Source organism: Capra hircus, chromosome 11 (genome assembly GCF_001704415.2).
Source record: "Capra hircus breed San Clemente chromosome 11, ASM170441v1, whole genome shotgun sequence".
NCBI classification, from domain to species: domain Eukaryota; kingdom Metazoa; phylum Chordata; class Mammalia; order Artiodactyla; family Bovidae; genus Capra; species Capra hircus.
Genome location: NC_030818.1, coordinates 28928200 through 29215874, shown reverse-complemented (window position 1 = coordinate 29215874; position 287675 = coordinate 28928200). Strand labels below are relative to the sequence as shown.

At 47.8% G+C, this 287675-nt stretch overlaps 4 protein-coding genes and 1 non-coding gene across 8 annotated transcripts; 4 read left to right on the top strand and 1 right to left on the bottom strand.

The window, feature by feature from the left end:
- Positions 46191-59768, top strand: CALM2 (calmodulin 2). 2 transcript variants are annotated; one of them, XM_005686574.3, is made up of 6 exons: positions 46191-46374; positions 51966-51996; positions 57743-57886; positions 58002-58108; positions 58508-58643; positions 59115-59768. In XM_005686574.3, exons 1-6 carry the CDS (start codon positions 46372-46374, stop codon positions 59141-59143), a joined length of 450 nt encoding a protein of 149 aa, XP_005686631.1. In that variant the 5' UTR covers positions 46191-46371; the 3' UTR covers positions 59144-59768. The 2 variants fall into 2 exon arrangements, with proteins under 2 accessions (XP_005686631.1, XP_017910688.1); XM_018055199.1 differs by having other exon boundaries at positions 46300-46415.
- On the top strand, positions 63459-98391 carry C11H2orf61 (chromosome 11 C2orf61 homolog). The gene is given in 8 exon segments (XM_005709632.2): positions 63459-63491; positions 66158-66217; positions 67311-67568; positions 79023-79087; positions 79297-79351; positions 94666-94770; positions 98270-98369; positions 98372-98391. Coding segments are annotated over 8 exon segments (696 nt in total).
- On the top strand, positions 106506-106578 carry TRNAE-UUC. Its single transcript has one exon. It is a non-coding gene; the product is annotated as a tRNA-Glu (tRNA).
- On the bottom strand, positions 112256-228934 carry TTC7A (tetratricopeptide repeat domain 7A). 2 transcript variants are annotated; one of them, XM_005686573.3, is made up of 20 exons: positions 228404-228934; positions 219668-219831; positions 214137-214305; positions 199684-199814; positions 197404-197519; positions 183459-183537; positions 182485-182642; positions 181814-181877; positions 171777-171914; positions 170155-170238; positions 165915-166019; positions 157752-157869; positions 156038-156095; positions 154818-154890; positions 152012-152172; positions 137998-138114; positions 134568-134665; positions 132419-132553; positions 125378-125580; positions 112256-114500 (listed from the first exon to the last, which is right to left on the bottom strand). In XM_005686573.3, the coding sequence occupies exons 1-20, from the start codon at positions 228585-228587 to the stop codon at positions 114279-114281; spliced, it is 2577 nt and encodes an 858-aa protein (XP_005686630.2). In that variant the 5' UTR covers positions 228588-228934; the 3' UTR covers positions 112256-114278. The 2 variants fall into 2 exon arrangements, with proteins under 2 accessions (XP_005686630.2, XP_017910687.1); XM_018055198.1 differs by lacking the exon at positions 228404-228934 and adding an exon at positions 212597-212654 and having other exon boundaries at positions 114279-114500; positions 219668-219782.
- MCFD2 (multiple coagulation factor deficiency 2) lies at positions 262805-272324 on the top strand. Of its 2 annotated transcripts, XM_005686572.3 has the most exons (4): positions 262805-262969; positions 268232-268392; positions 269353-269512; positions 270833-272324. In XM_005686572.3, the coding sequence occupies exons 1-4, from the start codon at positions 262820-262822 to the stop codon at positions 270959-270961; spliced, it is 600 nt and encodes a 199-aa protein (XP_005686629.2). In that variant the 5' UTR covers positions 262805-262819; the 3' UTR covers positions 270962-272324. The 2 variants fall into 2 exon arrangements, with proteins under 2 accessions (XP_005686629.2, XP_005686628.1); XM_005686571.3 differs by lacking the exon at positions 268232-268392 and having other exon boundaries at positions 262856-262969.

Here is a 287675-nt window from a genome sequence, read left to right as displayed (position 1 = left end):
CTGGACCCTGCTGGGCTGTGAGAGTTGATTTGGACCCGGAATTTGTGTTGCTATATCACCTTCCCAGAAGTAGGTGTTCAAGATATTATGTGCTAATCTCCTAGCAACCCTTGCTGTCTTTGGAGCTGGGAAAAGGTAGATGGAAACAGATGGGTGTGGTGGTAACATTGATAAAAGCTAATTTTTTGAGCATTTAACATGTGCTAAGTCCCATACTGAGTACATAGTAAATATTATCTAATGTAATCATCAGAAACTCGATAACACAGGCATGTGTGTGCTTAGTTGCTCAGTCGTGTCTGACTCTCTGTGACCCCATGGACTGTAGCCCATCAGGCTCCTCTGTCCATGGGGATTCTCCAGGCATGGAGGAAACCCAGGGGATTCTCCCTGGGTTGATTCCCAAGCCAGGGATCAAACTCAGGTCTCCTACATTGCAGGCAGATTCTTTACGATCTGAGCCACCAGGGAAGCTAACTTATTACTATTATCATCCCCATGTTTCAGGTGACCAAACTGAATCACAGAGAGGGTAAGTACCTTTGCCAAGGTCATTCAACAAACAAATGGCCAAGCCAGGATTTAAGCTCAGACCCTGTGCCATGCTTTTGAACACCACACCATAGCCCTCTTGCCTGCTGAAAAAAGTATCTTCCTCACAACTCTGCAGAGCACACAGAATCAGCCTTTTGCACCTGTGATTCTGGCTGCCCTGCCTGAACCCTGGAGACTTCCCCAGGGGCACCCCCCGTTCTGGCATCCTCTTCTCTCCAGACTCTGCTGCTCCCCACAGAGCCTCCGTCCTCCCCCAGAAACTTGCAGCTTCGAGGCGAAGGTGCCCTAATCTCCCCCTCCAGTCCTCCTGGAGCTCCTATTAGCAGTACCTTCTCATAAGCCATTCAAGGAGACCTTGCGGGTTCCAAAATACAGCATTTAAATAGTTTACTGCCTCATAAACAGAACTCTGCAAGGACGCTGCAGGCCTGTGTTGGTTGAAACACTCAGCTCCTGTGTTTTCAGGTTTGGCTTTACCTTTCTTGGCTGTGGTTACTTTCTTATTCCGGGCAGGCTGACTTTTGTCAGGGCAAGGTTGATGCGGGGGCTGGCAGAGTGCCCCTCCTGTATTCCCATGTGTGATGAGGCACCAGGAGGATGTTCTTCTCTCCTTCGTTCTGAGTGAGCAGGGTTTATCCAAGGGGCTAAAAGACTGGAGAGGGGGCAGGAGAAAGGACTAGGAGACCTACAGAATACAAAAGTCACATCCTGAGGGTCCTCCAGTAGAGTGTTTCCCGGGAGATCAGAAGTGGCTAACCACGTGCATTAACCTCAGGTCCTCACATCCTCTGGTGTCCCCACCACAAATGAGAAAGTGGAGCCTGGGGAGTGACTGTCTGTAGTTATTATACAGCTAACAAGCGGATCCACTGAAGATGGTTCAAACAGATTTCACTTCACAAGGCGAGGGCGAGGTTAAGACTGATAAGGCACCTAGACAGGAGCAACCACAAGATGTTCTGAACACCTACAAGCCTAAAAGATCAAGGAGTGGAAAGAGTGGGACCAGAGATGGGTGAGAACTGGACCCATGGAGGTTGACCTAGGATCACAGAGGGACCCAGCCACTGCCAGGACCAGGATTCAAAGCAAGGAAGGAACAGGGAAGAAATATCCTGACTCTCATTTCTCCTGGTCTCCCGTCCACCCGGAGGCTCCCATTGGCCAAACCCATCCAGAACCCAGATGATGCAGCCTAAAGGGGTCAGTCATCCAGGCACAGAGCAGGATGGAGGAGGAGGGGACATGTGTGTGCGTGTGTGCAAATGGAGTGCAACCAGCAGAGCAGTGCAGCTGGATTTTGAGCCCTGAGCTCTTAAGAGCCCTTGTCTTTTGTTGCAGTTCTTTCAAGATGCCCCTCCACCATGCGGTAGCAGATGGATGCCCTGGCCTGATTCACTTCTGTATTAATTAGAATGATTCTTCTCCCGCTTTTCCCTTCCTCCTTCCCCCTGTAGGAACCTCTCCCAGAGAATGAAATTGCCTGGGCCCAGGCTTCTGGCCAGCTGGATCCCACCACAGCCCTGACTGCTGATTTCATGGGTTTTTTTTGTTTACTTGTTTTTTTGGATTTATGCTTACACGGCTTGGTGATGGATCCTGGAGAATTGCCTCCAATTTCTAACCGGCCGTCTTCCCTTCTCACCCTCCACCTGCACCAGTTCAGTATTTTCGCTGAAGTCTTGCATTTCTCTGGATTTTACTGCCTTTACTATGAGTGGTCAGCCGATGGCATTACCATTGCCCTGTTGCTGTTCTTCTGGGCAGGGACTAAAGCTAAGTGAGTGCTTTCAGCGCCCAGACCAGAGAGAAGCTGAAGCAGTGCTGACTGTCTTGGGTGGTACCCCAGGATCTAGTGCAAGACATGAGGGCTGTCAAACACAAGGGGTGGTTGCCTGGAAAGCACTGGAACACTGATATGTAAGAATGCCACTGTCAGGGCAAGAGGGACGGAGAAAAGTTTGTCTTCTACTGTGTCTAATGTGATACCAACAAGGTGTCTCTCTTTTCCTTGCAGTTTCGAGACCTGCTAAACCTGGCTGGTCAGATGTTTGTCCCAAAACACCATTCCTTGAGGCAGTGGGACTTCTGGATATCCCTGTCAGACCTGAATTCTTGACTTCTCAGACTCCCTTCCACACACCCACCTGGATGCTGATCTCCACTGTCTGTCTGTTTTGCATTTCAATCATCAGCTTTAAAAAGGATGATTATGACAGTGACGATCTCAACATTTCCCACACTTGAGCTGCTGTTCCAAGTACTTTATAAATTTCATAGCACTGTTATTATCCCCATTCCCAGGTGAGGATAGCAGGCTTTAGCAAGATCACATGATTTGGTCAAGATCATAACTCAGTTGGTAAAGAATCCGCCTGCAGTGCAGGAGACCCTGGTTTGATTTCTGGTCAGAAAGATATGCTGGAGAAAGAATAGGCTACCTACTCCAGTATTCTTGGGCTTACCTTGTAGCTCAGCAGGTAAAGAATCCCCCTGCAATGTGGGAGACCTGGGTTCAATCTCTGGGTTGGGAAGATCCCCTGAAGAAGGGAAAGGCTACCCACTCCAGTATCCTGGCTAGAGAATTCCATGGACTGTACAGTCCATGAGGTCACAAAGAGTTGGACACGACTGAGTGACTTTCACTTCATTTCACTTCATACACTAATAAGTCTTACATAGATCCTGAATCCAAGCCTAGAGAAGCCTCCAGGGCCCACGTCTAACCATGACCCTGTATTGCCTATTGATGACAGAGGTGGGTTTTTCTTTCTTTCATCTACTTTATAAAGTGTTTATTAAATTATAATTGATATACAATTAACTATACATATTTAACAATGCAAACTGATGAGTCCTGACATATGTATACAGCCATGAAACCATTGCTATAATCAAGGTAATGAATATGTCTATCACTTCCCAAAGCATTCTATGCTCCGTTGTAATCCATCCTTCACTCCCCCCCCACCTCGTTCCTAGGCAACCAATTGTCTGCTTTCCATATCTATAGATTAATTTGCATTTTCTAGAATTTTATATATGGAAACAGACAGCATGTTGTTTTTTTTCTTTTTTTTTTTGGTCTGACTTCTTTCAGCATAATTATCTTGAGGTTCATCCATGTTATTGCACATGTCAGTTCCTTCTTATTGCTGAATAGTGTTCCCCTCTACATGTATACTATATTTGTTCATACTATATGAACTATGTTTGTTCATATATACTATATTTGTTCGTACATTTGAATTGCTTCCAATTTTTGATGATTAGAAATAAAACTGCTAAGAAAACTCAGGTACAAGTCCTTTGTGGACATATGCTTTTATTTCCCCAGGGTAAATACCTAGAGGTTGAATGGCTAGATCTCACAGTAGATACATATTTAATATGATAACACACGGCCAAACTATTTTCCAAAGTGCTTCTGCTGCTTTACGTCCCTTCCAGCAGTGCATGAGGAGTTCTAGTTGCTCCGCTTTCTTGTCAACATTTGGTATAGTTTGTTTTTTAAATTTTAGCCATTCTAGTAGGTATATAGTTTCTCACTGTGGTTTTAATTTACATTTTCCTGATGACTAGTTATGTTAGACATCTTTTCAGGTCTTATTTGCCATCTGTTATCTATTTTAGTGATACGTCCTTTCAGATGTTTTGCTCATTTTAAAAACAATTGGATTGTTTGTCGTCTTATTGAGTTATAAATGTTCTTTATATATTCTAGAACATGTCCTTTGTCAGATAAGGTTTTGCTACTTTTCATATGCAACCTTTTCATTTTTATAACAGTCTCATTTAAAGAATGAAAGTTTTATTTTTTATTTTTCACTGAAGTATAGTTGATTAACTGGAGAGGGAATGGCAATCCAATCCAGTATTCTTGCCTGGAGAATTCCAAGGGCAGAGAAGCCTGGTGGGCTACGAGTTCGTGGGGTCACAAAGAGTTAGACACGGCTGAGTGACTAACGCATACATAGTTGATTAACAATGTTGTTAATTTCTGGTGTATAGCAAAGTGATTCAGTTATATATATACATATACCCATTCTTTTTCATATTATTTTCCATTATAGTTTATTCTGAGATATTGAATATAGTTCCCTGTGTTAAACAGTAGGATCTTGTTGTTCAACTATTTTATATGTAGTAGCTTGTATCTGCTAATCCCAAACTCCTAATTTATCCCTCTCCCACCCCATTTCCCCTTGGTAATAGTAAATTTGTTTTCTATGTCTGTGAGTCTGTTTCTGCTTTGTAAATAAGTTCATTTGCATTCTTTTTTATATTCCACATGTAAATGATATTATATGATGTTTGTCTTTCTCTGTCTGGCTTACTTCACTTAGTGTGATAACTCTAGATCCATCCATGTTGCTGCAAATAGCATTATTTAATTATTTTTTATGACTGATATTCCATTGTACATATATGCCATATCTTCCTTATCCATTCATCTGGGGATGTACATTTAGGATGCTTCTACGTCTTGGCTATTGTTAATGGTACTGCAATGAGCATTGGGGTGCATATATCTTTTTGAGTTATGATTTTCTCTGGATGTATGTCCAGGAGTGGGATTACTGAATCATACAATAGTTCTATTTTTAGTTTCTTAAGGAACCGCAATAGTGACTGTACCAATTTACATTCCCATCAGCATGTAGGAGGGTTCCCTTTCAAAAAACAAAAGTTTTGAATTTTCTTTCACACTTTGTGGGGTTTTCCTCTGGCAGTCATCTGAAGAGAAGCTATTTCTTTTGTTAATTTGATTATTGTGGTAAAATATATACATAACACAAAAGTTCCCACTTTAATTTTAAGCATACAGTTCAGCGGCATTAAGTAAATAACACTGTTATAGTTTGTGTTTTTTTCAATCCTTTTAAAGAATTTTTGGCAAGTTCAAGGTCACTAAGACTTCCTCCTGTGTTTTCTCTGAAAGATTTCGCAGCTTTAGTCCTTACAGATCAATCTGAGGTTAAATTGTATGTATGAAAATGGTCAAGGTTCATTTTTGTATAGGGTTAAACACTTTTTCCTGCACCATTTGTTGAAAAAGCAATCCTTTTTTCATTGGATTACATTGACACTTTTGTCAAAAATCAATCGGTTGTTTCTGACTGTTTTCCTGGTTTGTTCTTCACTCTAATTCTGGACAAGGTGCCTTCTGATTTTCACATACTATCTTCCTGTATGGACTCCCTCACTTGTCACTCCACACTGATCTGGATCTGACCTTCCCTCCTCACTGCTTGGTAGATTTCTAGTGGTATTTTCCAGATATGACCTCATTCTTGCCTATCCCCTAAACTGCAGTCAGCCTTGCTGCAGCCTCTGTTGTCTGGGCTTAGTGCCCAGCACCTGGGTCCTGCTGTTGTTGCCCACAGTCCTGGCACCATCAGAGTCCTGGAGGGTGAGGGCTGCAGATGGGCCCAGCTCAGGGCCCAGAGAGTGGTAGCACAGCAGGCTTTCCCAGCCAGTTATCCGGAAACCCTGATATGGGAGCCTAGAGATCCAACCCTCGTAGCAATAACACAACTACCAGGTCTTCTCAAGACTTCCCTGGTCATTGCATGCATGCTTGCTAAGGCACTTCAATTGTGTCCAACTCTCCACAACCCCATGAACTGTAGGCCACCAGACTTCTCTGTCCATGGGATTCTCCAGGCAAGAGTACTGAAGTGGGTTGCAATGCCCTCTTCCAGGGCATCTTCCAGACCCAGGCATTGAACCAGTATCTCTTACATCTCCTGCAATGGTAGGCAGCTTCTTTGCCACTAGTGCCACCTGGGAAGCCCCCACTGGTCATTGAGGGCCCATTAAAACCAAAAACAAGATATTACAAAAAAAAAATATTGATGGATAAAACTGAACAAGGGGAATGCAGAGCCTTTCTCCCACAAGGAAAGAAAACCTTATTAAACCTATCTATTCAAGGATAGCGCTATGGAGCCCTTCTGACCTTATGTGATTTAGAGGCAGAAGGACCACAGTGGTGATTTTTGTCTAATCAGCCGTCATGCCTGATGAACAAAACTGGGGAAAACCTTGGGGATGAATTCCCCACATCGTTTAGGCTTCTTTACTAACCTGGAAGACAGGGAGAGTGGCTCAAGTTTGTGGAGAGACATTACTCTGTATCCCTCAAGAGGTGGACCCAGGGGATGATGATCTCAGCAGTGACTGTGCAGCTTGCCTCCCAGACTGTTCATGGAAGAGTCTGCAAGAGGGACTTCTGGAAGGATTTTGCTTTGAATTCAGTTAAAAGGAGACACTGCACAGAACATCCAAATCAAAGGTAAGGCTTTATCATGTGGCAAAAACATTTTCCACAAGGAATAAAGAATCCCTGTCATCAGCATATGTTCAGGGGAGCATTTGAGGGAGGCTGTATCTTAGCACAAATATCCCTCCATTTCTAACAGGCTGGAAAGGCAGACACCATGAATGAACATGTCTTGCGTGGGCGCTGGGCTCTGAGTCGTTTCTCCAGCCATTAGCCACGCTTAGGCTCTCGCCTTTGTGAGCCAACAGCTCTAGTCTGGGAAGTAGTCAGATGTGAAGAAAGAGCTTTATTTCAGTGTTGTCCTACCTGGTTCATTCAGGGATGACCCCATTGACACCAAGTCCCAACCCAGGGGTGGGGACCATTTCTGGCAGGAAATCACATGGTCCACTTCCCTGGAGATGCACACAGCCTGCTTTGCTTGTGGACAGAGTGTAACTGGATGTGATTGAGGTCATAGAATGAAGGAAGGAAGTAGGGATGAATTAGCACCACCATGTACTCATTTGCCGCCTGGCCGTGGGTCTTGTCCTGGAAAAACTAGACCAGTGCTCTTTTCCAGCTTGCTTGTGAGCAGAGGTAGATCAAAGAGGCTTATGCTGGAGGTTGACTCTGACATTCTGGGATGTTAGGGACTTTCATCTCTTCTCAGGCTATCACTTCCCCAACAATAAGTGCTGTGAGTACCAGCCGGGAGAGGTAATCTTCACTGCTCTGGGAAGTGGTAAGGGTGAGAAAACTGATAGAAAAGTTTTTCATGGTAAGTAAAATCTAATTAAAAATGAAGCATTTTATAAACAATATGATCATTAGGGGGTTAATATCCAAAGCTGTTTATGTATGAGCATAAACAGCTTATACAACTCAACATCAAAAAAAAAAAATCCCGCAAACAATCTAATTTTAAAAATGGGTAGAAGACCTGAACAGACTTTTCCCCAAAGAAAATATACAGATGGCCAGCAGACTCATGAAAAAATGCTCAGCATCAGTAATCACCAGAAAAATGGAAATCAAAAGCACAATGATATATCACCTCGCACCCATCAGAGTAACTATCATCAAAAAGACCACAAATAACAAATGCTGGAGAAGACGTGGATTAAAGGGAACTGGTACACTGTTGGTGGGAATGTCAGTTGGTATGGCCACGGTGGAAAACAGTTCATCAAAAAACTAAACATAGAACTATTGTATGATCCAGAAATTCCATTCCTGGATATATATCCAAAGAAAATGAAAACATGAATTCAAAAGATATATGCATCCCAGTGTCAAAAAGATATATGTTTCCCAGTGTTTATTTACAAGTGCCAAGATATGAAAGCAATCTAAGTGTCCACCAATAGATGAATGGAGAAGGAGGATGTGGTACACACACACACACACACACACACACACACACACACAATGGACCACTACTCAACCATTAAAAAGAATGAAAATTTGCCATTGGCAACAACATGGATAGACTTGGAGGAAAGTATGCTTAGTCAGGCAGAGAAAGACAAATACTGTATAATATCACATGTGGAATCTAAAAAATAAAACTAGTAACAAAAAGACAAAAAAGAAACATATTCACAGGTACAGAGAACAAACTAGTGGTTATCAGTGCAGAGAGGGAAGAGACGAGGAGCAAGACAAGGGAAGGAGACTAAGAAGTACAAACTGTATAAAATAAATAAGCTAAAGAATATATTGCACAGCACAATGCATATAGCTAACAGTTTATAGTGACTATAAACGGATTATAATCTTGAAAAATGCTGAATCACTATGTTGTACACCTGAAACCTATATAATTATTGTAAATCAACTATACTGCAATAAAATAAACAAAAGTATGAAAAAAGAAGCATTTTAAGACACACTTCCCTGTGTGCCCAAGTTTCTGACCAGACTCACTGGTAGGCAGATTAAACTGAGGCTTTTGTGTTTGAAATCCAAATGATGTTATAAGAAAAACACATCTTTGGAGTCAGATACGTCTGGATTTAAATCCTCGCCCCACATCTATCATCTGAGTGGGTTTGGGAGGTCATTTACCTTTACTGTAATCTGTTAAGTGAAATAATATACAACTCATTGGGTTGTCACTGAAGATAAACTTTGCAGGCCCTGCTTAAATCACCCATCAGCAGTAGAATTAAGGAGTTTCAAAGGGAGCTTTCATAAGCCGATTGGGAACTTTCTGACTTAAAAAAAAATCTGGTTGCGTGGACATGAAAGAGGATGACAAAAGAGCTCTCAAGAATTCTGTGTTTTCATTTTTGTTTTTGAGAAGCACCTTGAATAAGGGAGAAGGCAGTCTCTGAGTCTAGGGGTCCACTGTGGTAGCTGCTGGGGCAAGAGCAAAACCCATCTCAGAGAAGTTTCTGGCCATTTCACTCCAGACTCACATCCTTCAACACTGGGGACCTCAGTGTATAAATATTAATACTGCATGTTACTGTATTATATGCTGTCATATTTAATAGAGTCAGTAATTCTTCTTTTCTTTCATAATCACTGTTTTGATTACACAAGCAAAATATTGTTGGCCATGTAATAAAGTAGTACATTGAAGCCTTGTGGGTTTGATTTGATTCAAATACTGACATCATGCATAGAGACCATTTTAAACTATGTGGGCAAGGCTGGCAAGTACTGGTCAAGGACAGCTACTTACCTGGGGTCAGAGTGGACCACAAGCTGGACAAACTAAAGATGTATGTTGTCCCTTAGGGACCCTGAAAATTGCCAGAATTCTTTGGTAGTAGGGACCTGAAGGTCTTCCAATGGGTTTGCAGCTGGGGCAGCTGTCTCTCAGGTGCCTGCCATGGGATAGATAAAAATATTCTGGTTGTCTGTTTTCATAACTTATAAAGTGGTTCCAGGAAGCAACCATCTTCAAGGGCAATTAGAACGCTTGTAGGTTTCTCCAGTGCTAGGCAGTGTTGAAGCAAAGTGAAACATTTCCAAGAAAGGGTTCTGGGGAATTTGTGTAAGGCAATCTCCCTACCAGCCCTGCTCCCCTAAGAACCCTGATCCCACAAAGTCCACACTTTGGGGCTTTTATGGTTTAGAAAGATATATTTACACGTTTATGCACTTTTATTTCTGTTTCTCTTTGATTTTAAAAGTACTGTTTTTTGGTGTATATATTTCAGTAGCCTTTGAGTTTTGCTTCTAGAAACAAATATAAAAAGTGATTGTTTACCCATCTATTAAATGGCCAAAATTCAAAACAGTAGCAACATGAAATGCTGGTGAGGCTATGAGACAACAGGAACTCTCACTCATTGCTGCTGATGGTGCAAAATGTTACAACCACTTTGGAAGACAGCTTGACAATTTCTTATGAAAGTAAACATACTGTTACCATATGATCTAGCAATCGCATGCCTTGGTATTTACTCAAAGGATTTGAAAGCTTATGTTTATGCGAAAGCCTGTACTTGATGTTTACATCAACTTTATTCATAATTGCCCAAATTTGGAAGCAACCAAGATGTCCTCCAGCAGGTGAATAGATAAGCTAGTACATCATACAATGGAATATTGTTGTTGTTTAGTCACTAAGTTGTGTCCAACAGTTTGTCACTCCACAGACGGTAGCCTGCCAGGCTCCTCTGTCCATGAGATTTCCCAGGCAAGAATACTGGAGTGGGTTGCCATTTCCCCCTCCAAGGGATCTTCCCTACCCAAGATCCATCCCATGTCTCCTGCTTGGCAGGAGGATTCTTTACCTCTGAGCCACCTGGGAAGCCCACAATGAAATATTTTTCAGTACTAAAGAGAAACAGGCTTGCAGGCCATGAAGAGATATAGAGGAGCCTTAAATGCATGTTACTAAGTGAAAGAAGCCCATCTGAAAAAGCTATATACTGTATGATTCCAGCTATATGGCATTCTACAAAAGGCACAGCTATGGAGAAAATAAAAAAGATCAATAGTTGCCAGGGTTTAAGGAGGGAGGGATGATTAGGTGGAGCACAGAAAAATTTTAGGGCAATGAAGCTATTTCTGTATGATACCATAATAGGAGAGACATGCCATTGCGTAATACAGTTGTCTCAACCCATAGAATGTACAACACCAAAATGATCTCAAATGTTAGCTATCCACTTTGGGTGATGATGATGTATCAATATATAATCTCCAGTTGTGACAGCTGTTCCATTCTGGTGGTGGATGTTGATGATGGGGGAGGCTGTGCATGTGTGGCGGTATATGGGATATTTCCCTCTGTACAACAATAGATGTATCCTCTCAATCTTTCTATGAGACTAAAACTGCTGTGAAAAATAGTCTACTTTTTTTTTTTTTTAAGTGATTCTGGTTCTCATAGCTGCAGTCAGGAGGAAAAAAACCCATCCACCCAAAGTTCTACGGTTAATCTGACAAACGTCCAGACTGAAAGTGGCGGTGAAGAGAAAGGAGGTCGAAGCACTAGGCTGCCCAGTTCACACCTATTTTGTGCCATACACTCTGCCAGGTGTTGATAGAGCAAAGAACAGACAAAAGTCCTTCCCCTCATGGAGCTTACTTTCTAGCTTTCTTACTTCTTCATGTGGGAGATGGCATGGGCAGGGGCCCTCAAGTGAGAGTGGTGTGCCTTGGGTACTGGAGCAACAGCGAGGATGTCTGTGTAGCGGGGGCAGAGGAGTCAGAATGGGCAGGAGCAGGGAAGGTGGGGGAGGGATGGGGCCAGACCATGTGAAGGTCGTGGTTAATGCTTTCATTTTACTCTGAGTGTCAGTGAGGGAGCCGTTGGGAGGACATGAGCGAGGAGTGATGTGGTCCAGCCTACCCTATCACAGCATCCCCCTGGCTGCTGCTTGGAGAGCAGACTCTAGGGGTGCAAGTGGAAGGGGTGCCCCCCAAAAAGAGGCTGCTGCCATAGTCTGGGCCAAAGACCTTGATGGCTGGACTAGAGTGGTGGCAACGATGGTGGTTAGAGGCATTGTTCCAGTTACAAACGTGCTTCGAAGACAGTGCTGGGAGGATTTGCTGACAGATGGACTCTGTGACACTGCCTGGTCCTAACTTGGTCTAAACTCTGTTTTCATTTAATGGCAGATACTGGACCTGCAGGGTCTTGGGACAGCAAGCATCAAATCCCACACACACAAAGTTACAAATGGAGATTTTTCTGGAAGAATATGCAGACCACAAGGAAAAACTTTAGAACTGGGTTCTGAAAGAATGAGTCTGGGATCTTAGAACCAGGATAACCTTCAGGCAAGGCCCTGTTCATGATATGAATAGCTCTAGCAGTCTTGATTCAAGTTTCAGATTTCAGTGGAAGAGCAAGTAGGACTACACTGGGCCACGTGGTTAATGCTAGATAGAGCCACCAGATGGAGGGGTGGGTGGGGACAGGGTAGGGAAAGGTACTTCACAAGAGTCAAATTAGGTGTTGAGATCAAAAGAAAGAAGGGGAAATGGGTACTGGGAAAAAAAAAAAAACCCACAGATACTATACTCAATTCCAGCATAGAGTTTAAGAGGTGAAGGAAACAGAGGCTCTGGTTTTGACTGACCAGGGAGTGGGCAGGGAAGGAAGTCAGCTGGCAATATGTAATTGAATTGTTCTCCAGGCCACTCGTATCAGAGCCTCCCACTTTTCAACCTGTCCACTCCTACCTCCCAGTACGCTGGGTTTACAATCTCCATAAAACCTACAGTCTCCTTCCCTTGCCATGTTCTGTCATTAAATCAGAACCCTACCTCCGACTTCCTCATCTCCTGTGTTTAGCCCAAGCTTCAGGAGCCATGTCATCATGCTCCTTTGCCTGAACCCTCCCTCTCCTCTGCGGGTGCTGCTGCCCCTGTCTGGCTGTGCCCTAGCCTGCTCAGGCCAGCTCTTCTCTGTGACATCTGGGCTCCTGGGCTCCAGAGCTGTGCTGGAGCAAATCCGCACACAACCTAATTTGAGGAAAGAGTATGGCCGGGTCTGGCCTCTGCTGCTCACTGGCTGTGCTACTTGAGGCCAGGACTTTACCTCTCTGACTCCAGGCTCTTGTGGACTACAGTGAATGCTGTAAACCTAGTCTTCATCAAAGACAACCTTGATGATTTTTCCCCTCTCCCTTCCCCCAGACCTTTCACATTACTTCACGGCCTTTTCTTGTGGAAGTGTGCAACGTGCATTAGGCTTCTTGAAATTTCCAGACCAGCTGAGGAGGGAGAGTGTGGACATGGTGTTAAAGGGGGCTTGAAGCAGGGACTGAATCGAACAGGCAAGGTCTGTTTCAGGGCACCACAGCAGCATTTCGTAGGGAGAATTGAAAATATTTTCATAGTCTCTCCTATTGTTCATTTTCCACCTCTGATGAGATGAAAGGAACTGGATCTCAGGTTTGATCCACCCAGTGCCCTCTAGGCTTCAGGATACTGTTGAATTCCCTACTGGGGGTGCCTTGCAGGCTCTAAATGTTAACACAGCAAATTGCCCTGGATTTCTCCCCCATCCACACTGAGCACTGCATTTGAAGTCCCTCCACCCTCCTCCTCAGCACTTAAGCCCACTTACGTTTCGTATCATCCTACTTAGCCCTTGATTACATATTGCCTTGAATTGTTCTCCAGGCCACTCGTATCAGAGCCTCCCACCTTTCAGCCTGCCCACTCCTACCTCCCAGTACGCTGGGTTTACAATCTCCATAAAACCTACAGTCTCTTTCCCTTGCCATGTTCTGTCATTAAATCAGAACCCTACCCCCGACTTCCTCATCTCCTGTGTTTAGCCCAAGCTTCAGGAGCCATGTCATCATGCTCCTTTGCCTGAACCCTCCCTCTCCTCTGTGGGTGCTGCTGCCCCTGTCGGGCTGTCCCCTAGCCTGCTCAGGCCAGCTCTTCTCTGTGACATCTGGGCTCCTGGGCTCCAGAGCTGTGCTGGAGAAAATCCGCAGCCCACGCAGATTGGCGCTACTACAGAGTCATCTGTAGTCACCATGGGGCCACCAAGCAGCCTGGAAACCCATTTAAAGTCCCTGCCAGCAAACTTGTACTTTCCCCATAGTGGTTCTTCTTAGCATTTCCCACTCCTTGAGCTTTGTTGAAAAAATAGAGGCCAATAGGTAGGAATTCCCTCATCCTTATGTCTGCCCCCTCCCCCGTCCTGCTTCGCCCTCCCTGCCTCCCTGCATCTGAGAGGCTATGGGATGGCTAAAGGGAACTCCTTCTGAGAGCTCCTCAGCCTTGGCCCCTCCTTGGTATCATGGGTTCTCTCTCTCCTCTAGCTTCCTTTTCTCTCGCTCATCTTGTCTTTCTCCTGAGCACATAAATATGTTCCCTCTCCATTAATGTTAGACCTCCTTCCCAAGCCAAACCTCATGGGATGCTCGGTGAGGCCGTACCCACCATGACCAAAAAAGTGTGCAGGGGACTCATTGTCAGGTCCATGGCCATTTTCAGTCTGATTCCGGACTGTGCTGAAGTTGAGACACTTTTGACTCCTTTCTCTTCTCTCCCTCGATTGTCACCTCTGTGAACACGTGGTTCTCCTGCCTCCCCCAACGCCACCCCCCTCCCGTGCCCACCTTCTTACACTCTGCTTCTCCCTGGTGCTCTCCTGCCACGGGCTTACCCTCTCCTCCGCTGGCCACTTTCTGTCTTGTCGTGCACCTTCGTGCATTTCTGTCCTCAGTGTGGGATGCCCATTCTCCTTCCTTGCAATCTCACCAGGACAGTTCCTGTTCATCTCTTGGGGATCAACTCAGGTGTGGCCTCATCTGTAAGTCAGTCTTGCATGATCATACCGCATCTAGATTCTCAAAATACTGCGAGGATGTCTTAGTCTTCGCACTTATCACACTTTATTGAAATTATCTATCTCTTTGTATCTGCTCCGGTAACCTGTCAGCCCCTTGATGTTGGGGACTGGGCTTCTTAGCTCCCATAGGCCTGGCACAGCTTGCTCAATTCATTCATGTTTACTGAATAAGCAATGCATTAATGTATTAGTTATTAGTCTCAGCTAGACTACTCCAGGGTAGTAGATGTGATTGGTCTTCTCAGAGCATTCAGTTCAGTTCAGTCGTTCAGTCGTGTCCGACTCTTTGCGACCCCATGAATCGCAGCACACCCGGCCTCCCTGTCCATCACCAACTCCCAGAGTTCATTCAGACTCACATCCATCGAGTCAGTGATGCCATCCAGCCATCTCATCCTCTGTTGTCCCCTTCTCCTCCTGCCTTCAATCCCTCCCAGCATCAGAGTCTTTTCCAATGAGTCAACTCTTCGCAGGAGGTGGCCAAAGTACTAGAGTTTCAGCTTCAGCATCATTCCTTCCAAAGAAATCCCAGGGCTGATCTCCTTCAGAATGGACTGGTTGGATCTCCTTGCAGTCCAAGGGACTCTCAAGAGTCTTCTCCAACACCACAGTTCAAAGCATCAATTCTTTGGCGCTCAGCCTTCTTCACAGTCCAACTCTCACATCCATACATGACCACAGGAAAAACCATAGCCTTGACTAGACGGACCTTAGTCGGCAAAGTAATGTCTCTGCTTTTGAATATGCTCTCTAGGTTGGTCATAACTTTTCTTCCAAGGAGTAAGCGTCTTTTAATTTCATGGCTTCAATCACCATCTGCAGTGATTTTGGAGCCCCCAAAAATAAAGTCTGACACTGTTTCCACTGTTTCCCCGTCTATTTCCCATGAAGTGATGGAACCAGATGCCATGATCTTCATTTTCTGAATGTTGAGCTTTAAGCCAACTTTTTCACTCTCCACTTTCACTTTCATCAAGAGGCTTTTTAGTTCCTCTTCACTTTCTGCCATAAGGGTGGTGTCATCTGCATATCTGAGGTTATTGATATTTCTCCCAGCAATCTTGATTCCAGCTTGTGTTTCTTCCAGTCCAGTGTTTCTCATGATGTACTCTGCATAGAAGTTAAATAAGCAGGGTGACAATATACAGCCTTGATGTACTCCTTTTGCTATTTGGAACCAGTCTGTGGTTCCATGTCCAGTTCTAACTGTTGCTTCCTGGCTTGCATACAGATTTCTCAAGAGGCAGGTCAGGTGGTCTGGTATTCCCATCTCTCAGAGCATAGTCAGGTGATTATATATATACGAAGTAAAATGAAGTGAAGTCGCTCAGTCATGTCCGACTCTTTGCGACCCCAGGGACTGGAGCCTACTAGGCTCCTCCATCCATGGGATTTTCCAGGCAAGAGTACTGGAGTGGGTTGCCATTTCCTTCTCCAGAGGATCTTCCTGACCCAGGGATCGAACCCAGGTCTCCCACACTGTAGGTAGACGCTTTACCGTCTGAGCCACCAGGGAAGTTATATATATATATATATATATACGTGTGTGTGTGTGTATTTATATAAAAATATTTTAATTGTGTTAAAACACATATAAAATAAAGAATTAAAGTGTACAACTCAATGACATTTAGTGCCTTCACAATGCTGTGCAGCCTTTTCCTCTTCCTAGCTTCAGAACATTTTTATCACCTTCAAAAGGAGACCCTATACCCAATGAAGAATGAAGCAGTCATTCTTTATTCCTGTCTCCCCCAGCTTCTGGGCACCACTAATTTGCTTTGTCTCTGTGGATTTGCCTGGTATGAATATTTCATATAGTAGAAATCATACAATACGTGGTCTTTTATATCTGGTTTATTTCACTTAGCATAAGGGCTTGTACGTTCATTCCTGGTGTAACATGTACTACTTCATTTCTTTTTTTTATGGGCAAATAGTATTCCATTGTATGACTAAACAGCTATACTACATTGTCTAGCTGCTCATCAACTAATGGACATGTGGGTTGTTTTCACCTTTTAGCTCTTGCGAATTGTGCTGCTATGAAAATTTGTGAATGACTTTTTGTTTGAACACTTTGTTTTGAATTCTTTGGGGTATATACCTAGAAGTTGAATTGTTGAGTCATATAATAATTCTATGTCTATGGCTGTGGTTGTTGTTATTTAGTCACTCAGTCGTGTCTGATTCTTGCAACCCCATGGACTGTAGCCTGCCAGGATCCTCTGTCCATGGGATTTTCCAGGCAAGAATACAAGAGTGGGTTGCCATTTCCTTCTCTATGTTCAATCTAGTGAGGAACTATCAAACTGTTTTCCTTAGCAATTGCATCATTTTACATTTATATTCGTATAGCATTTACATTATATGAGGATTCCAATTTCTCTACATTCTTGCTAACATTTTATATTTTCCTTTTTTTTTTAGCATAGCCATCCTAGTGTGGATGAGTGTTAGATATATTTCAAAGTACATGCTCAGCTTAAATGATTCCTATCTACAAATGCCTTATTATCAGCTGTAGAGAGTGACTCCCAACAGCTGTTTATGTCTAATGGGACCTTGACTCCTGGTCACAGTTGATTGGGTCAGGAATTCCTGAGCCAATCTGGCCCAAAAGAGTTCCTTCCATGGGAGCTTTGTTTGAGAAAGAGGGATGGAGGGGAGAGAGACTGGGTTCATATGGCTGAGATATGAACTTTAGGAGCTGTGGGGGCCTGTCTTTGATCCTACATGTGGACAGAGTAGCACAGCCTAGGGAAAAATAATGGACACAAATACTCAGAGAGAAACAGAAATAAAAGCTGGGGAGAACACATGTCCTCTGAGTTTCTAACAGTTACAAGTTCCCAGTTCTGAGTTTTCCTTGGGCCTGAGGCATTTTCGCCCCTAGGGTCTGTAAATCACCTTCCATCCTAACACGGGTGAGCCAACTCTGGCGAATTTCTATTTCTTGCACATAATAGAATCCAGGGCAGCAACAATTCATGGCTACTCTCACCACCTACTTGACTGAAGAGGGGCTTGCATACTGTAGGCCAGAAGAAAATATCTATAAGACCCCTTCCATTTTTTTTCCTCCTAAAAATCTGTTCTTGTGTCCTCACTGACATTGCCTTTGCCCACCAACCCAATGTACACTTGGAGGCAAATCGAATATATTAACTTCATCTAATATTCATGAAACACCCTCAAGGGCAGGGTGTCCAGCACTTTGCTACCACTTTGATGTGTCTCTTGGCATCTGTTCTAGATTTTTTCCCCCCAGTAGCAGAACTCTTTCATTCAGCTCCCCACGTGTCATGTTTTCCTGATCTGGTGATCACAGTAACCTTTACCAGTCTCACAGAGCTGTTCAAGGGCAGCAAGGTAACATGGCGTGGCAAAAAGGACACTCAACAGGGAGTTTTGTGGAACCAAATTCTGGTCCTATTCCTGTACTCACTTCTCTCTGCAATGCTGACTAAATCATGAGATGCTCTTGATCTGTTTTCCCATCTGTGGAAGTGGGAGAGAAAAATAATACTTTCTCTGCCTACTTCACAGAGACACCAGCTAAAATTAGGTCATGGATGTGAACATTCTATGAGGCAAAAATATAGAAATTGCTGTATCTAAAATGACAGTGAACTCTCTTGATTTCTATCCCACTCTCAGACATCAAGTTCAAGGTCCTCACTTAATATTACTTGGATTTAACTCAAGTTTTTTTTTTTTTTTCTTTTAAGATATATTATGACTGTATTAAAAACCTAGAGAGCCCCTGAGAGCTGGGGTCCTCTGCAGACTCCTCTGTGGCTTGGGGTGTCTTAGAGGGTATGCTGGGATAGGACTGATGCCTTGGAAAATTCACCACAATTCCAGCTCTGTAAGGAGACAGGACAACTCGATGTAAGGTGGAAGCCTGGGTGAACATGCAGGAAAGGGCTGGGCTCTTCTGGACACGGTGAGCGGTCCTCCCCCACACCATGACTGCGCGACATGAAGGCAACCCTGGGGCTCTACCTTGCAGTTTTTGGCTGGCATGTTAGACAGATGGTGTTGGTAGGTGGGGACTGAGGAAAGTCATTTGGAAAGGGTTATGCCTTTTCTTCTGCTAGGACTTCAGTGTTGGTTTTTTGTTAATGCCTCATGAGTTAGGCTGCCTTGGAGGTTTGTTATTGCTATGGTTACCCTGAGCATACCACAGACCTCAAGGCACAGAGAGATGTCTTATGTTTAGGGAGAGGCTGGTTTTCCAAAAGGTTTTAATTCATGTGTCTTTGAATTTGTTTTAGTTCTTGGCCCCATGCTGTGCTTCAGTTTAATAAGAGTCTCTCTTCCAGCTCTCCTGGCAGCATCCCCCTGCTGCTTATAACTGATGCTCAGTGGCCCAGTGGTGGGGAGCAAGGGAGCATTTCTGAGGATCTGGTTAATAGTCAGGCTTGGGAAGGCCCTGTGTTGCTGGTGTCACGGTGTGGCATGTTCAGTGCTCCAGCCTTGCCTGTCGCTGTAGTTACTCTTGTACATGTTTCTGCCTCTCCCCTGGGGATAGAAGTGTGTGTGTGTGTGTGTGTGTGTGTGTGTGTGTGTGTGTGTGTACTCCCCTTCCCCGGTACCTCAAGAGTGGTGCTCTCTATTAACCTTCCTTCCCAGATTAAGACTCTGCTTCCCCAACCACAGCAACTGCATTGCTTCTCCTGCGTTGCTCCACGAGGGAAGCTTCCTCAGAATCCACCGCCATCTTCCTTCCCTGTGAGCAATGGCAGAAGGCTAGGTAACAAAGCCTGCAGGCTGAACCTCTCCCTTCAGACACTGTCCTGAGTGGCTGAACACTTCCCAGATTTCCACATGTAACATTCACCAATTCTTCAACTACTCTCAACATATCCTGGGTTGACATAAGGGAAATGCTGTGGTCCTCACAACTGGCTGAGTGCAGGAGCTGAGACTTGCATTCTGAAAAACTTTCCAACTTTCCAAGTTGGTTGAAGATCAGCAGCCACTTCTATGTGTTAAGCATACGTTTTTCACTTTTTCTTGAAGAAGAAGAATATGTTGAGGAATGCTATTATATGCAAATAGGAGCCAAGATCATCCACACTAAAAACACATCTTTATCTTAGTCTGTTTTACCAGGTAACAGTTTCTGCCTCTGGGTATAATTTTTGGCTGAGATTCATTGCCTCATGGATCATGTGTTATGGGAAAGGCAGTGAAATTAAGGCTGTAATCTCCATGCCTTTCTTTGAGTTGATTTACTGCTTTGACCTCTACATATGGTAGAAAATGTGTTTCTCAGAAGCTCAAAGATCATATGGTTTTTACAACTTGAACCTCAGAAAGAGAATTTATCAATTCAAAAATCTCGCCCTGTTTCTTCTGAAGGGATCATTAGACTTAGGTTGATTCTGTGACATATTATTTGTAGTGTGGGAATAGGGAGAGTGTCTGTGATGTGTGTTCTCCTTACCTGAGACCACATCCACCAGTCCAGAGTTTGTGCTTTTAACCCCAAGATGCCACTGACAGAATTAAAATGGAGCAAACAGGTTCATTTCCCGTTTTTAAGAGCTGGATGATGTTGAACTTGGAAAGATTATATCTAGGCAAGACAGTGTCCGTGTTGGATCCACACAGCTCCCTTTCTTGGTCCACAGTGTTGTCGTAATCAGGAAAATTCCTGCTCATCTTTAGAGGTGAAACACTCTAGGCATTTTCCTGCTGCAGTGACAGCAGCTTCATCCGATGTGCACCTCCTCTCATTTCCCAGCTGCGTAGGAGTCACTCAGCCCGTTTCGAGGCTTTTTTTTTTTTTTTCAGAGGAAGTTCTTCCATATGTAGCTGTACGTTCAGTGTGTTCGTGGGAGGAGGTGCGTTCAGGACTCTCTTCCATCGCCATCTTGGGCCCATTTCTCTGTTTTGAATATGGCTCTGTCTCTTCATCCATTCCTCTTGGACGCTAACACACATTTTTTAAAATTACAAATAAAGGAAGTGAGAGACATGCCTCCTGTTCTGTTTTAAGGCAGGCTAATTTCTTGTCATTTCTTAAGGACTGTATTTATTTCCCTTTAACCCAACAGGCCATTTCCTAACAAATCTCCACAGTGTATGCATATGTCCATCAGACTGGTTTGCAAGCTTGTCTGCACCTTAGACTCAAGGGGAGCTTCGGAAAATACTAATGCCTGTGTCCCACCCCCTAGAGATCATGATGTCACTGAGCTGTGGTATGGTTTGGGCTTTGGAAATTTATAAAGATCCCTAAATGATTCTAACGTGTAGCTAGGTTTGGGAATCAATGTTTTTAAGGTGTTTTTTTAAAAATCTAATCAACTTGGGGTTCATCCCAGCTTGGCTCATCAGAAGCATTTCCCTCATAAATCACTGTAGGAAACAACAGGAGATTAATCCTAAATCCATCCTTCTTCCTACTGTGATTGCCTTGGTCTTCATCAGGTTAATTGAAACCCCTTCTGATAAGTGCAGGGAAACCATTAATGGAGGCTTCACTTATCTGCATGTACATTTCCTGTTCTGCTGTGTCCTCCCTCCAGTAATTTAGTTATGATTTGCATATCTTTTTTTTTTTTCAATTCAAATGGTTTCTCACTGTACCTGAGTGGCTGACTGGGTCTGTCTGCCTGCTGTCTTCACTTCTGGGTGGACAAAATTTCCCTTTCCACGAATGTCATCTCCGTCTCTGGATCTAGCCAGCCAGCTTGGCAAGCTTGTTTCAAGGGTTGCTTGGGCAACACCTCAGACTGAGACATTTCACAATTTGGAGCCAGACTTGGATGAAGCAATTCTGCACTTCTGCGTTTATCTATTCCTGTCTGACTGGGGGCAGATTGAACCTACTGTTGATTCTGTAACATAAGTAAATCCCATTAGGAACCCTCTGGTAGTTATAGCCAATACCATATCAGCTTTCATTAGGAGCTAATGCAGATACAAACCTGAACACAAATTCTTTGGGGTCTTTTGGGCCACCCCCTGACCCCTGGGAGTTTATGAACATCATCTCACTGTGGATCTGAATTCTAAAGTGCAAACTAAGACTGCTGTTTCATCAGAGCATCATTCCCACTTAGCATGAGTCGCTGTGTTTCATCTACCTTAGCCCTTTGGGTTTATAACACCATCTGATTTCCAGGGAGTAGGGGTGATAGAAGATTAAATGCTTTCAGTCAAACAGGCATTACTGAGTCCTGGGTTATTTTAGGCCATGTGGTGTCATAGCCGGTGACAGTCCTTACCCTCTCCCTTCTTCTATGGTTCACTGCTTCTCTAATTGGCTAGAGCCAGGGCATCAATCCCAAGCAAGGATGAGAGTCGAAACTCACCCAGGTAATCAACAGAGGGCCAAAATCATTATTTCCCTTTTAGGTTTAAGACCGTCTTAATTTTTTTAGTTGTTTAAATTATTTTGTTCTCTGTCTCTTTGAAGTAAGCTATTGTTACATTAAACTATCATTTTAGATATTTTAAAGAAATTTATTATTACTTTCATTGATTAAACTGTAAAGGCATTTTTCCCCCACTTTACCTTTGCTTCAGGGACCCAAGAGAAGTCCAGAAAAGTATGTGATGCCCAAGGCCACGTAACTTCTCTAGATTAGGGCAAAAATGGGACATTTCACTTACGTATTGTTCATGCAGTATCGCTATTAATAATAACAGAATCTATTGAGCATTTACTATGCGCCAGATACTTTACTAAGCTCTTTCCATAATTTATTTCAATTACTTCTTGTCCCACCCTATGAAGTAGATATTATTTATTATCCTCATTTTACATATGGGGATGTAGAAACTTAGGGAATTTAAAGCTCATACAATTATTCATAGTAAATGGTGGGATCAGAACTTGAACTTATCCTGATTGCTACAGTGTTCATGTTCCTAATCTCTAGAGTCTTCTGAGATGATCTACTTTTATGGAAATTTTATCCTTAAATCCCAGTAATATATATTTCTACGACTTTAAAAACTAAGGCCAGAATGATTGTTGGGGTTGTGAATATGAGGGATCAATAGTTTAATGAACATAATAGTCACTGGAAAAATCATTATCAATGGGTTGATTGGCAAACAGCATTTTGTTCACTCAGATTCTGGACTGGGTTCTAGATGTTAGGAGATGATGGAAGGAGGGCAATTTGGCCTCCTGGGGGTTCTTTAGCCATATCTGTGTTCTGTCACTGCTCATTCCAGCCCTGCTCTAAGGCCTCCTCATTGCACCGACCTCATATAAAAGTGATGGAACTGGCTGACGAGGCTAAGGACTGCTGAGGCTTTTGAAGGAAAAGACAGCAATTTCAGAAAATGAATCCTGTGGTTTAGAAAGAAATCAGCTGAATTTATGATCTGAGCTCATTTTGTTCTGTTCTATTTTTTTTAATAAAGAAGAGAAAAAAAATGTTCTCATCACAAAGAAAACATTTTTGTTAGGTCTGGAGAATTACAGTCTATGTATGAAGGCTTTAATCCTCTGAGATACCTAGATTTTGGAAGTCAAAAGGGACCATTACAGATAACTTTTTCTTCTGAGTCCTAAATTTTACAGAAAGGGAACTGAGGCCTGGAGAGAGTTTGGGACCATGTATTAATAACTAATTAGTGGAAGCTAACAACCAGTTTTCCTGCCTTTTCTATCTCAATCCTTTTTATTTCTGCTCTTTAGATGACAGGATATTCATAGGCCACTGGGAGAGAAAAGAAAACAAGATAGCTTCTGCTTCTTCAAGAAAGGTCAATGAGAGCTCTGAAACTTCTAGAAGTAGAGTCAAATTATTTAATCTAATTTCAGGAATAGTCTTGATTTTATTAGCTGAGGGAACTGAATAAGGAGGTAAAGACCCCACAAAGCAAGATTTATTGCTGCTTTCCATGAAAGCACAGGGAAAATAAATATTGGCTTAATGGGAATTTGGGCCTATAATTTAATTCTCTGTCTCAGCTTAGAGAAACAACCCACAGACAAAAGGTCCATAGATCCTACTTGTGATCTCCTGAGCCAGTGAGGAAAGGGATCACCCCATTTCTCTAGGGACCCCTACAATGAGAGGTTACCTCTATAGTATGGATACCTAGAAAGGAAGAAATCTACTGGACTCTTATTGGCATGGAAAGCATGTTAAAAGGGACAGTGCGAGACTTCCCTGGTGGCTCAGTGGTAAAGAATCTGACTGGCAAGGCAGGAGACATGGGTTTGATCCCTGATCTGGGAAGATCCCAGGGCTGAGGAGCGACCAAGCCTGTGCACCACAGCCACTGAGGCCTTGCGCCTGGAGCCCATGCTCTGCAACAGAGGAAGCCACCGCAGTGAGAAACCTCAGCACAACTAGAGAGCGACCCCTGCGCTCTGGAACTAGAGAAAGGCCCTCGCAGCAACAAAGACCCAGCACAGCCAAAAATAAATAAATAAATAAAATTAAACAAAAAAAAAATTTTAAGTGCCAATGCTTCATCACCAGACCTGTGAAGTAAAGGGAAAGGTTTTCTTAGAAAATCTCTAGCAAGGATGCAGCCAGCGGTACTAATGTTAGTTCCCAGGGGAAGGGTTTGGAGGCACAGTGAAGAAAAGGAAAGAGGACTGGGGCTGTGTCAATTCAATAAGCACTTACTGGATGCTAACTGTGTGTTGGGTTGGTCAAAAAGTTTGAGTTTTCCCATAAGATCATATGGAAAAAACCCAAATGAATTTTTTGGCCAACTCAATAGTAGGCACCAAGAGATAAATAAAACCTTCTCTGTCCCTGGAAATACTTGCAGATGAGTAGGAACTAGCAACCACAGAGGAACTTGTTCCCCGGATTTCAGACACCAATATGCAAAACTGTCCTGCATCCTAGCAGCTCATTTCCATTTTGAGACCTTGTTCTGTTACAGTTCTTGGGCAGCTTAGTTCACTCCTGTGGGCTACGAAACTCCCCAACCAATTAGCAGCTCACAGATGTCAACCCAGCAGCTGGGTGCTGGGTGAGGCACACACAGCCAGCCAAAATCTCAGGATGCTTGAAAGGAAAAAAGAGAAATTCAGAATCAGCTGATGCACCCAGTTTCCTTCCCCAGACGCCATCCGTGGAAACTGGCAGCAGGCCCTGTCCCAGCCCAGCTCAGAAACTCAGTTCTTGACGGCAGCCTCACTCTATCAAGACTTCAGTTATTGAGGGGAGGGACTGTTTGCTTGTGTTTACAAAAAAAAAAAGCATTATCTATCATGGGACCCAGTCCAGGCCAGTGCCAGTTGGATCAATCAACCTTTTAAAAATCTTTTTAGGATAAAGATTCAGCTACAGTCATGAATTAAAAATGTGAGGGAGAGAAAAATAGTACACAGCTTATAGTGGTTAACACTGAGTTTAAAACCAAAGTGTGACACTATATTAATCTTGTTGAGGCCTAATAGACATTGACTAACATTTGTTTTCACCGTTTCGTTTATGATTGGTAATCATTAAAGATTATTGAGTTTTGCGGAAGGTGAAAAGGAGAATGGGTTCAGTGGGGAAAGGGAACATAGGTCATGGCTAAATCAATCTTTTTTAAATTAAAAAGCCCTCAGAATTTCCCACCAAAGCCTTGTATCTGATTGCTAAATATTAAGCGAGTGCCTTATTGGCCAGTTTTACTCATTCCTACAGATGTATTTCCAAGTCATGAATCATATATACATACAAGATAGTAGATGAGGTAAGTGGTGGTATCCATAGCTGTTAGGGTAAGTCTGTGCATCCCTAAGTGAATCACCCATTGTTCCTTTGTACTTTTATAGGTAGAGTCATGGCAAAGATTTCAGGAAACTGCAGGCAGGCCTCATGGGCGTGCCTCCAGCGCTGTTACCCAGAGCTTCCCACTCAGAAGTGCCCTACACTTGAGTTTTAATGCTCACCATTCACCATCTTGAAATTGTTGGTAATTTTATCTTTGATTTCGTTTCTGGAAGTGAAGTCTATCGGACAATGGAGCACGAGTCCAGGGACTGCAGCCTTTACTTTCCTGCAGTCCTGTCTTCTAGACTTCCTGCCTCCCTGACAGATCTTGACTGTCTCTTCATGCCACTGTCACCTTCTGTTCCTGGCAGGGACCTGGACACAGGTGTGGGGAGGGTCCAAGCTGGGTGTATGCTCATGGCATCTCATGGCAGGGTGAGGCAGCAGGAGTCTCTGCTCTGGGCTCACAATGCCGCAGAGGGCGGTCTCAGATCTGGGTACCAAGTGCAGCCAGCATGGAGGCTGCAATCTCCCAGGGAAGCACTTGTTGACCATGGGTTGGGGCAGCAGGCCTACGAGAAGGGGGAAGTTGATTTCCTCACTCCTGGCCAGGGCCCTACATTTTCATTTTTGCAATGGACCCTGTTGGCAAGGGGTCAGCTTCAAAGACTGTGGAAGTGGGGAGAACTTCTTGATACATAGAGTTTTTAACATGGTATCTAGCTTGATATAAGAGCTTCCCTGGTGGCTCAGTGGTAAAGAATCCAACTGCCAAGCAGGAGACTGGGGTTTGATCTCTGGGTTGGGAAGATCCCTTGGAGAAGGAAATAGCAACCCACTCTAGTATTCTTTCCTGGGAAATCCCATGGCCAGAGGAGCCTGGCGGGCTATAGTCCATGGGGCCACAAAGAGTCAGACACGACTTAGTGACTAAACAACAACAACAAGCTTGATATAAAACTTGTTAGTAAATACATTAGAAGAAGAAAAAAAAAGTTCCTGCTCTCAAGGGATTTACAATCTAGTTGGAAATAGATGAAATTGACAAAGATGAAATAAGAAGACTTCATCAAGGATGCGGAATTAGAGGACCACTGTCCTGAAAGTATGATTTAGGTATAGAGGAGAGGGAGGAACTGCTCCACATTGTAGGGAAACCAGTGCACCCTAAGAACGTAAGCTGATTCGATGACTGTTGTATATTTCTGGCTCAAGGCCATTCACTCACAGCATTCCAAGGGCAGGACTGTCCTGGTAAGAAGGGAAGATGTGGCAGCAGGCATGGCTGATGTGAATCACTCAGTGAGAGGCCTGACAGAACAGAAGGATTGTGATTAAGGTGGGAGGCTCACTACATGGAACTGAATTGTATCAGGTAAAGGAGGGAAAATGGGTTAAGAGCCTCCCAGTTGTGTACACTGAGGTGTATATAGCAGGCTGCTACTATTCAACACAGTAGGCCACTCCAAGTTCTTCCTAGACCAGCTAAGAGAGAATAAAGGGAAATGACCTTGTGCTTAAGATGAAATGAATCGAATTTCACAGGGAGCTCAACGATGAGGGGAAAAAGCAAATATTCTCTAGTGAAGGTTGACTTAATTAGCTATTTTAATAATTCATGAGCCTTTTAAATGTTTGCCAGAAGATTCAGAGCTCAGATTCTGCTTCTGGTGTTTAGCTCTGGGTTTTCTCCATCACAGATTGTGCTGCCTCATGAATCAACAGGAGCCTGGGAGTGTGAGGCCTGGTTGGCCAGACCCTGCACAGTCCTTAGCCCTTTGGGGCTTAAAGCCTCTTTGGGAATCTGATGAAAGGTCTACACCCTTGCCCTAGGAAAATGTTTGTATATACAAATTTGGGGCTTTACAGATCCCCCTGAGGTCTACCTTGAACTCCAGGTTAAGAATCCTTGATTTAGAAGATCTCTAGGGACTGGAACATTCTCTTTTCACTTACCCACAAGCTGTTGTGTCAGTGTGTTACCTGGACATGCTGTGACTCCTGGGCTTGTGGGCAAGCAGCCTCCTGTGGCTGTTTTTTGCAAAGTGAGAGATGGGAACTGCGGTATCTGTTTATCAGGCTGAAGTAACAGCACTAATGCAGAAAAGAACTGAACGAATCAAAAGCTGTGAGTCAGCTCCCTCCCCGCCACCTGCTAGCAGGAAGCCTTCTGGAGCTGAGGGGGTGAGCTCCAGAGTCACCGCCTGGAGCTCCCAAATCCCAGTTCATGCATTTTCTGGCTGTGACTTGGGGGAACCACTTAACCTTTCTTAGCCTCAGTTTCCTCATTTGTAAAATGGGATTTTACAGATTCACCTTGCTACCTCATGTTCTGAGTAAACCACCTCCATCATGTACAGGGCCTGGGCCACCAGCGCTCAGGAAAGGGAGCTCGTACCCCTCATGCCACCCACAATGAAGAACGGTGCTGTGAATTTGGGAACATCTACTTGATTTAATGCTGGGGGAGGGGACAGACTGAGCAGTGGCCGGGAGCTCTCTCTCTGAACCCTTGCCTATAGGGTGCCTCTCCCCTCCTCCACCCTCCAGAGGACTCCCCTCAGGGAACGTAGAAGGGGTGCAGCTCAGGAGCCAGTGGTCTGAAGTCGCTCCTCCCCTCATCCTGTCCGCCTCTGCTTGGGTGCGTGGAGGCTGCAGGAAACGTTGGACGGACATACTGGGCTTTTTCTGGCTGCCGGCCTGACTGCTGCAGAAGAGAGAGAGAGAAGAGGGGGAGAGAGCGATGGCTTCTTTTTCCTCTGTTCTGAGCAGGCAGCTGCGTGGGATTCAGGAGGACACAGTGACGCTGGGGCTGTTCTTGGGGGACCTGCAGAGCTGGGCAGGCCGTAGCTGCTGCTCCCAAGGACCTTGCAACTTTCACGTGGAAATAAGACAAGCCCCAGGAAGGGGGATGACAAAGGGCTGCATTGCTGGATGCAGAACGTCCTGTCCAATAGAGTCCGGGAAGGGTGGGGACAGTGAGGGCAGGATGCTGGAAAACAGGTTTCTGCGGTGCCAGGCGGTCGACGGGCACTGACTAGCTCTCACAGTCCCCCTCCAGCATAGACCCTGTTACCCTTCACGGTGCTACGAGGAAACGAGGAAGCTCAGGGTCGGTGACTCAATCAAGGGCCATCGCTGTTCCGTGGAGCCAGAGCATTCAAACCACGTTTTCCTGCCTCTGAAACGCTTTGCCCCCATTTCTTCGCAGGGTTAGCTAGGTGAAGCGGGAGGCGTCTGTAGCCCTAACCCGAGGCCGGCCAGGCCCTTGCCAGGTGCCTAGAGCGCTGCGCAAGCCCGGAGTCCGGCTGGGTAAATATTTGCCCTGGGATCGGAAACGGGAGAATGCCCCTTTCTTGGCTCTCGGCAGCGCTGGGCAGTTCACGCGCGCTGTTTACCTTTCCTACCACATTCCCCTACGAGGAATCCTCCTGCCTAGCTTCCCTCCGCCGCAGACCAGGCGGAGTGCACTGGAGGGCGGTGCCTGGGTCCTAGAGAGCAGGTCTCAGACCTGCCTGGGACCGCCCTACGTCTCATTTGTCTTCTTTCAAATCGCAACCTCTACCTGAAAATCCTAGTTAAGAAAAAAATACCTCACCGCATTTAACAAGGCCGACTTAGGAGGAATGAATGTTTTGAGGCCTTTGCAACCCCAGCGCGGAGGAAGACTGCATGTATTTGAGCTCCTACGGGGGAGGCAGGTTGCATTTATAAGCCTGCATCTCACAGACTGACAGTGGATCAGTGAGAAGCAGGTCTACAGCCAGCAGCCTCAGGCACGCTCCAGCCGGGTTGGGCTTCTGCTGAACAGAAACCCTGTCATCATTCTAGGGAATTTTCTGAGCCGTCTCCTGATCTGATTTGTAGCTGGTGATGTGAGTGCGTTACCCAATGCTGGGTGCCAAGCAGAAAGCAAAATGAGACCCTCTCCATTCATTTTCAGCCATTGATTTGATGACGTTGATGGACGATGATTTTTAAATGGAAAGGGCTTTGTCATCACGATTTTTCAATAAAATTCTAGCACAGCTCTTTATTTCCTGACTAAGGCCCTAGGGATCTTTTCAACCATGTTGGGTATGACATATTCCCCAGGGTCAGCTTTTTATTTCATTGCCATTTTAAGGGTATCAGAGCATGTGGCTAGAATTTACATATAAATAATAGATTTCTGGATGGTAAAAGCTTGTATTATTACTTACACTTAGTAATGTCCCTCTGGATGGTAAAAAACCCAGCATAATATTGATTTTTCTTGCTGTCACTTGAATATGAATTGACTTTGTGTAAGGACCAGGAGCTCACTGGATTGAATTTAGGAAATTGGTAAGACAAATTTGACCTCAGTGGGTTTGAATGATTACAATGTAATAAACATATAAAGGCTAGGGAGCTAATTTATCACTGCTTTCAGTTTTATTTATTTGAGATTGCTTCATCGTTGGTATAAATAAGCTTTATTAAAGATTATGGATTCAATTTTCAAATGACCTATAAATGGCTTTCTATTGAGAGATTACTTGATTTGTTGGTTTCCTGAATAAAACATGTTTTTGCCCAGTGGGTTATATAGCCCATATATTAATATTAGAAGGTTATTCTCTTGAACTTGGCATCTCTGATGTGCAACGTTTGATTTGTTCTCTGATCTATTTGTCTTCACTCTCTTTAATACCCTGAGATGGAATGCATAACCTCTTAGGACCTGCACTTCAATGAATCATAAGAAAATGTCTGTCTGTGTGGCAGTTCATCAGCTGAATGATAATTCTGGTTCCCTTTAAAAATGTTAAAGTGTCTGTGCTTCAAAATAGACTGACTGCAGTGAAAGGCATGAAAACTGCTGTGGGTCACTGATGGGGAACCATAATTGACCTCAGCTTTGGTCACATGGTAACAGAGATCACTGCATACCACAGAATTACCAACACACTGCCCACAAAGTCGGGAAATTTCTGCATTTGCAGTTCAGAAAGCTCCATAGAGCAGACCCTTGTAGAGAAGAGGCAGCCTGTCAGGAGAGCTGGAGCTTCTAGGAAGATGGCAAAAGGGCCCTCTAGAAGCCCGCCATGTTGTAAAAACCAGTTCAATTTCAGTCCTTTCACAAAGGGGTTGTAACTTTACAGCCCTATTGGCTAATGAAAACACTGATGGGAAAATTAATTAGTATATATATGAAGCATCTCTGAATGCTGAGACTGGGGAGGACCTTGGGAGGCCATTTATTTTCATTTTCTGGAGGCCAGTTGGCATATTTCAATGTTTTCAAGCTATTGTCTAAAGTGTTGAGAAAGCGAAATGCCTAAAGAAGGAAGATTCTACTTCTCTCCAGGAAACTCCGTTTGTTGCTGTCATTGTTATCTTCCTGCATCATAAAACTCCAGATTGAAGGATATAAAGTTCCAGTGGAAAGGAAGTCATCACCCAATGTCAGTTTTGGAAGAAATGATTCCACTTGTTGATGACAGTCAACATGATGTCAACATGACAGTCAACATAACATGATCATTCCATGATCAACAGCTTTAAAGTGGTCTCCAGTGAGGAGACTTGGGCGGCTCAGGTCAAACTAAATTGGGCCACAGACCAAACTGGTTTTAAATGTATTGACTTTAAGATTTTAAATTGACTGAATAACTCCAAAGTCTAACAAAGGAATACAAATAGTTAAACTATTCTCTCATAAAGGTGTTGAGATCCAGGAGTGAGTCAGTGCACACTAGTGCAATGAAGACAAATCAAATTCCCATCTTAAGGGAGCCTGCCCCTAAATGGAGAGGTTGGTGAGAAGCCTGGAGAGCTGCCTGGCTTACTGAGTCCTCACTTCAAACCCCAAACTTCCTCTCCTCTTTTGAAACCCTCCAAATACCAAGTTTGTCATTTTCCACTTCCCACTGAAAGATAATTCTCTTTCCCCAAGATACTTCAGATAATCCTAAAGCCTAGCCCCTTCTGACCACAGCAGCAATAAGGCACTATGCACACCCCAGTTCAGCTTTACCTCTGATTGGTCTGAGTGTTCCCACTGTCTCCTTGTCTTTCTATCTTCTAGGCGCCCATCATTGTACCTATCATATAGTAGATACTCAACTTTTCTTGTTGCTGGTAGTTTGTTGACACAATTTTAGTGGGATCTGAAAGTTCTGTATGAACAGAGAACTTAAATTAGACTCTCAGCAGTAAACCTGCTTTTTCAATGCCAACATCTATTTTCTGTCTGACAAAAAAGATTATTTCCATTGTCCATCTAGAGCCCACTGTATTCTAGAAACTGTAGGTTGAAACCCTGCCTTTGAAAAGCTTTTAGTTTATTGACATAAAAAAAGAACTACTTTGAATTCCTATGTCATATATATTGCCTTGAAATGTGTTCTAGTTGTTTTACATTTATAGATTCTGTATCTCCTGTTAGAATAGGGTCTTCCCTTTCTTTTTATTTCATATAGTGCCCAGAACAGTGCTTAGCACTAGTAGGTGCTAGTAAGAACCCAGATAATGAATGGATGGATGACTAAGTACGTATTCACAGACAAAAAAGTGAAGTGGATAGGTTTGAAGGTCAGATAGAGTTGAGTTATAAATCTAATTCTGAACTCTACCAGCTTGTGTGACTGGGAAAATTATGTAAATCCTTTAAGCTTCAGCTATTCCATCTATAAACTTGGATGGTTGTAGAACTGACCCTACAAGTTTGCTGTGAGGATTAAATGGGATACTAACTGTAAAATGCTTAGCACAGAACCTAGAATATAGTGTTTGAAAATTTTAGCTACTGTTTTAATCAGAAGTGATAAAAACAGGGAAAGAAAAGTAAGGAGGGTGGGAGACAGGGATTACTGGAGTTATCATGGCTGGATTAGAGGGTTAGCAGAATTTTAAAGAGGATGGAGGTGGGAGCCAGTGGTGTATGGTGTAGAAAGGAGTCGGGGACACTGGCTTCTAGACCTGGCTCTCCATTCAGCTGGATGCAAGACCTTGGGCAAATCATCTCATCTTTAGGGCCTTAATTTCTTTGGTAGAAGGTTACATTAAATGACCTCTGGAATCTCTTCCCACCCAAACAATGTATACTTTTAGGGAAAAGATTTCTATGATGTCTCTCTCTCTCTCTCCTTACTAAACAAACAAACAAACAAACAAACAAAAAAACCAGACCAAACCCTTCAAATAAGAGATTACATGACTATTTGCAATCTGAGGTCCAGAGAGGTTATGAAACTTACCCCAAGATTACAGAGCTGATTGGTGGTGACTTGGATACAAATCCCTACCTCCTGAGTCCCTGGGTAGTGGTGGGCCCTCTATATGATGTCAGATGACTCAAAGGCAGAAGAGGGCATAGTTCAGGAGGCACTTTCTGGGGCAAGGAAAGCATAATGCAGGGCCTGCTGTGAGATAATGCCACTAGATATAGAAAGGCATAGATGAAGGAGAACTTTGATCCACAGCTAAGAGCTTTAATAAGATGTAGATAGCTAAGAATCAAGGTACCTAATAATATTTCCACTTTATTTACTGTTAAAAATATAGGCAGTCTGGAGAGAAGATATTCAAATGTAGAAACAAACATGAACACAAAAGAAAAATTAGCAAAGGAGTTTTCTGTACAAATAGCCAAAATGATAGTCTTGTGGGTTCAGATGAATATGGGAATGACTTTGGGGGACCTAGAACAGTAGCTACCTCCCTTTCTTTCCTGGTCTTAAGGTAACCCAGCTGTGGATGTGACTGGTGATATAAGCAAGGTCCCATGCTGTAAAGAGCAATACTGCATAGGAACCTGGAATGTCAGGTCCATGAATCAAGGCAAATTGGAAGTGGTCAAACAGGAGATGGCAAGAGTGAACGTCGACATTCTAGGAATCAGCAAACTAAAATGGACTGGAATGGGTGAATTTAACTCAGATGACCATTATATCTACTACTGTGGGCAGGAATCCCTCAGAAGAAATGGAGTAGCCATCATGGTCAACAGAAGAGTCCGAAATGCAGTACTTGGATGCAATCTCAAAAGCGACAGAATGATCTCTGTTCATTTTCAAGGCAAACCATTCAATATCACAGTAATCCAAGTCTATGCCCCAACCAGTAACACTGAAGAAGCTGAAGTTGAATGGTTCTATGAAGATCTACAAGACCTTTTAGAACTAACACCCAAAAAAGATGTCCTTTTCATTATAGGGGACTGGAATGCAAAAGTAGGGAGTCAAGAAACACCTGGAGTAACAGGCAAATTTGGCCTTGGAATGCGGAATGAAGCAGGGCAAAGACTAATAGAGTTTTGCCAAGAAAATGCACTGGTCATAGCAAACATCCTCTTCCAACAACACAAGAGAAGACTCTACACATGGACATCACCAGATGGTCAACACGGAAATCAGATTGATTATATTCCCTGCAGCCAAAGATGGAGAAGCTCTATACAGTCAGCAAAAACAAGACCAGGAGCTGACTGTGGCTCAGATCATGAACTCCTTATTACCAAATTCAGACTGAAATTGAAGAAAATAGGGGAAACCGCTAGACCATTCAGGTATGACCTCAATCAAATCCCTTATGATTATACAGTGGAAGTGAGAAATAGATTTAAGGGCCTAGATCTGATAGATAGACTGCCTGATAAACTGTGGACTAAGGTTCGTGACATTGTACAGGAGACAGGGATCAAGACCATCCCCATGGAAAAGAAAGGCAAAAAAGCAAAATGGCTGTCTGGGGAAGCCTTACAAATAGCTGTGAAAAGAAGAGAAGTGAAAAGCAAAGGAGAAAAGGAAAAATATAAGCATCTGAATGCAGAGTTCCAAAGAATAGCAAGGAGAGATAAGAAAGCCTTCTTCAGTGATCAATGCAAAGAAATAGAGGAAAACAATAGAATGGGAAAGACTAGAGATCTCTTCAAGAAAATTAGAGATACCAAGGGAACATTTCATGCAAAGACGGGCTTGATAAAGGACAGAAATGGTATGGACCTAACAGAAGCAGAAGATATTAAGAAGAGATGGCAAGAATACACAGAAGAACTGTACCAAAAAGATCTTCACGACCTGGATAATCACGATGGTGTGATCACTCATCTAGAGCCAGACATCCTGGAATGTGAAGTCAAGTGCACCTTAGACAGCATCACTATGAACAAAGCTAGCGGAGGTGATGGAATTCCAGTGGAGCTGTTTCAAATTCTGAAACATGATGCTGTGAAAGTGCTGCACTCAATATGCCAGCAAATTTGGAAAACTCAGCAGTGGCCATATGACTGGAAAAGGTCAGTTTTCATTCCAATCCCTAAGAAAGGCAATGCCAAAGAATGCTCAAACTACCGCACAATTGCACTCATCTCACATGCTAGTAAAGTAATGCTCAAAATTCTCCAAGCCAGACTTCAGCAATACGTGAACCGTGAACTCCCTGATGTTCAAGCTGGTTTTAGAAAAGGCAGAGGAACCAGAGATCAAATTGCCAACATCCGCTGGATCATGGAAAAAGCAAGAGAGTTCCAGAAAAACATCTATTTCTGCTTTTTTGACTATGCCAAAGCCTTTGACTGTGTGGATCACAATCAACTGTGGAAAATTCTGAAAGAGATGGGAATACCAGACCACCTGACCTGTCTCTTGAGAAATCTGTATGCAGGCCAGGAAGCAACAGTTAGAACTGGACATGGAACAATAAACTGGCTCCAAATAGGAAAAGGAGTACGTCAAGGCTGTATATTGTCACCCTGCTTATTTAACTTCTATGCAGAGTACATCATGAGAAACACTGGACTGGAAGAAACACAAGCTGGAATCAAGATTGCCGGGAGAAATATCAATAACCTCAGATATGCAGATGACACCACCCTTATGGCAGAAAGTGAAGAGGAACTAAAAAGCCTCTTGATGAAAGTGAAAGTGGAGAGTGAAAAAGTTGGCTTAAAGTTCAACATTCAGAAAATGAAGATCATGGCATCTGGTCACATCACTCCATGGAAAATAGATGGGGAAACAGTGGAAACAGTGTCAGACTTTATTTTTTGGGGCTCCAAAATCACTGCAGATGGTGATTGAAGCCATGAAATTAAAAGACGCTTACTCCTTGGAAGAAAAGTTATGACCAACCTAGAGAGCATATTCAAAAGCAGAGACATTACTTTGCCAACTAAGGTCCATCTAGTCAAGGCTATGGTTTTTCCAGTGGTCATGTGTGGATGTGAGAGTTGGACTGTGAAGAAGGCTGAGTGCCGAAGAACTGATGCTTTTGAACTGTGGTGTTGGAGAAGACTCTTGAAAGTCCCTTGGACTGCAAGGAGATCCAACCAGTCCATTCTAAAGGAGATCAACCCTGGGATTTCTTTGGAAGGAATGATGCTAAAGCTGAAACTCTAGTACTTTGGCCACCTCATGCAAAGAGTTGACTCATTGGAAAAGACTTTGATGCTGGGGGGGATTGGGGGCAGGAGAAGGGGACGACAGAGGATGAGATGGCTGGATGGCATCACAAACTCGATGGACATGAGTTTGAGTGAACTCCGGGAGTTGGTGATGGACAGGGAGGCCTGGCATGCTGCAGTTCATGGGGTTGCAAAGTGTTGGACACGACTGAGTGACTGAACTGAACTGATCCCAAGCACTGAACTCTGAGATTATAGATATGCTCCTGCCAGTCTCCAGTTCTCTCTGGTTCCTAGAAAGCAAACAGGTGTGAGGATGAGAGCAGGGGCTGAAGGAAGCTGTGGCCTCTCTGCCAAGGGCAATTACTGCTGCCTCATGCCTGTGGAGGGTCTGTGCTTCTCTCTTGCCCAGGCCCTTCTTGTAGCTTTCACCTTCAGCTTCCCAGTGGGCTTTGTGAGGTTATCCATTTTCCAGTTTGACTCAGTGCTCACTTTTTACACCTGCCAATATGACACCTTGGGAAATGACTGAAGGAGACATTAAGAGCTGTATAGAGATAGCACTGAGAGCAAGGATAAAAGCCGCACTGAGAAGAAAAACATCTGAGGACCTAGGGAGAGCCATGGAAATGTTTATTTGTTGGCTGCGTGCAATAAATACAGAATGATGAGTTTTTAAAAGTTTGGAATGAAAAACCAAAAAGAAAAGGGTGCATTTCGTATCTCTGAGGATCCTTGAGTTAAACAGCTGATTCCAGTTCTGAGCAGAGTAAGTATAAGGTAAGCCTGGAACATTTTGTGCCAGAAAGTAAGAAACTACTCAAAAACTGATGGAGATGTGTCAAAAGTACACTAGAGCTGGCATGAACAGTGCATACTGGCCAAATTTGGAACAACTTGAGCATGAAAAACTAAAATGAATGTAATTGATAGTACATTCAATTTTTTTAAAAAACATACCAGTTAATAGGAATACTCAGAAAATGAAAGAAGAGGAGAGGAATGGACTTCTTTACAAAAAGAATGCCAGCTAATATATATCAAAGGGATCATAGAATTAAAAAACATTTTTTTTGCGACCTGCAATGTATTTATATTATTAAGCAAGGATCATCAGTGGATGATAAAATCACTAGGTGAAAAGTTATTAGGAAACAGGATATTCACACAGTGACAGAGTATTGTCCCACCGATTACTTATTAATTAAAAGTGGAAAATATACCCTTACAGTGATGAGGTCTGATAAATGCCATCTTAACTACATGATCAAATTTGTCATCACTAAGAGTGGAACAATGGCTGTTACGTGCTCTTGAGATGATGCAGTGTGAAAGACACAATATTACCTGTGGAGTATTTTTGCCAAGAGTCTTCATCGTGAATCTGTGAAGCCTTAAGACCTAAATTCTACTGTGTAGGAAACAGAGGGATAGAGGAACAAGTTAAATGACACTAGAAGGAAACAATCAGACAAATCTAGCGTATGGACATTGTGAAAGAACACTGTACAGGATTCTTCAAGATATCAACATCCTGAGCAAACAATGAAGGTGGGGAAACCGATCCAGATCAAAACAATTAAAAGAGTCTAAGGAGGCACAACCTTGCAAAGTGTAATCCTTGTCAGATCTAGTTAGGAAAAATGAAACAGCCATAAAACACATTTTGGGGACAATTACGGAAATTTAAGTATAGATTGGATCAAAGATAAAATTAAGGAATTAAAAGAAATGTGGTAATGGTGTTGTGCCTTTTAGGAAAATATCTTTATTCTTAGGAGAAATATGCTGAAATGTAGGGCTGAAGTGTAATGTCTGCCACTTACTGTCAAATGGTTCATTCGAAAAATTCCACATTTGTGTGTGTGTGCACATGCACGTGTGTGCTTAGAGAGACAGAGACTGAGCAAGAGAGTGCACATACAGCGCATGTCAGCCACTGTTGGACCTAAGTGGATGGCACACGGATGGTTTACTGTACTCTTCCTTCAACTTTCCTGTCCAAAGTTTTAAAGATAAATTGAGAACTGAATTTCTGAGGAAATTGGCAGTCAGAGAAAAGGCTTATATCTGGAACATCCTAATCAATGCTGTTGTTGTAATAGGGGCACCTCTCCGCCCCCCAGCCCCGACATGAATGGCAGGGGCTCTGCCTGCTTCACTTTGAAGCCAGTGAACATGAGAATATGGCAGTAACAGAAAGGAGATGTTTTCGCTAAGTGACACCCCTTTTCTCAGGCAGAGGGAAGTCACTTGAGGAAAACATCTCACTACGTTTAGTTTAATACATTAAAAATGAAGATTTACTCTAAGTTCTCTGAACAGAACCTAGAAATATTGGCTAGATAATCGGATAGGGAATGGAAAACAATGAGAAAGAGAGGACCCCCAATAATGATAACTTCCCAGTCTTGAGAATGGGAATCCTGATTTTTACCTGAGAAAGCTAGTATGAAGAAAATGAAGTTAAAATTTGAGGTACCATTGCAGAGAATTCACACCTCCATGGAGGCCCCCACACTACCAACACAATGTGAACCAAAACATCAATTACTTCTTTTCTGTGAAACCATTCAAAGTTGAAAGCACAATTTTTTTAGCTTAATTATGTGATGATTAATTGCTTTAATTCTTAAATTCATCAAACTAATATAGTCTGAATCATAAGTTCTCAAAATAAGATGAGAAAAAATTACAATCTAAAAATTGTATAAACAATTATTGTATAATGACATCCAAAAAATTCCAAGGAAGATGAAAATTATATTTGACTAAGTACATATCTAGCATTTTCAAATTGATTTAAATAAAACTTACATAAGAAAATGAGAATTATCCTCTGGCTACTCTTTCTGATAAAAAAGATTTTGGTATTCATAAGACATCTCATGCTTTGTAAAAATCTTCTGAGTGCTATTAAAGTCACGTGGAAAAGGCATGTACAAAACAATAATATCTTTGTCTGTTCATCCACTTATTCAGTCAACAAATTTACTGAACATCAGCTATGTCCTAGCACCATGCAAGATAGTGAGGGTACAAAGACAGTTATAGTCCCTGAAGGAAGTCAGTCTCACTGGGGCAGCTAATCTATAAGGATATTTTGAGAGAGAGTGATTCTTTCTCTTTGGACAAAGGAGAGAGGGCTTGTGGGGTTAGGAAGACATTACAGGGAATATGATGCTCGGGGCAAATATGAATGGATGTAGCATTGAATGCTACAGTGAATGAATGCTACAAGCAATGAATGAATATGCAGCAGGTAGTAGGAACACAAAGAAGGATGTTCCAGGCAGAGGAAGCAGCAGGAGCGGACATAGGTATCCGCAAGTAGTGTGGCTTGGATGATGGGATGGAGGGAAGCACTCTGCAATGAGACCAGAATACAGGAAAGCAGATCCAGGTGAAATAATGCTGGGTTCAGTGTTTGATGTGATGTTTCAGGGCCTGAAGGCCTGTAAGAGGAGTTGTCAGTAGACACATTTAGGATTGCAAGAGAGGACCCTGTCTTAGGGCCCCATTCTGGCCCTCCTCCAGGTGCACACCTCCACACAGGGCCACAGGGACCTCCCTACCCACAGCCCACACTCTCTCCTACTCAAGACTCCTCTAGGTTTCCAGGGATCACAGAATTCCTTGCTCAGATAGCACAGATCCTACTTCTAGGCTCTGAGGAATGGTTGAGAAGCAGCTATTTGTGGGGCTGATGATGGACTTGGTCACAAGGACCAGAGTGAGCGCACATGTTGATGCCAGCCCCCTTATAGTATGTGACGGACTGAGGGTGAGAGGAGAACTGTGCGCCGTGGGTTGGAGGATGGCTTCCTCACGCTTCATGGTCTGGTGTGGAAATCTGAACTTCTACAATTGACCACAGCCTTCCAGGTTATTATGAAAGTTTATCCATCAAGGTAGGAGGATAGAAGATATTTTATTTGTTCATTAGATTGATTTATGACGTTAACACATTTAACATATTGCTATGTAAGCCTCCATTTGTACTCTCTACTGAGCCTACAAATGTTAAGGTGATCCTGAGCAGCTGAAAATACTAATCAGGAATTGAGGAGAGATTTTACCTCTGGCCATCTGTATTTGGGGGTGATCAGCACAGAGCCACTGCTGTGCAAGTGGGAGAGGGTGTTACAGTGGGTATCCAAAGTCACAAGAAAAGAGAGCCATGGTTTAAACTTGGAGACATGCCATCTTTTAAGCAATAGGTGAAGGAATCAGCCAAGGAGCCTGCAGAGACACTGCCGGAGAGGTAGGAGAAATACTAGCAGAGCTAAGTTCCAAAAGCCAAGCAAGAAGAGGGTTTCAAGAGGAATAGAATGGTCAATAAAATGGACAGTGTATATAAAATGATCAGCACAGGTCGCAGCCGGAGGTGAGCAACCAGTCACCAGTGGCTGCAAGCGTCATGAGGATGGTAGAAGTGATGACGGTGATGACGACGGCTCTGTTCTTTACTGCTTCTTCTCTCTGCTTCAAACACCTTTCCCTCTTTCTCCACCTGAACCCAAATTCCTGTGGATTACATTCTCTAGGAAGTCTTCCTCTTGCCCATTGGGCTGTCTTCCTATGTGCCCCTGGGGTCATTCTTATCATAACTCATTCTTCTCACTGCACATTTATAACACATAATAGACTGCTGGTATTTATTAAATGAGTGATCATGGTTTCTAGGGTGACCAACCACCCTAATTTAACTGTAACTGCCTGGTTTCAGCAATATAAGTCCTGTGTCCCAGGAAAACCCTCAATTCTAGGCAAACCTATATGGTTAGTCACCCTAAATTGATATCTTTTTTTTTTAATGAATAAATGAGTGAGTGGCAGAATGTCAATATCAAAGTTAATGATGCTCAGCTTTTTCCACGTGTATATGAGCATAAGCCTATTCAGTTAAGTCTGGAGGATTCACTGTTTTCCCTATACTCTTCACTCATCAAACTGACGATGCTGTGGACGAGACATTCTCATGACCTGGTTGTATTCTGGTCCCAGCTCTGTTTTGCCCTGTAGTCCTGGAAGGCGATAGCTTCCTTTTCTCAACCAGGGCTCCTTATCTGAACCACAGAAGAAGAAAATCATCTAAGTACTACTTTGTCATCTCTCTCCAGGTTGGTGCATAGGAGAGAAGTTGATGCACATTGTCAGTGCCTTAGGGCATTTAGGGCTTAATTCACCTGTTGAGAATCACACAGGACCTGCAGTCCAGAATGCCACTGGGGGACTTCCCTGGTGGTACAGTGGATAAGAATCCACCTGCCAATGCAGGGGGGCGTGGGTTTGATCCCTGATCCAGGAAGATTTCACATGCTGCAGAGCAACTAAGCCTGAACACCACAATGAAGAGTAGCCCCTTCTCTGCAACTAGAGAAAGCCTGCACAAAGCAACGAAGACCCTGCATAGTCAAAAAAGAATGCCACTGAGATTGTCCTCTGCCTTTGTTCATAGCAGAGCTGGCTGGAAGAGAGAAGCTACAGAAAAGAAGTGTCAAAGGATGAGGCTTGTGTTATCTCTATTCTGCAAATTGGGGAACTGAGGCCTGGAGAGGAAGTGAATTATTATTTTCCCAGGATAGACAAAGGTAGAAAGCCATAAGATCTCACCAGTCAGGAGAGGAAAGTAGACAACCAACCTCCCAGGCCTTGATGCAATGGTTAGTCACCAACTTTGCTTCTCAGCTGGCAGTTGCCAAAGTCAAGCTGCACTGTATGTCATCTTGTGGAAAACAAATGCTCTATAAATAAATTGATTTGGAACAGTCTCAAATACACAAAACCCACAATGTGTTTAAATGTATGTCTTGACTTTTTTTTTTTTTTCCTCATTTTCTTTCTCTTATTAGAGAGGTCAGCAAGGAAGATTTTGCAAGAGAGGCCTTAATAAAATTCAACGTAAGAAACCAGGAAGATCTTTTCTGTATTGTCTTTAAACAGACATATTTCATTACCAAATATTTATTTAAAAGCTCTTTGATTCAATACATCTGTCTGTAAGCATGCATCTGTATATTATACTCAAGCTGGTTATACATAATACATCAATCCCTTTAAAAACTCATTTTCTGGAAGAACTGATTATTCATTTTGTCATTTAATTTCTGATCATTAAAAATGTCATGTGTAAAAGCACTGCATACTGGTGGGGTATTGTATAAAGAGAGAATATTCTTAATGATTAGCCTGAAGGAAAAAACTGTTGATGGCTCTTCCATCTGAGGAAGAATCAGAGACAAATATCTGAAGAAAACTTAGACTTGGGTGATATCAGAATGAAGGGTAATGGGAGATTGGCCTTAGGGCTCTGATTTCAGCTCAATTCTGATGCAGTTACCCACTTTTAAGTAACATTCTCAGTGATACAGTGTGTTTCATTTGTGAGTGAAAGTAGTTCAGCTGTGTCCGACTTTTTGTAACCCCATGGACTATAGCATGCCAGGCTCCTCTGTCTATGGAATTCTCCAGGCAAGAATACTGGAATGGGTTGCCATTTCCTTCTCCAGGGGATCTTCCCAACCCAGGGATGGAACCTGGGTCTCCTGCACTGCAGACAGATTCTTTACTGTCTGAGCCACCAGGGAAGCCCTTGTTTCATTGGTGGGGTAAGTTAATTAAGCCCTCCCCCTGTGGCATCAATGAGTCACCATATTAGCAAGGACAATAGAAGCACACTGGGGGGTCCAGAGTTTTTATTGAGTAGTCATTCATCTGACAGGAAGGTCACAGGGTTGCCAATACTAACTGAAAGAGCTCTTACTTTGTCTCTGATTTACCAGACTGAAAGAAAGAGAATCCACCTCTGGTCTATTGAAAGAAATACTTTAGATGGCTTGAGAAAATGTCTAAGTTTGAAAATGCTCGTCTCTCAGTGTCTGACCATTGTGACCCCATGGACTGTAGCCTGTCAGGGTCCTCTGTCCATGGAATTCTCTAGACAAGAATACTCGAGTGTGTAGCCATTCCCTTCTCCAGGGGATCTTCCTGACCCAGGGATCAAACCTGGGTCTCCTGCATTGCGGGCAGATTCTTTACCATCTGAGCCACCAGGGAAGCCTAAATTGTTTGCTGCTAAGTCGCTTCAGTCATGTCCGACTCTGTGCGACCCCATAGATGGCAGCCCACAAGGCTCCCCTGTCCCTGGGATTCTCCAGGCAAGAACACTGGAGTGGGTTGCCATTTCCTTCTCCAATGCATGAAAGTGAAAAGTGAAAGTGAAATTGCTCAGTCGTGTCCAACTCTTAGCGACCCCATGGACTGCAGCCTATCAGGCTTCTCCACCCATGGAATTTCTCCAGTCTAAGTTGTTTAAAGCAGGTTAAATTCCACTGAGGCTTTCCAAGTTGGTTCAGATAAGCTGTTAAGAAAGTATTTTGGTCTTGCTGGGCATTCTGGAGGTATTCTGGAGGGAACCTTCTTCTCAATAAGCAGAAAATACCTTGGTTTGCTGAAAATGCTATTCATTAGGTTTTACAAGGTTGTGCTTTTTAACCAGAAAATTATGAAGTCTTATTGTGGCCTAAGAGGATTTTTTTCTGGTTCTACCAACATTTTTGAGGAACTGCAGTTTGAGCATGAATCCCTAGTTCTTCCTAACTTCCCAGCACTATCTCCTGAAGTGGGCTCATCCTCGTAATGCCTAACCATTGACACTCCTCCACTGTGCCATGTAATTGCCTGCGTTTGTTCTTTCTTTCATCTAAACTTGCTGCTCTATTCCTCCCTGCCTTTTCGCTTTTTCCTGGCCCATTATCATGTCAGACTCAATGAAGGAGTCATGTTCTCTGGAAACCCTCTTTGGAAACTCTGTGGTGGGCCAAATCCTCTAAGCCCCCTCTAAGGTAACAATTACATTATTTTCAAATGAGTTTATACGATATGTAAATTATTGCTATTCACTTGTTAAATATTCCAGGTTATACACACCCTTGCTAATTTTGGGTGGGACCAAGAAGGTAATTGTTTTTAAATTGGGTATGGGGAATATATGAAACAAGAATGACAGGATGCTGTAAACCTGAGTGATTGGTACTTTTTTGTTATACTTTTCTCTCCATTTGTATATCCCTGGAGAAGTGAATGGCTGCCCACTCCAGTATTCTTGCCTGGAAAACTGACAGAGGAGCCTGGTAGGCTACAGTCCACTTGTATATAGTTTATATCTAAAGTTTTCCAAATTAAAGGTTCAAAAATTAAAAAAAAATTTTCATGTGTGACAAAACACACGTAAAATTTACCATCATAACCATTTTAAAGTGTAGAGTTCAGTGGTACTAAATACGTAATGTTGTGCTACCATCACCGTCCATCCCCACAACTATTTTCATTTTGTAGAAAGGAAACTCTTATCTATACCCATTAAACAATAACTCCTCATTCCCCCTTTCCCTGACAACCATCATTCTACTTTCTGTTTCTGTGATTTTTGAGTATTCCAAATACCTCAAATAAATGGAATCATACAATATATGACTTTTTGTGACTTACCTCACTTAGCATAATGTCCTTGAAGTTCATCCATGTTGTGGCATATTGCAGCATTTTTAAGGCCAAATAATATGCCGTTTATGTACAACAGATGTATACCACATTTTGCTTATCCATTCATCCGCTGATGAACACTTGGATCCCTTTTACATTTTAGCTGTCTTGAATAGTGCCATGAACATGGGTGTAACAATATCTCTAAGATCCTGCTTTCAGTTCTTTTGAGTATATACCAAGAAGCACAATTGCTGGATCATATGGTAATTCTATTTTTAATTTTTTAAGGAACTGCCATGTTATTTTCCAAAGCGGCTGTACTGTTTTACATTCCCACCAACAGTGGTTGCCAATTTCAGAGCTAATTTCTATGTGGCTTCAAAAATGTTCATTTAAACCTGAGAGATTAAAGACTCAAAAGGGCAAATTCATTAGGAAACTCAGTATGATCACATATACACAATACGATGGTTTTATTATGGTAACCACTGTGTGCCTATTCTGTACCAGGTACTTCAACGCTTTACCTAGATGGTAATCTTTGCTGCTGCTGCTACTGCTGCTAAGTCGCTTCAGTCGTGTCCGACTCTGTGCGACCCCATAGACGGCAGCCCACCAGGCTCCTCCGTCCCTGGGATTCTCCAGGTAAGAACACTGGAGTGAGTTGCCATTTCCTTCTCCAATGCATGAAAGTGAAAAGTGAAAGTGAAGTCGTTCAGTCGTGTCCAACTCTTAGCGACCCCGTAGACTGTGGCCCACCAGGCTCCTCGTCCATGGGATTTTCCAGGCAAGTGCTCGAGTGGGTTGCCATTCTCCGAGATGATAATCTTTATATGATTCTAATTCTTATAACGTTTCAAGATAGGTATTGTAACCTCCATTTTACAAATGAGGCTAAAGATTAAACCTCTCATCCAAGGTTGTACATCTGACCCAACCAGTACTCATACCCAGGTCTCACTCCAAGCCAGAACCCTATTATTCCACAGTATCAAGGGGCTATTGGAATTTTGTATACTGCGTTTTTTAACCCGCCCCCCCCCCCCCCCGGTAAATTACCCCCATGATGAAGGCAAAGCGAAGTTGCTCAGTCGTGTCTGACTGTGACCCCATGGACTGTAGCCCACCAGGCTCCTCCGTCCATGACTGGAGGGGGTTGCCATTTCCTTCTCCAGGAGATCTTCCCGACCTAGGGATTGAACCCGGGTTTCCCGCATTGTAGGCAGCTGCTTTACTGTCAGCCAGCAAAGGGGAAGTATAAACGGAAGTTCCTTTAGGATTAGTCAGGTGAGCAGCTGCATTCCCCCTTACCAAGATTTTCATGGGCTTTGTGGGCTCAGCTGGTAAAGAATCTGCCTGCAATGCCGGAGACGTGGGTTCGATCCCTGGGCAGGGAAGATCCCCTGGAGAAGGAAAAGGATAGCCACTCCAGTCTTCTGGCCTGGAGAATTCCATGGGGTCACAAACAGTCGGACACGACTGAGTGATTTTCACTTTTCGCTTTGTGGGGGAGTTACATGGTAAACGTGTGGCCTCCATAAGGCGAATAAACGAGGCTGAGATGAAGAGCGCGGGGTACGGGTTTCACTGGGTCTTTCAGCTTCATTCTTAATCGCTATTTTCGTAGACCCCCTACAGCGGGGCGGGAAAGCTTTCGTGCAAATGTAGCGAGGAAGGATGGGTGGAGGAGGAAAGCTTTCCAGCCAACCGCAGTTGCCAGGACAGCGCGGCCCGAGCCGCAACGGCAGAAGCTGCACCGCGTCCCGGCAGCGGCTGCGAGCCCCAGTGACGCATTGCAGGTACGAACCAGCCAATCAGAGGAGGCTTCAACGATCATCGCGCTGCGCGTCGTTACTACGATGCTCTTCCGCGCCGCAAAGTAGCGCCCCTCAGGCGCCACTCCACCGGCTCTTCAACGGCTCGCTAGGGAGTGAAACACACTTACGTCATCCGTTCGTCCCCTTCCCTTTATCTTTTGCATCGTCTATCACATAATTGTGGATAAAAGGGTCTCGAGAGGAGTTGGAGGGGAGGGGGTTGGCCGGGACTCGTTTATGATGTTCCGTTATCTGAAGTGTGGCGGAGGGATCTGGCGGAGGGAGGTGTTTATGAGGCGCTGGGGGCGGAGGGGGAGAATTAGTCCGAGTGGAGCGAGCGAGCTGAGTAGTTGTGTGATTGTGTCCCGGAGACCGGTAACGCTTGCAGCATGGTGAGTGCGTCGCTAAGCTGCGGGCGCTCGGCCTGTAGGGGGTAAGAGGCTGAAGCGAATCGACGAAAGGGAACTAGCCTTTCTCACACTCTCTAGGATTGGTCTTCGCCAGGGGGATGGCGCGCCAGAGGCTGGGGGCGTCCACGGCGGTTATGTCGCAGGTGCTCCCCCACCCCCACTCTCCTCAGGGAGGTGTCCCGTGGTGTACCGGGGGCCAGGCGCACCGCCCCCGGGACCTTGGAGGTCCTCAGAGGCTGGATGAGGATGGAGCCGGGGCGGGGGCAGCCGGGGTAGGCGAGGGTGGACGGGCGGGAGGAGCGGGAGCGCAGAAGCCTTGGGTCGGGCATCTCAAAAGGTCAGCCAGGGGCCGTATTCGAAAGCTCAACGGACGGTTGGTGCGGGCGCCAGGAAGCGCCTTTGTCCGCGCGCGGCCGCCATGCGCCGAGGGGGCGGGCGGGAGCGCGCGAGGCCCGGGGCGAGCGCCGGTGCCGCCGTTAGCCCGCAGCCCCCGCGTGCTGGGCCGGGAGGGAGCTGGGGGCGCGCGAGCGGGCGGGCGGACTAGCTGAGTGGGCCGAGTCCGCGGGGAGCGGCCGGGGGCGGGGCGGGCTCGGGACCGCGGCCGTAGCTCGCCAGACCCGGCTCGAGCCCCAGCTGCTGCGCTGGCACCTGCAGGACTGCGGAGGTCTGGGCGTCCCGCGGCGCTGCGGGGTCGTCCGGTCGGGCAACGTTTGGGGAGGTCAGCCTCGTCCGATTCCCATCCCCCACCCCACCCCCACCCCCGGCGGCTAGGAGGAAGCTCGGTGAATCCTGATCTTTCTGCTACATATGGGCCTTGAGGCCTAATTCCACTTCCCAGGCTAAATCTAAAAAAAATTTAAGTGGTTTTGTCGTTGAAGGAAATGACTATATCTGAAGTTAAGCGCAGCCTCGCACTGCGCATCTCATTAGAGAAAGCCAGACTCCAGCTGGCGTTTGAAAGGCGTTTTTCTATTCACTCACCGAAAGCCAGCTCCGAGGTGACTCCCGTTCTGTTGCCAAAGTCTATCTTACCCTCTAGTAACAATCGGAAGGATGCCTTTGACAGGGGCCGCAGTCCTCATTTGAGTGCTCACGTGCACGTTGAAATGTTTAAGATCCGTTAACACTGTATTGCCCCGCACCAACACCCTTGAAAATAGCTATTTCCGTAGCGAAAATGCCAGGTCATCTTTTAGGTGCAGTTTAATTCATTTGTACATTAATGATTGTCAAAGACTATGGTGATAAAAGAGTATATTGGGGGACGGGATTTTTTTAAAGCATTTTCCTGTCACTTGAGACCGGAACTCTTGCTCTTTCCTGTTAAAAAAAAAGTCTAATGAGAGCGGTAATTTGCAATACTTATTTTGTGGTTCCTTCTGCCAAGTGGTTACAGGCGATGGGTGTGTCCAGGAGGCAAGGTGACATCTTAAACAGGAGTTGGGAATCCTTGCCAACTGAAACCTCCACCCTGTATGGGTGTGGGGAGAGGAGTTCACATTTGTTTGATGTACTCGTTCCATTTTGATATTTTAATTATTTTATCCTAAATTTGAATATGCTGGTTGAATTTACTCTTTTAGGTGAAAATATAAGCATGTAATTAAGGTTCTGAATTGTGGGGTGAATTTTTTTATATTATGTAAATGAAAAGTTTGTTTCTAATCACTGATAATTAAATCAAGATCTCAGATTTTCTTGATGAGGCACAGTTTGTATCTACCCTTTCATGGTCCTTTGCCAAAAGTAAGCTTTTGTAGTTACTGATCACGTCATTACTGTTTTGAGTGTTTTTGACCGTCATTGTTAACTAAATTGGGAAGCATCCTTGCTAAGTCACTTCAGTTGTGTCAGACTCTTTGCGAACCTATGGACTGTAGCCCGCCAGGCTCCTCTGTCTGTGGGATTCTCTGCGCAAAAATGCTGAAATGGGTTGCCCTTTCCTACTCCAGGGGATCTTCCCCACCCAAGGATGGAACCCTCCTGTCTTACGCCTCCTGCATTGGCAGGCAGGTTCTTTACCGGTGGCATAGGTAATTTTATAATTACAAGACCTGAAGGTTTAAAATTAAGATTCCATAAAGTCAAAGAATGAACATTTATTTGATACGGAATAAGTTTGCTCACATGGCTCTTGGGTTTACATATAGTTGATATATAGTCATTGAAAGGGAAATTGATTAGTTTAAGAAGATTTGAGGCAGGGGTGATGAGATTAGTAAAAGATGTGAAGACGTGGAACTTTTGGTCACTTGAATCCAAGTAAATACCCATCGAACAGCAAGAAGATCTGTTTCTGTTAGACTAAAGAAATTAATTATGCCTCTTAAAGTATTGGAAGTTCTAAGCTCAGATAGACTGATCAAATTAGGCCTTCAGTAAAGGTCCTAATTTTTAAGTAATTTATTCTAGTTTCCCTTTTGGGCCAAGATACTGTTCTATCAGAATTAAAGATATCTTTTAAACTCTATTGAAATAACTTAGAGACTGCTTTTGATATAGGTAAAACAAATGCCCTGACTTCTGAAAGTAGAAAAATTTTTGCTTCGCATGGAAGCATTTGTTGTATCTAAGTAATACTTGGAGTAAACAGGAATGAATGCAAAATGGAAGTTTGTTCCATTTCAAGCCTATGGGCTCATACATTTATTGAGATAAGAATTTTGGATTGTTTTTATACCACCTTTGACTAGATAAGCTCCGTGGTTATCCATACCTAATTCTGAATGCCATTTGGGAAATGTTAAATAGGCACATAATTCCCTTAAGGTCACCCATGTAGTCTAGATTAGTGGACTCTGGTTTTTCTCGGTGTTTACAAATCACTTTTGGTTCTTCAAAATGCAGTCTAGTCCAGTAAGTCTCAGCTGAAACCTGAGCAATATACTAATGTTTGGGAGCTTTCTCTAGAGTTGACAGTAGCAGTTGAAAGCAATATTTGTAGAAATAAAGGAGTAAGAAGTAATCATCTCTCTAGTGAATTACTCTTCACTGAGATAAACACATTTTAATGAGCTTGAGTTTTCCCAAAAGTATAATTCTTCTAGTTCTTCTACTAAGAAAATGACACTCTGCATAGACAAAAATAAGAACCAAATTTATTTGCATGTCATTGGAAAAAGCTTACAAATTACAGTGCTAGGGAGCTTTGAGTTTTTACTTTTAGTAGTTTTTAGTCTGAAAGTTACTGATGAAGGTTATTTTAAAGCCTTGGACTCTGGGTTAGTAGTAAATACAAAGGAAAGTTTTTTTTCTTCCTAAAACCACCTCAGCTTTCATATGTGAGTCTTCCCAAAATCTCCCTCACAATTTGTTGGAAAAACCCCACTGTCTCAGTTTCTGCAGATAGCAGTCAATCAGCTTTCATGTATGTTACTGTGTTTTCCACACGGGTTAACATTTTTAGTCCTAAACTGATTTCTTCTGCCCTATTTGTTCCTGGGCTTGTGGCTTCTGTTTGTGGAAATAGATTTTCTCATCTTAGAAAAAAGTTAAAAAGAAATAATGGAGAGTTTGCTGTAAAGGGCTTGATAATGCCCCACCTGTCTACCTTCATTGTGAAAGCTGAACTAGTCAGGTTGGTGTTTAATCTTAACATTGTAGCTTCTTTGGTTAATTAACTTACATAAAATAATTTTCACTGAACTTGTGGGGCTAGCCCTTTATATAGCTTCTAAATGCACAATGACTCTGCAAGGTAGGTATTAATATTCTGTGTTACAGATGGAGTTGACAATGAGAAGTTGAGTAACATGTCCAAGGTCACATGGTGGCAGAGCTGGGATACTAAACCAGTGATGTCTCAAAGCACCATGCCATGTTATTGTTATTTTAGAAATGATAGAAATCCTGCGGGATGGAATTAGATCAGAGGTAAATTATCTATAGCCTCTAACAAAGTAAAAAATAACAGTGGATTTACTGGATTTTAATTCTTATTTGTAGAGAACACAATCTGATTTTATACCTAATACTTGGAGAATTGGGATTTGTCAGGATAAAGTAGATAATTTTTATTTTATAAACTTGTGCATTTGAGCTTGATTATTGGCTTTTCAATTTTAAATTGCTAGACTTGGCTTTTTTTCTAAAGACCTTGCGTTTGCTTCAAGGTCAAATCAAAATTGATCAGGGAAAGAAATTTCTGCTTTTCTGGGTTTCTTCTCAAATGTTCTCATGCTGTCCCCTAGAGAAAATGTGAATGCCATCCTGTATTAAGGTTATTATCCTTTCCAGGGGTGTGTTCATTTAAAATGAAACCAGGCAGTGTTTGTTTTTCTTTCATATCAATAAATGAATGGATTAATCACAGTATGGTTGACTTCTGTAGGTAGGAATGTTAGCTAGGAAGCTATTTCTTGTCAGTGCCTCTGAATATATGTTCCAGTAAGCAGTGCATGTCCACGGATGAAGGCCACGTGAGGAACAGGGAACCTTGTTATTTTGCAAGTATCTTTATAGTGTGCTCTGAATTTAAAACTTGAGGTATCGGCTGTGTCCAACAAGTGTTTAATCCTGACCCTACATGTTAGTAATTTTGTACTCCTGCTCCCTAAAGTTTAACCTTAGCCTTTTTCCCCATCTGTAAGATAGAGTATTAATGGTGGTATTACCATTTAGGGTTGTGAAGATTGAATAAAAGCAACATATATAATGGGTTTCAGCAAATGCCTGAACATGCTTTTTTTTTTTTTAAAGTAAAAACAAGTAACTGTTCTCCATTTGCTAAAAACATCACAAATCTTATCACTTTGGAATTTTAAACATCAAAAGAAAATGAATAACTGGACTTAACATTTTGTAAATAATGTATTTCAAATATTCAGAATTCTGGATTCTCTGCAGTTGCATGGCAGATGAGGAGGAGCAAACCTGGTAACTTTCATGTTGCCCCAACCAGTACACCTTGGATTTTTATCTTTTTAATAAAGAGTTTGCTTAGTAATCTTTGGGTTTTTTGAGGTTTGGAACATCGCATGTTCAAATGAAGTATGTAATCACTTATAGGGAAAGTTTAAATGTAGTTCTTGTTTATTATTTTTGATTCAGTGGAGATTTCTGGTATTAATGGTTTTTATCTACCTGAGGAGATGAGCTTAAGTTTAGAAATACTGACTTTGAGAAAGGAAACAATGCTTCTTTTGCATCTATCCTTGCTTTAGAAGAATACAGTTCCAATTAAACTTTGTAGTGTTAGTGTGCTAGATTTGCTTTTTTAAAATTTATGTAAAATTTAGACTTTCTAATATATTCTGAAATATTTTCACGTCTTAAACTTGGGGGCAAGGTAGTTTAGCTTTGGAGATAAGTGAAGTGAAGTCTCTCAGTTGTGTCCGACTCTTTGCAACCCCATGAACTGTAGCCCACCAAGCTCCTCCGTCCATGGGATTCTCCAGGCAAGAATACTGGAGTGGGTTGCCATTTGCCCCCTGTGTTTGGTACTAAGGAGTAAACTAAATTAAGTTGAGAAGTATATGAAACCAGATAAACCCTAAATGTTTTTAAACTTGTTTCTGTAACTGTTAAACTACATACTGTCAAGCCACTTACCTATTTCTTTGATTTCTTTTTAGGCTGACCAGCTGACTGAAGAGCAGATTGCAGGTGAGAAATAACTTTGCTAGGTTATACCCGTTGAATTTTATTATAAATTGAAAAGCCATTCTCAAAAAAATATTTGTATGAAAGAATTTACTTTGATCTGTGTAGTAGATGGGAACGAGTGTAATGTAAGAGAGTAATTGAACCTGCTTTGGCAAGTGAGAAGGTAAGCTTGTCTGTGAAAGATGTGTGGGGCTAACTGTAATTAAAGACATGTTTTTAGGTTATGTAGATATACTTTTGAGCCTGGTGTTGGGGTGGTCTTTGTTTTGTTTTTCTTGAAGTTATTTTAGTCTAAAGATTAATTCTGGGCAGTTTTTAACACTGAAACTTAATCTCCACAAGAAAAGAGGCCAAGTAGTAGTTAACTTGAAATGTAAAATCAGAAAATGAATGTTGAATTTACTGTGGTTTAAAGTAGCTAATATTTTAACCTTAGAATTGCATATATGGTCGGTCAATCAGGGAATAACCATTTCTCTAGTGAAAAACTTAGATGCAAAAGTTAGTATTCTGTTTTACAGACACAGTAAATTTGAGTTTTATCTTAAAAGTGGTGACAGCTATTGAATGAAATAAGTTTGTCTTGTATCCTTTAGTTTGCTGTGAAAATGTGAAATTGTTACATAAAACCTGATGTCATGTAGTCATCATGCTGAACCAGTAGTACTTTTGATTTTATTCTATTATTTTTGAGGTGGCTAGTTAACAAAATGTGGGGAAACTTCTAAAGGGTTGTTTTAGTTTTTTTTTTTTTTTAATTTCAGTGTTGAAATGCTTTTCAAACTGTATTCCTTGACTTCGATTAAAGAGAGACTTAGTAACGAAAGCATCAGGCAGTTTTAACTGCAGTGGTTTTCCTGATAGGCAGAGAGTTTCAAGTGCTCAAAAGCACTAAAGCTTATTTTTTTTAACGCTAGAGAAAACTGAGAAACCCAGTTGGAACTCAGGTATTACTTTACTACCCCACATTTCATACACAGACTTGGCAGAGCCAGAAATCAATAATTTCAAATTCTCATCACAGATAATATTTGCTTGGACTGTATAAAGTAGAAAGCTATTAGCACTGAGGACTTCTTACTATGTGCATTTGACTTAAGCTGCGAATTTGCTCTTTAGGGTTGGTAAATTTGTATGTATAGAGTATATTGAAGTAGGCAGGCAGAGCTTTGGAAATGATTTCTTTTGTTCATATGTAGTATTTTAGGTGTATTGATGAAATGTAAGTTATTCTGGAATAGTTTATGTATGACTCGGGCTATTATTTCCAATCTTAAGTTCTTACCTTCTCTAATAGACCTGTCGTCTTTGCCTTTGTTTCTCTGTAGTCTCAGTCAGGTAGTTCTGCATGGCACAGCTTGTTCACTTTAGGGTAGATAGTGAATTATTCAGTGTCAGTTACATAGCTGGTGCTCATTACTCCTTTCCCAAACACTCATACAACTCTTTTAAAAAGTAGTTTGTGTCTGTTAAATTCAAGAGGATCAATCCTCAATACTTGATAGCATTTTTGTAAAGAATACATGCAGTTCATGGAACATTGTCCTTAGATAAATTCTATCTTTTCATTGATTCCTGTCATACAGTTAACTTCTAGTGAGAGTAGCAGGAAAATCTGTTCTAGGTTCTTTCCCTACCCTGCCTTTTCCTAGGCTTTTAATAAAGCTGTTCTTGGATCCCAAGTTTTAGTGAACCTTTAAAGTAGAGGAGCTAAAGCTTTTATGCTACTAAAATAAAAATCCTTATTTTCTCTTGTTTCCCCACTACCTCCCACACAGTAAGGACTGAGTAAATATTTCCTGAATATATAAATTTTCAAAGATCTGTGGCACACAGATATGTTCTAAAGCAGTACCTACTCTATCCTAACAATTACTCTGCCTCCTCCTAGAGTCCTTTACTTTTGAGTTGCAAAGTTGAATATACTAAGGTACTTTTTCAGTTAGCTTTATCTTCATATGCTGACCGATTTAAAATTCCTCTAGCAGGTAACTTGGCCTAGAAAAATGTATGCTTACAGTTTAGGTGAAGTGTCTAGAATTGTTTGTGTTACCCTGGTCTTAAAGAGCAATCCAGAACAGTCTAGTGTGACATCAATAATAACAAGTTAATTTTGTTGATGACTTGCCATGATGTCGTTAGTTGTTAGTGTTTAAAGGAAAAATGTAAAATAATTTTTTTCTTTAAAGAAATTTATGCTTAAACTTTTAAATTTCAGTGTAGGGATAAAACTTCAGTTCAGTTCAGTTCAGTCGCTCAGTCGTGTCCGACTCTTTGTGACCCCGTGAATCGCAGCACGCCAGGCCTCCCTGTCCATCACCAACTCCAGGAGTTCACTCAGATTCACGTCCATCGAGTCAGTGATGTCATCCAGCCATCTCATCTTCTGTCATCCCCTTCTCCTGCTGCCCCCAGTCCCTCCCAGCATCAGAGTCTATTCCAGGGAGTCAACTCTTCGCTTGAGGTGGCCAAAGTACTGGAGTTTCAGCTTTAGCATCATTCCTTCCAAAGAAATCCCAGGGCTGATCTCCTTCAGAATGGACTGGTTGGATCTCTTTGCAGTCCAGGCTTGATTTTAAAAAAAGTACTAATCTTACTCAATAATAAAGGCCTTTAAGGATTTAAATACATGGCCTTTAAAGGATCATTAAGTTCAGAATTTTATAAATGAATAGAAATTGGTAAACAGACATTTCTTAATTATGATAACCTGTTTTAATAATAATGTGAATTTATGTAAAACATAATTAATTAGAAAGGTATCCTGTGGTTGCTAATGAAAATCTAAAATGAGTAATAATATGACTTCTGAAAGTTTCAACTTAGGCATAACTCTAATAGATTTTGGGAGGTTCCATCAGTTATATTGAAGAGAACTGTTTTACTGTGTATTGGAGTTTTGACTCCTAGGTTTATATTTCAAGTCATTCCTGGGAATTACTTGTTTAAAATGATATGCTTCTATATATGAAGATTAAACAAGTTCTGAAGCACAGGTGGTGAGCTATAAAAGCAGGTGAATTGTATTTTTCAGTTTATTTTTATTTCAGGATTTTACAGGTATTTCTGCCTCTTAAACTTCTTGAAATTTAGAACATACATAAATGTGTAGCATGCATCTTTCAGAAATACTTTTTGAAATTAAGTCATTTAGTAAAATGATTATGTCTGATAGTTATATCTGGGGATTTTTGTACGTAATGGTGTTAAATGATGCCTATATTATAGCAGAGAATGTAATTAAATATAAATCTCTTAAGTAATTTTCCTGGAGGCCAAGTTACTAGGTGATAGATGCTAATGTGTTCAAACTCTTAATAGTTTATATACTTCAGACAGTATTTGTACATCCTGTTTTTAAAAAAACTCGGGTAAAGTAGAAATATTTTAATCAAATTCTGCTGTTTGCAGGACTTACTGATTTACTTTTGTCATTGAATTGGTCTAGGTTAGTATTGCATATTTTCATAAGATCAGTCAGTAGTTTGGTTCTAAGCTTCTAATATCGGGACAGTTTCTCTGAAAACAAGTTAACATTTAAATGGAGTGGACTGTTTAGCACTGAGAGTAAGTAGCACTTACTACAGTGATACTAGTCTAAAGCTAAACAATTAAAAGAATCAAAGCAGAAGAAAATAGTGTGATAATCCAAAATGGTAATAGGACTCAGGTACTTGTGTGGGTAATTTTAAATAAAGAACCCATTTGGAGGCTATTGTGATAGTCTGGATAAAAGATGATGGGGTCATGAACCAAAATGTTGGATGTAGGGATGAAAAAAGAATCAGGCAGTATTTCAGCAGCAGAATTCAGCAGGCCTTGTTTCAGGGGAAAAGAGTTAAGGTAACTTGCTTGTATTCCTAGGGTTGCTGTGTTTGGAATTCATTTTCATTAAGTTTTCCCTGAGGTCAGCTAGGGGAGATGTCCTGTAGGATGTCAGAAATAAAAGTATAACGTTGAGAGAGATGAGTGGACTAACTGAAGTCTTCATCATTAGTGGGCATAGATGAAATGACCAAGGAGAGAGAAAAGAAGAAATTTGGTCAGATCTACATGCAAGAGACAAATAGCGAGACCCTTTGGCAGTATAAGGTAGAAAGTAAAGGACTTGTGAAAGTCAAGAGAGGTTTTCCTCTGTAGTTTTGCTACAGGAAAATGACATCATCTCTTTCTTGATATTTAAGTACTTGCCAGGCATAGTTCACTGTGCTTTACTTATATTAACTATTTAACTTAGGAAGTAGGTACCAAGTGAACAAGTGAAAGTCACTCAGTCGTGTCCAATTCTTTGTGACCCCTTAGCCTATGAGAGGAATTCCCCATGGAATTCTCCAGGCCAAAAGACTGGAGTGGGTAGCCTTTCTCTTCTCCAGGGGATCTTCCCAACCCAGGTCTCATTGTAGGTGGATTCTTTACCAGCTGAGCCACAAGGGAAGGTACAGTTAGACTTAAGTAACAAAAATGAGGAAGCTGAGGTGGAAAATTTGCCCAAGGTTCAATCACTAGTTAGTAGCAGAGCTGGCAATGGCACCCCACTCCAGTACTTTTGCCTGGAGAATCCCATGGATGGAGGAGCCTGGTGTGCTGCAGTCCATGGGGTCGCGAAGAGTCAGACATGACTGAGCGACTTCACTTTCACTTTTCACTTTCATGCATTGGAGAAGGAAATGGCAACCCACTCCAGTGTTCTTGCCTGGAGAATCCCAGGGACAGAGGAGCCTGGTGGGCTGCCATCTATGGGGTTGCACAGAGTCGGACATGACTGAAGTGACTTAGCAGCAGCAGCAGCAGAGCTGGAATTCTTTTAAGCCCAGGCATTTGAGTTCCAAATTCTGCTTTTAGTTTCTGTGCTTTATGTTTTTGTATTTACTTGCTGATTGAGCCTAATATCTCTACTCCTACTCGCTTTATTAGCTTATTAATGTGCTGTCTTGCACTGTTAAAGTAAATCTCTAGTTTCTCTGTATTTGGGTATCCTAGACTGTTCTAGTAGCTTTCCATGTAATCTAATAGTGAACTATTGATAAAAACAACATCATTTCACAATAGTACCTTAAAGATTTTAGGCAATAATACATTTCATTCTGTTGCAAGCTTGGAATTTATATTCTGAAGAGAGGTCTGAATTATTTTTGTTTTCAATGATAATAAGAGTTAAAACTGGCCATACATCCCTTTATCATCCCATTGTTAACATCATTACAGATTATTTGGTGATAGTCTCTTCTGTCCTCCAGAAAAGGAAACTAGCTTAATGCATGTTGTTCTAAAGTTTAAAGTTTTTTGTTTTTGATTTAGTAAGTGATTAAATGGACTTAATTTTGACTTTAAGGTTACTGTAAGTAGTACGGTTGCTGTATAGAAATAAACATATTTGGTCCTTTTATATTGTGAGTGTAGGTTAGATCTACAATTTAGAATTGTGTTCCACAGAAAATACAGAAGCCAGACATTTGGGGTTTTTTGGTTCTGCTTTTTCAACAATAATTTGACTTTTATCTAGTCTAGATTTTGTAGTTCCCTATGAGATTTTAGATGGAAAAAACTCCCAGGTAGATCAGTATGAGCATATGATTAGCTTAAAAAGTTTGAAATACCACAAGGTTTTCCACCTTCAGGAATAAAAATCCCATTTCAGGTCCTATCTCCATATAATATCTTTGCTTTGAGAGTTGATTAATACATTTCACTTAGGTTACTTCATTTTTAACCTGTACATTTGGATTGTGTTTTCTTTTTCAAACAGAATTCAAAGAAGCTTTTTCACTATTTGACAAGGATGGTGATGGAACTATAACAACAAAGGAATTGGGAACTGTAATGCGGTCTCTTGGGCAGAATCCCACAGAAGCAGAGTTACAGGACATGATTAATGAAGTAGATGCTGATGGTACATCTTCTTAATTCTGGGTTTGAGAAGAGGGCGTTGAAGAAGTGGCATTTAAATTCTATTGTAATATTTTAGTATTTCAAATATTGTAATATTTCAACCAATACCATTGCAGGTAATGGCACAATTGACTTCCCGGAATTTCTGACAATGATGGCAAGAAAAATGAAAGATACAGACAGTGAAGAAGAAATTAGAGAAGCATTCCGTGTGTTTGATAAGGTAAGTATTTGAAACTGGATTTGTTCTGTTTTAATTTGAGGATTTTTAAATATATTAGGATCTCTTAATCTCTGAAGATTTGTTTCTGTGATTATTTGCCAGCATACTTGAATATCAAGCAGAAGCTTTCTAAGAATTTAGTATAGGAGATTTCCTAATAACATTATTTACCAACTGAGCTATGAGGGAAGCCCAGTAGTTTTATATATATATATATAGTGAGAGAGTATTAGTTTTGTGGCAGAAGAGGTATTGACTTTGAAACTAAGAAATAGTTAAATAAAGGTTTGTGTGGATTTCTAAAGTATATTTTGCTCCTGAATGTGAAGTTTAATAAACTTCTTATCTAGCTCATTACATCTATAATATTGCTCAGACATTTTACTAAATTTTTTGTAGGATGGTAATGGCTATATTAGTGCAGCAGAGCTCCGCCATGTGATGACAAACCTTGGAGAGAAGTTAACAGATGAAGAGGTTGATGAAATGATCAGGGAAGCAGATATTGATGGTGATGGTCAAGTAAACTATGAAGGTAAGTCTTTCCACTGTCACAGCCTTATCCTGTGCATTACTGTCAGATCCTACCCTTTTAAAAGAAGCACTGCACTCCAAACTAGGATAAAACAGTTTTTGGTAACCATTGTGGAACAGTTTTAAAAGCTTCTTTAAACTTATTTCAGGATCCTCAAAATTAAGGTGACTTTAATGTCTTTCATTGGATTCTCCTTCCTCCAATTAGCTTTAAGTCTGAAATTATACATGCTCTGTTCAGAAGTATTACATATGATAAACTAAAGCAATAATTTGGTTTATTTGTTAATAATCATAAGTAATTTTTGATTTATGAAGAATCCAGCCTTAGCAGTAAATTAGCTTTCCTCTGTACTTTATAATTTTGAGGAAAGACAGGGGAGTGGGAATTGCTGAGAAGTTGAGTAGATGTGATTGGTTTTGTCAGACTTTGCCATTGACTCAACATCTTTGTATACTTCTTCTTTTTCAGAGTTTGTACAAATGATGACAGCAAAGTGAAGACATTGTACAGAATGTGTTAAATTTCTTGTACAAAATTGTTTATTTGCCTTTTCTTTGTTTGTAACTTATCTGTAAAAGGTTTCCCCCTACTGTCAAAAAAAAAAATATGCATGTATAGTAATTAGGACTTCATTCCTCCATGTTTTCTTCCCTTATCTTACTGTCATTGTCCTGAAACCTTATTTTAGAAAATTGATCAAGTAACATGTTGCATGTGGCTTACTCTGGATATATCTAAGCCCTTCTGCACATCTAAACTTAGATGGAGTTGGTCAAATGAGGGAACATCTGGGTTATGCCTTTTTTTTTTCGAGTAGTTTTCTTTAGGAACTGTCAGCATGTTGTTGTTGAAGTGTGGAGTTGTAACTCTGCGTGGACTACGGACAGTCAACAATATGTACTTAAAAGTTGCACTATTGCAAAACGGGTGTTGTATCCAGGTACTCGTACACTATTTTTTTGTACTGCTGGTCCTATACCAGAAACATTTTCTTTTATTGTTAACTTGCTTTTTAAACTTTGTTTTAGCCACTTAAAGAAAATCTGCTTATGGCACAATTTGCCTCAAATCCATTCCAAGTTGTATATTTGTTTTCCAATAAAAAAATTACAATTTACCCAACTGTTGCTCTGAATCTGAGTCATTTAATTAATTTGATGTTGAACAATTTTGACAGTCAAATTGGGGGTGTGATTTCTTCTACTTGGTATAATTTAGATATTTATTTTTACTATTTAAGATTGTATTTAGTTTTTAGATTGTGATACTTCCTTCAAAAGGTTTAACTGAAAGATTAAAAACTCTTGTGTAAGTGTACTTAGCATGGGGACTGACATACGGTAGGTATCCAGTGTTGCCTACTTTTGTCATTTTCAGCTTTGGCTTTGTTTATCCATATTGACTTCAGCCATGTAATGATTTTTTTAAATATTTGGGCTTTAAAACCCCAAAATCCAAATTGGGGCAGGGGGTAGTTGTTTCACCTGTTTTCTAATTTTTTGCTCATAGTGTTTTTTAATTCTACTACATAAAGAAGTTTCTGTTGTGCCTAACTATCTTCAACATGTTTTACAAATCCAATATCTTCGGTAGTGGCTTGACAGTAACTAAACTTTGTTTTATTTAGAAGTTTTCCTTGCTTCTAGACTATTGCTTTCTTTGTACAAAAGGTGGCTATCAAGGTTTCTGTTTTTCTAATTAGTTTTAAATCTGTAGCAAACCAGAGCCAGGATGAAAACACTGAAGTATGTTCCTTGATTGTTACAGCCACAAGGCATTTAATTTCCTAGAGGGCAGTTTGTTTGACAGGTTACTGTGCATTGTTGACTAGTTTAATACCAATGTTACCTTGCCAGAAGACGGAAAACTGGATGGTCGTGAAGGAAAAGAGACATGATTTAAATAGGACAAGGGAAGTTACAGGAATTGATCATCCTAATAGGGTATTATTACATATTAGGCAGGTGATTAAGTAGGAAGACCTTGATTAGATACGAGTTTCATGTGCTATTGAGGCACAGTAATCTCCAGAGTATTAAACATGGGCTTTGGAGTTTTATTGAAGCAGTAGTCAGATCACTGTTTTGTATAACCTTGAAGAGGTCAGTACTACCTGAGCCTCCGTTACCTTACATGTAAAATGGGTGTAATTTACCCAGGTGGTTTCTAACTTGGCTTTTGTAATAATCTTAGGTAAAGCACTTAGCATAGCGTCAGACATGACTGAGCACACACACACAGCACTTAGCATAGTTCTTAGTATTTGCATTGTATTATATGCTGTTAATCAGTTACAATCCTTAAAAAATGAGGGAATTAGGCAAAGTTAATATTGGCGCTTTTCTAGTTCCAATAGTTTGAAGTAAGGTGGTAAGGTGGAAGGGGAAAACGTTTTTTGGTTACTTGTGCGCATCACACTGCTAATTTTATATTCTTGTAGTTTTAACAAAAGTCACACAGTTAAGCATTACATAATCTTAAATCAGAACTATAAAAAACCTTATCTTTTAAGTCTTAACCATATTACGTGGTTTATATTAGAAGCAACATAGTAATTGTTAATTTTTTCTCAATACAATCTGTAGCATGTTTGCTTTCAGATAGTTAACCAGAACTATCACTGTGCAGTTAAAAATGATTCTATAATATAAAGTATTTTATCTAGAATTTTTATTAAAAATCTGATGCATAGCATAGGCACCGTTGATCTCTACATAGTGTAATCTTGTATTCACAAAGAGAACGGCCTCCTCCCTTTAAAACTGCTGTTATGGTAACCTGAAAATCAAACAGTATACTGTACAAGACTGTTTTCTTAAGGGGACATTTTGTTTATTCTACATACTTAGTCTGTTTTATTGGCAGAGTCCTTGAAATCATTGACCCATGCTGTTTCTATTTTTGCAATACCCAAAAAACTATTTTCTCATCTAGGTGTTCCCTTATATTTCATACCTTCTATGGGTTTCTGGACTTCTCTGTACCTTTCATTGTATTCAGTCTCTAGGGTACAAGTCCCTAGTCTGCTGAGCCAGTTTTACAGGCTCAGCCAAAATAAGAAAGTAAAATGAGGCACAGTAATGGACTGGCTTAATCACTTTAGGTGAAAGTTCTGTATTTTACTTGTCTTTTGGTCTTATAACTTCAGCTTTTTATTTCAAACCTGGTGCCTGGCTCCTCCTGCCCTTTGGCTGTTTTTAAGGCTTTGTTAAATGAATTTATTGAATAGCCCCAGTATTTTAGGAGAAGTTTAATGGTGTCCTCTCTTGCAACCCAGAAAAGTCACCCACACGATTACCTGTGAGTACTTGTTAGAGAATCTCAGTCTGTATTTTAACAATATTGCCAGATACTTCATGTGCACATTTGAAAAGTGCTGCTATAGTCCATTTTCTGGTTTTAACTTATAAAAAAACTTACTGTGTTGAAAGGGCTTGGATATGTTTCAAATTAGGGGAGACATGATTTGTCACAGTGAGTCTTCAATAAAGAAGGCACAGGGTCCTTCAAGAGACTTAGAGGAGCTGACCCTTGAGGGTTGCCAGACCATGAAGAAGGGAATAGCATTTCAAGCAGAAGGGTCAGCATTTGGGGAGACATGGTGGGCGGCATGTTGGATTTGTAAGTGTACATCAGATCAGGAGGTTCTAATGGGAAGAGGAGGCTAGATTGTAAATTTTGCTTTTGTTCTAAAGGCAATAATTATTGAATGCATTGTGCTAAGACTGTTCAAGGTTTCAATGAAGTTAATCATGATTACCCCATGTGGGTTCCAATATATTTCACCTCTTTATAATAAATCAGCAAATACGAATCCTGGTAAGGGAGAAGAGGGATTCAAAAAGGATGGAAAAGGAATCGGTGCAGTGATGAACTGAAGTCAAGCTTGCTAAGAGCTTGAGGAATCCCCATGGGTTTTGGCAACTGAATAACTGGCTAGTTTATTTACTAAGTGCAGTTTTTAACTTAAAGGTGTATGATGTCAGAGTAACGGTTTCAGGGAAGTATGGGGCAGGTGAGGAAAGAAATGAATCTACACTACTCTTGAAAGCTTGACAGGAACCAGAAACTCCATGGTATAGTGGACCATTGCGGGCACTGGAGTCAGGCCTGGATTTGAACTTGGTTCTGACACTGTTGTGTGATACAGTCTGCTGTGCCAAACTGTCCAAGGAAGCCTGTTTCCCTCCTGCATAAAATGGGATTGATACCTAATTCACAGGGTTATTTTGAGGATTAAATACATGTGAAGTATTTGAAACACAGCAGGTAATCGAACTATTAAGGTTGAGGGGACGTTTGGTTTTAAAGATGGAAATATGTATAGGTTGAGGAGCTACAGCCAAGATAGGCTGACAATGAAAAGGGTCTATACAGAGGGTAAAGGGTGGTCCGTGGTTTCACAGAATTGTATCCAGAGCTCACTGCACTTCTCAAAGCAGTGACACCCAGAAATTTCCTTCTGGGGGAGTTTAGAAACAATCTAAGAAAGTGGATGCTAAGGTTGATTTTCCCTTAATCATGCTATCTCCTAGCATGGAGGTGATTTGGGAAAGGGCAGGTGGAGATCATGGGATGCTCTAGCTCCTTTACAAGCCTCCTTGGCGCAGGCTCTTGGTGACTCCTGAGCCCTCGAGATTTTCTTACCATGCACGTGCGTGACGGTCTCCTCCCAAGTGCGTGCCTGCCTCCCTTCCCCCACCAGCAGAGCCAAACCTACTGGCGGGTCTCCTGCGCATGCTCTAGAGCCGGCGGACCGAGGCGCCTCCTGGCAACCGAACGCCAGCCTCGGCCTAGAGAGAAGAGGCAGCAATGGATCAATCTATCGCCATCACCTCCACCGCAGTAAGGAAGACCTGAGGCATGGGGCTTCTGCCTTGGCCTCGGTACCGCCTGCCTTCCCTGCCTTCAATTCTCAAAACACTGTTCCCCTTGCTGGGCTCCGCCAAAAACACCAGCTGTCTCTAATCCTGGGTCTTTGTGCCCCTCCGCTTCCTACCTCCATGCCTACGCCTGCAGTCCTTTCTTCCTGATCATTGAGTGCCCTTCATTTGCTTTTCTGCTGCCTAGCTCTCACTTATCTTTACCCTTCGTCCTTTGTTTCCTGTCCTGTTTCCCAGCTGCCACCCCCGTCTTAACCTATTGCTAGCTTGCGCTGGACAACTGCTTTTACAGGGTTATTAGATTCCTTCGTCTCCCTCCCTCCCCCACCATCTGCCAAGAGAGTGGGTTTTTCCTTCCTTGGGCAATTGGACTTGCTTCCTACTGTAGTATTTATAAAATATAACTGTCTTGTTTAGTTTTTAAATAAATTTGGGCAAGGGATGTTTAGCTAACTTGTGTAAAGTAATTCACCCCTAAAGTGAATATGAAGTGGGAGATAGGGGAAGTTGAGGTCACCTGTCTTGGGCTAAACAAAACAGCAGCTGCCAGGTACCTTCCTTCAGATGTGTCGTGTTTACTTCTCCCTTCTTCCCGCTTCGTTTCCCTTGCCCTAGATAGTGGTGCCAGGAGGTCCAACCAGTCCATCCTAAGGGAGATCAGTCCTAGTTGTTCACTGGAAGGACTGATGCTGAAGTTGAAACTCCAGTACTTGGGCCACCTCATGTGAAGAGCTGACTCATTGGAAAAGACCCTGATGCTGGGAGGGATTGGGGGCAGGAGGAAAAGGGGACGACAGAGGATGAGATGGCTAGATGGCATCACCAACTCGACGGACATGAGTTTGAGTGAACTCCGGGAGTTGGTGATGGACAGGGAGGCCTGGCGTGCTGCGATTCACGGGGTCGCAAAGAGTCGGACACGACTGAGCAGCTGAGCTGAACTGAACTGAGGTAGTGGTGGAGACCTGTCTTAACTTGCCTGAAAACGTTCAATTTCTGTGACTATAAATGTGCAACAGAGAAGATTCAACATAAATCTAATAAAGGGAATGTATAGGAAGAAATTCAGACTTAGCAGTGCATATGAAGCAATGCTTTTTCAGAGAAATGCCTATATTTCATAGTAAAACTGAAGCCCAGAGTTCCTTATACATGGATATATGTTAGGAAGAATGAATTATATCAGTTTACTGATTAGATTATTATTTTTAATGCCTTGTTGCTTGAGATGACCTGTATTTCACAGCAATAAAAAAGTATTCTAAATGAAAGTGAAACTCAGTATTTTAACGATTTTGCCTAGTGGAAATAACAAAAGGAAAAAACTAAGCAACTGCGTTCTGTTGCCTTCACTGTTGACAGTGAAGCACCAAAATAATTTTCTTCTTAACTTGGCAGATAAGGTATTAAAAATAAAAGCCACCACTTACTGAGTCCTGGTTGTGGGTACAGGTCTTCATGATGCCTTGTTTTCATGTCAGCTCTGGTGCCTTTTGTCCTCCTAAGAGGAAGCTGAGGTTCATGAGGGTTAACTTGCCTAGTGCACCTAGATAGTTGCTGAGCTGGAGTTCAAGCCCAAGTCATAGCATATGGAAATCTAGAAAATGGCACTTTCAACATTTGCAATATGGCCAGGAATTTGAGCCCCAATATTACAGTAATTGGATGTCTATACATTTTTACCTTGAGCTCCCTGAGCCATAAATCATAATAACAATTATACAATTTTGGGTTTACGTAACTCTTTGCTTCCCGCTGCTGCTGCTAAGTTGCTTCAGTCATGTCTGACTGTGACCCCATAGATGGCAGCCCACCAGGCTCCTCTGTCCATGGGATTTTCCAGGCAAGAGTACTGGAATGGGGTGCCATTGCCTTCTCCGCTTTGCTTCCTGCTGCTAAGTCACGTCAGTCGTGTCCGACTCTGTGCAACCCCACAGACGGCAGCCTACTAGGCTCCTCTGTCTCTGGGATTCTCCAGGCAAGAACACTGGAGTGGGTTGCCATTTCCTTCTCCAGTGCATGAAAGTGAAAATCGGAAGTGAAGTCGCTCAGTTGTGCCCAACTCTTAGCGACCCCATGGACTGTAGCCTACCAGGCTCCTCCGTCCATGGGATTTTCCAGGCAAGAGAACTGGAGTGCAATGCCATTGCCTTCTCCGCTTTGCTTCCTAAGAGCACCAAATTTTGTCACCTAATTATTCTTATGACATCTTGGTGAGATGGGGATGGTTCAGTTCAGTTCAGTTCAGTTGCCCCGTTTTGTTCGACTCTGCGACCTCATGGACTGCAGCACGCCAGGCTTCCCTGTCCATCACCAACTCCTGAAGCTTTCTCAAGTGTGTGATGCCATTGAGTCAGTGATGCCATCTAACCATCTTGTCCTGTGATAGGGATGTTTATTACTCTAATTTACGCAAAGGAAATTTAGATACTTAAAAAGCACTTAAGATCTTAAAATAGCAATTTAAGGAAATATTATAGGCAAAATTGATTATGGAGCTCTTGTTTTCATTCAGGGTGACCAGTTTCATACAGTATCAGTTTCTTCAAGTACATGTTTTATAAGTGATATTTAACTTCTAGTGATCACTTCTCAAATGAATAAGTACATTTTTATGTTTACTAATAGAAACCAACCCAGAAGTCATCATCTTTTGAAAGAGAAGGATGGTGGAGAACAGCATTAACGGTATGTGTATTTTCATCCTTTCCTATTTGAATCAGTATTTGAGTCTGACCTTTTAAATCACTAATACTTAATTTTAAGGAAATAATGGTTGTTCAGATCTACCTGGGCTTGTTTTATACTGATAATTTTAGTATCAGCACATGACTGAGAAACTAAAGTTTGAATGCAGTAAACCTTGGAAGTAAAACAACTATAGGAGTCTAGGTGTTTTACACTACAGGTTATCTTGATAAAGCCAACTAAGCTTAGGCATTCTGGAAAGGTGTTTGACTTCAGTTTTTATCTTACTTCTTCAAAAAGTAAGAGCCTACGATAGCTTGTGTTAACATGGTCAATGTGTGAAAGCAAGATGGTGATATAGGAAAGAAAGATGACCAGAAGGATCCTTCTCTCAAGATACATTATTTCTGTGTGGCAGAAATGTTTTCTATTCACACCTTTCCATAACAGAGGGGCCCTAGGGACCAAAGCCTCTTTGGAATGAAACTAATTTTAATGGTATAACTGAGTCGAGTGCTCAGTGGGAAGATGGTCACAAAAGCGGCAGTGACTAAACTGTCGGGCCTGGCCATTCAGCCATACTGTGGTTGTGATTTGAAAGTCCCAAACCTCTTATTGGACTAATTAGACCATGTGTTCTGCCAGTTCATCCTCAATCTCGTGTTATTATCCTATAGCTTCCCACTTGAGAGTTAGAAAGAAACACGTGGTATCTATCCACTAAGCTGAAGTAGGATAACTTCTGTTTAGTCACGAAAGTTATTCAGAGGGTTCTCATGAGAGACCTGACATTGATAGTCAAATAGAATCTCAAATTTAAGTATCTTTGAGGCTACTTTTAAAAAAGTTAAAGCTTTATCTATGGCCATAACCCATTTGCTATAGTTAAGCAATTGTCGCAGAAAGGAAGTCATCATGACTGTCTTGAAATGTTGTTCTGTGGGGAGTGTTTGCTTGATGCAATTTTATTAAAACATTTCTCTAAGTAAAACAAAGAGAAATGCTACTTAGGAGTGACCTTTGAAAGAATGATGCTTTAGGAGATGTTACCAATTTACATACTAACTTGAAAAATGATATCAATTCTCCACAGAACACTCCTAATCCTGGCACTTACCACTTGAAAACTTTTATTGAAGAATCCCTGTTAAATCCAGTGATAGCAACCTACAATTTTAAAAATGAAGGAAGGAAAAAACCACCTCTTTTGCAAAGAAATGATCCAGTGCTAAATGACCTTCCCCAGTACATGCCTCCTGACTTCTTGGACTTGTTAAAGAAGCAAGTGGCCACTTACTCATTTAAGGACAAACCACGGTCAAGTCCCAGCATGCTGGTTTACAGAGATCAGGTAAAGTGCTAGTAGCAGTTGGCTTTGTGTGGGAAAGCTATCAAGAGGCCCAGAGGAAAATATTCTCTATACTTCGTATCTTCCCCAGGAGAAATTGAAAATCTATAGGATGCCTTATTTCTTCCAGAAATCAAACAAAGCGTGCTTCACTTGCAGATATGTCCAGCAAGATATTTCCCTTCTCAGCCTAACGTGGACATGGGAAATTTTTTTTTCCTTGCTAGGCACTCTTGGTAGGATTCCCCTGACTTGGGGTCTTATCTATGATGGGGCCATGCTTCTGGTCTCTTCAAGCAGTTGATATGGTATGTCCTCGTTTTTTTAAAGAGAAAACTGCCTTTCAGTGACTTGTCCTCATATTAGAGTGTGAATATGACTATACACCATAGGAAAGCTTTTGCAAGAATTTCTTGCAGAAATGAGCATTGTGATATCAGTAGAGTCAGGTTGTACTCTAAGCTCTACCAGTTCATGCATCACATAAAGGATACTGAGCATGGCTGCTTATAGCCCTGGGCTAGGTTCTGTAAAGGGAAGATGTTCCTGACATAGAAATATTTAAGTAACAATACAAGAGCAAATAGATCAAGTGCTAAGATAAATGGTGTTGCAGGAAAGGCCTAGAGAGAGCTCAGTGAAGGTGGGATTGAAAGGCTAGAATGCTCCCTGGATTGAGTAGGACTGAAGTTGGACCTTGGATAATATATAACATTCCTGTGGCTCTTAATAATTTACTGTGAGCTTCCGCGTATATTCTGTTAGTAGTTCTTCCCAGGCATTCTGAAATAGGCAAGATGGATGTCACCCCCATTTTACAGATGAGAAAACTGAGGTGAATAGGGATGAAGTAACTGGTTCCAAGGTGCATAGCTTATAAAGAAGGCAGTGCTTTTTTATGATTGACCCAATTTTATTTTGTTATTATTTTTTATTAAAGTATCGTTAGATAGCATCACCGACTCAAGGAAATGGATTTGAGCAAACTCCAGGAGATAGTGAAGGACAAGGAAGCCTGGCGTGCTTCAGTCCATGGGGTTGCAAAGTCTCAGACATGACTTAGTGACTGAACAACATAGTTGGCTTACAGTGTTGTGTTAGTTTCAGGTGGACAGCAGAGTGATTCAGTTATGCATATATATATCAGTTCAGTTCAGTTCAGTCTACCTCGTGCCTCTGGCCTTGAATGAGGGGCAGGGTTTCAGTGGGTGGAACCCAAAGGAGGCATTTCACAAGAAGGGTGGAGTTGAGACATGGACTTTGTCATTTGGGACTTTGGGCCTTAATATCTTCTATTTATAAAGGAGCTAATAATATGTATCAGTCTTTACAACCTTATCAGGATAGTATGATCATAATCTGAGATGATGCATTGCCACGTGGAGGAATGGAAGGGGCTGTGGTTATTAGAATGGACAAGAAATCTTCAGCAAAATGAACCCATGTTGCGTCCAAGCAATGAAACTTTCCTAGGGCTTTGCAAATGATGGCTTTGAAACAGGACAGAATGATAAATGTTCACAGGGTAAATCTTGTCCTGTTCGGTTCAGTGGATGAATACAAGCACTGAATTATACATAGACTTTTATGGCTTGGTATCAGGTAACTAGGCGATATGTGAAATCGTCTTGGCCACCTCCTATGCAAAAATCATTCTTCCTCAGCCTCCTCCACCATTTACTTCCCTTCTGCTTCCTCTCTTCTGACTTTTTTTGGGTTTCTGAAGGTAGACACAGGCCCCCTGCTGAGAGAAGAAAAAATAGATGGTTGGTATTAGGCAAAATTTAATGCTTTAAAAGACCAAAAGAATTTGGCTTATCCAGAGGGATGGATAAAATGTTCTAAAAATACTTTCCTTATTTCTTTTTTTTTCTTTCTCCTTTCTCTTCCACCTCCCAGAAAGGCTTGAGCTCCAGAAACTAGAAGAATCAAATGTTTTCCTAATTTTCTATTTCAAAGGTATATGATAACATATTCACAAGAGGAGAGATATTCAGATGTAACCCTGTTTACTCACCAATAAAATTCATAATTCTGATTTTTTAATGGCAGAACTCAGTAAAACAGTCATTTGAGTTCAAGGTGGTAGATACAGTATACATTATTGTTATTTACTAAGATCAGCATTCTCAAGCTTCATAATTCTTAATAGAATAGTCCCGTTATACCTCATTAATTCTGTTCTTTATTTGTAAGAAAGTTTTTACTATTTTTAACACCTTTATTCTGAAGCATATGATTCAACTAGAGAATCTGTATCGAAGAATCATCTGTGTGTTTATATTTATATTTTAACGTGTGTGTGTCTGTGCACGGTGGTTGTTCAGTCACTCAGTCGTGTCTGACTCTTTGCGACCCCATGGAGTATAGCCCGCCAGGCTCCTCTGTCCATGGAATTTCCCAGCAAGAATACTGGAGTGGGGTGCCATTTCCTTCTCCAAGGAATCTTCCCAACCCAGAAATCGAACGCATGTCTCCTGCATTGCAGGCAGTCTTCTGCACTGCAAGTGGGTTCTTTACTGCTGAGTCACTAGGGAAGCCCCATGTCTGTGTATATACTCATCTATATCTGGCTCTTTCCAAAGACTATTTGATATGGACCTAAAATTTTTACAATCATTTTTTTTCTTATCAGAGAAATAGTACATTTTTATTTTAGCATGTATATTCAAATATTCAAAAGTGGGACCATGTCTCTACAGTATGTGGTTTTATGACCTGATTTTCCCCAGTGTTGCTAACCCCTGGGTTACCTCCTCTACCTTATAGCTCCTTTGCTCCCTGCCACTCTTTCCACTGCTCCTGTCATAATTTCAGTACATTCAGAGATGATGATGATTTTCCAACAATCTGGCTTCTCAGTGTTTTGAACTCTTCTTCACTTCAGCCACTCACTCCTTAGATTTTTTTCGACCCCAATCATTTCAGCCATCCTTAATTTCAGTTGCACGCGTTGCGCTATGATCACTGTCCCCAGATCTTCTGCCTTGCTCACTCTGGCATCCCAGCCTCCACAATTTTTCTGTTCCCCCCAGTCTACAATCCACTGGTCCTGCTGTTACTGGAAAAATGGGTTTGCCTCTTGGTGGATGTTGAACCAAAAGATACAACCAAGCCAAAGAGCAGAGAAGGAAGAATTATTGCTGCTGCTCTCAAGGCCTCAAATCACTGTCATCCCTTGGGTGTCCCCACCATCCACAGGCTCTGGACGAGCTTGTGCAAGTGTGTGCATGTGTGTGCAGCATGTGTCTGTCCAAGACCCTATCTGCTTACACTACCACCTTTCATTGCCTCTCAACTTGCTGATATTTTCCTTCCTTTCAAAGCTTAAGTTCCATAGTTACTCATTAGAGTTACTCCCTGCACACAACCTCGGTTCCTTGACCTCTTGATGGCTCATCTTACTTGTTTGGCAAAGTCACAACCCTGGTCAGATCTCTGTGAACTTGGACCCTGCATTTGTATAGCTGAATGACTAGTCTCATTTTCAATTCTTTACCACCCATGGGTACAGAATTGTTGTCGTTCAGTCCCTAATCTGTTTACTCTCCCATTCTCCTAAGGTAGATTTCTCTTACATCTTTCTTCTTTCCAAATCCTAAACACCTCCTCCTCAATCCTCATTCTTTTTTTCTCTTCTCAGCCTTTTGGCTTGTTCAGCCCCTCCTTCCTGCCTTCTTCCATTTGGAGGCCCAGGCATGCATACCTCTTCCCCATCTGCTCTCCCTCCCTGCTGATCTGATTTAGTCTCAAGGCTTTGAACACCAGCTGTTTGTTTGTGATTTCCGAATGTATATCTCCTGCCCAGACTTCTCTGTTGAACTCCAGGCTTGTATATCCAGTTGTTGTTTTGACTTCTCTGTTTTATGTCAAATTCAGGGTTTCTCACCCTTGGCTCTGTTGACTTTTTGGACAGGATAATTCTTTGTGGTAAGGGGAAGTCCTATGCTTTGTAGGATGTGTAACAGCATTTCAGGATAATTAGATGCCAATTAGCAGCCCCCTGCTCCCAGTTGTTCTTCGCTGGTGGCTTAGACAGTAAAGAATCTGCCCTACAATGCAGGAGACCTGGGTTCAATCCCTGGGTTGGGAAGATCCCCTGGAGGAGGGAATGGCAACCCACTCCAGTATTCTTGCCTGGAGAATCCTCGTGGGTAGAGAAACCTGGTGGGCTACAGTCCATGGGGTCGCAAAGAGTTGGACACGATTGAGTGACTAAGCATACTTCCCAGTTGCAACAACCAAAACTGTCTTCAGACATTGTTCAAATGTCCCCTGGGGAAGGAGGGAAGTGAAAAAAAAAAAAAATTTGATTGAGAACTTCTAGGTTTACTCTTTGTAACAGTGGGTGTGATCTCTGAGTGGCTCTTTCCAAGGCTAGCAGGTTGATGGTGAACTGGCTTCATCTGTGACCTCAACTCTTGTGTCTCCCCTCATTCTGGTCCTGACCAATGGCCTCTTCCAGGCTGCTTCTTGAATTTGCTACTCCCAATCCAACCTCATGTCTTTGCAACGGATCTTCCTTCATCTAGAATGCTCTTATCACAGATATCCATGTGACTTATTCCCTCTCCATCTTCAAATCTTTGTTCAAGGGTCACTTTCTCGGTGAGCTTCATTTAAATTGGCCATCTGACACCCCGACCTTTCCTGCCCTCCTCTTTTGTTTCCTAAGAACCTAGAGCCATCAGTATACTATATAATTTATTTACAGTTTGCATTTATTATTTGTTGTCTGCCTCCTGCCATGAGAGTAAAGCTTTATGACGGCCTGAATACTGCCTCTAGAATAGTGTCTGATTGGTTAATATTTGTTGAATGCATGGAATGAATTGATTGCTTGTATTTCTGAAATCCGACTGGGCCTTCATCATTTTGTTTCCCTGGATGTGTGATTATCTTTGACTGCATTGTTCATTGCCCCTGAAAGGTTGTTTCCTTGGATTCCCTAAGATGAAAGTGTTTTTCCTTCAGAGAAAGTTTGTTTTGGGTTTCTGCTAATATTTAGGGTGGTGCCACTTGAAATACACTGCTTATATATTCTTGGGTCACTCTAGTGATGGGAATTTGGACCAGAATCCATGAAAGGAACCAGCCCGTGGTCATACTCTTTCGAGGATGGGTTTCTCCCTGTTGTCTCAGTTCTGCGTAGCACCAAGACATCTCTTGCTGTACCCCCCTTAGCACTGGGGTGAGGTGGGAGGGTGGCTTTCAGGAAACTCCCTTTAGGGCCTCCAGTTTCTGTGGGTAGGACTCCCACCAGATCACCATCATTGATGATCCAAGCTTTGGCCTCTGGATTCTTCTAGGGCTCTAAAGTTCACTCAAATCCAGGTCTGTTCCTCTGCTGAGTTTAGTCTGGACCAGCTGAAATCCTTTGAGCAAAACTAGGCCATTTGTAGCTCTGGTTTCTTGCTATCTCTTGGTTTTGTTGTTGCTCAGTTGCTCAGTTGTGTCTGACTCTCTTGCCACCCCATGGACTATAGCCCTCCAGGCTCCTCAGTCCCTGGGACTCTCCAGGCAAGAAGCTGGAGTGGGTGGCCATGCCCTTCTCCAGGGGATCTTCCTGACCCAGGGATAGAACCTGAGTCTCTGATGTCTCCTGTCTTGGCAGGTGGATTCTTTACCACTGGCGCCACCTGGGAAGCCCATCTCTTGGTGTAGGGATCTTATATTCCTTATGACTTTATTATCAGTTTCATATCTCGTTAAAAGCTCTTGTTTATTTTGTATATTTTGTCCCTCATTTCTAGTAGTTGTCTACAGTGGGAAGGTTCATCATCCAAATAACCTAGCCTGCCATTAGCAGAAACCAGAACTTTTCTTTTTCCTTTGAAATATATTTTGAATCTTTTCCATGCATCATGATGCAAAGAAATGGAAAGATATCCCATGTTCATTGTTCAGAAGAGTTAATATAGTTGAAATGTCTGTACTACCCAAATCAATCTATAGATTTAATATAATACCTGTCAAAACACCCATGAATTTTTTTTTTTACTTAACTAGAACATAATCCTACAATTTATATGGAACCACAAAAGACCTTGAATAGTGAAAACAATCTTGAGGCAAAACAACAAAGCCAGAGTTATCACCCTCTCTGATTTCAAACTATACTACAAAGTTACAGTGATCAAAACAGCATAGCAATGGCATAGATAAATGGGACAGAATAGAGAGCCCAGAAATAAAACCATGCCTTTATGGTTAATTAAGTTACAACAAAGGATGCAAGAATACACAGTGGGAAAAAGACTGTGTCTTTAGTATTGATGCTGGGAAAACTGGACAACCACATGTGAAAGAATGAAATTAGGGTATTTTCCTACGTCATCCTAATGAGTAGGGTTGGATCTTTTAATTTGCCCCAATTTTCTGACCTTAGAGTTGGTACAACACAACTGAAATACATATCCACACTAATAGCTTCCTGTCTTTTTCTGTGACTCCAAGCTACTGCAGGATTTCTGAGTGCCTAATCAGCATGGATTGAAACATTGATTAACTAGGAGTAGCTGTTTTTATGGGCATATTGTCTAGATTCTCTGAGCCTTACATTACAAGTGAGGAACGAAGAAGCATAGGTAGGAATTAGAGTAAAATGTACTTACTGTATATAAATGCATGCATGCAAACATGCTTTACATATATGGACAAGGGAGCCCTCCAGATAGCTTGCAACATGTTCAGCGATGAACAGAGAAGCAATCTCTTATGTAAGGCAGCTGAGTATCTAAGACTTCCTGGAAAAGTCTTAGTCCTCCCTCAGCTATATTGAATAGCAAAGAGTGGCCAATGCCAAGTAAAGCAGGACAAATAAAGAAGCTATGGATAACCAGTATTCCTTTCTAGAGTAAGGCTAAGAGTTTTTCCATGATTGCTTCATTGAAAAAACTCTTAGGCAATTGCTGAGTATAGATGAATAAAGAGTGGCTTTAAAGTTTTTTTTTCCCCCTCACCTTTCAGTTCTCTTTCTTCCTTCTCCTCCTGTATATGTGTATATAAGGTGCCTGAGTGGGAGAGAGAGGGAGCAGAGAGCAAGGAGCATGAAGCATGCATTCACAGTGTAAAGTTAATAGAAAGCAAACACCTGTGTCATCGTCATCAAAATCAAGAAGTAGAATGCTGTGCCCCCCAAGAAAGCCCCCTGCTTAAAATACATTTCTATGCTTCCAGCATATAATAATAATAATAAATACCTATGTTCCCTAGATGTTTATTCTGTCCAGTGAGCAATGAACAATGCACAGGTGCATTAGGACATTGTGTCTATTTCATCATAAAATTTGTATTTACTGTTCTTATCACTGAATCCACAGAAAATGCCTCTGCAGTCAAAATTCTGTATTAATATATGAAAGATAGCTGTAGGATCAGATACAATAGGTGAACTTACATGAGGCAGATAACACCAGGATATGAACGTCTCGTTTCCAACAAGAGCTGTATTGTATTTTTAAATCTGATTTTAAATTAATAGGGGTGGAAGAAGAGTGTCCATTTTGAGAAGGATTCAACTCCTCCCTGCCAACTCCTTGAACACAAGACGTTTCCATCTGTCTTCCCCTGGCTTCTCATTCTCTTTCTTTTTCTCCATCCCTCCCTTCGCAGAGCCAGTTTACCAGTTCTGTGCTCACCAGTTCCTAACTCTCCCTTACTTCTCTTACTCTGGGCTGACATCCACAGACCCAGGAATAATGGAGCTATCCAGGTAGTTTATAACAAGTTTCACAATGGGCAGAGAGACAGTCTGTTCTACAATGTTCTTCCTTCTTAGGATCTCCCCCTTGCCCCACTCAAGGAAGTCTTACCCTTCTTTAAAGCATACTCAAATCTTGCTGTCTTTACCATCTTTATATCACCCAGTTAGATTTATTTATTTCTTCCCCCAACCCAGCTTAACTGAGGTCTAACTGACAAATAAAATTGAACTTATTTAAGGTGTACAACATGATTTGATATATGTATAAATTGTGAAATGATTACCACAGTCAAGTTAATTAACACATCGATCACCTCACACAGTTACCATTGTGTGTGTGTGTGTGTGTGTGTGTGTGATAAAAACACATCAGATCTACTCTCCTAGCAATTCTCAAGTGTACAATACAGTATTATTAACTATAGTCACTATGCTGTGCATTAGATCTCCAGAACTTATTTATCTTATAATAAAGTTTGTATTTTGACCAACGTTTCTCCATTCCCCCCATCTGTCAGCTCCTGGAACCACCATCTTACCCTCTGTTTCTATGAGTACAGCCCTTTCATATTCCACACGTCAGTGTTACAAAATGGTATTCGTCTTCCTCTGTTTGGCTTATTCGACTTAGAATAATGCTCTCCAGGTTCATCCATGTTGTTGCAAATGCTAGGGTTTCCTTTTTTTTAACGGCTGAACAACATAATATATACAGTAAGGGGCTATATATCACACTTTCATTACCCATTCAACCATGGATGGACACCTAGTTTATTCCCATAGCTCGGTTGTCGTGAATGATGCTGCAGTGAATGTACACTGAAGCTATCTCTTCCAAATAAGGATTTTGTTTCCTTTGGATATATACCCAGAAGTGGGACTGCTGGATGATATGGTAGTTTTGTTTTTGATTTTTGAGGAGTCCAATACTGTTTTCCATAATGGCCATACCATTTTATGTTTCCACCAAAGTGCGCAGTTCAGTTCAGTCACTCAGTCGTGTCCGACTCTTTGCAACCCCATGAACTGCAGCACGCCAGGCCTCCCTGTCCATCACCAACTCCCAGAGTCTACCCAAACTCATGTCCATTGAGTCGGTGATGCCATCCAACCATCTCATCCTCTGTCGTCCCCATCTCCTCTTACTCTCAATGTTGAAAAGCATCAGGGTCTTTTCAAATGAGTCAGCTCTTCACATCAGGTGACCAAACTATTGGAGTTTCAGCTTCAACATCAGTCCTTCCAATGAATACTCAGGACTGATCTCCTTTAGGATGGAGTGGTTGGATCTCCTTGCAGTCCAGCGAACTCTCAAGAGTCTTCTCCAACACCATAGTTCAAAAGCATCAATTCTTCAGCACTCAGCTTTCTTTATAGTCAAACTCTCACATCTATACATGACTACTGGAAAAACCATAGCATTGACTAGATGGACCTTTGTTGGCAAAGTAATGTCTCTGCTTTTTAATATGCTGTCTAGTGGTCATGTATGGATGTGAGAGTTGGACTGTGAAGAAGGCTGAGCGCCAAAGAATTGATGCTTTTGAACTGTGGTGTTGGAGAAGACTCTTGAGAGTCCCTTGGACTGCAAGGAGATCCAACCAGTCCATTTTGAAGGAGATCAGCCCTGGGATTTCTTTGGAAGGAATGATGCTAAAGCTGAAGCTCCTAAAGCTGAAGCTCCAGTACTTTGGCCACCTCATGTGAAGAGTTGACTCATTGGAAAAGACTCTGATGCTGGGAGGGATTGGGGGCAGGAGGAGAAGGGGACAACAGAGGATGAGATGGCTGGATGGCATCACTGACTCGATGGACATGAGTCTGAGTGAACTCTGGGAGTTGGTGATGGACGGGGAGGCCTGGCGTGCTGCGATTCATGGGGTCGCAAAGAGTTGGACACGACTGAGAGACTGGACTGAACTGAACTGAACTGAGGGGGCGACTTCACTTTCACTTTTCACTTTCATGCATTGGAGAAGGAAATGGCAACCCACTCCAGTGTTCTTGCCTGGAGAATCCCAGGGATGGGGGAGCCTGGTGGGCTGCCGTCTCTGGGGTCGCACAGAGTTGGACATGACTGAAGTGACTTAGCAGCAGCAGCAGCAGCAGCAGCAGCAGCAGCATGTTACACTTAAGCATTCAATAATTTTGAAGGGTCTAATTTTGTTTTTTGCACATGGATCTCCAGTCTCCCAGATACCATTTATTGAAGAGACTACAGCTTCCTTATTGTGTATTCTCAGTGCCCTTGTCAAAGATTAGTTGGCCATTTCTGTCTGGATTTATTTCTGGGCTCTGTATTTTGTTCCATTAGTCTATGTGTCTGTTTTTATGCTAGTAACATACTGTTTTGATTACTGTAGCTCTGCAGTATAGTTTGAAATCAGAATGTGTGATATCTTCAGCTTTGTTCTTTCTCAAGATTGCTTTGATTATCTGGGGCCCTTTGTGGTTCTATATTGATTTTAGAGTTGTTTCTTCTATATCTTTGAAAAAACGCTGTTTTAGGCTAGGGATTGCACTGAATCTGTAGATTGCTTTGGATAATTTGGATATTTTAACAGTATTAATTCTTTGAGTCCATAACCATGGTATATCTTTCCATTTATTTGTGTCTTCAGCTTCTTTCATCAATGTCTTATACTTTTCAGTGTACAGATCTTCCATCTCCTTAGTCAGATTTATTCCTAACTATGTTACATTTTTGATGCTATTGTAAATGAGCTTGTTTTCTTAATTTTTTTTAGATAGTTCACTATTAGTATATAAACTCAGCTGATTTTTGTGTTGGTTTTGTATCCTGCAGCTTTGCTGATTTTGTCATTAGTTCAAACAGTTTTTTGGTGGGGTTCTTTGTTGTTTAGTTGCTAAGTTGTGAACCCATGGACTGTGGCTCACCAGTCTCCTCTGTCCACGTGATTTCCCAAGCAAGAATACTGGGAAAGAATACTGTTGCCATTTCCTTCTCCAAGGGATCTTCCCAACCCAGGGATCAAACCTGTATGTCTATATTGGCAGGCAGATTCTTTACCACTGAGTCACCTGGGAAGCCCGGAGTTCTTTAGAGTATTTTCATGTCATCTGCAAACAGGGACAATTTTACTACTTCCTGTACAATTTGGATACCTTTTATTTCTTTTTCTTGCAGAATTACTCCCTAGGACTTCCAGTACTATGTTGAATAGGAATGGAGACTTAGGCACCCCTATTCTGTTCCTGGACTCAGAGGAACAGCTTTTCACCACTGAGTATGTGATGTTAGCTATGCGTCACCCACTACCCCCCAGATGTCCAGTCTTTAACTTTTAGTATTGGTTATAGTGTTTTATGTTAGAATTGTTTATGTATTATGAGAACATGGCCTGTATTTCCCGCCACTCCTAGTAGTTCTTTACCAGCAGAGCAGGCTCACTATTTTGTGGTCGATTGGATTTGTTGAATCAAGTATACTTAAAATGTGATTATTAAAAAAAATAAAAAAAATTTAAAAAAAAATAAAATGTGATTAATTGTACAACATTTTTCTACATACCACTGCAGGTGTACTGTCATAAAATTCACCGTGTAAAGCGAGTATCTGTTGAGTGTTTTGAAGCTCTACCTTTGAAAATATACCTTTTCCATTCTTAAAACAGAAAATAAATGATATAATGTTGGTATGGTCATAAAATAAATTATATGAATGATAGATAACAAAGTGAGTTTGGGACCTCTGTTAATCTTTTATTGGTGTCCTTGTCTGTTCTGTGTAGTCAGTTAAGCTTTCACCAGGGCAATACGAGCTGCTTCCTCCACCAGTTCCCAAGCAAGCTTCCAGGTAACTAAGTACTGATTAAGTTGCTTTTACTAATTTCACTCATGCCTTTCTATTTACATACTTAACAGCCAACACTAATGACTTTTAAACCTCATTTATGCCCATTATATTCATATTTGCATTTTAAAATATTTAATAAGAATATGTTAAAGATCCTTACATTTAAAAATATGTTTGGAAAATCGTATCTTTTTTTTTTTTTAATATAGGAGCTTCGTATTTCGTTCTACGGTTCAAAGGTTTCCAACAGGCTGCTTCACTCCTGTAAGTATGTTGATAGACCATAAACTCATGATGAATTTGATATTTAAAATAGGCAGTGATTCCTTTTGAGATGTCAAGATTAACATTTTACTCATCATAGTAGAAAGGCAATGAATGATTAATGTGTTGATTCAAGATATACTTAAAATATATCTGAAGATACACCGGGGGTGGCAATGTAAGTAACACATTTGCAAAGTTATAGAAGAAAAGTAAAGGCTCTTTTACTTTCTTTAGCTTTTGATTCACATAACTTCTTATTAAGGTCATCCCTAGTCACTTGTTCAGAATTCCCTGTCCCCCTTTCTTGGTTTGTCTTTCTTCATAGTGCTCATCGCCATCTGATACACTGCATCTAAAAGTCTACTTACCGCGTTTTCATCTGTCTCCCCACAGAACACAAATGTCACAAACGAGGGGATTTTTGTCTGTTCTTGGCTTGTATACTGAGCATCTAGGAAAATGGCTCACACAGAGTGCATAGTATTTGTTGAATTAATTATTAAAACCATCAGAGATATTTGATAGATCACTGTATTATTAATAAGAAAGAAAAGTATACCTAGTTTCTTTCTTTTCAAAAATGTAAAAATTCTTTCCTGTTCCTAAAAATTTTCAAATATGTGCACATGTGTTTGATAAAAATTAACTATTTTAGATAAGTAATCAGTAGGATGCCAAAAAATAAAAAGGGAAGAATGAGAAACTATGAAGTTATTTCAGGGTGTTTGGATGGACTTTAGTTATTTATTTGTAGCTAGAAACTTAGCAGTATGAGGGGGCAGACATACAGTGAACATCTGAAAGAGGAGCTGAGATAACTGAACTGAGCTCAAAAACAGGCTCCAGAATACATAAGATCTCTATATTTGATAAAGAAAGTATGACAACTCAGTAGGAAAGAGAGATATTTTATGCTAGATGATTAATTAACTTATAAATATTAGACTCTTCCTACCATATACAGTGAATTCCATATTGAATAAAGAATTAAATACTTTTGAACTATAAAACTAGAAGAACATATATTAGCATATATTTAATTTTGGGCTTCCAGGTGGTGCTGGTGGTAAAGAACCTGCTTGCCGATACAGGAGGCATGAGAGATGTGGGTTTGGTCCCTGGGTCGGGAAGATCCTCCGGAGGAGGGCATGGCAAGCCAGTCCAGTATTCTTGCCTGGAGAATCCTATGGACAGAAGAGCCTGGTGGGCTACAGTCCACAGGGTCGCAGAGTTGGACATGGCTAAAATGACTTAACATACACACACACATACACAAACATATTTAATTTTAGGATAAGGCAGATTTTCTGAGACAACAGAAATGGGTGGATTGCAAAGGAAAAGAAGCCTCAGGTTTGTTACATAAAATTTTGAATTTTTTGTACACCGGGAAACAAACTGTAAACAAAGTTAGTAGGCAAACGCAAATTAGGAAAAGTATTTTCAACATACATGGCAGATAAATATTTAATGGCTTATCTTAAATTCTGTTAATAATTTATAGGAAATAGAAAAGTAAAACAGATAAAGACAGTGAATAGACCATTTGTAAATAAGAAATTCAGATATCCAATAAAGATGAAAAAATTTTGGTCTCACTAATACTTAAGTGTGGGAAACTGAAAAGCTGACTGAGGGACTTCCCTGGTGGTCTAGTGGTTAAAGAATCTTTTTTAATTGAAGTATAGCTGAGAAGAATCTGCCTGAAATGCAGGAGACCCCAGTTCGATCCCTGGGTTGGGAAGATCCCCTGGAGGAGGGAATGGGTACCCACTCCAGTATTCTGGCCTGGAGAATTCCATGGACAAGGAGCCTGGCAGGCTACACAGTCCATGGAGTTGCTAAGAGTCAGATGCAACTTTCACTTCATTTGATTTACAATATTGTGTTAGTTTCTGGTGTACAGCAAAGTGATTCCATTTTATATATGTATTTTTTCAGATTATTTTCCATTATGGGTTATTATAAGATATTGAATATAGTCCCTGGCTATACAGTAAATCCTGTTGCTTATATGTTTTATGTGTAGTATTAGTAGTTTATATCTATTAATCCTGTATGTCTTAATTTACCCTCCCTCTCTCCACTTTTGATAACCGTCCGTTTCCTGTGTTTTTGTTTTGTATATAGATTCACTTGTATTATTTTTTTGATTCTACGTGTAAGAATCTAAATACATATCGTATGTATTTGTCTTTCTCTTTCTAACTGACTTCAGTTAGTATGATAATCTCTAGGTCCATCCATGTTGCTGCAAATGGCAGAATTTCATTTTTTATGACTAAATAATATTCCACTGTATTTCTACCACATCCACTTTATCCAGTTTCTGTTGATGGGCACTTGAGTTGTTTCCATGTTTGGCTGTTGTCAATACTGCTGCTATGAAAATTGGGGTGTGTGTGTCCTTTCAAATTAGAGTTTTCCTCTTTTCCAGGTAAATGCCAAGGAATGGGGTTGCTAGATCATATGGTAACACTGTTTTAGGTTTTTTTTTCCTTTAAGTAAGATGTGACTTTATTGCTAAATAATTGCTCAGTGATTATCTACAGAGTACTAAAGAATGAGATCTAATGAATTTGCAAATTGTTATCAAAGTATACATTAGAGTCATTGTCCCATGTTTTCCCATGAGTCTATTTAAATATTGAAAACGCCTTTTTCAAAATATATATCCGAAAAATTTGCTGATTTACTGTTTGCCGAGCATTCTGCTAGGCATTTTTTTAAAAATTTCTCTATTTTTAATTGGAGGATACTTGCTCTACCATATTGTGTGGGTTTCTGCCGTACATCAGCATGAGTCAGCCATAGGTGTTGTGTATGTCCCCTCCCTCTGGAGCCACTCGCCCGCCTCCCACGCTGTCCCGCCCCTCTAGGTGGTCACAGAGCGCCAGGTTTGAGCTCCCTGCGTCGGGCGGTAACTCCCCACTGGCCATCTGTTTGCGTATGGTAATGTGTGCATTTCATTGCTGCTCTCTCCATTCGTCCCCCCTCTCCTTCCCCTGCTGAGCCCACAAGTCTGTTCTCTGTGTCTGCGTCTCCACTGCTGCCCTGCAGATGAGTCCAGCAGTACCATCTTTCTAGATTACATATGTATGTGTTAATATACGATGTCTGTTTTTCTCTTTCTGACTGACTTCACTCTGTATAATAGCCTCTAGGTTCATCTCCCTTGTTAGAACTGACTCAAATGTGTTCCTTTTTATGGCTGAGTAATTGTGTATATGCACCACAGCTTCTTTATCCATTCATCTGTCAGTGGACGTCTGGGTTGCTTCCGTGTCCTGGTTATTGTAAATAGTGCTGCGATGAGCACTGGCACACACGTGTCTTTTTCGATTATGGTTTCTTGAGGGTATATGCCTCGTAGTGGGATTGTTGGGTCATACGGTAGCTGTAGTCCTAGTTTTTTAAGGACTCTCCATACTATGCTCCGTAGTGGCTGTATCAATTTATTTTCCCACCAACAATGCAGGAGTGTTTCCTTTTCTCCATATCCTCTCCAGTCTTAATTGTTTATAGATTTTTTGACGATGGCCGTTCTGACTGGTGTGAGGTGATACCTCATTATGGTTTCGATTTACATTTCTCTAATAATGAGGTGGTTGGATGGCATCACCACGTCATCCACGTGATGTTGGATGACATCATCATGTCAATGGACTTGAGTCTGAGCAAGCTCCAGGGGTTGGTGATGGACAGGGAAGCCTGGCGTGCTGCAGTCTATGGGGTCACAAAGAGTCGGGCACGACTGGGCGACTGAACTGCACTGAGTAATGAGTGATGTTGAACATCTTTTCATGTGTTTATTAGACATCTGTATGTCTTCTGTGGAGTATTTTTAGTTTCTGAAGGCACCTCCAGACTGTTCTCCATAGTGCCTGTACCAATTTAGATTCCCCCCAGCACTGTAGGAGGCTTCTCTTCTCCACACCCTCTCTAGCATCTATTATTTGTAGACTTTTTGGTGATGGTCTTTCTGACCAGTATGAGGTGATACCTTGTGCTTTTGATTTGGAGTTTCTAATAATTAGAGATGCTGAGCATCTTTTCATGTGCCTGTTGGCCGGCTGTATGTCTGGAGGTTCTCCCAATTCCTGTTTTCAGTAAAGGTCCCGGTCTTCCCATCCCCTGGGATCCTGGATCCAGATCTATGGCTCAATCTCTTTAGAAATGAAACCTTTCATCTCCTACAGGGATGAGGAAAGGGCAGCTGCCTGACTGCTGAAAGTAGGTAGGCAGGGACCTAGAGAAAAGAGCTCAGTCAACCCTGCTGCACTTCACTGATGCCTAAGGCCTGAGATTCCTGAGCTTTTCTTGGATTCTGTGGAGGAAAGCAGCCCACATCTCATCAGCAGGCCCTCTCCATGCACCAGGCTTCAGCTTTCTCCACCGTGCCACGTCAAGGACCGTTCCTCCAAACTGCTTCACATTCTCTCAATATACATGATCTCTGTTGACTGTTATCTCTTCTCTTGATTGTATGTGTGTGTATATATGTGTGTATAGCGGTGTGTGTGTCTGGGTGGAAGAGGTAGTTGTGCCTTTTTATTTGATAAGGGAGGAGTGATAATAAATGCATTGGCTTTGGCAGTAAGCGGTCAAGACAGTTCCCTTACCCTCACACACTGGGTGATATTATATTTCCTTTGAAATGCATGCTTTCAATGAATGCCATGAGTTAGATAATGATTTGTTTATTATTAGTAAACAGTTAAAATTGAATGGGTTTTAGTCCAAGTTAGGCAGCAGGCATCCTGAAGGGTAAGCAGCCTGGTATGTGAAATAGCACAAAGCTGTTGATTCTGACAGCTTTTGCCTTTGTTCTCATTGCTTTCTATGGAAGAGAAGGTTTTTGGAGATCCTTATTCTGCCATTTTCATTGATGTCACCTCATCCATCCCATTTTATAAATAAAAGTGACTCACAGCTTGGAACATCCTGTCCTTCACCAAAGTGAAAAGAATACTTTCATGGAAAAGGTTCCAAGATATAGAATTAGCCCAGGGCCGTGATTCATGTCTGTCCTAAACATGCATTCCCAGAGCAGACTTGTGGGTTTAGTTTAGATCCACAAACTTGTAAACGGCGGAGAGCAAACTGCTTTGATCCCAGTGGTGGGAGATTGTGGCACTCGGTGTGAAGAAATGATGGTTGCTAGGAGAATATCATCTCAGATGTTCTGGAAATCAATGCCTTGATCCTTAGTATTACATTAATTTACACCTCTACCAGCAGTTAAAAGAGTATCCATTTCAAGAAATCTGTATAAATCTTGTTTAGCATTGTTAATTTGATAGTAAAAGAATGATATCTCATTATTTTAATTTAATCCATAGGATCTGAGGCTACACATTCTAATTCTTAGCTAGTTCCTTGTGGCTTTTCTTGCACACTTGCTGGTCACATTCTTCCCCTAGTTACCTACTGGGTGGAGTCACAACATTTTCTTTTTAAGGTTTTTTCGGTGTGGACCGTTTTTGAAGTCTTTATTGAATTTGTTACAGTATTGCTTCTGTTTTATGTCTCCTTTTTTTTGGCATGTGGGATCCATGACCTGGGATCGCACCCCTTGCACTGGAAGGCTTTTTTAAAAATTTTATTGATTTATTTTTGGCTGTGCTGGATCTTCATTGCTGTGCATGGGGTCTAGTTGCGGGGAACAGGAGCTACTCTCTAGTTGTGGTATGCAAGCTTCTCATCGCTGTGGCTTCTCTTGTTGGAGCGTATATTGGCTCTAGAGTGCAGGCTCAGTAGTTGTGTGAAAGGGATTAGTTGCCTTGTGACACGTGGAATCTTCCTGTACCAGGGATCGAACCTGTGTCTCCTGAATTGGCAGGCAGATTCCTAATCCCTGGACCACCAGGGAAGTTCCTAACATTCTTTTTTTGTTGCTTTGTATACACTCTATGGTGAAGAAATAGTAATGCTTGCATTTGCTGAAGTTTTTCAGGAATTTTAGCTTTTACTTTTGTGTTTTCATATTTACACAAGTTTAAAATGTAAAATGTTTATATCATCAGATCAGAGAGTTTGTAATTACCTTCTGGAACGTAAGTTCCATGAAAGAAGGGGCTGTCTTATTCACTGATGCACCCAGCCCCTAGTACAGTGCTTCAAAAATGTGCTGAATCAACAAATGACATCTTTATATCCTTTCCTTTTCCATTTCTCCCTTAAAAATTTAAAGAATTCCCTCCAGAGATATAATGTCACTTGTAATTCTCTTCAGTTTTGGGGGGCATTTTTTTTTAAACAAATGTATCACCCTTTGAAAATGTATTATGTGTAAGATTACAGTGTCACTTGAGCCCTCTTGACTTAGGACAGGTTGCCTCACCATTGGTACACATGAAACCTACAGTCACCAGAAATCTGACCTGCACATCAGGTGCAAAACAGCATGACGGCATACAGACATTCACTGAGTCACTTTAAACCCTTTAGAGAATAAGGCAAATTATAAAAGGTGGATACTTACAAGTATATCTCCTCCTCCTTTCATTCCAGCATCTGTGAAAACCAGCTCATTGAAATGTGTCAATCATTTATACCTAGAATCCCCAGGGGCAGCCTATCAAAAGAATGAAGAACCATGTGAAAATGTGGCGGATCACTACGCCATTTTTTAGCTGTAAAAAGTACAGTTACTTTGAATTTTAAAATACTTTAGGATCTTATGTGCCTGAAAGCCCCTCCATGTGGACAAGCCATTAGCACTTGTTAAAACACACAGCCTTTTCGTTTATGTCAGGAATTCCGTAGATGAATTTACACATTGTCCCAGAGGTGTAGGTGCCTCTCAGGAGAGGCGGTTGCAAAGGGATTTGGAACCCTGTTGGAAGATGGTTTCTAATCTTTAGATTACCAATATAAGGTTGTATACTTATTGGATACTTCAGTTATTGATGAAATAATAATAATAATTGATTATGGCTGGGGCGGATGCATGCATGTTCAGCCATGTCTGACTCTTTGCCACCTGGATCAGTAGAATTGCTTTGTGTGTAGGAAAGACTGAGGGGAACGTTTGCGTGAGCATTTTGCAATAGACACCAGAAGCTATGTTCTACCAAAAGTAAAAAGGGCCCTTTTGTACTCACACAAAAAAATTGTATTTGGAAACTTGTACCAGTCACCGTTTCCTTTTAGCACCATGATAATAATGACCAAGTCCTGCAGATCCCGAGATCCAATGCAAACACACAGTTCCCTCATAGCAAGTTTTTTTTTTTTTTTTCTTGGCTGCATGGCAGGCATGTGAGATCTTTATTTCCCCAACTAGTGATTGAATCTGCACCCCTTGCATTGGAAGCATGAAGTCTTAACCATTGGACTACCAGGGAAGTCCCCAGGATTTTTTCCAAGAGTAGAAAACAAACTGCAACAAATCATAGTCATTCTTACCCAAGCAAAGCAGACAAAGTAGAACTTGCCATTTGCAGTTTCTCCTCCCCTCATCCGTCCCTTTAATTCTTGACCTGCAGAAAAATTGCATGAACTTTGTTCCCTCCTGAATGCATTTCACAGTTTGGGCGTTAAGGATGGCAGATATTCTGCACAACTTCTTTGAACATATAGGGAATACTGATGACTTTATTCAATACTCCCATTAAGGTAAGGAGGAGTAAGGAAGATTTTGTTTTTCCAAGTCTGTTTCCCCCAGTATCTGTGAACCATGGCATCAGTGCTTCTCTAGGCTCCTGCTGGTGGAAGTGTACAGAATACAACCCCCTGCAAAGCCACCAAAGTATTGAGCCACCAAGACTGTTGATATCTTTCAGCCAATTAATTTCATTGTTTGAAAACTCTCCTAAAGTAATAATTTATTTACAATAATATTCATCTATGCAAAGAATATCAAGGGATTGTTTATAATAGCAAGATGATGAGATAGCAACAATTTCATAGCTAGGAGAAGGAAATAATTTTAAAAGAATATTACATATCTACACAGAGGAATATTTTTACAGCCATTAAAATAATTACTGTTAACATTATAAAATAACACCAGAAATGTTTATGAACTAACTTAGCAATCTCCAGCCTTTTTGGCACCAAGGACCAGTTTCATGGAAGGTGATTTTTCCAAGGAACGGGTATGGAGCAGGGGAGATCCCTGATCTCATGCATAATGAAAAAATGCAGGTTGCAGTTTGGTATATCTATCATGATGAAAGTCATGTAAGAAAAGTTATGTTATTAAAAACAGGAAATGCAGCAAAATGCTTTTAGTGGCTATGCTGAGATGTTGTGATTAAGGGTGGGTGTTTGCTTCCTTTCTCTCTTTTGCATTGCTATTATAATCTTTCAAAATACAATTTTTAAAAGTCAGAAAAATAGTTGGAAGAAAGGAGCCATGGAAATGGTCAACATAAATATATTTTGTTACTTTAATAAAGATAATGCCACTACTGCTACTTAATTAGGACTTGGTCATTCATATGATTTGGGACTTCCAACAGTGATTTGCTGAGCAGATTCTTTTCAATTATTTCTCACAGTTGCATATAAAATGAAAAATGAGAGATACGCATCTTTCCTGGCAGTAGAAATAAAATCTTACAATGTCAAATGAAAAAAATGGGTTTCTTTTATTTGATGTCAGAAGTATTCAAGATGTTTCTGTATTTCTTAAAACCTGACAAGCCTATAAAGAATAGGAAAAGATCAGATAAACAGGAAAGAGTCTGTCCAGACACAAATGAGTGTTATGTGATTTATCTGTCTTAGTCGCATTTGACAGAAGTTTGAAGAGGGGAGAGCAGATTCACGGCATACTCACTGCATTAAAACTAACATTATGGGGACTTCCCTGGTGGCCCAGTGGTTAGCACTTCGCCTTCCAATACAGGGGGTGGGGGTTTGATCCCTTGTTGGGGAGCTAAAAGTCCCACATGCTTCACAGCCAAAACACTAAAACATAAATCAGAAACAATACTGTTACAGACTCCATAAAGACTTAAAAATGGTCCACATCAAGAAACCTTTTTAAAAAAAGTACTAGCATTATGAAAGAATGCTGAACCATTTCAGTTATTTCTGCAATTAAGGAATTAATTTGATTAAAAACTCAGCTTAAAATCCTGTGAGGAGCAGAAAAATAATTAGTAAACATGGTCACATTGAAAAAAAGCCAAATAGATGTCTGTTTGAATGGGATCTGAAAGTTAAGATGATTAAAACAGGCCCCAGTGTCAGTGTTCTCAAAGAGTTCACTTGTAGGTAACATTTTTGGAAAAATCAATTCAGTTCAGTTCAGTCGCTCAGTTGTGTCCGACTCTTTGCAAGCCCATGGACCGCAGCACGCCAGGCCACCCTGTCCATCACCAACTCCTGGAGTTTACCCAAACTCGTGTCCATTGAGTCGGTGATACCATCCAACCATCTCATCCTCTGTTGTCCCCTTCTTCTCCTGGCTTCAGTCTTTCCCAGCATCAGGGTCTTTTCAAATGAGTCAGCTCTTCACATCAGGTGGCCAAAGTATTGGAGTTTCAGCTTCAACATCAGTCCTTCCAATGAACACTCAGGATTAATCTCCTTTAGGATGGAGCTCTCCTTTAGGTTGGATCTCCTTGCAGTCCAAGGGACTCTCCAGAGTCTTCTCCAATACCACAGTTTAAAAGCATCAATTCTTCAGCGCTCAGACTTCTTTATGATCCAACTCTCACATCCGTACACAACTACTGGAGAAACCATAACTTTGACTATACAGACCTTTGTTGGCAGAGTAATGTCTCTGCTTTTTAATATGCTGTCTAGATTGGTCATAACTTTCCTTCCAAGGAGTAAGCGTCTTTTAATTTCATGGTTGCAGTCACCATCTGCAGTGATTTTGGAGCCCCCAAAAATAAAGTCAGCCAGTTTCCACTGTCTCCCTATTTACTTGCCATGAAGGGATGGGGCCAGATGCCATGATCTTAGTTTTCTGAATGTTGAGTTTTAATCCACCTTTTTCACTCTCCTCTTTCACTTTCATCAAGAGGTTCTTTAGTTCTTCTTCACTTTCTGCCATAAGGGTGGTGTCATCTGCGTATCTGAGGTTATTGATATTTCTCCCGGCAGTCTTGATTTCAGCTTGTGCTTCATCCAGCCCAGCGTTTCTCATGATCTATTCTGCATATAAGTTAAATAAAGTGAAAATGAAGTTGCTCAGTTGTGTCTGACTCTTTGCGACTCCATGGACTGTAACCCACCAGGCTCCTCCATCCATGGAATTTTCTAGGCAAGAGTCCTGGAGTGGGTTGCCATTTCCTTCTCCAGGGAATCAGCAGGGTGACGATATACAGCCTTGACATACTCCTTTTCCTATTTGGAACCAGTCTGTGTTCCATGTCCAGTCCTGACTGTTGCTTTCTGACCTGCATACAGAAAAATATAACCTTTCAAATATAACTACAGATGTACTAGGGCTTTTTAAGAAGTATGGAGCTTTAGAGATACCATCAATTCTTCAAATTTACTTTCATTTGTTTATTGGACTGTGCTGGGTCTTAGTTGCAGCACGTGAGATCAGGGTTTGAACCTGGGCCCCCTACATTGGGAGTACAGAGTCCTAGCCACTGGACCACCAGGGAAGTCCCAGTACTGTCAATTCTTAATTTCACAAACGTGGATAACTTTTGGCCCCTGCCAAGTTTACTTCTACCCTAGCCGCCAGCATACTTGTCTCCTTTGTCCTCTGAACCTTTAGACGTATTCTTACAGAATTCTAGAGTTTCCTGAGTTGGATACACCCTGCCACATGCCTCCTCCTGAATTCCCACAGAGGCAAGTCCAGCTCCTCTATGTGCCCTCTCCCCTCCTTGCTGGGGCACCTCTTTTCTTCCGGGCAGTGTGGTCCAGTTATCACACCATCCACCCCACCAAATTTGGGTGAGATCATCTTTACCACCATGTCTAGTAATTTCAGTTTATGTTGTGTATTTCTTGTGTTTTGCATGTGTGTGTGTGTGTGTATATATATATATAGACATTTGGGGCTATACATTTTATTTTATCTCTGACTTTTTCCCTTTTCAAGTATGATTCATTGAAAATTGTTTATGCCTAGGATCAGTAGAGACAGACCATGTGCTCTTTCTAGGTTCCCTTTAGCTTTATGACTTTAAAAGGAAAATAGCTTAAAACTAAGTACTGACACCTCCCAGCACCAAGAAGCATTGGATTAGGGTCCATTGTAATGACCATATCTTAACTTATTATATCTGGTTGTTGCTGTTCAGTCTCTAAATTGCGTCCAACTCTGTGTCCCCATGGATTACAGCACACCAGGCTTGCCTGTCCTTCACTACCTCCCTGAGTTTGTTCAAACTCATGTCCATTGCATCAGTGATACGTCCCACCATTTCATCCTCTGTCGCCCCCTTCTCCTCCTGCCTTCAATCTGTCCCAGCATCAGGGTCTTTTCCAATGAGTCAGCTCTTTGAATCAGGTGGCCCAAGTATTGGAGCTTCACCTTCAGCGTCAGTCCCTTCCAATGAATATTCAGGATTGATTTCCTTTAGGATTGACTGGTTTGATCTCCTTGCTGCCCAAGGGACTCTCAAGAGTCTTCAGCACCCCAGTTCAAAAGCATCAATTCTTCTGCACTCACCTTATTTATGGTCCAACTCTCATATCAGTACATGACTACTGGAAAAACTATAGCTTTGACTATATGGACCTTTGTCAGCAAAGTGATGTCTCTGCTTTTTAATAAGCTGAATAGGTTTGTCATCACTTTCCTTCTAAGGAGCAAGCGTCTTATAATTTTGTGGCTACAGTCAGGAGTGACCCTATTTCCAGACAAGGTCACACTATGAGATACTGTGAACTCCAAATCCGCAGGTCTTAAGAATTTTGAGGGGACATCATTCAGCATTCAGCATAATGAAACACACCTAAAACTCAGAGGATTTATAGATTTTTGGAGAACTTAATTCAGTACACATCTTGGGATAACTTCATCTACCCTCACATATCTACCTTTCAGAGGTACCTGGCACCTTTCGGTTCCTGAGCAGTGTTGTATACATAAGCCAATCCCATCCTCTCAGCCCTGGAGAGTTGGAGGTGGTGGTGGCAAGGCTTTAGCAGATGCCTGCAATGGTACTGAGCATTATGGTACATGGAACTGGAACCAAATAAGTCAAGAAGTTCAAGATCAAGGCCATAGTATGTCTTCATACCATATGTCCATTTCTCTTCACATTCAGAGCCATCCTGGACCAAGCTCTCTTCTCTCCTTTCAGCTCTTCCCACTCTGCCCACCGTCCTCAGATGGGGCAGAAGCAGGAACTCTGTTGAAGCTGCTTCCCACCCATTGCAGGACCCTGGCCTGATCATTACTTCTCACTTAGAACAGGATTCCTGTGGCTTCTGGAATTAGAACTTGGGCCTGCATCAACTTCCTTAATGTTCCCCACTTAAGAGGTCCCCTGTGACACATGGGGGGGAAATAGCATTCAGTAATTTCTTTCTGTCCCAAGTCAGATGGCCAAGCACATGCAGGAAGGCCACTGGATGGCATGGGCCCATATCAGGGCTTTGCCAGGCCTGGCACCTGGACTCTCAAGCAGCTCATGACGTAGAAGCCTAAAAGTGAAAGCCACATGAGGCTTGTGGGGAAAGGGCAGTGTTCACAGTGTTTCTTAGCCATCCCACAGATGGATGGATGGGCTGTCAAAGGCATGGAGTCAGTGGTGACATCCTCAGCAGCATCTTTTGCCCCAGCTGCCACTCCAGCTTGAGAACTTGCATTTATTATGGCCAAACCAAGGGGACTCTGGGCAAACCATTCCTGTCCAGACTCCCCTGACTTTCTATCCTGTGTGCTTATGGTGGCTCAGACTTCTCTAGTGAAGAAGCCTTGCCCTGACAGTGGTCTCTGTCCCACAGATGCATCAGGTTGAAGACACTGCTGTTTCATCTCTCTGCCATGAGTTGTAAAATGATGAGACACAGCCCTTGATTATCAGACTTGTGCTTGGCTGATAATAACAGACTTCATTTGTGGCGGATAATTGAGAATGGCACCTCTAATTGTGCTGCTGTGCCACAGAAGGAAAACAGGGTTTTGAAAGCCTTGCTCTTAAATCGTGCAGAGGGGCCACATTTGGGTGCTTATTCAGCCAAATCCATTGGGCTGACCTGTGGCTCAGTCTCATGTGTTACAAGGATCTACCGGGATACATTTCTGTTCTAATCTTTCTGCTCATTTTATCTTTTTTCCCTACCCCCTTTTTCACTTACCCAATTCCCATATTCATTTATCTATGCATTAAGTATAACTTTTTTTTCTTATTTCGAGAACACTTTCAAGTCCATTATAGAAAAATTAGAAGTAGCCAATAAGCAAAAAAATATATATATATATATTTTTACTCAGCATCTCACCACCTGGAGAAAACTGCTGTCGGTGAACATTCCATTCCCAGTTTTTTAACGCACATTTTTTTAAAGCTTGTATTGTTCACTTAACAATATTTGGGAGCATTCACTTAATGATATTTGAGAGTAGACTTTATGTCCATAGACATTCATCAGCTTGTATGGCTGGATGGAAGAATCACAATTTATTTAACCAGGCACACGTCATTAGTCATTTCTTTCATTTCTGATTTTTCAACTCTTAGAAACAATGTTGTAGGGAATGTCTTTGTGACCAAATATTTGTACACATTCTCAATTGTTTTCTTAGGAAGAATTCCTAAAAATGGAATTGCTGGGTCAAAATAACAAATATATATTGTCTTTAACTTTGTATTGTGAAAACTTCAAATATGTATACCACAAAGAACTTGCATGTACTCACCCATTCAAAAATGCCCAGCTCTTGGCCAGTCTACACCCCCACCTACTTCCCCTAGTTCCTGCGTCATTCAGAGACAGATCTAAAACATCATGCCAGAAAGATTTTTTTTTTCTGTCAAATAGCACTGGTATTTGAAAATGAGAGAGGAAAAGAAGTGAATTGCTAGAAAGGAAAAAAAGGTTAACATTTTCTCTACATTATCTACTGTGGCATTTGGGCTGTACTCATTTTCCTGCCCTATCTGGGCTCAGGACTCATTATTTGTCTTCTGGATTCCTGCAACAATCAGGAGTAACCAGACTCCTTTTTTCTTTCTCTCCCTTTGGATAGGTATATGTGTTTTTAAACTGTTTCAAGCTTGCCAAATTATGCTTCAGAAAGGCTAATCAAATTAACAGGTCTGCCAGAGTCATGTAGGAATATCCGCACTGTGGATAAAGTTTTAGTTTCTTGGGAATTAACTGGAGGTTAGGACTTAGGGCTTTCACTGCGGTGGCGCAGGTTCAGTGCCTTCTCTGGGAACCAAGATCCTGCAAGCTAAGTTGTGCGTGCCCTGGGCTCCAGCCCCCACCCCCCTTCCCCCTCACCCCCGCAAAAGGTCTTGGCTTCTCCCTCCCTTCTTCCTTTTTCCTTCCTTTATCTCTTTTTTTCCTTCCTGACCCCCACAGAAGTATATCTCATTGTTCTTTTAATTAGAACTTCAGTTGAGTTCAGTCGCTCAGTCATGTCTGACTCTTTGCAACCCCCTGAACTGCAGCAGGCCAGGCCTCCCTGTCCATCACCAACTACCGGAGTCCACCCAAACCCATGTCCATTGAGTTGATGATGCCATCCAACCATCTCATCCTCTGTCGTCCCCTTCTCCTGCCCTCAGTCTTTCCCAGCATCAGGGTCTTTTCCAGTGAGTTTGTTATTAATAACCTTAGAGCTCCGCCCCCCTCACTTGAGGTTTCCTCACTGTCTTTCCTCTCTGTGAGTTGCCTTTTGCTAACTTTTCTACTGAGCTGTTTGTCTTTTTAAAATTGTGTCCATCTACTTATGTTAACCTCATGGCACTGTACGCAGGGCACTGAATTGCTAGGAATACTTTTGGGGGGGACTGAGAGAACATATGCTGCATTTGTGTGAAGGAATAAGTGTGTTTTATAAAACTAACAGCTCAGAGCAGTAAGTCACCATCAGCAGAGGGACGAGAATGCAGTGAGACCTGCTGCTGTGGGCAGGGGGCCTGGGAGAGGGGAGGGTATCCAGGCAGGGACAGGGGAGACTTTCACATGTCATTTCCTCTGCAGTCTTCACAGTCATCCACAAGGCCGGTAAAGCAGGAAAAGCAGGTATTATTCCCACAGTGCCTAGTGCCAGGGCAGACCTTAACAAGATCTTCCATGTCCCAATCCAGGGATTTTTCTACCATATCACTCTGATTCATATGTTTATTCATAAAAGACAAGTAAAGCATCAAAATATATCAGCTATCACTATTTATGAAACAAAAACATTTTCTTTCCTACAGCATGAAGGCCCAGGACCAGGTCATTATGACTTGAAAATACCTTCAGCAAGTTCTGTAACTTCTTGTTTTCAATCCAGAGTACCTCGATTCTTGCCTGCCTGTTCAGTAAGTGTCCTAAAAGACAGACACAGTTGTAGGTTTTGTGGCTGATGCGGGGGGGTGGAGTGGGCACTGGGAATGGGATGGGGGCAGTAGAGTTATATACAATTCTAGTGTGCAAGTGTGTGTGCTAAGTCGCTTTAGTTGTGTCCTACTTATTGTGACCCTGTGGACTATAGTCCACCAGGCTCGTCTGTCCAGGGGATTCTCCAGGCGTGAATACTAGAGTGGGTTGCCATGCCCTCCTCCGGGGGAACTTCTCAAACCAGGGATCAAACCTGCGTCTCTTATGTCTCCTGCGTTGGCAGGCAGGTTCTTTACCACTGGCACCACCTGGGAAGCCCCACAGTTCTAGTGTATATACATTAAGATTGCTCGATAAGGCAGCAGAGTATCGAGCTCACTAGATAAGCCCTCAGCCAGCTTCAGGCTCAGAGTGACTCCAGGCCCAAAGACCATGGCTGAATTATGAGCCCAGTTGAGAACAGCCAGCACAGTGATTAGCCATCAGCATTATGTCCTGGCTGCTTTGTGGGGAAACCCCTCTAACGAATAGAGGCCAGCAGTGGGCCCGTACAGAGCTGCCCTGCTCTGTGTGTGTGCCTTCTGGGAACAGAAAGTCACAGCAGAAACATTATCTTTGAACCAAAGGAGACCATTGAGTCCTGACCCATCACCCTGCTCCCAAGGACTCAGGACAGACAGGAAAGAGGCTCGAGTCCATGGAGGTATACACGGAGGTAGATTCTGGGAGGGTGTGAGAGCCTCGGAGGCCTGCTGCTGCTGCTGCTAAGTCGCTTCAGTCATGTCCAACTCTGTGCGACCCCACAGACGGCAGCCCACCAGGCTGCCCCGTCCCTGGGATTCTCCAGGCAAGAACACTGGAGTGGGTTGCCATTTCCTTCTCCAATGCATGAAAGTGAAAAGTGAAAGTGAAGTCACTCAGTCGTGTCTGACTCTTGGCGACCACGTGGACTGCAGCTTTCCAGGCTCCTCCGCCCATGGGATTTTCCAGGCAAGAGTACTGGAGTGGTGTGCCATTGCCTTCTCCGTCAGAGGCCTAGAGGAGCACAACATGGAGCTTATGAAAGTGGCTTGGGTTGTTTGTTTATTATTTAAAGTTTTCATTCCTGTGGCCTTGTTGTTCCTCAGTCTGAAAGTTCCCCAGACTCACTGGTTTGTAGCCTGATTTGAGATGTTAATTGGGTCTTTCTCTGGAGGAAGATTGGGGAGGCCTCACCAGAAAGATTTCCTGGTAGCTCAGACGGTAAAGCGTCTATCTACAATGTGGGAGACCTGGGTTCAATCCCTGGGTTGGGAAGTTCCCTGGAGAAGGAAATAGCAACCCACTCCAGTACTCTTGCCTAGAAAATCCCATGGGCGGAGGAGCCTGGTGTCCATGGGGTCACAAAGAGTTGGACATGACTGAGCGACTTCACTTTTCACCGGAAAGACTAAAAGCAGACAGACAGCTGGAGGCTAGTGGTTCCCTCCAGCAGCTCGTCACACCCTAGTGGCATGATCACGATCCAAACAGATTTTCATCCAAGCTCACGCGGCTGAGCTTCTTCAGGAAGTTGGAGTCATGCTAACCAAAATCCCAAGAGACTGATGGAGAAGCCGGAAGGTGGTGGTATTCCTTTACAAGTGTCCAGCGAGGGGGCTGGTGTCTGGAGCCACTGCTCCGTGGAGCGTCTCCCCTTGTAGGAAACTCGGAAGGAGGCCAAAAAACAGCGGAGTATGCTTGGTAGCAGCGACATCAGGGCTGGGGGACAGAGCCGGATGTTCTCAAGGTCTGAGGACTGCGGCCGCCAGCTTCCTGAAGGATGGCCTTTCGGGGTCCAGGCCCCCGAACCTCCTGTTCAGGCACTGGCCTTCCTGGACTCCACACACAGGCAGCTTCCTCATTAAGAGCACTAATAAGGGCTTCAGCTTCCTTTGACGTCTGGCCAGGACTTGATTAGATTCCCAAGCTGCTCCTTTGCATTTGGCCAGGGAAACATCCTGTCATTTAAAGCAGCTTCTGCAGGCAGCTGATCTCGTGCACCCTGGGCTGACCGCTCTGGTAATCTTGTTTGTACTCTCACTGCTTCCTGCAGAGATAGCAAACTGCAGGGAAGGATGGCAGTGACAAGCTGGTGATAATAGGGACTCATAATAGTGGCAGTAACTGGTGTGTGGAGCGGTGCTTGCTGCCAGCCTGGCAGGTGCTGTCTGTCCCTGGGGGTCCCCGTGAACCTCAAAACCGCATTTGATGGGTGAGGAGTAAGAAGCATGTGTCGTATTGAGCCATTCATGATAGGACTAGGACTTGAATCCAGGCCTGTCTGACATTAAGACCTTTTCCTTAACCATACGTAGAGGTACCGTTGTCTCTCTAAGATAAAATTTTTGGGGTATTCAAGAATATTGCGTGCACCTCAGCACAGACAACACTGACCTAAGAAATCAGTGAGAATGACATTCATTGGCATCTTACCATGACATAAGAGGAGCCTTGTTTAAATAATTTGTTGAATAATTTTTCAAGAGTCATGTATGGGTGTGAGAGTTGGACTGTAAAGAGAGCTGAGTGCTGAAGAGTTGATGCTTTTGAACAGTCATGTTGGAGAAGACTCTTGTGAGTCCCTTGGACAGCAAGGAGATCAAACCAGTCAATCCTACAGGAAGTCAGTCCTGAATATTCATTGGAAGGACTGATGCTGAAGCTGAAATTCCAATACTTTGGCCACCTGATACGAAAAACTGACTCATTGGAAAATACCCTGATGCTGGGAAAGATTGAAGGCAGGAGGAGAAGGGGATGACAGGGGATGAGATGGTTGGATGGCATCACCAACTCGATGGACATGAGTTTGAGCAAACTCTGGGAGTTGGTGATGGACGGGGAGGCCTGGTGTGCTGCAGTCCATGGGGTTGCAAAGAATCAGACATGACTGAACTGAACTGAATTTTTCAAGCATTTCATCAAAATGAAAACAGGGCTTTTCAAAATCAGAACTCATCCATCCCTTGAGTCTGAGCTCCATGCGCCTTGGTGGTGCTGCACATCACTCTGTACTGGGGAAGATGATGGGAACGCAGGAGTTTGGGCTTCTGAGGTCAACTGTTCAGGTTCAGAATCCATCCTCTCCGACCCATGACCACTAGCGTGAAGTCACTGGGGGTGCTGGCATTCGCAGGGACGGGGTGCCCCAAAGAGAGTATGTCCTGAGGTGTGGGGGGAGAGTGAGCCCACCTCCCCTGGGCTGTCGCTTGCTTGTCTGACCTTCTCTCAGCACCTCTGCAGCCTTGGGGAGAGCCGGGGACAGGAGCAGGCCTCCTGGGACAGGAGCCGAGGACAGGCTCCAGTTCTCAGGTGCACAGGCCTCAGCCCAGACCACTGCAGCCCTCGTCTCCCTCTGTGGGGGTTTGCCAGCCACGCCTGAGTCCACAGCCAAGCTCAGGAGGCTCTAGGTTCTGGTGTCACTATATCATCACTTCCTGTTCTCTGCTGTGTTTTCAGAAAACCCCGGGCCCAGGAGCATATACAGCTTCAGCGCAATTCCCCAAGCAGCCCCGCACCATAGCCAAAATGGGCCGAGAACACAGCCTTTTCTTCAATAACACAATTGGCTTTTAAAATAAATAAACCCCACCTTGGCCCTAAGCAACTCATGAGTTTTAGTAAGTTCTATTTTGTCTCCTCTTTAGGAGAGTTTGACCACAGACCATATTCGATTGCCTGGCCTGACTGCCCAGCCCACTTATCTGGAATCGTTCCACCAAAACGTCCAGTTCCCTCTCAGAAGTCTCCCGGTTTGAACAGTAAATTGTATGCTCTCTCTGTGTACTGTCAGAGGCTGGGTCCCCAGAGGCTGGGTCCCTGGCCTGCTCTCACAGCACCTGGACGGGCCCTGAGATGTCCGCTGGGCTCTGTGCTGCCTTGGGCTCTCTAGCTGAGTCTCCCCTGCATTGAGGTTGTCATTCCTCGTGGACTCCTGGACGCTTCAACAAGGGCCATCCTGAACTTGACGGGAACCCAGTAGTTTTTTCTCTATCTCATCTCCCTGAAAAGAACAATATTGCTTCAGCCTGATGAGCATTTGTGGTTTCAAGTTAACAAAAATATTTTGACGATATGCTCCAGGCAAAGCGCTGTGCTGGGGGTGGGGAGTGGGGGTGAAGACAAAGATGAACGAAGCATGTGACTGAATTTAGGGTGGGTTAAAGGGGAGACAAGGCCAGAAAGGTAGTTTGGAATAGTTTCTGGCTCAAGGAAGGCTTTGAGAACCATGCCCAGAACCTCTTCCTGGTTACCTTGTGTGTACGGCTCAGGGGTGGCTGCCATGTGGACGGCAGTCCCACTGGAAAGACGCACCCTAGGCTCAGGAAACTGCGAGATCACTGCGGCCAGTGCATGGAGGAGCGATCCTGACCCTGCCCAGGCGCTCGGAGCAGAGACAGGGCAGCACCGCCCCAGTGGAGAAGGGTGGCTGCGTGCGGCCGGCAGCTTGGCTGGCACCCCTGGGACCAGGAGACTGAGACAGGCAGAGAGGAGAGGGAAGAAGGTGGAGGGCAAGGAGCCCTCTTTTGAGTGAAACGCAGGAAGAGATATTTGCTGGAGGTGAACAGAGGGAGACAGGCCCAGCTAGAGTGGAGGGTGCGGGCAGAGCAGGAGGGGGTTGGGCAAGGCGCAGATCCCAGGCCCAGCAGTCAGTTCCACTCAGGGACTCCAGCCAGGGCATGGGCTCGGGAAATGATGTCAGGAGAAAGGAAGGATGGGGAGACTACAGAGTCATTCATCAGTAATAGGAAGGAATCTTTTAAAAGAAAGAAAAAAATCTAATATAAATCCTTATATTTTATTATATTGAGAAAAACCCACTTTTCTAGTCTTATAAATACCATTGTAAAGTAGGCGTTGGGGACAAGGAAGGGGAGGCCTGCATCTCCCATCTGGGTTTATCCATGTTTTGCTTTTATGGAAGAAACTCCCTGCACTGTGTTCCTTCAGAGCAGAAAATGGCCCCTTGGAGGATGAGGTGGCCGCCTCGGGTGGCTGCTCTTGCCCCACTTTGATCAGCAGATGGCCACAGGGCAGTTTTATTCTCCAAGTGGGTCAGAGGCCCCTGCAGGATCAGAAGGTAGCGCTGGTGGTTCTGATGGAGGGCGTTTTCTCCAGGAGCAGTGGGCCAGGTTGTGCCTGGTGCACAGGGCAGTGGGGGCAGGGCTCTAGAAGGAGCGAGGTGAGCGGTGATCACTTCTGTTTGGGGGCTTGTGGGTGGAAGGTCAGGGGAGCCCTCACGCTGGCAGGGGCAGGAGGGAGGCTGTGCTGCACGTCTATGGGGGTATCTCCAGACAGCAGTGTGAACCAGGGGTGTGAGCGGGAGTGGGTCCTTTCCCTCCTTCAGCCTCCCGCTGTTTCTCCCTCAGGCTGGCTGCCTTGGGCCTAACACAGCTTTCTGTTCATGTCATTCCCCTGCCGGGTTCCCAGGAGAGAGAATCTAGTTGGCCAGCTTGGGTCAGGGGTCCTCCCTGGCCCCTCCAGATCTGGCCAGGAGGGCCTCGGCCTCTGGGGCAGACAGACACAGCTGCAAGGGCCCAGCTATGTCATGTGTGTAGTTGGGGTGGAGGGCAGCTCTCCAAGGGCCCAGCTATGTCATGTGTGTAGTTGGGGTGGAGGGCAGCTCTCCTATGTTCTAGAAGAGAATGAAGACCCTTTCAGCATAAGAAGCGGGGCATGTCTCTTGCCTGGTCTGCAAGAAGGGGGTTTGGGAGGTCTGCCAGGACATCAGCTGGAGGTGGAATGGCCAGAGAACATTCTGCAGGGCCACCTGGACACCCTTGAGTCTTGAGTCTGCACTAACGTCGCCCTCGGCTCCTGTGGCTTCCATCGCCTGTCTGGAGCCCGGGGAGGGGATCCCAGTTCTGTCCTCCCTAGCAGCCTTGCCCCCTGTCCATGACACAGCTCTCTGCCTCCTCTGTGACTCGGGTGATATGACAGAAGCTGTGCCCTAGGTACTAGCAGCAGGGCTGGCTGCACCCGGCAGTGAGGAGAGCAGGGTTTGCTTCCCCTCTTTGACAGCTTCTGGCCTTTTAAATAGTACTTCGTACAGGTAGTGGGAGGCTTTCCCAAATAGCCCGGAGGGATTCTGGGTGGCTTTTTCCTGCCATGAGCCTAAAACTGGGACAGTGTTTGAAAAGCAGGGCCTCTTCCTGTCTTTTCCAACATGGAGAGACTGGACAGATCTGGGTTAACTTTGAGCTTGAGCTCTGAGATGGGATATTAACATCTAGCAGCTACAGCCATTGTGCACATCCAGTGACAGGTCCAAACTGAGTTAGAGAAGCCCAGAGATGGAAGGGAATGTGGTGTTTATCCCACATCCCCGAGTGGCCTTCTCTCCAGGGTCCCTCTGCCCTCCTGCATGGACCACTGTGATGCTTGCTTCTCGAGGTCCCTGCCCTGGCTTCCCTCAGCATCCCTTGGTCTCTCCCCTCCCACTCACATGCCCCAGTTGCCCTGGGAATTTGGCTTCAACCTAATGGAAGGGAATGGCTCATCTTTGCTGCAAATATCATCTGCTGTTGCCCTGTGAAATTCCCTCCACCCTGAGTCAGAGCATGTCAGAAGTCACCACACTGATGGGGACAGCTTGTCTCCTCCGTTCTCTTCTCCTCTTTCCCTCCTCCTCATCCCCACTATGAACACCACCCCCCACCCTCACTGCTTTCTAAGCCCACAGAGGACACCTTCCAGACCCAGAGACCAAGGGCCACAGGTTGCTCAGGTGACCGGCCCTGCCTCCAGCACCACCTCTCACTTGCTCAGCGCCACCCGCCTCAAAACAGCACGAGCTGCCTGGGCTCCAGTCCCCAAGCCTAGAATCACTTTGGAAGCCCTGTTATCTTGAAAACACACTCCACAAGTTCCGTATCAGCTGTTCTAAGCTGCATTTTAGAATCCCCTGGGGAGACTTTAAAAATCTCACAGCCTGGCAATTGCCAGCCATCATCAAACTCATCGGTAGGATTCAGACCCAGTAGTTTTTTTCCCCCATCCCATCCCCACACCCAGGTGACTGCAGTGATTGGCCAAGATTGAGAATATCTGCTGGGACAGTGTGAAAACACCAATCACCAGTAACTCTAGGTGGGGCCAGAGAAGGCAACCCGCTCCAGTACTCTTGCCTGGAAAATCCCATGGACGGAGGAGCCTGGTAGGCTACAGTCCATGGGGTCGTTAAGAGTCGGGCATGACTGAGCGATTTCACTGTCACTTTTCACTTTCATGCATTGGAGAAGGAAATGGCAATCCACTCCAGTGTTCTTGCCTGGAGAACCCCAGGGACAGAGGAGCCTAGTGGGCTGCCGTCTATGGGGTCGCACAGAGTTGGACATGACTGAAGTTACTTAGCAGCAGCAGCAGCAGCTAGGTGGGGCCGCAGGTAGTCCTCCAACCTGCAAAGGTTTAAGACAGGGCCACCGTTGCCCTGAGAAGTCACACTCCGGCTCAGAAGAAGAGATTGGTCCATGGTGGTGTCTGGCTGAGTCCTGAGGGGAGAGGGCAGGGCTGGACCGGACTGAGTGAAGCAGGTTGCTGGAGCATTCTAGTGGAGGCTGTTCTGCATAGAGAGGTGAGCAGGGCCTGAACCCAGCCACTCTTGCCAGCCTGGTTCTAGGCTGGGTTCCTTACAGATCTTTGGTTTGGGCCCAAGGGCAGGGCTGCAGGCATGCAGAACCTGCCAGGCCCAAACGGAGGGGTTTGAGTGCTGGACTGACAACCACAGCGGCTGGGTAGGCTTGTGGGGGCCACTGCCAGAGACCCAGATCCTGGCCTGGCTTGTCTGCAATCTCCCTGGTGAAGACGTGACTGTGAATGGTAGGATGAGCCAGGGCTGACAGAGGCCTGGATGTTGAGGGTGGCAAGTAAGCGACAAGGGTCAGGGACAGAAAGAGGAGGAGCCAGAGGAAGGGGAGGCCCACAGGGTGGACACGTGAAGGATGTCTCTTAGCAGGTCTTCGCATTGCCTTAATGATGACACCCTTGGCCGTATCAGAGCCCAGCAGAACAGGACGTCACCCTTCTGAGGAGAGAGAGGGGCTCAGAGAGGCCCATCCAGCAGCGGAGGGAGGTGGCAATGTGGCTGCTTTGGGTCAGAGTGTAGCTTAGTCCCTGAGAACTGTAGGCAGCAAGCAGGGCTCAGGCCCAGTGACATTACATCTCCGGGCTTGGCGGGAGGCAAGGAGGCAGGGACCTGTGCCCCCCACTTAACTGAGCAGCCTGGGGGGGGGCGTGGCACAGTCACAGCTATTCAGGCTTCTGATCACCAGCCCCTCCTGGGCTGGGCATGGGAGCTGGACTGCAGAGTACCCCCATGCCCAGGGAGCTCACTAACGAAATTATGTGTGTTAGTTTCCAGTGGCTGCTGTTACGATTGCCATAGACGTTGGTGCTTAAATCAACAGATTTATTCTCTTACTGTTCAGGAGGTCAGGGGTCCCCAAATCAGTCTCACTGGGCTAAAGTCAGGGTGGTGGTATTGTTCAGACACTCAGTCGTGTCCGACTCTTTGCAACCTCATGGACTGCAGCACGCCGGGCTTCCCTGTCCATCAGCATCTCCTGGAGCTTGCTCCAGCTCATGTCCATTGAGTCAGTGATGCCATCCAACCATCTCATCCTCTGTCATCCCCTTCTCCTGCCTTTAGTCTTTCCCAGCATCAGGGTCTTTTCTAATGAATCGGCTCTTCGCATCAGGTGGCCAAAGTATTGGAACTACAGCATCAGTCCTTCCAACAACTATTCAGGATCGATTTCTTTCAGGATTGACTGGTTTGATTTCCTTGCAGTCCAAGGGACTCCCGAGAGTCTTCAACACCATAGTTCAAAAGCATCAATTTTTCGGCGCTCAGCCTTCTTTATGGTCCAACTCTCACATCCATACACAACTACTGGGAAAACCATAGCTTTGACTATACAGACCTTTGTTGGCAAAGTAATGTCTCTGCTTTTTAATACACTGTCTAGGTTTGTTATAACTTTTCTTCCAAGGAGCAAGTGTCTTAATTTTGTGGCTGCAGTCACCATCTGCAGTGATTTTGGAGCCCAAGAAAATAAAAGTCTGTCACTGTTTCCATTGTTTCCCCATGTATCTGCCATCAAGTGATGGGACAGGATGCCATGATCTTCATTTTTTGAATGTTGAGGTTTAGGCCAAGTTTTTCACTCCTCTTTGCCCTTCATCAAGAGGCTCTTTAGTTCCTCTTTGCTTTCTGCCGTAAGGGTGGTGTCATCTGCGTATCCTTGCCTGAGGCCAGTGTTGGATTGTGGGCTCTGGGATTGTAAGAGCTGGGATCTACTGAAGAATGGGTGAATTTCCCAATGCCTAGTACAGTGTTAACACACAGATGCTAACTGAATACTGTACTTTATTGAGGTATAGTTGATAGAATATGATGTTTTCCGGTGTACAGCATCATAATTTACCATTTTGAAAGGTTATGCTCCATTTACAATTATTATGAAATATTGGCTATAGTTCCTTGTCATATTATATATCTTTATAGCTTATTTATTTTATACACCATTGTTTGTGCCTCTTAATCCTCTACCCCTTCCCTCTCCTCACTGGTAACCACTAGTTGCCGCTCCATATCTGTAAGTCTGTTTCTTTTTTGCTATAGTCACGAGTTTGTGTTAGTTTTTGGATTCCACATATAAGTGATACCATACGTATTTGTCTTTCTCTATCTGACATATTTCACTGAGCATAATACCTTCCAGGTCCATCCGTGTTTTTGTAAATGCCAAATTTTCACTCTTTTTTATGGCTGAATAGTATTCTATTGTGTAAACATTTTCTTTTGTTTATGGAGGGTTAGGTTGCTTCCATATCTTAGCAATTTAAAAATCTATCTATCTATTTATTTATTTATTTGGTTGCAGCATGTGGGATCTAGTTCCCTGACCAGGGACTGAACCTGGGCCCTCTGCAATGGGAGCTCAGAATCTTAGTCACTAGACCACCAGGGAAGTCCCATATCTTAGCAATTGTAAATAATGCTATTTACAATTAGCTGTTGGAGTGCATGTATCCTTTTGAATTAATTTTTTTTTTCAGTTTAGATATATATGCAGAGGAGAATTGCTGGGTCATGTGGTGGTTCTGTTTTTAGCTTTTTGAGAGGTCTCCATACTGTTTTCCAGTGGCTCCACCGATTTACATTGCCACCAACAGTGGAGGAGGGTTCCCTTTTGTCCACATCCTTGTCAACATTTGTTATTTGTGTTCTTGATAGTAGTCATTCTAAGAGGTGTGAGGTGATATCTCATTGTGGTTTTAATTTGCATTTCTTTGATTAACGATATTGAGAATCTTTTCATGAGCATATTGGCCATCTGTGTATCTTCTTTGGAGAAATGTCTATTCAGGTTTGTGCCCACTTTTTAATCAGGTTATTTTTTTATGTTGAGTTATATGAGCTGCTTATATATTTTGTATATTAACCCCTTATTGGTCATATCATTTGCAAATATTTTCTTTCGTTCAGTAGGCTATCTTTTCATTTTGTCAATGGTTTCCTTTGCCGTACGAAAGCTTTTACTTAAGGTCCTGTTTTTAATTTTTTTAATTTTAACTTTTTTAATACCAAAAGCATTTTGTATTGGGGTATAGTTGATTAACGATGTTGTGGTAGTTTCAGGTGAATGCTTTTCATTCTTTTGTCTTAGGAGACAGACCCAAAATATATTGGTACAATTTATGTCAAAGAGTGTTCTGCCTACATTTTCTTCTGGGAGTTTTATGGTTTCTGGTATTACATTTAGGTCTTTAATTCATTTTGAATTTATTTTTGTAAATATGGGGAAAATGTTCTGATTTTAGTATTTTACATGTAGCTATCTACTTTTCCCAGCACCGCTTACTGAAGAGATGGTCTTTCCCTCATTGTATATTCTTCTTTGTCTTAGATTAATTGCCCGTAAGTTTGTGGATTTATTTCTGGGCTATTTTTTAAAATATTAGTTTTTATTTATTTATTTGGTTGTGCCAGATCTTGGTTGCATGGCATGTGAACTCTTAGCTGTGGCATGTAGAGTCTGATTCCCTGACTGGGGATTGGATCCCAGCCCCCTGCATTGGGAGTGTTAGCCACTGGACTACTAGGGAAGTCCCTGGGCTCTCTTTTTGTTCCACTGATCTGTGTGTCTGATTTTTGTGCTAGCATACTGTCTTGATTATTGAAACTTTGTAGCACAGTTCATGCATTGGAGAAGGAAATGGCAACCCACTCCAGTGTTCTTGCCTGGAGAATCCCAGGGACAGGGAAGCCTGGTGGGCTGCCATCTATGGGGTCGCACGGAGTCTGATGCGACTGAAGCGACTTAGTAGCAGCAGCAGCAACAGCATAGTCTGAAGTCAGGGAGTATGATACTTCCAGTTTTGTCCTTTCTCAAGATTGTTTTGGCTATTAGGCGTCTTTCCTGTTTCATAACGTCTTTTATATTATGGAAGTTCCTTTTATTTTGAACCGCAAAGAATTGTCTGGGGAAGGACTATTAGCCTAAATAACCTCAGCCATTTTTGGTGTTTGGTACTGACAAAAGTCATCTGAAATGAATTAAGTTTTTTGAAAGAGAAGGTATTTATTACTGATTTTAGAAATCATTCCTGGAAGGTGGACCTTAAGACTGCAGATGTTAGATGTTATAAACAAGCTCTGTAAGATCACTTAAAAAGCAGTCATGTTGGACATTCCCCGGCAGTCCAGTGGTTAGGACTTGGCACTTTCACTGCCATGGGCCCAGGTTCAATCCCTGGTTGGGGAACTAAGATCCCACAAGCTGTGAAGCCTGGCCAAAAATTTTTTAAAAGTAAAAAAAAGTCACCTTAAAAGTTACATTATGGGGAATGGGGGTTGGGTGGGTGGACAACGCCCCTAATATTTTTAGAAGTAAATAATATGTGGCTTCTAATATGTGGCTCCAGGGGCCACATTATTCCAAAAATTTAAATATGCCCCATCTTATATGGAAATGAAAATGAAGCTTCTGGAAAGTTGTGTTTAATGATGCATGTATCTATAGTGTAGATGAAGATCCTAATGGTGAAGATATGTGAGTGTATTCTTTGGCTGGGCTGGGTCTTCATCATGGCGCATGAGCATTTCATTGCTACGCATGGACTTTCTCCAGTTGCAGCGAGTGGGGTCTACTTTCTTGTTGTGTTGTGTGGGCTTCTTATTGTGATGGCATCTCTCATTGTGGAGCATGGGCTCTAGGCGTGTAGGCTTCGGTAGTTGTGTTGCAAGGACTCAATAGTTGCAACATGTGGGCTTGGCTGCCCCACGGCATGTGGGATCCTAATTCCCCCACTACGCATCGGACCCCAGTCACCTGCATTGGCAGGCGGATTCTTAACCACTGGCCACCAGGGAAGTCCCTCTAAAATAATTTATAAAATGAGATTAAGCATACATACAGTTTTATTAAGAGAATACAATGAATTAAGAACAACTGTAGGCCCTTGAACAGCCATGATATACTCAAGAGGGCTGTTGGGACCTGGGGACAAGGAGCTGGGGAATACACCTATGCTGTGATCTGTACACAGCGAAGGGATCCATCTCAGGCATCAGAGCTGACACCTGAGGCCAGCTGGTCTTTGCCGCGGTGTCCCCACGCCTGCTCTGGTCCCTGTTTCAGCATACATGTGCTCCTCCTCTGGTTGGCAGGTGTCCCAGGAAGAATGCAGTAGACGAGGTTCTCACATGCAGACTGCCTGCATGTCGACCACTGCCCTGGAGCATGGGGGTCTTTGGGCAAGTCACCTCACCTTCTTGCCCTGACTTTCTGCAAGATGGGCTTTTGCCGCACCCACCTGTGCCCCTTTGCCTCTGGTCAGAGCTCCTCCCCCTAAAGGTGGGTACCCTGGCACATGCCCCCCAAAGGCTGGTCTCCAGGTACACACTGAGAGGAGAGTGTGCCTCTCTGGGAATGGGCAGAACCACTAGGAAGAGACACACGCAAGGTCCCTTAAGTCATGAGGGGTCATTGCAAGGACCAGGGAAAGGATTCAGATGGGAATCTCGACCTCAGGCTGCAGGAGCTGGAAAGGTTGGGACAGAGTCAGTGAAGCTCTTGGGCTTCCATCATTTTCTGCCCCCTTGAAAATGGGTATCCATTTCTCTTTGGAGCTCTCTGTCTTTACAGAGATTCACCTGCTCTGCATTTTTTAATCTTCCTGACTCTTCCAGCCAGCTCATGTGTGTGTGTGTGTGTGTGCTAAGTCACTTCAGTTGTGTCCGACTCTTTGTGACCCATGGATTTTGGCCTACTAGGGTCCTCCAGGCCAGAATACTGGAGTGGGTTGCCATGCTCTCCTCCGGGGATCTTCCGACCCAGGGATCGAATCCGTGTCTCTTACGTCTCCTACATTGGCAGGCAGGTTGTTTACCACTAGTGCCACCTGGGAAGCCTCCAACCAGCTCCTCGCCTTTCTTTCTGACCTGCAGCTTCTACTGCTTTTCAGCCTCTGCTCCAACCACGAACTGCCTTTTCTTTTTAAATTAATTTTAGTGTGTTTTTGTATCATTTTAAAAAAATACAATTTATTATTATTATTTTGCCACACCATGCAGCATGTGGGAATCTTAGTTCCTTAACCAGGGATCAAACCCATGCCCCCTGTAATGGAAGCACAGAATCTTAACCACTGGACTGCCAGGGAAGTCCCCAAACTGCTTCTTTCTCCGACCACATTGACACCTCAGAGGCCAGACCCTCTGCAGCCTTCAGCACTGTCAATGTCATGAAGGGCCAAGAAAGGGAGAGGAGCTGTTCCAGATGAAAGGAAACTAGAGACATGACAGCTAAGGGGAGTATGGGATCTTGGGTTGGGGGAAGACAGTGCTTCAAAGAACAGTGGTGACAAACTGGCATATGAATGGGAGAGGAGAGAAAATACTGGGTCAGGGTAAATGCCTTCGTTAACTGTGCTGTGGTTACGTAAGACAAGAGCCTTTGTTCTTCACAAAAACACACTGAATTATTAAGGGGTAAAGGGGCATGATTTATGCAACCTATTCTCAAACGGTTCGGGTTGGGACGGTGGGGGAGAAACGTTTTTAAAAGAGGCCCACAGTGGCTGACTTCTTGCCAAATTCCAAAGAGATGGTTAACAGGGGAAGACGGTGAGAGTGTGAGGGAGGAGGGGGAGTCACGGCAGGCTGGGGGCCTCTCCGCCGGGGGCCCCTGCCACCTCTTGGGCGGTGGGCCGGTGCACAGAGGAGGAACTTTGGTTCTGGAAACCACCCATGGCCCAGTCAGCTGGTGGGCAGGCCAGGGGGTTCACATCACCTGATGCACAGCTCCTGTGGTGACCTTTTCTTGTTTCTGGTTTGCCTGGTGTCTTGAGAACACTCTTGCTTTTGAGTGACTTTCCAGCTTCTTGAGTGATCTCTGTTTCAGAAACCACCTCCCTGGCTGCAGAAAGGGCGAGGGCGGCAGGCAGCATGGGTTGTTCTCCCCTAGAAGTGTGGGTCTTGGGCCATAGGCTGCAGCTGCTGGTGAAATGGGGTGGGGGGGGTGGGGTTCTGCCCCTGTGACACTTCAGCAGAGGATTCCTGGTGATACATGTTTCCATGGATCCCAAAGGGGTCATTCTGCTGCCTCGGTGACAGGCGCTGCCTGCTTCTCTCCCATCCGGTGAGCTGGGGCGGGCTCCATGGGCAGGGACATTACGCTCTGCTTGGCTGTGTTCCAAGCTGTGAGCGGAGGCACCATAATCGCATCACCTTTCACGGGGACAAAACCCACTTCCCTAGGTTGTTGACTACCAGAGGAGCAATGTCAGAGTTCACAGATAAGTAAAGTGCCTTATACCAGCATGGTGCAGGGAGAATGTTAGGATTGTCATTGTCGTCAAGAGCCAGGACAGGAGCCTCACAGTGTACCATAAAGTGGCAATGATAGGGAAGGGCAAGGGTGGGTGCCAATTCTGTTGTCTGTCTTCTCCAGCGGGACCTCCCAGGTCCCAGGGCCATCTCACCCAGGGCCCAGGAGGGCTTGAGGGAGTTAATGGGCTGATGCAGGGTCTCAGAAGGGGCCCGTTACTGCTCACCCAGAGCTCCAGCTGGGCAAGCAGCCAGATTTCGTGTCCGGAGGCCCATGTCCTCTGGTCACAGCTGATTGTCATTAGAAGCCCATGGAAAAATGAGTGGGACCAACAGGATCCTCACACCCAAGAATCTAAGCTAAGCTGTGTAGAGGGGCTGCAACCAGGGTATGTGGATTGAGTGCAGTCCTTTGGGAGCATCTCTGAGTGAGCAAAGGCAGCCAGCAGGGAGAGGAGGGAGCAGGCGGGGGCAGGGAAAGTCATCATATGGTATCCAGTGGTTATCATGGCACTGTTCTAGGCTCTTTCTGTGTTTTTCTCACTAATCATCAGGACAGTCCACAAAACAGATACTATTCCAGGATTATTCTTTACAGATCAGGAGACAGGCAGAGAGAGGGTTGGTAACTTCTCAAGGGCATGGGGCCAGCCAGGGGTACACTGGGCCTTCAAGCTCACTCTGGGTACTGACTCCATCACCAAAGACAGATACGTAGCTGCTCTGGCCCCAGATCTGTGCCCTGCAGTCCCTGCTTTAGGGCTCCAGGAAACCCCCCTTGCCTCTTTTCCTAGAGCTACTTTCAGTGGGTCTCTGCTTTTTTTTGCAACTGAAAGCTTGATGAAAACTCCAAGGAATTTCTGGCATGGGATACTTTCCCAGTAGGACCTCCCTAACTTCCAGAACCCAAGTCGGCACCATGTGGGTTGGTCTGACACATCACTGATGCTTGAGACTCTCTGACTGGGTTGTCATCAAAAGCTGGCAGCATGGGCTGGGGGAGATTTGTTTAGCTGGATGCTTCCCAAGCAAGGCCAAGAAATATTTGCACAGTGACAACATCTGAGAGCTCCAGTAGGGTAGGGGGTGTGTCTACAACAATGAGCACTTTGGTACCAGAAAGAAGTCTGAGTGGTGGTGGCTGAAATTCCATTCATACTTGTGCCTGCAGATAAACACTGTTAACACTACACGGCTGTGGGCTAGAGGTTCATGCCTGTGACGGTGAGACCTTGAGTCTTGTCCCAGAACTCCAGCCATCGTTCTGGTGTGATGGGTTGGATACAAGACTGGCTCCTCCCTCTCCAGGGATGGCTCAAGTGTGAATGAGGGGTCTGTGGACCGGTAACTGGAGGTCAGGGAATGCCTGGCTTTCCACCACTGCCTGACTTTCCAACATCTGACCAACAAAGCCTTCCTCAGAGCCAGGAAAGCCTCCCCTCCCCACCCCTCTCCAGATTCCTACCATTCTCTTCCTGGTAGGACTAGCTTTTCTAGATCTTTCTGCCAGGCAGGCAAGTGACACCATCTATAGCCTAGATGAAAAGGGGAAGTGTTAGTTGCTTAGTCGTGTCCAACTCTTTGTGATGCCATGGACTGTAGCCCACTAGGCTCTTCTGTCCATAGAATTCCCTGGGCAAGAATAGTGGAGTAGAGAGCCATTCCCTTCTCGAGGAGATCTTCCCGACCCAGGGATTGAACCTGGGTCGCCCACGTTGCCGGTGGATTCTTTACGGTCTGAGCCACCAGGGAAACCCCCTCTGTGGCCTGTAGCAGGCTTTTAATTCTCACCCAGGGGGCCTGAGCTGGGGATGAGGCTGTGAGACTAGCAATTTGATACTAATTGTTAAACCACTAAAGACTAAAGGTGTTTTCTAAAAAGTACCAGAGGAAATCGAAGCTGGGCACCCAGCAGCTCCTGGAAGGGTCCTTCCTCACCAGAACAGCAAAACCATGACCTGACCACAGGGCTGAGGGGCGGGGTGGAGGAGGCCAGGGTGCTGAGTGGGCAGCTCTGTCTAGGCCAGCCCTGAGAGCCAGGGGGAAGCCTTAGGGTGGATGGGTGCAGCCTTGGGTGTCTTACCAGATAATCCCTTGGGGGCGCACTAAGAAAGCAGGGCTTCTGTGTAAACTGTCGTCATCCTTTGATGCACATTTTATAACAGGCGTAATGTATCACAGGCGGCATCACATCTGTTAGAGAACCTTTTTGGACTTCTCAGAGCAGGTGGCTGATCTGGGTGTGTCTTGGACCCTAACCACACACCGCTGCCTCCTCTGTGTTCTCCCCCAGGTGCTAAAGATGCTCCTGGCTGTGCCCTCAGGGCAGTCTCTCCTGTTCAGGCGGCAAGTCCAGCCCTGGCTTCTCCCAGCCCACCTGAGGGGCAGGTGGCAGGCCAGAACAAGGCCCACTCCAGCCAGCCCTGCCAGGACCCCTCTGCCTTCCCACGCCCACCGCAGTCCTTAGCGCCTCCCCCAGGGCCCCATCACCACCTCCTCAGTGGGCCCCTCCCTCTACCCGCTCCCACCTGTGCAGCCCTGCCCTGGCCTCCTCTCCAGGGCTCACTCAAGGCCAGGGGTAACTGGTAGATAAATGAACATGAACACACTGCTTCACACAAACCAGCCTTCCCTTCACGGGTCTCTTTATTCAAGACCTTTGAGCTGTCAGCAACTTGCCCGGCCCTCCGAGGCCTCCCATCAGGAATGAATGCTTCAAGTCAAAATGCAGGTGTTGCTTTGCCTTTCGCATTACCACGGACTCACTACCCACCTCTCTGGGCACCCCAATGTGGACCAATGGCATCTGCTTTTTCTTGTTGAATTTTTTCCCAACAGAATTTCAGAATAAAAATAGATCTCTATCTCATATGTATATATATATATATATATATTTATACACATACATACACCCAGAGACCTCCTTCACCCAGGTGGGAGAAGGATCTGGTGGTGGTAGTGTCCCCTGGCCCGGCACGGGAAGGCAAGGGGGTATAGGCTGGTCCTGGTAGCACCTGGGGGGTTGTGCAATGCTGAGCCCAGGCCGGGAGGTTGGGGAGGGGGGTGTCCTCCTACAGCCCCTCCCCTCCAAGGAACAGCCCTGGCTCTGACAAACCTGGGCAGCCCTTGCCCAACCTTTCCACACACCGTCAAGTGAGGAACGCACCAGATGGAGCTTTAAAAGCTAAACTCAAGGTGCGCACAGGGAATTCCCTGATGGGCCTGTGGAGGCTGACTTCCTGGGGAGAATTCCAAGAGCACTGTGCAGCATGGCTAGGGAAGCCCGCAGGGAAGACCCCCGCCCCCTGCCCCTAGGACCCCTGTGGACAAGGGTGTCATGTACACGGAGCCCAGCCTGGCTAGGGAGGAGGGGCTGGCTCCTCCTGGGGTCTCTAGTCACCTTCCTTGTTTGGCCCCAGGCAGGGGAAACCAAATGGCCAGGGCAGAGCTTGAGTCAGCCAAGAATGGGCTGTGGTTAGTGAAAGGTGTTAAGGCCAGCCTCCGTATCATAACCCCCAGAGGCATCTATGTTGTACCCGTTGCCCAGAAAGGTAAGCCCTGAAGGAATGAGGTGCTGATGCAAGGTATTCAGGAAGGGCTGAGTCCAGCAGCCATGTGTGTATCTTTGGGGCTACAGCCCAGGGCCTAAGGAGGCAGCCGAGGCATGCTTCCAGAGAGATGGGGTGGGCAAAAATGGAAGGTTAGCTAGGGCCAGAACCCAGTTCCCCTGGCCAGACACCAGAGGCCTTAAAGGCACTTGGCAACAGAGGGGGACAAGCATAATAGGGCCCGACAGCCTCATCAGACAAAGGGCCAGGCCAGGCAGCGCCCACTAACTTAAACCTGGGAAAGGCCCCAGAGGCCTAGCCTCTTCCCGCTTGCCAGCAAACCCTCCAGCCATGGCCACTCTGGAGGTGACCTTAGAGTGGGGTATGAGACCAGGGCCAGGGAGCTCCCTCAGGCACAGAGGCCTGGAGGGCGGTGATGTACAGCTGGGAGGCTCCCCTACTAGCTCTCAGGGAACCAGTCCAGTCACCATGCCTCTCAGTCACTTAGGTTCAAGCAGATGGTCTTCCAAGGGGCTGAGGAAGGAACCCAGAACTCTCTCGGGCCAGCCAGAGGGCAACTTGTGGGGGTCGTCTTTGGTGTTTGGGAGCTGAGGTTTGAGACTAGAGCTTGTGCAAAGCTGGGGAACCCAGGGTTAGGGATGTTGAAGGCAGGTACAGTACAGGGGCTTCCAGACAGGTACAGGGGGTATGCAAGCCTCAGACTCTGTACGCCTAAACGATACACAGGTACCCTGGGGAGTGGCCCCCTGTTGATGCGTGTGCCAGCTACTTCCTTGCTCACAGACACCACGATGTCCGAGTCCCAACGAACAAGGGATTTGTTTCTGATGCAAATCTGGTCCACCCTGCTCTAGAGGAGCAGCTCTCAGTCCTCACTGGCCCTGGAGGGAGAGCAGGGTCAGGCGGGGGAGGCGAGGAGAACCAGGGTTGCAGCCAGCAGATGTGTTCCCTAGAGATGTATTTCCCTGAGGCCCTGGACCTCCCCTGACCATGCTCCCTACTCCTCGCCTTCGCCTGCCTGCCCCCCACCAGGCCGCTCCCTCCATCCCCGTGGCTGTGGGCAGTGTCAGAGCTCTCTGGGGATGATGGAGAAGGGCAGCACCGGGCTGCTGGCCTCCAGCTCGAGGGCGGTGAGAAAGCAGTCGACAGCGGCCTCGCTCTGGCCCTGGGCTTGCAGCACCTCGCCCAGGCCTTGCCACGCCTCGTGGCAGGTGCTCTGCCTCTCCACGGCGTCCCGCAGCACCTTCTGGGCCAGGCTCTTGTGGCCCAGCCGGCTCAGCATGAGACCCTGGAGAGCAAGCACAGGGTGCAGGGAATGAGGCTGTGCTGGCGGAGGGGCAATCCTGGCTGTCAGGAACCCTGCATTTCAGGCTTGGGTACTATCAAGGGCCCCTGACCTATGCAAACCCTCCCTGTGTCAGTCCCAGCCCGGCCTCCCAGGTCACCCACTGGGGCAGCTCTGTCCCCTCCTGGTCCCAGGGGATGGCCCTGAAGGTCAGCAGGCCTGGCTTTGAGTCTCCCCTTTACAGCTGAGGGCTCCTGAGCAGGTCACCCTTACCAGAAAATGGGAAAGACCAGTGTGCCCACTTCTGGGGTTGCTGTGAAGTTGACACCACGTGTAGGCAAAGCACTTGAACATTGTTGGCATATGTGAGCTCTCAGTCCATGGGTCTGTTACCCTGAGACCCCAAGCTGCACCGTGGCGCTGCCTTCTCCCCAGGGACACGTGAAACCAAGGCTTGTGAGGTCCTCAAGCCTGTGCTGGATGGACGGGTCCTGTGCCTGCATCAGGGGCCTGTCTTCCTGGGACCCAAGCCCATCCCTGCCTTGCCTGGCAGGTGAGGGCCCCAGATGGCTGGGGATCAGGGACAGATGCTGGGTGAAAGGAGGGCCTCTGAGAAGGGGTCAGGGCTGCCTGGGAAGCGTGGCCCTGCTATTTGCCTTCAAGCAAAGTGAAACTGGCACACTGTCCCCTCTACGTCCACCCACACCGGGAAGGGTGTGGGAGGTGGGGGAACAGGGTGGTGAGCAGGAGGAGGGGCCAGGGTCCCCTTTCAGCCTCCAGTCTCAGAAAGACTGCTCTGCACCATCCTACCAACCTGTGTCCCAGCCTTCAAAGGTGGCACAGGGGCCAGCCTCTCGCTCAAAGTTGTGAGGTAAAGCCCAAACACTGACTTCCTGGACAGCCGGGGACCAAGAGCTGCCTTCTGTGTGCCTGGAGCCCCTTCTCGGGTGCCCGCCCACTGACGGCCATGTACATTTTTAGCTGGAACATTTTCCTCCTCGCCGCATTCCCCAGAGTTAGGCCCTCTGTTGCTATGGAGACCCACTGGGGAAGACGCACATGCCTGGTTTCAGAAAGTCCTCCGAGGGCTTGGAACACAACCAATTAGCCAAGAGTGAAAGATGGTGCTCAGGAAGCCCTCAGAAAAGCCTGTCAGAGGTGCTGGCTGGAGGTCAGGTATCCAGGGGGCCGGAAGAAAGGGAAGCACTTCAACCCAGGGCAACGCTGTCCCCAGGGGACCACAGGGATGGGGGAGGATGGGGAACCAGGCACAGGATGGAGCCTTAGCACAGCCCTTGGATCTGGACAGATGAGAGCAGTGCTGACTCAGGGCTGCCCAAGACCAGAGAGCAGTGCTCAGCGTGTCCAGCAGGGCTCCGGGCCAAGCTGCTCTGACTGCATGGCCTTGGGATCTGGACCCCGAGCTGCGCATGATAGAACAGGGCCCACAGGGAGGAGGGCAGGAAGGCAAGACGACAGGCCGCCAGACACCAAAATTAAGCACCAAAAATGGAAGGTTAGAGCCCGGGAGTGCTGTGCACGGGGAGCGACAGAGGACGGAGGGGGGGGGGGGCGGGGAAGGCCAGTGGGCCGCCCAGGGCGGGGCCGCAGTGGCGTTTGCACACACGTTTGCTATGTCCAGCTTCCGTGTGAGATTCCTGTCTGCAAAGAGGGCTCTCTAGTAAAAAATGAGTTTGAAAACCCCTGATCTCAACAAGTGTGCAGGTGTCTGGGAAGGGCTGCATGGGGTTGTGTTGGTTTTACTCGTGGTTCAGGAGGTTGGGGCCGGCTTCTCTGTGTAGAGGGGGACACACAGGGCTCAGAGCCGGAAGACCTGGCTGGGTCAGAACCGAGCCCTGCCGCTGACGGGGGCTGTGCCCACAGGCAAGTGGCCCATCTTCTCTGAGCTGCTGTTTCCTTGTCTGGAAACCAGCAGATAGAGCAGTCCTACCTCACAGGCTATTGTGAGGATTCTGCAAGAATGAATGTGAAATTGTGAGTGGGCTGCTGGGTGGGCCGACAGCAAATGAAAGTGTCCCTAGGATGAACAGAGGGGCCTGGGCTGGGGGGTGGCAGGGAGGGTGCAGAGAGGGGGTTTCTCTGGAGGGCCAGGCTCCCCATGGAGGAGACTGTGGCTGGGGTGGGGTTGAATCACCTCCCCCCACCCTGGGGTGCTGACCTGAGAGCCTGAAAGGAGACACCGGGTCAGGCTGGGCCCCGGAGGCCCAGGGCCTGTAACAGGATCTGCTGCCACCTGCCCGAGACACCAGCCCGTCGGGTTCATGTTTGGTAGCAACTCAGCGCTGTTTGCTGCCTGACAACTGGGCGGGGCCCCGCTCCATGAGGGTGCGAGGTCTCACCTGCTCTGCCCTGAGCCCGGCACTGTGCCCAGGGCCTGCCGTCAGTCACTCTCTCAGCACCCGGCATCCCCAGGTCTCCAGGGAGGTGGTGGGAACACAGAACCGGTATTTCAATTCCATCCAGATACCCCTCCTGACTCTGCCCCATTCTGCGCTGAGAGGGGAAGACCAGACCCCTGCGTGACTCTCAGCCTGACGCCTGGCCTGGCAAATGCCACAGCTGTGCCCACACAGGGATTAGAACAAAGTGCAAGTTGCTGAATGTGGTGGAGCATCACGCCTGTAAGGGGAGCTCAGGGAGGGGCAGGGCTATGGGGCGGGGGTGGGGTAGGGGGTGGGGAGTCTCCAGAAATTCCTGAGATCATCCATTTCCTCTTCCCTCCCTCCCTGGATCTCAGGGAGGAGGGGGCCTCTGGCCACATCTCGTCTCCCTGCTGCTCCTCCAGGAAGTCTTCCCCAAGAATGGCGCCCTCTGCTCACACCACCACCTTGACACCATGCTCCTTACTGTGGGCTCTGAATGCCACCCCTGACCCAACCCTCTTAGACTGAAAGAGACTGAAGGAGCCCTGGCTCCTGCCCTGCTCTGTGATTTCCCACAGGACTGCAGCTCAAAAGAGTGTTGGCAGGAGGATGGTCCTGGATGCAAAAGCAGACGCACTGGAGGCCTTTATGTACTTAGTGACCCGCTTAGGGCCACACTGGCTGGCAGGGCCTGGCCTCAGGAGTGCACGGTGACTCTGAGGGGCCCCTCCCTGTTAGGACACAGAGCGGGGTCAGGAGCTGCAGCCTGGGGTGGGGATGAGGGGGAGGGAGGGTCCCACCGGCCTTTGTCAGAACTGCCACTGCACGCGCGTCCCCCTGTTAATGCAGTGCTTGTCCCCCGAGTGGGGGCAGGCAGCGGGAAGGTCTGGCTGTGTGGGGGAGGTGGTCCTGGGAAGCAGCCCCAGGGCTAGGCCAGCTGCAGGCCAGGCCAAGCGCTCCCTCCCCATCCTTCCCCTCAAGTATTTATAGAAGTTATTTTGGGAATTTTCTTTCTGAGCTCAAGGCACATTCCTGGGATTCTGTCACAGCCTTTCCAGCTGGGAAGCCAGGCATCAGCTGGAGGCTGCTGGACCCTCCTGGTCCCTGGAGCCCCCTGCTTGGGGACCCTGGGGCTGCAGGAAGGAGCCCCAGGCAGGACCAGCTCCGAGGCAGCTCCAGGAAGGCTCCTTCCATCATCCCAGGGTTGAAGTGGGGGCGAGGGGTTGCTGACACGCCCCTCAGGGAGGCCCGCATTCCAGCCAAGCCCAGGCCCTCTCCCGCACTCCAAATTCTTCCAGGTCTGTCAGCCGCAACCTGTCCAACCAGACTGGGAATTAGGAATCCGTTGAGAACCTAGCCCACGGGCGGCCACGTCCCGCCTGGAGCTGGGTGGCTCCAGGGCCACAGGAGGCCCACCTACCTTCCTGTCGTGGGAAAGGGCACGACTCCTTCTAGACCCACCCGAGGCCTGGCTGATGAGCTCCCCAGGGCTCTCACAGGAAGAGGCCCCTGCTGGGAGAGCGAGCCCCCAGACTCACTCAGAGCCCAGCTGTGTGGCGGTGTGGGGGTGGCTTCCGGGGCAGCAGAGGTGGCTCCCTCCCTCCTGGGGCTCCACAGTGAGGCTTTCCTGGTGCTGTCTGCAGAGGCCACAGCCAGGCTCAAGGGCAAGCACTGGCTTGGTGAGAGGGCAAGTCGCGACCTGGGCAGGGCCCCTTCCCAGTCCCAGGTTCAAGGCAGGGGGCTGGACCTTTTGGGGTTGGTTTCAGCCTGGGCTGGGTGGGGGCTCTGCCCACTCCAGAGCACAGCCAGGCCTGTAGGGCCAGGTCAGGAGACTGCAACGAGGCCTCCGGACTTTGGGTTCCAGACAAGAACACTGATGGGCAGTGATGGCAGATGCTGCCCTCTGAGCAGAAGGCAGAGCTTGAGGGGCTGGTGACAGCCTGTTTTGGGGTGTGCTGGCCTCTGTACAAGGGGAGGGGGCTGAGCCCTGCTGAATCCTCCAGACGTGTGAGTCTTTCCGCTGATCACTGATTCTGGGGTTAAAGTAAGCCAACAATGCCCACCCATGGCTCTGCGCCGAGTCTGACACTGACAGAAGGCTTCCTGTCCACTTCCTCATCAGGGTTGGTGTGGACTTCAAAAGTCCACACATGGACCTAAGGTTTGCCTACAAAGTCCTGGGGTGCAGGCAAGAGGACATGCCTCCACCTTCCTAAGCCTGGGGCGAGGGTTCAGGCTGTGTGCTGGCTGCGCCGGCGTGGGCACAGGGGGCTGGGGAGGGGCCGCTGGACACAGGAGGCCCAGGCTGAGGGACACACCCTGCACCTCCCTTCCCCTCCACTTCCCCATCAGGGAATGCAGGCCTCAGGCAGCCCTGGGGAGGGGCCAGGAAGAAAACTCAGTAAAACTACTGCACCAGGGGGTCAAATGGTCAGCAAGACATTCCTACTGAATTCTCCTGTCAAACAGAAGCAATATTCCTGCCCGCTGGAGCTGGGGGGAGGCTCAGACGCTGCCGATGAGGTGCTATGTGTGCAACAACTCAACACACACACCCACATACCCACCCACACACACCCCCCAGAGCGCAAGACTTCTGGGTCCTCCCATTCCTCAGGCTGCCTGGATGCTCTCAGCCCCTGCCACAGCTTAGGAAGCCAGCCGGGAGGGAGAAGCCTAGAGCAGGCATGGGGCCTGGAACCAGAGACCCTGCTGTGTTACGGTACTGTCCACCTCATCCATCAACCCAGCCTAACAAGACTGTGGGCCCAAGTGCAGGGCTTCTCCAGAGCCTGGCCTTCCCAGTTCTTCCTCTCCAGCAGCCTGAGGGCCCAGCCACCCCTTTAGCTACAGAGCCTCACCCACAAGAGGGGGTCTCAAGTCCCCCTCATCTCTCAACACAGACTCTAGCCCACTGGGCCAGCTGCCCTTGCTCTCAGCCAAGGTCAGCCTGGCCTCGCTGTGTGCATACTCGTCCCATCCACAGGGCAGCTGGGGCTGACATGCTGCACCTCTGTGCCTTGGCCAGAGTCACTCACTGTGCTCTGAGAGAACAGAGCAACTTGGCTACAGTGAGTGTCCGAGACTTGACTCTGGGCATCCTCTCCCCTCTGCAAACCAAGAGCACCTGAACTTGGCCTGGGAGCCAAGTTCAAATTGAAAAAGGTAAAGGTAAAAGCTTTCACAACAGCATAGGAAACCATAAACAAAACGAAAAGATAACCTACAGACTGGGAGAAAATATTTGCAAATGATGGAACCAACAAGGGATTAATCTCCAAAACACACAAACAGTTCATGCAGCTTAAAAGCAAAAAGAACCACCACCACGGCAGTGATGTCAAACAGCCCAGTCAAAGGTGGGGCTCCTGCCACCTGGCCTGCCTTGTGAATGGCACCAAAAATATACCCAATGTTGACTTGTCCTTTCATCATCTGAGCCCTAAGACTATCCCCTGGAGGTCACATTATTATCCCCATTTGATAGAAGAAAAACTGAGCCAGAAAGAAGATGTAATCTCCAAGTGTCCCCACAACCCAGGGGCTAGCAGGGCTGAACCTCTCGTGTGTGGTCCTACCCTCCAGGACTGGGGCTTCCCAGGTGCTCAGCAGCAAAGAATCTGCCTGCAGTGCAGAGACGGAGGAGACCTGGGTTCAGTCCCTGGGTTGGGAAGATCCCCTGGAGAAGGAAATGGCAGCCCACTCCAGTATTCTGGCCGGGAGAATCCCAAGAACAGAGGAGCCTGGCAGGCTACAGTCCGTGGAATTGCAGAGTCGGACACAACTGAGCAACTAACACTTTTTTAAGTTTGGCAAAAATGGCTTGGCTTTTCAAAAAATGAGTTTGTGGTGAGTCAAGACAGAATATGTGTACAGGGGGAGAGGGGACGACAGAGAATGAGTTGGTTGGATGGCATCACTGATTTAATGGACATGAGTATGAGGAAGCTCCAGGAAAATGGTGAAGGACAGGGAAGCCTGGCATTCTGCAGTCCATGGGGTCACAAAGAGACGGTGCAGGCAGGCACCCTCCAGGATCGGGGACAGGACCCTGGCGGGGGGGGGGGGGGGCGGTGGGAGGAGCTCTGTGCAGCCAGAGTTTACCTTTCTGACCTCAGCAGAGCCTTCTGGTAGGATTCCTGGAGCACCTGCAAAAGGCCCAACCCAGAACCTCAGGTTTGGGTGGGACAGAGCCCTGGCTCTTGCTGACTCAGGCCCTGCCTCGGGGAATCTGAGGACTTAAGTTGTGAAGTGGCACACCCCAGCCTAGAGAGAGGGGGAGGCAAGAAGCTCTCTGGGATCATGGCCATGCTCTTGATCCCCAAGTCCACTTAAAGACGGCCACGTTGGGAGCCACGGGGAGAGAAAGCACGCTTGAGTGCATGCTCAGTCACGTCCAACTCTTTGACCCATGGACTGCGGGGTCCTCTGTCCATGGGATTACCCTGAAAAGAACAGTGGAGGGGGTTGCCATTTCCCTCTCCAGGGGGTCTTCCCGACTCAGGGACTGAACCTGCGGCTCCTGCGTGGCAGGTGGATTCTTTCCTACTGAGCCGCCTGGGGAGGCAGGGGAACAATTCATCAGCCGCTCTCATAGAGGACGATGGATGACAGAAACGCTGTCTTCCCCATCCCTGATGTGTGGAGTCTAAAAAGAAATGATACAAATGAATTTACAAAACAGAAACAGACTCACAGAGTTAGAGAACTGACTTATGATTTATGATTGTGGGAGGTGGGGGGAGAGGATTGGGGGAAGGGATAGTTAGGGAGTTATATTTGTGAACAAATATATCCACTATATTTATAATGGATAACCAACAAGGACCTACTGTATGGAGCTCTGCTCAATGTTATGTGACAGCCTGGATGGAAGTGGAGTTTGGGGGATAATGGATACATGCGTATGTATGGCTGAGTCCCTTCACTGTTTACCTGAAACGATCACCACCTGGCTAACGGCTATATCCCAGTACAAAATAAAAGGTTAAAAAGAGAAAAAGAAACGCTGTCTTCCTGGCTTTCCAGGGGCATCTGGAGAGAGAACAGGCCAGGTCGCAAGGCCAGGACTGCTTCAGAAATCACATCTCTGGGAATTACATCACAGGAGCCGAAGCTCATGCAGGGCTATTTCCTCCTGCGGTTGGGGTGCCTGAAGAGGAAAGGGTTCTGGGGAGATGGGGCAGCAGGAGCTGGAGCTCTGTCCCAAGAAAGAAGCATTACCAAGAACAGGGGCCAATGAGGAGCAGGGCAGCCCGGCAGGAGAGGGGCCAGGAAATCCCTCTCCCCCAGAACCTGTCCCTGATAGAGAAGAGGGTGGGGCGCCACCCACACAGGCAGCAATGATACGGTCATGGCTGTCTGCTCCTGGCTGAAGCTTCAAGCTGCACGTGGAGTGAGACAGGCTGCACTGAAGCATCCATTCTCCCGGCTCAGCCAAGCGGAGGGTAGGGAGAGTGAGGCAGTGGGCGGTCAGGCTGAGTGACCCGCCTGCCACTAAGGTCAGGTGACCTCAAAGGACCCCCTCTTGGGAGGTTCTCAGGGGCTTGATGACTCCTCAGTCACTGCCGGGCTCCATGCCTTCCCTCAGCATCCCTGCTTCCTAGGAAGTGCCCTCTCGGCCACGCTCTCCCTTACATAAGTGCCAAGCTGACTCAGACCGACGGGGAGTGACTCCCATTATGCAGTACCATGGTGAATAAGATCCCAAGATCCCATCTGTGCTCAGTGGGAAAAAGTGCTGTGACCGATTAGTGATGTCTGTCTTGGGTGAGGGACTAGCGAGTGTGGCGTGCGTGCCGTGTTCTGCCTTCTCTGGTACTGCACGGCAGACTTTCAGAAGTGCTTTCTCATGTATCAGCTCATTTGATTATCACACCGCTGGTCTAGGAATGATGAAGGTCATTATTCATTTATAAAAGGAGACATGAGAGTCGTGGAAGCCAAGTGTGTCTTTTCCTAGATTACTCAGGTGAATTAGGGCCAGAGCTAGGATTAGATCCCAGATGTTCTGAGTCTCAGGACAGGACAAGGGAGACACTGAGATGAGGGAATGCTGGAGACCAATACACCAAAGCGTTCATGTGTCTTTAGGAAAAGAGTGCTTAGTAAATCTTCCCCAGACTTGAAATTTGCTATTCTTTATGCATATGTGTGGGATGCTGGCAGGAACACAGCGTGTGGAAAGGGGATAGGCTGCCTCCGCAGCCAATGCCCCTCTGGTTGCCTGTAACTTCACAGGGGGCAGTCCTTTCTCAGAATGCATCAAATCAGCAAAACACCCCGGGAAGAGAAAAGGGGCCATTTCAGAAACATCTGTAGGGAGCCACTCTGGACAGCTACTCAGTCACCATGGAAACCCACCCTTGGAAACTGCCTCAATTTCAGGAAAACAGCTACAAACAATAATAAGCATAAATGAAAAATGGTACACTGTTGCTTCAAAATTGTACTTGTTACTGTATTTGGCTGGGTTTTCCAGGAGGGCTGAGACAGTAGGCTCATATCTGCGACCGCAGGGGCAGGCAGCCGTCTGCCTGGCTGCAGGCCTGATGACAGCGCCCACATCTTCTGGCTCCTTAATCAAGTTTCTGGATGTGACCTTGGGGGAGGCATCTATCAGAGAAGCTAATGTCTGAAGTGCAGGGGGAAGGACAATGTGCTTTGCAAGAAACAAACATTTGCTGAGCAGACTGGAAGGCAATACAGCGCCAGGGAACCTGAACCAGGCTGAGATGTTGCTATGTGGGCCTTAGCGAGGAATCAAGAGATCAGGCTGAGTCCCTGCTTTTAAGGACTCTTGGGGTTAGCAAGGAACTTATAAAGATGACCTGATCCAGCTCCTCCTCCATGGGATATTTACATTCTCTGGGCAGCATCCTCACCAGATGATTCACGAGTCTGTCCTCGGACTATGCCAAGAGTTAAACCATTCTACTCAGGAAAAAAGCAGACCCCTTGTGGCAGTGATAACCCTTCAGCCATCTGGAGCCATTCCCCTGGGGCTACTGTGTTGTCCATGGGGCAGACATCAGTGACACCCTCACAGCTGTGCTCCGCAGAGAGTTCTTAAAGCAGGGCATCTAGGTGGAACCCAGACCCCGAATGTGTTGTAACTATGGGCTCCTAAATCATACTTCAGAAATCACTGTACATGCAGGCCTGTCCATTTCTAGGTCATTACATCCATCCTGATACCTGCTCTTTGAAAGCAGGTAAGGATGGCAGGTAAAGAGTCCTCCCTAGGTTCTTCTCGACCGCCTGTCGGAGACATTCCCTGGACCAGAGGCTCCCCACTGCACAGGTAAGTAAAACTGAGGTCCTGAGAAGGGGCTTTGCCAACAAAGGTCATCTAGTTAAAACTATGGTTTTTCCAGTAGTTGCGTATGGATGTGAGAGTTGGACTATAAAGAAAGCTGAGCGCCAAAGAATTGATGCTTTTGAACTGTGGTGTTGGAGAAGACTCTTGAGAGTCCCTTGGACAGCAAGGAGATCAAATCAGTCAATCCTAAAGGAAATCAGTCCTGAATATTCATTGGAAGGACTGATGCTGAAGCCAAAACTCCAATACTTTGGTCACCTGATGCAAAGAACTGACTCATTGGAAAAGACCCTAATGCTGGGAAACATTGAAGGCAGGAAGAAAGGGGGATGATCGAGGATGAGATGGTTGGATGGCATCACTGACTCGATGGACGGGAGTTTGAGCAAGCTCTGGGAGGTGGTGAAGGACAGGGAAGTCTGTGCAGTCCATGGGGTTGCAAAGAGTCGGACGCGACTGAATTGAACTGAGAAGGGGCTGACTTGCCCTTGACTACCCAGGAAAAGAACAGCAAAGCCAGGGTGAAAAAACCAACCTCCAGTATGGTAAAACCAATACAATATTGTAAAGTAATTAACCTCCAATTAAAATAAATAAATTTATATTTTAAAAAAAAACCAACCTCCTCCTCCCAGCTGCTGAACCTTCCCACAGGAGAGTCGCTGAACCCTGGACACCCACACCCTGGCCTCCATGTCCTAAGGTTAGGGGCCGTTGGCCCCTCTTAGCACCCCGAGGCCATTCTCTATGTGTGCTTGAGTCAGGCCTGACACAACAGTCCACCCCAAGACACTGCCTGAATCCCACAAGGAGGCACAGAGCTCCTCTCAAATGGAGGAGGCAGCCCCGTGATCAGGCAGGGCCTGGGGATGATAAAAAAAGCATTTTGGTATCTGTCTAGAGTCTTCAGAGTACCTACACTGAAAACCCTTGGGGCTAGATGGCCTTACAGAAACAAACCAAGAGGAAGTCACAAAGAATCAGCCAACCCTCCCAGGTTTTTTCATCCACTCAGGCAGGGGATTGCAGGGGAGTGGCCTGCCAGAAGGTCTCCGTTCTCCCAACAGGGCCAGGAGAAAGCCATCTCCCACAGATACCAGGGCACTGCAGGCAGGGGAGGGGATGAGGTAGGGAGGGGGCGCTGAGGTCATCTGAGGGGGTGCGGGCTGACTCACCAGGCTGTGCATGATACGCACGCCGTCGGGATTCACCGTGAGCGCCTCGCTGTATAGCTGCTTGGCCTCCTCCAACCTGCCCTTCATCTCGGCCAGCCGGCCCCGCATGTAGAGCACCGAATGCGAGGTGGGAAAGAGGCCCGCTGCCTCCTGGATGCAGAAGCCTGCTTCCTTGAGGTGCTGCTGCTCCATGAACAGCTCGGCTGTGAAACCAGAAGGGCAGGTGAGGTGGTGGGGGAAGTCAGAGGCGGTGGCCCCCTCCCACATCCGACCGTCAGCCCCCCGAGTTCAGGAGCCAGGCTTGGGTGAAGGCACCAGCCCCCTGGGACACAGCACAGGATGGGCTCACTCTGGGGCATGGCCGTAGCATCAGGCAGTGGTTTCTGGGTGCTCACCCTGGGTCAGGTTCATGCCACGTGCTGCATGGAGACCAACTCTGCCAACACGCCCAAAACCCTACAGAACCGTCACTTCTATTAGCCACTTCGGGGAGGAGGAAACGGGCACAGAGAGGTTGAGGAACTCTCCTAAGGCCACAAGGAGAGAGAGTGATGGAGCCAGGGTTCACACTGGGCTGTCTGACTTCAGAGCCTGGCAGTGGGGGCATGAGTGAGGTCCCTTGCAGCTAAGTATTTGCTCGGATCCTGTTCATCACTTGTTCATCTGTTCACTACATGTCTGGGGACAGGGTGGGGGGCAGATGAGGTGGCTCCCCAGGGATGCCAACCGACTGGAGAGCTAACTCTACCTGCATCACCAGGATGAGGAGAGCCACGTGCCAAAGATTGGACAGGAAGGAAGTCCCGAGGGTGCCTGCGAAGGGGCAGGGCTGGGGCTCACACCGAGAAGCTAGAAAGCCACCAGCACATACTGAGAGCTGACTGTGGACCCTGGGCCAGGCAAGCATCTTCTCTTATTTAATCCTCATAGATCTGGGAGGGAGGCAGGTTCTCTCCCACGCCCCAGGCTGATAGAGGGAGGACCTCATCCCAGCCCCTTGGTAGAAGGTGCAGCTCCCGGCCTCCCTCCAGATTCAGGGCTTTCCATCACACGGAGGAACGACGTTTTTCAACCTACTGGCAGGGAAGATCTTCCCACAACCAGTGTGCCTTCTGGCTCCACATCAGGAGAAAACGGGGCAGTTTCTCCAATCCCGGCCCAGCCCACACAAATGCACATTTCAAACCCACGCTGTGCAGGCACACACCCACCGCAGGTGCTTTTAAAATGCAGTGCCCTGGAGTTGCCTTGCAGCCCACTCAGCCCACTTCCTGTGGCAGCCTGGGCTTGGGTGCCCCCCTCGGGGGCTGGTGCCCCACACAGATGGGAGGGAACACAGAAGGGCAAGCAGAGCCTGGCTGGTGACTCTGCCAAGAGCTTTTCCCGGCAATGGCCGAGAGTTGAGGTCACACTGGTTCGGATGAGGTCTGGGGGTCGGGGTGGATAACAGACCTTCCAAAGGAAGCTACCAGAAAGAGGTGGAATACCCAACCCAGGCCCAGGCAGCCCACCTTCTTTTTCTAACAAGGGGAGGCCTAATACCAGCCTTGACTGTGCACACAGCACCGGGGCACCCAGCGTGAATGCAGGCTAAGAGCCGCTGGGTAATCAGAGCAGCGTGAACACTGCAGAAGGCTTTCTGAGCGGGGTTCTCTTTTCCTTTACTGGAGATGAGAACGTGGGAGAATCAGAGAATTAGCTCAGAGGAGCCAGGCTTGCATGATGAGGTGGGAGAACAGCACAGGCTCCTGTCCTCAGAGATGGCCTGAACCGGAGCTGCCGCCTGGGCTCTCCACTGGCTGCCTTCACAGCTGCGTCCAGCATCCAGCTGCTGAGGACCGACCATGTGCCTGGCCCTCCCACGAGGAGAAAGACAGGAGGTGGGGGAAGGGGAGCAGCTGAGCCACCAAACCACTGGAGTGACCAGGGCAGTGGAGTGACAAGCATCATGGCTGAGTGTTTGGAGCACTCAGATGGGGTGGGGCCGGCTGGGCTGGTTTGATCAGGGGAGTCTTCCTGGGGGAGGTGGCATCTGAGCTGGGGCCTGAAGGCACAGGGGCACTTGGCCTGACAGAGAGGAGAAGGGAGGCCAAGCTAGGCTGGGTCTGGAGGGCTGGGCAGGTCTTTCCAGGGCCAGAGGGGAAAAGGAGGGAGGAAGTGTGAGTGGTGGGGGTGGGGAGGCCTGTCCCGCACCAGCCCCTGGGCTGCTTCATCCACCGCCAGGAGCTGAGCTCAGAGGAGAGCTGGGCTATCTCCTCCCCTGGACCTTGTCCCAGCAGACCCTCCTCGGGCCTGGCCCACCTTCCTCGCCTGATCCTGGCCCAGCTCATTAAGCTGTTTACAACTTGCTGCCCTGACTCCAGAGCCTTGTCTCTGGAGGGTGGCCCCCGTCCCTCCCTTGGGATCTCCTCACAGTGCCTGCACAGCAACAGATTTCAATTACGAGGCTCCCCAGCACCTTCCTTCCTCAGGCCCTGGGCTTTGTCCCAGCCACACAACAGAGGACATGCCCTGAAAAATAGGTACGGCTGCTCTGCTCTGATGGACTTCATCACCAGTCAGGCAGGAGACCAGATGCCACAGAACAGAGCCAGAGGCAAGGGCCAGACGGCCCCTGGCAGGCCCACTGCCAGGGTGGGATCCCGGACCTGCACACACACCCTCAGGTCGGAGGGCTGCAAATGTACCCCTTTTTGTCTAGCCTCAGCCTCCCTGGGCAGCTGTTTTACCAAACATGGTGCTCCCCAGACAGCCAGCGTCGGCTGCAGAAAGAGCCCTATGGCACAGTGCCTGTCCACTGCCCAGCCCTCTACCTCCCAGCCTGGTGACCAGGGCCCCAAGGTGTCCACACCCAGGCCAGTCTCCCCTGGCCAGGGCTGGATATGCACCCACTATCACTGGGTTTTCCTTGGATTCTCATAGTCAAGGTCATCCCTCCAGCAAACGCTCCTTGCAGCCCCCTGTGTCAGAGGCTCCTCTCTGATCCCCTTGGTCCTTTCTCTCTCCTCCTCCCTCCTGGTCTCCACTTCTCTCGGCTTCCTCTCTTCCTACCCTGGCCCTGACCTCCTCTCCTGTGTTTCGGCTTTTCTTCTTCCCTCCATCTCTCTGCACCCGCACCCCCCTCTGTGCTTTCTCTCAGCAGGCTCCAAATGGAAAACATCTGTTCCCTGGAGCTTTGCAACAGTCCTTTTTATTATTTTTTTCTGAGGCATCCTGATCTAACCCTGCACCCAGAGCTGGCTCCAGTCTCCCGGTCATTCCTGCCAGTTCCGAGCCCTCTCTGCTGGGAGGAGGGCTTTCCTCAGCTGGTCCTGAGGAGCAGTGTGAAAGAGGGCCCAGGGCCAGGCCTGAGGCCTTGGAGGCACCTCCCCAGGTGAGATGGCTTCCTAGAGGCCCCCACCCCGGAAACCCCGCAAAGAAAGGGGGGCCACCCAGGCTAAAAGGGCAGAGCCCTTCCAGGGCAGGAGATAACGTTAGACCCTAAAAAGAATCCACCTTGAGCTCCAAGTCGGCGGGTGGGGGGGGAGTTGTCTCTAAAACTTATCCCTTAAAGGAAATGAGCACTTCCCTATATGGGTGCCCAGAATAAAGGAGAAGGAAGGGTCGGGGAGGGCAGGGGAGGAGTGAGAGAGAAGACCAGCGGAAGGGAGGATGGCTGTGACAGTAACAGAGAATCCAGAGGTCTGAAGGGACTTTTTGGGTTGGCCTGGGACCCAGGGGTGCGTGACGCACTGACTCAGGCCACACGGCGTCAAGGCCCTGTGGGCCTGGGCGCCCGACTTCCTGTCCTGGGAGCTCTCTTCACGAACTCAGGAGGAGGGGTTGACAGAGAGAGGAGAAGAAGGACAAGCAGGAGCACAGGAAGCGAGGACGCGGGAAGAGGGCATATAAGGCCAGAGGGAGAAGGGAGAGTGGAGGGAGAGAAGGGAAGAAGCGAGGAGGAAATGGAAACACGGAAGTCGGGGGAGCCCGTTGGACCAAGGGTCAGACGCAGCTTCTGCCTTGACTGTAAACGCCGCCCTATGGCCCCACCCCAGGTCCCCGGTCTGCCTGGCCAACAGCGGGGGCAGCATCCACTTTCGAGGCCATCTAAAGAGCCAGGGCACCAGTGCCCAGGTGTGGATCTGCCATCTGGAAGCTGAGACTCAGGCCAATTTTCCCCCGACACAGGGAATGCCCACAGCTGTCTGCGAGCCCTTGGATCCCCAGGGGACCCCCAAGTCCCCAAGGGGACCTCTCTGCACCCACAGCCCTCTCTAGCATGCTGTTAGCTTCCAGAGACGCGAGCTGCAGTGAGAGGAAGGTGGGTCTTCCTGCCCTTCTGGAAGGCACCTCCCAACACTCATGCTCCTGGAGTATCTATGGGGCTGGGTGATTCTCCCATGTTCACACAAATCCACCGCCAAAGAGGAGACATTTTTGAAACTCACTGAAAGAGGCAACATTTTTGAAACCCATCTCTCAGGCAGAAACCCTCCTGAGGCTTCTCACTTCAGACTGGAATAGGAAGGAGTCTTGAAAGGGGTGGGGGGTGGGGCAGGAGGACAGTTGGGAGACGAGGGATACATTTCCCAACCTACGTGTGGGTTAATGGTGGAACTTACTGCCAAGACAGACTGGGATGCAATTAATCTTGAGCCAAACTGAGGGATTAGCTCATTCCAAAATGATAAAGGGGGTTAGTTTTCTCTTCCTGGAAATCTGGTGCAGCTGGAGGAATCATTAGGCTGGGTGGGTGGGGGTGGTCATGGGGGTTGCTGATGACAATACTTGTAGCTTGGGTCAGGTGGGGGTGTGGAGGCTTAGGGTGATCTGCTCCTGGCAATCCTTCATTCAAGGGGTGCTCAGCACATGCTTGCTGGTGATGATGATGGCCAAGGGAGGGGAGGGGGCTCATGCAGTGAGGATTCTCCAGAATCCTCCCACGCTCAGAATGAAAGACCTAGGATACCTTCTTGCTTCCCTTTTTGCCTATGGCAGCTACCCACCAGTCTCTCCTCCTTTCTTCTATAATGACAGATCCCCTGATTTTTGGTGGGACACATGTATACCCAGAATAATGGCACCTCTCAGAGTCCTTTGCAGGTAGCTGTGGTCATGTGACTAAGTTCTGGCCAGTGGATCATGAGGGGAAGTGATGTGTGCAGATTCTAGGACGTGTTCTTCTAGGGACGGAGTGTGCCCTTCCCCTACCCTTCCTAGTTATGCCTTGGAATGTGAATGTGGTGGAGAGCCACCTTGGATCACAAGGACAAGAGTGACACCGCATTAAAAGCAAAGCCAACAAATGGAAGGAATCTGGGTCCCCGGACCAGGAGAGCAGAGCTGTCATCCTAGTCAAGCCTGCCATCTCTGAATTGTTACACAAGGAAAGAGAAGTGTTTACCTCATAGAAGCCACTGCTATTCTGCATGGGTCACACACCCCAAGCTTGTCTCCTAATGCCACACAGCCTAACCCTCACGTTGCACCACAATTCAAGCATCCAGATTTTGTTCTCAGAGTTCTCCATGGGCCAAATATCTAGGATAATGTCCAGAGAAGAAAGGCTAATGTGCAAATTATTGAAGGATGTTGCTTATACCAAAATTCCCAAGTCTAATTATAGGCTTCAGGAAGGCCTTTAACCTTACTTGGAGTTACCAGAACATACTACCACCCTAGCAGAAAGCAGCATTTCTCAGAGGTGCAAGCAGCCTTGTAAAATGCAGAAACGGCTGTTATGTGCTAAGATGAGTCAACAAGACAGACCATTAACACAAAAGGCCTTGGGAGTTCCAAAGCAGGTGGCACCTCCCAAATCCGACCACTCATCAGTGCACTGCCAAAATATCCCTTGAAGCTGGTGAAACCCCCGGGGAGGGTGAAGCTTTCTACCCCAGGCCCCTGTGGGGGTGGGGCCCCAGTATGCCCATCAGGAGCTCTTAAGAGCTCCACGTCTTAGAAGATGACAGGGCATCTTTGCCTCAGAGGAAGCCTAGCATGTTATCCCTCTGGATTTTTCAAAGTTCTTCTTCCTACTTCAGTTGCAACAAGTGACACTGGAGCACAGCCCCTGCATCCCTAGCATCCCAAGGGAGCCTGATATGCTAACTGGGGCAATATCTGCATTATTAACATGCTTCCCAGTCTAGTCTTTTTATGAATCCTTGTCCAACTTTTTCCCCCAGATTTAGATCCTGTGGAGGGGAGAGTGGGGGCGTCCTGCATACTAATGTGTCCATATGTGGAAGCTACCAGTGGGGAACTGTAGATCCTCAATCAACAAGCACATTCTAACTCTGACTTGCAGAATCCGCAGGTCCCAGGAGGGGAGTATCTCCTTTGCCTCTTCTCTCTCTCCTCGGGGGTTATCAACACTGCCTGGGGTGGGGGTTGGGGGGGGAGGGGCGACAGGAGGGTAATCAGTACCAGGTGAAGAGCTTCATGCCTGGGTCAAGGGGTCATGTTGGATTCCACTCACTCTACCACCTTCCTTTTCCTTTTGCTGCTGCTGCTACCATTTTATCTCATTCAGGCACATCCCCTGGTTTGGTTCTCTCTTCTTCCATTCTAATCCCCCTCTCACGCCCACTCCAGTATTCTTGCCTGGAGAATCCTATGGACAGAGGAGCCTTGTGGGCTACAGTCCATAGGGTCGCAAATTAAACTTTGCCGAGCACCTACTATGTATGTGCTAACTGCTTGACACACACTAGCTCATTTCAGATCAGGACAGTAAATGAGCTGTGGGACTCGGAACCTCCTGCCTCCTCAACACTAACAGACCCTCCAACTCCAGCGTGGCAATGGTGCCCACTAGCTATCAAGAGAGATCATTACCTGAATGGCGATCCTTGAGTTCCTAGTCCTCTACTTGCAATGAACTCGGCCACCAGGTCTTGCTTTCTTGGGGCCAGCACACCTCACTTTTGCTCTAGCTCTCCCAAGAGTTCTCGGGGGTTTGAGTCCTAACGGGTTTTCTTCAAGACACAGCTTTCCCACCTGGGCTGCCAGGGCAGACCCACAGGAGCCAGAGGGGGCCCGGGTGGGAGCACTCACCAGCCTGGAGCCAGATCTGTTCCAGCGTGGTCCACAGCTGCATGGGGCCCTGCTTCAGGACCGAGCTGGGCACGGTCAGCTCTGACATGGCCTCCTCCAGCCGCGAGGCAGCAATGGATGATGCCCGCCGAGAGCCTGTAGAGCAAGATAGGAAAGGCTGAGCTGCAGGCCTGGTGACAGTGGCTGCACAGCCCTGCAGGAGTGGCAGGGCATGCAGAGTCACAGCAGGGTGGCCCGGCCCTGCAGCCGCAGAACAGTGCACAGACCCACTAGGAGGGGCCCATCTAATACCCTCACCCATGTAAGAGAGAGGGGGTGCGTTTCTGAGGGGCAATGAGGCAGTAAGCCCACTTCCAGGAGTCAGTCCCTAAGGAAGGACACCGTGAATGTCGGCAGTGGTGGGCATTCTACCACTGCCCAGGATACTGAAGACAGAAACGATCTCGATGTCCACCAGTGGGGACTGATTAAAAATAAGTGAGAGTATAATCATACTGGACAATGCAGTCATTAAAATAACAATGCACAACTATGGGTATTGATGCAGAAAGATGGTGACGTTATGCAGTTTGGTAAAAAAGCAGCAGACTGCAAAAGAGGAGGATCACAGTTTTACGAGAAACAAAATACAGGAATGTTTCCGAAAGTCTGAAAGGCCACTTATTAAGGTCTGAGTGGTGAAATGATGGATGACTTTTCCTTTCTCCCTTTTATATTTTTACTTTCTGTTTTCACAAGTGCCTATTATTTCTTTATAGAAAAGTACCCTGGAGGAGGGCATGGCAACCCACTCCACTATTCTTGCCTGAAGAAGCCCATGGACAGAGGAGCTTGGTGGGATACAGTCCACAGGGTCGCAAAGAGTCGGACACAACTGAAACGACTTAGCACACACGCATGGTGGAATGGTGGATGAATTGTCCTTTCTCCTTTTTATATTTTCACTTTCTTTCACAAGTGCCTATTATTTCTTTATAGAAATTCCCATTGGAGGTTGGGCTGTGAAAGATTCTTGGGTAGCAGCTTGGGCCAGACCGTGTGCCCTCTGGAGAACTTCTCCCCGTGGCAGTCCTGAGTAACACTGGGTCCCTGTTCAGGATATACAAGCTGTTGACATTTACAGTTTATGTGCAGGTAAAATGTAAGCACTTTTTTTTTTCTCTCTCTCTCTGAGGCAGTAAAGGCTCCAATAAACTCAGGAGACCTTGGGGCAAACCACAGATGACTTCAGTTTATAAGGCAAGTGTTCATAGAGTCCTAATAACTTTGTCCAGAGTTCTTCCCTCTCTAATTGCAAAGGCGCTACACTCCCCAGCACCGTTGCCTCCTTGGAGTCAGCAGCTCTACGTCTAGCCCATCGCTCCTCAGCTCAAATCAGGTGCTGGGTGTGGCTTTGGGAATCAGCTTCATCTCTTGACAACAAAGGCGCAAGGTGGTTCACGGCCACAGAAGTGGAAAAGGTGAGCAATGACACCAAATACGACTCCCTCACACTTTCATTCCCGTGACTGATTTTGCTTGTGTTTTTGAGGAAGGTATTTGCTTTAATCAGGTCCTGGGTTAAAACATGTTAGGTTTGCAGATTCTAAACTGGTTTGAATTTCACAAGCCATGGATGTCAGGATGAATTTTTCTAGGAAACTACAGTCAGATTTAAGCCGAAACAGAAGCTCAGCCCTTCCTTTCTACTTGACTTGATCTGTTGAGGACATTATCATGGCAGACCTTGGCCTTGAGCTTTTTTTAAAACAAACAAACAAACAAACATTTATTTCTTTGGCCGTGCAGGATCTTCGTTGTGGGAACTTGCCACTGGACCACCAGGGAAGTCCTCTTGGCCTTGAGCTTCAGCCTAAGGGGAGACGGCCTCTGTGCGCCACAGCCATCTCTCCACCCCAGTCTTCCCCACTCCCACACAGAGGATGGGGTCTCTCTCTTGCCTATGCCATCTGCCTACTTCCTGCCCCTGGACCAGCAGCTGTCTTGCCACGCTGGGCCCTAAAGAGGCCCGAGGGTAGTTCCTTAGCACAGGACCTTGGGCAGCAGCCAGTCAGAGGCAGGATGGATTCCACCAGGCTGGGCAGATGCTCAGGCTGGAACAGGGAGCCATGGGCTCATGTGGACAGCTGCCCACGGGGCACGTTCTTACCAGAGTCTGCGTCATGGGCATCAGGCAGAGTCAAGTGCATGCCACTCTGTTTCTTCAGCGTGAGGCCCTCGCCGAGGCTGCCATCCTTTTCCAGGCCCCTGGAAGGCAAGGGGGCGCCAGGCCCCAGTGAGCTGGAGGGCTAGCAGGGAGAATGAGGGGAGCCTTATGCCAGGTAGGCTCTGGGGCTGAGAGTTCAGACCCGAGAGCGGAACTAAAGATCACTGGGAAGGATGGAGATGAGCAGCAGGCCAGATCACAGCTCAGGCTCAGGATTCTAGAATCTGGTTCATCCCAGAGCTGAACTGACAAGGTATTTCTCCTGATTGCCTCCTGCCCGCTCCCTTCCTCGTCCACAGGTTGTGTGCCTGCAAGGCCATCAGCCTCCTCACTAGTCCCTACTGTGACCACATTTTGTTTCCAGAGCTACATGCTTACTCATGCTGTTGCCACCAAGGCCATTCCTTCGGTTCTCGAGATCTACCCAACCACTCACCGCCTTTAGAACCCAGTCCAAGGTCCCCGCCTCCCTCTAGCTGCTCATCTGCCCTCCAGCTACTCTTCCTCCCTGCTCTCTGTCACCATGGATCCCAGCGCACACGGGCGCGCGTGCACACACACACACACACACACACGCATGCACGCACGCACGCACGCACACACACACACACGCTGAGGAGGAGAAACCCTCCCGTCCATCTAATCCCTCTTCTACCTTTTGTGTCCTCTAGGTGTCCAGCAGAGAGCCAGGTACAGAGCAGGCGCCGTGAACTGGCTTCCATGGAAAGTCTGGGTTTTGTGGACCAGCCCGCCCCTCAGCCCGCCCTCCAGGCACAGAAGGCCCAGAAGCCACTCCCTGCCTCAGGGTCCCTTACCCTGGACTGCCAGAGTGGCCCTGGAGGAGGCGGAGGGGGCCCTTCGGGGGCAGATAAACAGTGTGACCATCTTATCACACGTCCCCCAGTTCCCCAGGTCCCTGCAGCTCCCACACGGCTAGGGAGGCTCCTCTTTTCTAAAGAGTGGGGTGTAGGGGAGCTGCCAGTTCGGAAAGGTTATGCCCATCTTCGGGCGCACACAGCCCCCGACAGCCTGCCAAGGGTGCTGTGGCCTTAACCTGCTGACTGCAGAGTCTCAGAGGACTGAGGCCGAAAGGGCAGGGGAGGAGGAAGCGGGCCCAGAGGCCTCCTCCCTTCAGAGTGGACCCACAAGGAGCACCAGGGCATCCTTCCATCTTAATGCCGGTTCACACTGAGCTCGGGCCTCTGGGTGCACAGCCATCTTTGTGGGCATTAGAGGAAACCATCCACAAAAGCACAGTGGGAAAGGGCTGGCTCCCACCTTGCACGCCCACCTCTCATTCTGGGGAGGCACACCAGGGTGAAAGAGCCAGAGACCCTGGGGGAAAGCTGGGGGCTGCCCCTCCTTAGCTGTGTGACCCTTGGCAAAGCTACTTAACCTTTCTAGACCTTACTTCTCTTTTCTTGAAATGGTTATTGTGTGGAGTTAATGAGCATGAGAATGTCAACACCACAAGGCTGCTGTGAGGATGGAACGAGGATGTGGACTGGGGCCCCTCCCATGCCACGCACAGACACAGCTGCTGCTCCCAAGGGGGCTATGCCAGGGGCTCCAGAAATGGCTCAGCTCAGGGACCTCTTGCCACCTGGTCCTAGGCCCCTACCCTGAAGAACCTGACAGCCGGACAAGAGGAGAAAATTCACGCTAAGCATTTAACAAAGACCTGGATGGAGAGTGTTGCACTGGGGCACCAGAGGCCAGGCACGGGGGGCTCCCCAAGGGGCCGTGTGGGCCGGGCCAGGCAGAGCAGAGGAAGAAGGCCAAGGTGCAGAATGGGAGGTGGGGCTGGCAGGGCGGGGTGGCCCAGACCTTCAGGCTGTGGATTCTGGCCTTGATCCTAGACTGCCCCAGCCCAGATGTGACATGTTTTTGCTCTGTGGCTTCAGGTTCAGAAAGAACACACCCTATCCTTGGGAAAGCCAGGAGGGGACTGGATTTGACTCTCTGCTCCTAACAGTTTGCCTCCAACTAGCTGGCCAGGCTGAGCCTTGCTCTACCCTGATTGGGTGGGCGGTCCCCCAGAGGTAAGGGTGAAGGTGGTAGCTTGAAAAGACGCCAAGGCAAATCTGGCAGCTCCACAGCTCTGCTGCTCCTGGAGGGGAGCCACAGGCTAAGCCCTGCACGCGCAGACAAGGCTGCAGCTCAGAGGGGCCCCGCCACCATCGCCTAGATGAGCAGGCAGCCAGCCACCCGGCTGAGAGGCGCGCTCTGCCAGCTCCGGGGCACTTCTCTGCAAGTGGAGCCAGGCCATGCCCACCTGCCTGTCACAGCTGGTGAGTGGCAGGACGAGGGATATCCAAAGGCGGGCCCCCCACACACCAGAGTTTGGCCCTTTCTCCACAGCACCCAGCTGCCAGGTGGTTCCCCATTTCCTTTCTGAAAAGTCCCTCACTCCAGAGCTGCCTGCTGGCAGCTTCCACCCACTGCCCTGCTCTGCCCTGGAATCTTCCAGGCCCAAAGCCTCCAAAGAGAGGGCTGATCCTACCCTGCCCAAGGATTTTATTCGGTCAGATTATCCTGGGGCCTCCTCTGTAAATTCCAACTTGAGACACATTGCTTTGGGGATTGTAAGAGGTTGCTAGGCTCCCAGAGTCCCAGTGAAAGGACAAGTGCCCACCAGAGTGGGGTCCCCTGAGGCGGTGGGGAGATAACATAGCCAGACAAGGAGAGTAGATCAGAAACGAAGCCCATTTCTGCTTGGGGTGCACAAGCTGAGCCCAGGTGTCTTGACAGGTTTCAGCAGAGACGTTCTGCAGATTCAGCCTGGATAAGAGTGCCCTGCTCTGGTCAAGGAGAATCTCAGAGCTGGGGACTAGAGCAGGAGATGAGATGTGTGGAGATGGTAGGTGAGTGGGGGGCCCTTCAGGAACTCAGCTTCCTCCTCCTCCTCTTCTCCCAGCTTCCAGATGGAACCGGGAAAGAAGTGACAAGCTCCACAGGCTGGGGTTCAGGAGACACAGGTGTAAGCCCAACCACTACCATTCATAGGAGAGTGGCTCAGATACGTTATATAAGGTCTCTGGGTCTCAGGTTAAGAACCCTGGGGTGAGGATAAACTATGACAGTGGATAAGATAAAACCAGCCGATGGGGGAGGTGCTTAATAATGATTTATCTTCCTCCTTACCCCCTTGAACTTTAGTTTCCTAGAGAGCCTTTTTCTGTCCTTCACAGAGGATTGACAAAAGATTAAAATTAGGGCAGGCCGTAAAAGGCCCCAGGAGAAGTAAGTCCCATGCACTCATTCAAACATCCTCACCACCCTCTCACCAATCAGGCATCATGCCACTCAGCTGTGGACTGTTGCCCTGGCAACCACCACCTCCCACCTCTGTCTGGAAGGACCCGCCACTCACCCCAGCTGGGAGAAGCTGTACAGGGTCTGCCACAGCCGCAGCATCTGTCTACAGGTCACCAGGGCTTCCTCTGGGCCTTTCAGGATCTGCTCCAGCTTCACCTTGGTGAACATCAGGCTGTGGGAGGGAGAAGAGCAGTGAGAACACCTGAGGGGCCCCCTTCCTCTGGCCTTCCTCCCAGGGTGGAACCCCAGGGGATTCTGCCCCACCAGCCCACCTCCCCAGCACTCAGGAGGCAGAGTGCCCACACGCACGGTGGCCTTGGCCGTATCCCTGGATCACGTGCTCTCTCTCTGCCTAGCTCCCCATCCTCTCTGCCAAAGCACAGAGCACTCCTCTGCATTCATCAGCATCCCTATGGCTTATCCCGACCATGTTCCACCCCGCCCACCTCTCAAGCACTGCCTGCCGTGGTAGCGGTCGCCCCCCACACCCTCAGCTCTGCAGCGTCCTCCTCACCGAACACATGGCTATCTTTTTACTTGCACGCTCTCCAGGCCTTATTTCAGAGGCGGACCCAGAAGGAAACTGACTCAAGGAATGAGGCTAAGCAAGGAGTGGGTGAAAAGGTCACAAAAGGGCAGGGTTCTGCTTTCCCTCCGCACCAGCATCCAACAGGTACTTGAATGCAAACTGTATCCTGACCCTGAACACCTGAGGATGATCAGGTTTTCCTTTATCTTCACTGAATACCCTAAAATCGCCAGTTCTCCTCATATATTCAATCAGATGAAAGTGACATGAAGTCTTATTCAGTCACCATTTAGGAACAACAGAATCTCTTTCAATGCCCCCAAACCTGAAGTTCTCTAGGGTAAGAACAGGGGGAACAGTGGGGATGTGGCCCTGAGAGAGGCTGGGAAGAGAGGGAAAGGGCTGGTCCCACCAGAAGGCAGGTCCACAGCAGGGGCGGGCAGCTGCCCTGCTCTGCCCAAGACAACAGCAGAGACCATCGGAGCACTGGCTCAGCACGGCCAGGGTGGTGCCAAGTGCCCACCCGTTCGTTGTTGGGGAGTCCAGGGTCCCGATGAGGGCCAAGGCAGTGGCTATTTACCAACATGTATGGAAATGCCGCAGTCTTTTCACCATGGGTACTGCCAGCCACACTGACGCACACCAGCTGCCTGGCAGCCTGTGGAGAACTTGGCTGAGCCACTGAGGCCCAAACAAGGCCGTGACTCCTGGTTCTCCTCAGGTGGTGAGTGGTGAGCCTCCTTCATTCACAAAACTGCTCATCTGGGCAAATCCATGGTCTCAGTACCCTGGTGGGAGGTGCTGGGGACACTGGTCCTGCCACCCCCAGTCCCTTTTTCCAGATTCTTGAAAGGTCCAACACTCCACAAGTACTGGGGACATGAAGACACAATCTGGGCCTTCCAGGTGACAATTAGTGCTAAAAATGACAAACTGCTCACAGAAGCCAGGGCTGGTGTTTTGGGTCAGACTCAGAACAAGGAAAGGCACAGATGAAGGGGGTCTTGCTGGGACTGGTGTTTGATGAAAAGGAACGTGGGGTAGGATGTGGCTGAGAGTTGGGGGAAGGAGGAGAACCGTGCTGGGCTGTGGCTAGAACAGGTGTTGGTGCAAGTGAAAGCTCTCCAGGGGGCAGGGATACCCAGAACAGCAGAGTCCCCATGGCAGGGTGACTGGGAGCTGGTTCCCCAGATAGTCCCTTGGGCAGCCCAGTCCTGCAGCACTCCTGCTCCCAGATCTCCCCAGACTGGCCTTCTCTGCAGCATGCCCCTCCCCACCAGGGCCCGTCCCCTCCCCACCAGGGCCCATCCCCCTCCTGCTCGCTGGCTGTGTCCCTGAGAGCCGGCAGGGGTCCGTGGGGTGGATCCAACTGCACCATGTGCCCGGAACAGAAGTGGCCTAAAGCTGAGCTGGTGTTACAGTGACTTCTACCAACAGAGGCTCTTCTCCTCACGGCTGCTGACATTCCATTAGCATGAGCGACCCGGAGTGGAATTTATCAACCCAACCACATCCTTTCTGGGCTGGGGCAAGCGCTCTGACAGCCCTCCTCTGGCTGGATCCCTCAGTCCCAGATCCCTGGAGGCCCAGGTTAGCTCCCGAGACTTCCCTGGTCTCACTTCCCACCAGGACCATCTTCCTTGTCCTGCGCCGACCATGACGTCAGTCAGAACGCCTCTGTGTGCCACCTTCCATCCCTGCCACTGCTACCCATGACCCTGGGCACCTGTGTGGTGCTCACAGGGTATCAGTGGCACCCTGGACCACAGGGCAGGCTCCCCGGCTCATCCATGCTTTGTTTCACGTCGTCGCCCCTGCCAAGGCTCCCCCTTCCCCTGACACATGGCCAGCTCCTAAGCAGGTGTCACCCTCTGACCTGTGTGTCCCCATGGGGGCCTCACCCCCAGGGTGGGCCCATGGGCATCCACACACAGTGGGCACCGCCAAACGCTCTTCATCTGCTAACAGGGATCAGCACACCACCCCATTCCTTGTCGCTCTTCTAGGACAACCAACTACTGGTCCTGCTCGAACAAAGGACTCTCTCTCCCTCCCATCTGCCAGGGTGGGTGGCCCAGTTCTTCAAGCAGTGGTACAAGGAGGCTGGCAGGGCCCTAGCGTGCCACTATGGATGGTGGGGCCACAGCCTCGTCAGGACGCTATGCTTCCTGGGTGGAGCCGTGGGGAGGCTGCCGGCAGTTGGGGCTGGGAAGAGAGGGGGCAAGCCCTGGCTCCCCACTCCCTTCAACCAGCCCAGCCCCTGGCATACCTGTTTTATACACTGAATGAGTCTAACATGTCATCTGAAGAAACGATTCTGAGACTTAAAAAAAAAACACAGTTTTAATCCAAAGTTCTAGTCCTCCCCCGAGAAGTGTGATCACCCCTGCCCTTCTCTGCTTAGGACAACCTTCAGTTAGCACTTAAATCACTCTCTCTCATTTATATGTGTGTGTGTGCACACGTTTTCTTTTTTTCCACATAGGCTTATGCTTTTAACAGTAAAGAAACACTCACATCAAGCATTTACAATCTCAGATACTCTAGGGAACACTCAGCAGCCAGCCCTACATAGAGATGGTAAAACTACCATCTATCTTGTCCTGGGTCTTGCTGTGCATCCCCACCTGGGTGACGAGTGCCTGCAGGACAAGACCCTGCCTCCCTCCACGTCAGCATCCTCCTCGCTTCCCTGGTGCCTGGCACAGAGCTGAGCACACGGTGTCTGTTCAGCTTAATACTATGAGGATGCGTGTGTGTTGTTACAACCCTCCAGCCGCATTCTGGGTCTCATGGTCCATGGTAAATCGGAGCCGACTTCTGAAGGCACCGCTTCCCGCTGCCGGCTCCCAGCTAGGAGGCAGGTGGGGAATCTGCTCGCGGATGCCTCAGAACTGCAGCGAGGGCTGGACTCACGCAGCCAACAGGCACAGTGCCAGCCGATTCCATTTTAAGCTGTCCAGAAGCAAAATGTCCCAGGGCCTGGGGAGGAATGGGGAGCTCGGGACGTGACACAAAGGCATCTGGCACCATGCGACGGGGGTCTTCATCCCAGAGAAGGGTCCCCCAGGCAGAGCCAAGAGTACAACGGAGAGGAGTCTCTGAGGCAGGAAGGCTGGGGCACTGGAACCCAGCAGCCCTCCAACGCCCTGACATGAGCCATTCCAGGAACGGCTCCACTGCTATCCCGACCCTGCCCTGTGACGTCGCCCAGCGCACAGACACTGGCCAGGAGTGAGAAACCCGAGCCAAAGTCCCAGCTTTGCACTGCCACCCAGCTGGCATGTCCCAGGTTCCAAACCTGTGACATAGGAGTGAAGTCTCTTGTCCCGTCTGCCCCAGAGACTCCTGCTGGATGAACTGTGATGACCCAGAAGCAGCAGCTGAGGAGCCCACAGCTGCACCAACTCCTCAAGCGCGGGCCTGCCCAAGGCTCTGGGGATGCTTTTATACTTGCAGGTCTAAAGGCCCCGAAAATCAGCGTCCAGGCCAGGTGCCTTCGAAGGCTCTCAGAAAGCCCCAGACCTTCACGGCTTGTTCAGCAAGGCAGGTGGGATGAAAGATGGGGATAAGAAAGGAAACAGATGAGAGGGTCTGGACAGAGCCACACCAATCCAGACAGAGTGAAACCACCTCGGCTGTGACCCCCGCTTCCTGCAAGCCCTTTCCTGTTTTTTAAGATGTAGAATAAACAGTGAGGTCTTTTAAGGCTGAATGCCTTCGCCACGCCGCCACGGCGTCTGAAGGCAGATGTGAAAGTGAGTGTGCTCTCTGGGGAAGGCGAAGGCGCAAGGGGCAGTGTAGACGCCACCGCAGGGGTGAAGCTGCCAGGGCTGCAGGAGACCAGCATAGCTGCGACCCACCCTCTAAGCACTCACATCCTTCCTGACGACCACCAGAGTCGTGGCAGTCCCTGCTGGCCCCCTTCCGGGTCACCTGCACAGGTCAGCACCTGGGGTCAAAGACAGGTACTCATCGGACCTAAACAGAGCCAGTCCCTGTTGAACCATGACCAGTCTCGGCCCTGCAGAGTCAGTCTGCATCTGGGCCAGCCCTCCTCCAGTGGGGGAAGACAGAGACCAGTGAGGTCAGCATCTCTGGGTTTCGCACTGGTCACGGCCTCTGTAAGTCTTTCTGGTCGCTCTGGCCAGAGGCTGATGATGGAGGTTCCCAGGGGAAAGCATGGGTGGGCCTAGCACCCGCCTCTCTTCTTCCCAGGCCCTCTGCCTGGCCTGCACTCCTGGGCCAGGATCAGCCTTCTAATTATTTGTCAAGAGGATCAAGACTTGGAGCCATTCCCACCTGAGGCCAAGACAAATCATTTCTTTCCACTGCTATGAAGAGGAGCTATCTTAGAGTGGTCCTCCTTAGAACTTGGTGAGCATGAGCCTTTCCAAAACCTTTTCTTAGAAACAAACATTATTTTGTAAATGGGGGATATTTTTGTGACAACGGCTCTGGCTAAGCCAACAAGCACTGTCCTGGGGTCAGAGTTCATCCTGTCCATCCCCCTCACCCAGGGTCTCCAGTCATCCTCCTCTGTGTTCCCTCCCTGCGGCTCACCCCAGCACCCCACCCGCAGTGGCAGAACTGAGCTGGCTGTGGGGAAGGACATGGGCTGTGTGGGCAGCAAGCACAACAGGTCCCCATTTTTACTTCCATGTTCCTTGAAAGAAGTTCCCTGTAAAATACGCTCAGCATATGCAGTAAGAAAGACTTGGACGTGGTAACTGCTGTGTACCTGAGGGAGCCGCCTCTGGCTTACTGCCCAGCAAACAGGAGGACGTCGTACTGAAGCGTGGCCTCTGGCCTCAGACAAGGTGGGTCCATTGCCAGGCCCTGCTGCTTTAGAGCAGGTGCCTTGGCCTCTCTGAGCTTAACCAGCTGTTGGTAAAAGAAGGGCGGTAACAGCATCATCACAGAGGGCTGCTGGCGGGACTACAGGCAACAGAAACCGTGCAGGCAGCCGGCCCCGCTGCATGGCGACTCCTCAGGAAAGGTCAGCCGTCATCCTGAGACCCCTCCATCATTACTGGTCTTTCCTGCCAGGCTCTGTGCTCCAGCAGGGAGCACATCTTTCTCATCTTCATATGCCCAGTGCCTCACCTAACGTCACTCAACAAATCATCGTTGGATAACAGAAGAAAGTTGAGTCACGAGGACTCACTGAGGCCTGGGAGGGGAGGGGGATGGACAGGATGGCCAGCCAAGCTGCAGAGCACCCTGCGGAAACTCCCCTCTTCCCGGTCCCGCTGCCCATGTGTGTCTCCCTGGCCCTGGCCTCTGGCTCCTGGCCCTCATGGGAGTCCTCTGTGATGGGGGAGGGTGGTGGCAGGTATGGGGAAGGCACGAAAGGGGGTATTATCTCTTTAAAGGACAGTAATTAGTAATTCCAGCTGATGGCCATGCTGCGTTGTTTTAATGAAGAGTTCTATTTTTATAGAAAACACATAATCGAGTAGAAAAAGCAGGCCATTCTCTGAGTCACCACAGCCACACCTCTGGAAAGTCTTAACTCCTCAGCCAGGAGGCCAGAGCCTGCGCATAGCGTGGGCTTCGGTGGGAAGCGGGTCTCTTCCCAGAAAATGGGGCCTGAGTCTGACGACCCAAGCTCAAATCCCAGCTTCCCTTCCTCTAGCCGTGTGACCCCCGGCCAGTCATTTCAGCTCCTCCGAGCTTCAGTTTCATATCTGTAAAATGGGACAACAGTATCACTACCCTCTCGGGTCTATTAGGAGGAACAAGGCACATGCAAGGCCTCGCCCTTCCTAAAGTGTTCATCCACACGTGCCCTTCCCTCACTACTTACCCAGCCCTGGTTATGCACAACCGCTTACGCATGCCCTCTCTGCCTCTGTTTCTTATCTGGAAAATAGGAGTTAACAACAGTTTCTACACCTCCCAGGTTGTGAGGAAATTGAGTGAATGCGTGGGAAATGCCTGGCACACAGCCAAGCACTGGGTGTGTTGCTATTTTATTATTATTGACATGCTTGGGGTCCAAGCATAGCAGGGTTGTTCAGCTAATCACCTAGCTGGGGCTCTAGTCCCTGCTTTGCCACTCATCAGCTATCTGACCTGGAGAGACCAGCTAACTCTCCAGTTAGTTTCTTTAGAGTAGGAGGGTAGGACCGAAAACTCAACAAATCAAACCAAGACAATGACAGAACAGGGTAAGGGGGTATGAGCGCACTCTGAGGGCTGTAAGAAGCCAATATCCCCATGCGCTCCCTGCCTCCCTCCCTTTCCTCCATCCTTCCAAAAGAACAAACAAAACAACCCCTTCAGTCTGCCCTTCAGGGGGTCTGCCCTTCAGGGGGTCTGCCTATGTGCCGGATGCCCAGCTGTCAGTTCCCGGCAGGGAGGAAAAGGAGCCAGAAGACAGGCCGTCATCTGTCCTCTGTCCCCAGGGTGCTTCCACATGCTCAGGGAAGCTCGAGCAACACATCCAAGGCAATTAGGAAAGGAAGCAGAAGGGAGTCAGATACTCAGTGAGTGGGTCAGCTCTGAGTGCAGGAGCTACAAGGCCAAGTGGAGCCCGAGGGGAGTCCCTGAGGCTGGGCAGAATCTGGAAGCACGGCGAGGGAAGGAGGGCAGCCCCTGGGGCTGGGCCAGCAGGGGCAGGATCGAAGGCCTGGAGGCGGGGCTCCACGGCCCCACTCCCAGCCCTGGATCAGGGCAGGGGGAAGGGGAGGAGCGGCCACTCCCTCACCTCCACTGGGGCTGTGATCGTCTGGCTCTCACCCTGGCCACAGCAGTGCTGGAGGACACAGGCCTCAGGGTCCTCTAAACGCCCTGCCTCTGGGAGAGACTCCACCAGAGCAATTAACTGATTCAGCTCACACACTTCCTCTTCAGGACATTATTTCAAAGCTCTAACAGGAGACCTCCCTGAAAGCGAGAGGGACACTTACGGTAACTTTTCTCGGCCCTAAAAACCAGTCATTTTTCCTTGGTTTTGGAGAATTGCATTGACTCATGTTCCCTAATCTTTTATGGTTCACACTGATCCTCTTCCTCAGGGGTCCCCCACCTCCAAGATCTAATAACTGATGCTCTGAGGTGACGCTAATATAATAATAGAAATAAAGTGCACAATAAATGTAATGTGCTCGCATCATCCTGAAACCATCCCCCCACGACACCACAATCTGTATAAAAAGTGTCTTCCACGAAACTAGTCCCTGGTGCCAAAAAGGCTGGAGATAGCCACTCTATCTCTTAATGAGTTCACTGCCAATATGATCTGACTTTGAAGCTTTCAGAACCTTTAAAATCAGCAGCCCCGCAAGCTTTCACCTCCAGGAGCAAGCACCTCTGTTTCAAAAGTTCTGCCCCACCCGCGGAACAGCCGCCTCCACCCATGGCACCGGAGGCCTAACCTGAGCTGACTGACGGCTGAGCGGCTGGGCCTTCAGGCCTGGCTTCCCTCAGCTCTAGGGCAGCAGTTCCAATTACCTTTAGGTGACGCCCCTAAAGGCACATTCTCGATCATGAAAGATATGAACAAAAACCACACAGAAGCCATTCCATAACCACTCTGGGGTGGAAGAACTTCCAGGAGGATCCTTAACTGGAACAAAAGTTGGCTCCCAGCCCAACATAAGAAACCAAGATGCAAACACCTTGGTCTGTAGTTGCTGCCCAGTGAGATGATCTGGGGACCTGAAGACTACCCACTGTAGAGGGCAGCCCTACTTCATGGGTATCAGTGTGCCTCCTGGGTCCTCTCCCACCTGCAGAGGCCGGGCCACTCCCGCTCAAAAACCAAGGGCCCAGCCACAGCACCCGCCTCCAGCAAATGCTGACAGCAGTGAGACTCAGGAAGCAAAGAACTAAAAACTACTTTAAAACAAAGAATTCCTTCTGGAAAAATCTGTTTTCCTTCCTTCCTTCCTTTCTTCTTCCCCAAATAAAATAACAGAGATCATTCTAGCTGGAGTGTGAGCAGAGGACTGCAGGGAGACAAAAGACTCGGTGGCTGCATGTCACATGCAGTGAGGTCCTAGGAGGCTCCCCAGAGCCACCAGCGCAGGGAAATGCTGAATGTCAGACTGGCTGAGCCGAAGAGGAACTGACCTTTGGGGAAGAGCAAGCGGTGCCAGCGATTACGCCTGGCTTAACACTTCCCTCCACCACATGGCCTTGCAAGTTCACCCCAAGGCTGCTGTCCTCATCGGGGCCTGTGGCAGCCAAGAATGTTTAATGAACCTGGCGAAGTGATAAACTATGTTTGTGCTCATACCTTTGATTCCAGCCCCTCACTGGCGTGCTGGTATTTTAGGCATCCTTTTGATCCACTCCAAGTCCCTAATAAGAATCACCCAATAAACACAGTGGGTTTAAGTCAAAGACATTAACGGAAGCCCCAGGACTCTGATCCCTTCCGCTTGGTGGAATACACAACTCAAAGTTTATCACATGCCACCTGCAACAAAGGTGAGGCAGGCCGGGTGGAGATCCGAAGGGTGCCCTTGAGGCCTACGTTGGCCTTGATGGGATTCAGTCACCTTGATGGGATTCAGTCACGGTCTGGCCCCAGCTAACGCCTAGTTATCAGCTCAAACATTTTCCAAAACAGCCCCGGTTTCCTGGGGGAGATGCTGTGACTGGTTCCATTTGTTTACAAGTGGCAAGCCGAGCTCTGGCTTGTTGAGAGAGCCATATAGCTCCCGCTCTGGGGAAAGCTCCCTAGGGCTCCAGACAACCTTTCCCCTAGGACCTTCCAAGGCCTACAGGACCTGGGCTGGGCAGAAACTTAAGAGGGGGTGGTAAGAGGGGAGGGGAAGGGCAAACCCAGTTTGCTCCTCTCCTGCCAGCCCAATAGCCTGGGCTTTCAAAACCGGTCTGGCAGGCTGCCAGGCCTGGGGTGGGAGCAATGACTGACAGGCTGGTTATTGGAAAGCTCCCATCATTAGCCCAGGAATGTTGTTTGGTTGCTATGGCGACCTTCCCTACAAGCAGCCTGACTAAAGCGCAAGGAATCTGTTACCTAAAACCAGCACCCTGTGGAGCCCATGGCTTCTGGAACAAGCTTATCAGCAGCCTGTTCCCTTGACTCCCCTAGCTGAGCCTCCCAAGCCCAGGAAGGGAGAAGAAAACAGCTAAGACATCTCTGAGCTTGCTATGGGGAACCTCTCGAATTCCAAGGCCCAGCCTGGCTTGGAACCCAGGTCCAAATAGGGAGCCTGCTGCCCCCTTGAGGCCCCCTGCAGACTGGCCAGGGGCAGCCTGGCCAGCCCATGTGTCCAGGGCTTAGTGGAAAGCCCTCAGCATTTCAGGAAGCTGCTCGGGTGTCTGGTTCTCGTCACGCCAGGTTCACGCTGTCCCTGCAGGGCTGTCAGCCACTGCCTCATCACGTTTCTGCCTTTTTAAACTCAAGCTCCATTAACTAAAGGTCACCCCACAGCACGGAAATAAAGATCCCCTTTGCTATGTTTTCTAATCCCTGAATTTGAAGTCAGCTCCACAAAGGCTAGGATTTTCTCCAGGAGTCTTGAGTCCTGGAAATGGTGACCTCCTGGTGGCCGCTAGGGAGCCGGGAACACTTCTTCTCAGCTTCCACTGACCCTCATATGCAGGACGCCCTCCCCTGGCCCACTACGTGCGCTGCCCTCCTTGAGCCCCTCGTCACAGCCTTATGCTGTGGACCATTTCCCCTTCCCCCTCTGCTGCCCTTGAACCCGGCTGTAAACTGACTGCGAGATCTTCTCTTGTCTGAATCTCACAATAGACCCTGGAAGCAGTGGGAGGCAGGAGAGATGTCAGTCTTTGAGCAGCTGAGGAAACGGGGACATGGGAAGGAGGAGCAGGCTGCTGGAGGGAGCATAGCTAAGTGGCAGCCAGGGACCTGCTGCGGCTCCCACGTGGGGACAAGCCAGGAGGAAAGGGTCTATTCCACTCCCCAGCATCCCCCTGTGCCAGCCCTCCTCCACCCAACACGCACCTGCCAGCCTCTCCTTCACTTTGCACAAAGGAAGAGCAAGGTCTCAGCCACTGGAACCAGCAAGGCGCCGGGTGGCACCCAGACCTGGTGCCTTTGAGTGCCCACAGGACAGACCTTGCTGACAATGCTGAGGTCAGGGCATCTACCCCATCACTGGGGGCGGATTTTTTTGTTTGGCGGCACTGAGATTTATTGGATTAGGGGTTTAATTAACTGCCGTGGCAACAGCTGGAGCCGCACACAGCTTGTTCCCAATGCAGGGAGCAGCTGGAAGAGCAGGCTACAGTTTCAGCTGAAGGGCAGTGACACTCTCCAGTGATCCCTGACCGTAATGGGCGCAGTGACATTTCCTGCTAGTCCACGGGTCTCATCCGTGGGGAAAAGCACTGAATTATCTGCAAAGACCCACGGTCACACCCTAGGTCACTCCACAGTGCTGTGGTAGGTGGCTATTCCCCCCTCATACCCCACTGTCCCTCCCTCCTCACACCCCCCTCCCTTTTTTTTTGGCTTAAGACAACAGAAATATACTGTCTCACAGTTCTGGAAGCCAGAAGCCGCTTATATTTTATGTTAGTTTTGTAGCCTTTTAGGGCTGGCCCAGTTCAAAGGGGAGCTCCCCATGGTCACGAATGTGAGGGGCACACGGTGGCTCAGAGATAAGAACCTCCTCTCTCCGTGGATGGGCAGGTTCATAGAAGCACCACGGGGGATGGGACGCTCTGGGCCCCCAACGCTCCACAGCAGGCTTCTCTGTGGTGACAGAGGAACACAAGAACCCCAACTGTGCTCTGGGAATGGGACTTCCTCGGGCTGGGACGCCAGAGGTGTCTCCCCGTGCTTCCAGCCCGAGAGAGCCTGAGGCCCCTGCAGTGGCCCTGCGGTGTTTGGATAGAGGGGCTCTGCTCCCAGGGCAGAGGCTGCCCCAGGCTAAAGGCTCCTGTCTGCAGAAGCGGGGACCCGGCTGACACCGAGTGGCAGCCACCATACGCGCTGACCACCAGCACAATCTCCACCTGGGGCTCCCCGCTTTTTTTGGCTTCTATTCTCCCGATGCAGGCACACAGGCACAAATGTCACAGCTCGGGTCCAGGTATTCTTGGGGGCCCAGAAGGCCACCCACGGGGTTCCGGGGGGAGTCACCAACCTCACAGCAAGGCCCCACCCCTGGCCCCACCTCTCCAAGACACTTTGAGTGACTGAAGCATTTCCTGGGGAAAGAGTCGGCACCTGAGTGAGGTGAGAGGAAAGAAGAAGGGGGTGGTGGAAGTGCACTTGGAGGACCAGAAAGAGACGGTTCCGCACTCAGCCCGAGAACCAGGGGCAGGTGGTGGGGGCGGCGAGGAGGAAGAGGAGGGCGGCGGGCAGGAGACGCCTCCCAGGGCGTGAAACAAGACAGGCGAGGTGGGCTTCTGCCTCACACACGGGAAGTGTCAAGCCGACTTCAAAAAGTGGCGCTGGCCTCGCCACATCAGGCCAGGGAGGGGATCCTGCCAGCACAGAGCATCCAGCCCAGGGGTTAGGAGGAGACGCGCGCAGTCAGATGGGCGACACTGGTATGAGAAGCTCCTGCACGGGATCGGGGGCCCGAGGGAGCAGCGTGCAGCCCCTTCTGCGGCTTCCACGGGGCAGCCCTGCGCCCATCTGCTCGGTCGCCATCTGTTAATACATGGAAGATTTCACTCGGATAAAGGACAACGTCTGACGCCTGGCCCAGCCTCTGGTTTCTTCTGTGACACACACTGAGCCAGGGGCTGGATAAGGACTCTAACCCGTTTACTGTTCTAACCCTTCCGCAGAAGCCTAACTGACAATAAAACACACAGAGGCACGCCCGTACACACACATACGCACACACACGGCTGGCAGTGTCTGACCCTGCCAGATAGTCTTGAGCTTGGGAAAAAGCCAGGTTAACTGGTACCAGAAGAGGAAGACCTTTGTCCTTCCTGTATTTTTATAAAAGTAAAAAATAAACTTCTAAAAAAAAAATAAAATAAAAAATAAACTTCTAAACAGTAGGTCTTGGTGTACTGTATTTGGGATTAGGTAACTACACCTTGTCCACACACGGTTCTATCTACGTGGTGCATGCCCTAGGCGACTTGCCTTTTAAAGTGAACTAATTTCAATTTTAATAATCTCTCAAATATAGAAGGGAGGCCAAGAGCCAGGGCTGTCTTGTGAACACAAAGGACAGGCTATGTGGAGCTGGCCTTGCACCATCACGGCTCACACCTGACCAGGGGCAGCTGGGACTACCTAGGCTCTGCTGACCCTAGTCCAGACTAACACCCCCACCCCGCCCAGAGCATCGTGACTCCTGACCCCGCTGTTCTGGCCCAGGTGGGTCCCAGCTGCCCCTGGTCAGGTGCGAGCTGAGATGGTGCAAGGCCAGCTCCACATAGCCGGTCCTTTGTGTTCATAAGACTTGGTGAGGACGAAGCCACTCCCAGCAAAGTCCACAGGCAAAGCCACCGTGGCATCTTGTGAAGGAGGCCCAAGGCACAGGGAAGCCTGAGCCCCTGGCGCAAAGGGTCAGTCCTGCCTCTGCTGGACTATAGGTAAACAGACAAGTGCTTGGGCTCTCCACGTGGAGGGACTCTCCCTGGGCCGGGCCGCCTGCAGCTCCTCTTGATCACTGATCTCGGCTGTGGCACCCACCAATTTCCCTAATTCTTTGTGGAACTGTTTTCACTGCCAGCGTGAGTCACCTCTCAGGGCACCAGGACCACACTCCTTTCTGCTGTCTAAAGACAACAGCCTTTGGCTGGTTCCAAAGGGTTCTCTTTCAAACCCTGAGCACAGTGGGAGTGGGGGTGCTCAGGGCCCCTCATTCTGGGATCAGGGGATTCAGAGAAACAGGGTTTATTAGCACCCTACGTTACCTGTCTCGGGGAAGGAGGGCAGAAATCAAAAGGTGACCTCCCCCTCATTTCCTCCCAAGGGGCAACGCACCCTCCTGCCTCAGCCAGTCAGTGAGGCTCTTGTTCCCCAGGGTCCTGGTTGGATGGCAGCAGGTCCCCTGTGTATAGGTGGGGGCAAGAGGGTCTAGTCCTGCCCCACCTACCACCACTGGGGCCACGTGCAGCGTGAACCCTGCTCCCTAGAGACAGGCATCTGGGTGATGCGGCAAGCAGGAGCTGTGGAGGAGTCGAGGATAGAGGGAGAGGCCAGGACCACTCTAGGGGGATATAAATCTTCACCCCGACTGCCTGTGGCCTTCTTGGAGGTAGGGGCCAGCTCACATGGCCTCTATCAGCCCAGCCACTGTTAGAAACCATCCTTGGCTGGCTATGCCAGGGTTATGGTTAAGTCACACAAGTTAGTGTCCCCATGATGCTCAAATGTACAGTGCAGGGCGGGATGGAAGCAGCTCGGGCATGTTATCTTAGAGCACAGTCTCCTTGGTGGTCCACACAGCCCCCCATGGAGCCTGCAGTCACCATCAAGAGCTTCCTCCTCCACACATGGTGCCTCCTGGCACCAAACAAAACGCCAGAGCCAGGCTCCGAGCCCACAGGTCCTCGGCCTGCCTCAACTCCCAGTGTGTGCCCGACCAGCCCCAGCCCAGAGCGTCCACAGGGAACTCACTTGAAGTTCTCAGGGTGCTCCGTGATGGCCATGTTGATCACGTCCAGGGCGTGCTGGTAGTGTTTCTGGGCGGAGAAGAGGAGCGCCAGCAGATGGAGGGCATTGGCGTCGTCCCTGCACACTTTCAGAGCCTCCTGCAGCTGCTCCATGGCGCTGGAGATCTGCCGGAGAAAACTGCCGGCTTAGCGACCTTCCCCAAGGCCCAGCCTGCTCCCAGGACTCGGGGGCCAGGTGCCAGCCCACGAGGCGCAGCAGACCCAAGTGAGACTGCAGGCACCGTGGGGCAGGCAGGGGCCCTGATGAGAAAACACCCGCGAACACCATGGCAAGAAGAGTCTGCCGCTCCATGCCAGTGCTGCCTCACAGAAGAGAGAAAAGACGGGCAGGTCCAAGATGGATCATGAAGGACTGGTCGGGGAGCCCCAGCCAAACTGGAGGGGCGGACTGTGAGAGGCCACCCGGACCACTGGCTACAGATCTCTCCTCTGAACCCGTTCTCGCAGTGACGGGGGCTGACAGACACATGCTGCCTCCTACTCAGGGACTCAGTGGCAACAGCTTAGGCCTGGGGTCAGACGGGAAGTGAATTCCAACTCTGCCACTTCCCAGCTGGCACCGGGGCGGAGGACTTGGCCTCTCTGAGCCGCAGTTCTTACGCTACAAAATGAGGATAACAGTCCTACCTACGACACTGGCTGAGAGGGCGAGACAACGTAGGAAAAACGTCCTGCTGGGCACAGAACACGTCTGAAAATGCGAATTTCCCTCTTCAAGCCCCCAAAGCCCAGGCAGCTAATGAACAGGTTAAGAGACTTCCTTCCTTCCAGTCCAAAGAGACATGTTTGCTCAGGGGCTCAGGCTTAGCGGTTGTCAGCTATTCGAGACACTATCCACACCAGGGCCTCATCCTCCCAGGAACGTCAAGAGTCATTTTCTAAAATCTTGCTCTTGACCAAACCTCAGACCTACATCTCCAATGCTCCTGGAGGGGTCTACAGTACACAGGTCAGCTGGGGGCTCTGGGCCCTGGCGTGCCTGACCCCTGCCTGGTCTCCACCTGGTCTCTGCACTACTGCCAGGCCCAGAGTTCTCCCATGGGGACTTCCTTCTGTGGAAAGGTCACAGAAAGTAAAGGAGGAAGCTAGGGTCAGTGTGACCGCTGGCTCAGCTTACCCATGCCCCCCACCCCAAGGCTGCTCCAGCAGCATGATCCTGGGCTGGGTGTCCAAACCCGCAGCCCTCACTGTCTGAGCAGCCAGACATGTTTTGGGCAGGATGGCGCAGAGGGCCTCAGAGACCCAGGTAGGCAGGACTAGCTTAGAGTCCATTCAGAGACCCTCAAACCCCTGAGGTTACCAAGATCTGGGGGCCCCAAGGACACGGGGTACCAGGCTCCACTGGCCTGGCCCAGCCATCTCTCCCAGAGGACAGACGCCATTCATCAGAGGTGACTGAATAATTAAAGATACTAAAAAATGCATCACGGAAGGTTCATCAGGAACTGGACTGGCAAGGAAAGTACTGGTTCTCCAACTGAGGGCTAAAAATAAACTGGTCTCGGATATCTTTGTGTCCACGCCCCAGGGAGCACCAGAGCGGACTGATGTTTCTGGAGACAGTGGTGGACAGCGCCTGCTCTAGGACCTGGGAGTCGGAAACCGGGGGCAAGTGCCATGGGGGGCTGGAAGGATGGCTCCTTGAAGAGAAGACCAGGGGCCAGAAGTTGACACCGACCCGTAAAAGCAACCACCAGGCTGGTGGACAAGGCTCCAAGTGCCTGCTTCCAAATGGGACAGGGGAACAGGACACTTAGAGCCGCACGGGGCTGCTTTAACTAGGTCAGAGTGGGCTCTGAAGCTGAATCGGGCAGGCGCAGCCAGCTCCCAGCTCCTGAGCTCAGCAGAGCCACAGCGCCTCAGGTGTCAGATGGGGCCAACGGCACCCTCCTCGTCAGCTGCAGGGCTGGCCCGCGCCCGTGGAAAGACAGCAGCACTCCTCAGCTGGGCTGCCCATCCCCCGACCGCGAGCAGCCACCACCCAGAGGGCTCTGTGGACTCCTCTCTGCCAGGCTAGAGCCCAGCCCCAGTCCAGCAGGCTTGTCTGCAGTCCCTGAGTGGCCCAGTGTCCACACTCACCACAGCAAGGCCACCGAGAGGCCCTGCTTCACACAGGGCGCCAGCCTGAGGGGCCCCTCTGACAGCAGAGGCTCTGAGGGGCCTGGGGGATGGGAACCTTCCCTTTTTTCTGACAGGCAACCAGCTGGGTGGGTGACTACCTGACCTCACTCAAGTCCCTCAACAGACCTTTCAGCACCAACAGCTCAGCTCAGAGAAGCAAGGCAGGTGGGCCTGGAGAGCCTTGGGAATCGAGGTGGTCAGCGGACAGGAGGCCCCAGAGGCCGAGCCTGGCGGTGGCGTCCATATGGTCAGGGGAAGCTCTGTGTCACACAGAAGCAGCTTCACGTGACAATCTCTCTGCTCCCCCAGCCCCCTGGGGAAAGCTCAGTGGAAGGTGAGGATACAAATGTTTACTGAGGCCTCCTGTCAACTTCTCAGGAGACGGACGTGTTGCAGGGGGAGTGAGGGCAGAGAACAAGCCCTTCCTGTGTGCCCACCAGAGGTCAGGGGCTTTACCGCAGTAACTGACTTAATCCTTGCCTGGGCCCTCTGAGGTGGAGTATGAAGGCACTTACATTAATAGATAAGGAACAGAGGCTCAGGGAGGTCACAGCGCTGGTAAAAGCAGCAGGGCCAGGAGGAGATCAGCACCCCCAGAGACCTGGGTGTTAGGAACTGGGAGGACTCACCTGGCGGACGAGGGCCAGCTGCAGGGAGACATACAGGATGACCTGGGGGTCGCTGGGCGCCAGCTGCTGGGCTCTGTATTGGCAAGGGGAGCAGTGAATCAGCCACCCAGGGTCGACAACCAGCGTGATGAGGGTCTCCAGTATGCCAGCCCTGTGCTGGGCGCTTTTAGCAGGGCCAAATGCTGGAGATTCTGCCAGCCCCACCTTGGAGGGTGCCCTGTGGGACATGACGGCTGGGGTGGAAAGCCCAGGGGCAGCCCAGGCCAGGGCTGTGCCTGCCAAGAGGGTTGGCTCTGGCTGAAGTGGGGGATACCTGGGAGGGTGGGACTAGGAGTGAGGGAAGCCCCTCTCCTCCGGGCAGCTGTTGGCCTGGCTGGGGCCTGTACAGAGCCTGCAGCCTGCCCTCTCCACGTGGGACAGTGAAGACTTCCGGAGGATGGAGGGGCTGGATGGCCTCTCTGGGCTGGAAGCCTTGGGAGTGAAGAGCCGGTGGGGAAGGAAGGAATTATCCCCTGATCCTGGGGCTCAGAGGGAGTTGGCCAGAATGGGACTCTCCTTCCTCCCTGGGTTTGAGAACAACCTGCCCCAGAGGGGAGCTGGATGTTCCTAGGAAGCTGGCACAAGGAGTCTGGGGCAGGCCCCAACCCAGCCCCTGCCATCTATGCTCAGATGGAGCAGGGCTCAGAGGGAAGAGCCCGACAATGGCCAGAGGAGGGAGGGGGAGGAATGCTCAGGTAGGGCCGCGTTGAGGTGGAGAGGGACTCCCAGGAGGGGCCTGGGGGAAGGGTTTCTGTGTCTCTCCCCCACCACCCCCAAACCTAAGGCTCCCTCCCAGACGCTGGGCTCTAAGGAAAGCTCTCTGAGGGCTGAGGGAGGGAGCCTCCCAGCTCCCAGGTTGGGGAGGGGCTGGGAGGAGGCAGATCCCCGTTTTGAGCCTTGGCTCCTTGTAGATTACTGTGCAAGGTGCTTTCCTGCTTTCTCTCATGTCCCCTGAACTCGGAAGCAGGGAGCTGAGCCTGGGGGCAGCTCCACCACTGCAGAAATGCTCAACCAGACCACCCAAGCCCACAGGCCTGTCCCTGCTTCCTATGTGAACTCTCAAGAGCCTCAGTTTGCTGTCAACAAAATGGAGACAGAAAACTCTGCCCTGTCACACCAGAGGGTCCCCTGAGACAGGAAAACAAGCCGCCTCAGGCAGTGCTGCCCTTTGGCGTCCTCACCTCTCCAGCGTCTGCAGCGCTTTCCGGTGCAATTCATCTTGCTTGGATTTCAGAGTCGCTGCAGGAGATAGGACAGAGACAGAGCCGTGAGGGGCTGCTGGGGGTGGGCAGCCCAGCCCTGCCCCACCCGGGGCATGGAGCTCTGCGGGAGAGGCCCCACCGGGACTCTGTCTGCAAATGCTCCGGAATGGTGCCCTGGTTACCGGGGGAAGGGGTGCAGATGTCCCCCTGGCCCCAGCCTCCCGGCAGGCACACTTCCTGGCACAACAGGTCCTTCTACCCCTTTGCCTTCCTTGCCGCGTGGGCCGTCTTGATCCTCCAAAGGCGCGAGCTTCTGGAGAAGTTTCCGGAGCTTCTGGAGAAGTTACACCTCTGTCCTGGCATGTGCCTCCCTCGGCTTCCTTACTCATGAGGCTCCTTCTTTTCTAACCATCTTAACAAATCTCAAGTGGACAATTCACTGGCATTAAGTACATTCACCATGTCTTGCAATCATCACTAACATCCATCTCCAGAACATCTGATCATCCCTAACAGGGTCTGTACCCACTGGATACGACCTCCTCTTCCACCGGCCCACCAGAAACCTCTATTGCACTTTGACCACAAGGCTTCTTGCTTTAACCCAAACCAGATACCCCCCTGGTAAATTAAATCGGCTTTAAATGCAGTAGGATAGGCATTTGAAGCCTCAGCTACACACTGAACCCCCTGAGAAGCTTTAAAATGACGGTCACAGGCTCCAGCCAGACTAGGTCAGGATGTCGCTGGCAGCACCAGGCAGGGATAGATGTCAGGGGTCCCAAGCTCACAGAGCAGCCCTGCTTCTAGAGGATTAAAGACAAAGGGAGGGTCTCTGGACTCTGACCAAGGGACTGATGACTCCCTCACTTGACCAGTGTGTGGGGACCCCAGGGTTCCCTATCAGAGCCTCACTGACACCTAGAAGTGACCACTGTCACTCAAGAACAAAGAGCTGGCGCTGCACCAGGATCTTACCCTTCCTCCTGCCTTCCTTGTCCAAGTACCAGCTGTTCCTACCTCTCGCTGTGTGGGCATCTGAAGCCCGCTTCCAGGAGCTGGCATCTGGGGAGTGTGGGGGGCTGATGACTATTCTGGGTTTGGCCTGGGTGGGGACCTATCGCTCCCTTTCCCTCAGGCTGCAAGGATACAAAGTAGGTGGAGCTGGTGGGGGTGGGGACGGAATGCAGGCTCCAGGCAGCAGGAGGGGAACCTGGGCACCAAGCTCAGGTCAAGTATTTAGTAAATACTTGCTGTGTACCCAGCTCTGTGCCATGCATCGGGGGATTTTAAAAGACCCCAAAAGATGGCAGTGGTGCTGCGGGTAAAGGTGAACCAGAATGAAGACACTGTGGGCTCAAGGCTGGTGGCACAAATGCCCCAGGAGTTCCAGGGGCAGAGATCAACTGGGGCTGGGCCTTGAAAGGAGAAAGAACTGGGTTCATGAAGAGGGTGTATCTGAGGCTGGCAAAGTTGCAGCAAAAGCAGAAATGAACTGGGGTGTGTGTGTGTGCGCACACACTCGTGCACATCAGTGTGTGAGTGTCTGCGTCTGCACATGTGTGTTTTTATGTACGTTTGCACACCCATCCTAGAAGAGTCAATGGAGGTGTGTTGGGGGGTGGACACTGATGGGACAAGATTAGGAGGCCCGAGTCACCCCGAGCAGAGGTTCCCGGGCCCCGACACTCACCGTCGGTGGCCTGCAGGCTGTAGGTGAGACCCAATGCCAGGTAGCCCTTGGACAGGAACTCCCCGGCTCCCTCCCCAAGGTGGATCACCATCATGGCAAAGCGCTCTGCCTCCTCTAGCTGCAAAGAGGAGAGGCAAAGGTCACTGGGGAAGGCAGCTGTTCACAGGCACCCAGCCTGGGACCCTTGGAACTGCGCCCAGGCTCCTTTCAGAGGCTACCCAGCCACTGAATGGAAGGATAGCTGTTTCCTCCACCTGCAACAATCTGGACCCTTTCTGCCATCCAGGGGCCTGTGTTCCAGGTCATGGGATGCTACCTCTCACAGAGAAAGTCTGCCTTGCTCCAGAGACCCCAGCTCCCCACAGCTGCTCTGAGAGCCTGGACAGTCTGCGGCAGCCTCTTTAGTCACGTGGCCCCTGTGGCTGTCCCTGCCCTGCTCATCAGCAGAGACAAGGGAGCCGGAAGCGGGCAGGGGTGGGGGTGGGGTACAGGCAGGGCTTGGGGACCAGGCCCTGGGATAGCCCACCCTGCAGAGCAGGCAGGCCGCCATGCCTTCTCTGGCTGTGAGCTTGCTACCCGACACCAGGCGCTGTAACTTTTCAGGGGAAAAAGGCCTGGGGTTGTTTTTGTCCTGGGAGCAGGAGGGACTGTTCCAGTTGGAAAGGGACCAACTGGTGCAGGTCACGTGTACACACATCACACACCACACGTGACATGAAAGAGGGGCACACAAGGCGGCCCTCACGAGCCCTCTGGGGCACCCACACAGCAGGCAGGCCTGCTGCAAAGCAGGGGACAGCTGGGGGCCTCAGTTGTGCCCACTCACAGGCCTTCCAGAGGCCCCTTCCCTTCACCCAACCCTGGAATGTCATCTGCCCACATGGCTGGTATGGCAGTGTCACCAAGAATGATTGGTACCGCCCTCAGCAAGTAGAGTCATACCCACAGCCCCACTGCCACCCAGAGGCCAGGGTCCCTTGTGGGGGGCTCCCCTCCACCACCCAGAAGGGCCCACCAAGTTAAGCTGGGTTCTGACACCCCAGCCAGTGTGCCTGTCCCTGCCCAGGTCCACCTCCCTCGGCAGGAGAGGGACAGCTCTGTGCATCTTGTCACCTGACTGCAGGCCATAGCTGGGGGCACTGGTAGGCTCTCCTTCCCTGGAGTATTAGAGGAGCCTGAGAGAGAGGCATTAGCTGTGGAGAGGCGAGCTGGGGTGAGTACACCTTGAGGGCACAGCTGTAGGGAGCTATGTGCAAGAAAAGGCTGATGGAGCAGAGAACCCACGGAACAGAGGAGTTAAAAACTCCTGAAGTATAAGAGAGGTAGAGTGGGTGAGCTGAGAGCCCAGACAACGATGGTGGGGGTCGGGGGTGGCTTCCAGTAGCCCAGCCAGAGCCCTGACAAACGCTGACAAGGGCAGCTCTCCAGCCCCCACGTGGTCGAGCTCAAGCCACTGACCTGGGCAGTGGACCGCCTCCAGGTTGGCAGACTGGTCACTGGAAGGACATGGAAGCTGAGAGCTGGGCCTATATCACCCTCAGGCTTGCGGTCTCAGGGTTCAGGGGAAGCAGGCAGCTTAGCAAACCTCATGGCTGCCTGCTGCCCAGCCTCGGCTGCCGGGAGGACTGAGGGCAGTGGATGCAGGGATCTGCCTTCTGGAGCACATGGCCCAGCAGGATGCAGGAGAGCTACAGGGCCTGAAGTCAGAGCCAGGCTGAGCACCGGGCAAGACCCCAACATCCCTGGAGCAGGGAATGGCAACCCACGTGTCTTCTTGCCTGGAGAATCCCATGGACAGAGGAGCCTGGCGGGCTACAGTCCATGGGGTTGCAAAGAGTCAGATGACTGAGCAACTCTCACTCACTCAAGCCTCCCGACACAGGCTTGGCCCCTGATAGATATGGGACCTCGAGCAAGTCACCTCCTCTCCTTTCTGTGCCCCAGAGGTCCTCATCTGCAAAATGAGGAGCTAGGGCCAACCCCTTCCCAACTCCTAACTGCTCCTCCCTACAAATCTCCACGGGGGTTCTGCAGCACTCGGCTCTATGTTGCGCTTGGCTGGGGCGGCCCAGCGTCACAGGCACAGGATGTCTGGATGAAGCACACATGGAATCTCTAATGGGGGAGGACCCCATGGGACAGGGTGGCCCTTAATTAAGGCTCCATTGTGTGGTGCTGGCCTGGGGCCATGGACGATGCAACAGGGGGAACTGCCTGGCCGGGGTTTTCCTAGGAGGCCTCCTAGCAGAGGGGACAGGAAGCACCAAGGGAAGGGCAAGTGAGCAAACAGCATCTTGCCTCCTCTGAAATATGCACAATGCTGGCGTGGTTTGTCCCCCACACTGTCTTCAGGCATCACTATGCCCCATTCAAATGGGAGTGAGCTTTTTTTTATAAAAGAAGTGAAAGTGAAAGTTGCTTAACTATGTCCAACTCTTTGCAATCCCACAGACTATACAGTCCATGGAATTCTCCAGGCCAGAATACTGGAGTGGGTAGCCTTTCCTGTCTCCAGGGGATCTTCCCAACCCAGGGATCGAACCCAGGCCTCCTGCGTAAGAATTATATATAGAACTCAGAAGCCTCCTGCATTCCATGTATATACACTCTTCTCATGTCCATGTCCTTCTCCGAGGCAAATGCCAACTTCTATTCTCCTGCAACCCACGCAGACAGGGTGCCAGGTATGAAGTTCAGCAACTACTGGCATATAGGCAAAAGTTACTTGGTAATTCATGTATATCCTATTCTGGATTAACAGGGCTCACCAGCCTTTAGTTTCAGAAAGTGACAACATACATCCTTAGTTTTCCAGCTTGTGGTCCACTCTGACTCCAGGTTAGTAGCCATCCTTGGCCAGTACTTGCCAGCCTTGCCCACATAGTTTAAAATGGTCTCTGAGCGTGGTGTCAGCATTTGTCTCCAATCAAACCCACAAGGCTTCAGTGTACCCCTTTTTCACGTGGCTGACGTCACTTTTGATCTCCATTACCTACCACAAAAGGTTTTTGCATGTGGAATCAAAGTGACGATTATGAATGAAGAGAAATACTATTACTTTTTATTAAATATGATAATATATAGTATTAATATATTTATTCACGGGTACTTTAGCTAGGGTTCTATTTCATAATCCAGTAGTCGGTCTCAATCTATGATGTGAAAAGCAAATTGCTGACTGAGCTGCCCAGAACCTGCCCTTCTACAGCCAGCCAGCCATCTGATACCGCACTTGCCCTTCCCAGTCCCCACATGCCTCCTCCTGTGGCCTCCACAGGGAACAAACAGCTAATGGCTCTAGAGTTGTGGCCCCTGCTTCAGTAAGATCTGCTCCGGTTACATACAGCACTGCGCCCTCCTTGCTCATCAAAATACTTCTCCGGTGAGGGGTTTTCAAAGCTTTCAACCATTATCCTGCACTGCTTTTTTTGTTTGTTTTTGGCTGCACGGAGTCTTTGTTGCTTCAAGAGGGCTTCTCATTGTGGTGGCTTCTCTTGTGGAACACAGGTTCTAGAGTGCTGTCTCAACAGCTGTGGCACGTGGGATCTTCCCGGACCAGGGATCAAACTCCTGTCCCCTGCATTGGCAGGCGGATTCTTAACCAGTGGACCACCAGGGAAGTCCCCCTGCACTGCTTTGTAACACCTCTTTTAGCTGTAACTCTGCCACAAAACCCAGGAGGAGATCCCCCCATTCTCCCTTGCAATTCCAGAGCAGCTGGGTGCCCACTGGAGCGTCACAGCACGGTGGCCACCTGACAGAAGGGTTTTTCACAGCTGAGGTTGAGAGGTACAGGGCACTTAGGGGACCCATCTGAGGTCACCCTGCTAGTAAATGGGAGAACTTTCTGTAAGTTTTCAACCCAGGTCTTCTGAGTCTATATCTAGGTCTCTCCGAGCTGCTCGATTCCTGGCTGCCCTCTGCAGGTCTTCATTTTTCTCCCCTGTGACCCTTTGGGGAAAAGGATGTAAGGGAGGATGTAGCATTCTGAGCCTGTGCTTTTGCTTTCTGTAAGGAAGGAAAGCGTTCCCGTGTTTTTCCAAGTTCCTGCCTATCTCCAGTTCTCCTAATTTGGTCCCCGCACAGCCAGGCTCCTGGCCTGTACACTTTGCTCCTTCTCAGGCTGCCCGGTTCATCTCGCAGGCGCCAAACTGGTTGTACCCCTTCCTCCTGCCCAGGGAACCAGAGAAAGGTCATTTCTGAGCCCGCAAAGCTCTGTTTAAACAGCACCTCCAGTTTGACCTTGGTTGCTTCCCACAGGGTCCAGGAGCTACTGTCATCTGCTCTCCCCAAAACACACTTTTTCTTCCTGGAAGGAACAGGTACTCTTCCTTATCTCCACAAGCTCAAGGCAGGACAGCTGGCATTCTTACTGGACTCCAAAACACTTAATCCATCTTTCTGAATCTCAAAAAACAAAGGCAAAACCACAAAGGCACATCCTTTCTGAGAGGCTGCTATTTCAAAGGGGCCAGCACAGGGATGGTTACCATTGACCACGCACCTCCCACGTGCTAAGCAAGGACACTGCTAAGCTCTGGGGGGTCACAGCCATCCTGTAATGGTAGATACAATGATCTCCAGGTTACTGATAAGGCACAGAAAGGGCAAATTACTTACTCAGAGTCATACAGCTACTAAGTGGGAGGCCAGGGATTTGAACCCTATCCTCTCAGCCTCCAAAGCCTGCACTCTTTCCACTACCCCATCCACCCCCTTAGGGAAAGAGGCTGAGGGACAGCACCACAGACTTTTTAAAACCTTTCCAGTTCCACAACCTCCTCCCCTTCCATGTGTGACGCACACACACACACCCATCCCCTAGCCACCTAGAAAGGTTTTAATCTTTTTAATTAAATGAATCTGAACTAATTTTGTTTGCAGGGATATGAAAAAATTTTTACAGCTCCTCTTTCTCCTGCCTCAAATAACTGGCTGGAGACCCTGGCAAGACACTGCCACGTTGAGGCAGGAGGCAGCCCCACTGCTGTCACCAGGTCAGAGCCTGGACACGACACCCTCCTCCACTCAGAATAAACGGTGGGACCAGTGCTCTCAACCCTGGGACATCACAGGTCCCTCTGCCCAGGCCCCTCCTCACCCACTCTCACTTGGGCAATCTTGCTCTCAGGCCCAGCCCGGAGCATCCCACACTGGCTCTGGGCACAGGGACATTAGCCCTAGGCATAAGGACAGGACATGGGGTAACAGGTGCCCACCTCTGGGCACATGGCCACCTCGTCTGCTTTCACCCAGCACAACTCATTTTTCCAAGTCCCAGTTTCAGCCTCCCTTCCTGCAACCTGGGCCAACCTGTCCACCCCCAGATCTCCATCCCCTGCTCATGGGGCTTGGCTGCGTAATGGCTGGGCCTGCTGGGGGCTGACGTGAGTCAGAAGAGACGTGAAGGCAGGAGACGGAGGTGGCATCAGACGCCTTTCAGGATCTGTGCCTGCCACCAGCACCAGCGCCCCTCCGCCTGCCTGTCAGATCCATTCTTCCTGCTCATAGTCTTGAGGACAGAGAGCGTGGGCCGCCCTTCCCCTGGCCTCCTAGGAGAACGGGGTGCCCCTGGCCACCCACAGCCTGCTCTCGGCCCAGCACCAACCCAGGGAGCAGGCAGGCCCGTGAACCAAATGTAGATTTCCCACACCTGTCCCTCCCAGCCGGCTGGAGCCAAAGTCAATCTATATATTTCTGAACACCTCCTGTGTGCAGGGTTTTTTGTGTGGGCAAAGGGCTGAGGATATGAGACACAGTATGTGAAGAAGCTTCCTGTTTAGATGGAAAGGAAGTACCCTACAAGGCAGAACTCCTTGCCAAGTAGGATCCATCCAATCAGCACCCGGCATGAACTCTGGGCTGCAGTTTCAAGAAAAAGGAGAGAGAGTTCCTGCCTTCAAGGAACATATGCAACAGGAAATGCAATGCATCATGCTAAGCGTCCAAGGCAGGTATAAATGGGGCTTTAGGGAAGGTGAGAGAACATGAGGTTCCAGAGCAAGGAAGGCTGCCAGGGGCCCACCCCGGCCCTACAGCAGGACCACGCTCTAGCCTGGACCTGCTTTAAACTCTAGTTCAAACCGGCCCCCCAAACCCAAACATGTTTCTCAGCCGAGGTTAAATGGCTCACTCACCCTCCTCCCCATTTCAGATGTCAAGTCTGCATGCTGAGGTTTCCTTTTGGGCTTTTCTATTTATGTTGTCATTGATTACTTTGCTCCCAACTCATCTGATTTCAATTTGGACTGATTGGATCCTAATTTTATTACCATGTAATCTGAATGCACATAATTACTGTCATTATACTGCTGAGGGAAACAGCTCCTCCACGGCGGGAAGACCTAAATTTAGGGCTTCCTGGCAAGGGCGGCACTGCCTGGGTGGACCCACAGCCGTCTCAGAGCCGGCAGCCCCTGGGAGCACAGATGCCCTCCCCACCCACCCTTGGCGAGGTGGGTATTTGGGCTTTGTCCCAGGGATGCACTTGAGGCCCCTCTCTGGAGCCTTGGGAACACACAGGACTGTGAGCTAGGGTCAGCGAGCTCACCCTCTGCATCCTCTGGCTCACATGACCACCCGCCGCTGCTGTGCTCAGCCTGGGTCCTCACTCTGCTGGCACCCACACGCCCCCATCCTCTAGGGTGGAAGATGCCAACAGTCTCCCGAAAAACACTGGGGGGACAGGCAACGTCCCCAGTTACCATGAGGCTGAGGAAAGCAAGCTGGGATGGAAGGGACCACCTCTGAGCCCCATCCAAGGCCCCCTCCTCCTGGAGGCCTCCCTGACCTGTCCAGCCCTCTCCTGACTTTCGTCATTTACATCACACAACAGTGAAACTCTTACCCCCCTCATCACGCTGCCTCCTCCAAATGCTGAGGGCCTATTACAGATCAGTCTTACAGGACATCATAAAGCCTGGGGCCAAAAGCCATGCTTTCTCCTCCCCCATCTCCCACAGTCGGGTGGGGCCAAGGCAGGGCCACACTCACACGTCATACACAGGTACCCGAGGACCAGGGAACAGAGGGAAAGGTGTTGCTCCCCGGCCCCCACCCCCAATCCGAGGGAGCCAGTCCCTGCAGCAGAGCCAGGATGAGGCTCACTGGGTGGCGAGGCAGGAGGCCCTCTCAGAGGGTCCTCAGCATACTTAGTGGGAAGGGTCAGAACGCAAAATCTCCCTCCCCAGAGCTGGAGGGGTTGGAGAGGCTGCTAATTCTGAAGCACCTGCCAGAGGCACCTGGAACCTAGCCCCTGTTGCCCTGGAACAAGCTGGGCACCCGACAGCAAGGGCAGGCAGGGGTGTCAGGACATCAGGAAGGGGAGGGACATGCATGGGAGAAGCTCCGCCTTTGGGAGACACTGGGCCAATGAAGGAACTAGGCTTATTGAGCTTGAAGAGAGATGTAGGTGGGGCTGAAAGCCAACACGTGGGAGAGACGCTGCATTGTTCTAGTTGCTGAAGAGGGTGGAAACAGGACAGCCTGAAGTAGGAGGCTGATGTGGGCCTGTGGAAGCCAGGAATGTGGGCAAAGGAGCTCCCAGTGAGAGCAGACAGCTGGGCAGAGGCGCTGCTGCAAGGTCCCCGAGGCCGAGCGCAGCAGCCAGGGAGCCAGGGTGAGGGGATCAGCAGGCAAGGCCTGGCGCTCTGGGCTCCTGGGCCAGGGCTCCTTCCCCACTCCCCCTGCTGACCTCCTAGAGGGAAAGCTGCTGTGGGGAGAGGGTGAATGCTGAGCTCGTCTGTAGTTCAGCCGCCTCAGCAGAGAGTGGCAGGCAGGCAGCCGAGCACAAGGCAGAGACTGGGTGCTGGAGTCCAGGGGGAAGGAGGTGGCTGACAGAGAGACCACCCTCCCATCCAGCCCAGAGCTGGTTCTGACTCTGGACGGTGGGCTAGCCAAGGTGACTCCAAGGTCCTGCTCACTTCCCCTGTGCTGGGCAGGTGGGGGGCACCCTGTCTTCTGACTCCACATTTGGCTCCCTGGAGACAGTTAAGGCTGAAGCACAAACCTGACATCATCCTGAGTTGCGGGATGAAGGCTGGAGTTTTCAGAAGCAGTTCTCCACTCCCCCACCCCTTCCGCACACAGCAAGATGCACCCACCTGCTGCCACCCTCCTGCAGGAAGCTGCCAGGACCTGGGCCCTGCGACCGGAATCACTCACCCAATGTAGGGACCCGATGCAGACCTTGGCGGCCATCAGGGGCACGGTGGGGTCCGAGGGCCGCAGCTTCACGCACTCCCGCAGCAGCGACACGGCGTAGGATGACTGCAGGAGGAAGGGCGGCGACATGGTCAGCCACAGCCCTGGGCTGCAGCAGACTGGGTGTGTCCTGCCTCCAGTGCGGGCAACTCCCCAACGGCCAGCCCCCACCCTGCACCCCTTTCCTCCCAAGCCAGGAAGAGGCCCACTGGAAGGAGCCCAGGCAGCGGCGGCAGGCAAGCCCCCCCGGATCTGTTTCCTCATCTGGAAAATGGAGGCTGTGACCCTTGCCAGAGGTCATGTAACAAGAGCTAAGGAGGAAAACACAAGGAAACTCTTCAAAAGGAATTCACATGTGAACCACAGGACTTTTAGAGGTAGAAGGAAACTCTCTCAAATCTCTGAGAGGTGACAAGGTTTTACAGGTGATAAGAAGAAGACAAAACCACATGGAGACTGGCGGGAGCAAAAAGGCTGTCAGAGAAGAAGCCATAGAGATGGGGCCACAGACATGCTCAGGATGGCCAAGTGTGGAGGGTCAGTAAAACCCAGCCCACAGGCCAAATGTGGCCCGCTGCTTGCTTCTGTAAATAAAGTTTTATTAGAACTCGGCCACACCCATTCAGACGAGCATTGCCTACAGCTGCTAGCATGATGCAAAGGCAGAGTGGAATAGTTCCCACGAAGACTGACCTACAAAGTAAAAAATGTTTACTCTCTGACCCTTTACAGAAATTCTGCTGACCTCTGTTCTAAGTGCTTTATAAATACGGCGTCATTTATTTTTCACAACTCTCCTGTGAGGTAGGTTGCTATTGAAACCGTGTAACTCAGATTGGGACTTGAACCTATGGTCTTTCAACTGAGATCACACACCTGGTTCTCAGGACTTAATGCAGCTCAGGTTCTTGATGTCTCATCACAGAAAGAATTCAGTGACAGAAACAAAGTGATAGGTAAGAAGTGGATTTATACAGGGAGAAACACACTCCACAGAGTGTGGGACAGAAGAGAGAGCGCCCTTGAAATACGGCACGGTTAGTTTTTACAGGCTGGGTAACTCTACAGGCTAATGAGTGGGAGGATTATTCCAACTATTTCATCACATCCTAAAGGCTGTCCCTGCGCCCTTCCCTCCTGTTTCACTCTGTCCCTGTTCACAGATGAGGAAAGTGACATGCAGAGAAGTGGTGTGTTTGAAGCCACACTGACGATAAACAGCTGAGCTGGGGTTTGAAGAGTCTGACTTTAAGCTTGTAACCACTGCCCTATCCTGCCTACCTTGGCCAGAGAGGAGGCTTCCGTCTCCCTCCTATACACGCATGTGTGCACATATGTGTAACTACAATTCCCACAAGCTGGGCCCTACTGTTGGCCCAGCTCGCCACCTTAGTCAGCTTCATCCTCCCTGGCTACTCCAGAGGCCCCGTGAGGGACAGGGGGACTCTGGAAGGCTCTCTGTCCACAGTACAGTACGGAGACTAGTGGATGCAGACCTGGGGCCCCACTGGTCTGCGTCCACCCTGGATCCCCACCTTTCTCTACCTGCCTTTCCTTTCCCCGCGGAGAAAGGGGGGCTTTCCTCAGCCCAGATGTGAGACTTCCCTGGGCTTTGGCCTCGGGCTCATTAGGCCGATTTCAGGTGCCTCAGCCTCGGGCCTGCTCCGTGTCAAGTGTGGCACCGGGAGTTGTGGGGTCCCTGCTGGGAGGGGCAAGAGACTCACAGAAAGGCTGGGTGGAGAGGACAAAGCCCTGCCCCACTGCTCTCTCAGGAAAGAGGAGGGTAAAAGACCAAGAGAGTGTTAGCATACGACCAGCTGGGAGGCTGGGGGCCTGCGGGGCAGGGGGATTCTCGGTGTGGGCTGGGGCAAGAGGCCAGCGAAGGGCTGGCAGGAGGCGCCAGGCCACCCCCCTCTCCCAAGACCCTCTCCTCTGAAGGCTGCTCCCCGCCCTTGGCTGTGGCCCCCGCCCTTGCCCTTTCCCTGGCTGCTGACCTCAGCATCCCTGAAACAGACTTCTCTAACCCTGACCCTCCTCGTCCCACCCCAACCCGGACCAGGAAACACTGCTATTTAAGGAGCCATCTGAGGACTCCTCAGTCAGAGCTGCCGGCTCTTTTTCTTTTTTTGTCATGCTGGTTACCTAGCAACGCAGCCGCTGAGGAGACCAAGAGAAGAAGCGGCCTAAATCATGCCAGGGAACCTGTCCTCTCTTCCTGCAGGTGGAGGAGCCGGATACACTCATATCCGCCTGGCCTCACCTCTGCACACAACTGCAGGGACATAACCTGGATTCCCACCTTAGGCTCCTGGCAAAGGACAAGGTCTGGCTATTCTTCCCAGGGCTGCCTGGGCCAACCAGGCAGGCTGAGTTGGTGTGCAGGGTTCCTGAGGGGTGGGGATGGAGAGCCTGCGTCCAGAGCAATCTCCTGCTGCACTAGGCCCAGGTGAAGGTGTGACCCAGCCTGTGGGGCCTCATGCACGAGGCACTCACTGAGCACTCCAACCTCCTGCCTGTAAGCCCATTCTTGTGTCTACCTTGCTGTTCTGGGAAGGAGCCCAGGCCATGACACTGGCTCCCCAGGTTCTGGGGTGTGCTAGGCTGCGTCTGAACCTCTCTGAGCCTGGCTCTTTTCAGTAAGGGTGTTGAAGACCCCATAATTCCCAGGTTGGTGTGACATTTTCTCCTGAAACGGGGGCCTTCCAGGAGCACCTCCAGAAATTAAAGCTAACTTCTGAGAGCAGTGCATTCTTCTGAGGAGGGGTCCCCAGCTTTCCTCAGCATCTCAAAGTGGTCCACGACCCACAGAAGGGTGGAGACCTAGCCCTGGTCCTCTCCTCCCAGACCATACTCAGACTAGAGGCTCTTTCTCTGTTTCCTCAAGGCAGAAAGAAGCTGTCAAATGTCATCATCAGCTACCTACCCAGGCTCCATACAAGCCCCAGCCCCCCTTGTTCCTCCCCTAGGCCTCAACCCATCTGTGTTCTGAGCTCCCTCTGACCCTCAACAAGACCCTGCTGAGCACACAGCCAGGGTACATCATGGCATAACTTACAGGATGCCCTGTGAGGTGGCCAAGATGATGAGGGAAGGGGAAGAGGTTGGGAAGAAAAATGCTTGGCAAGGTAACAAGGGTGCAGAGAAGGCTCCTGCTCGATTCTTGGCTGTACTTCTCCAGCCCTTTCCCACCTGTCAGAAGAAGCACTTGCTCTGCCCCCTCTCCCCACCAGACCCTGGCAAGCACACCGTCCTTTCAGTGGGGGCGGTGGGAGGGTGCTGGCAAGCCCAGGAGGACCCTCCTTGGAGACGACTGCGGGGCTAGAAGAGCAGGTGGCACAAATGGCTTGGGGGTGGCGGGGGAGGAATTCCCTCAGCCCCACAAATGGGCTCTGGGTGTTTATAGCTCTTGGAACGATCTGTGAGCTCAAGCCTCCTTACTTCCTGCATTCGTAGCATCCTCAGCCCCAACACCCTCAGCACCCAGCTCCGGAAAGGTTTTCCTTTCATGTCACTGCTGAGAATAGAGGCTTATGTAAGTGTGATTCTCATGGGAGGGAAAACCAGTGGGTGCAGGGACAGGGCTTGGGGAGAGGGTGGTGGAAGGCAAACACAGTTCCGGACACCTGGATAAGATCAGCCCTGCTCCGGGCAGGACTCCTCCTGACCACCCCAGCACGTCCACCTCGCAGAGCTCCCAACACACTTCCTTGGGAGAAGGGGGGGTGCTCTGCTCTGCTCTACCCTTCAATCCCTCCCTCCTAGGGAAGTTTTGGATTTGCAAGAAGGTCCTTCCTGCTGCCACACTCCCAGGTGAGAAGAGATGCAGCCCCCAATAGAGCACCATTCCCCTCGCTGGGAACCCACGTCCCTGCCTGTCTCAGGCAATCACACCAACCGGCTCACAGGCAGAAATGCTGCGACCCCCCGGGTGTGCACACGTACTCAGAGAAAACCATCCACAGATTCACACCTACACACCTGGCCCTGTCATAACTCACAGATAAGACACCAGGTTCACCCTGGGGGTCTGTGGGCCACCCTTCGTGCCCCTCATTCCCTGGAGATTAACATACATTGCGGGACAATATTTCTGAATCATTGCCGCAGCCTCTGCCAGACTCTGAGAGGGGCGAGTGGACAGTGCAGCCCCCAGCCCCCTCTGAGGGGGAGTGTGCAGCCCCCAGCGTGCCCTGGGCCTTACCTTCCCACAGGCCACCATGGACAGAGCCACCTGGTACCAGAGGTGAAATTCTCCAAACGCAAACTTCATGGCTCGCTCCAGGCACTGCGAAGAGGGAGTCAGTCAACACTTTCCCTCCAGGGGTCCTCCCTGCCCTGGCCCACCCACACCATTCCAGGGGAATCCCTGCTCCAGCCACTTGCACTCGAGGCAGCCAGAGCTCACACCTGGTTCCTTCAGAGAACTCCAGGGGTAGCCTGTCTCTAACAGCAGTATGCTGCGCGTCCTTGCACAAGTTTCTCACCCTCTCTGGCCCTGGGTTCCCTCCACCGTATCATGTGAACATCAGGGCGACAGTGAAAAGCGCATGAAATGAGATTTGTGAAAGCGCTTTCAAAATGTGAACCTCCAATAAAAATAATAGTTGACAGTTCTTCTCACTATTATGCCTGGCACCATCCTCATCTTTCTACATGGATGAACTCATTTACTCTTCCCAACAACTCAGTGAGGCAGCTTCTCTAATTATCCCCATTTCACAGATGAAGAAGCTTGAGATTTGATTGATTTGCCAGAGTTGCAGGGCCAGTAAGCAACAAAGTTACTGACTCTGAAGCCCGTGTACAGAATGATGCCCGAATGCACAGGCTTCCTTCTGCTCTTCGTGCCAACCATCAAGAAAAACCATCTGCTCCCTGGCCCTCTGATCTGGGCCACCCCAAGTCAGGGGCTGTCTGTGAGACCTGATAGTAACCAACAGAAGTGGGTCCCGGCAGCAGAGGCAGGCCAGCGCACGAGGCCAGGGTTCACCGCACGGCCCTAGTCAGGCGGGCCGGGGAAAGAGGTGAGGGGCACAGGGCCGCACACAGGACCTGCAGAGCTCAGTGGCCTGGGTCTCCCATGCTGACTCAACACACTTCTTTGCACCTGGGCAGAACCACCTGACCGGGCCTCGCCCATCTCACTGGCGAACTTAGGAGACCACTTATCTCTTGATACGAAAGATGGTATCTTCTGTAAGCGCCTCCCGTGGTGCCTTGGTGTAAGCAAGGGCTCAGCAGGTGTCACTGCCCCTCCTCTCGGGAGCTCTCCCAAACATGTGGACAGAGAATCTGCTGCTGAGAGGGCCATCTAAGCCCAGGGCCCTAGAGCCACCCTTGACCTCAGCCTGGATCTGAAAGCTAAATATGTGCACATGCCATTCACCCTGGCTGGCGGGGAGGGCAGGAGAGAGGGGCAGCTCTGTGCCCCTGGTCTTCACATCCTGGAGCGGGACCACCGCCTGGGTCCAGCCCATGGAGCGCTGCCCCAGTAGGGTTTGCCCAATACAATGAGGATGCCCATTCTGGAGGGGGTGGGAGGGGGATCCAGGCTCCCAACCACTCTCAGCTCAGAACCCTCCAGGAGAGGCAGTCACAAAACACCAGCATCACCTCCAGGGGAACCGGAGGGGTGGATAATTACCCTCTTGGGTTTCGCTATACAACACCACGTGCTCTTTCAAAGGAAAAAACACATGACAACATCTGAAAAAACAGATACACCCTGCCAGTGAAGGGCAGCCCCTCTCTGTGCTGGGTCTCCCAAGAACAGAGCTGGAGTCCTTGGTGGCAGCAGGGGAGGGATAGTGGAGGGGGTTGTACCTCGGAGAGCATGACATACTGGCCCCGCCTGCCCAGCGTGATGCTCAGCAGGTCATAGATGGCCGCCGCATTCTGCAGGCTCACGGCCCGGTCCTCCTCCTGCTCCGGTGCCCGGCTCAGCACCACATCCCGAGTGGCCTGTGGGGAGACACGGTTTAGAAAAGAGCGAGGACAGAGAATAAACAGGTGCCTGTCTCCACAGGGCCCCTGCCTCTGAGGCCCAGTGACCTTCACCCTTTCGCTGCTGACCCAGGCCACACTCCTAGAGCCAGCCAGAGCCTTTCCCCACCACCACAACAGCAAGCAAACCCTCCACCTGTAGCCCAGGCTGGGCTGATGGAGCAGTCCTGAGTCCCTGCTTCTGATTTTCAGTGTTTTATTCTGCAAGCTGTCCAACCTACAGAAAAGTCGCAAGAACAGTAATACAACAGCAGTAAACCCAACTTGGTAACATGGACCACAGAGGCTTTGACTCTCTTAATAACAGTAGTAGCAGCAGCAGCAGCAGTAGTTATGGTAGCCAGTTAAAGCAACTTGGACTTTCATCCCTAAATAGGACATTCTTTCTATAACCACAACAGAAATGCCAGATTCAGGAAATGGAACACTGTTCCCTCTATCTCCTAAGAGCAGCTCATATTCAGCTCTTGCCTCCTGTCCCACCAATGCCTTCACGGAAGAGCCATCATACCAGGATCCAACCCAGGAGCATGCTCTGCAGGTGGGCACCAAGTCTCTTGGGCCTCCTTTCACTGTTAGGAGTCCCGCGGCCCTCCTCTGTCTCCAGGACACTGGCATTGTCGAGGGTACAGGCCAGCTGTCCTCTGGGACCGTCCTCTGTGTATGTGTAATCGTCCACTCACAGGACAACCTTCAGATAACACTGGGAACTGACAAGATTGGGGGGTGGCTCTGTGGCTTGACTCACAGGACTAGAGTTTGGGTGGTGGCCCCTCCACGTCCTTTTCCTCTGAAGGTGCCCCAAGTTCCTCCGATAAGGACCCCATACCTCCTTCCCATCACCCCCACGTCCAGCCCAGACCCTATCCCTGACTTCTCACTACGGAACTCTCCTCTGTCCTTCTCAGAAACCTCCCCACAACCCAAGGTCCCTGTGCTTTGCACCGGCACCCAAGAGTCCAGTAGCTCAGAGTTGCCAGGGACTGCTCAGGGAGGGGAGGGGCAAAAGAAAACGTGCTTTAGGAGTGGGTGAGTCTGAACAATCTGAAGGGGGGCTCTGTAAACCCAAGCTAGAAATCCCCCCACCAGGAACTGGGGACCCACTTGTTCTGCGGCCTGTGGTCCCACCCACTCTTGTACACTCACATCCTGGGGACAGCGCTCAGGAGAAGCCAAACAGGGGTCATGGGGATCCTGACAGGGCGGGGATGCTCTGGGCCCCCTGTGTCTCCTCCAATCATAAACACAAACACACACACACACAGACACACACACACACATACACACACACACTCTCTCTCTCTCTGAGGGCTGTGCCTGAGCAGAACCAAAGCTGGGTTCTGGGCAGACGCTCCCAGTGGCTGCTCCCAGCGTCTTCCCACCTCTTGCCCCCTCTCCACCAAAGGGGTCCCTTCCCAACACCCCCTCCCTCTGTAGAAAGGGCTGAACCCCCTTTCGTGAGTCGGGACCCACTCTCCTCTACTATCCCACAAAGGACCTCAGACCCAGGGACTTGACCTCTTTGACATGATAAAAAAGACCTCCTGACCCTTAAAACCCAGATCCTGCTGGGTTCAAACGATGTGTCCATAGGTGGTCCTCACAACTTCCTTCCATGCAAGACTACTATTGCCTCCTCCAGGGCAGGGGTTGGGGCTCCCAAAGGTGATGGCTACAGAGGCAGAAGCTCAATGGTCTTTGGATTATAGGTTCTGGACGTGCCCCACTGTGCAGGCTTGATGTGCTTTCCCACAGAGGCTTCTAGAAGCCAAAATGCCTATAAGACCCAAGGACATGACTCACTCATTGGGGCTTTTCAGTAAGGCAGCCCAATGGCCTTGATGGGGCTGCTCCTCCGAGCACAACAGGCCAGGGCTGCCCACCACCCCGATGGGCATGGACTGCCCCAGGAGAGGGTGCTGGGGATGGAAGAAGATCCCCAGAAAGGTTGAGTCCCAGTGCCAGCCTGGTAAACAAGAGCCGCTCAGATGCCAAAGGGTTAAGGGAGAGGAGTGGAGAGGGAAAGTGCCAGAGAAATCCCCCTCCTTCCCAGTGAAATCCACCCACGCAGGCACTAACAGGAAGAGAAGAGATTCTAAGGAGAGCTTTGGCAGCAGCTATTTCACCAAGGAACACAAAACCCACTCTGTGCCCAGCCATGGACCTGCCCACTCCTCCACCTCCAGCAACTCCCCAGCTCTTGGCCACCCAGAGTAGGGGCTGCCTCTATGGTGGGATGGGGCCCGGAGGTTTGGGACTGAGAGGAGGGGAGACACAGTCCCTGCCCTCAGGGAGGGGCTATGGAAAAGGACACAGCAGCAGTACCCTGTGCCCGCAGCGAGTGGACTTGACCTAGAACTCTGGGGGGAGAGGGGTTCCTCATGGAAGGGGCAGGGCAGACGGCCAGCAGGGGCGGCCTTCCTGCAGGATGCATCCAGGGTTGAGGACCCAGTCTACTGTAGGGGACGGTAAGCAGTAAGCTTTGGTTGGCACCCTGCCAGACCCCCAGTCCAACCCACCCTCCTTTTTGTGGCTGCCAAGGAGCCCTGGCCAGCTTCTCTCCACTAGCTCCCAGGTTCTTTCCTGCAGCTCCCTCCCCTCACCAAGGCCCATCTATGTTTTCAATTTGGGGATCCCTTCCTTCTGCTGCTCTCCCTGACTTGTCTTGCCAGGTGAGGTTGCCCACCTCACATCCTCTCCCAACCCTAGGCACACACCCGGGCCCCACATGCCCCCCTCGCTCATTAGTTCTCGGGGCAGGAATGCATCTCACTCATCTCTAGCATTCCAGCCCCAGCACAGGCCCGCACACAGCACTCTCAAGTGACATCTGAAACAGAAAGATTCTGGCCCTTGTGTGGAAACTTCCTCCTGTTGCCCTGGACCCTGACCTTTAACAGAACAGTGTCTCTGAATGTGTGTGGCTGGTAGGAAGAAGGCGTGGACTCCTAAGCTCCGGGCAAGCATTAGGTTAGAAGGACAGGAATGGATAAGGGAATCACAGCAGTATCTCCTCTGTCTGAGGACTCCCTCCCACCTCAACAGGGAGACAGTAGGAAAGGCATCTTCCCAGGGGTCCTCAGGACTCGGCACCTGTGCCAAGAGGGAAGTGTGGGTCCCCAAAGGAAACCCAAAAGCAGAAGTTTGCAAGCAGTTGCTATGGTTCTGGGGCAGGGCTGCGGTGAAACGCTCCAGGGTTTGCAGGGCAGCTGGGTAGCCTGTGTATGTAACCATGGCAACGGGGTGGGGTGGGGGAGAACCAGAAAAGAAAAAAGGAAGCCACAGTGTGGGACTGGGGTGGGGGTGGGGCGCTGGTGACAGGGTGAATTCACGTGCAGCTCAGGGGCCAGAGCAGGCCTCCAGTGCACAGGGCTTCAGACCTTCTGGGTGTTGAGTCCCCGCCCAGGGCACCCTAGCTGCCCTGCTCCCTCCTCCTCCACTGAGCTCCCTCCTACAGGCCACAACTCTGCGCCCAGCTCCATCAGCTGCCTGCCTCACCCTTGGCCCCCTCACATACTTCCCTTCCACCATTTAAATGTCCTCACAAGGACGTCCTGCACATCAGATTCAGTGACAGTCATAGACTGTATGGAAACGAAATGTTCTTCTCATCAACCCACTCCTTACTAGTCTGGGATAATGACAGGCTATTCTCCAGTTTTCCCCTGCAAAACCTCAGTCAGGCTCCTCCACTTCGGGGGGTGCCCTGCTCTTATTTACTTCATGCACTTCATCCCAGGCAGGGTTCATCACCTGTCCCAGATCCTAGCCTTGGACCCTCTGCTCTGCTATCCTTCCAAGGGGCAGTCTCCCCAGACCAAGCAGGTCAGAAGAGGAAAAGTCAAAGAAACATGCTCTTCCCCACCCCTCCATCATCCAGTGTGACCCACTGTGGCCTTTGGACATGTACCCATGAAGCAAACATCACGCCTTAAGAAAATGCCCACATCTGTCACGCCCCAGATGGACCAGTGGCGTGACACCTCAGGCAGGATGGTTCTTGCTCAAACAGCCAACCCTCGTGTGGGTGCCACGCATTTTAGAAGCTGAACTATCACTGCCATGATCTTATACTAACCCCATGGAGGGGCGGGATGAAACTGCCGGTGTTCCCTTTACAGATGGGACCTTGTGCGAGGAACTTTGCTAACTTGTGCAAGGTCTCCAGGAGTTAAGGCTGAACCTCCGATGGCCAGTCTAGGACAAGCTTCTACTGCCCTAAGTACCTGCGGCCCTATGGGCTTCTTGGCCAGCCCTGGTGCCCAACCTCTGTTGGCTGCAGGGCCACAGACAGCCCTGACCACAGACAGCCCTGAGAGCCCCATTTCTCCTCTGATCCTGGACACAAGCAGGGTAAAGGGAAAGGGAACTAACTTGTACTTTGTAAGTATTATCACGTAATGCTGACAATGACCACCCCCTATTCTATTGTCCTTTTTATCAGATGAGAAAACTGAGGTCCAGAGGGACCAAGGAGGATACTCAAGGCATACAGATGGGGGTTTAGGACCCAGATTAGAACCCAGACATTCTGACTTTACCCCAACTCATCCCCTGCCTCCAGGTGTCTCTTAGGAAGAATCCGCCAGCCCCGCCCACACCCTCAGAGGCCCTGGGCGGCTCTGCTTGGGAAGCACCAAAGCAAAACATGAGGCTGGGCTTCTCACTCAGGTCTCGGGGGCTGCTTCTCAGCAGAGAACAAGCTCCCTGGACCACATCAGCCCCATTCTCAGGGACAGCCTCTCGGCTGGCCAAGGACCCCGCCTCAGGGCCTGCTGCTCACCCCCCACAGCCATCACCCTAGAAAGGAGTCTCCCAGTGGCATTTGCGCCTGTCCCTCGCTGGAGGATGCGGTCATGTTCTGCTCCGGCTGCACTCCCCACCAGCAGACATCGTTACCACTGTCTCAAGAGCCGCCAGCCCATAGAACCGAGAAATAACATGTTCTGTGTCACGTCTCATCTACACAGGATCCTGGCCAGGCCCCTCTCAGCCCCCTGCTTCTGCAGCAGAAGCTTTCCTGCCAGTGAGGGTGTGAGGCTCTCCCATCTCCACTGCCTCGAGCATTCTGAACTGGCAGTGGTTAACAAGCCCTTTCCCCTCACAGCCTGCAGCATACAGGGCCTCATGTCAGAGCAAACCAGGTGCCAGAAGCTGGAACAATCTGTGCTCATCTGCAGAGTTCCAAATGGAATCAAGTCCGGGAAGCACTTTTTGGGAAAAAAAAAAAAAAAAAAAAAAAAGGTATCCTCAAACTGGTTTATCATCCAACCAGAACTGAACCTAAATGTTTTCTAAAATTACTGAGTCAGAACCAGGTATCTGTTAGGATAAAACGAAAATATCTTGACCACCCACAATGTACCGGGGTTCATTTTTGAACTTCATCCACCCAGTGGAGAAAAAGACCTTAGGGTTCATTTTTGAACTTCATCCACCCAGTGGAGAAAAAGACCTTATTAGTCCCATTTTACAGATGAGAAAACAAGAGAATCAAGGAGGTAAGAAACCTGTCCAGGCTATAAAGGTTGTGAATGGCCAACTCAAGATTCAAACTGCTGGCTGCCTGCCATTGGGCATGGAGTTTGTTGACCTCAGGATCCCAGGCCCCAGAGACTTATCCACCCACCCACCCTCTCTTAATCCAAGCCTTTGTGTTCTTTCAGTTCCCAGGAGCCTGACACCAGCAGCCATTTCTCCCCTAGCTGAATGAAACAGGGGCTTGAGGATTTCAGTTTGCTATAACACATTTTCATGCCTGAGATCAAGGTTTTAGAAATGACAGAGTCCTATACCCTCTGGTTACCCAGTGAGAAAATCAGGCTGATTTTGACACATGGGTTTTTAAAAAACCAGAATATGCATTTGAGGTTCAGCAGACTGAGCTAATTCCTTCTGATTGGGGGGCCAGGCCCTCCTCCTAGTCCCTAGATGCATGTTCCACTAGGTAGGAGGACATCTGGGCAAGGGCTGTGATTTAACTCGTCATCATTCTATCGCCAGTGCTGGGCATGCATGCCACATCATCGCTGCTCAGACAAGACTGGATGCATGGAGAGTGGGTGGGTGGATAGATGGGTAGGCATTTTAAATGCGCTTTTGGCTCCCCAAATTCAAACCCGAGTACAAAACACAAGTCTCCTTTAGCCAGTTGTAACTCACGCCCCATGCATTTCTATGATAGCATTTGTATGGTTTCTATTTACCTCTTGCAAGACAAGGGCTCCCCTATTCATTCTGATCGCACTCAGCCTACCACAAAAACCATACCCACGTTACCAGCCCTGCACTCAGACAGAATACTCCTCTGAGTTCCAGACCACAAAATAGGGGCCGAGGAAATCTGCAAACACCCTTTGCTGAAGCAGCTGCACCGGGGACCTGGAGGTGGAGAGCTGTGATGACTCTGCCTCTTGGGCTGGTTGTGCTGGAACAGCTGTTGGTGTAGCCTAGTGAATCCTGTAGGGATTGGGATAACCCAAGGAGCCGGCAGGGCAGCCATCTGCTTCTAGAAGTTTCTCCCGACCACCTCCAGCCAAACCCAGCCAGCATTAAAGGGAGATGAGGAAAACCCTGCTGGTACATGGAGGTCAGGCTGAGCCTCAGGTGGTCAGTTAAGGGGTCAGAGCAGGAGCATGGCAGGGGTGCCCATACCTGATGGAGAATGTGACTTGGGGGAAGGAGGGGGTACATCTAGGGCAGGTGAGAAGTCAGGGGCGGTCTGGTCACTCAGAAACCGCTTGGAGCCACAGTGGCCAGATCCTGATCCCCAGGTGGAAAACCCTCAGATAAGACATCAAAGCTACTTCCATCACCAATACCCTCCTCCAAGATGTCTGAAACTTCTAGACGTGTGACAGGCTGGGTGTGAGGAGGAGGAAACCAACCAGCCAGCCTCGAAGAGTGCCTCCTCCCAGCCACAGAGCACCCAACGTCTGCGCACTTCCTCTGCTGTGCATGCTTCAGGGAATTTCCACCACATCCCCACCAAGTCGCCTGTGCAGGCCAGTGAGCAACATACCCTCCCTCAAAAGGGAAAGAGTTGTTGGGAGGGAAACCACCTTGGCTCCAAGCGTGGGTCATATTTTAATAAAAGGCCATTTTCTACTTGGAGTGTTTAGGGGGAATCGCTTTAATGGAAAGGCATCTAGATTCTGGTTCACCCAGATCAAGCAACGGCCATAGGAAATCCTCTGTGGAGACAGAGTCCAGCCTCTACCCCTGCCAGGGAGATAAACGCTGACCATTCTCACACAGATAGCCAAGGCCCTGTTTTCAAAGCTCTCTCCAAGCCCTGTCTCACTTGATTCTCAAAGTTATCCCCCTGGCCCTTTTGCAGATGAGAAAACCAAGTCAGTGAATCACAGACGTGATCTGAATCATGGCTGTGAGGGTTACAGTATGTGACCTTGACCAAAGCTGTGGTTTTTCTAGTAGTCACATATGGATGTGAGAGTTGGACCATAAAGAAGGCTGACCACCAAAGAATTCATGCTTTCAAATTGTGGTGCTAGAAAAGACTCTTGAGAGTCCCTTGGACTGCAAGGAGATCAAACCAGTCAATCCTAAAGGACATCAACCCTGAATATTCACTGGTAGGATTGATGGCTGAAGCTGAAGCTTTGATACTCTGGCCACCTGATGCGAAGAACTGACTCACTGGAAAAGACCCTGATGCTGGGAAAGACTGAAGGCAAAGAAGAAGGGGGTGGTAGAGGTTGAGGTTTGATAGCATCACCTACTCAGTGGACATGAATTTGAGCAAACTCTGGGAGACAGTGAAGGACAGAGGAGCCTGGTGTGCTACTCTCCATGGGGTCCCAAAGAGTCGGACACGACTTAACAACTGAACAACAAATGACCTTGACCAAGACACACATCTGTCCTGGACCTTACTTTTCATATCTGTAAGATGGGAACATAGTAATATTAGATTAAACAATATGAAACTTACTTTTTACATGGCTCAACACAGTGCCTACTAGAAGAGATGATCAGCTTGGAAACTAGCAGAGAAAGGACTCAAGAAATGTTTCCAGTTTCACCTTTTGATGTCCCACCTGCAGACCATACTGTAACCCTCAGCACAGGAAAGTGAAAATAATGGCCTGTGTTTCCCAAGGTAGGTGACTTCCCTGCAGTCTTACCTGATGGTGTAGGTGCTGAGATGGCTGAGGTGTGTGCAGGGGGCAGGGAGGGGATGCTGGTCTACGGCTGAGGGCCCATAATTATAAACTGGGGTTCAGTCTGTAAGAAATGCACTCTTCTTCCATGAGAACCAGATCTGGCCTTGGTACCACTACGCCCACGTCGGGCTAACCAGCTAGATGCCCCCACTCCAGCACATGCCCTGCCAATCTTTCAGGACCACATCCTGGCCACTCTGCTCTTGGGATCCAAATATCCACACCCCTTCCTGGGCACTCTCGGATCTGAATGGACCCTACCTGGCTAGGGAAGGATACACTCTTTCTCCCCTAATCCAGTGACCCCACCCCCACCTCCCTACCCCCCATCTACTTGCAGGAGGGACCTGCTCAGCTAGAGACAACCCACTGACCAGAGTTCTCTAAACAAACCCTGGCATCACACAGGCCCAGGTGTCCAAAGAGACATTTGTTTCTGGCTCTCTGGGGGACCTGGTTTCTTAAACTCCACTTTCAGTCACCGCTCTGAGATGCATCATCTTTAGAAACCTAGTTCTCAACCCAGGGGTCCCCAGCTCATAAGCTCTGAGGGGCCCCTCAATCAGAGGACACGACTTTGCTGCTCCTGCCCACCCCTCCTCCAGTCCCCTCGGGCCACAGCCTTCATCTCACCACCTCCTGGACGACCCAACACATCTCTCCACCTCACTGAGCCTCCACGGCACAGGCATGGGTGTGTGTATACGCGCATGTGTGCGTGTGTGTCTGCCTGGGGCAGGACAAGAGGTCTTCTGAAAAAATCTAGACAGTATTTCACACCATACCCCCTCCGCCTTATTTCTGCACAGCACTCAGGCCCTGAAACCCTGGAAAGTTGAAGACTTATTTGTTTACTGCCCACCTCCCTCACTAGAATGTAAGCTCCATGAGGGCAGGGAGTCTTCTCCATTTTGTCTGCTGCTCTTTTCCTGGCATCCAGAAAGGGGCCTGGCACAAAGTAGATGATACTCTGTATTAAGAATGGCATGGGACTTCCCTGGCAGTCGAGTGGTTAAGACTTTGCCTTCCAATGCAGCAGGTGAGGGTTTGATCCCTAGTTGGGGAGCCAAGATCCCACATACCTCGTGACCAAAAAAACCAAGATGTAAAACAGAAGCAATATTACAACAAATTCAATAAAGATTAAAAAACGACTGGCACAAGTACATGAATACTTACTTGTACAGGCATCTCACCCCGTGAGTTACTGTCATTTTAGAGGGGAGGCGCTGAGGCTTGCAGAGCTTAGGTGATCTGCCCAGGGCCCTCAGCAACTGAGCGGCAGGGCTGGAGCCTCAATCTAGGCCTCCTGCCATGAAAATCACATGTTCCTTCCACTCCCCTCCATCACCACAGACCCAGCTCTGAGCTGTTCATGCAACATTCTGTTGACAAGCTGATGATACCATTTAATTCCAGAAGCAGGAGGTAGGAACTTGTCAGCTCAGTCCCTGGTCATTGGAGGGCAGGCCCCAGGCCCCCGAAGGCAGCCTTGTACACCACACCTAAAGCTCATAAGCAAGCCGCATCCCGCTGCGGGGCAAGCAGAGCCTGCTGCAGTGACATCCACGGGGGACTGGTCTTAGCCAGGACCTGGTGGTCTAAGCCTAAGCCCCGCAGCCTCCCCCACAGGGCGGAGGCTGGAGGCCCAGGTAGCGCCTTGGCACTCACCATGGACTCGCTGATGAGGAGCAGCAGCAGGGCTTCCTCAATGTTATCCTTCGGGCAGTAGAGGCTGTGGAGGACAAAGCAGGCAGTCTGGCTGCAGTGCGGCCCTCACCGAGCAGCACAGCTGGCCCGCCCCGCTGGCCCTTCTGCCCCGGAGTCGGCACCAGCCCTCGTAAGGTGGCCTTCCCCTGCATAATTCACAGGCACCGGACTCCGCCTGCAGTTCTGTATCACGCCCCAGAGTCATGGATCTGTAAAGGCTGTGGTGGACGGGGAACACTGCAGTGCTCTTGGGGTGGGGGTGGGGATGCCCCTTCCAGCCCCCAGTGCCGCCTGTAGTGAGTGGCTGCGGCAAGCTGCAGAGAAGAGTAGGAAAGAAGCTCACAGACCCCGCCTCCAATTACTGGCACAAACAAGACAGATGGTGCATGAAGGCAGGGACTCCTCAAATAATTGTTTGGCCTTTGGAAGCCATACAGGACCCCCTACACCCACCGTGAGCCCTGCCTTCTCTAGTCTACTCGGCTCCTGCCTGTTCTAAGGAGTCTTCCTGGCAGGGAGCTGGGCGGAAAGTGCAGGAGAGTTCCACAACAGAGAGAGGGGCCACCTTGGGCACCCAACCCCAGGGACGGTGGCCTGAGTTTGGAGTGGTCCCCCGAGCAGACAGGGCTTACTTGTCTCCTTCGTAGAGGTGAGGTTTCCGCAGGGCCTGCGTAATGAAGGAATTCTCCTCCTTGCTCATGAACTCAGGCAGAGGCTGAGACAGGGGGCTCCAGTAGCACTCCTCACTCAGGGAGTGCAGCAGGACCCCCGCCAGGTGCTTGGCGGCCATCTGGCAGAGAGGGCGGGACTCAGATGCAGGCGCGCGCTGGCTCTGCCCTGCTGGACCCTCCACCCACGGCCTGGCCACATCTGCCTGCTGGCCACGTGCTGCCCCTCCAAGGAGGCCCACCACTCCACCCCCAAGGAGTCGCCTCCCTTCTCTGTGCCTCTAGCACTGAGCTGCCCCCACCCCTTCCGTTGGCCTTTGATGGCTCCCACTTCATCTTTTGTCCTCTTTCTTCTCTAGACAAGAGGTACATTTCCTCCTCCTTCTGGCCCCACGGAGCCCAGCATGGCTCTGAGTGTTCACAGGCCCTTGCAGAGCATAAGGCCCCCTGGTACAAGCAGCTTTCTCCACCAGACACCTTCCTGATATTTGACAGAGAAGTGTAGAGTGAGAAGCAGCTGTGGCTCTGATTCGGGGTGAATAAAAGCCTAAGAGGGCAGGCCTGAAGTGGGGCAGGAAAGCGAGGCAAAGTTCTTTATTAAGATCAGAAACAAAAGCCTGAGAATTAGCACACCACCGTGCTAGGAAGGGATGTCAGGAGGTTTCAGCACTGATCTAATGTGAGGGGCTTTGCACAGTGCTGTGATGAGAAGGATGCGGAGGGCGTGTCCCAGGCTTGGAGGAAAAGAATGCTGCAGTTGACTAGCAACGTCTGCCGTGAGCATGACAGGGAGAGGATAAACACGTGCACACCTGCACGCGACATATGGTCATCCCTGATTCAGAGGCTGCCTGCTAGGACTTCTGCAGCCTCCTGCTGAAATCAAGCCCTGATAAACCAGCCAGAGCCAGCACCCAGCCCTGGGGCTCCTCCATTACCACTTTGAAGTTCTGAGTTGCTTTGGTCTCCACAGTGCGCAGCACCTCCCGGAGCTCCCTCATGCCTTTCACGATGTTCCTAGTGGGAAGACAGCAGAAGCAGGGTCGTTACCAGCCTAGTTCCCACAAAGACATCCTCATCAGACCTGAGGATGCTAGGAGGAGCCTGCCCATTTGAATGTTATCTGACAACATCCAGTAATTGGTAAGAAAGGTCAGAATTGTAACACCAGGATCCTAGGGGCCCAGGACTTCACTGATCAAAGATACAAAGGCTTCCTCTTTCCTACAGCCCTCCGGAAACCCAGGCCTTCGGTTCACCATCAGAAAGGGACCAAGATTGAGTCTTCCAGATAGCCAGAGGGAATTTGTTATATGATCCAGGGAGCTCAACCAGCTGCTCTGTGACAACCTAGAGTGGTGGGATGGGGTGGGAGGCAGGAGGGAAGTTCAAGAGGGAGGGGACATAGGTATACCTATGGCTGATTCATGTCGATGTATGGCAGACCAATACAACAACTGGTTTACATGCAATTGTAAAGAAATTACCCCCAATTTAAAAAAAAAAAAAGGATTGGGTTACTTCAAAGATATTCTGGCCCAAGCGCTCTGGGCTGGTGTCAAACTTTCAGACTTGAGGTCAGCCCCAAATTCTCCATCTTCACCCTCCACATCTGGTCTACACTAGAATCCATCCTCACCTCTCAGTCCTTACATCACCTGGGGCCTAGATGCCAGCGATAGCTGGTCTCGCCCACTCCAGTCAGGCCTCTGTGCCTTAAGCTTTTTAGAGTGTGATCCATAGTAAGAAATACACTTGACATTGCAACCCTATATATATGCACACACTGCTTACATAGAACTGAAGTACGTTTCTTGATCTATTATCTATCTCTACTACACGCAAGGCAATCCACTCTGATATGTTCTATTTTACATCTCCTGCGACTTCCCCTTTTTAAAAATGCTTGCAGCAGCCCACTAAACAGATTTTGCAACCCACTGATGGGTGTGACCTGAGTTTGAAAAACTGCTGCCACCGTCCCTTGAGGACTCCACCTGACACGCAAAAGACATCTTGTTCCCCTCCATGTTCGCTTTTCGTTGGTTCCCCCCAGGCTTACAGAATCCAGTTGAGGCCCTCAGCATGAGGCTGTCAGGCCTGCTCCTTGCCTCTCTCCCATGTCATCTCTCACCACTTGAGTCCCTTCTGAACAACTGTCCACAGTTCCCTATGTCAAGTCTTGGCACAGGCTTCCCCCACTGCCTTTAAGAGCCTTTCCCCTACACATCTTTTTTTAAAAAAAACCTGTGTTTTTACACATCACTTTCGATATCACCTCTTCCTTGCAGCCTTCCCAGGCCCTCCTGTGTAGCTCTTGCCTCGTATTAAGTCCTCTTTCGAAGCAAGCATGGCACTGCGGTCATTTCCCATTTACAGGCTGACCCCCTTCGCACTGTGCACCCCCTGAGGGCAGGGTTCCTGTCTTGTTCCTGGACCTCAGCCTGGGCATATAGCATGTGATCAGCAAATGCCCTCAGTTGTTCTGGGGGGTTCTCTAGATCACACAGAAAATCAATAGCTGCCAGGCCAGCAAACTTAGAAATCAAAGAGGGTAAAAAGCCAAAGGTGACCGCTCAGGAAGTCACGTGAGTCCCTCCTGCATGAAACAGATTCCTGGGGACTTTGAGCTTGGAGCCCTAAAAGGACAGAAGCTCAATTCCTTGCCTTCTGGGAACCTCTCGTTTCCGACAAGCAAGCAAGCAAGCAACATTATAAATTCAGATCCCCGTTTGTAAGATTGAGAATGGAGACTAAGACCTGGGGGATAGAATAAGAATCACAGCAATCTTCCCTAGTCTGTCTAGAGCTTCTAAAGAGCCAGAAAGGGCACGAAGCACAGGGCATCACAGGGTCCTTAGAGACTTCATGTCTGGGGGCTGCCACTGAAAGTAGAGTTCACCTCTGTGGGCTGTGCGCAGCCGTCTCCTCTATAAAATCACAGCTTCAGTTTCAAACAGCATCTCCCAGGCTCCTATCATCTACAAGCCACATCTACACTTTCGGCTACTAGCTGTGCACCATTAGTGTTATCGCTCTATGCAATACTTTTCTTTACATCTTCTTTCTTTTTACTTCAGTAGACATCCCACCTTCATCAAACATACCTGAAATCATGGATTTAGTGTACAAGCTGTTTGGCTTCAGGTTTTGCATTTCTTTTTTGCTAATAAATACTACATACAGAAGTACTTTTTTTTCCCCAGAAGTACTTTAAAAAACTTAGTCTGTGTATCACTTACAACCATCTGTGTACTAAGGTGGGACCAGCAGCATTTGCATCAGGAGAACTTGTTAGAAATGGAAATTCTGAGGATCCCTACTCCAGATCTGCTGGATCAGAAATTCTGCTGTAGAGTCCAGCAATCCATGTTTTATCAAACTTCCAAGAGGGTCCCAATGACATTCAAGTTTGAGAACCACTGGTTTAGAGGATTCCTCAATGTCTTCCAGTTCTCCTATGCTAAGCAATCAGGTTCCAGGAGGAACAACCTGACATGGAAACCCTGGCTTTGCAGCCAGATCCTAAACCTGCAATCTTAGGACAGCGAGGTAGCCAATCTGAGTTCTAGTCTCCCTGTCTGCTGGAGGATTCCCCGTTTGCTCACAGTGCTGTCAGGAAGATGAATGTATGTGAAGCCCGGAGGACACCAGCCCTGTGGTATAGACTTACTGAATATTAGCTATTTTCCCTACTTTCCTTTCTAATCTGGGTCCTAAAGGTCACATTACTTATGTTTTAATTTGCCACATTGTTTTGCACGGAAGTTCAGAAGCTAATGAGTAAAGGGAGGGGAAGGAAGTACCCAAGGGGATCCTCCAGTTTTGCGTCCATCTTTCTCCTTCCATCAGCCCCGCCCCCACAGGGGACATGAGAACAGGACTCCCTGACAGGCAAGCCACACCCAGGGACAGGCTGGGAGCCCCCACAAGCCCGGAAGCAAGAGTCTGCAGCAGAAGCCCTTCAAGCCCGCTGAGGACTCTGCCTTGGAAAAGGACCCAGAGAGGGACAGCAGGGGGAGCTGAGAGGAAAACCACACGGCAACCATTACTAGGAGAGTGAGAAAAGCTTGCATGAATTCTCAGAAGAGAGGGAACGGCTGGCTCTGGGAACTCAGTCTGCGGGAGAGCTCTGCTGGAGCAGCTGGGCCAAATGGCCACAGGCTGAGGAGGGTTGGACCCTGGGGCTTCCCCAGGGCCCCTGTGGCCCAGAGGAAGCCGGGAGCACCCTGGACCTGTGGGTGATTTTCCACTCTGTGAGCTACCTGCCAGCTTCCTCCCTGGCAGCCTGGCCCAGGCTGCTTCCAGGAGGCCAGAGCCAACAAGGACTGTGACCCCTTCTTCCCACTGCAAGGCAAGGACTGTCCTCCCCTTCCCACTGCAAGGCAAGGACTGTCCTCCCCTTCCCACTGCAAGGCAAGGACTGTCCTCCCCTTCCCACTGCAAGGCAAGGACTGTCCTCCCTCTGCCTGTAGTTTCTAATCATCAACACTCAGAAAGCACTCCCAGGTCAGCAGTACTGGCACTGCCTGGGGATTTGGGAGAAATGTAGACTCCCGGGGATCCTGCTTCTCTCAATACACTCACAGTTTGGGAATGAGCACTGTATTTCAACAATATCTTGTGCTCCCAAAGTTGTATATTTTTTACTGTTTTCAAATCTGTAAGGGAACTGGGCACCTAAATAAGCTTCCAAGAATTTTTTAGCAAAGTAATCACCCTTAGGCATCTTTTGGGTAAGTTCCAATTTTTACTGAATTCAGATAAAGAGAAAAACCGACCAAGGTTCTGGTGGCCAGAGCTAGACAGGGAGAGACCCAGGCTCCCGGCCAATGCTAACCTGTTCTGAAATGTCGGGAATGCCCCTCTGCCTCAGCTCACCCCTCTGGGAAATGGGAAACAAGCTGGGGTCTCTCCCACCAGCCTGAATAATCCTGTCACAGGTCTCAACTGCCAGTGCCAGGTAGAGCTGGGGCTTTTCTGAACCCCGTGACAGGCCAGTTTGAAAGATCTCTTTGTTCCAATCTCTCACATTGACCTTTCTGAGCAAAGCTGCCACTTTTAACAATGTCCAAACAGGAGCCTCCAACAAACCCTGGCCCAGAATCAGGCTGCACGCAGACGAACCAGGAGGCCATGGATTCCAACTCAAGCAAACCCTGGCTGGTCAGGAGCAGAGAGAAAGAGGAGAGGCGCGTGCAGGCAGGGGTTAATGGAAACAACCTGTCTTAGAGCGGCCTGCAAGTGGGCCACACAAGGAGGTGGCAAGCTCCCTGGGGCCCCTGGTCAGCAGCAGGCAGTGGGGAGGATTTTGCAAAGCACTTTATCTCATCCAGCCTTTGCAACTTCTAATGAGGTTGCTGAGGGAAGCTTCTTATTCCCGGGCACCAGCTCAATGCTTGGAACACAGGAGGCACTCAAGAAATTATTGTGGAATAAATCCATCCTCATTCTCCAAAGGGAAGATTAAAGCCCTGAAGATGCCTGCCTTTTTAGGCCATCACTCACCCAATGGAAAAGGTGGGCTCCCTGCAGGCACCAAGGGATTCAGATTTCACTCCCTTCTAGCTAACCAGACTCTCCAGAAAGACAACAGTGTTCTGACTTGGCATAGTTACACTTTCCTTTCCTGGCTATCTGAACTCCAGGACTCCCTCGATGAAGTCTTTTCAAAGGGCTCACTGCATACCAAGTACCTGGATACTGTCCGACGCGATGGACATGAGTTTGAGCAAGCTCCGGGAGTTGGTAACGGACAGGGACGCCTGGAGTGCCGCAGTCCATGGGGTCACAAAGAGTCAGACACGACTGAGTGACTGAACTGAACTGGATATTGAACACCAACTATCCTGTTCTCAACAGGCATCCAACTAATACAGGGGGAATGAATTAAGAGACAATGATGAATGAATAGCTCATTTATGGGCTTGCACATAAGGTGCTCATGGTCTATAAATTTAGTCACGCCCCTGATTTATTCAAGAGCTTAGCAAAATATTTTGCATACAGTAGGGCGCTCAACAAATTTTCTTGAGGGGGAGAATGAGAAGCAGGGAATGAGAAAATACATGGAATCACCACTGAATGGAACCTAAACGGGCTCTGGTACGCACGGCTCTGGCCGGAAGTCTCCGTTTCAGGGCTGGCACTGCTAATCACGTATGAGAGGTTTCTGGTCAAAGACCCAGAAATGCACAGCCAGGCCCCAACAGCTGGAGGGCTGAAGCAGAAGGCAGGGTCAGGTGAAGTTCAAATGGTTATCAAACTATTCCTTCCTGCCACAGAACCACATCATCAGTTTCAAAAACTAACGCTCTCCTCTTCCCTCCCAACCCCAGAAAAAGACAGTGACACTTCTGGGCAGGGCCCTGAGGACATCCAGGCAAGGGGACTGGTCTAGCAAGGTAGGGGATGGGCAGTGGGTAAGGACGGTAAGTGAAGACTGTGCATTGAGAGAGGCTGGAAGAATGTGCCTTCTCTGATGGGCCTCCGAGTTCTCCCTTTGCCTAAAGAGGTCTCTTCCGTGACCACCAGGAGGCTCTCCTGGGTTTCGCTGCTGGGTGACTCTGCTCCCTGGATGCCCCCTTGAGCCATCTGTCTCCTGCCCTCCCCCGGCACTGCAGATACTGGGTGGCTGCTGATTACTGCTGATTGGCACATCCCTCACTGGGTTATACTCAACAGCAGGCTGGGTTTTCTAAGGTACCTACACACACACACAGTAAAAGGGAGAGTGTTTTCATAAGGCTTCACAGCCTGCCAAGCCCTGCAACTCCCTTAGAAAACACACATTCCCTTCTCTATTGTTTGGTTTTGGTACAAAACCAAATATTGCTTTAGTGATTAAAAAAAAACCAACTGAAAAGTTTTTTTAAAGAGCATGCACAAAACATTCAGCCCACCTGGTTCAACATACATAACCCAAGCTGGCTCCCAGACCTGAGCCAAGAATGAGCTCTGTACGTCTAGGGAGAAGGAAGGGAAAAAAAACACTCCAAGGAGAAAATGGCCCCTTGCCCACTGTGGGGGAAGGAGCCCAGTCAGCTCACATTCTTTTCTTGGGAGATGCTCAGAGACCCAGTTCTAGTGAGGTCAGGGTCATCAACCGTCTCCCTGGCATTGCACCACCCTCAGCTACCCCCTGCTGCTTCACTCCTGGAACTGCTCCATGCAAAGGAGAACCAAGCCTCCCCCACAGCCAAGACCCTGGGCTCACCAACCCCCAACTGAGAGATGCCTCCTCCTGGCAGTTGTCATCCACAGAACTGCCTGGGGTGAGGCTCCAACCAGAGTCCACGGCTGCCCTCTGGTGGCAGCGAGAGGGAAGTGGAACCCAGGTATCCCAGGTCCCTGCCCCTTGGGAGGGGCCTTCAACTCTGGACTTTCGGGCCAGCACTTTCAGTCCCAGGTCAATTAGGAACTCTGCCATCAGTCATAGAGCAAGGGGCAGGAGTCAGCTGGGGAAATTAACTGCAGGATCAATAGGGCAAGGCCCTTGGAAAAAATGAATGTCCCTCAGACACTGAATGAGTAAGCGGGCAGCATGAGGGAGGCCCAGGCCTCAGTGAAGCTCAGGATTAAAGGAGAAGCACTGTCTGGAGGCCAAGCAAACACCACTCACACTGCACAGTGGAGAGCACCACACCCTTTAAGTTATGCAGATCCTCAACTGGAGGGATCAATCCTCAATCCTCAATAAGCCAGGCCCTGGGAGCCAGCACTACTCGTGGTCATCTGGCCCTTGGGGCTGGGCACCCTGTTCTCAGCAGGCTCTCCTCTGACCCTCTGGAGCCTGGGTCCACACCACGCCCACAAGGGAATGAGCTCCAGCTCTCAGATTCCAGCCCAGAGTCTGAGAAGCAGATACCACCACCTCCTCCTGTTCTTTGGCCCTAACGAACGTCCTCTAACACCCAACAGTGCCGGAGCTCCAGGGACTCCACTCCACCCAGCCTGTCAGAACAAAGTGTCTCCCTAGAGTCCACCCTGTCCCAGGCGGCGCCCAACTCCCTGCCTTCTTTTCCTCCAGCACAGGGCACTGTCCACCATCCACACATGGCTCCCACAGCTCCCGCTCAGACGTGGGCTCTGTGAGGACGGACCTCATCTGGCCCGGCAGCTGGGGGCGGCACTCAGGGGGCTCTCAGCAGCAAGCTGGGAGAGGAGCTGCTGTCTCTCCTCAGGGCTTTTCCATCTTAGCCACCTTTCCCCTATTGGGCTGTGACCTCTTTCAACACAGCAAAGGGTTTCTCCCAACCCTTCCCAAACACCCCAAGAGCCCAGGCAATGGGAGTGAATTTAACCACCAGCAAACGGCTCTGGAGCCCTGTAAAAGACTCTCCAGAGCTGCCCCAGAGACGGTGACGGGGGTGTCAGGTATCTGCATCCATCTCCCCATGACCTCCGGCCTCTGAACCCTGAGCTAAGACCGTGGTTCTCAAGTGTGGCGTCAGGCTGTGGGTGGGACAGACACAGTTCAGCACCAGGTTTGCTGGCAACACCACCTGCTGCCCTTGTGACTTTGGGCAAGTTCCTTAACCTCTCTTTCAGGAAAATGGGGATATTACTAGTTCCAACTTTACAGGATTGCATGTAAAGGCATCAGCATTCTGCCTGACATGCAGTAAGTATCCAACAAGTATCGGCGACCATCAAGAAGAAAGGTATAAAGACATTATTCAAAGCCCACCCAGGCACCCAGGACTACTTTATCTTTGTCACATTCCAGGGTCACCTCTGGGCTGGATGAGTTCACAGGAAACAGAGAGGGAAGGACCGTGCTGCTGCCACGCATCCTGAGAACTGCTCCTCACACTCAGGTTTTCAAAAGTTCGGGCTGTTTGCTGGGAGAAAAATGATGATTCAGTCTCTATTTGTCTACATGTGGGAGGCAGGGTGGAGCAGGGGTTGGGGGAGTTGGCATCCTGGCTCTAAGGACCAAAATTTGTGCTTCAGGAGGCAGAGGACAAAGACAGGGGAACAAAGTGACAGCCTCAGAAAAGAACTGAAATGATGCTGGCTTTCCCGGAGGGGTGGTGGCTGGTTAATGCCTCTGCCCACAACGGGCAAATGCGCGCACGCACACACACACACACAGCCTGAGTGTGCGGAACAAAGACAGGGCAGGAAGCAGGCCAACTCTGGGGAGGAACAGGGGTTCCGGAAGAGGAGCCGCTCTCTGAGAATGTGACTCAGGGTCCCCGCGAAGGAAGCGGAGCCCTGACTCAGCACAGCAAGGATCAACGGGACCCTGTCCTTCTCTCACACACCCCACAAGTGCCAAGGCTGCCCTCTGACACCCCCAAAACCTTAAGCGGCATGGGTTTCCAGGCCACTCAAATCTGAAGCTGGAACCCCAGGGAGTGATGTCAAGCAACTGACTCAAGCTCATTTGAGCCCTGGCCCCGGGGGTCACATGATCTCCTTCACAGAGCACATGGTCCAGCTTGGCACACAGCATGTGCTTGATAACTGCTGGCTCTCTCCTTCCCTCCTGGCTGTCCAAGATGCTCACCTAGACCTCATCATACCAGCAGAGAAGCTGGTATGCAGAAGGGAGCAGGCAGCCCTGAGGGGTGAAGGGAAGGGGACCTCAGTGGAGAGGGAGTTAACAGTGCTCTGAATTCCATACGCCAGTGTCTTTTCATTCCCCCTCTCCTCTTGGATCCTCACACCCTGGGATGCAAGACAAACAGAGACCCCCTGTTAGAGGTGAGGGTGGGGGCAGAGGAAGAACTCACTCAGGGTCACTGAGTGGCTCCCCATTCCTTAGCCCTGCTCTGACGACCACCGACTCTTCAGACCAGAAGCTGAGACCATGCACACCAATAGGGGCATACTCGCAGGAACACGTGGTAGGCTGTGAGCACCTCGGGGGGTGGCCATGGGGTCTGAACCTGGGTATCTGCTGTGGGCAGTGTAGCCTGGTGGTTAATGGTGCGAGGCAAGACTGGCATACACAGTCCTAGCTCTGCTCCGGACAAGTCACTTGTGTTCTCTGTGCCTCAGTTTCCCATCTGTAAAGTGGGGATGTGAGTGACAGTACTTACCCCAGAGGAGCGCTGGAAGGACAAAGTGCACAAGCAAGCAATGCACAAATTCAGCACTTAATACGTGGCATGTATTAGCAAGAGGGGTATTTCTTATGAATGAATGAAGGGCACAGAACACTAAAATCAGAACCACCTGGGGAACTCACTGGCAGTCAGGTGGTTAGGGCTTGGCGCTTTCACTGCTGCGGCCCAGGTTCCATCCCTGGTCGGGATATTAAGCTCCCACAAGCCATGCTGCTGCTGCTGTTGCTGCTAAATTGCTTCAGTCGTGTCCGACTCTGTGCGACCCCATAGGCGACAGCCCACCAGGCTCCCCTCTCCCTGGGATTCTCCAGGCAAGAACACTGGAGTGGGTTGCCATTTCCTTCTCCAGTGCATGAAAGTGAAAAGTGAAAGTGAAGTCACTCAGTCGTGTCCAACTCTTCTCGACCCCATGGACTGCAGCCTACCAGGCTCCTCCCTGCATGGGATTCTCCAGGCAAGAGTGCTGGAGTGGGGTGCCATCACAGTGCCATCAAGAACTGTTCCCTCTCCCAAAAATCTACTCGTCTGCTCCACAGGGTTCCCCTACAGGAAAAGAGCACCTCTTCTCCTGCGAGAGGCCCTGACAGGAAGGAATTTTTAAGCAGAGAGCAGGCATCAGCAAACTCTTTTCTGTAAAGGGCCAGGGAATAAATATTTTAGGATTAGCCATCCAGTCTCAAACCCAACTACTCAGTTCTGTGGGTGAGACAATATGCAAATAATGGGTGTAGCTATGTGCCAATAAAACTTTATTTGCAAAAACAGGGTGACAACAGTCTCCTGCTAAAGGGAAGCAGCCAGGTGGCAGCTGCCTGAGCAGTAAAAACAGGAACCAGCCTGCCAGGCCACCTTCTCACTGAAACTGAGGTTCAGTAATCAAAGAAGAACAAAAAAGCAGATGGTGGATGGAGCTAGAGCAAACAGGGTGCCACCCAATGGCCCCACCTCCCTGGCCTGGTTGGTGTGAGGCACCCAGGGGCACCCAGGCCAGTACCACCCTTGGGAAGAAAACTGCCTCGGCTCTCTGGGCCTCCTGATCCTCGCATCCCAAATGGGGACACCACCACCTCCCTGGCCTAGCACTTGAGAATTTTTTTTTTTAAGTGTAAATTTAAAGCTTGAGGCAGCAGCCCATCTAGCTGTGGAGTGCTTCTAAAAGATAATACAAATAAATGCTAATGACTTTCTAAGCAGCTGTGGCGAACAGGGTGCTGGGCTCGGTGTTCACATATGAGGGAAGAGCAAGCAGGGAGCCTGTGTCCCGGACCATCTCCCTTTTCTTACCGTTTGGAGGACAGGACTTGTGGGGCAACCCACTGCCTCTACCAGGAGGGCGGGATAGGGAGAAGGGAGGGGGCACAGATCTCCTTCAGGCTGGGGTCCAGCTGGGGCAGGACCACCTCTCCCCAGGCCCAGGCCCACCTCCGGCCATCTCAGCCACCTCTGCCTCCGGGGAGCAGCCTCGCCACCGCCTGCTCCGCATTCTGGGCAAGGACTCTGCTTCCTTCTCTTCCAGGTATTAAGCACTGAAGCTTAGAACTTCCAACACCCCAAATGGGATGTGGCTCTGATGGGACTGGAATGCCTGCTGGATGGAAAAGCTGCCTGGGCCAGAAACCATGCCTCCATCCAGCTGATCCCCCTCAGAGTCCCACCCCAAACAAGGGCTCCATGTCAAACCAAGCTGAAAACTTTAAGTGCCTTTGCCTCCTCCTGAAAATTTACCAGCTGCGTTCAAGCTCCTTGGAGTTCCTACAGGGTCTGGAAAGTCTTTAACTCACTGTTTCCCAAGTGTATTTGGCCTTGGAGCGTCCCAAGTTCCCATCTAGAATCCTCAGCCCCATCCTATCTTCTGCCCCACCCAGACTCCTCCTGTCTCTGGGAATCTCCTTTCCCTCAAAGCCCAGCTCAAGGATGACTGTCCCAGCCACACAGCCCACCAAGTCCTAAGCCCACCCGCAGGTGTGGGCCTGGCCATCTTCCCCTGACCCCACAGGGAGCAACTTCATAGGGAAAAGAGATGAGCAAGGGCACAAAAGAGGCTTGCAACCAAGCCCTGAGTGGAAAACGCAGGCTGCGAAGCAGCGTACTATAAATTATGAGACTGTTTTATTGCTGTTTAAAAAAAAAGGAAAAAATACACCTGTATATCTATACATAGGAAAATGTGAAAAGACATATATCAAATGTTAATAGTGATTATCTGGAGTACGGGAGCCAGACAATTTTCTTCTGTACAGAGTCAGACTGTAAATATCTTAGGCTTGGAGTCATATAACTCTGTAGATGCTCTAACGCAGCCACAGATCTAGAAGATATCTACACCAACGGGAGAGCTATGTTCTAAAAGCAACTTTATAACAGCAGGTGACTGGTCAAAAGGTCATAATTTGCCAGTTTCTGATCTGAAGATTGAATATGTGATTTTTAATTTGTCTATTTTATATTTTTAAGTATTTTTCAAAATTTCCACCATAAACATATTACCTATATAAACTAGGAAGGAGGGAGTAACCAATAAATTGTTCATTTTGGGGGAGGGAGGGATAAAAATTAGGTATTTGGGATTAAAATACACATACTACTATATAAAAAATAGATAACCAATAAGGACCTACTGTTTAGCACAGGAAACTATAATCAATATTTTGTATTAACCTGTAAAGGAAAAGAATACAGACAAATACATGTACATATATGTATAACTGAAGCACTTGGCTGTATACTTGAAACTAACACAACTCTGTAAATCAACTCTATTTCAATAAAATTTTTCTTAAAAAAGCTTGTACTGCGCTGTAAGAGCTTACAAAGCAGCCTCTCCCACACATCTTGGTGGCACAGGAATGGAAATCCCTACGAGGTCCAAGCTGGCCATCTCTGTAGCTCAATCAGGACTTCCCTGTAGTTCAAACGGTAAAGAACCTGCCTGCAAGGCAGGAGACCAGGGTTTGATCCCTGGGTTGGGAAGTTCCTCTGGAGAAGGGAATGGCAATCCACTCCAGTATTCTTGCCTGGAGAATTCCATGGACAGAGAAGCCTTGCGGGCTACAGTCCATGGGGTCGCAGAGACGGACACGACTGAGCGACTAACACATACATGAAGTCTAAGCTGGCCATCTCTAGTGAAATGACCAATGCTTACCTTTTAATCCAGAATGTCCCTCCCACTGAAATAATGCACCCGTATGGTTCTGTTCTGGACTCTGGCATATGCTGAAAAGAGCCCAAGTCTGGAAGTGACCTATTTGTTCCTCAGTCGGGAACTGAGTAAACCAATTCCCAGTAAACTGAGGACATCTGAAGTCGGACATCTGAACTACAGGGTACTACAAATACCACCCAGCAGTGTGAAGAAAAGGCAGCTCTGATGCGGAACAATCTCCAAGAGATACATTTTAAGTGAAAAAAGGCAAATGGGAGAATACGCATTTTAAAGAGGAAGAAAATGCTACATGCACATGACCACTTGGGAATGCTGCTAACCGTCTTGGATGACACGAGATCCCAGGAACACTGCCTACAGAGGAGCCAGGAGGCAGGCGGTGGAGATGGAGGAAAACTTATTGTCCCCTGTACCTTTTTATTTTGGTATCTTGTGTAAGAGTCTTCTATTTCAAAAATGTGAAAAGAATGAATAAAGTGGAATTTAACAAAATGAATCACACCCAAAATGACACAGGGGCCTCACAGGACTCCAGCCAGTCAGAGCAACGAAAGCTGATCCTGACCCTGTTTCCTCACCTGTGGGGAGGAGGTAACCTGTGTGGCAGGCCCACCTCCACCTGGGAGGCTTGAGAAAGGCGAGGTGTTCACCCAACCTGCACAGTGACCAACTCCATTGAGCACACGAGTCCCCACTCCCCCAGGTCCCCTTGCCTGCCAGAATGTCCTCACGGCCCCAGCCCACGGTGTTTGCAGAAGGTGGTAATGATGCTGAGGGACTTGGGGCACAGGAAGCCCAGACCCCTATCTGTCAGTCTTCAGCCTGGTGGCGGCCTTGAGTCCTGTAGAACCGCCAAAGACCCAACGCCGCCAGCAACACACCCTCCTGGTTGAGTCGCCTCTTCCTCCATCTCCACCACCACCCAACACACCCCATGAAACACCACACTGGGTCTGGCACCTACCCCCCCAGCCCCACCCCCAGCAGGTGGGAACATCTACCAGGCTCTTCACAAGGGAGGGCGCCCTTCTTAACCCCAAGGAGCAAGAGACTAAGAAAGGGGTTCTCGGCCCATGTCTGTGCATCCCAAGCCCTCCAGTCAACACACAGGAGAATGAGCTTCTTGCCACCTCATCTGCAGGCAGTTGCACCCCCCAAAACGATGCCAAGCCTTTACTTTCACATCTCCCCTGGTATCTCACAGCCCCCTGAAAGATGGAACAAGCAGGAATTGCCTTTTCCATTATATTTTGGAGAGAATGAGGCTCAGGGAAGCAAAATGACTTCAGCCGACACTTCGGGCGACAGCAACCACAGCCAGACCGCCTGGCTCACCGTCCTTCCCTCTTCCCATACCCTGTCGGCTCCCAGAACCTCCTCTTCTAAAGACAACCATCCCGCAACACGTGCAGGCTTCACTGCTTCAGCAGCTTCCTGAAGCCCGGTCCCGCTCCCAAGCTCTTGGGCATGCTCATCTGACAAGACGGGAACAAGCCAACCCACCCCCCAACGCTGTCCTCTCCAGGGAGTCCACACACACGTGTCCAAGAGACAAGGGGGACCTGATTCAGCGAGACCAACGTGAGCAGCTCCCAGGACGGGAAGAAATGACCAGGTCCTGCTCTTCTGCCAGCAACCTACCCCTTCTTCAAGTGCGTCACGTAAGCGCTCTGGAGGGCGGCTTCCAGGAAGTAGGTGAGCTCGTAGTCGACCGGGTGCGAGCCTTTCAGGTGCCGGGATGTGGTGTTACTTGTGACCTAGCAAGGGAGACACAGAGAGAGCTGCTGTCTGCAGGTTCCAAGGCTGAGGGGCTGGGGCCAGGGTCAGTCCAGGCAGGGGCAGCGGCTCCAGCACCTCCCAAGCCCCCAGGCACCTCAGGGACACGTAGCGCAGTATTCAGACCAAACGCAACCTGATCTGCTTCCACTTAAAATAAGTCTACAATATAATACTTTCCAGCAATACTAACTGTTCACATGAAATGTTACAGGAGTATCTAAGGGAACACAGAGACTAGCAATGGTTATGGAAGAACCTCAGCATCCTCTATGCTTTAAACTGAGTGGATGGTTTCCTACCCACTAAGTATTACATTGTATGATTTGAAGACAGACTACATGTCATTTTATTATACTCTGTCAATCTACAATATATTAGACCAATGCTTTATCTAAAATGCTTTGATTTTGTATACCTTGACAAACTTTACTACCCTATGTAATAAATGTATATTTTTGTACTTGGAGAAACTGTTGCTAAATTTTAAAGTTGTTTGGTTTTAAAGGCATTGATAAGGGATATGTATGAAGCCCATGCTGTCTGTCAAATAAAACACTACCCTTCAGAATAAATAAATAAATAAAAAAAATAAGTCTAAACCATTCTCTGCATGCAAATGCCGGATGCCCACAACAGCCCTCCAATGCTGGTTTTATCTGCACTTCAGAGGAAACTGAGGCTCAGAAAGTGCCTGAGAACACAAAGCTGGCTTGAGCCATGATTGCAGACTCAAGTCTGGCCAGCTACACATTCCGGGCTCTGTATTTATTGGTACATTCATTCAACAAGCACTCAAGCGGCTACCAAATGCCAGGCACTGCACTGTCCTGTCACATACCTCAGAACAGCTGGATGGCTGAGCCCGGGTCTCTGGGGAAGCTGAAGAACAACTATATTATTAACTGAGCTGTCACTTAAGCTCAGCTCTGGGAGGGCCTGCCTTCACTACGCCACCTTCCTCTCTGATCCAAGGGGAAAAAAAATTAACGAGCCATCCACCCTATTTTTCAAAAACTGACATAGGTTTAAGAAGGATTCTTAGTTCCTCAGAGGATGGCGCTGGGTCTTAGATGGCATACCCAGTCTTGCCGAGAATGCACAGGGTTCCACCGCCTACCCTCCCTGGACCCACATAACCAGTTATCGAGGCCCATCTGTGAGCCCAGAGTCCCCGGGGTGCTGCCCTGAACACCATTACAGCTCATCGCCTACATGGTCCCCTTTACAGAGTCCAAAGGCCAGGCTTCTACTGAATGGGTGACTTTCTCTTTTTCCTGAATGCTTCCTCCAAACCATATGTAATTCAAATGTGAAGAGCTTCTAAAACACTGCATGTGACCTTGGCAGAGGTCAACTCAAGTCTCCACGTGGACCTGTGCCGGTGAATACACTCGAGTCCTGTTTCTGCAGCCTTAAGAATGGGCCTCTTCCCCACCAGGGGATCCAGTGAGGGACTCCCAGGGCACCTGAGAGTCGAGAAGAGCGTCTGGCCTGACTGCACCCCTCCAAGGGGAGTGGGTGGTGCTGACCAGTCGCTAAGTCACGTTCAACTCTTTGAGACCCCATGGACTGTAGCCCCCCAGGCTCCTGTGTCTGTGGGGGTATTTTCCAGGCAAGAATACTGGAGTGGGTTGTCATTTCCTCCTCTAGGGGATCTTCTGGACCCAGGATCGAATCTGTGTCTCCTGCAGTGGCAGGTGGATTCTTTACCACTGAGCCACTCAGGAAAGCCTTCCAAGGGGACAGGAGTGGGCAAATAGACTAACCTAAGCCTCATCTATTAAACAGAGATGACTATAATACTTACTTCACAGAGCTGTTGTGAGGGCTGTCTCAAACAGGGCTGTCAAATTTGGTCATACGAGCTGAGCTCATCAAGGAGTTTGCTGGCTCCCATAGACAGCGTGGACTCTTCTATTTATTAAAACAGTTTTCTGGCAGTAAAGAGTCTCATGCTAACAGGATCAGGATACTATAAGGAGTTTCCAGAGCATCTTAGGGATGGGTGCAGGGCCCTCTTTTCTAATTTGCACAAGCATAACCTATGGGGTTAGTTGGCGGGGCTGGAGGGCTGGGTGGTGCACAGATACATGTGCTCAGCAGAGGGCAGTGATGACGACGAGGTTGTCATTTCCAGCTTACCTTCTCCAGTTCCTGCAGGAACACCTGAGCGATCCAGGAGGCTCTCTCAAAACAGGTGATCACTTCCTCCTCCCTCTCAGTCAGGCGGGGGCGGGAAGCAATGGAGTTGGGCAGGCGTTCCAGGGAGAGGCCTGCAGGAGGAGGGGCGCACTTCGGACCTGCCCTGCTTGAAGGTGGGGGCGCCCAACTCCAGGCCCCTCTCAGGGGCCCAGGGTGGCCTCATCGCAGCCAGTGGGAAGCAGAGGTCCGGGGAGTGGGGGGGGAGGGCCTAAAGCAAGAATGGTATTAGCAGCGGCTGGCATCAAGCGGTGGACAGACAGCAGGCACCCGTGCCCCATGTGGGAACCACACTGGTGGTACCCGCATGCTGAGCTCCTCCCTGGCCTTCCAGACAGCACTCCACGAAGCAACCCTGACCCCTCCCGAGGCACTCTCCATGTCTGCATCCTGGAGCGGTTATTTACATCCAACTCTTCTCTCCCCCAGTAGTTAGGCTTGAGCAAATGAGTCTCTCTGGACTGTATCAGTGCCAGTCCTTGCACATGGTAGCTGCTCGATTACACAGCACTTACACACAGACCTCTCGAGGAACCAACCAATCTCTACCCCGCCTACGTTACACGCTCAGATCCTATGTGCCTGCAGGAGAATCTGCTGTTTTTGTGTCCCTGGCATTCACTTCCCATTCTTTCAGCAGCAGCACCTCACTTTCCCTTTGAGTGTCCATCCCGTAGCCTCAGCCCCCATGGTTCACAGGGTAAAGACCCCATCCCACCTCCAGGGCAGGCACGTGATCCAGGCTGACTTATCATCAAGCCCACAGTGATTGGCTAGGGTGTGCACGTGGCCAGGTGGGGCCAAGAGGACCCCATCCCAGAATTCTCACCCCTTCCACTGGGCTTGTTAAGCAGCTAAGAGGTCAGACTGGAAATGTTAGGGAAAGCTGACCTTAAAACGAAGCAACATAATGTGAATGTCATTAACATGAGGGTACACTTGAAAATGGTTAAGATGGTATATTTTATACATGTGTGTTTTCTTACCAAAATTTAAATATAAGAAAAGTGAAGTGAAAGTGAAGTCGCTCAGTCGTGTCCGACTCTTTGCAACCCCATGGACTGTAGCCCACCAGGCTCCTCTGTCCATGGGATTCTCCAGGAAAGAATATTGGAGTGGGTTGCCATTTCCTTCTCCAGGGGATCTTCCCAACCCAGGGATCGAACCCAGGTCCCTGCATTGCAGGCAGACACTTTTAACCTCTGAGCCACTCTAAAGTCAAAACAAAAACAAAAATCCCAAAACTATAAGAAACCAGGAAGAGAAAGCTGTGAAGGAAAACAACTATATTTTTATCTGTTGTTTTAAGACAGGAAAAAGACTGACTAAACTCTTAGTCATTAAAAAAAAAAAATGAAGTCTACACAGAGCAGAGATGAGACCTGATGGTAAAGGGCAGATTCCTGAAGAGTTTGAACACCTTGCCTGAAAAACTACACCCTGAAAACTTCCAATGTATGCACCAAAAAATCACTTCCCCTACTTCTCCCGTGAGGCAGGGGAGGGGTCAAAGTCTGCTTAAATTGTACTCCTGACCTGAGACAGCTGCCCTAGATGGCGGTTCTCAGTGGGCAGAACTCAGATTGTTCTCATCTTTGTGCCCACACAGTATGTGACATGTAGTAGGTGTTCAAGATGAACTAACTGAAGGAAGGGATAAAAAGAGAATCCTGAACTCTCTGCTTTTGGCCCTAACAACCAACTGATGACCACTTAACATTTCAAACCTCCTCTTCCCTCCCCCTCTCTTATCTCCTAATTTCGGGCTTTATCTCTTGAGTAGATAAAGAGATAAACTGCCTTCCTGTCACGTGCAGCTCATAGTTCTGCCTCCAGGCTCTCATCCATCCTGCTCATGGCTCCCAGGGTGGTCCTTCTAAAACTCTGCTGCTTACAACCCCTACAAGGGTCCCTGCTATTACAGCAAACTCCTGACTCTCTGTACCACACCCTCCAAGGTTCATCCCTGTCAACTGCCTAGCCTTGTCTCTCACCAACATTATAGATTAAATGTTTGTGTCCCCTTGAAAGTCACATGTTGAAAACCTAGAGCCCAAGGTGATGATATGAGGAGGCTAGCCTTGGGGAAGTGATTAAGGCCTGAGGCTGGAGTCTGCAGAGACCCCAGAGAGCTCCCTCAGCTGCTCCATCATGTGAGCACGCAGCAGCACGCTGGCAGCCTGCAATCTGGTTCAGCAGTAGAGAGCCCATCTGCCAATGCAGGAGACACACGTTTGACGCCTGGGTCACAAAGATCCCCTGGCAAAGAGAATGGCAACCCACCCCAGTAATCTGGCCTGGAGAATCCCATGGACAGGGGAGTTTGGCAGGCTACAGTCAGGGGTCTCAAAGAGCCAGACACAACTTAGCAACTAAAATCAATAACAAACAGTCTGGAAGAGGGGCCTCACCAGAACCTGATCTTGATTTCAGACTTCCAGCCTCTAGGACTATGAGAAACAAGTGTCTCTGGGGGTACAAGCCAGACAGTCTGTGGTGCTTTGTTCTAAGCCTGAGCTGACTAGGACACCGGACCTGCTGCACCCGCACCCAGCCTCTGCTCCCAGATGCTGACTGCTCAGACTGTTCCTCTTGCCTGGAATGTAAGGACCCCCAAAGTCCACCCAAAATTACAGCTCACCTTCTGCCCCACCGAGTGCCACCTCCTCTGTGGAGCTCCTCCTGGTACACCCTGGTATAATCAACCATCTCTCCTGGTCTATACTTTACATATTTCAGCCCCACCATTTTTTATACTTATTTATTTGTGTACATGTTTGCTCAGCCAGACTGTAGGCTCCTTAAAGGCATAGGCCTCATCACGTTCCCCTTTCTACAACCTGGCACACAGTAGGCACGATGCAAGCACTGGCTGGCTGAACAAACAACAAGCCCGATCTTGTCTGACAAAGTACAGAGTACTCTGCAAACACAAGGTAAGGAATTACTGCCTTTCTTGGCTAGATGTCAACCCATATGGATTCAGTGACCTTGCCCTCTGCCAGGATGGAGTGTGAACTGGTTCAAAGGTCGGGGTGCCTCAGTCTGGGAAACACTGGGCACAGGCCGTGAAGGCCCTTGCTCGACACAAAGACTCAGTTACCCGGGTCACCAAGTGTCAACATGCCTCTTGCCAAATGACTCAGAACCAGGAGAGGACTGACGGGGGAGGAAGAACAGAGGGTGAGCTGGAGGAGACGCAACCAGAAGGCAGAAGAAGGCAGGACCCCCGCATCACTGCTAGTGCTGGCCCAGCCTCTCCTCTTGAGACCCATGGCCGATGCTCCCTGAAGGACAGCGGGACACAGAAACTGTTCACACCTGGCCTGGAAGCCAAGCGCAGATGGCTGGAGGGCACAGCCAACTCCAGAAGACACAGAGAGGGTCTGCTTCCACACATCCTGTGCCCGTCCTCCCCGCCCCGGGCCAGAGATACGCTACTGGTTGGGTTCCCTACTGCCTTACCTCTGGGCCCAGAACTGAGATGGGTGATGCCAGCTGCCTGGCAGGTTCAGGCTGCCAGTTCCAAGACCCCAGTGGGCTGGCCGCAACAAAGCATCTGTCTGCGGGGCTGCTACCTTCCCTGCGCTTCATCCGTTTCCTCAGCTCCTAGCAGGGGTCTCTCCACTGTGCTTCTTGGAGAATTCTAAATCCATCCTCTTTGGAAGCTCACAGCGAAACCACCTCTTCCCTGAAGGCTTTGGAAGTCTCTCGACTCCAGAACCAGCAGAACGTTTTAGCTGCGTCTCCTCTGCGTGTGCCCTTCCCCTACACTGTCACTTTCCTCTGCCCATTTCTGGTTGATCTTTGCACCCAGCGAGAGCAAGACCTGGTGTTCAGTGAGTGGAAGGACGCATAGAGGAATGTGCACGTTCACTCAGGCAGAGTGCAGAGCCTGGTGAAGCTTCTCCCTCTCTAAAAAACAGTGCATGCTGAATTTATAAACAAACCGTAGCGTATTTATACAATGGAATACTACTCAGAAATAAACAACACAGATGAATCTCTCAGAACTTATAATTGTGCAGAAGAAGCCTGATATCAAAAAGTACAGGCTCTATGATTTCAGTTATACGTCATTCTAAACAAGAGCAAAATTATTACCTGTATTAATAGAAAAGAAGCAATCATTGCCTGGGGTGGGATTGGGGAAGGGACCAATAGGCAAAGGACCTGAGGGAATTTTCTGGGGTGATGAATATGTTCTTTGTCTTTACTGGGCTGTTGGTTACATGGGTATCTACATTTGCCAAATTCATCAAATTACACACTCAAGACCTAGGAACTGTATAAAAATATATCTAAAAACAATAAAAATATTCCTCTCTTAAAGGAAGCAATTATGACTCTAGGGAACTAATGAAGATCAAATTAGAGGGGATATAGTCATTGAAGTGGTGGTGTATGAAATAATTTCCAACATACAGAAGACCAAAAAGCTTCCTGGAGCTCCTCCTAGTGAGAGTCACGGTCCAATTACTGAGTTCTGTCCATAAAAAAAGGATTCTTTGCCTTGTATTTGCTCTTTGATTCAAATGAAGGTCCATTTTCCTGTCTATGAATATCTAATGGGAAATATACCAGGGACTCCAGGCCTCGAGTTTCTTCACCCTCCGCCCTGTGTGCGAGACCACACTAGGTCCAAGACGGAGACAGGCTGCTCCTGAGCCTGCTCCCCAAAGATCCCAGTGGATCCCAGCCCTGTCAAGTGTCAAGAAGCCAGGGGCTACCAGGAAGCACTGGGTACTACCTCCTGAATTTCCACTAGCAGAGGGGTCTTTCTGTGAAAACACCCTGTCCTATGAGAGAGGGGAGTTCCTCTTTCAAGAAGAACTCTTGCTTTCTCATGAACTCCAAACTTTCCGTTTGGAGGCAAACTGACCCTGGCACAGCTCTGGGCTCAACACACAGGCTGGCCCTGGCCTCATCAGTCTGAGTGATTCATCCCATCCTGGACGGCTGTTCTTCCAAGAAGCCCCGCCCTTGGAGCCTGGGGTTCTGGATGTGGAGATGGAGAACGTGATGCTTTCTGTAGTGGAACTTTCCAGATATGTGGAGCCCTCCCTCCTGCCTACCCAGCTGGTCAAAGAGTACAGGGCATGCAGGAAGGGCACACCCCATGGAGGTGGAGGATGACAAAGAGGAAGACATGCCGGGGACTGCTCCAGCCCTCAGAGGGGAAGCCTCAAGGCCAGGCTGGGAAGAGCTCTTACAAATCACACTCAAAAGCGGACAACTGTGGGAATACAAGATGGTAGAGCTCGGTTATTCCTCAGAAGATTAAAAACAGAATTACCATATGACCCAGCAAATTTACTTCTGGGTATATATACAAAAGAATTGAAAAAAAGGTCTAGAAGAGATATTGTACACTTATGATCATAGCAACAGTATTCACAATAGCAAAAAGGCAGAAGCAACCCAAGTGTCTACTGATGGATAGATAAAGAAAATGTAAGATATATATACATTGGGATATTATTCAGCCCTAAGAAAAAGAAATCCTGCCATATGCAACAACATGGACGAACCTTAAGGATATCATGCTAAGTGAAATAAGCCAATCACAGAAGACAAAGTCTGTATGATTCCACTTCTACAGGGCACCTACAGTAGTCAAATCAAGGACGGAAAGTAGAATGGGGACTGCAAAGGGCTGCGGGAGGCGAATGGAAAGCTGTTTACTGGACGCAGAGTTTCAATTTTGCAAGATAAAGTGTTCTGGAAATTGGTTGCACAACAACATGAATGTACTTAACACTACTGAACTGTACACTTAAAAATGGTTAAGATAATAAATTTTATGTGTATTTTACTGCAGCTGAAAGATTGTTGACGGTTAAGATGCTAAATTTTATATTTTACCAACTGAAAAAATTTAAGAAAAGAAGAGCAGCCAATTTGACTTGTATCAGTCTCTGAAAAGTGCATATACTTTGGCTTCACTCTACTTCTAGAAATTTATCCTTAAAAAGATAATGTATGCAAAAAAATTAAAAATTTAGCTTTAAGTATATCCAGTACAGCATTGTTATAATGGCAAAAAAAAAAAAAAAAAGAGAGAGAGAGACAGACTTAACCTACAGGTTCAATAACAGGAGATAAGTTTGCTAAACCGCAATAGATTCTTGCAATGAAATGCTATGATGCTACTTTAGTGTTCACATATACTAGAAACTAGCTTATAAAATATTAACTTCAAAAAACAAGTTACAAAATACACGAATGCATGAACTTATTTTTCTTTAAAATATAAACCTACAGGAAAAAAAGACTGGAAGAATATACCCCAAAATATTTACAGAGATCTAAGTCTCAGTTTCCCCAAACACAAAATAAGGTCGCTAACAATGACCACCTCATAGGCTGGCTGTGAACATTAAATTTGATGATATTCTGAAGAACAGAGCATGTGCTCTCAGAAAACATTTCAAGTAATGCTCAAAATGATCTCTTAGGTAGGGGTTTAGCCCTTCCCTAGAATGACAAACAGGCAATCTAACTCAGGGAGAAGAGAGTCCCTCCAACACCTCTCCACTCTAAGTGCCAGCCAGACCCAGGTCTTCCGGCTTCAACACCATCCGTCCTCTCAGCCCAGACTCCACACGTCTTTCCTTACTTACCCTCGATGACCCGCCAGCGGTTCCCAAATCTCAGGCTTCTGGCCACCCATGGGGGCCTGCCTTTCACATGTGTATCTAATGGCTGAATGACAGCCGTCTACCCTGGCACAGCTGGGCCATGGTGTCAGCGCTGGTTTCTCAAATGCACCCCTCTGTCCCCTGTCCACATTTCACACCCCCACCAACTACTCTCAGGGGTGGCCTCCAACGACGGAGGAATGGGCCACCAGGACATGATGCAGGGAGACGACACCCACTCCTTCACTCCCAGCTCCACGGTCTCCCTTCTGTGAGTCCGCCCACCTTCCTGCCCTGTTTTGTATCTCTCAACCCAGGCAGGACCTCAGTAAAGTCTTGCTGAGCACACAATGAACACACCAGCCCCTTGCAAGACGCCCAGACTGCTCATTCGTCGCCATCTGCAGGCCAGCCTCTCCCTCCAGGGCTCACAGTCTGGGGCCAGGGCTGACCCGTTTCCCACAAGGCAGATGGCCCACGCCCCTTGAAGAAGGAAGCCAAAATAAACAGCTAATTCCTGCCATACCAGGACTAAAAAAAAACCCCAAACCAAATATCCCCACCATATCCCACCCTAGGAGCTGCCTGGTGTTCTTTCATTTTTTCAAAGTTTTCTTGCCTGGAAAAAAATCCCATGGATTGAGAAGCCTAGCAGGCTACAGTCTTTGGGACCCTACTGAGTGAGCATGCACACATAAATGGTTACTTTTTAAAAAAAGGACACGTGTACATAAGCTTGAACTTACACACACACACACACACACACACACACACACACACACACACACACACACACACACAAAGCCATAAAATCCCAGGAGAGAGCAGAAGAGCTGGCGGTTTCAGAGACTGAATGAACAGAAAAAAAAAAATCTTGAGGAGTAAGGAAAAGATAATTCTCACAGCTACTTAATGTTTTTTACATTTTTACTTTAAAATTTTCACAGCACTTTCACAATTTAGCATCATACTGCAATATTTTGGGTGAACCAGGGCTATCTCCCTCCATGGCCAGGTCATCCTTTTATTAGCTGGCCAGGAGATAAACCTCCCAAAGTAGCCTCCCTGGTGCTGGACTGCGAGCAAGAGGCAAAGGGATTGGCTTGGCTAAAGCACAAGGCACCTCTGGCTTTCAAGGGGCCCACAAGCCCCAAACTAGGCAGCAGTGACTAGGTCTGTAGGGTTTCAGGCAGGACACATGGCCGCAGAAATGGGGGGTCACTGCTGCAAGGGCCAGAGAACAGGAAGCAACACAGGCTGGAGGAGAGAAGAAGTCATCTGCCAAAGAACTGCTGAGAGGTGGACAGCGACCCTGGGGCTTTCAGGGCTGAACTGGGTAAGGCTCAAGATGTCAAAAGAACAGGGCTTGAAGCATCATGCATGTCCATGAGAACTGGGGATGCCCTTAGAACTCAGATGAGCAGAAAAGAGGACAGTTCGTTACGTGGCTCCACAATGGCTTTGCCTAGACTGCTCCAGATGGGCCCAGACAGGGTGCTGGCCAACAGATGAGCCCAGTTTTACGGGAAACAGGCTGTGCCACACCCCATGGTATGGCCACCTAGGGCCAAAATTCTGGAACACCAGCAAAAGGGATACCACAAGCCTTCCTGCCGGGCTCTCGATGCCCCCTCATTTCCCAGTCCCTCCTACACACTCTCTTAGTTCCAGAAAGGTATGACTATACTCTACTCCAAATCAGTCACTTCCATTTCCCCAGGGCCTCCCTCTGGATTTTTCCTTTACCTGGAAGGCACCTCTTCCATCCATCTGCAGCTAATCCATCCTAAAGTTCAGCCTCACATGCCAGCTCACCTGGGAAGGCCCCACAACTTGCTAAGTCTCACTCACTCCCCTCTCTGGAACAGAGTGGGTCAAACAAGTTCTCCCTGGGCATCAGTGATTCTCCTACTTGGAGATGGGCAGCTGAGGAGCTGTAGCCCCCAAGGGGATTCAAAGACCGACCCTCCCACCCACACCAAGATGTCAAGGCAGAGCAGCCCACAGAACTGGGGGCAGCCACGTGGCCGGGACACCACAGCCAGGCAGCAAGTCTGGCATCTTGCCCAGCAGGCCATGGGAGTAAGCTACAGACCAGCCACCACTGGGAGTTCCCGTTTCCTGCTTTTCCCAAATGGTGGACTTCACTGACACTACAGCCTGCTGATGCACAGGCAGGGCCGGAAAGAGTGGCACTAGGCGGCTTATGACTCACCAGCGCTGGATGGCCGCTGCATGCTGGATGGCCGCTGCACGCTGCGGGCCTCCTCCAGAGCAGCCGCTTCTCCCCGGGCACAGCACACCAGCAGCAGGCTTTGCTCACCTACCTGCCACTCCTCTGAGAGGAGGGACCCGAGGTGTCCATCGTGGCACCCCCAGCAGGCACTTGCTGAATCAACTGCTGGCAAATTTTACTCTCTCCAGTGGGAGCTGGGCCAGGGGCACAATGACAAGACACCAGACCCCTGGCAGGAGAAGCAAACCGATCTCTAACTGGGGAGACTGGGCCAAGGTCCAAATGAGCTTGACAGAGGGAGAGAATGCTGTAGTCTGCAGCCACAATCAGGGGGATCTCCTGGTGGAGGGGACACCTGAACTGTGTCTGGAAGAAAGTGCTGGTGCTACCTACATGTAGAGGAACAAAAATGGGGTTGGTTGGCAAGGACAGTGGCCCAAGAAAAGGTGAAGGGACAGAACTTTCTAGATCATGTTGAGCACCAGGAGTGACCTCATTTATCAGAAACACGTGGTCCAGGAAGGGAAGGGAGAAGAGGGAGAGAAGACTAGGAATGTTGAAGAAATGACCCTCTATCCTCAAGGGGCTTCAAGTTTCGTAGGAAGACAAGCTGACAGCCACGAGCACACAGAATCAAACCAGCAGGGCTCTGCGAAGATGGGCAGTACTGAGGACAGGTCTTCTGAGAAGAGCCTCGACACCAAATTCTTCTAGATTATCTTTAATCCAAAGTAAATGGAAGATGTTTCCCCCAAACCAACCAGAATGGTATCAAAAGGAGGTGTCTACTCATGCACCTCTGTGTTCACAGCAGCACTGTTCACAATAGCCAGGACATGGAGACAACCTAAATGCCCATCACAGATGAACAGATAGGAAGACGCAGAGCATACATACTAGTATGACAGAATATTAGTCAGCCATGGGAGCTTGGGAGACAACCACCGGCCACCAGTCCAAGCTCTGCTACTCACAGGCTGCACAATTGTGGACAAGCCTCAGTTTCTGCATCCAAAGAGCGAGCATAAAAATTCCCTTCCATTCTAGAAATGAACTGAAGGTCAATCCACCAGCCAACAAATGCTTATTAAACGAGAGTTCCAGGGCATTGTTTCTCAAACTGTAAGGTGTATACACATCACCTGGGGATGCTGTTAAAAATGCAGGTTCTGACTCAGTACATCTGGTGTGGGGCCTGAGTCTACACTTCCAATAAGGTCCTGGGTGGTGCAAGTGATAATCCTGCAGCCCCATGCCCTGCCCCCATCATACTCTCAGGGTCCAGAGGGGGAGGGCCCACGCCTCACGTTTCTGGGTATACCACAAAGTCAGATAACCAGAGAAGTTTGGAAGACTAGGGGAGAAGGGACCAACTGGGGGACTGCGACAGGCAGGGACAGGGCCCTCAGCTCCATCTGGGGCCAGCAGGGGACTTGGGAGCAGCTGGTCACAAGATAGGCCTATTTCTGTGTGGCAGACCCATCAACTTGGCAGCCAGGAGGAGCTGGAGGACCTGGGGAGAGACAGTCCTTCCTTAAAGCCAGAGGCTTTGACAGAGCCCAGCCTACGTCCTGGGGGCCCATGTGAGGCCCTAAAATCCAGTCCTCCTCCTGGCAGGATCAGGTCAGTCTGATCCCAGGTGTGATGTTGGGGAACAATTCATTCAGACAGGGAAGTGAAGCTGTTTTGTTTTTCTATCTTAGTGAAAAGTTTGTAGTTTTCATATTGTTTCTGATTAAATTTGACATAGACAATGACTTTTTTCCCCTTAGAGGAGCTGGAGATATGACCCTCCCCCACTCCATGCAATATCCGTGTATGTGCACACAAGGCTTCTTCACTTCAAGCAAGAGAAACCCACAACTGCTTCAGCTGCCCCCTCTCTCAAGCTCCTGGGATGGTGTCTGAAGCCCTCCCTGAGAATCAGGAAGTTTCTATTCTCATCCATGTGCCCCCAACTTCAGAGCAAGGTCAAGTTCTGGTGAGTGACCTCCCAGAGGACACACTGCCAAGTCCCTCTGCTTTGAAGGGGAAAGCAGGTGAGTTGACTGTGTTTTTATGTCTCTCATGAGTGAAGAGACCCAGAGCCTGCTCTTGAGACACCCACACTTACAGCCCCACTGAGCCTCCAGGCAGGGCGCTCAGGCCCCTCCCACTATGACACACGGCCTCGCCCCCTTCCTCCAGTCAGGTGGGCTGCAGAACCCAACTCCCAGCCCCACAGGAAGGGACCAGGTGGAACCACAGAGCAGACTCCAGTGCAAGACGGTACAGAAGCCCGGCTGTAATGGCTTGGTCAGGCAGAGTACTGGGGAGCAGGCATGTCAGGCTTTCGCAGGAGGCCACCCAACATCTGCTGACAAAGGCTGACAAGAGGCAGCCTGGAGGGAGGGCATTCTGGTTCACACACAAGCTAACTGATGTCCAGGTAAGTTGTTTCACTTCCGCCAGCCTTTTTCATCTGTTACCTGAGAACTGACCTATATCATTTCCATGATTCCTTTCAGTCTAGGACTCTGAGCAGCACCATCACAGAGTGTTTATGGGATCTGGCTGCTTGGGTTCAAATCCTGATTCTGCCAATTCCAGGGACATCCACAAGGGTCCCTTCTCCTCTTTGCTTGTAACTCCTGGTCTGTTGCTGCTGCTGCTGCTAAGTCGCTTCAGTCGTGTCTGACTCTGTGAGACCCCATAGACGGCAGCCCACCAGGCTCCACCGTCCCTGGGATTCTCCAGGCAAGAACACAGGAGTGGGTTGCCATTACCTTCTCCAATGCATGAAAGTGAAAAGTGAAAGTGAAGTCGCTCAGTCATGTCTGACCCTCAGCGACCCAATGGACTGCAGCCTTCCAGGCTCCTCCAACCATGGGATTTTCCAGGCAAGAGTACTGGAGTGGGGTGCCATTGCCTTCTCCAACTCCTGGTCTAGAACATACGAATGAAGAGAACACCTGCTAGGCAAGTTACTGTGTAGACTGAAGGAGGGCATGCCTGCCGTGGAGTGAGGGTTTAATGAATGTATATTGCTGTTTGCTGAACTCTGGGGCATGCTGCCGCCACCATTCTGCTTACAGACTGAATGTTTGTGGGCCCCAAGTTCATCCATTGGAGCTCTAACCGAAATGGGGTGGTACCTGGAGACGTGTCTTTCGGAGGTAACTAGGGTTAGATGAGGTCATGAGGGTGGGGGCTTGACGATGGGATTAGAGCTTTTATAAGAAGGTGAAGAGATCTCTCCAGGAGCCCACAGGGAGGAGAGGTCATGTGAGGACACATCGAGAAGGCAGCCACCCGCCACCCATGGAGTGAGCCCCCACCAGACACCAACGCTGCTGGTACATGGATCTTGGACTTCGCAGCCTCCAGAACTGTGACAAACTCCTATTAACGTCACCCAGTCTGTGTTGGGGCTTCCCAGGTGGCTCAGTGGTAAAGAATCTGCCTGCAATGCAGGAGACTTAAGAAACACTAGCTCAATCCCTGGGTCAGGAAGATCCCCAGGAGGAGGAAGAGGCAACCCATTCCAGTTATTCTTGCCTAGGAAAGCCCATGAACAGAGGAGCTTGGTGGGATACAGTCCATGGGGTCGCAAAAGGGTCAGACACGACTGAGCGTGAGTCAATGACATTTTGCTCTGGCAGCCTGGCAGGCTCGCACAAGCCCCATGCTCACAGATGGAGTCAGGACCAATGATGAGCCGTCCCCACCCCCTACTCTCTGCTGGGGAACCCTGCTGGGTCCCCTAGACCCAGGAAAACCAACACCATGCACACTCTGGAGGCCACGTGCAGTCTCAAGCACACACAGGGTCCCGTGAACCTCAGCATGCCAAGCAGCAGGGTACAGGCGCTGCAACAGGACAGAGAGGACAGGCAGAGAGGAGGCAGGCAAGCCAAGGCCGCGTGCAGTCAGTGGGGGCTGGGGGGCCAGCACAGCCAGGTGATCGAGCAGCCCGCGCCAGGGACACCCGGCTCCTTACCTCCCCTGCAGCACCTCTGACCACCGGGCCTGTGTTCCCCCAAGAAGCTGGAGGCGTGCTGGAAAGAGTAGAAAGCGGGAGACAGGGAGCAGTAGGTACCGAGCCAGGTCTACAGGAAAAAGTGCCGGAAAGGAGCCCTGCGGAAGGGTGTTAGGTTCGGGGAATTGGTGGCAGAAGTGGTTTCCAAATGCCAAATGAAGATTGACCCCCCAAGACCCCCCCCAGCCTGTGCCAGGGGTGCAGAGAAGGGGACAAGAGAGCAATGGAGAAGACCCCACACTGGCCCCCCTGAGACGGGCACCTGCCTCTCACAGCCCAGCACTGGGTCTGTCTGGGGTGAAAATCTCAGCAATTTCCCGGGAGGGCATTAACAGTCTCTCAATGGTGAAAGGGACCCAGGGACTCGGGGGTGGACAAACAGCTCTCAAAGGAGGCTACGCCCTGCTCAGACTAGTCAGTCCTCCGGGACCCAAAGGAGACAGAAGACTCGGAGTGGGGAATCACAGTCCAAAGCCAACAGGAGGTGGAGGTTCCTGGTTCCACCACAGATCTCTGGGTAACTCTGGGCGAGGTACCTTCCCTTTCTGGGCCTCAGTTTCCCTGTATATAAGATGGCAGAATGTCCCCGTCTACAATAGAAAAGAGGGTGACAAATACTCTGCCAATACCAGGCACCAAATCCCCACCGGGCCACATGTGTTTCTAGACTCTGGGGGTTGGATTGTGCTGGAATAAAGAGAAGACTGACCATCCAAGAATCCTGGCAACAGTCTGGACAGACAGGTTCCTGCAACCCTCACTGCCACCAAGAGCCACTGCTCAGGCTCTGTGACCCCAGGGTTCAAGGATCCAGGGAAGAAGGAGCTTGCAGTGCCAAGTCTGGGGTAGGGCTTTCACTACCATGTAATACCTGCAAGCTCAGGTCAAGGGCACTCTTTCCCCACGTGGGCATCCACAACCCCCACCATGAAATTCCTACATTACTAAGCCCATGTGCCTAGCTCCCCACCAGAACACTACTCACCCTGGGAGGTGGCTCTGACCCGCCCATCGCAGGATCCCAGCACCACCCCCCTGGGCTGCTCACAGCAGGAGAGCAGCAGATACCTGAGCAATTCCAGGTTTCTCTGCCATCAAGCACCTGACCTGTAGCCAATATCAATACTGGTGCCAGCCTGACGACAGGTGGCACATTTTTTAAGCCTTTCCCAACCTGGTTACACAACTAATTCCTCTTGTTCATGGTAACCCTGTGAGGGCAGGTTGTTACGCCCCTGTCTTATAGATAAATCAACGGAGGCCAAGAAAGGTGAGGAGCTATATGCCCAAGGGCACACAGTTGGGTTCCTATCTGTCAACAGAGCGAGGGCAGGTTACCCAAGCCTTCTGACCTGACATCCAACCCATACCTGCAGTCAGCCAGTGGTGTGGCTGGTTACCCTGGCAACCACCTGGCCAGTCAGTGTTCCAGGGACGTGGGGGTCAGAGTGTAATGACCTGGGCACAGTGAAGGGGAGCCCCGGCTGGTGCCCACACCTACCTTTAATGACAAAGGCCTCTGCCAGCAGCCGCATCTGATACAGGGGCTTGTTCTCCATGGACATGTCGTCAATGCCGGCCCGTGCGTACATGCTGATGGCATCTCGGTATGAGCCTTCCACGTAGTGCAGCTTGCCCAGGATCAGCATGGCCTCACACAGATACTGCGGCTGAAAGGACAAGGACCACATCAACGGGTTCCTGCCGCAAAGCCCCTGGCCCACCCCCACCAGGTACCCAGGGATGAATGCGCCCCTCTCTGAGCCCTAACAGTTTGCCTAAGACCCTGCTCAGAACACCTCTCCTCTTCCAGGAAGCCTTCCCACCCCTCAAGTATACGTGGACAGCTCCCCTCTCTGCACACCTGTGGTCCCTGGCCTACACTGTGGCTCTTGGTGATAGCTTCACGCGAGTCCCTAAATGTGTCATGTGTGTGCGTGTCTTATGCCCCCAACCAGACTGCAAGTGGCTTACAGACTTGGCCCTGAATCCTTTCTCCTGAAGCTCCCAGAAGCTTCACCCAAGGCAGGCACTGGCACTCAGTTCAGGCACTTGCTCTTAACACAAGCAGGGAGTCAGAGACCCAGCCAAGTTTTGTGGGGCCTAAAGCTTATATAATTGTGGGTCCTCTCTATATATGTGCGTGCATGCTAAGTCACTTCAGTCACGTCCAACTCTTTGTGACCCTATGAACTGTAGCCCTCCAGGCTCCTCTGTCCATGGGGATTCTCCAGGCAAGAATCCTGGAGTGAACTGCCATGCCCTCCTTCAGGGGCTCTTCCCAACCCAGGGATCGAACCCGCATCTTTTACATCTCCTGCCCTGGCAGGTGGATTCTTCACCACTAGTGCTATCTGGAAAGCCCCATCTACACAGACAGGTAGACAGGTGCATATATGTATAAATATTTAACCAGGTGAAAGGCCTTGGAAAGAGTCCTGCAGGTGAGGGGCCTGAAGCTGAAACCCTCACCCGCAACAGCAGGACCCCTGTGGGGAGACGGAAACAGCCACAAACGTGGCCAGAAGACAGAGGAGCAAAGGTCTATGAGGCCCCCACCCTTTTCTTATCAGAATCAAGTGCCTGCACTCAAGCCTGTTTTCTTTCCCCTACTTGATCAAGTGCTGCTGACACTCAGATCTCCGCCCCATATGCTCACTCTTGGGAACTCCCTGAGGATCCGAGCAGGTCTGGTCAGCCCTGCCTGAGAGTCCTGGCCTTGGACATGGGCCCAGACTGCTCTAAAATCTCCCACCTTCTGAGGCCACTGTTTGTAGCCCTCCACCTCCATGTCTGTGCTCAGCCAGCCCACCACCCCTTTGGCCAGGCTCTGGGTACCACCCCCACCATAGAGCATCAGTTCTGTCCACGAAGCTCCCGGGAGATGCAGTCCTGGTCCCCACTCCTGGCCTCTGTCACCAACAGGAAGGTGTTGCCCTTGACCCCCTGTAGGGAGATCAGAGTCTTGGGTACTCATGACCCCAGGGGAAGCATTCACCACTCCTCACCACTACTGCTCTCTCAGAAGCCAACAAAGGGAAGTGGGACACGGCAAAGCCCAAATCCCCTTCCTCACTGGTCCAATACACGTTCTTCCTTTGGTGCTGCTCACACAAGCCCCATCTATAACAGTCTTCCCTTCCCCTCAGTCTATGCAGATCCTCCACTCTTCTTCGGGGCCTTGCTCAGGCCCACCTCCTCCTAGAAGCCTCCCTGGCTACCAGAGAGCTCCCTTCTGCTGACCTCCCACAATGTCTCCACCAAGCGGACCCACTGGGCCCCCTGCATGCCTGACCTGCTGACTGCAGACCTGCTCAAAGGCTGAATTTTTCAAGGGGATTTGCCAGTCTCCCCCCGTAGGTCACCTCTGCCCTGGGTCAGGGCCACAGATCACACGCCTCCTAGAGGCACATTTCCTCCCTGCTCTGTCCTGGATTTCCCCATCACTGAGGGCGAGATAATAACAGCCACCCATCACCTCCTGTCACAGCGAAGCCAAGAGCATAAGTAGACAAAGTCCAGAAAAGAGCTTTGAACTTTTCTCTAGAAAGGAGCTACATAAACACAGGCCGTGAGTAATTATTATTATTATTCTGTTCTCCTGCAAAGAAGGAAAAGGGCGGCTAAGCTCAGGACATGTTTCAGGGCGAGATGACATGGTGTAGCTTGGAGTGGTTCCTGGGGAACCAATAACAGTTTACAACAGGGCTTCCACCAAGCTGGTGGAAAATTAAGGACAATGCGGTGAATGTTTTATAAAGTTATGCTAGTTAAAAAGCTGCCTTTAATTCTTAAGAATTAAGAAGGGCATAATTCTTAAGCATATCTGTCTTGTGTTTTGATGTTAAGATGTTTGTTCTTTTATGGACTGACAGTAATAGAAAATGGTATGGTTCTGCTGTTGTGTTTGGGGGTTTTGCGAATGTCCTTTCCTGGCAGAATGACAAGTTGGCTATGCTCTTTGGGACCCACGCCTTTGAATTTGAACCTGGCTTGTCAATTCAACAGTGTGGGAACCACAGAGACTTGGCCCCAGGGAAGGATGCTCTGCAAGAAGCCACTGGGTCTGGGGGACAGTCCCTCGACTGGACAGATCAGGCCTGTCACCGAGCCTTTTTGTGCCTCACTGTCTCTGTCAATAAACAGGGAAGAGTGACTTCATGTATACACTCAGGTAAGAGGAAGAAGAGATGAGGAAATACTTCACAGATGCCAAATGAGATCTCTAAAAGCAGAAGCCGCAACATCGCCACCCACATGAGTCCCGGTTTCTCAGTCATTATTTAATTTCTACTCCAGCACTCGGGACACAACACTGGAAAATGGCAGAGAACGTGGGAACATGGGAACAGGGTCAGACAGGCTGTGTTCAAGACTTGTGCTGTGGTCCTTGGCTACGTGACTACCCTCTCCTAGGTCTCAGTTTCCTCATCTGGAAAATGGGAATAACAGTAAATACCACTGTAGAAGGTTACTGTGAGGCACCAATGAGATTGGGCAAAGCCTGGCACTCACTGGACACCCGAAGTCAGGACAAATGGCTCATTTTCACCTGCCTCCAAAGCACGGAGCTGTCCAGGATCTTGGAGGTGACTGAGGGCAGAAGGTGCAAAACTACCCTGAGGAGGTGCCCCGAGACCCACCTCTCCTCCTCACCCCATGAGAACGCCTCAGAATGCATGGGAAGCCATCTGAGATTTCATCTGCTGCCAAGAAATATCACACCCCAGTCACACCTTTGCCTTTGGGGTAAGATAGAGAATCCCACAAACTACTTTTAATATTTTATTTTGCCTGATCAACATGGAGTTTTCAGCCTTGGTCCATATAACAGTGAATTTCTCAATGTTATCAGTGCCCATCTTTGTCTCTGGTTAATAAAGCATGGTAAAATCTGTGCTGAATAAATTTGATATGGTAGATAAAGCAGTTTTCACAATAATACATGTGGACACTATTCGGCAAATACAAAGAATGAGGTATTGGCACGGAGATAGCATCAAGTGAGTTTTTGGTGCAAAAGAGCAACTTGACAAGTCAGAACCCTATAACGCTAAGAAGAAAAGAAAGCTCCATACATGTGTACATGTGACTGTTAACATAGAGAAGGCATATGGAGCTCACAGCAAGTGATGGCCAGAGCTCGACTCGGGATGGGAGTGGGAACACGGACCTATTATTATGCAAAGTAGTTTTTTTTATTTTAGTGAACTTTTTTTTACAATAAGCCTGAGTCATTTTTATTTTTAAAAAGAAAATTTTAATATACAATTAAAAAGTCTACCGGAAAGAAAAAAATTTAAAGGGTCTTGATGGGAAAAACTTGAGATCTACCAGTCAAGTTCAGCCATTTTGATGGGCAGATGAGAAACTGGAAGGCCTGGAAGATCAGGGGACAGGCTCAGGGTCAAGCAGCTATTTTAATCCAGGACAAAACCTCCCAGGACTACAGTAATCCCTGTCAAGGAGTCTGAAGGCAGTAACCTTAAACTCCCAAGACAGTTTCCCCACACCGCTTACAGAAAACACCCACTTCCTGGCCTGGTATTTCACTCCCAACTCTCTGGCCACAATGTCCCTTTATACCTAATTAAAGCCATTCCCTGATGCTCCTGCTAATTGACATACTTTAAGAAAATCCTTCTAAGAGGAACTTTTGCATCATACATTGCTTCCTGTAGCTTAGAATGCCCTGTTCTATCTGTGTAAGTCCATATCCTGACCCCTTTCAAGGTCCAGCCCCCAAATGGGTCCAGTTTCAGAACTACCATCAGCCCGAGTTTGACTGCCCCAGCTCACCCCAGGGCCTGTCCCCCTAAGACTTGCCTCCCCTTGTAAGCTACTCCAGTGGCATGCATCGCAGTCCACCCTGAACAATTTTTTAATAGGACTATCTTCTCAGTAGCCCTGCAGCCTCCCTAAGGCAAATATTTAAGTCAGGAAATATACTACTTTGGAATATCTCTTGAAAAATTACTTCCTCTTTGGGTCTCTAATGCCATGCCAATACTTCTATTACAGCTCAGTATACACTGGAATTGAGAACAGTCTCAAACTTAAATAAAGTGCATGAGAATCACCGAGAGAGCTTTCGTAAATGCAGATTCTGAATCAGATTTTGTATTTTTTCCCTTATATTTATGTTTGTTTATGTGATTATTTTGGGTCTTTGTTGCAGCATGTGGGATCTTTAATTGCAGCAGGCAAACTCTTAGTTGTGGCATGTGGGATCTAGTTCCCCGACCAGGGATCAAACTTGGGCCCCTGCACTGGGGGTGCAGAGTCAGCCACTGGATCACCAGAGACGTCCCCGGATTTTGCATTCTTAACAACTCCCAGATAATACCCAACCTATAGGTGGGTGGACCATGCTTTGAGCAGTAAAGGTCTAAAGAAAGTTGAGACTGTACCTCCCTCTATATCACTCAATGCCTTGCATACAGTAGGTGCTCAATAAATACATGTGGCCTGAAACTGGATTGCCATGTTATGGAGTGCTTCCATTGCTAGACAACAGCATATTTGCCTGTTTCCAACTAGACAGTAGGCTTACTAGGTTTTATTTCCCTGAGACCCTCGAAGAGGCCAAATGATCAGGGACAAAGTAGGTCAACCAAACACTGTGTAATAGAAATATACAACTTGGGCCACAAGTGTAATTTAGGTTTTTCTAGTAAAAATTTCTAGTCACATTAAAAAAGGTAAAAACAGGTGAAAATAATTTTAATAATATACTTTAATACATTCAAAATATTATCATCTGAATATATAATCAATATAAATAATTAATGATCTTTTATATTCTCTGTTTTGTACTGTCTGCAAAATTTACTGTTTTACACTCACAGCACGTCTCAATTGGGATGAGCTTTGTGGCTAGTGGCTATTGCACTGAATGGCACTAGGTTGACCCTTAAGAGATACATGCTTCTCCAGCAACCAAATGATCCCGGCAAGGCTGGACAGCAGACAGGAGGGAGGAGAGAGGAGAGGCAGCCCCCAGCTTGGCAGGTAAAGGGCAGAACCGCTTACCGGCAGCTTCCCGTGGTTAAGGATGCTGCTCAGGTAGTTTCTGGCTTCATTCATCTTCGGCTCATTCTTCTCCAGCAGAGGGATGGAGTCTTTTATCGTGGCATGGTTCCCCTTCAAACACTGCTCTAGGAGGGCCTCAGCCAGGAGCAACTTCCCCAAGTCATCTGGAAAGCAGGGCAGGAGTGAGAGTCGGTACGCAAGGGCAGCAGTCCCCTTACCAGGGCGAGTGTGAAGACTGTATGCACCCAAGCACTCCCGCCCCAGGCACATGGACGGTCCAGGTCTAAGAAAATAAAGCCACGGATTCCACAAACTTTAACCAGCCTTTGAAGAGAAAACACAGACATTCTACCACGGTCACAGCACAAACTGCCCCCTTTGGTTTAATTTCTGCAGTGTAGCGGTTGAGGAGGTGGAGTTCCCAGGACCTTGGAACAAATTCCGGAATTTCAGAATTTAAAATGACAAAATCATATCCGTGCTCCACAGTGATACGTTCTTACACCAAGAAGGAAGGTTTCCCAAACAACTGAAGAGGAAAATAAGCATGGTGGCTTACACATTTTAGGAGTTTAGTGCTCCTAACTTCCATGTAACCAGAATTGGTTTTCTCTGTTTATAAGGTATTTGAACATGACCCTGGGAAAACCTGGGCTTCCTCAGTGGCTCAGCAGTAAGGAATCCTCCTGCAAGGCAGGAGACGTAAGAGATGTGGGTTATATCACTGGGTCAGGAAGATCCCCTGGAGGAGGGCATGGCAACCCCTCCAGTATTCTTGCCTGAAAATCCCATGGACAGAGGAGCCTGGTGGGTCACAGTCCATGGGGTCACAGAGAGTCAGAGACAAACAAGTGACTGAACATGGCACGGGACTGGGATAATCCAACAGCCAAGCAGAGCTAAGGCAGGAAGCAGATTTACTGGTGTAGCAAGGCAGATCCTTGAACATCTTCAGTACCTGGCACTTTCTGGAGTTCTCTCACATACACTAGCTCGTCTATAGACCTCACTACTTGGCTAGTGATTTTATACTGCTTGGTTTAATTTGCCGTCTCCCCAATAGCACTGAAAACTCCAGTCTTGGGGCCACCACATTCCTACTTACATCAGAGGCAACCTGGGTGAGGTGGGATCCGGGTGCTCAGGGTGCAGGGTTTGAGGCTGACGGTGATTTAGGGAGAGCCTCAGGTGGCTGTGCTCGGTGTGACTGGCTCATGGCCCAGTCCCTTCGAATAGAGCAAGGACCGCTGAATATAGGCACCCAATAAATATTAGCTGCTGAGTGAAACAGATCCTTTCCACTCCCCCATGGGGAAGCCGTGGGGCTTGGGGACTCCCATGCAGATCCAAAATGCCTCCAGGAAGGTGAGCTCAGTCCCACTTACTCTAGAGCTCTTCCTGCTGCCAGGATGGCATTCTCAGACCTACTCAGAAAGCCACTCACTCCTTACTCTCAGTACCACTGCAGTTTGCTCACAACTCAAAGCCACGGGTATACAATTGCCTGTCCCTGAGTAAGAGTCTTTCTCCGTAAGGGAGATGCCCTACAGAAAGTACCCCAGAAGTCCAGACCCAGGAAAGCTGCCACAGGACACGAGCCCTCTGAGTATGCCACAGCCTACAAGCCCATTCTTCGCTACCGACCTCATGATTTCTAAAATTAACATTTGGACGAAATGGGCAAAAACGATGGCTCAAACTATCATCCATTGCTGGTGTGGCAAAAGTTGGTGGAACCTCTATAAAGTACAATTTGGTGACATATGTTAAAATTATTCCTTGCACATTCCATTGACTCAGCAATACCATGGCTACAGACATCCTCAAACATGTGTAAAACCACTGACATATAAGGCCATTCCTGCAATGTTGTTTATAATAGCAGGAAACTAGAGACAACTTTTATGTCCATAAAGAGGAGTCTGATTAAATAAAGCATGATACGTTCATTCAAAGGGACACTGTACTACCATATAAAGAAATTAGGAAGTTCTGTATGGGTCGTTATGAAATGAACTTCAAGATACACTGATCAGAAAGTGGAGCACACACAGTGGGTCACTGTGCATTTATGCATAAAAATACACAAAAGAATAACATAAACATCTGCTAACTCTGCTGCTTTATGGGGAAGAGGCAGAAATGGAGGGAGGCTTTTCACTCTTTTGGTTACCTCTGGAAGATTGACCCATGTGAATATATTGTCCAATCAAAACTAAAATTTAAACCAACGCAAGAATAAAGGGAAATATCCTACGTTTCCAAAATCTTCAGGCAGGAAGGGAAGTGAGCTGCTTAGAATTGGGTGCCTGAGCAGCATTTCTGAGCTGTGGGCCACCAGGCAAGTTGCTGTCCCCTTCTAATGTGTAAAACTTGAGGCAGAGTTAGGAACCTGCTACTTCCCAGGGAGGAAACAGCAACCCACCCCAGCGTTCTTGCCTGGAGAATTCCATGGACAGAGGAGCCTGGAGGGCTACAGTCCATGGGGTCGCAAAGACCTGGAAAAGACGGAGGGACTGAGTGCACACGCAATTTTCCTGTGAACCGAAACCCTTCCCAGGCTCCGCCTCCTGCGCTGGTCCCGCCCCTCTGCTGCCAGGAGCACCTGCGCACACAGCTCCCGCCCCAGGTCTGCAGCCCAGCCGCTGGACCACCAGGTCCTGCCTCAGCCACTCAACTGCCCAGCCCAGAGCTCCCTGGAGCTCCCTGGCTCCTTTCTTTCCATGCCACAAGAAACCAAGTCCTTCCAGGCAAACCTCAATCTTGAAATACTCTCCAGGGCCCATCAGTTCAGTTCAGTCGCTTAGTCGGGTCTGACTCTTTGCGACCCCATGAATTTTAGCAGGCCAGGCCTCCCTGTCCATCACCAACTCCCAGAGTTTACTCAAACTCTGTACATCGAGTCGGTGATGCCATCCAGCCATCTCATCCTCTGTCATCCCCTTCTCCTCCTGCCCCCAATCCCTCCCAGCATCAGAGTCTTTTCCAATGAGTCAACTCTTCGCAGGAGGTGGCCAAAGTACTGGAATTTCAGCTTTAGCATCATTCCTTCCAAAGAACACCCAGGACTGATCTCCTTTAGAATGGACTGGTTGGATCTCCTTGTAATCCAAGGGATTCTCAAGAGTCTTCTCCAACACCACAGTTCAAAACCATCAATTCTTCAGCGCTCAGCTTTCTTCACAGTCCAACTCACATCCGTACATGACTACTGGAAAAACCATAGCCTTTGTTGTCAAAGTAATGTCTCTGCTTTCGAATATGCTAATCTAGGTTGGTCATAACTTTCCTTCCAAGGAGTAAGCGTCTTTTAATTTCATGGCCGCAATCACCATCTGCAGTGATTACCTCTCCTCAAAATAATGGAACTGTCCTCGAAACACATCCTGCTCAAAGTGTGGTCCATGGGCTGGGGCAGGTCTGTGCATGTTTGTGACCCAGCCCTGCAGGTGAGTGCAGAAGTTTATAAAATATGTTTAGAAACACTGATAATCATGAACAGAATAATTGCTGAATCAAATACTAAAAAACTGGGGGTGAGTGGGTATCAGTTTATGTATTTTAAGACAGTATCAGAGCACAACAGATTGAGAATCTAAAAAAGACACACAAAACCCCAAATCCAGAACATAAAACTGAGCCTTCAGCACAGATAGCTTGAGAAGCACTACTCTAAAACACAAGAGTGCCTTTTACTGCCAAAGGAGGCTGACGTTTGCTGAGGGCTCACTGAATACCTGGCGGCTCAGCGGTAAAGAATGCCAATGAAGGAGACGCAGGAGATGCGGGTTCGATCCCTAGTCAGGAAGATCCCCTGGAGGAGGGCATGGCAACCCACTCCAGTATTCTTGCCTGGAAAATCCCATGGACAGAGGAGCCTGATGGGTTACAGTCCATGGGGTTGCAAAGAGTCGGGCACAAATAAGGACGCACGCACGTACTGAGTATCAGGTACTTTATCATTTAGTATCATTTAATCTGCACAGCTCTGAAAGGTAGAAATTATACTCATTTTATAGGTGACAATAGAGATGCAACACTGTTATGGTCACAACCCACCATAACGTAACGCAGTCTGTCTTCCCCACATCCCACGCAGAGCAGAGCCTCTGATAGTCTGGAAATGAAGAACAGTCTAAGGAGCTGTAAACAGTAGGTTAAAAGCTAATTCCAAGGTCAAGAGTAAGAACAGTTCTTATTGTTACGCACTTGTGAGTTATAGGCTATTTTGTAAATTAACACTCCGGGTCCTTCTCCAGAACCTTTGCCCTCCCTCCTCACTCCCCACTCAGTCTCTGTTTTTCCACTTAGCAGACACTCACAGTGGATGCTGGGATTTACTTTCTTTTCTTCCTTGTCCGACTCTCCTCCCTGCTCCACACTTTCCATCCCGCTGTCCTCAAGTGGTCAGTCTATGGAGCTGAAGGCTATTCTAGGTTTTCAGTTGTTAAATAAGGATAGAGGTTAAAAAAAAAAAAAAAGGATAGAGGTAGATGGAGGCTTTCCTATCCTTCTCCAAAGGTAAAACAAATTGCTCTTTATCACTTTAGTGTCTCACATCTACTCCCTATCCCAGGTCAGGTTAAGTGTTCCAGCTTCTCCCTTCCCAGGGCATGAGAAAGGCCTTTCTCACAGACAGTGCCACAGACTCTGACAGCCTGGCTCTTGATTCTGGCAGCCCAGCCCAGCGCAGCCCTCTGCCTTAGCAGAGGCACAAAGGAAGCCCCTACTTAGTGGCCCCCCAGTCTTCCCACATTGTTTTGGAGGCCTCTGGGGCCAACTTCCTTTCCATTCTTGCCCCTCTCCAGGCCTCTCAATGGGTGACAGGTCATAGGGACCCACTTCAAGGATACCAGCCTCCTCCCCAGAACCCATACTTTCAGGGCAGAGCTCCCTTCTCTTCCACTTTTCAGTTCAGTCAGGAAAGCTGGGTCCAGCCAGCAGGCCAGGTGCTCAGATCAGCCCCTTCCCTCCTGGTCAAAAGGGGACACAGTGGTCTCTGAAACTGCTCACTTCACAGAACTGCAAAGGGTGGGACCTTCCAACCACAGCCAAGAAGAGGAAGAGGGCACAACTCATGACAGGCCACCTGCCTCAAACACACTCCCTCTAGCTTCAACTGGAAAAAAAAAAAAAGCTCAGAACAATCGCCAGGTTTTTTTAATCACTAATTTAAAAGCAGGATAACTACAGATTAAGAGACTCAAGCTGAATGGAGAGTGTGGCAGAAGTGATTAAAGACAGTACAGTAAGAGAATATCAGAATTTAGGTGGCTGCAATAATAATATGGTAGTTTTATTTTTCAAAAGAGTTATTATTTAATAAATAAATACTGAAATAGCAAGGTGGGAGATAAATGGGCCAGGGTATAGCTCAAACAAGACTATTCATGAGTTTGTGATTACTGACACTGGTTGATGGATACATGAAATTCATTTTTCTACTTTTTTGATGTTTAAAACATTTTTCATAATAAAGGTTTTTTTTTTTTTTTCTTTTTTTTAACCACTTGGATGGGTCCTTTGTTTCTATATGAACAAACCCCATTACAGTTAGCCACACTCTGGGGTTCCCCTGCTGCATCCTGACCAAATCTAAACCGGATATGTTTGAAAGAAAATGTACAAAGAGTAACAACACGTTTCCCCCGGGCAGGTGGTGGGGAGCAATCTCCCTGGACAGGAAAGGGGGGTATAAGGGCCCCTTTTGGGGGAGCATCTCCTGATCCTTCACTCCTTCATCTCTGACCAGAAAGAGGGCCCCCCTCCAGCTGGGTCTTCCCTTCCTGCTGCCTGGAGTGAAACCCAGGCTCTGGGAGCTATTCTTTGGTTCTGGAGGAAACCCCACAGATACAGTGGGGCCTCAGTCTGTAAAGCAGGGTTCGGCCGGGGTTCAGCTTCCTCCCGTCTCCCAAATTATGTCATTATGTTGATGCTTCTGGTCCTTGTCTGTAACAATCTAATCGACCAGGTGGGACTTTTAAGAATCTCCCTTTTGGGTTGCAGGGGGGCGGGGTCAGTCCCAACACCTCCTCAAAAAAACAGGCTGCTAGTCCTTCCAGTGATCAAGGAACTCAGCGGAGAAACAACCAAAACAGCAGACAATCCAAAAATGCCCTACACATGGGCTTTGGAAGTCACTTGTTTTCCTTCCTTGTGTGTGTCTGTGTGTGTGCATTTTGGAATAAGTGTATCTAGATTTAACAGTGGGAGAAGATCACTCATAGAACCAAACCTCAAAATTGGCAGTAAAGACCCCACTGCCCCCAGCCTCCCTCTTTGGGCTGGCCAGTACTCACTGTGAAGCCCAGCCAGGCTTCACACTGTCCCTAGTAGACTTGGTGGGTGAGACTCATGTTTGGGTACACGTTCTCTGCCACATACTACTCATTATGTGACCTTTCTGGGCCTTGGTGTCTAAAGTGGGGACAATCATTCCTGCCTTCCCACTGGGCTGTTTACCAAAAAAGTTTGTTCAAATAGAAGCACTTTATAACTACACATACCATTTATAACTATGCCATGCCAGTGCTTCCCAATAAAGCTTCATAGCATATGGTCAAAGTAAGTTTGAGAAATATGTTTATACTCTAATCTGGGCTTGAATATCACTGGCAGGTGAGCACATGAAAGGCTCCTACAGTTTTAAAACATCAGTTTAACCATATTGAATCTATTAAGCCTAATGTCTTAGCTTTTGGGATTCCCCAAACTCTTTCGTCCTGCAATACCAGTGACTTAATTAATCAACCTCCTTGAGATGTCTGAAGAACGGCTTAGGAAGCACAGCCCTGTGGAGCCTCCAGGAGGCCCCGGTTCGTTTCGTGGGCCCAGCATGTTTCTCTGTGGTGCAGTCAACCACATTCAGATTCCCATGTACTGTCCAGGTCCCAGTGCCCTGGCATGGCTCAGTTTCCCTTCCACCCTCACCAGCCCCACCCTACCACATCACCCTACACAGGGGACAGAGGGAACCTGAAATTTATCAATCCTTCCCTGGAAGACAGATGCCCATCAGTTTCTCCCACATGCATCTTTAGCTCTGGCCAATGCAACTCACTGCCACATTCAGACCTACTTGAGAGTCTCAGACCAACTGTCCATCCCTGCCATCTAGCTCCCTCGGTGTCCATCTATCCTTCCTCCTCACCAGGAAACAATACTCTGCCTTTCCCAACACCAGTTAGAGGCCAGCACCAGTTCTGCTCTTTCCTGAAACCTCCCCTTTCTCTAAGCTCCACAGTCTAACACACAATTGCCCTCTGATCACCCCTCTGCGTCCCATCCATTTTTGTCAGGTCTTCAAGCTCGGTTTTTGTATAATACATCCTTGAGAGGTAATGGTGCAAGTAGTTAAAAGGAGTACTCAGAAATCTGGGTTCAGGAACTTCCCTGGCAGCACAGTGGATAAGAATCCGTCTGCCAATGCAGGGGACACGGGTTCCACGCCCGATCCGGGAAGATTCCACATGCCGCGGAGCAACAAAACCGATGCACCACAGCTACTGAGCCAGTGGTCTAGAGTCCAGGAGCTGCAACTACTGAAGCTCTTGTGCCCAGAGCCTCCTCCACAACCAGAGAAGCCACTGCAATGAGCCGGTGCATCGCAACTAGAGAGCAGCCCCAGCTCTCCACAACCAGAGAAAACCCACAGGCAGCAGCGAAAGCCCTGCCCAGCCGATAAATAAGTTATATATATAAAAAAAAGAAACCTGGGTTCAAAACCTGGTTCCACCACTTACTGGCTGGATGATAAGTTGCTTAAGTAATCTGTGCCTCAGTTTCTTTGTCTGAAAAAGGCAAACAAGAGTACCTGCTTCATGGGGTTGTTGGAGAAATTAACGAGTTGATTACAGGGCTTAGACACTGGCACACAGTAAGTGAGCAAGTTACTTATTTACTGATATTATTATTATCATTCTGTCTCCTTACAGAGCCTTCCACGGGCTGGGCAGTCCTTAAAACTTTATATCTGTATTGATTTACTTCCTGCCTCCTTCCACAAAGGCTCTGAAGTTGGCTGAGCACAGAGAGGGCTCAGGCAGGGCTCGCTGGGCTGAGCTGAAGGTACGAGGAACAGGATTCGAGGTTGGAGACTGGGGCGGGGTGCTCCCCACCGACACATCAGGCTTCTTTCCCGCCCCGGCACAAGAGCCCAGCCCAGCCAAACCAGCCCTACTGCTAAAGTCACCGACTGCAGGGCTAGAGGCGTCCTGAACCAGAACATGGAAGAGGAAACTAAGGCTTAACCAGCCCTCTTTCCCACTTCACCACTCCACCTTGGCGCTCGTGAAGCCCCCAACCGTACTGGCTGTGCAGAGCTTCACTGTCAATTTGACAGGGGAAGAAGGGGAGGGCAAAGAGAGACAGTCTTCACCTGACAGAGTTTAGGAACCGGAATGGGGGTTGAAGGCGTAGCGCAGGGGTCCAGCCCACGCCCTGAGCTGATATGTGTTGGTACCACCATTTCACAGTAGTCGGAGTAGCCCACAAAATCGGAAACGGCAGACAGCAAAACCCGTTTATTTCTCTTCCCCAAAACACCCTGCACGTGAGTTTTCTCCTGGGGCAGAAGAACCTTCCTAAGTACCCTGGCTGTTCCTAACATCAGCAACGCAGGACGAGTAATACCGAAAGCAGCCACCTCCCGCCCCAGGCAGTCGGGGCCCGCTTCCTGGAGGAGGCGGCGCCTTTCGCGCTCTCAGCGCTTGTGAACCGGCCCCTTCCCTTACTCACCGGTGTCCAGAGAGGTGAAACCGGCGCTCGGGCTGCCTCGCCGGCCGCCTCCGCCGCCCAGCATGACTAGCGCCTGCATCTGCCGAACCAGCTCGGGCATGCGGTCCCAGTGGCCCTCGGCGCGGCAGCGCTCCAGCTCGCTCTCCATCTTCAGGTGGGAGCCGTACGCGCCCTTCGCAGCCATCTTCGAGCGGGCGCAGTCATGGGAGGGGCGGCCGAGAAGTGGAGACCGGGCCGGGGGCGGCGTCCCGGCTGGGGCACACACGCGGGCGGGGTCGACGGGGGCGCGAGCTGCGGCCGGGGCCCGGGTGGCAGCGGGGGCCCGGGCAGCAGCAGGCGGGCAGCAGCCGCAGCACCCAGCGCACCGCCCGGCACCTCCGGGCTGGGACTCCGGCTGCGCGACCCGGACGCGTCCAGGAGCAGCCTCCGCCTCTGCAGCAGCAGCTCCTGGCGCCGTTGCCGCCGCCGCTGCTGCAGCTGCTGCCACAACCCCCGCCCTGGGCCCGGGCGCCTCCAGCAGCGGGCCCGCCCCCGGCCGCAGCTCCACCCCCGCGGGGGCGTGGCGCGGCCCCGGCGAGCCAGGCGCGCGGGCCGCCAACGCGGCCAGAGCAGCCAGGCGCGCGCTAGGCGCTCGCGGCCGCACCGGCGCCACCCCCGCGCCGCCGCCGCCACTGCCGACTCGGCGCTCACTTTAATACCGCGCGGAGCCCCGGCGCCCGGGGGCGCCTCGCTCCCCACCCCCTCCCCATCCCATTGGGGCTCTTGGCCTGGGAGACCCCCGCCCCGACGACCCTGCTTTGTGTGGTGGCCCCGTCACCACCGCTGCCCCGGCACGTCACAAATCCGGGGAGAGGCCCGCCGACCGGTAGCTCCCAACTCGGAGAAGGAGCCTCCCCGGGAAGCCACCGGCAGCCGCCCGGTTCCCGCCCTGCTGGGCCGCGCGAGTCTTGCGCGCCAACCCCGGGACGCTCTGGAGAACCCGCTCGTTGCGAGGCCCCCGACTCTCGGGATGCCTCCCCTGCGAACGATTTGTACGTTCTTTCTTCAGAGTGGAGTTCCTCTTTTCAACCTGTCTCTCCACCCCAGCTGGCAGGCCTTTTCCTCTGCAGAATCCTGTTGCCCTGGATTTCTTAGACGTTTTAAGCCGTTTCTCCAACTTGGTATTTACTTATTAATTCTAGTGTATAAAGACTACTTTGATCAAAGCTGTACCGAGCTCTTAGCAGGACTTAGCCCTGTGCTATGGGTGCTAAGTTCAAAGGATTACAAGGCAGGCGGGGTAGACGGGGGAGGCAGACCTACAACCCTTTGAGACCCGTTTATGGTGGCCCCGCTTCCGGGTACAGCCCAGGGTGGGGATGGAGGCCATCACGCAAGACCAAAGCGACAAAACAGGATTATTTAAGTGACAGTGCATGGCACAGACCAAAGATTCCAGAAGACCGGAGAGTCAGAGCAAGCTTTTGAGTGTAGACCCCTAAGAGCTAGAAGATGCACACACCTTCTTCCCCAGCCCCTGCCTGATACGTAACCCTGGGAATGAGCTTGACCATTTTCAGTGTCGGGAGACTCCCTACTTCGTGCTTCTGGACAACTGTAACCCGTGGGAAATTTTTGTGAAGCGGAGCTCAGGCTTCTGGGCCCTTTGTCTCTGCAGCCACAAGGGGGCGTCTGTTGAAGGCAGCCTCCCTGCGCCCCCGCCCCCGCCGATATCCTACTACTTCAGTGTTAGTGGGTCCGTCGTGTGGTCTCCAGCCCACCAGACTCTTCTGTCCATAGAATTCTCCAGGCAAGAATACTGGGGTAGGTAGCCATTCCCTTCTCCAGGGGATCTTCCCGACCCAGAGCCTGAGCCCAGGTCTCCTGTACTGCAGGCGGTTTCCTCACCATCTGAGCCACCAGGGAAGCCTGCGGCTGCTGCTGCTGCTGCTAAGTTGCTTCAGTCGTGTCCGACTCTTAGCGACCCCATGGACTGCAGCCCACCAGGCTCATCCGTCCATGGGATTTTCCAGGCAAGAGTACTGGAGTGGGGTGCCATTGCCTTTTCCAGGGAAGCCCTAGATGTCCTCTTCTCCACGTTCCAAATGCAGCTCCATTCCTTGCTTGGGAGGCAGAATTCCTCACCTTGACTGCTGCTCTAGGGTCTGACCTGAGCTTCTAGAGATGAGGAGATAGATGGAGGAAAAGGGGGTGGCTTTGGCATTTACTCAATTTATGCAGACTCCTTTTGGTTACCCTTTGGCTGCCCTTGCTCGTCACCAGAACCAGATGTCACTTGGAGAGAGCTGTGTGTGTCCTTTGGATGGAGGCGGCCTGAGGACACCCTGTGATTTGCCCGTCTGGCATTCCCGAGTCAGCCCTAGGGCAGCCAAAGAAAAGCAGAGCTGATAAGAGGAATCCTAACAAAATAAGGAAAACCTCTTCTCCCTCTTTTCTCTCCAATCCTTTGCTAAGCCTGCCCCCAGGTTGCTGGACTCCAGGGAACTATCTGAGGCAGGCGTGTTCAGATCATGTTGGGGTCAAACTGTTATTTGGGCTTTCTTGGTGGCTCAGATGGTAAAGAATCTGTCTTTGATGCAGGAGACCTGGGTTCGGTCCCTAGGTCGGGAAGATTCCCCTGGAGGAGGGCATGGAAACCCACTCCAATATTCTTGCCTGGAGAATCCCATGGACAGAGGCGCCTGGCAGGCTGCAGTCCATGGGGTCACAAAGAGTCAGATACAACTAAGCAACTAACATGTTCTTTGACGGGAGCACCGATATTTGTGTGGGCCTGGGGCACTGGCAGGAGGAACATAGCAGGATGTTGAAAACTTAACAAACACAAACACGTACTGGACCCCGTTAGAGCTGTTTTCCAGAAGGGTCAAGACCCCAGCCCACTAGTCACCACTGTCTTTCATGGGAGTAAGAGCCTGCAGAAACAAGAACAAAGAACAACCATAATCCAATCAGTAATATTTTACAAAATCAGTGGCAAATATAAGTGTAGATGTTGTTTTTAATTAATTTTTAATAATCTGGAATCTCCCAAATGAGAGTTTAAGACACATCCTGATAAAGAATGCTGTCATTGCCAGCTCAGAAATGCTGCCAAAATAACTTGCTGATCAGGTGAAGGAAGCTGAGTTCATTGCTTTACCAGAGAGGGAGAGTGCTGCCTAGACAATCTTTGCAGCATCTCAGAGAAGGGAAGGAAGTTAGCAGGAGGTAAATCGACTTAATGAGAAATGTGTGTTTTCAGGGAGCAACAAAGATGGTACAGCACAAGGGACCGTCTGGTTTTAAGGAGACTCTTACAGCCAAGCCAGTAGGAGACTGTTCCTTTAGCTGCTGCCCCTGAACAGAGTGGGAAGTTCTTGCCACTGGATCATCAGAGAAGCTAAGCTACTGGTGTTTATTCTCATGAAGTTAAGGTCTCGGTGAGATCTCTTATTGAGTTGTAGTTGGGCTTCCCTGATAGCACAGACGGTAAAGATTCTGCCTGCAGTGCCAGAGACCGGGTTTGATCCCTGGGTTGGGAAGATTCACCTAGAGAAGCGAATGGCTACCCACAAAGAGTTGGACACAACTGAGAGACTAACATAACACTAGGCCCAGAGTAAGAGGGTTTTGAACAGTTCATTTGAACTAAAAAAATAAGTTTATGTTTGTTCTCAGAGAAAAGACTTGGTTACCAGGAACTTGGGTAAGTCAAATAACAGTGTGGGAGCATAAGAAAACTTGGAAACATACAGCCCACAGTGGCCAGTGAGACACAATTCAATTCAATCACTCAGTTGTGTCCAACTCTGCAACCCCATGGACTGCAGCATGCCAGGCTTCCTTGTCTATCACCAACTTCCAGAGCTCACTGAAACTCATGTCCATCGAGTCAGTGATGCCATTATGAGGATTCATCTCAAGAATCCTCGTAATTATCTCTTAGTTGGCTGGGAAGCTTTTGCACAGCTGGTTGTCTGGAGTAAGAGATTTACCTCATGGGATAAATCCTATCTTAGGTCGTGCACTGTCCTCTAACAAATTGTTAACGTCTCTCTGGAACCCATATGCCCTCTCTGAGCTAAAAGTAAACAGATGCATCAGCCTCAGAGCCAGCCTCATCTTTGGAACAAGAAAGATTATCTACATATTGGCTAAGAATAGGATCACAGGGCAAGTTAAAGCTCCAGAGGCCCTGGTTGAGGATTTGTGAAAAGTAGGAGGGCACATCAGAGGCTGAGGCATACCACTCCAGGCATGTTGATTTTTCTTGGAGAAGACAGGTATTCACTTTTAACTTAAAGGCACACCAAGGAAAGCACAACAGTGTTCCACAGTTGTCCAACACATGCCCAGTTCACTTAGACCTTGAGGATGAAACAGTATTTGAGTTTGGTTCTAAAGGGAAATGGAGAGTGACATTAATATTTATGGCCCCAGGGAACTATTAATAAGTGAATCTATGCTCTTGCCCACTGGGTTTTTTGAGTGGGAAATATGAGCATTACAAAGACTGGGATGAAGTATGAAGACTCCTTTCTCTTGGTGGCCTTTGATTATTAGTTTTATTTCTTCCTTAGTACCTTGTTTTAAAGGCTGTTGGGCAAATTTGCATAGAGGTTTAGGTGGGTCAGTCTGAACTGAACACCATGCATTTAGTTCCAGTAGAATGTAAGTGGAATTGTTTGCCCACAAGAGAACTGCAGTCTATGCTTGATTTACCACCAAAAGTACTGGTAAATCAATATTCACATTAGCCAGGACTTCATTATGAACAGGGAGGTCCTCGGAGACTGAAAGGAAGAGGCCATCAGGAGAACATTTAATGTGGCAATTCCATTCACACAGTAAATCCCTTGCTATTAAGTTAATGAGTATAATGTCACAAAGGAGAAAAGAACAATCCTTGGTGAAAAGTACAGGGTGATGGTTAAGTGCTGGGGCCTAGGGAAGGTGTGGTGAGAATTATCAGATAGATTCCTGACCACATAGTTTGTTGAATCCAAGGAGAGGGTTGTTTCAGCAGGTCCCCGGCTTATGATGATGCAACTTCTTCCACCTTTAAGATGGTAGAAAAGTGATACCTATTTGGTGGAATCTACACTTCAAATTTTGAATTTTGATCTTTTTACCAGGCTAGCAAAATGCAGTAAGATCCTCACTAGATCCTTTGTGTTAGATAATTTCGCCAAACCATAGTCTAATGTAAATTCTGAGCATGTTTAAGGGCACCAAGGCTAAGCTATGATGGTAGGTTTACAGAATGGATTTTTGACTTAATATATTCAACTTACGATGGGTTTATTGGAATATAACCTCTTTATAAGTTGAGGAAAATCTATATAATAGTGCTCAGATTCAAGATTGTTGTTATTGTGATGAAATCAGTCAAAATTGTAAGATTGCCTTTTAAGTTTTAGACAAGTGTTTCCTTGTGGGTTTGCAGGTAGAATGGGAAACTGAACACCTTCACTGATATTTTTTTTAATTTCTTTTCCCTTTAGTCTGTTAGTTCTAGGGCTCTTTTAAATAGAGCTCTTCCAAGGTTTTGGAGATCTGGCCATGGGCCTATTTCCCACCCTACTTGTTGCTTGCATATTAAATCCCCTATTTCTGCTTTGAGGCAATTTATAAAAAAGATGAGAGGGAGAGCCACGGTCCCAGCTGCTTCAAGATTTACTACTGAACCCTACCACTACATTTTAAAGAACCTATCCCTAAAGTCTCCATCAGACTTCTCTTTTTTTGGCTTGAAGAACTGAATCAGAGCACACACTATTTTCACAGAAAAGACAGAGAATAGCTTCCAAAAGACCTTGACTCACATGTGCAGTGTTTCTAAGTCACTTCCTTTTCCTGTTCAAATCAAGGTCTTTAAAGTCATCATTGGAAGTTCTGACCTTTTCACTGAACTTTTTGCAACATATGAACTAATTGGTATATATCTGGTCACCCTGGATTATATGTCCCTCAAACTAATCTGAATTTCTCTCCACTGTTCTCCTTATCTTGTCTAGGCCTTGGAAAGTCTTTGACAATGGCTTTCAGCTGAGAATGGAACCAGAGCTTAAATTCACTATTGGCAGTTTTCTCTGTGCTGGAGAAGGTTTACCTTGAAGAAATAAGCAAGGATAGGGTTAGACTTCCATGGTAGTGCTAGTGGTAAAGAACTTCTGGAGTGGTAAAAACCCACCTGCCAATGCAGGCAACATAATGCGGGTTTGATCCCTGGGTCAGAAAAATCCCCTGAAGGAGGGCATGGCAACCCACTCCAGAAGTCTTGCCTAGAGAATCCCATGGACAGAGGAGCCTGGTGGGCTACAGGCCATAGGTCACAAAGAATCGGATGCAACTGAAGTGACTTAGCACACATGCACACAAGGTTTGGGGTATCTGGTGGGCTAGGAGGGAAGAAGAGTGGGTCAGAGGGAGAGATGGGGCAGTAGGAGGTGGAAGAATGTGGGTTAGAGGAAGAGGAATAGTGTGTTTGAGTTGTGATTTGTGGGAGATCTAAAAGACACATAGTTTTAAGTTCAGATTTTTCTTTTGCTTTGGCCAAGGAATCTGTTAAGGAGGCGATTTTAGAATCCAATTTTTTTGGATTCTTCCTCATGCTAATAAAAAAAAAAGACCATTGGATATTTCAGTTGTGTTCCCTTTTCCTTCAAAGACAATTATCAAGTGGATAACTTTATCAAGTGGATAATTTTGTTCATGTCCAGAGTTCTTACAGTGGTCGCTGTAATTCTGAAGCATCCTTGGTAAAATGATGCTATTTAGAAAGATAAGTGCACAAATTTGGGCAATAGCATTAATACCAGTAAGAAGAGGAAGGGCCCAAGGAAGACATGGACTGAGGTTTACACTAAGAGAACCCCCAAGACAGCCTGGGAATGTCAGTGGAGAGCTGTTTGTGCATCCTGTAGCTTGGGGCCTTTGACCTCACAGCTCGACCTTATCCAGTTGCAGCGCTGATGAATTTACAGCTCTCAGCAGCTGAAAGGTGTGTGGAGACCTCTGTTGATCCAAACTCTCACAGACAAAATGAGTCTGAAGAACGTTCTCATAAGGTGTTGATCAGTGTCCTGAGACAAAATTTTGCCCTGGGCTGGCTTAGGGAGACAAAATGAGTCTAAAGAACGTTCTCATAAGGTGTTGATCAGTGTCCTGAGACTAAATTTTGCCCTGGGCTGGCTTAGGGATGGACTTATTGGGACCCACACTTGTCCTCTTCACCATAAACTTTATTCTTTTAGATGTGCAACAATAAATGACCAGGGTGGATATAGACAAATAGTTGGCTGATTAGTGATAAGGTAGATATCCACCAAGGAGAAAAAAAACTTCCAAATATGGTCTGGTAATCAAAGAATTCCTAAAAAGGGTTCCTAATTGATAGGAGACAAAACAGACTCAGCACTTGGGGAGCTAAATAAAAAAGAGACTTAAGAAATTGGAACTCGGGCCCAGGGCAAGCCTTACATCCCTCACTAGTGATGTCTAGAAGATACCCGAGGGGCTTGAGGGCCTCAGAGGAGCACATTGTTTTTGAATCAAGGCTTTTTCGCTCCAGTGGTGAAGGGAGTCTCCATCCGATTTTGGTGGGCTTTGACAGTTGAATGGTGGCTCCCTGAAAATACCCTCAAAAGAGCTCTGTGATAATGTAAAGCCAAATTTGTTCTCATCACAGGAGGGGAGAATACAACTCTGCAGAAGCATAGCAGCATCTAGAATGAGGAGGCAGAGTTGGGATTTATGAAGCGTTGGGGTCTGTTTGAAGGCAGCTCTTCCAGTGGAGGGAGCTTGATTGGGAATTGGCAAGAATCATCATGTAGTAGTTGAGGATTATTGAGCAGGGCAACGGGAGGGTTTTGAGGCATGGATTTCAGTCTTAGAGAGTGATTGGATACAAACTAAAAAAATTGCAAAATTCCTTTATATGTTTTTCTTCTTGAAATTGCTGCAAAAAAAAAATAATGATATTTACAACTTTTACTATCCCAGGCAAGAGTTTCCTGCAACAGAAAAGTCAAGTCAGTGTCAACAGTAAGCTGTCAGGATGTTTAGTTCTTTCTATGCACTGACTCAAAGATGTGTTCTGTATGATTATTCTGACATCCCCTTGAAGCCCGCATCAAATCCATTGCTATTTATACTAGCTATCACAGTGCCCATGAGTCATTAGGTCATCTAGAGGGAAAGACGGCCTGGGGAGGAGATGTCCTCCCACCTATTACTCCAGCCTCTTCTTTCATACTATTGTGTTTACCATTTGGGGTTCCCAACAGGAACCCTAAAAATACTAAATTTGAGTCAACAGTCCCTTCATCCACCCCGACCTCAGGGTATGTGATGTAGAACAGAATGGCAACTGCCTTCCCAATTTTCTGTAGTGGTAGCCCAAATTCTCATATACAGAATCCAACTTTTACTTATTAGCATAATTACTGGCTCATAGCGTTTCTAGTCCGTGACGTAACTCATGTCTTAATTATTAGCGCTGTGAACTGGCCAGCCCGGCCAGCCCTCCTAGAATGTTGACGTGAATTCTGCCAGAGGCTGACTTGCATGGTCAGTCTTTCCCTTTATAGCTGCCATAAAATCTAGGGGGTGGTCATTAGGTAAGGGAAAGAGACCATAGAAAGGCAAGTTTCAAAACCATGAATTCTTGTGTTTGTGCATGTTAGGCACTTAGTAATTATGCTTATTTTATTTTATTTTCCCGTTTTATTGAGATATAACTGAAATACAACACTGTGTAAAGTTAAAGCATATAGCATCATGATTTGACTTATATACATCCGTTTAATGAACATCCATCATCTCATAGAGATACAAAAGAAAAAGAAAAAAATATTTTTTCCTTTTGACAGTTCTTAGGGTTTACTCTCAACAACTTTCATATGTAGCAGTGTTAACTGTCTTTATCATATTGTACATTACATCCCTTGCTGCTTAGTCGCTCAGTCGTGTCCGACTCTTTGCGACCCCGTGGACTGTAGTCCGCCGTCACATCACATCCCTAGTGCTTATTTATATTATAACTGAAAGCTTATAATCTTTGACTGCTTTCATGTAGTTTCCCCTCCCCTCTGCTGTGTTGTTCGAATCCTAGAAATCTAACGTTTCCCCATGCCAGGGAGATGAGGGCTCTGGGTGTCTCCTGTCCCCACCCACCCACTTCATGGTCTGGATACCAGCGCCTCCCTCCGTGCACATCCCTCTCTCCCGTCAGCCCCGTCTGTTCTGCTCCCTGGTCTCCCAGGCGACTCCTGCCTCTTCTTGGTAGCTTTGTGTCAGCCTGTACGACTGCAGTGGTGGTTCCCCTCCCAAGAGGGGTGGTCCGTGCTTCCTCCCAGCCTGCCTTGTACTGATTCCCTGCCCAGGTGCTGCCATCCTGGGGCGAGAAGTTAACCCTACCCACCAGCTGTTGGTCAATCACTAAGACATGTCTGACACTTTTGCCACCCCATGGACTGTAGCCTGCCAGGCTCTTCTGTCTGTGGGATTTCTGAGGCAAGAATACTGGAATGGGTTGCCCTTTCCTTCTCCGGGGGATCTTCCCAACCCAAGGATCAAACCCAAGTGTCCTTTACCACCATTCTTTGGCCACCAGGGAAGCTAGGCTGCATTATCACTCAAAAATCTCAGGACTTTCAACCAACACAGTTTATTTCTCGTTCATGCTGCCTGTTCCATCCAGATTGGCTGGGTTCTTTCCCACATTGTTTTCACTGTGTGACTCAAGCTATCGGAACAGTCGGTCTAGAGCATTGACAATGCTTATGACAGAGGGAAAAGAGACAGCATGGTAAACTGCACGTAAGACTCCTGTCTAGGTGTGATGTATCACACTTCTGTAAACGCTTCATTGACTGGTGCAGAAAATACAGCTAAACTTGACTCCAATGCCCAGAGGTAGGCAGTAAATCTTTGTGAGTACTAGTATGGTATCCAATATTTTATTTTCTAGAATAGAAAATAACTTTTTGAAATAGAATCTTAGCTCATTAATTTTAACCTTTGTTATTTTCTAATATATGCATTTGAGACTATAAATTTCCCTTTATCAGCTGTTCCCCATGAATATTATTCTAATTTTCTCTGATACCTTATTTAACCTATGTGTTATTTAAAAGCACTTCTTAATATCCAAATAAATGTGGAGTTTTTAAAATTTTTTCCTAGTGTCATTGCATTATATCAGAAAATATGATTTGTATACTTTCAAATCTTAGACTTTTTTTAGACCTCATTTCTGCTTTCAACTACAAGGCCTGGGTAGAGGACCTTGAGCCTCAGATGAGACCCTGGCCTTGGCCAACACTTTGACTTCAGCCATGTGATATTCTGAGTAGAGAAACTATTTGATCCTTGCCTGGACTTCTCATCAACAAAACTGTGAGATAATAAGTGGATGTTGTTTTAAGCTGCTAAGGTTATAGTAAATTGTTATGCAAAAGTAGAAAATTAATACAGTATTTCTGCTAGTGGGTAAATCACTCAGTTTTTATTTGTCTAAAAATGTCTGCTCATGTTTATTCTTAAAGGACCTTTTAGCTAGATGTAGAATTTTGGACTAGCAGTTTTCTTTTAGCACTTAGAAGGCAGTCCATTGTTCTCTGGTTTCCATTGTTGCTGTTGAGCAACCTCTCTAACTGTTTCTTCTTTGGAAATAATCTTTTCTCCTCCTCTGCTTATCTTTAATTTTTTGTTTTGTTTTTTGCAGATTTAATGTGCCAAGAATAGATTTTTTTTATTACCTTTTCTTGGGGTTTTTTGCTTTTCTTGATTCTGAGCCGGACATCTTTCATCAGTTCTGGAAAATTCTTGATTATCTTCAAAATTGTCCCTGCTCATTCTCAGCTCCAAGTAGACTTATCCCAGCTAGGTATAAATAAGAGCTTCTCTCTGTATTCTGTGTCTGTTGTGTTTGCTTTTGTGTTTTCTGCCTTGTCATCTCTTCTTCATTCTAGGTAGCTTCCTCTACCAAGTTTCCTGATTCATTGATTGTTTCTTCTCATGTATTCAAGCTGCTGTTAAACCCAACCCTTGAGTTTTTTAACACCTATTGTATTTCTTTGTTCTCAAGCTTGTATTTGATTCTCTTTCCAATCTGCTACTTGGTTACTCTTCTGTTTCATCACAGAGGGAAACCTTCCTTGGCTCCCCCATCCTCGTATCAGACTGCGTACTCCCCTCTCCCACTGTATTTTGTATTTTGTACTTTCACATATAAGTGATATCATACAGTGTGTTGCCATGGCAGCATGGGCTCTGCCAGGCATTTACTGTGTTTCTTACATTCTCTCTCCAGCTAGACTGTAAGTATCTTGAGGATAGAGACTATCACTTACTCTGTGTATCCAGCACTTGTCACAGGACCTGGTAACAGCAGTCACTCCATAAATGTTGTGGAACTCAACTGAACTTTACTTAAACAAAACTCCTTGACCATCAAACATTTCCACTTTGAAGAGGTGGAAAAACTTCAGTTAAGTCTCCACTACTCACAACTACTCTTTGTGTGAGGAGATTCTTCTACAGAGAGAATGCTGCTGCTGCTAAGTCACTTCAGTCATGTACGACTCTGTGCGACCCGATAGACGGCAGTCCACCAGGCTCCCCCGTCCCTGGGATTCTCCAGGCAAGAACACTGGAGTGGGTTGCCATTTCCTTCTCCAATGGGTGAAAGTGAAAAGTGAAAGTGAAGTCGCTCAGTCATGTCCGACTCTTAGCGACCCCATGGACTGCAGCCTACCAGGCTCCTCCGTCCATGGGATTCTCCAGACAAGAGTACTGGAGTGGGGTGCCATTTCCTTCTCCAAGACGGAATGCTAAGAGATGCTATTTCTGCATCCAGGCTGATGAGAGGAAAGAGCAGAAGGCAAAACAGACGAGGAAATAAGAGGCACCTCAGGTGAGTGAATTCTAGGAATGAAGAGAAATTATTGGACAAGCTCAAATGTTTCCAAACTATGGAATTACCCAGACCTCCGAAGAATGAGGGGCTCTTGCTGACATCTGAATGGCACTGTTTCAGTATATCTAGGAACTTAAGGCAGAGTGGTTTCTAAGAAAAGAATCTTTTATAACCAGTATGCTGAACACACAGAACTTGTGGGTTGTATTCATCAAAGCCACTTTATTTTTGTCTTCCATTGCCTTTTTAAAAATTGAGGTATAGTTTAACTATATCAAAATATATAATATCTATGTTTCAGGTATAAAACATAGTGACTCACAGTTTTTTAAAGTTATATGCCCTTTATGGTTATTATAAAATATTGGAAATAAAATTATAATATATAAAATATTGCACTATATAGCCTTGTAGCTTATTATACATAATACATAGAAGTTTATACCTCTTAATCCCCTACCTCTGTCCTGCTCCTCCCTCCTTCCCTCTCCCCATGGGTAACCACTAGTTTCTTCTCTCTATCTGTAAGTCTGCTTCTTCTTTGATTTACTAGTTTGTTTTATTTTGTACTTTCACATATAAGTGATATCATACAGTATTCGTCTTTCTCTGTCTTAGTTCACTTAGCATAAGTCCATCCCTTCCATGGCTTTTGTGAGGGTTTAGGATGGTCTTTTCCTGGCCATGTGTAAAAATCCTGTTAAGCTTGTAAATTTTTCTGGACACCCTTTGTTAAAAGTCCAAGGGTCACAAATAAAGACTTAATTACTTAGTATTTAAATCCTCATTCAAAGATAAGATTTCTATCTTACTTCCCCAAAGCTAGGGCCAATGGCAGGTGGGTAGTCTGCAGCCTCAGGGAGGGTTGTGTTCAGTTTTCCAATGAGTCAGCTCTTCGCATCAGGTGGCCAAAGTGTTGGAGTTTCAGCTTCAGCATCAGTCCTTCCAATGAACACCCAGGACTGATATCCTTTAGGATGGACTGGTTGGACCTCCTTATAGTCCAAGGGACTCTCAAGAGTCTTCTCCAACACCACAGTTCAAAAGCATCAGTTCTTCAGCGCTCAGCTTTCTTCACCGTCTGCCATAGGTCCCTGGCAGATGTTTAAACCTGACTCCTGGGGGCTTTCATGGAGTCCTGGGAGACTCCCATGCTGGGTTTCTCAGACCTGGCTCCCTCTCCTCCTGTCCCTCTGCTTCCCACAGCCTATGCCTGAGCCTATGCCTATGCCTCCTGGCCCCTAACTGCTAAGTCTCTTTTTTCCTCATAGGTTGCCCTCTTGGTCAGGCTTCACCAGGGGTGGACCTTGCCTCTGCCTCTTCCTCGTCTAGTCCCCAGGATTCTAGTCTCCTTTGATCTGCACTCAGAATGTAGAGCAGTTCGCGCCCAGATGCACTTCTTTTTGCCAAGGCTGCTTAACTTTCCAGAGGCAGCCAGGACCTGAGCAGAGTATGTGCCCTGTGACAGAGGCCATGTCACGCTCCCGCAGTGCTCAGTCCCCTTGAGACCCCTCTCACTAGACTTGAGGCAAGGGAGCAGGTGGTTCCTTAGATTTTCCCAAAGAAATCCGCCCCCAAAACCTCCCCCGCAAAACCTTCCCTTCTTCTGACTCTTCTTCTCTTCTCTCTGAGTGAGGGGTCAAGAGACAGGTAACCAGATTTTGACATTTCTTTTGAAGATCTGCATTTTTGTGGTCCACTCACACCTTACTAACATCTTCCCTGGTGGCTCAGATGGTAAAGCGTCTGCCTACAATGTGGGAAACCCGGGTTCAGTCCCTGGGTCAGGAAGATCTCCTGGAGAAGGAAATGGCAACCCACTCCAGTATTCTTGCTGGGAAAATCCCATGGACGGAGGAGCCTGGTAGGCTACAGTCCATGGGGTCGCAAAGAGTAGGACACAACTGAGCGACTTCACTTTTCACATCCACTTTTCACACCTTACTTTGACTATCAGTAACTATCATATCTTAGCATGTCAATAAAAATTTCCAACCTAACATCCTTTGTTGTACTTTTTTTTTTTACTGGAATTAAAACATCATTATTCTTTTTTCCAGTTATAAAATTAATGCATCAGTTCAGTTCAGTCACTCAGTCATGTCCGACTCTTTGCTACCCCATGAATCACAGCACACCAAGCCTCCCTGTCCATCACCAGCTCCTGGAGTTCACTCAAACTCATGTCCATCAAGTCCATGATGCCATCCAGCCATCTCATCCTCTGTCATCGTCCCCTTCTCCTCCTGCCCCCAATCCCTCCCAGCATCAGGGTCTTTTCCAATGAGTCAACACTTTGTACAAGGTGGCCAAAGTATTGGAGTTTCAGCTTTAGCATCAGTTCTTCCAATGAACACCCAGGACTGATCTCCTTTAGAAAGGACTGGTTGGATTTCCTTGCAGTCCAAGGCACTCTCAAGAGTCTTCTCCAACACCACAGTTCAAAAGCATCAATTCTTCAGTGCTCAGCTTTCTTCACAGTCCAACTCTCACATCCACACATGACCACTGGAAAAACCATAGCCTTGACTAGATGGACCTTTGTTGGCAAAGTAATATCTCTGCTTTTCAATATACTATCTAGGTTGGTCATAACCTTCCTTCCAAGGGGTAAGTGTCTTTTAATTTCATGGCTGTAATCACCATCTGCAGTGATTTTGGAGCCCCCAAAAATAAAGTCTGACACTGTTTCCACTGTTTCCCCATCTATTTGCCATGAAGTGATGGGACCAGATGCCATGATCTTAGTTTTCTGAATGTTGAGCTTTAAGCCAACTTTTTCACTCTCCTCTTTCACTTTCATCAAGAAGCTTTTTAGTTCCTCTTCACCTTCTGCCATAAGGGTGATGTCATCTGCATATCTGAGGTTATTGATATTTCTCCCAGCAATCTTGATTCCAGCTTGTGCTTCTTCCAGCCCAGCATTTCTCATGATGTACTCTGCATATAAGTTAAATAAGCAGGGTGACAATATACAGCCTTGATGTACTCCTTTTCCTATTTGGAACCAGTCTGTTGCTCCATGTCCAGTTCTAACTGTTACTTCCTGACCTGCATATAGGTTTCTCAAGAGGCAGGTCAGGTGGTCTGGTATTCCCATCTCTTTCAGAATTTTCCACAGTTGATTGTGATCCCCACAGTCAAAGGCTTTGGCATAGTCAATAAAGCAGAAATAGATGTTTTTCTGGAACTCTCTTGCTTTTTCCATGATCCAGGGGATATTGGCAATTTGATCTCTGGTTCCTCTGCCTTTTCTAAAACCAGCTTGAACATCTGGAAGTTCATGGTTCACATATTGCTGAAACCTGGCTTGGAGAATTTTGAGCATTACTTTACTAGAGTGTGAGACGAGTGCAATTGTGCAGTAGTTTGAGCATTCTTTGGCATTGCCTTTCTTTGGGATTGAATGAAAACAGACCCTTTCCAGTCCTGTGGCCACTGCTTAGTTTTCCAAATTTGCCGGCATATTGAGTGCAGCACTTTCACAGCATCATCTTTCAGGATTTGAAATAGCTTAACTGGAATTCTATCACCTCCACTAGCTTTGTTCTAGTGATGCTTTCTAAGGCCCACTTGACTTCACATTCCAGGATGTCTGGCTCTAGGTGAGTGATCACACCATCATGATTATCTGGGTCATGAAGCTCTTTTTTGTATTGTTCTTTTGTGTATTCTTGCCACCTCCTCTTAATATCTTCTGCTTTTGTTAGGTCCATACCATTTCTGTCCTTTATCGAGCCCAATTTTGCATGAAATGTTCCCTTGGTATCTCTAATTTTCTTGAAGAGATCGCTAGTCTTTCCCATTCTGTTGTTTTCCTCTATTTCTTTGCATTGATCGCTGAGGAATGCTTTCTTATCTCTCCTTGCTATTCTTTGGAACTCTGCATTCAGATGCTTATATCTTTCCTTTTCTCCTTTTCTTTTCACTTCTTTTCACAGCTATTTGTAAGCCCTCCTCAGACAACCATTTTGCTTTTTTGCATTTCTTTTCCAAGGGGATGGTCTTGATCCCTGTCTCCTATACAGTATCACTAACCTCCATCCATAGTTCATCAGGCAATCTGTCTATCAGATTTAGTCCCTTAAATCTATTTCTCACTTCCACTGTATAATCATAAGGGATTTGATTTAGGTCATACCTGAATGGTCTAGTGGTTTTCTCCACTTTCTTCAATTTAAGTCTGAATTTGGCAATAAGGAGTTCATGATCTGAGCCACAGTCAGCTCCTGGTCTTGTTTTTGCTGACTGTATAGAGCTTCTCCATCTTTGGCTGCAAAGAATATATCAGTCTGATTTTGGTGTTGACCATCTGGTGATGTCCATGTGTAGAGTCTTCTCTTGTGTTGTTTGAAGAGGGTGTTTGCTATGACCAGTGCATTCTGTTGCCAAAACTCTATGAGCCTTTGCCCTGCTTCATTCCGTATTCCAAGGCCAAATTTGCCTGTTACCACAGGTGTTTCTTGACTTCCTACTTTTGCATTCCAGTCCCCTATAATGAAAAGGACATCTTTTTTGGGTGTCAGTTCTAAAAGGTCTTGTAGGTCTTCATAGAACTGTTCAACTTCAGCTTCTTCAGCATTACTGATTGGGACATAGATTTGGATTACCGTGATATTGAATGGTTTGCCTTGGAAGCAAACAGAGATCATTCTGTCGTTTTTGAGATTGCATCCAAGTACTGCATTTTGGACTCTTTTGTTGACCATGATGGCTACTCCATTCCTTCTAAGGGATTCCTGCCCACAGTAGTAGATATAATGGGATCTGAATTAAATTCACCTATTCCAGTCCATTTTAGTTCACTGATTCCTAGAATGTTGATGTTCACTTTTGCCATCTCCTGTTTGACCACTTCCAGTTTGCCTTGATTCATGGACCTAACATTCCAGGTTCCTATGCAATATTGCTCTTTACAGCATCGGACCTTGCTCCTATCACCAGTCACATCCATAACTGGGTATTGTTTTTGCTTTGGCTCCATTCCTTCATTCTTTCTGGAGTTATTTCTCCACTGATCTCCAGTAGCATATTGGCCACCTACCGACCTGGGGAGTTCCTCTTTCAGTATCCTATCATTTTACCTTTTCATACTGTTCATGGGGTTCTCAAGGCAAGAATACTAAAGTGGCTTGCCATTCCCTTCTCCAGTGGACCACATTCTGTCAGACCTCTCCACCGTGACCCACCCATCTTGGGTGGCCCCATGTGGCATGGCTTAGTTTCATTGAGTTAGACAAAGCTGTGGTCCGTGTGATCAGATTGGCTAGTTTTCTGTGATTATGGTTTCAGCGTGTCTGCCCTCTGATGCCCTCTTGCAACACCTACCATCTTACTTGGGTTTCTCTTACCTTGGACGTGGGGTATCTATCTCTTCACGGCTACTCCAGCAAAATGCAGCCACTGCTCCTTACCTTGGACAAGGGGTATCTCCTCATGGCCGCCCCTTCTGACCTTGAACATGGAGTTAATTAATGCATGCTTCTTATAAAATTGAACTAATGCATAAATGTAAAAGAGTGTAGTGGCCCAGGGCTATCCCACCTCCTAGAGATAATTCAAAGATAGGACTTTGCAGTATACCTTTCCAGACTTTTTTTTTCTTTAACACACTTGCCCTTTTTGTTAATAACTAAAATGGGATTGTAACATACATGAACTTCAAAGAGCCTTTTCCCTACCACCATAAGGATATGTAAGTCCTCCCATCACCTATATACCTAAAACTATCTTGGAGTGGAATAGGAGAAAAGAGAAAAGCTGAGATACTGAGACGTTACCAGGATAGACTGAGGGTCTAAAGGGACAGGTTACATTATTTAATTAAACTGTGATTTAGTGGAGTGGACAAATTTAGTTTTTTCTCACTTTCCACCAAGATAGCAGCTTTAGAGGAAATGAGATCAATTATATAAAACCAAAGGGCTGCATTTGTGATTCACACTAGGGAGTATTAGGTAAATTTTCAAATCCCTCCTACAAATGAGATCTTCCCTGTAGCTCAGATGGTAAAGAATCTGCCTGCAATGCAGGAGACCTGGGTTCAATCCCTGGGTCAGGAAGATCCTCTGGAGAAGGGAATGGCAATCCAGTCTAGTATTCTTGCCTGGAGAATCCCACGGATAGAGGAGTCTGATGGGCTACAGTTCGTGGGGTCACAAAGAGTCAGACATGACTGAGCGACTAACCCACCCACACCACTATCAATGAAATTACTGAGTTGGACCATATGCACCTGCCGACTAAAAAGTTAGTCACAACCTGAAAGTTGAGAAATGCTTTATTTGGTGGGAATGTTTAGGACTCCCCGGGAGACAGCATCTTAGCAGCCCTAAGGGATTGCTTCCCAGAGTCAGGAGAGGGAGTCAGGCTATACACAAGTTTGCAACAAAGCAGGCAGGCAGTCTGAGCATCAAAGATTATTGTTAAGTAAGGAAAATAGATGTCAAGTTAAGAGATTTAGTGTTCTTGCCTGTATGGGAAGATGCAAGAATCTGGGATTATTGAAATCATTCCTTTCATCCAGTACCGGTACCCTGCCTTTTTACAGATATATTCTTCTCTTCATGAATTCCCTTAGGTCACATGGAGAGCTATAACCACTGATGACTGTGACATCCTTTAGTTCCTCTTGTAGGGAGTGATGCTGCTTGTTGGCATGGCTCAGAAATTCACATTTGGAGGGCTGGAATTGCGATAGCTATGACATTTCTTGCCCACTGATATAGCATGAAATACTTCATTTTCCACACCTTTTTAAGGCTTTGTATATGTATACTCTCATATACATTTCCTGTACTCTCATACACTTTTTCTGTACCCCCCTAACAATGGATATTGCCAGTGTAATAGGCCAAAATTAAGAATTAAGCTGTCGACTAAAAAAGATATACAACTTGAGAGTTGTGAGTTAAGTTTTATTTGGGGCAAAATGAGCACTGCAGCCCCGGAGGCAGCATCTCAGATAGCTCTGAGAGACTGCTCCAAAGTGGCAGTGGGCGAAAGTCAATATATGAAGTTTGGGTGAAGGGGGAGTCCAATACCATGAAGCACTCAATTTACAAAAGGTTTTTGTAAGTCATGAGGGTCTGATCTCACCATGAAGGGGTTTAGTGCTTCTCTAGATATGAGGAGAGTGCAAGGATTGAGATCATAAAATCTGTTCCTAAAAACATCCAACTATCTAACCCACCAGATTCCCTGGAGCAGAGCGCCTCTCTCAGGGGTTGTTGAAGGTTGCCAGCTATAGCAGCCTGGGGTTCAGTCTCAGCAGAGGCAGCTGGCTAATGCCTTGTTGTTTAGTCATTGGCAATGCTCTCAGTAAGGGCCAATTTGTAGTTGACAAAGCCTTTCTTTGATTTGTAATAAGGCTGAGGAAATTTTGCATTAGGATATGACACTTGCTAGTTATTAGGGCAGTATGCTTTCTTCACCTAAGTGTTTGTTTTGATCTCCCAATAAAATCTTAGTAAGTTTTGCTCCAGTTTTAAAGGATCCAAACTAAAACAAGTGGGTTTTAGAGTGGGCTGCGAGAGGCCTGTTCCTTCCCGGCATGTATGTGGGCCCTGACAGGAATAAAAGCTGAAGGAGATACTTCCCCAGAGGACTTTTGAGAGACTACCATCCAGGCTGCTTCAGGCTTGATCAGTCATTCTCCTCCCTTCCATGAGAATCTGCCCCACTCATTCATGGCCCCAAAATGAGCCTCAGCAGGTCATTCCATGACAAGGAACCTTGTCTGTTTAGATATGAGTGACCCCGAGACCAAAGTGGAGACTCTTGCTTCAAGGGAAGCCAGACCGCCCATGGACCAATCAGCTGTAATGATGACTTGGCACAAAAAGATGGCCTCAACTAGATTCTTTTTCCCAAGGATTTCAGCTAAGAAACTCAGAAAGAATTTGCTTGTGAACTGTGGAAATTTGTAAAGATAAGGAGATAATGAATTGAGCCCTGGGCAAGCCCAAGCCCAGCTGCTGCAGGGAGAAGATATTCTGAGTAGAGGAGCTGTTCCTTGTGACCCAGGCAACTCTCCCAGGAGGCGCGACTGGCCCCCTCCTGCCTCTGGGGCTCCAGCCTTGGAGCTGCAGCCATCCTTCCTGACTTTGAGAGCCAGAATCCTCTGCTCTCCAGGCTGCTGGAAGACTGCAATGATTTCAGCTCTGCTCCAGGCCACACTTCCTTGTATATCCCCAGTATTTCCATAGATGTGTCTCCATCCTTTTTGCCTTTTCATACTGTTCAGGGGGTTCTTAAGGCAAGAATACTGAAGTGGTTTGCCATTCCCTTCTCCAGTGGACCACGTTTTGTCAGAGCTCTCCACCATGACCCGTCCGACTTGGGTAGCCCTACACCGCATGGCTCATAGTTTCATTGAGTTAGACAAGGCTGTGACCCACGTGATCAGTTTGGCTAGTTTTCAGTGATTGTGGTTTTCATTCTGCCTGCCTTCTGATGGATAAGGATAAGGGGCTTGCGAAAGCTTCCTGATGGGAGGGACTGAAAGTGGGGATCCAATTTTCTGTTGATGGGTAGGGTTGTATTCCCTCCCTGTTGTTTGGCCTGACGCCAAACTATGGTAGGGGCAACCTCCTTCAAGAGGATTTATGCCAGCACTGTTGTATCCACTGCCCCGACCCCATGGCAGGCCACTGTCAACCCACGCCTCCGCCGGAGACTCCAGGACACTCACAGGCGAGTCTGACTCGGTCTCTTGTGGGGTCAGTGCTCCTTTCTCCTGGGTCCTGCTGTGGACAAGGTTTTGTTTGTGCTCTCCAAGTTACCCTAGTCCTGTGGAAGTTCTGTAATCAAATCCCACTGGCCTCCAAAGTCAAATTCCTTGGGGCTTCTCAATCCCTTTGCTGAATCCCCTGGTTGGGAAACCCGTTGTAGGTCCTAGAACTTTTGTAACAGTGCGAGAACTTCTTTGGTATAATTGTTCTCCAGTTCGTGGGTCATCTGCTCAGTGCCAGCAAATTTGGAAAACTCAGCAGTGGCCACAGGACTGGAAAAGGTCAGTTTTCATTTCAATCCCAAAGGAAAGCAATGCCAAAGAATGTTCAAAGTACCACACAAATGCACTCATCTCACACACTAGCAAAGTAATGCTCAAAATTCTCCAAGCTAGGCTTCAACAGTATGTGAACTGAGAACTTCCAGATGTTCAAGCTGGATTTAGAAAAGGCAGAGGAACCAGAAATCAAATTGCCAACATCCATTTGATCATAGAAAAAGCAAGAGAGTTCCAGGAAAACATCTACTTCTGCTTTATTGACTATGCCAAAACCTTTGACTGTGTGGATCACAACAAACTATAGAAAATTCTTAAAGAAATGGGAATACCAGACCATCTTACATGCCTCCTGAGTAACCTGTATGCAGGTCAAGAAGCAAAAGTTAGAAATGGACATGGAACAATGGACTGGTTCTAAATTGGGAAAGGAGTATGTCAAGGCTCTATATTGTCACCCTGCTTATTTAATTTATATGAAGAGTACATGATGCAAAATACTGGGCTGGATGAAGCACAAGCTGGAATCAAGTTTGCAGGGAGAAATATCAATAACCTCAGATAGGCAGATGACACCACCCTTATGGCAGAAAGCGAAAAAGAACTAAAGAGCCTCTTGATGAAAAGGAAAGAGGAGAGTGAAAAAGCTGGCTTAAAGCTCAACATTCAGAAAACTAAGATTATGGCATCCAGTCCCATTACCTCAGTGCAAATACATGGGGAAACAATGGAAACAGTGACAGACTTAATTGTCTTGTTCTCCAAAATCACTGCAGATGGTGACTATAGCCATGAAATTAAAAGATGCTTGCTCCTTGGAAGAAAAGCTATGACCGACCTAGACAGCATATTAAAAAGCAGAGATATGACTTTGTCAGCAAAGGTCCATCCATCTAGTCAAATATATGGTTTTTCCAGTAGTCATGTATTGGATGTCAGAACTGGACCATAAAGAGAGCTGCTGCTGCTAAGTTGTTTCAGTCATGTCCGACTCTGTGCGACCCCACAGATGGCAGCCCACCAGGCTCCGCCATCCCTGGGATTCTCCAGGCAAGAACACTGGAGTGGGATGCCATTTCCTTCTCTGATGCATGAAAGTGAAAAGTGAAAGTGAAATCACTCAGTCATGTCCCACTCTTCATGACCCCATGGACTGCAGCCTACCAGGCTCCTCCGTCCATGGGATTTTCCAGGCAAGAGTACTGGAGTGGGGTGCCATTGCCTTCTCCGTAAAGAGCTGAGCACTGGAGAATTGATGCTTTTGAATTGTGGTATTGGAGAAGACTCTTGAGAGTCCCTTAGACTGCAAGGAGATCAAACCAGTCAATCCTAAAGGAAATCAACCCTGAATATTCATTGGAAGGACTGATGCTGAAGCTGAAGCTCCAATACTTTAGCCACCTGATGCAAAGAGCCAACTCATTAGGAAAGACCCTGATGCTGGGGAATACTGAAGGCAGGAGGAGAAGGGGATGACAGAGGATGAGATGGTTGGATGGCATCACCTACTCGATGAACATGAGTTTGAGCAAGCTCTGGGAGTTGGTGATGGACAGGGAAGCCTGGCATGCTGCAGTCCATGGGGTCACAAAGAAACAGACATGACTGAGTGACTGAACTGAACTGAACTGTCTCCATCCATCACACAGGTCGCAGGTTAACTGATACCTCTGGAAGACTCTGGGTTGGCCTCCCCAAAGCCACTCAGAACACCAGAGGAAAGATTTTGCTTAAAAGGATAAAGGGTATGTGAGCATTCCTGAAACATTCTGAGCAGATATGGGGCAAGTTTATAAAGACCTTCCACAAAATATAAGACAGTACACCATAGCATTTTACAGTGAACTCTCTTGTTAAGACTGGATGGGAGAAAGTTGTTTATTAAAATCCTCTTTGCAATTCTGGTAGTAAACCCAAAGGATGGCATGTAAAATGGACCTGCTTTCACCTCCTCTTCACTCACTCTACCTCCAGACAGTAAAAGGTAAGCCATCAATCAATACAGACAGGTTCATATAAACATTCTGCATAGTTCTTTGGATGCAAGGCAGCCCCTAGAACCTGACATTCTTCTAGAATGATCAGAAAGACTCATACCTTTACCCTTTTCTGAAAAAGAATCCTCTGTCAAAAGAAGTCCTTTCCTCAGTGGCCTCACAGCCGAGGGAGGCCCTTCCTGCCCAGGCCAGGGCCAAAGGAGGACCATGTGGATGACCATGATGTGGGCCAAGGGTCCAGGTTCAAGTTCGAAGACACTGCCAGAGCCCTTGCCAAACCTCCTGTCAGCCATTGTTCCGGACCCTGATTCTGAGGTCGATGTGTAGAGCCACAGCCTAGGACTTTCAGGGATGTCTAGAGGTAAAGAGGTACTCTTGCCTGGAAAATCCCATGGACGGAGGACCCTGGTGGGCTGCAGTCCATGGGGTCGCGAAGAATCGGATACAACTGAGCAACTTCACTTTCACCTTTCACTTTCATGCATTGGAGAAGGAAATGGCAACCCATTCCAGTGTTCTTTCCTGGAGAATCCCAGGGACGGGGGAGCCTGGTAGGCTGCCCTCTATGGGGTCGCGCAGAGTCGGACACGACTGAAGCGACTTAGCAGCAGCACCAGCAGAGGGAAAGAGGAGCTAGTGATCAAATGAAAATCTGCGATTATCTACTCTATGAAAATACAGTACCATTAATTAACATCCCCCTGCACCAACCAATAAAGGAACAAGAGCAGAGTGGCCTGGCATGCTGCAGTCCATGGGATCCCAAAGAATTGGACACAGCTAGGCAGCTAAATAACAACAAATAATAACAACAACCAACAAAGAAGTCCCTTTAGCTTTAGCACATTCCTTTTATCCATGTCAAGGGTGGTCTGAGTGTACTGTTGATCCTGAGAACACTTAATTACTTACAAAGAATAATGAACCAGTTGATAACTAAGCAGAGGGTTTGAGCTAATCTATCTTGGAGTAAACACTATGGCTGGGAAAACTCCTCAAGACGATGAACTACCTTTGTTCATGCAGTAACTTCAATGCTGGAAAGTAACATATCAATTAGAATTTTGTAAAATTAAATGTTATTAGAAAGGCAGAAATGATCATCATAGAAAATGCCCTCTATATGAAAGGGCTTTTATAATGTGACTAGTCAGGCTATAACCTGTAGTTTACTGGGTTTGTTTACCTAATGGCTTGTAAGAATCCCTGTTTCCTGAGTCAATACCCAGGTTCTTCACTTCAATTTGTACCTGTCCTATGAAGCCTTCCCCTCCAATCTGGGTTTTATAATTCCCTTTCATTCATCTCTGAAGTCAGTTTTAATATTGTCTGTGTCCTACAGTTTAGCTCTTTTTGCTTTCAATATTCAATTCCTGCAATATATTTTTTAAAAAAGAAGTATAATACTCAGTTTAAAACATTTAAAAATGTTTCTCTTGCCTCTTCCTTCTTTTCCCTATTTCTATCATTACGTTCTTCAGTATATTTATAATAATCAGAATTTCAGGTATAGGTCAACAAGTGTCACTGTACAAAGTGAAATTTAGAAAGCTTATCAAAAGCTACAAACTTCCAGTTACAAGATAAATAAGCACTGGGCATGTAATGTACAACGTGATATACAACTGCTGTATATGTGACAAGTTGTTAAGAGTTCTCATCACAAGAAAAAAGCATTTTTAAAATTTAATTTTGCATCTATATGAGATGCTGTATGCTCTAAAGTTATGTGATAATCATTTCATGGTGTATATAAGTCTAATATGCTGCACAACTTAAACTTATGCAGTGTTCTATGTCAATTATATCTCAATAAAACTGGAAGAGAAAAAAACAGTAAGTAGATAGGAAAAAAAATTTGATTAACTGATTCATTCACACATCCATCCCTTCATTTATTGTTGTTAAAACTGTGTGAGATGTTGGGTGGAGAAAATAATCATTAATGTTGCTTGTGTACGTGCTCAGTCACTTCCTACTCTTTTTGACCCCACGGACTGTAGCCTGCCACTCTCCTCTGTCCATGAGATTCTCCAGGCAAGAATACTTCAGTGGGTTGCCATGCCCTCCTCTGGGGGATCTTCCTGATCCAGGGATCAAACCTGGGTCTCCTGCATTGCAAGTGGATTCTTTACCTGCAGAGCAACCTAGGAAGCCCTAATGTTGCTTAGAGGAGATTAAACCATAACAGTGGGAATCTGGGAAGAAGGGTAGAAAAAGAGTCAGCGTAGGAACTGGTTTATGAATTACCTTTATTCACCAAGTAAATCAGTTGATATAGTCAAGTTAATTTATTCTGAGCAGGCGTGTGTCAACATTTTACCAAAAAAAAAAAAAATGCAGTGTACTGAACTAACCTGTACTTTAAAAAAAGTACTAAAAGCTAAATGGAAGCAGCCCAGATCCCTAAAGGTCAGTTCATGGAAGGATCAGTTAGTTCAATGTCCAAGCTACTCCCAATTTGTCATTGTGTGATTTATCCAAAACTTAAGAGCACTCTTGAAAATACCCAATGAATATTAAGATTTTTTTTTATGAATACCACAAGGAGTATTTGTTATTCAAGATAATCTTCAAGATATTATTGTCACATATTCTAATTTAAAACATTTGTATTCAATTATTCTAGAATATATTTTTCTTCATGAATGTATGTTCCATAAATGTATTCAGTTCTGTTTCTTCCAAAACACGTTAAGATGCTTGTAAAATAAATTAAGCTTTCTGTTAATTGGATAGCTAAGCTCACAAGAAAGTAGGGAACATTCTTGATGGTCCCAAGGTTAACAGGGAGTTAAATTGGCGGGGCAGCGGGGGTGGAGGATGCAGGACTGTTGGATGAGCTGAGGCAGAGGCTTCCCTGGGGGTTTACTGGACTTTGAGTTTTAATGGATGCAGAGCAATGGTAGAAAGACCTTGGGTTAACAAGAATAAAGAGGCAGACCTGGTGCTTTCATGTAAAGTTAGAACTCTGAAAGGGCTATACCTGTGGTGAAAGTATGTACCAGAAATGAAACTGCAGAAATGCACAAGGAAATAGAGAATGTCCTGTTATAACCTCTTTATTTGGTTAAAAAAAAAAAAAAAAAAACTTCCCTTGAGAATTTAACCCTTGAGAAACCTGTACTCAGGTCAGGAAGCAACAGTTAGAACTGGACATAGAACAACAGACTGGTTCCAAATAGGAAAAGGAGTCCGTCAAGGCTGTATATTGTCACCCTGCTTATTTAACTTATATGCAGAGTACATCATGACAAACGCTGGGCTGGAAGAAGCACAAGCTGGAGTCAAGATTGCTGGGAGAAATATCAATAACCTCAGATATGCAGATGACATCACCCTTATGGCAGAAAGTGAAGAGGAACTAAAGAGCCTCTTGATGAAGGTGAAAGAGGAGAGTGAAAAAGCTGACTTAAAACTCAACATTCAGAAAACTAAGATCATGACATCCAGTCCCATCACTTCATGGCCAATACATGGGGAAACAATGGAAACAGTGACAGACTTTATTTTCTTGGTCTCCAAAATCACTGCAGATGGTGACTGCAGCCATGAAATTAAAAGACGCTTGCTCCTTGGAAGAAGAGCTATGATAAACCTAGAAAACATATTAAAAAGCAGAGACATTACTTTACCAACAAAGGTCCATCTAGTCAAAGCTATGGTTTTTCCAGTAGTCATGTATGGATGTGAGAGTTGGACCATAAAGAAGGCTAAGCACCAAAGAATTGATGCTTTTGAACTGTGGTGTTGGAGAAGACTCTTGAGAGTCCCTTAGACTGCAAGGATATCAAACCAGTCAATCCTAAAGGAAATCAGTCCTGAATATTCATTGGAAGGACTGATGCTGAAGCTGAAGCTCCAATACTTTAGCCACCTGATGCAAAGAGCCAACTCATTAGAAAAGACCCTGATGCTGGGAAAGACTGAAGGCAGTAGAAGAAGGGGATGACAGAGCATGAGATGGTTGGATGGCATCACTGACCTGATGAACAAGAGTTTGAGCAAGCTCCAGGAGTTGGTGATGGACAGGGAAGCCTGGCATGCTGCAGTCAGTGGGCTCACAGAGAGTCAGACATGACTGAGCAACTGAACAACAACAAGTGACCAGGTCTCATTTAGTGTGCTTTGCTCTCACGCTAGCCTTCTTGGAGGACTTTCGAATTCTTGCCTCCCTTGGCTGAACCATGCTGGGGCTCAAGGGACTGAGGGCTTGAGGATGCTCTCAGGCCCATCTTTCTAGACATCACTCTCAGTATCGCTTCTTCATTGTTCAGGTTTCATACTGGGTCCCCTGGGGATTGTTGTCTCCTGGAAAATACCCAAGGGAAAGTGGGTACTCAACCCTGGTCTCCTCTCAAACCCAACCCAAGTCATGAGCTCTTGAACTAGATTGGGATAATTTTTAAAGGGATTCTGCCCAAATTAGTGCTTGTTGGACTACCAGGGAAAACAAGATTTTGAGAGAGGACCAGAAAAGAGGTGGAAGTGAAAATCTTATTCATTCATGTCCGACTCTGTGACCCTATGGACTATAACCCGCCAGGCTCCTTTGTCCATGGAATGCTCCAGGCAAGAATACTGGAGTGGGTAGCCAGCCATTCCTTTCTCCAGGGATTGAACCCAGCTCTCCTGCATTGTAGGCAGATTCTTTACAATCTGCCACCAGAGAAACCCAAGTTTTCCAAAAGAGAGTGCTGTCCTCTTGTCAGGGCACCTTCAGTGAAGGGTCCAGCAGGGGAGCCACAAGAAAGCACTCAGCATTAAACATCAATCAGATGGAGGGAGGAAGGAAGAGCTGACTTACTGGGCCTGTTAAGTAAGAACTTCCTTATCCCGCTTACTCTTCTCCAGTCCAGCCCCCCACTCAACCCTGGTGTGGTAATAAACAGCAGCATGCAAGATGGTAAGATGTGGTGATTGAGAGAGAGGAACTTGGCTTTCTATCAGACAACTTTCTGTTCTAATTTTTTTTCTAGCTATATCCATGTGTAACTTAAATGCAACAAAAATTTTTTTATTAAAATTCACAAAGTGTACATTAACCATTGTATAGAATTAAATAATTATGCAGACTACCATTCTAAATGAGTGATCCCTAACTCCAACTGAGCTTTCAAGTCAGGCAGGAAAGTCTTCTATCTCTTCTAGGCAGCTTGCTGGCCCAGTTTCACAATGATGGTTTCAAACTTTGACCCAGCTGCCTGCCCTTCCCCCAGTCACAGCACTCCCAGAACTAATGGGCTTCCCTGGTGGCTCAAGCCGTCAAGAATCTGCCTGCAATGCATGCGGGTTCAATCCCCAGGTAAGGAAGATGCCCTGGAGGAGGAAATGGCAACTCATCCCAGTATTCTTGCCTGGAGAATCTCATGGACAGAGGAGCCTGGTGGGCTACAGTCCATGGGGTCGCAAAGAGCTGGACACAACAAAAGCAATTCAGCATACCCAAATTTCAGGCTAACACTCATCTGAGCTTTATATCCATTCTCTCCTGCCTCCTCAATAACCTTATTCTTTCAGTTTTTTCCACTCTGCTCTTTTCAATATCGTCTTTGCTGGGCTCCTTCTCAAGATGATTTCGACATGCACAGGGTCCTCCACCTTAAAGACAGCCCTTCTGGATCCTGTGTCCTCCTCCAGTTACTTTCCTTTCCCTCACAGGCAAACTTGAAAGGCTTGCCCATACTTGCTATATGCAGTCTTACCTGCCAGGCACTCACCACCCACTGTACATTGGCTGCTGTCCAGAATTCCACGTAAACTGGTCTCTGAGCCCGCAGTGACCTCGCATAGACAAATCCAGTTCCCATCTGAGTCCACATCTTGCTTGGCCTCTGTGTCCCTTGGGAATTCTTTGGACTGCAAATAACTGTCTTAGAGCGGCTTAAACAAATAGGAGTCCTGTGCTCTTAAGAGGATATCTGGAAGGAAGCACCTGCTGGTGTTGGTTCAGTGGCCCCAGAGCATTGGGGTAGTCTTTCTAAATCCTCTCCCACTTCCCTCCATGGCTTAGGCTGTACATCCCCATTCACAACTGGAGGAAGGGGAGAGGTCTGCACTTGTCTCTTTTATTAGAAAAACAAAAGATTTCCCAAGTTCCCCTTATGTTTCATTGCCCAGAACTGTGCTCCCTGGTCATCTAACTGCAAAAAAAGATGGGGAAGTGAGTGTTTAATGTATTTTAGCCTTTATTGTAGAGATAGACAAGAGAGAAGGGTGTTGAAAATGGAAACTGGGCTACCAGCCACCCTAACTAACCAGTGTCGGCCTGGTGTCTCTCTTGGGCTACTTAAAGTCTACGCACACCCCCTCTTTCCCACATACATATTTAACCTGGGGGGTGAGGGGTGGGGCACTCACTCCATACAGGAGGTAATCCTAGGCAGGAGTCTCAGCCAGCTCCTGCCTACCACACAGAGTCCAGGTTCTCTTTGTACCTCTGTAGGACCCTCTTTGAGGTTCAGGTGTAGCTTCTCATGGTTGGATGATTTAAGCCAAGTTCATTGTCTGCTAAAAGGAGAAAGATGGGATGTACCAAGTGTTGGAGAGAACGGGGACCAATAGAACACCATATGCTCTTGCTGGCCTAGATTTACACAGCCACTTTGAAAGACTTTTGGCACGATCTCGTACAACTGAACACCTGCATTCACTCTGAGCCGGGTGAATACCTGACACAGACATGAGCAGGTGTGCAAGAAAACGTGTTCTGCAAAGTTTGAAGCAGCATAATTTATAACCACCTGAAACTGGAAACCACCCAGATGTCCGCTGATGGTAGAAGGGAAAAGGGAGCAGCATACAGAAATGAGGATGAAAGTTCCAGATGTACACACTCTGTACAAATCTCAAAATGCAGTGTAAAAGAAGCTCTAGACAAAAAGAGGATGTACTGTGTGGTTCCATTTATAGAATAAACAGAAACAAGTCAAAGCCACTCTGTGGTGTTAGCAAAAGTCAGGATAGCAGTTGCCTGTCAGGGAGAGGGTGGTGCTTGGAAGGGAGCACAGACAGGTCTCCTAGGATGCGGGTAATGTTCTGCTTCTTGATCTGGGTGCTGATTACATGGGGGCATTCAATTCCCGAAAGCTTATTGAGCCGTATGCTTTTCTGTACGTGTACTTTTGTGTGTACTATTGTGAAATAATAGAAAAAAAATATATATATATATATGCCCTTGGTTCCTGGCACAGAGCTGTAATTCCATTGTAATTTCATAAGTGACAGGAGCATTAGGAGCATCTTTGGTCTAATATTTGGCCTTTCACTCTGGTTCATGATGATTTTTAAATCCCTTGGAATTTCCTTGGTGATTGGAGTGTCCTTTGTTCTAATGTGGTGACCCTTGGTGGGCCCCTGGATGGCTTCAGGATGGGTCTAGTCACCAAAAGACCAAGCCATGATTAGACAGGTGGAGCTGCTCCACCCACTAGCCTCCAAGAAAGGGAAAGGACTGGAGATTGAGTTAATCATTGATTATGTCTGTATGGGGAAGCCTTCATAAAAATCTCAGTGGTGCAGGGTTTGAACAGCTTCTGGGTTGGTGAGTATATCCACATGTCTGCAGGGTGGGGTACCGCAACTCCAAAGAGACAGGGGCTCCTGTGCTTTGTGCCTTTCCAGACCTCACTCTATATATTTCTTCATCTAGCTGTTCATCTGTACCCTTTATGATAACCTGTACTATAAAATAAACTGGGAAATGCAAGTAAATGTTCCCCTGAGTTCTGTGAGCTGTTCTAGCAAGTGATAAAATCTCAGGAGGGAGTCATGGGAACCTTCAATTTGTAGCCGAGTCCAACAGAAGTCATGGTTAACCTGGGGACCTACTTACTGAGCTTGGAATTGGAAGTGGGCAGCCGTCTTATGCAGCTGAGTCCTTTCCCTGTGGGGACTGTGCTAACTTCAGTTAGTGTCATGATTGAATTGCATTGTAGAACACTCAGCTGGTGTCGCAGAGAATTGCTTAGTGTGGGGAGAACACCCCACACACCTGCTGTCAGAAGTATTGTGTGTATGAGTAAAGGAAAACAGGAGTGTGTTTTTTTCTGAACAACTGTGCATCAATAAGCTCTAAAGAAGAAAACCAAATCAAAATGCAGGGAAACACAGTCAATGCACAATGTGAAGAAATAATAAAACTCCTTTCTTTTCAGAAAAAAAAGAGAATAAAAAACATAAGAGTAGACCCCAGTCAGTAAGCCACATCCAGTCCAGTCCTGCTGGACAGAAACAAGGGGTGTCTTCCGTGACCCTGTATCAGGTTCTTGTAGGGAATCTGGCAGCCCTTCCCTTGTTAACAAGGATGACCACCGTTGACCAGGCTTAAGATTTTAGGGATACATGACTCCCTCCATCATTTGTTAAGCTTCTGGTCAAGTTTATGCATGAGTAATCACAATCATATAACTTACCTAAAGTCTTCAAATGGTTTTCTAATTAAAAACTATATTTCCCGCCCCCAATAGGTAATATATTTGACTTTTAAAAAATGAAAACAATACAAAAAGATATAAAATGAGGTCTTATTCTCACCTCTGTTCTCTTTTATTAGTTTCTTGTGTATACCTCAAATGTTTCTTTTTGGAAAACAAGCAAGACCAGGAATAAGAATATTTAAGTCTTACGGGGTCTCTGTGTGCTCAGTTGCAGTGGAGGTAATTCAAAACAAAGCGGGTAGAGAAGCCACCTGTGGTCCCCACCTGTGGTCCATCTTTGCTCCCTTGGGCCTCTATCTTATCTCCTGATAAAGCTGCCTCTTCCCTGTTTCCATGTGTTCTGACTTCAACTTGGATATTCAAAGAAAATTGTTTATTTCAACCCAGCAAGGCTCCAAATTGTGAGACTCAGCTAGTTTAGGTTGTGAGCTGCACCTCATCAAGTCTTCCTCTCTCACCAAGGCCTTATTTTCTTTAACCTCTGCTTTCAAATCCGTTCTAATCTGGATTTGCCACTCTCTTGAAGGACTTTGCTGAAAGCTACTTTAAAAAGGATGAAAAAAAGGCAACACTCTCAAGTGTTCTGTATTGTTCCTGAGATTTCTCCAATAATACAACTTTGGTTAGCGTGTGGGTTTTTTCCAAGGTCTAGCAAGTGACAGCAGTTCAACTCTTTACTACTTAGCATGTTGGTCACCAACTTTCCAATATGGAATAGAGAGTCTTCACCACTGGCTACCTTAACCTTCAGTTAGCCAATCCCACATTGTAGTATTTCGTTTTTATGTTCTACTTCTAGTAACAAGTTATTTGCCTGTTAGGAATGGGTTCAGCCACAAGATCTAGAACACTCTATAAATGGCTTAAACAAATGTCTCATGGACTAAAATGGGGCAAGGGAGGTCAATAAGGAAGTTCTCACAGTAGTTTAAGTAGCGGATGATGGTTTCCTGGGTGTTAGTTATACCTCAGTAAAGCTGGGGGTGGGGGGGAATGTAGCTCCTAGAATCTGGCTTGAATAACTAAATGGATGGCAGTGACATTTGCTAAACTGGGAAAAACAGAGAGGTACATGTTTGGGGGTGAAAATATTTCAGTGGGCCAAGTTAAGTTTGGGATCCTAGTTAGACACTCCTGTGGAGATGGCAAGCAGGCAGTCATTTTGAGGAGTCAGGACTTACAGGCTTGAGGTCACTGTTAGAAATCTTTTTTTGGAGTCATCTGCTTGTAAATGGCACCTAAGACCACATGATTAGATGAAATCACATAAGCAGAATGGATAGGTTGACAAAGAAGGGGACTAAGGATAGAACCCTAAGCACCCCGCTATTTATAGGTTGAGAAGTAGGTGAGAAGTCAGTGAAAAGAACCCAAGAAAGAACAGCTAGTGAGGTACGAGGAGGACCAAGGGTACATGGCATCAAAAGACAAGAGAAGAAGGTGTTCCAAAGTAGGAATGACTGACAGTGAGAAACAGTACTGAGAGGGAGAGTGAAAACAAAGAAGGCACCACTGAATTTGCATGGAGACTGCAGTTTCAGTAATGCAGTGGAGAAGAAACCACAGCAAGATGAAATGATCCTGGGGGTGGTCTATTAGATGGGGAGCAATCGGTGATTCAAGAGAGAGATGACACGGGATAAGATCCACAGAAAAAGTGGAAGTGTTGGATAAATAGAATGAGAAATGCTTTATCCATCTATCAGACACTGAACTTGTTGAAGGAGACCATTTCTTGTTTGTACTCATTTCTCAGGTTAACTCCTAGCACAGAGCCTAGTACCTAGGAGGTACTCAAGAAGTGTTACTGAATGAGTGAATAAACAACCAGGTGGAAGAATGGATGGACGGCAGAGGGAGAGCTGAAAAATGAACTAGATCAAACTAACTCAAACTTCATAATAAGGAAAGGAGGAGGAGTCTGGGATTAATAGGGCGTCCTCTATCCTCAGGTGGTAAAGTCTCTGCTTCTAAAGCGGGAAACCTGGGTTCAATCTCCGGGTCAGGAAGACTCCCTGGAGAAGGGAATGGCAGTCTACTCCAGTATTCTTGTCTGGACAATCGCATGGGCAGAGGAGTCTGGCTGGCTACAGTCCATGGGGTCACAGAGATGGACATGACTGAGCAACTAAGACGCTGCTCTCCTGCCACAATGGTCAGAGAAGGGAGGAAATAATTTTCTGAGCTATTAAAACTAGAAAGTGGTACTTGATCCTAGACAATATTTTCACCATCCATGTTTCTTTCTTCATTCTGCCAACCCATAAAAAGATAGGAAGCCTGGGTGCTTGATTCTCCATTTCCAGACTCCCAACATGATTCAACCAGGTCCCTGCATCATCTTCAATTCCTGGCTGAGCCCACAGCAGTTCTGTATTTCCTAGGGTTATCTGAATTTTTTCCTTAGAGATGCATCTTAACCTATCTAAGTATACCTGAAGTACATTGCTGCTGCTACTGCTGCTAAGTCGCTTCAGTCGTGTCCGACTCTGTGCGACCCCATAGACGGCAGCCCACCAGGCTCCCCCGTCCCTGGGATTCTCCAGGCAAGAACACTGGAGTGGGTTGCCATTTCCTTCTCCAATGCATGAAAGTGAAAAGTGAAAGTGAAGTCGCTCAGTCTTTCTCCATCCTAAAATTGGTTCCAGGGCCCACGGTTGGTGAGCAACTGCAGGGGCTAATGGCTTGAACCTGACAGAACTGGAATGGCAGGCAACAATTTTTTTCTTCACGCTATTATATTTTTTCCTAACTTGCAGTCAGAGAAACCCAGGAACCTGTAGACGTGGAGCTGGTGGTGGAGCTGAAAGTCGGTTTGGGGGCCAGTTGCATCTGCCATACAACGTCATCAACCTACTACATTCCTGGGGGCTTCCGGGCTTGCCTAGCCCCTACGGACTTGGGGGTTCAGGTGGTCCAACCCAGGATCCAACCGAGTGTCGCCCTATGGAAGGTAGACAGAAGAGATGCCTCCGCCCAGCCCTTACTGGGCCTGAGGCCGTTACACGTGGAATCACCCCAGAGGCCTGGATCCGGCACTGATCAGAGGCGGGGCCCGCAGCGCCAATGGGCGGGCAGAAAGGGACGCGCGTGCGCACAGCGGGCCAGGGCGGGGGCGGAGCCGAGGAAAAACGTACTGAAGACGGGAGCTGGGGAGGCTCATGCTGGAGGGCTTCGCGTTTGGGGAAAAACTGGTGGCAGCTGGTGGCAGCGAGGGTGAGTGAACCGGGGGCCTCCCGCGATCCGGTTGCGGCCTGTGACCCCTGTGACCCGACCTTGGAGGAGGAGTTCCGTGGGGCGGCATTCAGGAGTCTGCCGCGGGGCGGGATCCTGGCGTTCCTTCGGGGGGTCTCGGGGCTTCTGGCTAGGGTTGGAAGGCAAGAGCGCCCTGGGTGGGGGTCTCGGACCCCGAGCCGCAGCGGGAAGCTAGGCGACTAGGAGCAGAGCCTCCCTCCCGGGGCATATGCCGTAGGGGCTTTAAAACCTGATGGGCCGGCCGGGGTCGATCTCCACGCTCTTGGAGGACCTGCGGTGGACCTGCGCGCGGGCCCGAGTCCTTGCTGTCGGTCTGCCCCTGGTACCCCGTCTCTCTCTGGGAGAGACAGCAAACACTGACGGGGGCCGAGCTTGGCCAGGCTGTGCCAGGGGAACAGGGAGGCGGGGAAGCCGGGATTCCTCTCTTGTATCCCCTGTGTGAGCATGGCACCGCCATCCACCCAGATGCCCAAGCAGAGACCTGCGCGTCATTCTCACATCCTGCACGCTTTACCCATCCACATCGAATCCATCACATATCTCTCTTGGATACGCCGACTTCTCCACGCCCAGGTCCTCTGCTCTAGCAAGTTCAGGCCACCATCATCTCTCCCCTGTGCCCCTTCTCCATCCTCTGTGCTTTGTTATATATTGGAAAGCCAGAGAGATGGCCTTAAAACCGAAATCTGATCACGGTCACCAGAACCCTCCCCCCATCCCCTGATCTTCCTTCTGTGGATCCCCATTGCGCTTACAAGTTCTTGAACATCGCTTTCAATGCCCTTGGTGACTTTTCTTCTTTTTTACTTTATTAACTCATCCATCTCCACTATACTGTCTTCAACCACACTGAATCCTTTTTAGTTCCCAGATTGGACCAAGTTCCTTCTAGGCTTAGGTGTTTATGTTCCCTCTACCTAAAGTGCTATCCTTTAATTGAAAAAAATCATCCTTCATATATTAACCTAGGTGGGAGTTGGGGCTATTGCCATTCGCTACAGCTATCCCATTTACTGGTCTTTTCCACTGGGCCTGTCTGGTTCTTGTCACACAGATTATCCTATCCTCAGACATGCCTGTCCTCAGAACCTTGTGCAGCACCAGGCTGTTTGGTGAAGTTGTTGTTGTTGTAGCTTAGTCACATCCAGCTCTTTTGCAATCCCATGGACTGTAGCCCGCCAGGCTTCTCTGTCCATGGGATTTCCCAGGCAAGAATACTGGAGTGGGTTGCCATTTCCTTCTCCAGGGGATCTTCCCCACCCAGGGATTGAACCCCATGTCTCCTGCATTGCAGGCAGATTCTTTACTGCTGAGCCACCAGGGAAACCCAGGAAACAGTTACTTAAATGTATAAATGAAGCATGGCAGCTCCCTTCCAAATGAACAAATAGATCAAGTTATTAACTGCCTGCTTCTCCAGAACCAGTTCTCAACCCCCAGCCCATGTAGGGGTTTGTCTAGGAACTTGGTTCTTTCCTTACTTTCAGTCCAGAACCATGGCAGTTTTAAATGGAGAAGTACCAGTCAGAGTTTTTCTTTAATATCGACTCTGGGTACAGGATGTGTGGCTACTTTGAGTTTGATTCTTAACTGAGGGCGGTAGCATGAGAGAAAAGTTGCCTACAACTCATGGGAGGAAGGCTGACTCCAAACTTTTTGGTGCTGATAAGACTAAGGACACAATGAGAGCGGGCCAGGCCAAACCACTGCTGGGAGGACTCCCGAGGGAAGTTATTTTTCTAGCTTAGGTCAGATCCTCTGTGATAGGGAACAACACATCTGGGTTCCAGGACCCAGAGCCCTCATACAGAGTGAAGCCATGCTGTTCCAGGTGAGCTCAGTATTTTGTTATCAATTCACTAAAGGAGTAAAGGAGAGACAGAGAAAATAGCTTCCCCATTTTCACAGAGGGAAGGAAAGAGAAAAATAAAAGAACAGCAGGTGACCATATGTTAAGGCCAAGTGAGTGTGAGAGACCGCAGACTGAGGTCAGAGGAGAGAACAGTTGGCTTTGGCTGAGAGAACACAGAGATGACATTTGAATTGGGCCTGGAAGGAAGAGGGCGGATGGACAGGTGGAACAAATGGGGACAAATGCCCTAGGACTGGAAGAGGCTGCTGGAGCCAGGAGGAAAGCCTTGTTACAGTCAAGGCCCTGTGGGAGCCGGCTGCCATCAGTGGTCTGGCGCTTCTCCCCAGAACTCCTGCGAAGGATGTCTCAAATTCAGAAATCTCTCCTCCTCTGGATTTTTCTCTAGCCTAGCCTTTACGCTTTCTGAAAGGCCGGTGAACCCAGGAACTCCTGGGGCTTATCTGCCAAGCTCTTTGCTTATGGCCTTGAGCTAAATAGTTGGAGTGTGGATGATGCAACTTGTTCTTTTGGTGGAAGGGGTTGCTGATATTTCCTTTTCAGTGTGAGCAGTATGGTTTGTCAGGTGGCAGTGAGATTCCCTGTTCTTCTTGTAGCACTTGCTAGGGGGAGTTTCTCTTCTGTGTTTGCAGATTTGGCTTTTGTGGTGGTCTCAAGGTTAGAAACCAGGCACAGCAAACCAAAATGGGGTAAGCCCCAAATGGATGGTTCTTGGCCTTTATCCCATCTCCTTTGAAGAGGGGATAATTTGGACTCAAAGTTACTGTATTACCAAGCACTTGGTTGCTTTTTGGTGTTATTCCAATAGAACCTCTCCCCCACACCCCACCCCTACCTGATATACTAAGTATCCAACCACATGGTTCTCAGAGATGGTGCCACGGGTCTGTTGATCACTGAGCTCTACTATTTGATAGATAGCGCCAAAACCAAGTTTCATCCTCTGTTACATTGACATCAGAACCTGGCAGTGTATGGGTGAGGATGATAACCCCCCAGCTCCCAAGGACCATGGCATGAAGGCTGAGAACCTCCAGCCTCTGTGCAGGAACTGTGCCCAGTGCTGTGAATGTGAATCCAGTCCCCAGCCTCACAGAGCCCAGTCCAGCAGAGGGTACCGAGAGGTCATCAGACGTGTTCACAGGCGCATGCACAGCTGTTGTCAGCAACAGACAGGACCTTTCTGAAGGGAACCACTTAGGAGCATATGGGAAGACCTTCTAAGCCAGACTTGGAGTCGAATAAGGCTTGCTGGAGAAAGAGACATCTAATGCATTATGAATCTTAAAGGCTTGCCCCTCTGGTCCCTCCTGTCCCAGAACTGCAGTGTGTGGTCAGAACAAGCTGCTCTTCTCTGGTTGGGGCAGTCTTTGCAGAGAGTAACCTAAGACCTTGTTTTCAGGTACCAGGTAGAAGGGCAGTGGCCTCATCAGTGTCTGGACACTTCTATTTGGTAAAATTGGGATGTAGTTTCTGGCTGTTCCTGAATTATTTTCTAGAGATGAGACTCAACCAGAATCCCCCTTTTCATTCCATCCATATAGAACTGGAACAAAATTATGGGATGAATTGCATTAAATATGTATTTGTAAAGAAAAAAACATGCTTATAGTAGAAATTTTAGAAGCAATGGAAAAGTAAAGAGAAGAAAAATAAAAGTCACTCCTAATCTCATAATTCAGAAAGTAATCTTCCTTAATAGTTTTTAGTCTTTGTTCTGTGTATGAGAAATATACATACATTGTTTTGTTTTTTACAAAAATGAATTTTTTTTTTTTTTGGCTGCACCACACAGCTTGTGGGATCTTAGTTCCCCAACCAGGGACTGAACTCAGAGCCACAGCAGTGAAAGCACCGAGTCTTAACCACTGGACCACCAGGGAATTTCCCCAAAATGAATGATTCTTTACAGACTTTTGTAGCCTGCTCTTTTTCACTTGGTGTATATTGAATGTCTTTTTCTATTGTGAAATATGACAATTGCATTTTGATGTCCCTATTCAGTCACGAGACTCGATGCTTCTTTTTACACCTAGAAGTTACATATCCCAGGGACCATTGTCTCCTTAAAAGGGAGGGTATACTGCTGATATCCAGCAAAGCGGGTTTGGGAAATTTTCCTAAACATTGTGGGATGGCATTTTCCTAGGGTACCGTCCAGAGCCTCTTGGGGTAGCCGAGAGGGGCCAGAACACCTCTGAGGAGAGGTCTCCTGGCTGTTCTTCAAGTTCTTTTTTTATAGAGGTCAGTCTGTAAGCCCTGGAAGGATCAGGACTTTCAGTTTAATAGCAGGTAAGGCTGCCTGAGCCTTGGTGGAGTATAGGTGGGAACAAGGCAGTCCTGCCCTCGGGGAGCTTGCTGTGTAGCCAACTGTTTCTCCTTGTTGGCTACGACTCCAAGTCCAGCCAAACCCAAGAAGTACTAGATAGACCTAATCCCTGTGGAGCTCTCCTCCCTGGTGCTCTTTCTTGTGGCTCAACTCTTTTCCTCCCTTACAGCCCTGGGAGGTGGACGAGGCAGGGGATAATGTCTACTGCCATGGGCCTTGATCTAACCCACCCACTGTTTCCCCGAACCCCTGTCTCTGGGCTCACTCTGCCTAATACCTTCCCCATTGCACTGCCAGATGAGCCATTCTGAAACCACCTCTGCTCTCATCTCCCTCAGTGGCTCCCATTCATCCCCAGGCAATGTCAGCCTCTTTGGCCTAGCATGCAGAGCTGCCTCCAGCATGGCCTGGTCAGCCTCTGCAGCCTGCTGCCCACTGTTCCATCCACTTCATACCCTCTAAGCTCAAGTCTGACTCACCCACTTGGAGTTTCTCTCCCACTTGTCTGCACCTGTCCTTCTACTCACACCTTCCATTCGTCCTTCAGTTCCTGCACGTCCACTGCACACCCCTCTGTCTGGACCTGCTGAAGTGTCCCCTTGTCTGTTAACCTCTGGCTTTCTCTAGCCCAAAGGACGCTTCATCCTCTGAACTCTCAGAGGGGTTTCATCTTTCTTTAGTACACCTCACTTTCTGCCTTGATTAGTGCTCTCGGCAGGAAGTATTTCTCTCACCAAACTGTAAGCTGCTCGTAGGCAGGAGTGCTCTCCAGATCCCAGTAAGCTCTCATTGAGCTGCTTGGCATTCTAAAGGGGCTTCAGGAAAGGTCATGAACCCACCAGCCCATTTGAGTGATGGGGACCTGGAGAGCCCGAGGTCATCCTGCAGTCTGGTGGCGGAGCTGGCCAGTTCTCTTCCCCAGCCCTGCTCCTTCACCCAGTTCCCAGGAGTGTGCTGTGTCAAGTCTTGAAAGAACCTCAGTTCTGCTGTTCTCGTCTTCACCTTCTTGTTCCCCACCTCCCAGGTACCGGTGACCATGAGATCTCTGCGACTGCTCAGAATCCCCTTCCTGTGTGGCTTGCTCTGGGCCTTTTGTGCCCCAGATGCCAGGGCCGAGCAGCCCGGGGCCAGCTCCTCCCATCACGGCAGCATGGGCCTGGATAAGAACACAGTGCATGACCAAGAGTACGTATTCAGCCAGGGCTGTGGTCCAGGGGCCTCCCCGTCTGCAGCTGCAGCCAGCTCCAAAGGCACACGCCGTCCCCTTTGCCTTCTACTATTTGTCTAACCCCTTGACATTTTTCCAAGCATGGTGTTTATTCCTTGTAGCCACCTGTAAGTCCAGGTGTTCTTGTTTTGCCATCACATCACAGATGAGACCCAAAAAGGATGAACGGCTTTCCTGAGTTCATTCTGTCTCTCTTTTTCAGCACAGACAGGCAGATAGACACAGACACCAGCAGCAGTGGCAGAGTCCAAAACAGAGCTCAGGTTTCTTGCTTATGACAAGATCTTTTTCTTTTTTCTTGGCATGTTCAAACATTGTATCATTTGTTGGAACTTTTACCCTGGGCCAGTTAGCCTCACACATTCTTGCCTACAATGCCTGCTCTATTATCCTTAAATTGCTTTAAGAAAAAAAACACATTAATACCTCCCCCAACAATGTTAGGTAAAGAACCTGCCTGCCATTGCAGAAGACCCGAGAGACATGGGTTCAGTCCCAAGGTCCAGAAGATCCCCTGGAGTAGGAAATGGCAACCCACTTTAATATTCTTGCCCGGAAAATTCCATGAACAGAGGAGCCTGATGGGCTATAGTCCAAGGGGTCGCAAAGAGTCGGATACGACTGAACATGCACACACACCCCCAAATGTTATGACCATATTCTAATAATAAAAAGGAAAAAGCAGCCATAATCTTGCCAGCATAACAGATGAACTGTTTGATTTTTTTTTTTCCCCTACTCCTTTCATGGCCTTGCCTATGTCTATCTTCTTGGAGAGTGGTCTGCCACTGTTTCTGTTAGTTTTTCTGCGATGGACATACTTGAAGATCTTAAACTTTTCAGAGTCCTTAAGATTTCACCAGGATCCCAGCCCAGCACCGCTGCCAGGTGGTCTGAGCTTCACTGTTGGTCTTTAGGCATATCATGGAGCATCTCGAAGGTGTCATCAACAAACCAGAGGCGGAGATGTCCCCACAAGAGCTGCAGCTCCATTATTTCAAAATGCATGATTATGACGGCAACAATCTGCTTGACGGCCTAGAACTCTCCACGGCCATCACTCATGTTCATAAGGAGGTAGGTCGGGCAGAGGCCCGGGGGCAGCACCTTGGAGGGGCCCCTCTGGTGACTCAGTCCCTGCTCCTGATGGCTTCCCCTGTCCCTGTGCAGCACTATTTCTGCTTCTCCTTCTTCCGCTCACCTTATGCTCTGCCTTTTTTCCTGGTCAGAGGGCCTTCTCACAAAGGGTGACCAGCTGAGGCAGGGCCCCAGAGCCTGCCTCGGATCTTTAGCGAGTGCCACTGGCATTCCCACCATGTGCCAGGGTCTGAGAACTAGCTGAAAGGCAGACCACATTCAAAAGGCAGGACTATAGCTACATCACTTGGGAAGAATGGCCTGTCTGGGCCAAGGGATCGAGGGATTTGATGATGAGGGTTTGGGTGATACAGTATGGTGGTCATGTCCTGGTTATTATCTCTAATTTGAGAGGTGAGGAGACTGAAACTCAGATCTTATGCCTCCGTATCTAATGTCTGTTCCACTTGACCACACCGTAATCTCAGGAGAGGAGGAGAGGCAAAGTTGGGGTGGGGGGGTGGCGAGGAGCGTGTGCTCACACCGGCTGCCAGCCGAGCCGGGTTGTGTTTGCTCTGAAGGTAGCGGGGAGCACCAGTGGCTTTGCACAGGAGCCTAATACAGTGTTTGCTGTGGGAGGCAGACTGATGGATGCTAGCAAAGTCTGGCTTTGAGAGAGGAATTGGGAGGCGAGGATGGTGGTGGGCAGGAGAGGAAAGGGTCGGGACATGGGAGAGGTGACAGAGGACAAAGTGGCCACAGATATGAGCAGCATTAGCTCAGCCCTTGGCAACGTGAGCCCTGCCACACCTGCTTCTAGAGCAGAAGTGCCTTCACCTCAGAGACTGTAATGGGGTCTACTGGTCGGCAATGCCTTCTTCCTCTTGTCCTGACCCCGAGATGTCTAGTGTGGGCTCTCGCCACTTTAGCAGAGCTGACCTGTGGGAGGGCCTGGGCTGTGAGCTTTTCTTTAGGATAGATTTGTGGGTCCTGGAATCTATGAAACTCCGAGTTCTCTGTAAGCCAGACCCAGCTTTCTACAATGAACATGTATGACTTTGGTAATGAAAAAAGAATGAAAAGTATTTTTTAAAACAAATCAGCAAGGGCCTACTTTGATTGCCTTGTCCTTTTAACTGCCAAATGTCATTTTTCAATTGGGTTGTTGTGAATTGACTCTGGATCTAACATGTGGCTTGTGGATTTCCAAGAAGTAGAAGTGCTGCGTTTGAAGGAGTCTATGGACATTTTATTTTGGACATTAACCGGGCACTTTCAGTAAAAGATGGAGCTCATTATGGTGTGATTTGTACCTTGCAGGAGGGAAGTGAGCAGGCACCAATGAACGAAGATGAGCTGATCAACTTAATAGATGGTGTTTTGAGAGACGATGACAAGAACAATGATGGATACATCGACTATGCTGAATTTGCAAAATCCCTTCAGTAGACCCGATCTCCCAGTTAAATGCAAATCTGACCCATCATAATGTGATCGGACACTTTCCGTAATGCAAAATAACTCATTTCCAAAATACTGCTTTGGTATTTTGGTAAAAACCTGTAGCAACTTGTTACACTGGGGTGAGAAAGAGAAATCAAGAGACATAAAAAAGCAGAGGAATGGGACCTACTGTAGTCCCCAAGTACTGTTAAATATCTTATTGGACAAGGGCTTGATAAAAAAAAAAATCCTTTTAAGAATATTGGATGATTGGAGCTGAGCACTCAGGAACTTGGATGGAGAATGCTGCTAGGCTCTTGGTTTTAATTCATGCTACCTGGAAAGTAAGACAAGCTTTTGCTAACTGGACACACTTTTCAGTAACTGAAGGAATGGAATGAATGCCAAATGTTTCCCCTGGGGGTGTCCTGTCTCTTCAGAGGAACGTGGTCAGTATTCTGTAAAGTTCCCCTGGCCTAAATGATTACTTGTTCTGGTCAAGGGAGTATTTATTAGGCTATTCAAAGCCACAGATCAGAAGAATGTCAAATAGTTGAGCTAGCCAGAGTCTAAGATTCTGTATCTCCTGGGACTTTGGGAACACCACACCACTGACCTAAGTGATTTACCTTTTTCAGTTTTTCAGTATTTTATAATACTACTGCCACATCCTTACACTATCTTTTATGTCTTCTTCAACCAAGGAGAGACCTCAATTCTAAAAGTGTTCTCTACTTCTCATCATTAGCAAACATTTTAGCTTTCTAAGTATTTGTATTTAACTCTTGTTTCTAGGGTTTTGTTTTTGCAGTTTAGAAACTCTTAAGAATGTAAGGACTTTATCCCTTCTGCTTGATACTGCAGAGGTGAACTACCAGCCAGTCTAGCCTAAGTGAAAAGTGAATTCTTCACCAAGCACAGTGATTAACCTGACACACACGAGACCTAGAAGGAATGTTGTTTAAATTACCTCTTCTGCCTGAATACGTGAATTCTTTCAGATCAGCAGAAAAAGAAGCCTAAAAACTCTTAACAGTGTGAATCTCAATTGTAACTCAAAATCAGAAGTGGCTGCAGATTATAAGTTGGTTTATGGAATGTGATGGATATGCTGTGATAGGAAACCTGAAATGATGGTTGAATGGGTTAAAAAAAAAAACTGCATAAAATTTGCTGTAAGATATATAGACTTATTTTCTGTACTAAAGTATTCTTATAAGAAAAATAAGTATTTGTAAAACTGGTTTCCTGTGTCAAGTATTTGTGCAATCAGAGCTGAATTGTAAACTATTCTTGTAATAACTGGTTATTTTGAAAGATTTATATAATGAATTCTGGATATATGACCAATAAAACTGATGAAAGAGCAGTTGATTTTGTCCACATAGGCTTGTCCTACCACCCAAAGGGTTGGTTGGTTTAATGCCCACGTTTACAGGTAGGACCCATCCCATGGGCTGGAACCCTCTCTGGCACTACCTTGTTCCTTTCTGCAGGGGTAGATCTAGGATTCATAGTCACTTTCCTTCTGTAGCCATTTTTTTCCTCTGCATGAAAGCACTTTTTGGACCGTCCTTCTCTGGCCAAGTTCAGAGTATGACGACATTGTCTAGGAAAATACAGTGTTTTCTCCTTGAGTCTCGGGGACTGTTTTTTCTTAGCCAAAAAATTTAAATTAGATAGCGTTATTGCAAGCACCCTTGGCCCAAGCAGGAAGCACAGTCACCCCTGGATTTTTGGAAATGACACTTTGTTCTGCCAGTTGAAAGGAGAGCAAAGGAAGAAGTTACCATTGCCTCCCTGACTCCCATCCTCTGCCCGAGACCCCTGGGTCTTGCCCCTCTTCATCCAGAGCTGCCCTTCTGGATGGATATAGTGAGCAGACCCACGGTTGAAAGAACCTTGTATTTGGCAGCTAGGAAGCGAGGCAGCTGGAGAGGAAGAGGCAGATTCCTACAAGGTAGAGTCACCCAGTTAAACAGACCAGACAGACACCTCTTCCCTCCTCCTCATTTGGCTGCACTTTGAAATTATTCCACACTGGCCTGTATGGTTAGCCTGCCTTTCCTCATAGGAAATTCCCTGTGGGTGCACCCCCACCGCCCCCACCCCCACCACTGCCTGGCCCACAATTACCCATCACGGCCCCTTTATCTCCTTTCCCCTATGTGAGGTGTTGGCTGTCTCAGCCCGCCTCGATTTTTCAGATTGTATAAGGAACATCTCTGCTCCTTAATTTCTTTATCTCTAAAATGGAGACAAATACACCTGAGAGAGGCCGCCTTATAACACCACAAACTTTGAACTCAGGCAGAGCTGAGTTGAAACCCCAGGCCTGCTATGCCCTTAAAGTTCTCTAACTTTCTCATCTAAAAACAGAGAGAAATTTACCCACAGAGTGGTTAAAAGTATTAACAAAGTGAGAGAAAATATAGATAAAACATGAAGCGAATGGCCGGCACAGGGTACGAGCTACACAGTCAGTCCCCCCTGTTCCTTAGCCTGGCCGAAGCGTCTGGGCCCCGTCTCACTGAAGAGTAGGGTCTGGAGAGGCTGGGAAGAAGTGCGTGGCTCCTTAGGGGCAGGCATCAAGTGTCTCTTCTGCTGCCTTTTTTTTTAAACCTGAATTGTTTAATTTTTTAAAAATTTTGGCCCACTGTGCAGCTTGTGGGCTCTGTTTCCGAACCAGAGATGGGGCCTGGGCCACAGCAGTGAAAGCACTGGACCCTAACCAGTAGACCACCAGGAAACTCTCTCTTCCCTGCTGATTATATTCCTCAATCAAAGCGCTGAATGAATGAGTGAGTGTAAATTCTCCGGGAAGAAATGAAGGGTCATACTGAATGCAATGGTGAAGGACACAAAAGCGTGGAAACAGAAATCAGACCAAAGGAGTTTTCTACTCACCTGGCCTCCCAGTGATTTCACTGGTCCTCAGCTAATCCCCCTTAGAGAGAGGAAAACAGACCACCTCCCAGACCTCCTTAGTTGGCACACAGAGGGCACTCAAGCCGTTAGCTGTGCCTCCTTCCTTAGAAAGATCTAGAAAAGAGAAGAGAGGTGCCACCAGTGTCCAGGGCTGTGGCGATGGAGACCACAAAGGACAGCTGCCTCAAGCCTGCTTTTTCACCCCAGGGCATTTTGGAGGTGTGCAGGTTTGAGAAACCACTAGAAGAGGATTTTTTTTTTTTTTTAATAAATGGCAACTGCAAGATGACAGAATAAAAGCACCTGTATCTCCATCTCAAGTAATTAATCTCAAATCAAGAATAAATACAAAAAAAGACAAATTCCACCTTCAGCGACCTGGGTTTGCCAGACCCGAGGGTGGAGAGCCGGCAGGGGGTGTGGACCGACAGGGAAGAATGAGGGCGGCATTGAGGGAAGCAGCTTCTTCGTGCCCTAGAATCTAGGAGCACAGGAACTGAAGGAACCAGGCACCAGGGGAGGCATGAAGCGGTAGCCAAAGGCAGGGGTGAGAGGAGGGCATAGGCCTGGCCAGGCCTGGCCTGTTGCATCCAGCTAGCCCCCTTGTCCTCAGAACGCAGCAGCCTGGCTCTGAGGAGGTAAGCCAGAGATGCTCTCGGCTTGGGAATGCCAAGCGAAGTGTGGGGATGAGGGGACCGTGCCAAAAGCAGAGTGAAAGGCTCTTCTGCATGTGATCACGAAGCTTCAGATAGCCAGGGGCCAGGCTTGTGTTCCTTGTGAATGCAAAGTCCATTCCCTGAAGAAACTGAAGTGCCCCCTGTGTGAAGACCTGCAACTACTGACATGTTTGGGTTCCCAATGAAAAACCAGGCTGGCCACCTGCCCCCACACAGATGACTACCAAATGGAGCCTGTCCAGACATCCATGGCTCCCAATCAACTTGTTAGTGTCACACTTAAATATGAATGGGTTACTTAGGATTGTAAATCAGTTCAGGGGAAACCTGCAACATGAGAGAGACAGTAACCAAAACAAGCTGAGAAAAGGAACACTGAGGAAACTGAATTAATACAGGGGGGAGCAGACAATTAAGGCAATTATGATCTGTATCTTCTGAGATGTGAGACTTGATCACATGCAGGAAGCATAATCAGGATGCCGTAAGAAGGGAAGAATCGGAAAGAGGATCTAGAAACAAAACATGTGATGCTGTAGAATTTGGAAGTAAAAATTGCCCTACCCCACCCCCATTATGTTTTCCATGGATGAAAAGTAAGGTCAAGGAGATCTCCCAGGAAGCAGAACAAAAAGACAAATTGTTGGATGATCGCAGAGAAAAGATAAGAAAGTAAGAGGATTTACTGAGGAGATCCAACATCCAGTTAACAGAGTGCCTGATGAACTATGGAATGAGGTTCCTGACATTGTACAGGAGACAGGGATCAAGACCATCCCCATGGAAAAGAAATGCAAGAAAGCAAAATGGCTGTCTGGGGAGGCTTTACAAATAGCTGTGAAAAGAAGAGAGGCGAAAAGCAAAGGAGAAAAGGAAAGATCAAAGCATCTGAATGCAGAGTTCCAAAGAATAGCAAGAAGAGATAAGAAAGCTTTCTTCAGCGATCAATGCAAAGAAATAGAGGGAAAGAACAGAATGGGAAAGATTAGAGATCTCTTCAAGAAAATTAGAGATACCAAGGGAACATTTCATGCAAAGATGGGTTCGATAAAGGACAGAAATGGTATGGACCTAACAAAAGCAGAAGATACTAAGAAGAAGTGACAAGAATACACAGAAGAACTGTACAAAAAAGATCTTCACGACCCAGATAATCATGATGATGTGATCACTCACGAGGCTCTCTTGTGGAGTGACTGAGGAAACACAGGTAACATTTGCAAAACCCTAAGAATGGAGCCTGCAGAGAGGGAGCAGTTTGTGTCAGTCAGAACCATTAATATTCTGAGCCCTGAACCCATCACTGAGGCCAAGGCCATGCCACACAGACTGGTGGGCTCAGGCCTCGGCTATAGCTGCATTTCTGGGGAGGGTCTGGAGCCCCAGTAGCATAAAATGACTGATGGTGATGAGGAGGCATTTCTGCAAAGTAAATCAGGGTGCAATTTTTAGAAAAGGGAGGCGGGAAGCTCTGCGTGTCCTGCCCTAGGATGGTTGGCAGTGAAATAGTCCATTTTTTCAAGGAAATCTCCTCACTCCTCACCATCCAGGGCCCGGCCTCAGGGGCCGCTGAGACAGATAAATACTATACTTGAAGGCCCAGCTTCCTGCCTGTTCCCACCTGGGCCTCCATCACCAGCACGAGGGGAAGCCATGTTCTGTCCTCTTCCTGTCAGTGTCTCATCATCCAACTTGGACCCAGACTGCCTGGAATCACTCGCACTCACTTGTCAGGAGTAAATAGTCATGGTCAAACATGGTCCAGTCTGACACCATTTAGGAAAAATGTCTGCAGCTGTACAAGGGCACACAGTAGGGCTCTTTGAACCAATTTACCCTTCTCAACACCTGGATCTTCAGTGGGGTTACTTCCTCCAGTCTGAGGTGTTCTCTAAGTACCATGAGTGTTTGCCTTTTTGCTGGGAGATTGACGGAGGCCCCTGGGAGCTGCGGCCTGAAAAAGAGGAAAGATCTGCCTACCGAAGTAAAGTAACTGAGTCCCACAGCCAGGAGGAGAGAAAGGAACTATGTCAGGCACACACAAGAGGAAGACTAGGGAAATGAGACAGCCGGCTGATAGGAGGCTTGGCAACACTCCAGTCCACGGTCAGGACTTGGAGGGCACCGGAGAACTGAACTGAGGACAGAAGTCGGGTGGGGAGAGTCCATGGGATGCTCTGAGAGGATGAGCCTGCAGCTGGGGAACTCAGGGGTCTTTGGATGTCAAATGTAATTGATGTTCACAATAATGGGTTTTACCATGTATTAATGTGTCAGCTTTATTTCCCTACTTTGGGCTCGACTATGTACACAACCACAGCTTACTCTCTCCCTCTTGGTGCCATAGGAACAAAATGCTGGGATTTCATTAGAAGAATATACTACATTTCCATTAAAAATAATATGAAGGGCTTCCCTGGTGGCTCAGTGGTAAAGAATCCACCTGCCAACACAGAAGACTCAGGTTCGATCCCTGATCCAGGAAGATCGCACATGCCACAGAGCAGCTAAGCCTGTGCACAACAACTATTGAGCCTGTGCTCCAGAGCCCGGGAGCCTCAACCCCTGAACCCAAGCGCCACAGCTTCCGAAGCCCGTGCACCCGAGAGCCCCTGCTCTAAAACAAGAGAAGCCGCCGCAACGAGAAAGCCGAGCACCGCAACTGGAGTAGCCCCTATTCGCCAAGGGGAGGAAAGCCCGAGCAGCAACAAAGACCCAGTAGAGCCAAAAATAAAATCATTAAAAAAATAATAATATGAGGGCTTCCCTGGTGGCTCAGTGGTAAAGAATCTGCCTGCCAAAGCAGGAGACATGGGCTCGATCCCTGATTAGGAAAGATCCCACGCGCCGTGGAGGAGCTAAGCCCGTGTGCCACAGCTGCTGAGCTTGTGCTCTAGAAGCCGCCGCTATGGGAAGCCCACGCAGCAACTGGAGAACAGCCTCCAATTGCCACAGCTGCAGAAAAGCCCCAGCACAGCCACGAACAAGCAGAATCAGATAAAAATGAATCAATAATAAAACAAAAAGAAAAGTCAGTCCATAAAAATTTAAATAAGGCCTCTTCAGTGTGAGTGAAGAGCATGATAATAATATGAAAATCCAGAATAGTGAAGAAAGGAAAAATACGGACTCATTCAACAGAGTTATATATGATGATGTATTTCCTCATAGTCTTTTTTTCTGTTTTTTTTTAAACATTGTTTTAATCATGGCATTTATACAATTTGTGTGTGTTTTGATCAAAGACATGCTCCTGTCCTCTGATGTAGTCCTTGTAAACTTCATTTTTAACAGCGGCCGGTTATTCTGTTGAACAGATAGACCCTGATGTCGATCCATTTGTCCACTGAGGAACCAGATAACATGTGAGAATGTTCTCATCAGTGGTGTTAAGTTTTCATTGTGATGTCTCTCTTTGTGCCTAAAACCACGTCTATCTTTACTATCATTTCTTGAGGAAATAGACTTACCGAGGGCTGAATAATTTTAAGCCTTGATAGGCACTGCTAAACTGTGGTCCAGAAAAGTCAGACTAATTAATACTCATCTCTATGGTATAAAAAGAGCCCATTTCCTTTAGCTAGACCCATAGTATATCCCAACAAGTTTCCCTGAGGATAGTGACCAAACGTCAGTGCTTTTTACATTTTGCTCAAAATAGTACAGTCTACACCAATGCTAAAAGCAAGTGATACCGTTTGTTCATTTACTTATTGGCTATTTATTGTGTGTTTACTATGTATCTAGATTTGAGTACCTCCTGGAGAAGAGAAAAAGAAAAAAGAGGCTTTTCTCTATTTTCCTCACCCTGCCCCATCACCCACCCTGAAAAAGGCTTTTTGTCACTGACCAGGTTTCCCTAGAAGGTGCTGAGGTGAACAGAAAACTATTCTTGAGTAGCATCTCCAATAAGACAAAAGCTAAATCACATTTCTACCGCAAGAGGGAATCCATTATATCAAGGACCAAACCAAATAGCTAGCATTTCAACAGGGAATTCATTGCAGAAACCATGAACATTATATCTGAACTTTTTGGATGTTAAAAAAAACTACAGGACTTTTGCTTCTGGGAAGAGCAAGCAGACACGCTTCTCCTTGTTCAAGCACAACAAAACCCTGGGACATTATACACAAAACAGACATAGAAAGACTCTGAAAGGTGGAGAGAAGATAGGCTGGCCAGGGGCTCTGGGGCCTGAGCAACAATATGGTGGTGAGTTCCCTTATCTGTTTTCATTTTTTTAACCTCATGTTTCCCAGACCTGGAGCTAACTAAGCCAGCAACCCGGAAATGCCAAAAGGCACAGACATAAAAAAGCCCCTGTGAAAACCTGCTGTCTCTAGCCAAGGATGAACACAAGAGCCTAACAAGGCAGAAAACATCCAGACAAAGACTGCTCTGCTCCTGCCAGACACTGAGGAAAACTGGCCCTTCCAGCAGAGGCCGAGTGAGCCCCAGACTTCCTCCCTTGCCAGGCTTCGATGAGGGGCCCCTCCTCCTTCCTGCCCGAAGAGGCCAAGAGCCCAGACTTTCATTCCTCCCACCTGCTAGGCAGTACTGAGGCCTGAAATTCTACCTCCACCTGGGTTCGCTCCCACTTCCTGCTGGATGGATCAGAGGAGGCCCAATAGAGGGTTAGGATTTCACCACTGCTCAGTGACAAGGGCTTCCCAGGTGGCTCAGTGGTAAAAGAATCCACCTGCGAAAGCAGGAGACACAGAAGATGCGGGCTCAATCCCTGAGTGGGGAAGATCCCTTGGAGAAGAAAATGGCAACCTCCTCCAGGGGAACCTAGCAGCCTACAGTCCCCAGGGCGCAAAGGATTGGACACACTGAGGACGCAGGAAAAAGACAAAAAGACAGTGATAACAGGTCACCTGCCCTGCAGTGTCAGCGGGGACCACACAGTTCCCAAGCTCCCAGCCCCGCCCAGCAGCTATGAGGAGTTCCTGGCTTTGGGCATCAACATGGGACTAGTGGAGAGTCTGGGCTGCTCCCTCCATCTGTTAGTGATAAGACAGAACCCTACCTGCTCCCTGCTAGACTGATGTCATAGAAAACCAGATAATGAGGTTTAAATAAGATCCAGTCTCATTACATAACAGGAAAATGTCCAGGTGTCAATTGAAAAATCCTTCATCATACTAAGAACCAGGAAGACATCCAACTGAAGGGAAAAAGATGCTGATACTGAAGTAACAGATGCTCTGTTAGATATCAGTTGTTAGAGAATTAGATGGGTTAGAACTATCTGATGAAGATTTTAAACAAGTTGTGATAAAAAGAATACTTCAACAACCACAAACAAGCATGAAAAAAACAAGTCTCTGCAAAGAAATAGAAGTTACAAAGAATGGAGAGATGAATGGACAAAGAAGACGTGGTGCATATATAAAATGGAATTATTATTCAGCCATTGAAAAGAATGAAACAATGCCATTTGCAGCAACATGGATGGACCTGGATATTATCATACTAAGCGAAGTCAGACAGAGAAAGACAAATATCGTATGATATTGCTTGTACGTGGAATCAAAAAAAAGAAAAAGACACAAATGGGGTCTTCCCTGGTGGTTCAATGATAGTCTGCCTGCCAATGCAGGAAACAGGGGCTTGGTCCCTAGTCCAGGAAGATCTCACGTGCCATGGAGCAGCTAAGCCTGTGTGCCGTGACTATTGAGCCTGTGCTCTGGGGCCCTGGAGTCACACCTGCTGAAGCCCGAGTGCCTAGACCCCATGACCTGCAACAAGGGAAGGCGCCACAATGAGAAGCCCACGCACTGCACCTAGAGAGTAGTCCCTGCCCACTGCAACCAGAGAAGATCCCGCACAGCAGTGAAGACCCACACAGCCAATAAATACATAAATGAAATGACTTGTTAAAATGACACAAGTCAGCTTATTTATAAAACCAAAACAGACTTAGCGAACAAACTTATGGTGACCGGGTTGGGAGTGGGGTGGGGAGGATGCAGGCGGGGATAGATTCGGAGTTTGGGATTGACATGTCTACAATGCTGTATTTAATATAGATAACCAACAAGAACCTACTGTATAACACAGGGAACACTGCTCAGTTGCTAAGTCATGTCTGATTCTTCACGGCCCCATGGACTGTAGCCCTCCAGGCTTCTCTGTCCATAGAGTTTCCTAGAAAAGAATGCTGGAGTGGTTTGCCACTTTCTACTCCAGGGGATCTTCCTTCCCAATGCAGGGATCGAACTCACATCTCTTGTGTCTCCTGCATTGGCAGGCAGATTCTTTACCACTAGTGCCGCCTGGGAAGCCCAATCGACTATATTCCAATATAAAATGAAAATTTTAAAAATTGCTGGTCAAACTACTGTCTGGCTAATAAAATTTCCCAGAAAACCCCCGAAGAGAATAATAAGTGCAAAGAAATCTATACTGAGACTTATCACAGTCAAACTTCTGAGATCTAAACTCAAAGAAAAAAAATCTTAAAGGTATGGGGACAGAAACAAAACCTTACCTCTTAGGGAAAAACAACTTGAATAACAGCCCATTCTCATCAGAAACCACGGAAGCCAGAAGGAACTGGCACACAGTTTTTAAGTGTCAAAAAAGATCCCTCAATTCAGAATCCCGTATCTAGCGAGAATATCCTCGCTTGGAAACCAAGATATTCTCAGACAATGGAAAATAAAGGGACTTTTCCACCAGCAGATCTACTTTAAAAGAGAGTTCTTTGAACACAAAGGCAGCAATAAAAGAAGGAAACGGAACAGCAGGAAGGAAAATAGAAAATAGAAAATAGACTCAAAAAAAGGTTTAAAAAAAAACCAAAAAGGTTTGAAAAATGTAGTCTTTTCAACCCCACCGTGGCAATTTAAAATGTGGGCCCTGTGAGCCAGGGTTAGAAGAGGCCCGTTGCTTGGTGTTAGTGCCCCAGGAGCTGTACTGGCAGTCCTCACGATTAGAGCCTGCTTTCAGAGGCTTTCAGAGAATTTGATTTGCTCTGCCAGAAACATTGCGCTGGGCATTTTCTGTCCATGAATTTCTAATTGCTTCCCGCTGGGTGGCTGGGGAAGGATGTACACGTCACTCCTGCCAAGGCTAAGAGGCCCAGGGAGGGGAGAGGAAGGTGAGGAAGTCACTGTGTCTCTGTGGAGGGAAGTACGTGGGGCTTGCCTGCGTGGCTGGAGTCCCACAGGGCAGAAGAGGCTGAGTGTCCCTTGCCCCTGGCTGTGGATATAGCCAAAGAAGCCTGGAATGAGGGCAGGTGTGGATGTGGTGGGTGAGCCTGAGAGGAGAGACCCAACGGGTGTCCATATCTAGATTTCAGGGAGAGACCTTGAGCTCCACAGATACTGGGGAATTGGAGTGTGGGAAATACTAGGGGGTCATCCACAGGGCAGACTCTGGCCTTCATAGGCTAAATTCTATGAGCTCTATGGGGTGTGATTCTGGGAGTAGAGTGAAGGGTTAAGGGTATTGAAAGTACCCATTCTTGTGGGCTGTGGGAGCCCATGAACAACAACCTCATCAAAACTGTCCTTGGGCTGTTGGAGTGACTACTGGGTGGGAAGATGGTGTAGATGGAGCAGGCAAGGAGCAGACAGTGAAGTCACAGGGCTACAAGACTTCCCTCTGCCTCAGGGTGGGACCTCCAGGCAATAGCTCATTTCTGCCCTCCTTGAAGGCAGACATACCCATGCTGTAAGGCTATACTGCCCATAGTTTCAGAGATAGGCCTGGATACCCACTCACTTCAGGCCAATGCCTTTTCTCTCCCAGGGATTTGATGTTTTGGACCGAGGGACAATCAGCAGGCAGGCACGGTGGTGGAGACAGGTGTGTGGGACCCTTGCTACTCAATGTGTGGTCCATGGACCAGCAGCATCACCCAGGGTGAGGGTGTTTATAAATGCCCATCCCAGATCAACTGAGTTGGAATCTGCTCTTTAACAGATTCCATGATTCATATGCTCATTTAAACTGGAGAAACTGCTCTAGAGAGAAGGTCCCCAGACACCTCTTGCGAGGAGGCCTGAGCTGCTGCTCTGAGAAGGGTGGTTCCATTCTAACTTGGATTCCAGTGGCCTCCACTGAATTGCCTTTTTTTCTAACTCTGGCCAACTTGGTTTCTATACTGTTTATGACCAAGAGAATCTTGCTAATACACACAGACAAGGCCTTGGGAACAGTGTAACTCAAGGGCAGGCTGACCGAGTCTGCCATGCCAGTCCAGTTCCATCACTAGTCAATCCTCTGTTTTCATAGAGGCTTTAAGTCACATATAATGAAAATGCTCCCCAAATGAAAATGATTTAAACCATTCTTCCTTTAGGACCAAGTTATCGTCTCAGATTCTTTCCAAAGGGACAATTTGATGGACTGGACACAGAAAAAATCATAGAGACCTTCCCATATTTACATTTTAGCAAAGCCTGGCTCTGCTTCCTCAGGAAAGGCTTGTATTGAAACTTCTCTGTGAGGCCCCTTTTAATGAAGTGCAAGGAAGACCTTCATCCCTGCTCTGACTAGTCCAGCCGGTGGTCACCAGTCCCGCTCCTGAGCCTCTAGAACAGCCTTGACCTCTTGTGCGCCACGGATCCCTTTACAGAATAACGTCTTCAAATTTGTAAAAGACAAAAGATTCCAAAGACGTCAATTACATTGAAATACAGGTTCCAAAACATTTTAAGAGGTGAGCCATTTAATAATATAAATGCTTCTTAATTCACATCAATAACATCTACCAGCACTTACAACAATCACTGTAATTTCAAAGTCATGATAAGTAAGTGATGTGAGACATTTGCAATGACTACAAATGATAGGAAAATATTCAAAAATTTTCCGTGAATGAAGTCACCGCTTCTGCTAATACCACCATGGTTGGATGCCTAACTCATAATTGAAGAAAATGCTAAATTTCAGCTTAAGTTTCCTGAAAATAAAGATGTCCTCTTTTTCCTGCCCAAGTTCATGGAACCCCTGAAGTATATCTAGGGACAACAGTTGGTGGGCCTGAGGTTTAGAACCCTTGCCCTAGAGAATATCAAGTCTGTAACACGTAATAAATTATTTATAACTTTGGAAATAATGTATTTTTAAATGCATAATAGATGTGTATTACAGTAAGAGTCCAAGCCCCATCACTCCTCTGACTGCCTGTCCCCCACCCAGATCTGGTCCTCTCCTAATTGGTGTTGTCTTGGCAGGGTCCTATATTCAGTGGACCTGAGTCTGTCTTCTCTTACCTGCTGGACCGTACCCAGACTAAATGCACGGCAGAGGCTAGGCCAGGAAGGACCACTTAATCAGCATGTGTTGACTCTGCCTGTGATGACTTGTTGAGTGTCTGTATCTTAAGATTCTGAGATTTTTGTTATCTATTGATCCCCTCTGCGCTGTGCTTAGTCGCTCAGTCTTGTCCGACTCTTTGCGACCCCAGGGATTGTAGCCCTCCACGTTCCTCTGTCCATGGGGATTTTCCAGACAAGAATACTGAAGTGGGTTGCCATGCCCTCCTCCAGGAGATCTTCCCAACCCAGGGATGGAATCCAGCTCTCCTGCATTGCAGGCAGGTTGTTTTTATGGATCCCCTCAGGTCTGATATAAAATCTGTCATTTGCATTTGCACCACTAGATGGCAGCAGCATCTCGCAGAATCTCCTTTCCCAGACTTAGTATCCTATCCAAGGGCTATTTTTTGTCAGTTCTACTTCTCTTTTGGAAAACCCAAGTCCCTCCCCCAACCCATACGGATTTCCCAGACAGAGCCATCACTGCGTTATTTTGCTCCTCCAGTGGGAGGGCAGTGGGGAAAAATGGAAGACTATGGGTAAGTAGGTAGACAGTCTAAGGTCAGTGCAAAATGATCTGACTGGTCTGAATGGAGACTTCAGCTCCTCCCAGCATTTTCTGGGCACCTACTGCGTATTAGCTAATACTGTGTATTAGCTGTGTATTACAGCTCTGCTTCATTTACAGGGTACACTGTCCCTGTCACAGATGTGTGGTCACATCCTGAGAATGAAAGGAAAGAGTAGCTGTGGCCTTTGGGGGGATGGTTTAGAGTTGCAATGGGAACTGGTGCTGGTCTGAGCAGTACTGCTCTCACTGAGCTGTTTACTCCACTTGGAAAATACAAATTACAACAGACGCTGAATGCAGCGAAGCTAAAATACGTATGCGGATGCAGTCTCGAAGGTGACATGCAGACACGAAGTCAGTAATCGGGATGCGACTAAAGGATGACGGTCTATGTGAAATGTTCTCTATACAGAGGACTCGGTCACATTGCCATTATTTAATTAAAGAAATACAAACATTAAAGAATATATAACTGATGATCTTAGTAAGAAGTAGACCTTAGGCTAACCCCGAATCTATCACGCATGCCATGTGTGAATTCTTCACACGTGAATCGGGTTTGGTGAGAAACCTTACAGCAGATGGTGTTTGGGTCACTGAACTTGACAGGAAAACAGAACGTTTCCTTGTCGGTCGGCGGCTTTGTTTGCTTCAAGGTGGAACAAAAGCCTTTTAATCTTCAAATTTAAGAGCCAGGCTGGCTGACATCAGATACCTCTGTGTATTCCTATGCGAGCAGAGCCAAATCCCAGGGTCTTTTTAACTGGAGGTGCCCTCCCTTCCACATGATTATTTAGAAGGGCAAAGGGATAAACTGACTCCTCTTCAAATCTGCCTGCATCAAACGGCCACCAGAACCCTTCTTCCAACACACACAAACAAAATGACAACAAACCATTCAAAAGTGAATACGAACTTGAAAAATTGCTTTGGGGAAAGGCATTATTAGCCTTTCCCCAGACAATGGAAGGGATGACCTGGAAGGGCAGAGGCAAAGGTGTTTCTGTGGACTCGGTAAACTCTAAGTGGGCCAAAGTGACAGTGAAAGTCGCCCAGTCATGTCCAACTCTTTGTGACCCCATGGGCTATACAGTCCATGGAATTCTCCAGGCCAGAATACTGAAGTGGGAACCTATCCCTTTGCCAGGGGATCTTCCTAACCCATGGATCGAACCCAGGTCTCCCTCTTTGCAGGTGAATTCTTTACTGGCTGAGCCTCAAGGGAAGCCAAAGCAGTATACAAAGTCCAGGTGTAATCAACCTTTGTGTTACTGTGCTTTCTTTTCCTAATACCAATGCCTTCTGAAAAACCTCCACCCTATAGCAGTTCGGCCACAGAGAAAAGGGATTTCCACCCCCCACTCCCATCAATATCGCTCTCCAGAGGAGCAAGGACACCGAGAGGTTACCACAGTGTGGGGACAGGGGTGGAGAGGCATGGGAATTGGTGCGGATTAACCTGAGAAAGGGAGGCCTGGAGTGCCTGGTGTGCTGCAGGCCATGGGGTTGCAAAGAGTAGGACACGGCTCAGTGACTGAACAACAACAACTTGGATTTGGAAAATAAGGTAGCTTGAAAGAGCCAAGCCCTGAAGGAGAGGCGGGCATGTGGGAGCTCGGCCCCACATGGTTGGGAAGATCTCCTGGAGAAGGAAATGGCAACCTACTTCCGTATTCTTGCCTGGAAAATTCCATTGTCAGAGGAGTCTGGTGGGCTCCAGTTCATGGGGTTGCAAAGAGTCAGACACAATTGAGCACACACACACTATGCTCCTACGATACGTTAAGCTATGCTACTTTCTTTGTTGGTGGTAAATTAAAATGAAATAATGGTGTGACGACATCTTAGAGTCGGTGAAAAACAGTAATAATCATAGAGACAGAGGGACCAGCTCACCACCATGATCCAGCCCCTGATGGACCCCCAGAACCAGAATCTCAGTACAGGTGACACAGAAAGAAAAGTGTTAGTCGCTCAGTTGTGCTCAATTCTTTGCAGTCCCATAGGCTGCAGCCCACCAGGCTGCTCTGTCCATGGAGTTCTCCAGGCAAGAATACTGACGTGGGGATCTTCCCAACCCAGGGATCAAACCAAGGTCTCCTGCATGGCAGGCAATTCTTTTTTTTTTTCCTAATTGGAGGCTAATTACTTTACAATATTGTGGTGGTTTTTGCCATACATTCACATGAATCAGCCATGGGTGTACATGAGTTCCCCATCCTGAACCTCCCTCCCACCTCCCTCCCCATCCCATCCCTTAGGGTCATCCCAGTGCACCAACCCTGAGCACCCTGTCTCATGCATCAAACCTGGACTGGCGATCTATGTCACATACGATAATATATATGTTTCAATGCTATTCTCTCAAATCATCCCACCCTCACCTTCTCCCACAGAGTCCAAAAGTCTGTTCTTTACATCTGTGTCTCTTTTGCTGTCTTGCATATAGGGTCATCATTACCATCTTTCTAAATTCCATATATATGCGTTAATATACTGTATTGGTGTTTTTCTTTCTGACTTACTTTGCTCTCGATAATAGGCTCCATCCACCTCATTAGAACTGATTCAAACGCATTCTTTTTAATAGCTGAGTAATACTCCATTGTGTATATGTACCACAGCTTTCTTATCCATTTGTCTGCTGATGGACGTCTAGGTTGCTTCCATGTCCTGGCTATTATAAACAGTGCTGTGATGAACATCGGTGTACACATGTCTGTTTCAATTATGATTTCTTCGGTGTGTGTGCCCAGCAGTGGGATTGCTGGGTCATAAGGCAGTTCTATTTCCAGTTTTTAAAGGAATCTCCACACTGTTCTCTGTAGTGGCTGTACTAGTTTGCATTCCCACCAACAGTGTAAGAGGGTTCCCTTTTCTCTATACCATCTCCAGCATTTATTGCTTGTAGACTTTTAGATAGCAGCCATTCTGACTGGCATGAAATGGTACCTCATTGTGGTTTTGATTTGCATTTCTCTGATAATGAGTGATGTTGAGCATCTTTTCACGTGTTTGTTAGCCATCTGTATGTCTTCTTTGGAGAAATGTCTGTTTAGTTCTTTGGCCCATTTTTTGGATTGGTTGCTTATTTTTCTGGAATTGAGCTGCAGGAGTTGCTTGTATATTTTTGAGATTAGTTCTTTGCCAGTGGCTTCATTTGCTATTATTGCCTCCCACTCCGAAGGCTGTCTTTTCACCTTGCTTATAGTTTCCTTTGTTGTGCAAAAGCTTTTAAGTTTAATTAGGTCCCATTTGTTTATTTTTGC

Coding starts and splice junctions, on each gene's coding strand:
- CALM2 (XM_005686574.3), top strand. Junction 51,997..57,742: donor GACTGAAGAGCAGATTGCAG/GTGAGAAATAAC, acceptor TTTTTCAAACAG/AATTCAAAGAAGCTTTTTCA. Junction 58,109..58,507: donor CATTCCGTGTGTTTGATAAG/GTAAGTATTTGA, acceptor AATTTTTTGTAG/GATGGTAATGGCTATATTAG.
- TTC7A (XM_005686573.3), bottom strand. CDS start 228,587: ATGGCTGCGAAGGGCGCGTACGGCTCCCACCTGAAGATGGAGAGCGAG. Junction 157,870..165,914: donor GCATCGGGTCCCTACATTGG/GTGAGTGATTCC, acceptor TCCTCTTTGCAG/CTAGAGGAGGCAGAGCGCTT. Junction 138,115..152,011: donor GAGCACCCTGAGAACTTCAA/GTGAGTTCCCTG, acceptor TCCCTCCCACAG/CCTGATGTTCACCAAGGTGA.
- MCFD2 (XM_005686572.3), top strand. CDS start 262,820: ATGGGCGGGCAGAAAGGGACGCGCGTGCGCACAGCGGGCCAGGGCGGG. Junction 262,970..268,231: donor GGCAGCTGGTGGCAGCGAGG/GTGAGTGAACCG, acceptor CCCACCTCCCAG/GTACCGGTGACCATGAGATC. Junction 269,513..270,832: donor TCACTCATGTTCATAAGGAG/GTAGGTCGGGCA, acceptor TGTACCTTGCAG/GAGGGAAGTGAGCAGGCACC.